Source organism: Ranitomeya variabilis, chromosome 3 (assembly GCF_051348905.1).
Source record: "Ranitomeya variabilis isolate aRanVar5 chromosome 3, aRanVar5.hap1, whole genome shotgun sequence".
NCBI classification, from domain to species: Eukaryota; Metazoa; Chordata; class Amphibia; order Anura; family Dendrobatidae; genus Ranitomeya; species Ranitomeya variabilis.
The window spans coordinates 48,697,951-48,986,308 of record NC_135234.1 but is presented as its reverse complement, the minus strand read 5'-3'; the positions used below and the strand labels follow the sequence as shown (position 1 = coordinate 48,986,308).

The 288,358-nt window shown below is 43.5% G+C and overlaps 1 protein-coding gene across 2 annotated transcripts; it reads left to right on the top strand.

Moving 5' to 3' along the window:
* The first annotated feature begins 145,664 nt into the window (after nucleotides 1-145,664).
* Nucleotides 145,665-284,579, top strand: CHODL (chondrolectin). 2 transcript variants are annotated; one of them, XM_077294015.1, is made up of 7 exons: nucleotides 145,665-145,995; nucleotides 230,758-231,070; nucleotides 249,547-249,704; nucleotides 263,087-263,134; nucleotides 280,381-280,464; nucleotides 280,826-280,928; nucleotides 284,395-284,579. In XM_077294015.1, the coding sequence occupies exons 1-7, from the start codon at nucleotides 145,905-145,907 to the stop codon at nucleotides 284,477-284,479; spliced, it is 882 nt and encodes a 293-aa protein (XP_077150130.1). In that variant the 5' UTR covers nucleotides 145,665-145,904; the 3' UTR covers nucleotides 284,480-284,579. The 2 variants fall into 2 exon arrangements, with proteins under 2 accessions (XP_077150130.1, XP_077150132.1); XM_077294017.1 differs by lacking the exon at nucleotides 263,087-263,134 and having other exon boundaries at nucleotides 145,667-145,995.
* Nucleotides 284,580-288,358: the final 3,779 nt, after the last annotated feature.

The window sequence follows — 288,358 nt, the reverse complement described above, 5'->3', positions numbered from 1 at the left end:
GACGCAGCCTGGACCTCACCGAGGGAACCGGCAGCGTTCTTTGCTTAAAATGCGCGCGTTTACTGCCTTCCGTGACGTCACGGCTTGTGATTGGTCGCGTGCCGCCCATGTGACCTCGATGCGACCAATCACAGCAAGCCGTGACGTAATTTCAGGTCCTGAATGCCTAATTCTGCATTCAGGACCTGAAAATTACATCACGGCTTGCTGTGATTGGTCGCGTCGCGGTCACATGGGCGGCACGCAACCAATCACAAGCCGTGACGTAATTTTAAAATGCGCGCGTTTCCTGCCTCCCGTGACGTCATGGCTTGTGATTGGTCGCGTCGCCCATGTGACCGCGACGCGACCAATCACAAGCCGTAACGTAATTTTAAAATCCTGAATGCCTAGAATTAGGCATTCAGGACCTGAAAATTACGTCATGGCTTGCTGTGATTGGTCGCGTCGCGGTCACATGGGCGGCACGCAACCAATCACAAGCTGTGACGTAATTTTAAAATGCGCGCGTTTCCTGCCTCCCGTGACGTCACGGCTTGTGATTGGTCGTGTCGCCCATGTGACCGCGACGCGACCAATCACAAGCCGTAACGTAATTTTAAAATCCTGAAAGCCTAGAATTAGGCATTCAGGACCTGAAAATTACGTCACGGCTTGCTGTGATTGGTCGCGTCGCGGCCACATGGGCGGCATGCGACCAATCACAAGCCGTGACGTCACGGAAGGCAGTAAACGCGCGCATTTTAAGCAAAGAAGGCTGCCGGTTCCCTCGGTAAGGTGCAGGCTGCGTCGGAGAGGTGAGTATATCCCTATTTTTTATTTTAATTCTTTATTTTACACATTAATGTTGTTTCGATACCGATACCCGATACCACAAAAGTATCGGATCTCGGTATCGGAATTCCGATACCCGCAAGTATCGGCCGATACCCGATACTTGCGGTATCGGAATGCTCAACACTAGTATTGACATTATATCCTCACTGGCATTTTATCCCAATAATGAAAAATCAAGTGCAATACATGATTGATGGATGGGTTACTGTGTATGGATCTGACTCAGGAGCGGAGCTCCTTCCGCACGTTTTGTAGATGTCGACTGTGTTACGTAGCTGTCATTTATCGCTTATGTGGCACCCTAGGAGTCCAGTTGCCAGAGTGGCATTGCCTCCTGCATAGGGGGTGATATCATGCCTAGAAGAAAGGAGGGGTCCCCTTACCAGGTAATACCAGTATCCAACACTTTTTACTTACTCCAGACCAAAAGGGGAGCTCTAACACCTGGTTTCAGGGCAGCTTCCCTAAAAGTTCTGGCTTGGAGGCTGAGTTAGTCAGTCTGAGAGAGTAAGAGGAGAGGAGAGAAGTCGAGGAGAACCTGGGGAGTGGAGCTGTAACCAAGCTCACCCCAGAGCTGAGCGCTAGAAACCAGACACCGGAGTCCATGGTTGCGCAGGTACTGAAGTCATGGCAGCTAAATCCAGAGGGCAAGAGACTGCAGGTCTCCTGGCCCATCTAACACTGAGCAGCACAGCAGCATCCCAGAGCCTGAAGCTGCCACGACGGAGCGACACCTGTAATAGGCTCAAGCAGAGCTTAAAGCAGCAATGACCTAACAGGACAGCGCAATAGGAAGGCCTCTGAACCCACCTAGCTAGGTGGATCCTGAATTGCTTCCAGGCTGCTTGGATCTCCATTACCATCTGTTACCCGTGCCCTGGACTACACCTTCAGCCATTGAGTGAAGGTAAAGAAAACTACAGCCCTTGTGTCCTCCAGTCATTTCTCGCACCCTCAGTCCTGCACCCCAATGTCCACGATCATTTACAACTGCCCGACCCTAGTCCGAGTACCCCGCGGCCCTTGCGGGTATCACATTCATAATAGGGGCAGCGGCTGAGCTTTGGCCATGTCTGTTGACCTCTTAAAGGGAATCTGTGATCCTCTTGGACATACCTAAGCTATTAATATGGGCATACAGGTACTATGTAGAATGCTTAAAATTGTCAAACCTGTGTGCCTCATATCTACTGTCTTGCTTTTCAGAAGTCCTGTTTTAATCCTTTGTTAATCTGATCTTCCGGGCTCTGGGGCATGCGGTGCCTGGAAGGTCTTCATTTGCTTGCCTGTCACCTCCCATCGGCAGCACAGGGCCCTGTGATGACTAATGGTTTTCCTACCCCCGCGCCCTTCAATTGTGATATTCCCTTCTAAGGGCATTGGCTTCTTGTTTCTTCTGCGCAGGCCTGTTCTCCATGAACCCAAACCCTTCCTGCACCAATTTCTAAGCGTTATTTATTTCTTTAATCTCCTATTACCTTTCTATTGATGCTCATAGTACTGATAGCATTTCTGAAAATACCACCTTGGAGGTCTTGGATATCAGCTTCTCTCCTAGTTCACAGTAATCATTTTTAAAGATCTTCTATCTCTCCCTGACTTTGTCATTGGGTTTTCGCCAAGCCAATTCATCAATCCGTCTTTCCGATCCGCAATATGTCGAACCAGAGTTCCCAGTAGCCCACACATTCCTGGTCTCTGCGACAGATGATCCTGTCTGTCCTCCTAATTATGGAGTCCCCTACCACCAACATCTGTTTGGCCTTTGCTACATTCCTATTTCCCTCCTTCCTACTGCCGTTGTTTTCCTGGTTGCTTAGAGCAACATCCTGCTGTAGTGATCTTAGTACTGGGCTTTCATTCCTAATATCAGCCAAACAGGCATATTTACTAGGTTGCCCCAGATCAGGACTGGGCTCCCTGACACTTTTCCCCTACCCTTCTTTTAACTGTTACCCAGCTGCCTTCCTCTAGTTACTAATCTTGCCCACTTCATATCAATGGCTCCCGCAAGAGCATGCTTATTGAGCTCTACATCCAATGACACAGCTGGAAAATATTTTCTAATTACTGTGTCAGATGTCTGTTGCCCTATAACATCACAGTTGATCATCTGTCTACCCCTTCCTTGGCTTTACAAGCATAAAATAGTTATTGTTGCCCAGTCAGCCATGGACCTAACCTTTGATGGTGCGTGCATCTGTCCAGGTTTGGCTCGCTCCCGCCCAGAATTCATTTCACGATTACCATACCAGTGATGATAACTTCTTTATGGGCCAGGAATCCTTTCCAAACCCTCAGGTTGTACTATTCTTAACAATAGTGGTTATTTTCTTTTTTTTATGACCTTTCACATTTTTATACATAATTCAAAAAAAAATCAAAGAGTCAGAACAAAACAGTCTAACAAAAAGTGTTGTTTTTTTATATACATATTTTCAATGCAGCAATTATTATTGGCTGTCATAGGGTGAACAATTTCTTCTCTGACTTTTGGCCCTGCTGCTTTACGTTTATAGAAAGAACATTCCAATTCATTACTGTCCTTTCAATACAATTCAATGCACAAAGCTTTCTGATCCTGGTCTATCAAACTGCACTTGAAAAAAAAGTACAAACTGAGATAAAAAAAAGATAATTTTATTCTCTGCAACAAAAGATTTTTCATTTTGAGAATACTTAAATATGACATCTTATTCTTAAAGGATTTTTATTTTGTCAGTAAAAAAAGAAATGAAGCGTGAGGTGGAAACACCTGCTTGACCACTACAGGGACCCTTGTTGTTGGGATGGGTCCCATCTTTGGATAGGTGATGAACATATTGAGTAAGAAAACCCCTTTAACGAAAATATCAACATATTATGAGCACAGGTTATGGCTGAAGTCTTAGAATAATGAGAAATCCCACTTCAAGGACCAACACTTATCGAAAAATTGAAGCAAGGTCACTACTGTTAGTTGGTCTTCAAGAACACTTAGAAGTTTCTGTGTCCACCAAAGACCAGAATGAAGTGATAAGTGCATGTACAGTAACCTCACCATTCATTCTTCAAGGCTGCCTTCCTGACAGAGTGGGGTCAGGAGACTATAGGTCTCTTGATGGGTAGGTGACCTTTGTCTGGGATGCCTGTGGTGGTCGGTGACGATTCCTTGCAATCAATGTATGTGATTTTTATGTTGGGTGGGATGTATGAAACAACCCTTTTGCTAAATGTTTGGCCAAATAAAATACAGTGTGGTAGTTCACACAAGTGGTTTTCCTACATGGTTTGAAGTAAGCCAGATAAAGTTTCGGTCTCAAACATTAAAGCAGATTTGCCATCTAATTTCACAACACAAACTCTGTACATTATTGAATAGTTCTCTTGATATCATAGACCTGATGATGGTGGTGTACTTACTTTGGAAAATCCATGTCCTTATTCTGGTATATACCTGATATTAAAAAAAGCATTTTACAAGTCCAAATATAAGGCAAGATCCCTTGAGTCCAAGTGTATTCAGTCTCCGCCAACCCAGCCTGACTGACAGCTGCAGCTTGTACTGAGCAGTGTGAGATCTCAGCCGCTGCAGGCAAGAGGGGCACAGAAGAGCTACCAATCAGGCTAGATAGGGAGAGACTGGAATCAAATTTTCATAAAAGAATAAATAGCAGTTCTTATATGGACTTTCAAAGTTAGTACAACAGTCTGATCAGGTCTACAAGATCTATGTATCTATCTATGTATTGAGTTTGCTTTCTGAAATCTGGTGACAAATTTTCAGGAGTAAAACTGCTTCTCCTACCAATGGTCTTGATGAAAACTAATCTGATAAAGACTGTGAAAAGTTCTATAGAGTTTTTCAAACTGCTTTTCGGGACGAATGTGGCCGTGAGAAAACAGTTTTGCTTAGTTTACTTCATTTTATGACAAGGACGAATGATCACCTAGCAATACATTTCATGTATAACACTCATAAAATGTTGAACATTGTCTCTGCTACCACCTTAATTTGCAGATTAAATTATTTTTCACAGAACATTATTTATAAGGGAATCAGCACATGTTGTATTTTGCTTTGTTGTCAGTGAGGGGCGATATATCTGGTGTGATGCTGTAGTGAGATCATTCATTTATTGTACAAGATGACATCAGTTTTCAATTAGACGTTGAGGGAGCAGATGTGTATAACAGGTGGCTGTGCCGGCCCAATTCCAAGGGTTCACACAGAATCGTGTGTGATGGCCCGAGAATCAACATTTTCCAGCTTTTTTTTCCTCAAGTCTACTGACTATCCTGATGTCAGACTTACCAAGATTACCGTACATTGTATTTTCACAAACCAAAAGTTGATTTTTAAAAAGTGCTTTTCTATAAAAAGTAAATCCAGTAAAATGTAATATTAAGGCCACGCTCACACGCTCAGTATTTGGTCAGTATTTTACATCAGTATTTGTAAGCTAAAACCAGGAGTGAAACAAATAGAGGAAAAGTATAATAGAAACATCTGCACCACTTCTGCATTTATCACCCACTCCTGGTTTTGGCTTACAAATACTGATGTAAAATACTGACCAAATACTGAACGTGTGAACGTGGCCTAATAGTATATCTTGACGATATGAACACACCTAAAGGGTTGAAAAAAATTCTAAAGGGAACCTGTCACCAGAAAAAAAACACTATTAACCTACAGATATGTGGTTAATCTGCAGGTCAATGGCATTATTAGCTTAGTTGAACTCTGCAGGGAGAAAATTAACTTTATTTTCCCCCGCAGCATTCGGGTTTGTGTCACGGGGCGGAGCCGGAGCGGGTTCAGTGATTGGCTAAAACTGTTAGTTTTCTATTGGAAACTGTTTCAGGAAACTCTCACTCTTTGGGGAAGTTTTAGGAAAAGGTCTTGTTTCCTGAAGCAGTTTTGAATAGATTTTAAAGCCTTTTGATTGGCCATTGCTTAGTTTGGAGTGGCTTCCATCATGGATTCCATGTTTCAAAGAAGTACCATGCACTTTCATTTTTCCCTCCAGTTGATTATCAAAACCTGTAGCAGAGGAATAAGAAGCTTAAAACACTGAACAGCAGAACGGTTTTACAATAAAATGAATAGGAAGAGTTGATTTTCAGGAGTTTTTGAAGTTGACCTACTCCAAAAACGTCCTCAAAAAAACTGCGTGCACATACTCTAAAATGCAGAATAAGAGGAGACTTCAATTGTTTCATCCCTTTATTTCCTATGTGCTGAAAGACAGAGAGATGTGGATATAGCAAAAATAATCTGACTTTGGGTTTCAAAAGGGAACTTACCAATTAATATAGTCCTGTGATTACAGCAGCATCAGCACTGATTCAATAAGAACGGAGAAGAGAGATGAGAGCTAGCTTTCCCGTAGAAAAAATGACAGGTGATTGTGCAGCGCCCCAGAGTCCTGGTCGTTGCAGTAATGTCGCTCTGCCACTAAGGGGAGTGATGTTACGTCTGAGTGCACTAAAGGAGTTCACCTGACCAGGTATCACAATCACACACTACACTTCACATTCCGGCCACCAGGGGGAGTGGTTCTATCTATTAGGCCACTCCTCACACTCTGGTAAAACTGGGGGGTTGGATAGGAAGTTAGTCAGAAAGCAGCCCGGGAGAGTTCGGGAGTGGACCTGTCAGGGGTGGGATCCTGACAGCGGCCTAGCAAAAGGACAGATCGTTACGGAGTCCTGCCTGTAGGACATAGCGGCAGACTCCATAGAAAGGACACGAAGCGAAGTATATTGTGGAGAAGTGAGAAACGGGATCACAGCACAAAGGCGATAGAACCAGAAGGAGTCGTGCCCTAAGATCAGCAACATCCTTCTGAGGCTCGTAGCTGGTGGCCGGAGCACCGAGGAAGTAATAGGCTCTAAGCATTACTTTGAACTATGGCAGGGCAGTTAACTTTAGGTTGGCTGTCTCCCCTTTTACACCTAACGAAGACAACGGAGGCAACTGTGGGAGAGGGGGGTCTCTAGGGTCCCTATAAAATAACTCCAGGCCTACCCTGTCATACGGGTGCGTCCTAGCCATATCATCTGGGGGACGGAGAGAAAGAACAGAAACATACATGACAGTTGTGAGGACTATCCCATGGAGCTCGGCAGGGAGGTACTACAACACACAGGTGCTGGTAAGAAGGCTACTGATTTCCACCTGCAAAGGGAACTCTGGATGTGCCTTTGGACTGGCCGATCTCAGCCAGCCCTGTTAGCAGTGCTCTGGATTGCGGATCCCGAAGCCTTGAGTAAAGAGGTAAAGAGACTGCAACCCTGTGTCCTCGTTATTCATCGCGCCTTGCACCACCTACCATCATCTTTAATTGGATGCCCCTTAGCAGGGTCACGTACCTGGTCTAGCCACAGTTACAACCCCACAACAGAGAAGAGAGACCCGGTATCGAGTACCCGGCGGCCCTGCGTCTGGGGGCGCTCCAAACTTGGCGTCACAAACAGGATCTACTTAAGCCTGAAGAATCAGGTCATGTGTGCCTTGGAACTGTGACTGAATTGTGCTTGAATCGTGTTTTATTGCAAAGACTGTGCATTGCTATTTGCCGCCAAAATCCGCCATCGCCGCGCCGTGTGGAGCACGAGGGGAGGAGCCATAGCTTCGTGGGCAGAGCCGGCCAAAAAGAGCACGGAGCGAGAAGACGCGGTGAGGTGCCAATTCCGGAAGAGGAACCCCGACTTCCACCAGGTTAGCAGGGGGGAGGAACGGCCATGTCTGATCCAGTAGGAGCGGAGGCGGCGGCCGCAGCCGCAGACTCAGGGGCACCTCCGGGCCCCGCAGTAGAAGCAGCCACGGGCCTTGTAACACCACCGCCGGGCGCCGCAGAGCTTACCGCCCCCATCAGCCAGCCGGATACGGCCGCGGCTACAGCAGCCATAATGCCCTTCTCCATGCCGTACCTGCCTGGACCAGCCTGGCTCCCGCAATATTCTGGAGAGTCACACACATTAACTGACTTTAAAGAGGGGATCTGCAGCCTGCTTGAGCTTTATCCCTTGACAGAACCTCAGAAAGTTCATATGATAACAGGCCAACTCTTTGGAGCGGCTTTGAGGGAAGTGAAGTCCTGGCCCGCCGCGGATAAGAGAACTGCGCAGCAGGTCTCTGCAAAGCTTAAAGCCACTTTGACACCCGCACCGCTACAGAAATTAAATTGACGTTCTATGGGTGCAAGCAGAGGACGCAGGATAGCTTACGGGACTATGCCCTTAATCTCCAGGAGGCACTGCGGGCCATCAAGCAAAGTGACCCAAACAGCATGCAAGATGACGATAAACTCCTGAAAGAGTGGTTCATTGAGGGGCTCCTGTGCAGTCATCAAAGGGCTCAACTACACTTCCTGGCCATGCAGAATCCAGACCTGACTTTCGCGCAATTCAAAGATAAAGCCATGCAGGCGCTACCAGAGTGACAGACCAGCCGTGCCATACTTCCCAGGCATCAAGCCCTCACGTACCACCAGGAGGTGGCACCGGATATGCCCGTTTCTGCTGAGGCCGATGCCCAGATCCTGGAAGACGACTCCCCTGCAGGACTACGCCTCCAGATGCAGGAGCTGACCAAGAGCGTTGCCGCCCTAGCTCGGACCGTCCAGTCTCTACAGGAGGCCCCCAAGGAGAAGATCCAGCTGGCTTCCAGACTGGAAGATGTTCCCTGGCAGTGACAGAGGAGGGTTCCGTCGACCAGAGGCAGAGACGACGATCGCTTTCATCGGGACGGATGACCTATCTGCCGCCGCTGCCACCAGGTGGGCCATCTTGCAAGATACTGTCATTTAAACGAGCAACCCCTGGGGCAGAGGGCCAACCCCCAGGAGTAGGATGATCGGGCCCGCAAAATTGGAGAGCCAAATACATCGGAGGGCGACCAGTTCTCCCCATCGTGATCGACGGTATCCCCATGAACGCTTTGATGGACACCGGTTCCCAGGTGACGACTATGCCTTACATCCTTTATAAACGTTGTTGGGAGGATACCGACATTACCCGTGGCCCCGATGATGATTTCACCATAATAGCCAGTAATGGTCAGCCATTGCCACAAGTGGGGTATAAAGAGGTCACCATTAAGGTGGGGCCGGTAGAATTGGAGGCCCAAGGAATTGTCATTGTTGATATTGACTGACGTGAATGTAACCCCATGATGACCATTGGTACTAATGTCATAGAAAATTGTCTTGCAAAGGTTATTGTCTTGTTGCAGCAGGTAGCAGAAACAGCTGGTTACAGTGAACAACGTGCCTTGCAGAAAGAAATCAGAGCTCTGATGCAGAGACAGCAGGTGGAGCTGACTGGTGTTGAAATTGGCCGTGTCACAGTGAGTGATTCCAACCCCATTGCGATACCCCCCCCAGGAGTGAAATGTTAATATGGTGTCGGGCAGCCATAGGCCTCAGGGGTAAAGACTACCAGGCCCTGGTAGAACCTGTATATTCAGATAATAGGCCTACCCTCCTGACAGCCAGAGGGGTGGTTGACGTCCACAAGGGGAGGGTGCCAGTGCGTGTCCTTAACTGTGGGCAGGAAGAAGTCCACCTGACCAAATATGTCACACTTGCCAAACTGTTTACTGTTGATAATAGTGTGATATAGGCACCCGGACCCTTGGTCCCGTCCAATTCGGCGGAGAACAACGGCTCTGCAGGGCAACCAAAAGATTGGTGTCGGGAATTACACGTGGGCACTGACTCTACCCCATCTCACCAGAAACAGGGAGCCTACAGGGTGGTTCATGAGTATGAGCGGGTATTCAGCAAGCACCCCCTAGATTTCGGGCAGGTAAAAGGGATTAAACATCATATCCCCACAGGAGACCATCCACCCATAAAAGAGAAATACCGTCCTGTACCCCCAGCTCATTATCAGTGTGCCAAAGTCATGTTCCAAGAGATGAAGGAGGCTGGGGTAGTGAGAGACAGCTGTAGCCCCTGGGCAGCTCCATTAGTCCTCGTTAGGAAGACAGATGGCACCATGAGGATGTGTGTCGATTATAGGCAACTAAACTGCATTACACATAAGGACGCATACCCACGGTCCTGGATAGAGGAGTCCTTGGCTGCTTTAAAATCTGCTAACTACTTCTCTACCTTGGATCTCACCAGCGGGTACTGGCAGGTTCCCGTGGCAGAGGCGGACAAGGAAAAGATGGCCTTCACGACGCCGATGGGTCTCTGCGAATTCAACTACATGCCCTTCGGATTGTGTAACGCCCCGGGAACGTTCCAGAGGATGATGGAGTGCTGTCTGGGACACAAGAACTTTGAAACCATGCTGCTGTATCTGGACGATGTCATTGTCTTCTCTAAGACCTATGAAGACCATTTGAAGCACATGGCCGAGGTGTTTGAAGCACTGTCCAAATTTGGCTAAAAGGTGAAACCGTCCAAATGCCATCTGCTGAAACACAAAGTGCAGTACCTGGGCCATGTGGTGAGTGCTGAAGGAGTGGCCCCAGACCCTGACAAGGTCACGGTAATCAAGGACTGGCCGAAGCTCGGCAACCTCCATGAAGTCTGGCAGTTCCTCGGGTTGGTAGGCTACTACAGGAGGTTTATCAAGGACTTCACCAAGAAGGCCGCGCCATTGCAAGACCTGTTGGTGGGTCAATCCAAGAAAACCAAGGGTAAGAACACCCCATTTGATTGGAATGATGGACTGAAAGGATCGTTCACTTGCTTAAAGTTGGCGCTGACAGGAGAAGAGGTACTGGTCTACCCTGAATATGACCAACTGTTTGTGCTGTACACGGATGCCAGCAACGTGGGACTGGGAGCCATGCTGTCCCAGGTCCAGAAAGGCAAGGAGAGAGTAATCGCTTATGCCAGCCGGAAACTTCGCCCCACTGAAAGGAACCCTGACAATTATAGTTCCTTTAAACTGGAATTCCTCACCATCGTTTGGGCAGTGACGGAGAGGTTCAAGTACTACCTGGCCTCAGAAAAATTCACCGTCTTTACAGATAATAATCCACTAACGCACTTGGACACAGCAAAACTCGGTGCTTTGGAGCAGAGGTGGATGGCCCGGTTGTCTAATTACGACTTCACCATCAAGTACCGGGCAGGGCACAAGAATGCGAATGCCGATGCATTGTCCCAGATGCCCAACTTGCCAGAAACTGGGGAAGACCCGGAGGCACTTGAGGAGGTAGAGCTGCCCGCTTTCCATCGCCCCAAGGCCACCCAGTGTTCCCATCAGGTGGAGAACAGGCGCAAGAATAAGCAGGGCGCTGTTTATTCACGATGGTAAGCTGTGCCGGAAAATCATCGACCCACACACTCACGAATTGGTATGGCAGATTGTGGTCCCAAGACAAGATGTGCCAATGGTTCTGGGAGCGTACCACGATGGGGCAGGACACTTTGGATGGAGGAAGCTGGAGAGGCTACTCCGTGGGAGGTTCTACTGGATTGGCATGAAGAAAGCCATCAAGAAGTGGTGTAGAGAGTGTGGCCCATGTAGTCTACGTAGGAAGGACCGTGAGCCAACGGGCTCCCTTGCAGCCCATCATCACCAAACGGCCGCTCGAACTGGTCGCGCTAGATCACGTGAAGCTAACACCTAGCCGGTCAGGCTAAATCTACGCTCTCACCATCGTGGATCACTACTCCAGATTCCTGGTAGTTGTACCTGTGAAAGATCTAACGGCCAGGACGGCCGCCAAAACCTTCCAGCAGTACTTCTGTAGACCCCATGGGTACCCGGAGAAGGTACTGACCGATCAGGGGCCAGCATTTGAAGCGGAGGTGTTCCAGGAGTTCTGCAACCTGTACGGGTGTAAGAAGATCAGAACCACACCGTACTATCCACAAACCAACGGGATGTGTGAGAAGATGAACCAGGTGGTGATCGACTTACTGAAGGCCTTACCTGTGGAGGAAAGGAACTTGTGGCCCACCAAGTTGCCAGACTTGGTAGATATGTACAACCACATTCCATTGAATTCTACCAACTGCACTCCAGCGTACCTGATGCGAGGAAGATCTAGCAAGTTACCTGTTGATCTGGACATGGGGGTCCTGACCCCCGAAGATACCTCGCCAGATGTGGATTGGGATACAGAAAGGCAGCAAAGGTACCGCAAAATACAGGAATGCGTGGAAAGAAGTCTCGCCCAAGCCAGACTAAAACAAGAACGGGACTACAACCAGCATGCTCCCGCGATTCCCTTGTCACCCGGTGAGCAATTGCTCAAACGGAAGAGGAGACTACACAAGCTTGACGACCAATGGGAAGCGGAACCGTATACCATCCTGCCATCCGATTTCAACAATACGAAGGTCTGTCTCATCAGCAAAGATAGAGGGGAAACCTCAAAGGCAATATCCAGAGACCACCTTAAAATATGTCCTGATAAGTTGAGAGAGAGGGGAACAAATCCAGGAACCTCTCCACCTGTAGAAGAGGAGAAGATGATACACACTGTTCTTGGCGATTTTCCCCAGTCTTGGAATCAGGCCATCGTGGTACCTGTAATAACGTTTCGTCAAATGAAACCGCCAGAACTAGATGTGGTGCCAGATCATCCGGAACCGCAATTACAGCAGGCCCCACCAGAGGATGCCATGCCAACGGTTGAACCGGCAAGTCCTCCCTCTGCTATCGGTGAATCTGCCATGCCCACCATTAGTAACAGCAGCCCTGAGAGCTCCAGCCTGCCAGTGCTACCCAGACTCACTAGAAGTGTAGCTAGAAGACAGTGCACTACACAAGCGATAGCGAGCGCAGCGGGCTCTGGTAGGCCAATAGCAACCCCTGTACTGCGGAGGTCTATACGTAGCACCAAGAACCAAACTCCACTTTGCTATAAAACTTGGAAATATTAAAGATAACTGCTATTTGGTTGAAAATTTTTGTGTAAATATCTTTGTTACAGGTTTAAAAAATGGACAATGGAGTAATGGACAGTGAATTGCTCCAAAACTTTCAAAAGGGATCCCTTTGTTTACCCGGGATCCCTGCTGTTTCAAGTTTGCACCCACTGAACTGGGAGTCATGAACTGTGCATGACCAAAACTTTTGCAACATTCAAGTGTCCTCACCTCCCATAAAGGGAAGCACTATTATATTTACTTGTTCATAGTGTTTACTTGTTTACAGCATTTAAAAATTTTGTGTGTCTTTTACTAACATGTATTGTTGTTCTTCTTTTCCCAGTCCAGGAGTACTGGATTTAACCGGGGGGGGAGTGCAGTGCCCCAGAGTCCTGGTTGTTGCAGTAATGTCGCTCTGCCACTAAGGGGAGTGATGTTACATCTGTTTGCACTAAAGGAGTTCACCTGACCAGGTATCACAATCACACACTACACTTCACATTCCGGCCACCAGGGGGAGTGGTTCTATCTATTAGGCCACTCCTCACACTCTGGTAAAACTGGGGGGTTGGAAAGGAAGTTAGTCAGAAAGCAGCCCGGGAGAGTTCGGGAGAGGACCTGTTAGGGGTGGGATCCTGACAGCGGCCTAGCAAAAGGACAGATCGTTACAGGGTCGTGCCTGTAGGACATAGCGGCAGACTCCATAGAAAGGACATGATGCGAAGTATATTGTGGAGAAGTGAGAAACGGGATCACAGCACAAAGGCGATAGAACCAGAAGGAGTTGGCCCTAAGATTAGCAACATCCTTCTGAGGTGCGTAGCCGGTGGCCGGAGCACCGAGGAAGTAATAGGCTCTAAGCATTAATTTGAACTACGGCAGGACAGTTAACTTTAGGTTGGCTGTCTCCCCTTTTACACCTAACGAAGACAACGGAGGCAACTGTGGGAGAGGGGGGTCTCTAGGGTCCCTATAATATAACTCCAGGCCTACCCCGTCATACGGGTGCATCCTAGCCATATCATCTGGGGGACGGAGAGAAAGAACAGAAACATACACGACAGTTGTGAGGACTATCCTGTGGAGCTCGGCAGGGAGGTACTACAACACACACAGGCGCTGGTAGGAAGGCTACTGATTTCCACCTGCAAAGGGAACTCTGGATGTGCCTTTGGACTGGCCGATCTCAGCCAGCCCTGTTAGCAGTGCTCTGGATTGCGGATCCCGAAGCCTTCAGTAAAGAGGTAAAGAGACTGCAACCCTGTGTCCTCGTTATTCATCGCGCCTTGCACCACCTACCATCACCTTTAATTGGACGCCACTTAGCAGGGTCACGGACCGGGTCTAGCCACCGTGACAACCCCAGAACCGAGAAGAGAGACCCGGTACCGAGTACCCCGCAGCCCTGCGTCTGGGGGCGCTCCAATTGCTGTTAAGATCCGCTGCACCTGTATAATTCTAGATATTAATCGCAACATCTTATGAGTAAATTATGAAGAAAGGGTTGCAGGATTAATGACCGTGCTTACAGAGAAAGGTTCCCACTAAGCTGTGTTCTCTGGAAATAAAGATGCTAAAACTCCACATTAATGAGGGCAATAAGCCTAATTACAGCTCTACTTGTATTCAAAGAGTGGAACTTTTAACTCCATGGTGTCCACAGTTCACACCCGGGGCAGTGTGGTGGTAAATGGCTACTACATGATTTTGTTAAGTTTATTGCAGCTAATCATATGACAAATGGCAACCACATGTGGATGGGGCATCGGCATCATGTGGTTGCAGGAATATGGAAACACAACCTTAGAAAGAAGAAGGAACATTGCTTTGAAGACAGTTTTGACCCTATCTCCATGCATGACAGTATCCATTGTGATAATTAGATATATTACATTTATTAAAACCTATACCTTGATGATTGATGGAATGTTGATGATTTCCACGCAGTGTAAAAGAAAAACAGGTGGCCGAATGTACAAAAGATAAAACTTTCAAAATAGTTTCCAAGTTAAGAACAGAAAGTCTAATATGAGATCATCCCAAGACTCTTAATCAAGACCATCCCATGGCCCAAAGCAATAAATATTGTGTAAATACAGATATTTCCTACATATAACTCAGCGTTCCTGCAGCACGCACAATTATATTATAATGCCCTTGTCAGCTATCGCAACTGTCAAGGACTCTTTGTAATTCTCAAACAAATGTTTTTAATTATAGCAGAGCTGCACATCACACATTCTGTTTATTCGGGTCTTAGGGCTAGGCTGCAGCTGCGGCTCGAGAGAGTTCCACAATAATTTGCCCTTCGGGATATTATGAGACAAGATTTATCTGAAAATTGATCTTGTAAATTATGCTAAATTAAACAAAGTAATCATTATTGTTTTATTAAAGTGTGAAAATACTTTAAATGTTTTTTTTTTCCCACAAGCTGCAGGATAGGCCGTAGTTTTCTGCTAGGTACTGTAGGTGTCCACACTGTGAGTGAATGGGTCCGCTGAACTATATTTCACTATCTGATGCAGCTAAGTCATGGCGGAGATTGGATGGTGAGGTTACACATGAGCACATTTGTCTCCATTCACATCAGAAGGATTTGTAAAAACCAGCTATGTTTGGACTTGACTGAAAAGCTACTCACCAAGACAGCGGTCAGCGTAATCTTGAGTAAAGAGAGAGAGAAAAAGAGCAAAGTTACTGAAGGACAGAGTGATGTACCGGAAACAGATCCTGGGACAGGACGCCTATAAATCAGAGAAATAATGGGTCAGGACAAGACAGAGAACTTGAGACAAAGAGAGTGTTCTGGGCTGGAGTACAGTAGCAGATTAGCTAAGTACTGGCCATATTGGAAAATAGTTTCCTTGATGGGAAAGAAGAAAAGGACTCTCATTAACTGGACTGTAGTACCGAGCTGGGTATGTGGCATTATTCAGTCGCTATGTGGTGATAATATGTGGTCTGGTCATGAAGTGGTGGGGTTGGCCCTGCTATGTGGTATTATTGGGTCACTATGTGGTGGTAATATGTGATCTGGTCATGGGGTGGTGGTATTTGTCCCTGGTATGTGGTATTATTGGGTCACTATGTGGTGGTAATATGTTATCTGGTCATGGGGTGGTGGTATTTGTCCCTGGTATGTGGTATTATTTGGTCACTATGTGGCCAAACTAGAGTACTACGCTTTCCCTACAACTATAACTGTAATTATACATAGCAGGGAAATGCACAACATGGACACTTACACAGACATTAAAAGTAATATTTACGGACAGCTCCTTGTGTCCCTTACATGTATATATTATTACTAGCTATTGAACCCGTTCTACGCCCGGGTGGCGAGCATTTATATTGGTATATGGTGTCCATCCTGGTATGTGCTGCTCCATCCTGCGCCCCCATCCTGTCATGTGCTGCTCCATCCTGCATCCCCATCCTGTCATGTGCTCCCATCCTGCGCCCCGATCCTGTCATGTGCTGCTCCATCCTGCATCCCCATCCTGTCATGTGCTGTTCCATCCTGCGCCCCCATCCTGTCATGTGCTGCTCCATCCTGCATCCCCATCCTGTCATGTGCTCCCATCCTGTGCCCCGATCCTGTCATGTGCTGCTCCATCCTGCATCCCCATCCTGTCATGTGCTGTTCCATCCTGCGCCCCCATCCTATCATATGCTGCTCCATCCTGCATCCCCATCCTGTCATGTGCTCCCATCCTGCGCGCTGAGTGCGGGCGGCTGTGCTGAGTGCGGGCAGCTGTGCTGAGTGCGGGCGGCTGTGTTGAGTGCGGGCGGCTGTGCTGAGTGCGGGCGGCTGTGCTGAGTGCGGGCGGCTGCGCGTGGCGGTGCTGTGCTTGGCGGTGCTGAGTGCAGGTGGCTGTGCGTGGCGGTGCCGAGTGTGGGCAGCTGGGGTGAGTGCGGGCGGCTGTGCGTGGCAGTGGTGAGTGCGGGCGGCTGTCCGTGGCGGTGGTGAGTGCGGGCGGCTGTGCGTGGCGGTGCTGAGTGCGGGCGGCTGTGCGTGGCGGTGCTGAGTGCGGGCGGCTGTGCGTGGCAGTGCTGAGTGCGGGCGGCTGTGCGTGGCGGTGCTGAGTGCGGGCGGCTGTGCTGAGTGCGGGCGGCTGTGCTGAGTGCGGGCAGCTGCGCATGGCGGTGCTGAGTGCGGGCGGCTGCGCGTGGCGGTGCTGTGCGTGGCGGTGCCGAGTGTGGGCGGCTGGGGTGAGTGCGGGCGGCTGTGCGTGGCGGTGGTGAGTGCGGGCGGCTGTGTGTGGTGGTGCTGAGTGCGGGCGGCTGTGCTGAGTGCGGGCTGCTGTGCTGAGTGCGGGCGGCTGTGCTGAGTGCGGGCAGCTGCACGTGGCGGTGGTGAGTGCGGGCAGCTGTGCGTGGCGGTGCTGAGTGCGGGCGGCTGTGCTGAGTGCAGGCGGCTGTGCTGAGTGCGGGCAGCTGCGCGTGGCGGTGCTGAGTGCGGGCGGCTGCGCGTGGCGGTGCTGTGCTTGGCGGTGCTGAGTGCGGGTGGCTGTGCGTGGCGGTGCCGAGTGTGGGCGGCTGGGGTGAGTGCGGGCGGCTGTGCGTGGCGGTGGTGAGTGCAGGCGGCTGTGCGTGGCGGTGCTGAGTGCGGGCGGCTGTGCGTGGCGGTGCTGAGTGCGGGCGGCTGTGCGTGGCGGTGCTGAGTGCGGGCAGCTGTGCGTGGCGGTGGTGAGTGCGGGCGGCTGTGCGTGGCGGTGGTGAGTGCAGGCGGCTGTGCGTGGCGGTGCTGAGTGCGGGCGGCTGTGCGTGGCGGTGGTGAGTGCGGGCGGCTGTGCGTGGCGGTGGTGAGTGCAGGCGGCTGTGCGTGGCGGTGCTGAGTGCGGGCGGCTGTGCGTGGCGGTGCTGAGTGCGGGCGGCTGTGCGTGGCGGTGCTGAGTGCGGGCGGCTGTGCTGAGTGCGGGCGGCTGTGCTGAGTGCGGGCAGCTGTGCGTGGCGGTGCTGAGTGCGGGCGGCTGCGCGTGGCGGTGCTGTGCTTGGTGGTGCTGAGTGCGGGTGGCTGTGCGTGGCGGTGCCGAGTGTGGGCGGCTGGGGTGAGTGCGGGCGGCTGTGCATGGCGGTGGTGAGTGCGGGCGGCTGTGCGTGGCGGTGCTGAGTGCGGGCGGCTGTGCTGAGTGCGGGCGGCTGTGCTGAGTGCGGGCGGCTGTGCTGAGTGCGGGCAGCTGTGCGTGGCGGTGCTGAGTGCGGGCGGCTGTGCTGAGTGCGGGCGGCTGTGCTGAGTGCGGGCAGCTGCGCGTGGCGGTGCTGAGTGCGGGCGGCTGCTCGTGGCGGTGCTGTGCTTGGCGGTGCTGAGTGCGGGTGGCTGTGCATGGCGGTGCCGAGTGTGGGCGGCTGGGGTGAGTGCGGGCGGCTGTGCGTGGCGGTGGTGAGTGCGGGCGGCTGTGCGTGGCGGTGCTGAGTGCGGGCGGCTGTGCGTGGCGGTGCTGAGTGCGGGCGGCTGTGCGTGGCGGTGCTGAGTGCGGGCGGCTGTGCGTGGCGGTACTGAGTGCGGGCGGCTGTGCGTGGCAGTGCTGAGTGCGGGCGGCTGTGCGTGGCGGTGCTGAGTGCGGGTGGCTGTGCGTGGCGGTGCTGTGCTTGGCGGTGCTGAGTGCGGGCGGCTGTGCGTGGCGGTGGTGTGCTGAGTGCGGGTGGCTGTGCGTGGCTGTGCTTGGCGGTGCCGAGTGCGGGCGGCTGTGGTGAGTGCGGGCGGCTGTGCGTGGCGGTGCTGTGCTTGGCGGTGCCGAGTGTGGGCGGCTGTGCATGGCTGGGGTGAGTGCGGGCGGCTGAGCGTGGCGGTGGTGAGTGCGGGTGGCTGTGCGTGGCGGTGGTGAGTGCGGGCGGGCGGCTGTGCGTGGCGGTGGTGAGTGCGGGCGGGTGGCTGTGCGTGGCGGTGGTGAGTGCGGGCAGCTGTGCGTGGCGGTGCTGTGCTTGGTGGTGCTGAGTGCGGGCGGCTGTGCGTGGCGGTGCTGAGTGCGGGCGGCTGTGCGTGGCGGTGGTGAGTGCGGGCGGCTGTGCATGGCGGTGCTGTGCTTGGCGGTGCCGAGTGTGGGCGGCTGTGCATGGCTGTGGTGAGTGCGGACAGCTGAGCGTGGCGGTGGTGAGTGCGGGTGGCTGTGCGTGGCGGTGGTGAGTGCGGGCAGGCGGCTGTGCGTGGCGGTGGTGAGTGCGGGCGGGCGGCTGTGCGTGGCGGTGGTGAGTGCGGGCGGCTGTGCGTGGCGGTGCTGTGCTTGGTGGTGCTGAGTGCGGGCGGCTGTGCATGGCGGTGCTGTGCTTGGCGGTGCCGAGTGTGGGCGGCTGTGCGTGGCTGTGGTGAGTGCGGGCGGCTGAGCGTGGCGGTGGTGAGTGCGGGTGGCTGTGCGGGCGGGCGGCTGTGCGTGGCGGTGCTGAGTGCGGGTGGCTGTGCGGGCGGGCGGCTGTGCGTGGCGGTGCTGAGTGCGGGCGGGCAGCTGTGCGTGGCGGTGGTGAGTGCGGGCGGCTGTGCGTGGCGGTGGTGAGTGCGGGCGGCTGTGCGTGGCGGTGGTGAGTGCGGGCGGCTGTGCGTGGCGGTGGTGAGTGCGGGCGACTGTGCGTGGCGGTGGTGAGTGCGGGCGGCTGTGCGTGGCGGTGGTGAGTGCGGGCGGCTGTGCGTGGCGGTGGTGAGTGCGGGCGGCTGCGCGTGGCAGTGATGAGTGCGGGCGGCTGTGCTGGGCGCCGGTGAGTGCGGGCGGCTGGGCGCCGAGTGCTGGCGGCCTGAGCAGGCGGGAACACCGGCACGCTGGGGGGGTCAGGTGCCGGAGTCGCCGCTAGCTCAGGCCCCCGGCACTTGCTATAATTACCTGTCCCCCGTTCCACTGCTGCGCTCCGCTCCATCTTCCGGGTCCTCTCTGCCTGTGACTGTTCAGTCAGAGGGCGACGCGCATTAAGCGCGTCATCGCGCCCTCTGAACCTTTCAGTTCAGAGGGCACGATGACGCGTTAATGCGCGCCGCCCTCTGACTGAACAGTCGCAGGCAGAGGATGGAGCAGCGCGCAGCAGTGGAACGGGACAGGTAAATATACTCACCCTCCGCCTCCTGGCTCATCCCTGCTTCTCCGTTGGAGATCGCGGTGTGCGTTCAGTGCTTACGCATACCGCGGTCTCCTGGGAGCGTCACTCTGTGGGGTCCAGACTGCGCCGGTGCTTGCGCAGTCTATAAAGGCTTCGGACAGAGTGACGCTCCCAGCGTTATATTATAGATATGTGTATTTCATTTATAGTTTTACTTTCTTATCTTATTTAGACCTCTAAAGTTGTCTACTGTACACTAAAGCTGTCTAATAGGAGAAAGATGGCTCTGCTCATTCTGCTCCAATCTACACAACAAACATACCAAGTGAACTACAGAACAGGATGCGCCAGCCTATTTTCAGTGGTCTTGAAGGCAATGACAGAACTGTAATATTTTCATTTTCTTTCTTAATGTTTGGGATATTGACATATACAAAAAATGGATTGTCACTTATGGAGGAAAAGTCGCATATAAAAAAGTTTGAAATGTTAAAACATTTTTATTGCGCTTTACTAGTTCATATTTGTTTCTGACATAAGCAAGTACAGGAATTCTATTCATATGCTTTGTGTTTAGCCTTAAAATGAGGTAAACAAGTGAAACGTAGGCACAGAGAATTACAAACAAAATGCATTTTATTTTTCTTATTTGCTTTGGAGGAGAAAAAATAAACATGGACTGATTCAGGATTCCCATATACAAATGAGAACTACATTTTTTGCTAGCACTGAAACCAAGTGAATCATGATCTGCAGATTCACAGAATGATTAAAGGACTATGACACCTATTAAAATAAAATGTGTTTTGTTAGAGAAGATTGTTTTTTACCTGTAACATTTCATACTTCAAAATTTTCATTTAGCTTCCATCATTAATGGATTTTTAGAAAACTGGTAGAATTGTTCCAATAAAATGTGATACCAAGATGACATAGTGTGGACCAATAGAAAGCAATCAATCTGTCACCAAAATTGTATTACTCCATCTGAGAGCAGCATTTTATAGCTGCAGAGATCCTGATTGCAGCGACATAACACTTACTGGGCTGCTTGCTGCAGTTTTGATTAAAAACTGTTTTATCTTCTGAAGACTAAAGTGTTTCTTGATTGCTGAGCTCTGGATAATCCCGCCCCCCAGCACTGATTGGCAGCTTTCTGTCTATATACAGTGCATACAGAAAGCTGCCAATCAGTAGTGGAGGTGTGGTTGGACTTCCTGGCAGCAGGCCAAATAGCCCTGCAGTGATAATCTCCTGCTAATAAAACAGTGATTTTAGAAGAACTACAGTAAACAGCCCAGTATGTGACACATCTCTGGAATCAAAGTCTCTGACTTCATTATGCGCAGGGCAAAGCAAAGTACGTGAGATTGGGGGTGCTCTGTGGATTATGTAGAAGGCATCATCCACATAAAGGATGGCAGGAAGATTGTGGGAAGAAAGGAGGTGTCAAGAAAGACCAGTGATGGCCATCTGACCGAACTGTGCCATATGAGGGGATTCTAAAAGGTATTTTTGGGATATGCAGAAGGGGTTGGGGACTTATACACAGATTGTTAGACTACTGTAAAAAAGAATAAAGGTGGTGGCCGTAGTTAATATTGGGAAAACCTGGATGGAGACAGGTTCCATTTAAAGGGCTTGTCCATCCTCCTTTTCATTTCTTTAAAAAATGTCTTGAATTTCTAAAATTGTTGCAACCATCCAATACAATACCAGTGTAACCATCTCCATACAGCCAAAAGAGGAAGGAGAAGGACTGGCAAGAGTGATGGGGGAATAATATTTGTTATCTTATCATATGAGATATACGCCAGAACCATGGGCATAAAAAACCATAGTCTGTGAGGGAAGCTCCCAAATAGCGTGGGGAAAATGTCAAAAGATCAAAAAATAGAGCCAATGAACTCTAGATGATGGAGGAAAATGCCATCTGAGAGCTTTCCGGAGACGTCCTGAGGATAGTAGGCATACTACGTTGAGGGGGAGGTTATTCCCTGTTAAATCAATGCTGAGGGTCTTAAACAAGGGACCTAATAGTATATGCAACAATACTGAGTCGGACCTGACCGCAGATACGGAGGGAAGTGAATCACACTGCTGTATTGACTGCAGGGTCTAACCAAGTCATGACTCGGGATTGTGAGAGGACAGTGACGGATGGAAGCTCTCTAAAGAATCAGGTGACGATGAGGGATCAGGTTCCATGAGCCAATGCTTATAATAGATGAAGTGGGTTCCCTCGATTGGTAGCTCGAGACGATAGGGACGTCTTTTCTCAGGGCCCTGGACTGTGGTCATGTGTTCATCCCCACTGGTTTTAACAGAGGGGGGAGATATGTGATGTACCAACTAGTGATCTATTGAGAGACGGGTACGTATCGCACAGACAGAGGTCTGCAGCGATCTGAATCCAGGACAGGCTGCTGCGTCTTGTTGTCCCACAAACCTGTATTTTAGTAAAGGGCTGGATTTAAGGGTTAACCAGAAAGTGATGGATGGGACTGGTTAACCACATACCTCCCAGGGGGTGTGCTCCTGTGATGTCAGGAAGGTCCTATATGTTTTCCTGGTTGCACTACATGGGGGATGACCATGTGTGAGACTGGAGCTGGCTGGAGCTCCTGAGACTCCAGGGAGAACTGAGGGTCTGGACTACTGACAGGACCTATATGAATCCAGGCTGGGACAACCGGAGCATTGGTTAAGCAGGTAATCCAGAGCCTGGGGAACTGTGACCTGACGGGCATCAGGTATGGAACTGTATGAACGTAACGGCAACTGAAATGGAGTGTATGTCGGTGCTGTAGAGTTCAAATGCCCTACCGTGGTTTATAGAGGTGTAATAAACCAGGCACGGACTTTTGGAAATGAAAAACAGCTGCTGTTTGCTGAATATCAAGGGAGTGCACCCCCAACTCGCTTAGTGATTGCTACGTCACAATACACATATATATATATATATATATATATATATATATATATAATCTTTTTCATGTACATTTTTGTGCGATTTTTTTGTTAATTATTTTAACATATTTAGCAAAAAGTTATACTGTTTATATGAAATGGATACCTTGTTGGGGTTCATAGGCTTCATATTTTGGTCTTTTGACATTTTCCCTTTGTTATCTTTTGAGTAGTGATGGGCGAACCCATAAAAAAGTTTAGTTTAGGTGCCAAAACAGTACCTGAACTCAAACTCGGATCCCATTCAGATGAATAGGAGACCCAAACATCCGTTGTTTGCCATGCTGCCATGTGCATGACAGTGCAGCAAACAGAGGCTCTGATTGGCAGATGACTGTGTGAGCCAGCAGCTGTGACTGGTGGTAAACAGGTTACCTCCGGTTACAGGCGTCAGCTGATGAGAGAGTGCTATTTCCATCAGTCTATGCCAACTGTTGTTCATAACAGTGAGAGCAGGAGCTGCTGGTGGGAGTATTTATGAGCAATTGTGCTGTAAATACATTTTTGATAAAATTCTATTTTTGATAACCAGAGTAGGCAAAATTGACAGCTGTGGGCTGCAACCCTCAGCTGTCAGCTTTATCATGGTTGGTTATCAAGAATAGAGGGATCCCATTCTGTTTTTTTAAATTATTTAAATAAATAATTTCAAAAAATTACATATAGCCCCCCCTCATTTTTGACAAGCAGCCAAACCATGGATATTGGCCCCCTCAGTGTTAAAACAGCAGCCCACAGTTGCCCCAGAAAAGGCATATTTGCCTGGCTTTCCCCCACTTGCCCTGGTGTGGTGAAAGTGAGGTAATATTTGTGGGGTTGATGTCAACTGTTTTATGGCCACTGACATGATGCCCAGAGGTTAGTAATGAAGAGGTGTCTATAAGATGCCTCTCCATTACTAACCCCACAGTTAGATTATAAAAAAGCCAGAGCCAGAATAAAATCCTTTAACTGAAATAATGACACAGACTCCTTTATTTTAAATATACTGTAAATAAAAAAGCAAAGTTATGCTCACCTTCTTCCTAATCCATTGAAACCCATGTCACCTGTAAAAAGCAGAAAATAATAAACAACCATAATACTCACCTTTACATCTAATCCGCCGATGTCCATGTCCCCTGGAAAAAAAATAAAAGTAATAAACATCCTTATCCCTCACCTGTCTGAAGTAAATATAATTCATGCTGTCCCACAATGATCTCGATGATTTGGAGACCAGTCACATCAGCTATGCGACTGCTATCCCCACCTGCTGGAATACGTGTAGGTCCTATCCTGTGGGCTTTAAATTAATACAGGCTATATAGTATACTACAAAGGATTAATGTTAGGAGTTCTGAATATGCATATTGTACAAAGAGGTCGGTAGCAGAAATTGAGCGCAAAGGGCCTTTGAGCAAAAATTGTGTATGGGTCCCCAACTTTATGTAACACGTCATACAATAAATATAAGTTGTATCATATAAGAACACAGAATATACATGTAAAATTGTTGTGCACAAGTCACACAAGCTTTGAATGCCCAGCGCACACATGTCACTCAAACACTATGCACACAAGCACCATGCACACATGACACAAACATCATACAAGCACCATGCACACATCACACACACAAGTCACACAAGCACCATACACACATCACACACATGAAACAAATGCAGTGTACACAAGTACAGGATATACACAACACAAACTGTTATATGAAGCTAAAGGTACCTTCACATTAAGCGACGCTGCAGCGATAGCGACAACGATGCCGATCGCTGCAGCGTCGCTGTTTGATCGCTGGAGAGCTGTCACACAGACCGCTCTCCAGCGACCAACAATGCCGAGGTCCCCGGGTAACCAGGGTAAGCATCGGGTTACTAAGCACAGGGCCGCGCTTAGTAACCCGATGTTTACCCTGGTTACCAGCGTAAAATGTAAAAAAAACAAACAGTACATACTCACATTCGCGTCCCCCGGCGTCCGCTTCCTGCACTGACTGAGCGCCGGCCCTAACAGCAGAGCGGTGACGTCACCGCTGTGCTGTACTTTCACTTTCACTTTACGGCGCTCAGTCAGTGTGGGAAGCGGACGCCGGGGGATGCGAAGGTGAGTATGTACTGTTTGTTTTTTTTACATTTTACACTGGTAACCAGGGTAAACATCGGGTTACTAAGCGCGGCCCTGCGCTTGGTAACCCGATGTTTACCCTGGTTACCAGTGTAAAACATCGCTGGTATCATTGCTTTTGGTGTCAAACACGACGATACACGCTGGTCTGACGACCAAATAAAGTTCTGAACTTTGTTCAACGACCAGCGATATCACAGCAGGATCCTGATCGCTGCTGCGTGTCAAACTAAACGATATCGCTATCCAGGACGCTGCAACGTCACGGATCGCTAGCGATATCGTTTAGTGTGAAGGTACCTTTAGTTTCATTAGACTTTGTTCAAAGATCACAGTTGCTTCAGTTGATAATGGAAGACAATACTTTGTATCTGATTTGATGTACCACAAATTAAATGCCACCTGGCAGTCCTCAAGGATTTATATAAGGGTCAATCATGGTTCTGTTGAAGTTTTCAGTGGTACAAATAGATCTCCATGCTGCGCCGTTCTTGCTGTGTGCTGTCAAATATGACGGAGCCTCTGACGGAGGTGCTGAATAGAGCCTCAGGCTTTACAGCAGTTCATGATGCAACGTTAGGCACAGAAACAAAAAGAAATGATTTGAGCTGTCAGTGTGATATGTTAAGGACTCAGTTTGAGGTCAAGGTTCCAGGTGCCCATTTCAGAGTAGTATTCCTAATTTCTTACAATCTAGCCAGCTGGGCAATTTCATAAATAGACAAAAGTGATTTATTTTTCCAGTCACCATTTGTACGCTTGGCTTTTCTTTTTACATGTAGCTCTAATATTATATAATTTTAGCCTATTTTAAATGTTCAAATGGCCTTTTCAGAGAGGAAGAGGACTTGCACTCTAACACCACCTATTGGAAACAGTGATCCTAAAAGTTAATATCAACCCTTTAACAAGCCTTGCCATAAAACTAAGACTAAAAGCCAATCCAGAATCTCAATTTGCAGACACTGTGTTTCAGGGTGTTTCCCCTCATCAGTGTAAAGAGGAGATCTGATTTGGCTGTATGACTGGCTTAAGACTGGGCAGCATGGTGGCTCAGTGGTTAGCACTGTATGGTGGCTCAGTGGATAGCACTGCAGCCTTGCAGCCCTGGGGTCCTTGGTTCAAATCCCACCAAGGACAACATCTGCAAGGAGTTTGTATGTTCTCCCTGTGTTTGCGTGGGTTTCCTCTGGGTTCTCCGGTTTCCTTCCACATTCCAAAGACATACGGATAGGGAATTTAGATTGTGAGCCCCATCGGGGACAGCGATGATAATGTGTGCAACCTGTAAAGCGCTGCAGAATATGCTAGCGCTATATAAAAATAAAGATTATTATTATTATCTAAGGGGTAACGTTTCTCCTTGTGGACAGTGACAAGCCAGACCTGGCATGTCAGTGTGAGGAGACTTATACACCATGAGGAGTCTTATACACCATGCATGCTACTTTGGGAAATTAAATATGCAAATTGTATTTTCAAAGAGGAAGAGGACTTGAACTCTAGTATCTACAAATTGAGATTGTGGTTTGGCTTGTACCCTAAGTCATATGGCAAGACTTGTTAGAGGGTCGATATTCACTTTTAGGATTGCTATTTCCAATGGGTGAAACTAGAGTTTAAGTCCTCTTGCATATTTAATTTCCCAGATGAGCATACATGACCTATAAGTCTCTTCACTCCGATATGTCAGGCCTTGCTTGTCACTCTCCACAAGGAGAAACATGCTTTTATACTTTGTTTTTTGCATTCGTCAGACAAATTAGATTTTTTCATCTTACAAATTCTTGACAAAACAATAATAAAAATACTCAATAAGTTATTGATTGTAGAGAACATGTCACCAAGAAATTGTAATGTAATCTGCAGGTACCAAAGAGAAGGGGGAGCTGAGTAAATTGATATATAGTTGTGTTCGAAAAGATTCAGTGTAACTTGCGTTTTCATCATTTAATCCTCTGCTCTTTCTGGGATATTCAGTTCAGTAGACAGTCATATCAGTGACTGACAGTGATCTCTGTATACACACTTATACAAAGGAAGCTGTCAGTCACTATTATGACCGCTCACTGGACCAAAGATCCCCGAAAGAGCAGAGGATAAAATTAATAAAATACAAGCTATACTAAATCTTTCACTACAAAACTATATATCAATCCACTCCGGGTTTGTTTCTTGCTATTCTCTCCCTGGTCTGGTCATGCGGGGGTTAACCTTCTTTGCCTCATTTTGGGATCTGTTTTGCTATTTCAGTCCATGGCTGCCTGCAGGCAGTGTCAGCTATAGTTCTTGCCCCCGGCTTGAGCGACTGACCCCGTTACACCCTGATTTGTCCTCTGCCCGTTTACTCAGTTCCCCTGCCTTCCCATTCCATGCTTCCCCACTCGTCTTGCTATGTGATCCCGTGCTGTGACCTTGGTATCTGACCCGGCTTGGCCTCTGACCTATTTCACTGTCTTACGTCTCTGGCATCTGCGCTCCCGACTGCCTCCGACTTCTTTGGCTTGTACCTGACCATGTTTATTGCTGTTTCCCCTGGTACTGCATTTGCTGTCTGTTCCTGACCCGGCTTGTCTGACCTCTCTCTCGCCACCTAGTGGTGCCTGTGCTGCTGCACTGAAGTGTTACGCTGTGAGTGCTATCTATCTTCCCTCTCCAGCACCCCTGGGATAAGACGCATGATACTGCGCTGCGGGCTGCGGCAGCATTACAATTTGTACTTGTTTTCTTTGAATTAGCGTGCACTGGCCTTAAAAAAACAATCACAAAATAGGCCATGCTCAACCTCACAACCCTCCACAAATAAAAGAAATAAAAATTAATGGAATGACGGTGTGTTGCTCAATCTCCGTTCCATTCAGACAGGACTCTGCATTTTTTACATTTGGGGAAAAGGAGACTGATTTAATTTTTACATTTTTTTTGTTCTTTTAAATTATTTTTAATTTTATTTATTTATTTTTAAATAGTTCTCCTAGGGGGCTTGAATCTGTGATCTCTTGATCACCTTTGTGATACACTGCAATATAATAGCATTTTTCTGTATTGTTAAAAAGGCTTTCTCCTATGAAGCCCAGCTACAGACTCCTTTTGGTATAAGATCTCAAGGGGCAGCCTTGAGGGCATTGGCTGCCATGGTTATCAATCTGCATCCTGCAATTATGTTGCCCAAGGAGCCCGTGGCCATCAGGGAAAATGGCAGGTTTGCTCCATCTCCTGGGTGCACATTAAAAAACTTTCTTTCTTAATAGAAGTATTTTAAAACATAGTAGAAAGACATACATCTCTGGCAGAAATTAGACCACTGCAAAATGTTCAGTTTGTCTAATTTTTCTCTTTATAGGTATATTTTTGCGTGCCATGTAAATTGTTCTTTTATTCTATAAACTTCTGACAACATGTCTCTGAATTTCCAAGCAATACATTTTTTATTTTTTTTTCTGAAAAGGAGAAATGGTCAAATAACAAACAAACTGCTCTTAGACTTCAAATAATGCAAAGAAAACAAGTTCATAATCATTTAGAAACAACAATACTAAAGTTTTAACTCAGGAAGAGTTCAGAAATCAATATTTTGTGGAATAACCATGATTTTTAATCACAGCTTTCCTGCGTCTTGGCATGCTTTCCAGCAGTCTTTCACACTGCTCCTTCTCTGCACAGTTCTTCTTTGGTTGACGGCTTGTGACTATCCATCATCCTCTTGATTACATTCCAGAGGTTTTCAATGGGGTTCAGGTCTGGGATTGGGCTACCCATGACAGGGTTTTGATGTGGTGGTCTCTTAATTTTTCCCAGAGCTTTAGATAAAAGATGGAATGCAAAAATCTAGCGTTCAAAGCGCGTCCCTTTTGCCTACCATCTTCCACCTACATCTGTCTACTCTGTTTTAGACATACTTCAATAGAGAAAGAGATAGCTTTTTAATCTGCACCCAGGAGATGGCGCAAACCTGCTTCTTTTCCCCTAGTTTTACACGTATAGCCTGTACATGGTTCCGTGCACACTGGGTCTTCCTTATGTAGCGGTGAGGTGGCTTTCTTTTCCTTTTTCTGCGCCGGTGGTCATCATAATGAAGTATATCGTGGCACAGCTGTGTCGGTGCTCAAGATAGGTTGCCCACACCAGTAAACATGTAAGAAGTAAATAACTTGGCACTCAACTTCGTGTATGGTGATGATTATAAGAATTAGGTATTTATTACTTGAATAGCAGTCCAGCATAAACGTTTTGGTCAAAACAATGAGACCTTCCTCAGTAGACCGACTGCTTGTCTGATGTAGAGGGTCATAGGGTATAGGTCAAGTCCTATATATTGGTTGTAAAAGGACCTCTAAGGAAAACGATTTCCAGATAAGTAGGGTGTGAACAAATAGTTCTTCAGATTTGTGGTCGGAATGGTAGCAAGGGTAGCCAAAATAGGTACATGCACAGTAGTATTGAAGAAGAACGATAATCTCCAATGTGTTTGCATAAATAGTATAAGTCCGTATACGCTGGCAAACAGTTACGTGCAATGGCACCAGAATCTATTGCTTAGTATCTCCCTCAGTGTCCTGTCAGAGTAACTGTTGAGTCACTCAACCAGCGGCAGACACCGTGTTGATGCACACTATCCATTCACCTCATATCGAAGCTGGGGTCTTAGTGGCATTTACTCTGACAGGACACTCAGGGAGATACTAAGCAATAGATTCTGGTGCCATTGCACGTAACTGTTTGCCAGCGTATACGGACTTATACTATTTATGCAAACACATTGGAGATTATCGTTCTTCTTCAATACTATTGTGCATGTACCTATTTTGGCTACCCTTGCTACCATTCCGACCACAAATCTGAAGAGCTATTTGTTCACACCCTACTTATCTGGAAATCGTTTTCCTTAGAGGTCCTTTTACAACCAATATATAGGACTTGACCTATACCCTATGACCCTCTACATCAGACAAGCAGTCGGTCTACTGAGGAAGGTCTCATTGTTTTGACCGAAACGTTTATGCTGGACTGCTATTCAAGTAATAAATACCTAATTCTTATAATCATCACCATACACGAAGTTGAGTGCCAAGTTATTTACTTCTTAGGTGGTCATCATAAGGGAAATCTTCCATCTTGAAAACTTTAAATACTGCTGTCATGTGCGACAGGGGTATAAGAGGTTAAATTGATGTGATCTGAGCTTTCTCTGATTGCAGCAGTTCCTGTCAGGTGTTGGCTATGAAACACAACTGATACCACGCTACTGGGAGTGGACTCAGATACTGAACTTGCCCCATACAGTGACAGCTCATGCCTACCGTATATGTAAAGACAAACTGTATATGACACTTTGGTAACGGGTGGTGAGGTGCTCGAGTAGGGTTCCAAACTGTAATATAAGTAGTATTGTGACTCAGCACTCGATGGGATGCTATCCAAGAATTGTAGATTCATTAACAATCAAGACAGTCCGTAATAACCAGCTAATTTACATTTTGGCCAATCACAGACCTTCTCAGAAATTTGCTGCATGAGATATTTATACAAAAATTAGAGGCATAAGAAAAAAAATAAAATTACAATTACAAAAACAATGAATAATAATGTTTATTGTCACCTGCCATAGTCTACTGTCATAGTCATAGTCACCTGTCATAGTATATTTATTACTACTACATGTATGTTTTTTTATAACGGCTTTCGCATTGGTAATTCATTTTTCCAAAAGCAGCAGTATTTATTTTTGCTTTCCTCTTTTTGAAGGCCATGGACCTCAACAGGGAACTCCTCCATAAAAGAGGCCATACTCATCCTCACAACCCTTCGCATATCAAGTATCACTCTTTTCCCCACATCCTTACTTATCTCTACATTCTTTTCCCACCTCATTACACCAAAACAGCAGAAAATTATCTCTTATCCAGTGACTGACTTAGCCCCCTTCACATTCTCATTTTTTCTGTAAGCACGGAGAGCAAGGGCCAATAAAAGTCTATGGATCCATGAAAAACATGGATGGCATGTGCCAAATGTGTGCTGTACGTATTTAACACGTTTATGACGAGGCCAATTTTTACAATTCTGACCACTGTCATTTTATGAGGTAAGAACTCTGGAACGCTTCAACAGATTCCGGTGATTCTGGGATTGTTTTTTTGTGACATATTGTATTTCATGATACTGGTAAAATTTGCGTTTATTGTGAAAAAAATTGAAATTTGGCGAAAATTGGAAATACTTTGAAGTTTTCCAACTTTGAATTTACCTGCCCTTTTTCAAGCAAAATTTACAAAACCATTTATTTTAGGGATCATATCACATTTGAAGTCACTTTGAGGGATCTATATGATAGAAAAAAAAACAAAAGTTACATTTTTCTAAAAACTACACCCCTCACGGTGCTCAAAACCACATTCGAGAAGTTTATTACACCTTTAGGTGCTTCACAGGAATTTTATAAATAACAAAACAAAAGCACCATTTTCCTTTTTTTCACAAAAAATTTACTTCAGATCCAATTTTTTTTTATTTTAACAAGGGTAACAGGAAAAAATGGACACCAAAATTTGTTGTGTAATTTCTCCTGAGCATGCCGATACCCCATATGAGGGAGAAAACCACTGTTTGGGTGCACAGCAGTGCTTGGAAAAGAAGGCGCGCCATTTGACTTTTTGAGTGCAAAATTTGCAAGAACAATTGGCGGATGCCATGTCGCGTTTGGAGAACCTCTTATGTGCCTAAACAGTGAAAATCCCCCACAGGTGACACCACTTTGGAAACTAGACCCCTCAGGGAACTGATCTAGATGTGTGGTGAGCATATTTAACCCTCAGGTGCTTCACAAAAGTTTATAACGTTGAGCCGTAAAAATAAAAAAAATCTAATTTACCCCACAAATATGGTTCTAGCACAAAATATTGTGTTATTTTGGCCCTAAATTTTGCATTTTCATAAGGGTAACAGGAGAAATTGCACCATGCAGTTTGTTGGGCAATTTTTCCTGAGCATGCCGATACCCCATATATGGTGGAATACTTCTTTGAGGCACAGTGCAAAGCTCTGAAGGGAAGAGGTGCCATATTGGAGTTCAGATTTTGCTGGAATGGTTTGAGGGCTCCATGTCACATTTGCAGAGACCCAGAGGTGCCAGAACAACAGAATTCATTTTACAAACTACACTCCTCATTGAATTCATCTAGTGGTGCAATGATCATTATTGACACCATGTTTCTCACAGAATTTTATACCACTAAGCGGTTAAGAACGAATAGAATACATTTTTACCACAAAAATGTTGTTTTAGACCCAAGTTTTTAATTTTTCTATGGGCTAATATGTATTTTTTATGTCCATTTTTTCCTGAGTGCACCAATACCCTACATGTAATCAGGAAATTACCCACTGTGAGAGCCCATGAGGTGCCAGAACAGCAGGGCTTCCCATAAGTGACCCCATTTTACAAAATACACCTCTCGATGAATTCATTTAGGGGTGCAGTGATCATATTGACACCACGGGTGTGTCACCGAATTTTATACCATTGGACAGTGAAGAAAAAACAACTACATTTTTACCACCAAAATTTTGTTTTAGCCCCAGATTTTACATTTTCACACAAGAAGTGGGTTAAAATGGCACCAAAATTTGTCCCACAATTTCTAGTGAATGCAGCAATACCCCATATGTGGCTGTACAGTACTACTTGCGGAGAGACTTGGGAGAAACGGAGCGCTATTTGCATCCTGGAGTGCAGATTTTCCTAGAACAGTTTGCGGACATCATATACAGAGCCCCTAATTGCTAGAAGAGCAGAATCCCCTCTCAATTAACCCCATTTTGGAAACTATACCCCTTGAGGAATTTATCTAGAGGTGTAGTGAGGATTTTAACTCCATGGGTGTTTTCCAGAAACAAGCAGCAATGAATGTTGCCGAGTGAAAATTGCAAACTGCCATTGTGCCCAGCCGTGCTTCTGGAGGCATACACCCGTAAGTTAGGCATCTCTCATCGCTTCAGAAATGCCAAACATGTGGACGCTATATGAGGTTTAGGTACACTGTGGGACTTAGAAGGGAGGGGGGCATTTGGATTAGAGAGTGCAGAATTTGCTGAATTTCTTTTGGTGGGTGAGGAGCCATTTTGCTATTCCAGAGCCTTTGTACTACTAGTAACGTGATACTATATTCCCCTATATTTTTATTAACAGATGACAGACCTGAGTCAGGACTTGATTTTTTTTTGTGGATTGAGTTGAAGATTTTATTGGGAACATTTTACATAACATTTTGGATCACAGTTATCTGGTGCTCTACGCTGAGCACTTACAGTGCCTTGCGAAAGTATTCGACTCCCTGGAACTTTTCAACCTTTTCCCACATATCATGCTTCAAACATAAACATGCCAAATGTAAATTTTTGGTGAAGAATCAACAAGTGGAACACAATTGTGAAGTTGAATGAAATTTATTGGTTATTTTAAATTTTTGTGGAAATCCAAAAACTTAAAAGTGGGGCGTGCAATATTATTCGGCCCCTTTAACTTAATACTTTGTTGCGCCACCTTTTGCTGCAATTACAGCTGCAAGTCACTTGGGGTATGCCTCTATAAGTTTTGTACATCGAGAGACTGAAATTCTTGCCCATTCTTCCTTGGCAAACAGCTCGAGCTCAGTGAGGTTTGATGGAGATCGTTTGAGAACAGCAGTTTTCAGCTCTTTCCACAGATTCTCGATTGGATTGAGGTCTGGACTTTGACTTGGCCATTGTAACACCTGAAGATGTTTATTTGTGAACCATTCCATTGTAGATTTTGCTTTATGTTTGGGATCATTGTCTTGTTGGAAGACAAATCTCCGTCCCAGTCTCAGGTCTTTTGCAGACTCCAACAGATTTTCTTCAAGAATGGTCCTGTGTTTGGCTCCATCCATCCTCTCATCAATTTTAACCATATTCCCTGTCCCTGCTGAAGAAAAGCAGGCCCAAACCATGATGCTGCCACCACCATGTTTGACATTGGGGATGATGTGTTCAGGGTGATGAGCTGTGTTGCCTTTACACCAAACATATCGTTTGGCATTGTTGCCAAAAAGTTCGATTTTGGTTTCATCTGACCAGAGCACCTTCTTCTAAATGTTTGGTGTGTCTCCCAGGTGGCTTGTTGCAAACTTTAAACTACATTTTTTATTGATATCTTTGAGAAATGGCTTTCTTCTTGCCACTCTTCCATAAAGGCCAGATTTGTGCGGGCAGCACGGTGGCGCAGTGGCTGGAGTCCTGGGTTCAAGCCCCACTAAGGACAACATCTGCAAAGAGTTTGTATGTTCTCTCCATGTTTGCTTGGGTTTCCTCCGGGTACTCCGGTTTCCTCCCACATTCCAAAGACATACTGATAGGGAATTTAGATTGTGAGCCCCAACGGGGACAGCGACGATAATGTGTCCAACCTGTCAAGCGCTGTGGAATATGTTAGCACTATATAAAAATAAAGATTATAAAAAGTGTGCAGTGTATGACTGATTGTTGTCCTATGCACAGACTGTCCCACCTCAGCTGTAGATCTCTGCAGTTCATCCAGAGTGATCATGGTCCTCTTGGCTGCATCTCTGATCAGTTCTCCTTGTTTGAGATGAAAGTTTAGAGGGACGGCCGGGTCTTGGTAGATTTCCAGATACTCCTTCCATTTCAATATGATCGCTTGCACAGTGCTCCTTGGGATGTTTAAAGTTTTGGAAAGAATTTTATATCCAAATCCGGCTTTAAACTTCTCCACAAAAGTATCACGGACCTGCCTGTTGTGTTCTTTGGTCTCCATAATGCTCTCTGTGCTTCAAACAGAACCCTGAGACTATCACAGAGCAGGTGCATTTATATGGAGACTTGATTACACACAGGTGGATTATATTTATCATCATTAGGCATTTAGGACAACATTGGATCATTCTGAGATCCAGAATGAACTTCTGGAGTGAGTTTGCTGCACTGAAAGTAAAGGGGCCGAATAATATTGCAAGTCCCACTTTTCAGTTTTTGAATTTCCACAAAAATTTAAAATAACCAATATATTTTGTTCAACTTCACAATTGTGTTCCACTTGTTGTTGATTCTTCACCAAAAAATTACCTTTGGTATCTTTATGTTGGAAGCATGATATGTGGGAAAAGGTTGAAAAGTTCCAGGGAGCCGAATACTTTTGCACGGCACTGTACTTTGGCATTTCCATCTAAATCTCTGAGTGACATGATTCAGATGAAACCCTCGAGGGATCCATTCACTATAATGAGGCAGCAGAGTTACTCTGGACTCCGTCTGGCCTCTGTTCAGTGGTGTCCTTCTTTTAAGAAGTGCGCAAAACTGTGTCAACGGCACTTTTATGCAATCCTAAAAAGATGGACACCACCGGATCGCAGGTCAGATGGTGTCCACAGTGCGTCCATCTGCCTCATTATAGGGAATTTTCTGCCAGAGGTTCCGTCTGAATCACGTATTTCACGGAAACCCCGATGCAAGAGCTTAGCGCAGAGCGCAGGATACATGTGCACCGAGCCTTACCGTAATCTTTGGCAGGCAGAATGAAAAAATCAACAGCAGGTGAAGAATTGGTTTATTTATGTTTATTCTTCGGGTCGGTGCGATTACAGAGATACCAGATTTATATCAGGTGTTTGGCTGCTGTTACACACTAAAAGGCGATTTTTTTTGCAAAAAAATAGTTTTTGGATCACCATATTTTGAGACATAGAATTTTTCCATATTTTGGCTCACAGAGTCATGTGATGGCTTTTTTTTTGCCAGACAACATGACATTTTTACTGGTACCATTTTTGGGCAGATGACATTTTTTGATTGGTTTCTATTCCAATTTTTGGGAGGCAGAATTAACAAAAAACAGCAATTCAGGAATTTTTTTGGGGGGCGAGGGCGTTTATGCCATGTCATGCGTGGCAAAATTGATGAGGCAGTTTTCTTCTTCGCGTTAGTATGATTACAGCGATACCATGCTTATATCTTTTTTTATGTTTTGGCGCTTTTACACAATAAAATCTGTTTTATAAACAAAATAATTATTTTTGCATCTCTTCATTCTGAGAGCTTTAACTTTTCTAATTTTTGCTGATGGAGCTGTTTAGTGTCATGTTTTTTGCGGGACAAGATGATGTTTTCAGTGATACCATGTTTATTTGTATATGTCTTTTTGATCGCGTGTTATTCCACTTTTTGTTCGGCGGTTTGATGATAAAGCATTGTTTTTTGCCTTGTTTTTATTTATTTTTTTACGGTTTTCACTAAAGGGGTTAACTATTGTGACATTTTTATAGGTCGGGTCATTGCGGACGTGGCGATACCAAATATGTGCACTTTTATTGTTTATATGTTTTTTTCATTCAAATATTTATAGATACAATATCAATTTGATTTTTTTATTATTATTTTAGATTTTTTTATATTTTTACAATTATTTTAAAACTTTTTTTAAAACTTTTTTTTCTTTGTTGCACTATTGGACTATCATCTTTTGCAGGCTGATCGCTTGTACGGCATTCCCATGCTGTAGAAACTTTCAGCTCTACAATGACAAAGCCTTGCTGATCATACACTGCACATGATCAGCATGTTTCCTAGCTCTGGTGACCCAAATGTCATCATGACAACATCGGGTCACCATGGCAACAATTGGGACCCTGAGTCACGCTACGGGGTCTCCAATCCAAAGGCAGAGGGACCGCTGGCTCCCGGAATGCTGCGATCTCGTTTGATCGCAACATTTTGGGCGTAAAAGTGCCGGGAGCGGTGCGTGACCGCTCCTGGCACTTAGTGCTGGGTGTCAGCTGTCAGAATCAGCTAACACACGGCAGCGATAGCCCACACACCACCTGTGTGCGCGGGCAATCGCATAAACGTAATAATCTGTCCTTGGTCAGATAGACCCAGGTCACATGGATGGATTATTACTAGGGTTGAGCGACCTTTAGTTTTTTAGGGTCGAGTCGGGTTTTGTGAAACCCGACTGTCTTAAAAGTCGAGTCGACTGAAATCGGCCGACCACCGTGAAAAGTCGGGTTTCGGCCGAAACACGAAACCCAATGAAGGAAATTATTATTTTATTTTATTTTTTATTTTTTATTTTTTTTCTCTCTCTCTCTCTCTCTCTCCGTCCCAGCACAGAAAATTTCGTCTTGCACATTCCAAATCCCTACTGCGCACAAGCGATAACATGACGATAGGCGTTCACTCCCCTAAGACCTACAGTTAGGTCCATATATATTTGGACAGAGACAACATTTTTCCAATTTTGGTTATAGACATTACCACAATGAATTTTAGACAAAACAATTCAGATGCAGTTGAAGTTCAGACTTTTAGCTTTCATTTGAGGGTACCCACATTAAAATTGGATGAAGGGTTTAGGAGTTTCAGCTCCTTAACATGTGCCACCCTGTTTTTAAAGGGACCAAAAGTTATTGGACAGATTCAATAATTTTACATAAAATGCTCATTTTTAGTACTTGGTTGAAAACCCTTTGTTGGCAATGACTGCCTGAAGTCTTGAACTCATGGACATCACCAGATGATGTGTCTCCTCCTTTTTGATGCTCTGCCAGGCCTTCACTGTGGTGGTTTTCAGTTGCTGTTTGTTTGTGGGCCTTTCTGTCTGAAGTTTAGTCTTTAACAAGTGAAATGCATGCTCAATTGGGTTGAGATCAGGTGACTGACTTGGCCATTCCAGAATATTCCACTTCTTTGCTTTAATAAACCCCTGGGCTGCTTTGGCTTTATGTTTTGGGTCATTGTCCATCTGTAGTATGAAATGACGACCAATCAGTTTGGCTGCATTTGGCTGGATCTGAGCACACAGTGTGGCTCTGAATACCTCAGAATTCATTCGGCTGCTTCTGTCCTGTGTCACATCATCAATAAACACTAGTGACCCAGTGCCACTGGCAGCCATGCATGGCCAAGCCATCACACTGCCTCTGCCGTGTTTTACAGATGAGGTGGTATGCTTTGGATCTTGAGCTGCACCACGCCTTCGCCATACTTTTCTCTTTCCATCATTCTGGTAGAGGTTGATCTTGGTTTCATCTGTCCAAAGAATGTTCTTCCAGAACTGGGCTGGCTTTTTTAGATGTTTTTTAGCAAAGTCCTGTCTAGTTTTTTTTATTCTTGATGCTTATGAGTGGCTTGCACCCTGCAGTGAACCCTCTGTATTTACTTTCATGCAGTCTTCTCTTTATGGTAGATGTGGATATTAACCCCTTCCTGACATCGGACGTACTATCCCGTCGAGGTGGGGTGGGCCCCCATGACCACGGACGGGATAGTACGTCCAGCGCGATCGGCGGCGCTCACGGGGGGAGCGCGGCCGATCGCGGCCGGGTGTCAGCTGCCTATCGCAGCTGACATCCGGCACTATGTGCCAGGAGCGGTCACGGACCGCTCCCGGCACATTAACCCCCGGCACACCACGATCAAACATGATCGCGATGTGCCGGCGGTGCAGGGAAGCATCGCGCAGGGAGGGGGCTCCCTGCGGGCTTCCCTGAGCCCCCCGCAGCAACGCGATGTGATCGTGTTGCTGCGAGGGTCTTACCTCCCTCCCTGCCTGCTCCAGACCCAGATCCAAGATGGCCGCGGATCCGGGTCCTGCAGGGAGGGAGGTGGCTTCACAGAAGCCTGCTCAGAGCAGGCACTGTGAAGCAGCCTGCACTTCTCTCAGATCGGTGATCTGTCAGAGTGCTATGCAAACTGGCAGATCACCGATCTGTATTGTCCCCCCTGGGGCAAAGTAAAAAAGTAAAAAAATTTTTTTCCAAATGTGTAAAAAAAAAAATAAAAAAAAATATTCCAAAATAATGAAAAAATATATATATATTATTCCCATAAATACATTTCTTTATCTAAATAAAATTAAAAAAAACAATAAAAGTACACGTATTTAGTATCGCCGCGTCCGTAACGACCGCACCTATAAAACTGGCCCACTAGTTAACCCCTTCAGTAAACACCGTAAGAAAAAAAAAAAAAAACGAGTCAAAAAACAACGCTTTATTATCATACCGCCGAACAAAAAGTGGAATAACACGCGATCAAAAAGACAGATATAAATAACCATGGTACCGCTGAAAGCGTTATCTTGTCCCGCAAATAACGAGCCGCCATACAGCATGATCAGCAAAAAAATAAAAAAAGTTATAGTCCTGAGAATAAAGCAATGCAAAAATAATTATTTTTTCCATAAAATAGTTTTTATCGTATAAAAGCGCCAAAACATAAAAAAATAATATAAATGAGGTATCGCTGTAATCGTACTGACCCGAAGAATAAAACTGCTTTATCAATTTTACCAAACGCGGAACGGTATAAACGCCTCCCCCAAAAGAAAATCATGAATAGCTGGTTTTTGGTCATTCTGCCTCACATAAATCGGAATAAAAAGCGATCAAAAACTGTCACATGTCCGAAAATGTTACCAATAAAAACGTCAACTCGTCCCGCAAAAAACAAGACATCACATGACTCTGTGGACCAAAATATGGAAAATTTATAGCTCTCAAAATGTGGTAACGCAAAAAATATTTTTTGCAATGAAAAGCGTCTTTCAGTGTGTGACGGCTGTCAATCATAAAAATCCGCTAAAAAACTCACTATAAAAGTAAATCAAACCCCCCTTCTTCACCCCCTTAGTTTGGAAATAAATACATTTTTTTATTTTTCCCTTTTTCCCATTAGGGCTAGGGTTGGAGCTAGGGTTAAGGCTACAGTTAGGGTTGGGGCTAAAAATAGGGTTAGGGTTGGGGCTAAAGTTACGGTTAAGGTTTAGATTACATTTACGGTTGGGAATAGGGTTGGGATTAGGGTTAGGGGTGTGTCAGGGTTAGAGGTGTGATTAGGGTTAGGGGTGTGTTTGGGTTAGGGTTTCAGTTATAATTGGGGGGTTTCCACTGTTTTGGCACATCAGGGGCTCTCCAAACGCGACATGGCGTCCGATCTCAATTCCAGCCAGTTCTGCGTTGAAAAAGTAAAACAGTGCTCCTTCCCTTCCGAGCTCTCCCGTGTGCCCAAACAGGGGTTTATGTTGTGAATTTGGATTCTGGGCTCCCCCGGTGGCTACTGGTGGAATTGAACTGGTGTTTTCATCTTCTCTGTTCACCTGTTCCCATCAAGATGTGGGAGTCGCTATATAACCTTGCTGCTCTGTTAGTTGCTTGCCGGTCAACAATGTTATCAGAAGCCTCTCTGTGCTTGTTCCTGCTCCTAGACAACTACTAGATAAGTTGGACTCTTGTCCATGTTTGTTTTTGCATTTTTGTTCCAGTTCACAGCTGTAGTTTCGTTACTGTGTCTGGAAAGCTCTTGTGAACAGGAATTGCCACTCTGGTGTTATGAGTTAATGCCAGAGTTTTAAAGTAATTACTGGATGGTGTTTTGATAGGGTTTTCAGCTGACCATGAAAGTGCCCTTTCTGTCTTCTGCTATGTAGTAAGTGGACCTCAAATTTGCTAAACCTATTTTCATACTACGTTTGTTATTTCATCTTGATTCACCGCCAATACATGTGGGGGGCCTCTGTCTCCTTTCGGGGTATTTCTCTAGAGGTGAGCTAGGACTAATATTTCCCTCTGCTAGCATTATTTAGTCCTCCGGCTGGTGCTGGGCATCTAGAATCAACGTAGGCATGCTACCCGGCCACTGCTAGTTGTGTGTTAGGTTTAGTTCATGGTCAGCTCAGTTCCCATCTTCCAAGAGCTAGTTCCTATATATGCTGATGCTATGTTCTCTTGCCATTGAGAACATGACAGTTTGACCGGCCCACTAAAGGGTTAAAATCCTTGGCTGAGAAAGGAGAGAAATAAGAAGTCTGCTGAGAATTTTTTTTTTTTTTTTTTTTTTTTTTCTCCTTCTAATCTTTGAATGGCTCTGTGTCCACCTGTTTGTAATGGATCTTCAGAGTGTAACTGCAGGTTTGAATAATCTCGCCACGAAGGTACAAAATTTGCAAGACTTTGTTTGTCATGCACCTATATCTGAGCCGAGAATTCCTTTGCCGGAATTTTTCTCGGGGAATAGATCTGGGTTTCAGAATTTTCGAAATAATTGCAAATTATTTTTGTCCCTGAAATTTCGCTCTGCCGGAGACCCTGCACAGCAGGTCAGGATTGTGATTTCCTTGCTCCGGGGCGACCCTCAAGACTGGGCTTTTTCATTGACACCAGGGGATCCTGCGTTGCTCAATGTGGATGCGTTTTTTCTGGCCTTGGGGTTGCTTTATGACGAACCTCATTTGGAGCTTCAGGCAGAAAAAACTTTGATGTCCCTATCTCAGGGGCAAGATGAAGCGGAAATTTACTGTCAAAGATTCCGTAAATGGTCTGTGCTTACTCAGTGGAATGAGTGCGCCCTGGTGGCGACTTTCAGAGAGGGTCTCTATGATGCCATTAAGGATGTTATGGTGGGGTTCCCTGTGCCTGCGGGTCTGAATGAGTCCATGACAATTGCTATTCAGATCGATAGGCGTTTGCGGGAGCGCAAACCAGTGCACCATCTGGCGGTGTCCACTGAGAAGTCGCCAGAGAGTATGCAGTGTGATAGAATTCTGTCCCGAAGCGAGCGGCAGAATTTTAGACGGAAAAATGGGTTGTGTTTCTATTGTGGTGATTCTACTCATGTTATATCAGCATGCTCTAAGCGCACTAAAAAGCTTGATAAATCTGTTTCCATTTGCACCTTACCGTCTAAGTTTATTCTATCTGTGACCCTGATTTGCTCTTTGTCATCTATTACCACGGACGCCTATGTCGACTCTGGCGCCGCTTTGAGTCTTATGGATTGGTCCTTTGCCAAACGCTGTGGGTATGATTTAGAGCCTTTGGAGACTCTTATTCCTCTGAAGGGGATTGACTCCACCCCATTGGCTAATAATAAACCACAATACTGGACACAAGTAACTATGCGTATTAATCCGGATCACCAGGAGATTATTCGCTTTCTGGTGCTGTATAATCTACATGATGATTTGGTGCTAGGATTGCCTTGGCTGCAATCTCACAACCCAGTCCTCGACTGGAGAGCTATGTCTGTGTTGAGCTGGGGATGTAAGGGGGCTCATGGGGATGTACCTGTGGTTTCCATTTCATCATCTATTCCCTCTGAAATTCCTGAGTTCCTGTCTGACTATCGTGACGTCTTTGAAGAATCCAAGCTTGGTTCATTACCTCCGCACCGAGAGTGCGATTGTGCCATAGATTTAATCCCGGGTAGTAAATACCCAAAGGGTCGTTTATTTAATCTGTCTGTGCCTGAACATGCTGCGATGCGAGAATATATAAAGGAGTCCTTGGAAAAGGGACATATTCGTCCATCGTCATCTCCCTTAGGAGCCGGTTTTTTCTTTGTGTCAAAAAAAGACGGCTCTTTGAGACCATGTATCGATTATCGGCTTTTGAATAAAATCACTGTAAAATATCAATACCCATTGCCGTTGCTGACTGATTTGTTTGCTCGCATAAAGGGGGCCAAGTGGTTCTCTAAGATTGACCTTCGTGGGGCGTATAATTTGGTGCGAATCAGGCAGGGGGATGAGTGGAAAACCGCATTTAATACGCCCGAGGGCCACTTTGAGTATTTAGTGATGCCTTTTGGTCTTTCAAATGCTCCGTCAGTTTTCCAGTCCTTTATGCATGATATTTTTCGCGATTATTTGGATAAATTTATGATTGTGTATCTGGATGATATTCTGATTTTTTCGGATGACTGGGACTCTCATGTCCAGCAAGTCAGGAGGGTTTTCCAGGTTTTGCGGTCTAATTCTTTGTGTGTGAAGGGTTCTAAGTGTGTTTTTGGGGTACAGAGGATTTCCTTTTTGGGATATATTTTTTCTCCCTCTTCCATTGAAATGGATCCTGTCAAGGTTCAAGCTATTTGTGATTGGACGCAGCCCTCTTCTCTTAAGAGTCTTCAGAAATTTTTGGGCTTTGCTAACTTTTATCGTCGATTTATTGCTGGTTTTTCGGATATTGCTAAGCCATTGACCGATTTGACTAAGAAGGGTGCTGATGTTGCTGATTGGTCCCCTGACGCTGTGGAGGCCTTTTGGGAGCTTAAGCGCCGTTTTTCCTCTGCCCCTGTGTTGCGTCAGCCTGATGTTGCTCTACCTTTTCAGGTTGAGGTCGACGCTTCTGAGATCGGAGCTGGGGCAGTGTTGTCGCAGAAAAGTTCTGACTGCTCCGTGATGAGGCCTTGTGCCTTCTTTTCCCGTAAATTTTCGCCCGCTGAGCGGAATTATGATGTTGGGAATCGGGAGCTTTTGGCCATGAAGTGGGCTTTTGAGGAGTGGCGCCATTGGCTTGAGGGGGCCAGACATCAGGTGGTGGTATTGACTGACCACAAAAACTTGATTTATCTTGAGACCGCCAGGCGCCTGAATCCTAGACAGGCGCGCTGGTCATTATTTTTCTCTCGGTTTAATTTTGTGGTGTCATACCTACCGGGTTCTAAGAATGTTAAGGCGGATGCCCTTTCTAGGAGTTTTGAGCCTGACTCGCCTGGTAACTCTGAGCCCACAGGTATCCTTAAGGATGGAGTGGTATTGTCAGCCGTTTCTCCAGACCTGCGGCGGGCCTTGCAGGAGTTTCAGGCAGATAGACCGGATCGTTGCCCACCTGATAAACTGTTTGTTCCTGATGATTGGACCAGTAGAGTCATCTCTGAGGTTCATTCTTCTGCGTTGGCAGGTCATCCTGGCATTTTTGGTACCAGGGATTTGGTGGCAAGGTCCTTCTGGTGGCCTTCCCTGTCACGAGATGTGCGAGGCTTTGTGCAGTCTTGTGACGTTTGTGCTCGGGCCAAGCCTTGTTGCTCTCGGGCTAGTGGATTATTGTTGCCCTTGCCTATTCCTAAGAGGCCTTGGACGCACATCTCGATGGATTTTATTTCAGATCTGCCTGTTTCTCAGAAGATGTCTGTCATCTGGGTGGTGTGTGACCGTTTCTCTAAGATGGTCCATTTGGTTCCTCTGCCCAAGTTGCCTTCTTCTTCCGAGTTGGTTCCTCTGTTTTTTCAAAATGTTGTTCGTTTGCATGGTATTCCTGAGAATATCATTTCTGACAGAGGGACCCAATTCGTGTCTAGATTTTGGCGGGCATTCTGTGCTAGGATGGGCATAGATTTGTCTTTTTCGTCCGCTTTCCATCCTCAGACGAATGGCCAGACCGAGCGGACTAATCAGACCCTGGAGACATATCTGAGGTGTTTTGTGTCTGCTGACCAGGATGATTGGGTTGCTTTTTTGCCATTGGCAGAGTTCGCTCTCAATAATCGGGCCAGCTCTGCCACTTTGGTGTCCCCGTTTTTCTGTAATTCGGGGTTTCATCCTCGATTTTCCTCTGGTCAGGTGGAATCTTCGGATTGTCCTGGAGTGGATGCTGTGGTGGAGAGATTGCATCAGATCTGGGGGCAGGTGGTGGACAATTTGAGGTTGTCCCAGGAGAAGACTCAGCTTTTTGCCAACCGCCACCGTCGTGTTGGTCCTCGGCTTTGTGTTGGGGATTTGGTGTGGTTGTCTTCTCGTTTTGTCCCTATGAGGGTCTCTTCTCCTAAGTTTAAGCCTCGGTTCATCGGCCCGTATAAGATATTGGAGATTCTTAACCCTGTTTCCTTCCGTTTGGACCTCCCTGCATCCTTTTCTATTCATAACGTTTTTCATCGGTCATTATTGCGCAGGTATGAGGTACCGGTTGTGCCTTCCGTTGAGCCTCCTGCTCCGGTGTTGGTTGAGGGTGAGTTGGAGTACGTTGTGGAGAAAATCTTAGACTCTCGTGTTTCCAGACGGAGACTCCAGTATCTGGTCAAGTGGAAGGGATACGGCCAGGAGGATAATTCTTGGGTTAATGCATCTGATGTTCATGCCTCTGATCTGGTTCGTGCCTTTCATAGGGCCCATCCTGATCGCCCTGGTGGTTCTGGTGAGGGTTCGGTGCCCCCTCCTTGAGGGGGGGGTACTGTTGTGAATTTGGATTCTGGGCTCCCCCGGTGGCTACTGGTGGAATTGAACTGGTGTTTTCATCTTCTCTGTTCACCTGTTCCCATCAAGATGTGGGAGTCGCTATATAACCTTGCTGCTCTGTTAGTTGCTTGCCGGTCAACAATGTTATCAGAAGCCTCTCTGTGCTTGTTCCTGCTCCTAGACAACTACTAGATAAGTTGGACTCTTGTCCATGTTTGTTTTTGCATTTTTGTTCCAGTTCACAGCTGTAGTTTCGTTACTGTGTCTGGAAAGCTCTTGTGAACAGGAATTGCCACTCTGGTGTTATGAGTTAATGCCAGAGTTTTAAAGTAATTACTGGATGGTGTTTTGATAGGGTTTTCAGCTGACCATGAAAGTGCCCTTTCTGTCTTCTGCTATGTAGTAAGTGGACCTCAAATTTGCTAAACCTATTTTCATACTACGTTTGTTATTTCATCTTGATTCACCGCCAATACATGTGGGGGGCCTCTGTCTCCTTTCGGGGTATTTCTCTAGAGGTGAGCTAGGACTAATATTTCCCTCTGCTAGCATTATTTAGTCCTCCGGCTGGTGCTGGGCATCTAGAATCAACGTAGGCATGCTACCCGGCCACTGCTAGTTGTGTGTTAGGTTTAGTTCATGGTCAGCTCAGTTCCCATCTTCCAAGAGCTAGTTCCTATATATGCTGATGCTATGTTCTCTTGCCATTGAGAACATGACAGGTTTACCCCAACATATGGGGTATCAGCGTACTCGGGACAAATAGGACAACAACCTTTGGGGTCCAATTTCTCCTGTTACCCCTGGGAAAATACAAAACTGGGGGCTAAAAAATAATTTTTGTGGGAAAAAAAAATATTTTTTATTTTCATGGCTCTGCGTTATAAACTGTAGTGAAACACTTGGGGGTTCAAAGTTCTTACAACACATCTAGATAAGTTCCTTGGGGGGTCTAGTTTCCAAAATGGGGTCACTTGTGCGGGGCTTCTACTGTTTAGGTACATTAGGGGCTCTGCAAACGCAATGTGACGCCTGCAGACCATTCCATCTAAGTTTGCATTCCAAATGGCGCTCCTTCCCTTCCGAGCCCTCCCATGCATCCAAACGGTGGTTCCCCCCACATATGGGGTATCAGCGCACTCAGGACAAATTGGACAACAACTTTTGGGGTCCAATTTCTCCTGTTACCCTCGGGAAAATACAAAACTGGGGGCTGAAAAATAATTTTTGTGGGAAAAAATTTTAGTTTTATTTTTACGGCTCTGCATTATAAACTTCTGTGAAGCCCTTGGTGGGTCAAAGCTCTCACCACACATCTAGATAAGTTCCTTAGGGGGTCTACTTTCCAACATGGTGTCACTTGTGGGGGGTTTCTACTGTTTAGGTACATTAGGGGCTCTGCAAACGCAATGTGACGCCTGCAGACCATTCCATCTAAGTCTGCATTCCAAATGGCACTCCTTCCTTTCCGAGCCCTCCCATTCGCCCAAACAGTGGTTCTCCCCACATATGGTGTATCATCGCACTCAGGAAAACTTGGACAACAAATTTTGGGGTCCAATTTCTCCTGCTACCCTCGGGAAAATACAAAACTGGGGGCTAAAAAAATAATTTTTGTGGGAAAAAATGTTTGTTTTATTTTTACGGCTCTGCATTATTAACTTCTGTGAAGCCCTTGGTGGGTCAAAGCGCTCAAAACACATCTAGATAAGTTCCTTAGGGGGTCTACTTTCCAAAATGGTGTCACTTGTGGGGGGTTTCAATGTTTAGGCACATCAGTTAATCTCCAAACGCAACATGACGTCCCATCTCAATTCCTGTCAATTTTGCATTGAAAAGTCAAACGGCGCTCCTTCCCTTCCGAGGTCTCCCATGCGCCCAAACAGTGGTTTATCCCCACATATGGGGTATCAGCGTACTCAGGACAAATTGTACAACAACTTTTGGGGTACAATTTCTTCTCTTACCCTTGGGAAAATAAAAAATTGGGGGCGAAAAATAATTTTTGTGAAAAAATATGATTTTTTATTTTTACGGTTCTGCATTATAAACTTCTGTGAAGCACTTGGTGGGTCAAAGTGCTCACCACACATCTAGATAAGTTCCTTAGGGGGTCTACTTTCCAAAATGGTGTCACTTGTGGGGGGTTTCAATGTTTAGGCACATCAGGGGCTCCCCAAACGCAACATGGCGTCCCATCTCAATTCCAGTCAATTTTGCATTGAAAAGTCAAATGGCGCTCCTTCGCTTCCGAGCTCGGTCATGCGCCCAAACAGTGGTTTACCCCCACATATGGGGTATCGGCGTACTCAGGACAAATTGTACAACAACTTTTGCGGTCCATTTTCTCCTGTTACCCTTGGTAAAATAAAACAAATTGGAGCTGAAGTAAATTTTTTGTGAAAAAAAGTTAAATGTTCATTTTTATTTAAACATTCCAAAAATTCCTGTGAAGCACCAGAAGGGTTAATAAACTTCTTGAATATGATTTTGAGCACCTTGAGGGGTGCAGTTTTTAGAATGGTGTCACACTTGGGTATTTTCTATCATATAGACCCCTCAAAATGACTTCAAATGAGATGTGGTCCCTAAAAAAAAATGGTGTTGTAAAAATGAGAAATTGCTGGTCAACTTTTAACCCTTATAACTCCCTAACAAAAAAAAATGTTGGTTCCAAAATTGTGCTGATGTAAAGTAGACATGTGGGCAATGTTACTTATTAAGTATTTTGTGTGACATATCTCTGTGATTTAAGGGCATAAAAATTCAAAGTTGGAAAATTGCAAAATTTTCAAAATTTTCGCCAAATTTCCATTTTTTTTGCAAATAAACGCAGGTAATATCAAAGAAATTTTACCACTATGATGAAGTACAATATGTCACGAGAAAACAATGTCAGAATCGCCAAGATCCGTTGAAGCGTTCCAGAGTTATAACCTCATAAAGGGACAGTGGTCAGAATTGTAAAAATTGGCCCGGTCATTAACGTGCAAACCACCCTTGGGGGTGAAGGGGTTAATACGCCGACCTCCTGGAGAGTGTTGTTAACTTGCTTGGCTGTTGTGAAGGGGTTTCTCTTCACCATGGAGATTATTCTGCGATCATCCACCACTGTTGTCTTCTGTGGACGCCCAGGTCTTTTTGCATTGATGAGCTCACCAGTGCTTTCTTTCTTTCTCAGGATGTACCAAACTGTAGATTTTGCCTCTACTAATATTGTAGCAATTTCTCGGATGTGTTTTTTCTGTTTTCGCAGCTTAAGGATGGCTTGTTTCACCTGCATGGAGAGCTCCTTTGACCGCATGTTTACTTCATAACAAAACCTTCCAAATGCAAGCACCACACCTCAAATCAACTCCAGGCCTTAATTTAGAATGGCATAACGAAGGGATTGCCCACACCTGTCCATGAAATAGCCTTGGAGTCAATTGTCCAATTACTTATGGTCCCTTTAAAAACAGGGTGGCACATGTTAAGGAGCTGGAATTCCTAAACCCTTCATCCAATTTTAATGTGGATACCCTCAAATGAAAGCTGAAAGTCTGAGCTTCAACTACATCTGAATTGTTTTGTTTAAAATTCATTGTGGTAATGTCTATAACCAAAACTAGAAAAATGTTGTCTCTGTCCAAATATATATGGACCTAACTGTATATCATCACTCTGCCCACGCTCATTCATTGGCTGAAAAAATGGCGCTAAACGCGTCATACGAAACGCGACTTTGGCGCCAAGATCGCGTACCGCATGGCCGACCCCGCACAGGGATCGGGTCGGGTTTCATGAGACGCCGACTTTGCCAAAAGTCGGCGACTTATGAAAATGAACGACCCGTTTCGCTCAACCCTAATTATTACATCTAATGGCAGAAAGGGGTTAACATTGCAAAGTATAGAAGAAGCTTTAAAATTTATTTTTCTTTTGCCATACCATAAAAACACTGATGACACACAGATGACACCATGATGGCACACTGATGACACACTAATGGCACACTGATGACACATTGATGGCACACTGATGGCACACTGATGACACATTGATGGCACACTGATGACACATTGATGGCACACTGATGGCACACTGATGACACATTGATGGCACACTGATGACACATTGATGGCACACTGATGGCACACTGATGACACACTGATGGCACACTGATGGCACACTGATGGCACACTAATGGCACACTGATGGCACACTCATGGCACACTATTGGGACACTGATAACACACTGATGACACACTGATGGCACACTCATGACACACTCATAACACACTGATGGCACACTGATGACACACTGATGACACACTGATGGCACACTGATGGCACACTCATGGCACACTATTGGGACACTGATAACACACTGATGACACACTGATGGCACACTCATGACACACTCATAACACACTGATGGCACACTGATGACACACTGATGGCACACTGATGGCACACTCATGGCACACTATTGGGACACTGATAACACACTGATGACACACTGATGGCACACTCATGACACACTCATAACACACTGATGGCACACTAATGACACACTGATGACACACTGATAGCACACTAATGACACACTGATGACACACTGATAGCACACTAATGACACACTGATGACACGCTGATAGCACACTAATGACACACTGATGACTCACTAATCCAAAACACTACTGTATGTTTATATGAAGCCGGGAAGCAGAGACCAGTGGGAACCAGGAAAGGAGATGAACTGAAGCTGTAGGCAATCAAGGATGGCAATTATCACTGCTTCTATATTTTTAAAAATCAGTCCCTTTGAACTCTTTGAAAAAAATGAATAGCCGCTTGTCACTCCCTTTAAGATAATATATCCTATTAGATCACCCCGGCAGAAATATTATATACTAGAAATCAAATTTGGGCAACACAACATTTATCATCCCCTTCCCCCACTAGTTAGTAAAACTTTGTGAAATATCCAAGCTCTTGGTTAGACATTAGGGGTCATGGATCATTTTGGTTTCTACAACTGTTCTATAAAAAATTTCAAAGCACTGAAAATCCTGACATTTTTATAGTCGTTGAAAACTATAGCAGTCTTTACAAAAGTAGAATGACAATAGAATTACCGGAAATCCAGTGGTAGGAAAAGCTCCTCATATAAAGGGTCTGCAGAATACATCAAACTACTGTGTGTCTGACAAAGAGGAACTGGAACACGACCATATTCACATTCTCCAGAGAGGTTATTGAACTAAAAGTGCTCCGTTTGGCTGATACAAGCTGCGATGTCAATATGTTCTGTACTAGAAGGAGACACATCAACCACTTATTCTTCTGGCTTTCTTACAACATCTGAGGACATTGACAAGAGGTAGAATTCAGTGCCAATGTCCTGACTAGGTCCAAAATAGTAATATCAGTTCTTGTCTAACCTGGGGAGAAGAGCTATTACCTGGAGACCTACGTAACTCTTCAATTCTCACCTGGACTAAAAGATTTGTGTGAAGCAGAGATATTTTTATAGTTAAAGTCATTTTTGAGGACTGGAATATTGATGTCCTCTTCTTATGATAGGTTATTAATGACAGATTGTTGGGGCTCCGACTGCCCCCTGGCATTCAGCTAATTTAAGAGGCACCTTATAGTTCAGTGTTTGTTTTATTTCAGCGCTGTAGTAGTGCCACTAACGTAAGGTCCCTGACCCTAATATTACATTCACCAGCCTGTGTCTTCAGCTCTATCCAGTGGCCTTCAAGTTCCGATCGGCCATTTTGTGACCACAGCTTCCGACTGATCAGAAGTCAGAGGTAAGGGTCCCAGGCTCCCAATGTAAATCTTTGAGAGACTCATTCTGGCTTACATTGAGAAGTGACCTAAGTCTCGCGCAGCAAACACTGGAGTGATCCAGCTGGTCACAACCTGCAGAAGACATCAGGAGCGACACTGATAACAGAGGAAGATGGCAGCTGGTAAGTATGAGACTAAAGGCAGGGAACATACAACATTGGTAAAATAAAGTTAGAGTAAAGGAATCTGTCAGCAAGATTTCACACCCCAAACTATATAGATTTAAATGTGGCTAATTCAAAAACAAGTCCTGCAATAACTTTACATGGCCAGTCCGTTCCTCCATTACTGAGAAATCAGTGTTTGAATTGATATGCAAATAGCTATGGTAGATCTGAAGCCTCTGTCACTTCAGCTCTTTGCTCTACTTAGCATCACCTCCTGCTTGACTGAAGACTCCTTTGCTTGGAGTCACACAGCACAGAACCTTTAATAATGCCTTGGTAATGATCAGTATGGCAGTATTATCACTACGGTATATGCTGGTTGTATGTGGGTGGGGACTGGAGGTATCTGTCTCTTATAATGCAATAGTATTACATTGAAGTTATTATCACAATATTAATAATGTTATATAGAGGTATTATTGGTGATATTGGTATTGTAATAAATCTTTCTTCCAGGCAGGGTAATATTAGTAATAGAGACCCCAATCTGGGGAAGGGAACAGGGATAGCATGCACCTGTGTGCTTTCACATGCTAGGCCTGAATTTCAATCCTTGATCATTTCTGATGGCAGAACGAGTGATATATCACCTTCCATAAGATGCAGTAATGGACCTTTAAAACTTTATTATATTCATCCCTAATCTCTGATACATTATGTGTCGATAATCATCTTCATTTTTTGCTCATAATGGCGACTGTGCATTATTACCACAGTTGTTTTATGCACAGGGCCTGAGTTTTGGTTCAGTCTCCCCCCAAAAAAGTGAGATTCAAATTCTCACAAAGTGGATATACTTCAGTCCTGTTAGTTTGTCGTATATCAGCCAGCAACTTTCTGCCACTTACATTGTGTTGTTTTATGCACAGGGCCTGAGTTTTGGTTCTGTCTCCCCAAAAAAAAGGGAGATTTAAATTCTCAACGAGTTTATATACACCATGTACCTTGTTTTTCAGTACCATATAACGGTTGTTATTTTGGTTCGATTTTCCAAAAAATTAGGAAGTCTGGTGGAAGAGCCCGTGGGCGGTGGTTGCCAGCTGGTACTGATGGTGGTGGTGGTGCATCTGGTGGTAGTGGCAAAAGCACAATAGCACCTAATGCTGGAGGTGTTGAGCCAGCGTCATTGTCTGGCTATACAAGGCCTTGAAGGCTCCCTTATCTTGGAGTAGGAAAACAGCTTTTAAAGCCGGAGCAGCAGGAAAAAGTGTTGGCTTTCCTTGCTGACTCAGCCTCTAGCTCTTTCGCCTCCTCTTCAGAAAGTTCCAAATATAAAAGCAGCGAGTCGTCAGTGGATGCTCCCGGTCAGGAACAAGATGTTTCCTTGTGTCCTTCACCCAAACCAAAAGTGAAGGATGCGTCAAGCGACACTACAGGTTACTCCATGGAGCTCTTTACACATACCATGCCTGGGTTAGAAAGGGAAATTGTTAACTGCCTATTACAAGATGAATCAGACATGAAGTGCACTGATGCACAGCCACAGCTAGATTATTATGCTGTTCCATTAACTCAGATCACTACATTGCCCTCGCAGTGTACTGAGCCAGAATCTGACCCTGATGAGACTATGGTGCCCCGTCCCGAATGCTATAGCACCTTACACGGTGACACAGAGGAAGGTGCACATGACATTGAAGAGGAGGTGATAGATGACCCAGTTGTTGACCCAGATTGACAGCCATTGGGGGAAGAGGGTGCCGCTGCCAGTAGCTCAGAAGCGGAGGAGGATGATCCGCAGCAGCCATCTACATCGCAACAGCTGTCATCTGGCAGGCCCGTATCAGGCCAAAAAGGTTTGTCAAAAACAAAAAATGTTTTAGGACAGCGTGGCCATCCGGTGAAAGTAGTACAGCATGCAATGCCTGAAAAGGTATTCCATAGTAGGAAGATTGTAGTGCGGAAACTTTTTAACCAAGATCCGAATGATCAGTCAAAAGTTATCTGTAAGAAATGCTCAAAGACCTTTAGCAGAGGGAAGAATCTTCAAAATTTAAATACAACGTGCATGCTTAGACATTTAACCAGCATGCCTTTGCAAGCCTGGACTAACTACCAAACGTCCCGTACCGTTGGTGCACCTGCTCAGAATGAAGGTAGTCAGCAACGCTACATTGCTTCCCTCACTGTAAGCCCACCGGTTAGGACACCACCAGCAGCAAATGTGGAGGTATCATCGCAAGGCCAAAGCAGTCAGGGAATCACAAGGTTATTGCTAGGAAACACTGTATGTAGGCCAACATCAAGAATACCATCAGCAACCCTCTCTCAATCCGCCATGTTCATCACCACCACCGCTATTTCCACCATATGCAGCTCTCCAGTCCAGCTCACCCTACAAGAGACACTCGTTAGGAAAAGAAAGTACTCATCCTCTCATCCGCGTACACAGGGTTTGAATGCCAACATTGCTACACTAATCTCGTTAGAGATGATGCCCTACCGGTTGGTTGAAAGCGAAGCTTTCAAAGACCTGATGGCCTACGCAGTACCACGCTATGATCTACCCAGTCGGCACTTCTTCGTGAGAAAAGCCATCCCAGCCCTCCACCAGCATGTCAAAGACCACATTGTCCATGCACTGAGGCAATCAGTCAATGGAAAGGTGCACCTCACAACAGATGTATGGACCAGTAGGCATGGCCAGGGACATTACGTGTCCATCACGGCACACTGGGTTAATATGGTGGATGCAGGGTCCACAGGGGACAGCCTTAGTGGGACAGTTCTGCCTAGCCCACGGTCTAGGAAACAGTTGGCTGTAGGTGGTCACCACCCCTCCTCCTCCTCCTCCTCCAGAGGCGAAAGCTTGTCCACAGAGCGCAGTCGCACGACCACTCCATCCGCAACTGCCAGTGTTGCACACGAGGTGTCCCATTATCGAACAGCTAGTGGTAAGCGTCAGCAGGCTGTGTTACAAATGAAGTGTTTGGGGGACAACAAACACACCGCGGAAGTACTGGTCGAGTACTTGCAGCAACAAACTCAGTCATGGCTGGGCAGTGTACATCTTGAGGCAGGCAAGGTAGTCAGTGATAACGGAAGGAATTTTATGGCTGCCATAGCACTTTCAGAACTGAAACACATACCTTGCCTGGCTCACACCTTCAACCTGGTGGTGCAGTGCTTCCTCAAAAATTATCTGGAGTTACCAGCCCTGCTCCTGAAGGTGTGAAGACTTTGCTCGCACATCCGCCGGTCGCCTGTACACTCCAGCAGTATGCTGAACCATCAGCGATCGCTGAATCTTCCCCAGTTTGAGGAATGCACACGGCTGGTAAGTGCAGACAACGCCATCATAAGCATGAGCATCCCACTAATGCATCTGCTGATGCAAAGTTTGACGCACATTAAGGAGCAGGCGTCTGCAGCCAAGGAGGAGGGAAGCCTTGATGACAGTCAGCCATTGTCTGCTCAGGGAACTCTCCTGGATGAGGTGGCGGATGAAGAGGAGGAGGAGGAGGATGATGGGGATGGATATTTATGGGAGGAGGATGCTTCTCAGGGGGCAGTAGAAACTGGTGGCATTGCAAGGTCAGGTACAGGGTTTTTGCGGGACACAAGTGATGTTGATTTGTAAGAAAGTGCTCCTCAACCCAGCACAAGCAGTGAATTGACACCTGCAACATTGGCCCACATGGCTGAGTATGCCTTGGGTATCCTAAAAAGGGACCCCCGCATTATCAAAATGATGACCGATGACGATTACTGGTTGGCCTGCCTCCTGGATCCACGATATAAAGGAAAATTACAAAATATCATGCCACATGAGAACCTTGAGCAAAATTGGCTACCAAACAAGCAACTCTTGTAGACCGTTTGGTTCAGGCATTCCCAGCACACAGCCTCACACGAGCCGTAGGGGGCAACATGGCAGAGGTGTTAGAGGTGCACAAATCCGAAGTGGCGTTGGACAGAGCGGTTTTGTGACCAAGTTGTGAAGTGATTTCGCAATGGCTGCTGACATGACAGGTACTGCTGCATCGATTCAAAGTGACAGGAGACAGCATTTGTCCAGTATGGTTACGAACTACTTTTCCTCCCTTATTGATGTTCTCCCTCACAGGTCTTTCCCCTTTGATTACTGGGCATCTAAAATAGACACCTGGCCTGAATTGGCAGAATATGCATTACAGGAGCTCGCTTGCCCTGCTGCTAGTGTGCTATCAGAAAGAGTCTTCAGTGCTGCTGGTTCAATACTGACCGAAAAAAGGACACGTCTGGCTACCCAAAATGTTGATGATCTAACCTTCATTAAAATGAACCAATCATGGATTTCAAATTATTTTGACCCACCTTCCCGTGCTGACACGTAGCTTGCCTGAAAAATGTCTTCCTTTTGACCTCCTCTTACTGACTTCTCCAATTCCTCCATTTGCAGCTGCTGAATGTCCACCATAGGCCATTTTTATACCTATCTGCGCTGGAATCAAAAAGTAAGGGAACCGTGTGTTACTTTCCATAGGCTGTCACGTGAGTAATCACGTGTACGTGACGTCACGGAAGGTCCTGCGGCAAGCAGTGTACCTACTAGCCTAGTCGAGCAGCGTGCAGAGACTGCACGGAGGTAACGAGCGTGGGATTCTCTGTCACCGGCCGGGACAGTACCTGCGGCTCGTACTTCTGAAGATTTTGCCAAGCCCGTACCGGACTGCATTTCTTCCGGACTACATGAATGAACTGACCAACAGAAGGACACAGCGGATAAAGACAACTACACTAGTGGTCTTAGCTCCAGGTTCCTGCTTTCATTACCAGGTTATTATATACATGTTTTTATACACTTACTCGCAGCAGTTTAATTGATTTTATTGCTTGCTTCTTACACATGGTTCCCTTACTTTTTGATTCCAGTGCAGATAGTTCTAGTCCTCTTTTAATTAAATTATTTATATTGTTACAGATCGGTGGTACTGTATAACTATCAGCTGCAGGTTTCAAAGGTGCGATAGCGCTTTTGGTATATATATCTTTACATTTTTATACCTCCCTATATGGGCTGACTCCCCCCACAAGCAAGCACCCGTGCAAGTGCAGTTTGCCTGGACAGGTGGGTGGGCCCACTCTTGGGCGACGGCACTGGCACAGGGTCCCTCATAGTACAATGAAGTGTCTCTGATGGTGGTGGTGCACAACCAACATCAGACACACGGTCGTAATATGAGGGGCCCTGTGCCAGTACCGCCGCCCACGAGAGAGTTTTCCCCCCCAGCTCGAACAGTACTCTACCACTTGCAATACTTACCTCTCCCTGCTCCACCACTGTATAGTCTGTGCTGTTAAATTCTTCAATGGCACTGCCAATACAAATTTGTTGAAATGATAGATGATAGTTAAAATATACAGGGGCCCTGGCATCCATTTAGACCAGTTAATACTTTGCGCCTACTACCACTGTCTGCTACTCAGCAGAGGAGCCCACCCCTGTACCTAGCTATGCCACTTGTTTATTTATGAACAATTTTTTGGCAGACATTTAGCCCACTTTATTATTTGGGCCTAATAACTGTGTCTGCCACTCATTACAGTTTTCCTCCACTGAACAAAGCAATGCCGCCTGTTTAGTCCTGTTACCACATTTGAACTGCATTTAGCCTACTTTATTATTTGGGCCTACTAACTGTGTCTGCCACTTATTACAGTTTTCCTCCACTGAACAAAGCAATGCCGCCTGTTTAGTCCTGTTACCAATTTTGAACTGCATTTAGCCTACTTTATTATTTGGGCCTACAGTTAGGTCCATATATATTTGGACAGAGACAACATTTTTCTCATTTTGGTTATAGACATTACCACAATGAATTTTAAACAAAACAATTCAGATGCAGTTGAAGTTCAGACTTTCAGCTTTCATTTGAGGGTATCCACATTAAAATTGGATGAAGGGTTTAGGAGTTTCAGCTCCTTAACATGTGCCACCCTGTTTTTAAAGGGACCAAAAGTAATTGGACAGATTCAATAATTTTAAATAAAATGTTCATTTCTAGTACTTGGTTGTTGAAAACCCTTTGTTGGCAATGACTGCCTGAAGTCTTGAACTCATGGACATCACCAGACGCTGTGTTTCCTCCTTTTTGATGCTCTGCCAGGCCTTCACTGCGGTGGTTTTCAGTTGCTGTTTGTTTGTGGGCCTTTCTGTCTGAAGTTTAGTCTTTAACAAGTGAAATGCATGCTCAATTGGGTTGAGATCAGGTGACTGACTTGGCCATTCAAGAATATTCCACTTCTTTGCTTTAATAGACTCCTGGGTTGCTTTGGCTTCATGTTTTGGGTCATTGTCCATCTGTAGTATGAAACGACGACCAATCAGTTTTGCTGCATTTGGCTGGATCTGAGCACACAGTATGGCTCTGAATACCTCAGAATTCATTTGGCTGCTTCTGTCCTGTGTCACATCACCAATAAACACTAGTGACCCAGTGCCACTGGCAGCCATGCATGCCCAAACCATCACACTGCCTCCGCCGTGTTTTACAGATGATGTGGTATGCTTTGGATCATGAGCTGTACCAAGCCTTCACCATACTTTTCTCTTTCCATCATTCTGGTAGAGGTTGATCTTGGTTTCATCTGTCCAAAGAATGTTCTTCCTGAACTGTGTTGGCTTTTTTAGATGTTTTTTAGCAAAGTCCAGTCTAGCCTTTTTATTCTTGACACTTATGAGTGGCTTGCACCGTGCAGTGAACCCTCTGTATTTACTTTCATGCAGTCTTCTCTTTATGATAGATTTGGATATTGATACGCCGACCTCCGGGAGAGTGTTGGTCACTTGGTTGGCTGTTGTGAAGGGGTTTCTCTTCACCATGGAGATTATTCTGCGATCACCCACCACTGTTGTCTTCCGTGGGCGCCCAGGTCTTTTTGCATTGATGAGATCACCAGTGCTTTCTTTCCTTCTCAGGATGTACCAAACTGTACATTTTGCCACTCCTAATATTGTAGCAATTTCTCGGATGGGTTTTTTCTCTGTTTTCACAGCTTAAGAATGGCTTGTTTCACCTTCATGGAGAGCACTTTTGACCGCATGTTTACTTCATAGGAAAACCTTCCAAATGCAAGCACCACACCTCAAATCAACTCCAGGCCTTTTATCTGCTTAGTTGAGAATTACATAATGAAGGGATTGCCCACACCTGTCCATGAAATAGCCTTGGAGTCAATTGTCCAATTACTTTTGGTCCCTTTAAAAAACAGGGTGGCACAGGTTAAGGAGCTGAAACTCCTAAACTCTTCATCCAATTTTAATATGGATACCCTCAAATGAAAGCTAAAAGTCTGAACTTCAACTGCATCTGAATTGTTTTGTTTAATATTAAATTGTGGTAATGTCTATAACCAAAATGAGAAAAATGTTGTCTCTGTCCAAATATATATGGACCTAACTGTATATCTGTGTTTCCTCCTCATCCTGCCTATTGCCCAGCCACTGCTAGATGACTCTGCTGGTACATTGACCCAGACCACTACATTCCCTTTGCACTCTAAACAGCCAGAATCTGACCCTGCTGAAAGTCAGGTTCCCCTTCCCACATACTATACCACCTTACACGGGGACAAAGAGGAAGGTGCAGATGAAAGTGCAGGTTCCTTCATCAGGTGGGGGGGCATACTCATTGGCGACGTCACTGGCACAGGGCCCCTCATAGTATGCAAAAGTGTCTCTGCCAGTGGGAGGCGCAACCCGCCGTCAAACACACCACTGTACTTTGAGGGGCCCTGTGCCAGTGCCAACGAGTGGGCCCCCCTGCTTGCTCAGGATCACAGCACTTGCAAAGTTGAAATACTTACCTCTCCCTGCTCCACCTCCGTGACGTATTCCGCGTTTCCTGGGTCCACGAAAATCTTGAGCCAGCCCTAGCCCCCACAACTTTAGCCAAATGACCCCCAGTTTTCTATGCCTAACTATTATTATAAAGTAAATAAAGATTGACAAGCTTAAGTAATAAGAATTGATGTTTTTGGCATCAAAATGGGCACTGTAGGTGTTTTTCTGTCCTCCACTCACTGCCAACTTTGATTCCCTATTGACTTGCATTGGGGTTTCATGTTTCAGTCGGCCCCCAACTTTTCACAATAATCGGCCGATTTCACCCTACCCGACTTTTCACAAAGTCGGGTTTCGCGAAACCCGACTCGATCCGAAAAAAGTAAAAGTCGCTCAACTCTAGTTACGAGTACTGCCCTGTAATGGCCAACAACTTCATTAAATTTGCAGTTATGATTCCAACCAGAGACCAGACGGCTGAAGCAATAGCCAGGGCAATATTCTGAGACTTTATTTGTATGTACAGGTGCCAGAAGAGGATCCACTATGATCAGGTGGCCCTGCTTTCAAGGCCGACTCTATGGCATTGATAAGTCTCAAATCATGTCTTACCAACCTCAAGGGACGGGGCCTGTGAGCGCCTCAACTCGACATTAATGCAGATGTTAAGTACACTAGAAGAGGATTGGAAAATAAGATGGTCTGAATTTGTCTCAGTGCTAGTGTGGGTGAACAACAACCTAGTCCATACCACCACTGGGAACACACCTTATATACTGCTGTTTGTTGTGAAAGGGATGAGAAATCACCGAACTGGAACTCAACCGAGAGGAAAATTGTACTTGAAGCAGTCCAAGTTCTTGGGTGTGAAAACATAGACATTGGCTGCAGACACTGAGATGTCTGGTGGGACAGAAATTTAAGAAGCTGGATCACCCAGAGATGACCCCAATGCAAGAAGTACCACTACAACCAGGAGATCGGGTGCTGGTTAAGGCAAGACTCCTTAGAAACAAGTTGGATTATTGATGTAAGGTGACACGTCACCGAGTGGTGCAAAGGATTCACCTCGAAAACCTGGTGTATGTAGCTCAACCTGAAGAAGAGGAAGAGGATGTTACACCGGAACATGCTCTGATTCTGCCTATCAGAAGGAGAGGAGAAGAAGGCTGAACCCCCGAGAGAAGATAGAAAGAGAGGGCTGCTGATATCGAGGACAAGTGGGTTGCGGTACCCCCAGAACCCAGGGAGAGAGCGCCACCTCCCTCCACTAAATTGGAAAAGGGGCCCGAAATCGAATATCCACCTGCAGCATCCGAAGTTCCAAGTGCCTTGGTGGAACTGCACTATTGGAGCATCATAGAACTGAGCGTGCCAACACCAGTATACCACCTACCAGGTATGCAAAGGATGACATCATATGGCAGAACATCATACAAAAGACTCACAAGTGTTCTCAGTTATTGCCAACAATAGGACCACCCCTCCTTCTCATCTGAGTACTGGCAAGTTAAAAGGAACGAGGAATGTAAAAATGTGGAAAATGGAAGATGAAATTAGCCAATGTTCTAACGCACTTATGGCCAAATTTCGCCACCTGCTTACTGAGCTGAACAGACTGGAACTGAAAGATGGGGAGAGTATTCCCTTATTGAAGATCTTGAACAGGACGCCTTGTCAGGTGACAGCTGTGGTGCAGTTACAAATATAAAAGGGCAGAATGGCGAAGTGAGAACAGTTGGCACCAAGAAATGAGCTCCATGAGCCAAGAAAAGAGCTTGTGGTAATCCTTGGCGTGCAGTCAACTGCACCCAATGCCCATGCGCCACTGGTCAAGCATTGAAAGATCGACTCTAATCCCTAAATGGGATCAAATGTCTGTCATGCTGAGTCATGAATCAATGAGGCAGTTACTTCTAGCACAGACGTACAGTACAAGTTGTGTGCTATGCTTCACTTGAAGGATTGTTCCACAAAAAATAAGTTATTCGCTATCCATAAGAGATCTTGCTAATTGCTGGGGGTCTAATGCCTTGGGTCTCAGCTATCCTGAGATTGGGGCTTTGGAACCCCCAGTTGCCTTCTCTGCAGACCAGTCTTGAATTGAATGGAATGGCACATGCTCAATCTCACATGCTCGACCTCAACTCCATTCATCATCCTGGGGACTGCTGGAAATAGCTGCACACACTTTGCAGTCCTTTAGACAATGAAGAGAGTGGAAGCTGTGCTTGTGCAACTTTGCTCCATTTATGGAAAGGGATTCAGGTTCTCATTTTGGGGGTTTCAGAGCACTGATTTTGGAATTGTTGTAGGTCTCAGCCAACAGACCCATAGCAGTCAGCAAGTAATTCCCTATTCTACACATAGGGATTGTGACAGAGTCACTGGTGAAGTGATGGAGGGGAGATGCGTGTCACTGCACATGTCATCAGTGATGTAAAACCAGAATAGTTTCCTCCAGCACACTACGTATAGTTTATTGGAAATTATATTATGGGCTGGTTTTAGTGGACATTCATAGAGCGGGAGGGAGAATGTCCACGTATCTACACCTGCAGTTTCCTGACAGGATTTGTGTGATGTTGTAATCATGTGATCAAACACATGATGAGGAGTCACATGGTCTGGGCTTCAGAGGCGTATCTGGGGGGGCAGCCGGGGCATATGCCCTGGTCGCAGCCGGCAGGGGGGCGCAGTCGGGCCGCCTAATGCGGCGGTCTGCAGTGTCTCCCCCGGTGGCTGCATTCTGCCGCCCCCCAGACTGGGAGTCAGCTGTTCTCTGTGCTGACTGTCAAGCTGACATCTGGCACAGAGAAGCTGCAGTGCACCGGCTCCCAGTGTTCAATTGTACTCGTATCTTACAGATGCTAGTCTAATTGAAGCTCTGATGGCAGTGACTAGAACAGAGGTGATTTCTTTAGGTAATGATGTCACCAGAAGGGGCGGGGCCTCATTCAGTCCAGTGAAGACCTGGATAGCACGAAGCTGCTGGTAAAAAGAAGTGGGAAATGAGGGGTTGCACCTGCACCACGGAGCCCTGTGAGAAGAGAACTGAGGCTCTGCAGCATGGAGCCATGTGTAGGAGATTACTGAGGGGCTGCACCACAGAGGTGAAGAGAGAACCGAGGGGCTGCACCATGGAGGTGTGAGGAGAGGACTGAGGGGCTGCACCATGGACCCTTGTACAAATGGGAATGAGGATGCAGGACTCAGTGTAAGTGCTCTGAGGATGTATGTTGGAAAGGGGTTGAAGTTACTTGAGTGGGGCTGCGTAGGGAAGATGATGAGGTGCTGTGTAGGGAATGGGTGGATGATGAGGGGCTGTGTGGGGAATGAGGGGATGATGAGGGGCTGTGTAGGGGTGATGAGGGGCTGTGGGTTGATGGAGGTGATGAAGGGCTGTGGGGGGCTGTGTGGGGAATGGGGGGACTTATTGTGTGTGGGGAGAATTGGAGTGGGGATGGGGGTGTTTAATGTGTGGGGGAAAATTTGGAGTGGGGATGGGGGATTTAATGTGTGGGGAGATTTGGAATGGAGATGGGGTTATTTATTGTGTGTAGGGAGATTTGTAGTGGGGATGGGGGGATTTAATGTGTGGGGGAGATTTTAGGACACAAAATGAAGAGCAAAGGGGTAAATGGGGAGCATATATAAGGAAACAGTACAAGGGAATGGGGGCATGTATGAGGAAACAGTATGTGGAATGGGGGGCATGTATGAGGAAACAGTACCATTGAATTGGTTGGCATGTATGAGGAAACAGTAAGGAGGAATGGGGGGCATGTATGAGGAAACATGTATGAGGGTAATGGGATGTGTGCAGACACAGTATGGGGAGTCAGGTGAGCAGGCAGTATAGAAAGTGAGGGGGTAAATATATGAGGAGACAGTATGGTGCACAGGAGGGATGTGAGAGGACACAGTATGAGGAAGGAGGGGAATATTATGAGGAAACAGTATGAGGGGAGAAAAATCAGTGGGCACAGAATAGAAACTGAGTGGTGGGGGCATAGCATGGGGGGACAGTGTAAGGGCACAGCCTGGAGGGGACAGTATACCAAGGAGGGGGGAGTGTAATGAGTGGGTACAGTATAGAGGCTAGGCCCTATAGGGGGGACACAGTATGAGAGGACAGTGTGAAGAGGGGGCTGGTATGGAAAGGAGAGGTCATGTGAACAGCATGTACCTTAAGAGGGACAGTGTGGGGGTCATATTTTGTGCAAACAATATAGGGAGGGGCAATTTTTTATTCAGGAGCATTATAATGACACTTCTATCTTTAAGGGCATCATGTGGAGATTTTTTACAAAAGAGCGGAGAAGATGGAAGTCAGCAGAGATGAGCTGTGGATGAAAAAACTCATCATAGAGTCTGGACAAGATGAAGAAAAGAAGGAGAACGACTCCAGAGACGAAGACATCTATAAGGTACCTGGATGTAAATGTTATTTTTGATACTAACTAATTCTCATGTTTTTATTTGCTAGGAGCATTAAAGGGAATATCCATTCTGCAGTGATTCTATGTGATTGCAAACTTCTGAATTCTCACAGTGCGCCCTGCATGCTGTCAGGATTCTTTCATGCTGGCGATTTACATACATGTGGTCATGCGCTGAGTAGACATGTGTGGCCTCACGCTATAACAATGAACTGAGTGAGGCCGGGCATGTCTAGTCGGAATGTGGTCAGAAGTATACAAATCGCATACTTGTGCTGACATGACCGTACAAGGGAGAATCCTAAAAGTGTGCAGTGCATTCGTTGTGAGAATTCAGAAGCCGGTAATCTCAGGATTCAGCTCTGCAGGTTCTGTTAGTCGTCACATGGACACTTCACTCATATGCGACTTTCATATTTATGGTCCTGTGACAGCGAGCTTCTCTTCCTGCTTCTCTCAGTTTTTCATGGAACATTCAGAGCATTAGGGAGAGGAGCTCGTGGGTACGTGACTAAGTGTGCAAATTGCATACAGTATATCCTTGGGGGGATCCAAAGTAAATTCTTGCCCCGGGTGCCAGAAACCCTAGATACACCTTTGCTGGGCTTACATGGCTGACGGCAAAAGCTTTCAGTGTTCAGTATGTGCCTGGAGAGAGAGCACTTCAGGAAGGTGTGTGCTAAACCTGAACCATGGACATTGCCACCAGTGGGCGGGCTGATCCCCGCTAAGAAAAGAAAAGGACTTTTTTGTATCTTTGTTTTGCCCAGAGGGCCGTGTTTACATTCCCAAGCTTGTTTTATGCTGTCTACAATAAACCATGCCCTTTCTTAAAGAGACAGTGTTCCAGTCATACCTCTGTGTCCAGCTGAGTGAGCCCCTCTACCACATGGATAACATGCTTTTTTTTAAAGGGGGAATATCCCCTTAACTCCTCATTCTAGTTTTTCAGAATTAAGACCACCACACCATGTATTCAGATGTGTTGTAAAGACATCACACACCTACAGCTATATTACTCAGATTCTCTGTGTATAAACTGCAGTCATCTTTTATTAATGGCTGCTGTGCATCTTGTCCTTTGATGTATTTTTATAGTTTGCTATGACTAATTCCTAATTGCAGCATTTCCTCTTTTCATTTCTGATAAGGCTTCAAATGCATCATCAAGACCTACAACAATATAGTTTCCTTAGCTGCGTCTTTGCTCAAATAACCTTTATGTTAATTGAACATTTCACTGCTTTTAAACAAAAACTAGTTGAAGAAATGAGATAAATGGAAGCATTATATGAGCAGGAATTAATAGGAGTAAAAATGACATGTTTAACGTAGCCTTCATTGTTATGTTTTCCATAAAGTGACAAGACAGAATGGCTTATTTCAATTGACTGTTGTACAAAATATCCACCTATAGGAAAAGCAATAAAGTACCAAATAACCATTAGGATTTAATGAAGATGAGATCCATAAACAGGCAGGAAGTCTGTTATCCAAGGTGATTACTGTCTTCAAAACTACAACAGTAAATCAATTAAATAATAATTAGTAACCTAAAATAAAGTCTTAGCAATTTAGTCTACAGTGAAATTTTCTTTTTCAGACACACACTCAGAAGTACTGAGTTCTAAAGAAGCCAATTAACCTATTAGTATGTTTTTCAGGTGTGGGAGAAAAATGGAGAACACAGAAAACTTAAGAATGTGGAAGAAACCCACCCAATACATGTGGAGAGATTACTATCCCCTTGCAGATGTAGTCCTTATATAGATTGGATTTTTTTGAGCAATTTGGCCGACATTTCCAAAATTTTGCAACAAACATTTATATGACCGCCTTGGCCATCCCATTTAAAAGACATGAGTGGTAATATGGAGTTAGACCTCTCCTCATGGTCATAGCAGCCTATATTATTCCACAAAATTCCAAAGTATTTGGGCATGGGGTCTAAGGGGTATCGTTTCTCCTTATGGAGAGTGACATACCATCTCTGGCTTGTCAAGGTAAGGAGGCTTATTTGCCGTACAATGCTCCTCTGGGAATTTAAATATGCAAATTGCCTCTTCTGATAAAAAGAGGACTTAAACTCTACAGCGCCACCTATTGGAAGTAGCGATCCTACAAGTCACAATCAACCCTTTAACGAGTCGTGCAATATGACTTAGGATAAAAGCCAAATCAGTATCTCAATTCGCAGACACGGTGTTTCGGGCTGTTGGCCCTCGTCAGTGCGAAGCATGAGAACTGATTTGGCTAGGTGAGAGGCTCTGGACATGGGGTCTAAGGGAGTAATTTGGGAGAATTTATTTTCATCCAATAGAGCATTTGTGAGGTTTGATAAGAAGGTCTGGCATAGAACAGTTATGTTTGATAAGGATGAGGTCCTACTGAATAGTTACTTCATACGAAAAGTTTCATACCAAGTCTTTACAGACCTCTGTTATGGACTGGTAATTTAGGAGCGACATGCGACTAGCTCTGGGCAGGTGGTAACTATACAGACCGCAGTTCCTGATCTTAACACAACACTAGCAGTAGCCGTGGGATGTTCCTGTCACTCCCTGGACACCTCGTCACAGCCGGAGAACTAGCTACCCCTAAAGGTAGAAATAGGAAAGCTATCTTGCCTCAGAGAAAATCCCCAAAGGATAGGACAGCCCCCCACAAATATTGACTGTGAGAGGAGAAGGAAATTACATACGTAGTATGAAACAAGATTTAGCAAAGGAGGCCAATTCTAGCTAGATAGACAGTAAGGAAAGAAACGCTGTGCGGTCAGTAATAAAAACTAGAAAAAGTCCACCGCAGAGATATGCAAAAATCCCCACACCTGACTAAAGGTGTGGAGGGCAAAAACTGCAGCCCAGAGCTTCCAGCTTAGCTGAATAGATCCATACTGATAAGCTGGACAAATGAGCAAAACATAGAATGTGCTGAACAATAAAGTCCACAACAAGTGGACTGCAAAAGGACAAAAGGACTTATCTTTGCTGAACTGGACAGAGTGTCAGGGAAATCCAAAAGAGCAGTGGCTCCAAGCAGGAACAATTGACAACTGGCATTGATTGAGGAATAAGGCCAGACTAAAATAGCCGAGCCAGAAAGACGATCAGTGGGAGCAGCTGCTGATGCTAAATCTAAGAATCAGCTATACCACTGAAAACCACAGGAGGGAGCCCAAGAGCAGAATTCACAAAAGTGCTACTTACAACCACCGGAGGGAGCCCAAGAGCGGAATTCACAACAGACCTCGCTTTTTGCACTGGAGCACAGTCCATTTGGAAGAGTAAGGTGTTCCCCAAAATATTAGGTGATTCTAGCCCAAACCCACTACATTTCTAATCCTCCACCCACATTTGATTGTAGGCACCCTGAATTTCTGCACTCTGCACAAAGAATTTGATGTGCAGTGAATCAATTTACTGTGAATTGCAAATACTGCAAAGCCTCCACTTGCCTAGAAAAGACATCTATAACACTCCAAGGGCTCCTACGAATCTACTGAGCACCCTTTTCAAGCTCTTTATTGCAAATTATTAATGTCCAAGTGACCCGGTTTTATGCTTTTTAGAATGTTAAAATGTTTCAAATAATGTAGAAATCTATGGACAGGCAGTTAGATTCTATGGCCAATGTAATCATAGGCATCAACCTTAGGTGAATTTACGTGGGACCTAATCCATGACTGATTCATCTTGACAACTTTAAGGTTTCCCATACTTGCCTAGGACATTCTGGTCCACTTGGTCATAATGAAGTCACTGGACACACTAAATCTCCTCTCTGACAGTACACCGAGGACGAAAAAGACAGTACGCTCATAGCCTTCTATCCAACTTCTTGCCTCTGGTCCAATCTCCTGACCCATAAATCTATGGGGTCATGTCTGCTGGACAACGTACACAGGGCAGGTATGACTGATCTTGGCTATTCAGACAGTGAATGTATGTTTGCTAGAGTGTAGGTTGGTGCAGCGGTAAATAAAACATCTGGTTCTAACATGGTTGTCAGATAGTCAGGGTCTAATGTGGATGTCAGAGAATCAGAGTCTAACATTGTTATTAGACAGTCAGGGTCTAATATTGCCAGATTAAGGGTCAAAATGGTTGTCAGAAAGTAAGGTTCTAATATAGTCAGAGAGTCAGGGTCTAATATGGTTGTCAGAGGATTAGGCTCTAATATTGTTGTCAGAGAGTCAGAGTCTAATATTGTTGTCAGAAAGTCAGGTTCTAGTATTGTCATAGAGTTAAGTTCCAATTTTTCTTTTATAGTCAGAGAGTCAGGGTCTAATGTGGTCAGACAAAATATCTGCCCTCCTTCCCCGCCACCTCCCACATGAAGCCATTTGTGCTTTTGCTTGCTATGAATCACTATCCTGTTTGTTCGTCCCTTTTCTTTTAACTGTTCTATGTAATTGTCTCTCCCTCTGAGACACGGGATCCTTTCCCGATCACCCGCCAACAAGCAGACCTCAGTTTTGTAATTAAATGTACTGACAACGTGAATTGGCCTGTCAGAGAAAATTTGTCAGTGACATTTAAGAAGAGGTCGTAGTTTTGCTTTACTAATTGTTTCCCTTCTGTTGTGCTGTCTCCAAAAATTAACCTTCTCCTATTTATGTTACGTTTGGGTTAAATTTAGACTTCGGGAAACAGGTGCACCTTCAGATTGTAATTACAAGAAGCATTTTGTCTCCTGTACTTTGCAGTCACGTTTATTACAATCCATATGATGGATGGGATTTATATGAATGCCGATGATTGTCAGCGAGCATAAATTGTAACATGAAGCTCTGCACCATCCCAATTTCTTCTACATGACATTAATTTCTTTAAAGAAGAAGTTCTTTTTTTAGCGAGGAGATGATTAAGTAAATAGAGTAATGAAACGGCTTACTTGAAGACATAAATGATTTAATGCAACATATAAATGCAGATACTAATGTTCCTGTGTTTTCATTTGATAGTTATAGCTAAAACAGCAAAAAAAGATTAATTAAATGCAGCAAAATGTTAATTAACTTTTTTTACTCGTCTTTTTAGAATCCATCGTCCATGTTCTTTGGTCTTTCAGTCTCTTTCTTGGGATCATGGAGGTCTCAGAGGACTGACGTAAGTAGAGATGAGTAGTGATGAGTGAATGTGCTCGGATGAGGTGGTATCTGAGCATGTTCGGGTGTTAACCAAGTGTTTTCGGTGTGCTTTAAAAATATGTTTGAGTGCCCGCACCTGCATATCTCGTGGCTTTTCGACAGCTTTTCGCAACACATGCAGAGATTTCCTAACAAACAGAGCGCAATAGGAGGTGTGGGGGGAGTTATTATTTCTATTTTAGACATAAAGGAGGGCCTCATACACATTCTCACATTCTGTTAAAATTTTCATGTAATGGTACTCCTCCTAGACTCATAAAGACTATGCACTATATGCAAAGCTTGCAAAGAACAATAAGCATGGTCATCCATATACCCTTCAAGGCACCAAATGTAGAACTTTTGCTCTAATAATATACCATATGATTCAATATTCAGGCAGTAGAATTGTAGCTATTAAGAACGGTATATTATTTACTTGGACATCCATTAACAATTTTGATGGCGTATTTGATATTTTGTGGTCACTTCTCTTAATTGGTAATCAATTCTGCTGATAGTTGCTTGGTTACTTGGGCAGATTTTGTATGCAAAGTTTGTAATTTTGTGTCAGAAATATATTAATCATTAGCTCATTTCAATTTTGGTTTACTTAAATTATTATTTAAAAAAAAATCCTTTGAAAATTTGCTTTATATACAAGTCATTGTACTGGAAATAATGTTTCTTAACATTTTTTTCTTCCTGTAAACTCCAATTTCTCATCAATTTTAAATGTTTTATTGTCAGTCCTTAAAGTGGAGTAAAAGCGTGACATCATTGTTCTCATTAGCAATCTGGGAGTCAAAGATGCTTCCAGTTGTCTTCCCCATGCTGTTCTTCGATGAAGCACTTTTTCAATCCATGTTCACATTTTCACTGTCCCCAGAACTCATTGTAAGGTCTGCTGGAAAAATGGATTTCCCATTGAGTCCCATTATACCCGTTACTCAAAACAAGCATCCAAACATTAGGAATTGCATGGTTCTAGTAATGAGCATCCAAGCATTTTAGTGCTCTCTCATGACTGGTGAAAGTTTTTTAGTGCACTACCTCAGCCAATACAAAGAGGCTGGTCCTTTGGGGAAATTGAGGACCATATTCCTGTTGTCAAAATTCCTTAAAATATAATGTTGATTATAATACATAATGTAATGATGACTATAAACTTGCTGCAATTTCTATATATCATGGTTGACGTTATTGCTTATGGTTATTATTATGCTCTGCAAAAGTAACATTAATTTGCGTGTATTGGGGAGCGATGGACCAGTGGAGCTGCAGAACACTGAGGGTTAACAATTTGTGAACTCTGTAGATGGGATGTCTATTTTGGAGGTAAACGGGAGTGATTTCCTGTATTGTTGATTAGTAAGTAATTTTGAGAGAAGAAGGGTGTGTGTCACGTTACTAGGGTGTGTGTGAAATAAGAAGATTGTTGAAGTAGCAAGCCCAGAAAGTAGCTATACTGGAGAAGAAGTAGTAGTAGATCCTTGATATTTAGAAGTGAGCCTAACAGGAGGGAGCCAGCTGTCCTGAGTATGCCCTCAAGCTAGAAATACAGGAGCTGTTGGTTTGGAAATCCAAAACAGCTAGAAGGAGTGGGGGTGAAGAGGCAAGTGTTAGCTGATCCTGAAAAAATAGGAACAAGGTTCAGTCCCAGATATTACTATGTTGAAAACTATCCCCAGACACTTCAGAAGCCATCATGGCAGCAACCCCAAATGGTTTAAAGTCAGGGGGATTGATAGAGTGCAACTGGGGATACGTGGGGGAGATTATAGAAAGGAACTTCTTAAAAAAGAGGCTAGATGGATTGTTTGCCTCAATACAGTCACCCCCTATGGTCTTAACGAGTCCCTGAGTTTCAAATCCTTTTTGTAATCAGCGCGAATTTTAATGGGGGAACATTTATGTTTTTAATTGTCCGTCTTGTCTTATGCACGTGTTGTTCCTTTATTTTTTAGTCCTTTAAATACCGGTTGAGGGGGGTCTTAAGGATATGTTTTTTTCTATATTGGAAATTTAATTATTATATCTATTCTAGCTAAACGGTCGCCTGCAATTATGTCTACGAGAATTTGAGGATTCTGATATATGGATACAACACTGTCTGAGTGAAGTGAAAAACATATGATATAGCGACAGGATTACTCCACATTTATTGCGGTGAGAGACTAAACAACTCCACATCAAGACGAATCAATTATGGCGGATGATAATCTGGACCCCCTGCCACAAGGATTATCAAAAGTTGGCTAATTATGTTGTGCACTATGGGGGTCAACTGTATTTAGTATATGGGGTAAAAACGCTGCTATTCGATATTTAATTTAATTCAATTTCATTTCATGTCTATATATCTCTATGTATATTTTCGATCCATGTGGTCTATGTTGGGCCAGTCACATGTATATATATATTATGCACTATGTATGTTATGTATATTATGCTGGATAGATTCATTATACATGTGTTGTGGTTATGTTAAATTAGGCCTTCTTTTCAGGTGTTATAATGCCCGTATATTAGTAGCCCCCCCTTTTTGTTTACATCTAACTGATTATGCCCTCTGTTTGGACACAGACACATACCGATATATTAGGAGCTCTAGCTGGAGCGCGCGCCGCTCATGCGCTGCCTCTCGGTGTGGAGGCCGGCAGCTCTGTATGGTGTAGCGTCGGCATGGTTACGGATCCGGTCATGTGACGCGCTCCTTGAGCGCCGCCCTCCCCTCCCCGACGCAACATGGCGGTGGCGCGCCATATTCAGCTGATACTAGGTGGGTTTTCGTTAGAGGGGTATAAAGGACAGGACAGATACGCTACCCAATAACCTCCTGACGAAACTGCGGGGGCAGTGAAACGCGCGTCGAGGTGCGCTACGGGACCACTGACACCGCCCACACTTCACCATGGCTGCAGGTATAAGATGCATGTATTGAGACATCCCCCATTAATGTTTATTATATCACTTGGGGGCATCACTATCATCTTACCATTAGGCAACTAGCGCTATAAATTTCAGGGTGAGTTTCTTTCTAGCAATTGGCCTTACATTTTTTGGCAGTATTTTATGTGGATAGCATATAATTACTGGTGATATTTATTCATACTGTCATTTTCATATGCACTTTATGTGGGCTCCCATATCTTTGGGTGTGCCACAATTTTTTACTGCTTCATAAAACATCTACTCTGGGATCTTGCAGTATTATAGCGTGCTTATTTAGCTCTACCTGCGTACGTGGTGTCTGGTGTTTGGGCGGCCTATTGTGGCCCCATCGGCTTTCTCTACAGTACATAGCCGATCCCATTTCCTCCCCTAGGTATAGGGTATTGATATTTTTTATGTTGTATGTTGATATCTTTATATCTTGTATATTTCAGATGGGTATTTAATAAATTTATATATTTATTCATACATGTGTACCTTCTGTTGTTCTCTATTGGTTTACATGGTTTAAGTTGAAGGGATCACGTAGTGATCACATGTGGGCTTTTTCGCTGGTAGTTGTTAAAAATAGGAACAAGGCAAGGCTGCCCACGTTGACGCATGGGTACCACTACAGATATGGGCTATAGAAAGGCATAAAGTGGATAACATGGAGAATTCAAGTTGTTTTGACAAGTACTTTGCAAACTCTGCGCCATCATTTACAACCAATAAGTCTGTGCCTGTGCATAAAACAGTAAATGTGCATACTAAGATTTGCACCCTCTACCTACCGTACATACATTATATAAGGTTCAACTGTAAAGATTGTTCTCTTTTAACAAAGTGAACTGATTTATTCCTTGTGTACTGCATAAACAGGGGGTTGTCATGTTATCATACAGTAGGTGGTCTGAGAGAGTGATATCGTAACACACACACCCACAGGAACCTGTTTCACTAATTCTAAGGGCTGCATCATTACATCTTGACCTGTGCAACCCGTACAATTAATAATAATAATAATAATAATAATAATAATAATATTAAGTCAGAACAGAAATACACACTAAATTGATTTCAAATTCAACTGTGCACTGCTACATGTCTATGTTGGTGCTGCAAACCCTTTCAATATATATTAACAATGGTGCATTACCCCTATGTTGTCAATATTATTTACACCATATCACTGTAGATTCATATTTTTGAAACAACTTCTGCTCTAATAATATACCATATGATTCAATATTGAGGCAGCAGAATTGTAGCTATATTTATTACTTTTAATACTTGGATATCCAGTAACAATTTTGATGGCATACTTGATATTTTTGTGGTCACTTATCTTAATTGGTAATCAATTCCACTGATTGTTGTTTGGTTACTTGGGCTGATTTTTGATGCCAAGTTTGTACTTTTGTATCAGAAATATATTAATCATCATGAGCTAATCCCATCCTCTTTGATTTTTACCTTTAATTCTGAAATCAATACCGTCTGCGCACTTTTTTCAATTCCTCTAATAGATGTAATTTTTATATTGTGGAATCTCATTTGATTTTTAGATTTTTATTTTTTCCATTCCAATGCATCGAAAAATACAGTTTTCAGAATCCGCACCACCATTACTTGCTCCTGAAAGTTCATCATGATAACTGTTTAGTTATAAATGCATTTATTTAATTTATCCCTTTCCCCACCACATCACTGCTTTCCCATAAGTCTAGAAAAAGTAGGCAGAAGATTCGACCAAAAAGTCCAGATGTTTCAAATGATGTGAAATATCATACAGTTGTGCTCAAAAGTTGACATACCGTGGTAGAATTTTTGCTTTCTTGGCCTTCTTTCAGAGAATATAAATGATAACCAAAACTTTTTCTCCACTCCTGGTTAGTGGTTGGGTGAAGCCATTTATTGTCAAACTACTGTGTTTTCTCTTTTTAAATCACAATGACAACCCAAAACATCTAAATGACCCTGATCAAAAGTTCACATACCCTGGTGATTTTGGCCTGATAACATGCACAGAAATTGACACAAATGGGTTTGAATGGCTACTAAAGGTAACATCCCCAACTGCGACATGTTTGCTTGTAATCAGTAATCAGTGTGTGTGCATAAAAGCTGAGTTAGTTTCTTGGATCCAGACAGACTCTTGCATATTTCATCCAGCCACTGACATTTCTGGATTGTGAGTCATGGGGAAAGCAAAAGAATTTCAACTGAAAAGGTAGTTGAATTGTATAAAACAGGAAAGGGATGCAAAAAGATATCCAAGGAATTGATAATGCCAGGGGAATGAGGGTTTGGTGGATTTAGGCGTTAGGTGAGTGTAACTGTGTTTGCTATTTTTAAATAAAATGGAAAACTGTGTTTAGTCTTATTTCTAATAAAGGACTTTATGCTGTCTGTGTCTTTATAGTAACACTAGCTGAAGAGCCTGGCGTTGCCTGGGCATAGTAAATATCTGTGGTTAGTTATAGCACCTCACTTCTCTTATTTTCCCATCATGCCTCTCATTTTCCCCCTCACATGTCTCATTTTCTCCCTTACACCTCTCATTTTCCCCCTCACTCCTCTTATTTCCCCCCTCACTCCTCTTATTTTCCCCCTCACTCCTCTCATTCCCCTCTAACACTTGTCATTTCAACCTCACATCTGTCATTTTTCGATCACTCCACTATTTTCCCTCACTCCTCTCATTTTGCTCTCACACCTTTTCATTTTCACCTCACACCCCTCATTTTCACCTCAATCCTCTCATTTTCCCCTCAGTATATACATGTTTGTCATCTCCCTTATATGTAGTATACACCTGTATGTCATCTCCTGTATATAGTATATACCTGTATGTCATCTCCCCGTAAATAGTATGTACTTGCTGTAGGTCATCTCCTCCTGTATATTGTATATACCTATGTGTCATCTCCTCCTGTATATAGCATATACCTGTATGTCATCTCTTCTGCATATACTATATACCTGTATGTAATCTCCTCCTATATATAGTATATACCTGTATGTCATCTCTTGTATATAGTATATACCTGTATGTCATCTCCCCTGTATATAGTATATACCTGCTGTATGTCATCACCTCCTCTATATACCTATGTGTCATCTCCTCTTTTATATAGTATATACCTGTATGTCATCTCCTCCTGTATATAGTATATACCTGTAAGTCATCTCCTCCTGTATATATTATATACCTGTGTGTCATCTGCTCCTGTATAAAGTATATACCTGTGTGTCATATCCTCCTGTATATAGTATGTACCTGTATGTCATCTCCTTCTGTATATAGTATATACCTGTGTGTCATCTCCTCCTGTATATAGTATATACATGTGTGTCATCTGCTCCTGTATATAGTATATATCTGTGTATCATCTCCTCCTGTATATAGTATATACGTTTGTCATCTCCCCTGTATATAGTATATACCTGTGTGTCATCTCCCCCTGTAAATAGTATATATCTGTATGTCATCTCCTCCTGTATATAGTATGTACCTGTATGTCATCTCCTCCTGTATATAGTATATATCTGTGTGTCATCTCCCCTGTATATAGTATGTACCTGTATGTCATCTCCTCCTGTATATAGTATGTACCTGTATGTCATCTCCTCCTGTATATAGTATATACCTGTGTGTCATCTCCCCTGTATATAGTATATATCTGTATGTCATCTCCTCCTGTATTAGACCTCATTCACACGTTATTTGGTCAGTATTTTTACCTCAGTATTTGTAAGCTGAATTGGCAGCCTGATAAATCCCCAGCCAACAGGAAGCCCTGCCCCCTGGCAGTATATATTAGCTCACACATAATAGACAGGTCATGTGACTGACAGCTGCCGTATTTCCTATATGGTACAGTTGTTGATCTTGTAGTTTGTCTACTTATTAATCAGATTTTTATTTTTAAAGGATAATACCAGACTTGTGTGTGTTTTAGGATGAGTTTCATGTGTCAAGTTGAGTGTGTTGAGTTGCGTGTGGTGACATGCGTGTAGCAACTTTTTGTGTGTCGAGTTGCATGTGACAGGTTAGTGTAGCAAGTTGTGTGCAGCAAGTTTTGCGCATGGTGAGTTTTGCGCGTGGCGAGTTTTATGTGTGGTGCATTTTGAGTATGTGCAAGTTTTGTGTGAGGCAACTTTTGCATGTGTTGCAACTTTTGTGCATGTGGCAATTCTTCAGCGTGTGGCAAGTTTTCCATGAGGTGAGTTTTGCACGTGTGACGAGTTTTGCGTGAGCCTAGTTTTGCATGTGGCGAGTTTTGCGCATGGCGAGTTTTGAGCGGCGACTTTTGTGTTTCGACTTTTATGTAGTGAGGTTGGTGTATGTGTGGTGAAATGTGTGCTGAGGGTGTTCATGTTCGAGCACGTGGTAGTGTGTGGCGCATTTTGTATGTGTGTTCATATCCCCGTGGTGGTGTGGTGATTATCCCATGTCGGGGCCCCACCTTAGCAACTGTACGGTATATACTCTTTGGCGCCATCACTCTCATTCTTTAAGTCCCCCTTGTTCACATCTGGCAGCTGTCAATTTGCCTCCAACACTTTTCCTCTTCACTTTTTCCCCATTATGTAGATAGGGGCAAAATTGTTTGATGAATTGGAACGCGCGGGGTTAAAATTTCACCTCACAACATAGCCTATGACGCTCTCAGGGTCCAGACGTGTGACTGTGCAAAATTTTGTGGCTGTAGCTGCGACGGTTCAGATGCCAATCCCGGACATACACACATACATACACACGCAAATTTAGATTTATATATTAGATAGTTTTTAAGGTTGAAGGAAGACTTTAAGTCCATCTAGTTCAACCCATATCCCAACCTAACATGCCCTAACATGTTGATCCAGACTAAGGCAAAAAAATCCCATGTGGCAAAGAGTAAGCTCCACATTGGGGGAAAAAAATCTGGCAATCAGACTAGTTCCTTAGATCAACGCCCTATCATGGAATCTAGTATATATACCCTGTAACATTATAATGTTCCAGAAAGGCATCCAGTCCCCTCTTAAATTTAAGTAATGAGTCACTCATTACAACATCATACGGCAGAGAGTTCCATAGTCTCACTGCTCTTACAGTAAAGAACCCGCATCTGTTATTATGCTTAAACCTTCTTTCCTCCAAACGTAGAGGATGCCCCCTTGTCCCTGTCTCAGGTCTATGATTAAAAAGATCATCAGAAAGGTCTTTGTACTGCCCCCTCATATATTTATACATTAAAATAAGATCACCCCTTAGCCTTCATTTTTCCAAACTAAATAGCCCTAAGTGTAATAACCTATCTTGGTATTGCAGACCCCCCCAGTCCTCTAGTTCAGCTATGTCTTTCTTATACACCAGAGACCAGAACTGTGCACAGTATTCTAAGTGTGGTCGCACTAGTGACTTGTATAGAGGTAAAATTATGTTCTCCTCATGAGCATCTATGCCTCTTTTAATGCATCCCATTATTTTATTTGCCTTTGCAGCAGCTGCCTGACACTGGCCACTAAATGTGAGTTTGTCATCCACCCATACACCCAGGTCTTTTTAAGTGACAGTTTTGCCCAGAGTTTTACAATTAAGCACATAGTTATACATCTTATTTCTTCTGCCCAATTGCATGACCTTACATTTATCCCCATTAAAGCTCAGGGTAGCGGTCAAGTCCAGGGGTCAAGTTCTGATACCGAAACAAACTTTGAAGTACAGTTTGGCCGAACCCGACAAACCCTCCCTAGTGTTGATCACTCCAAATATTGATGTGATGATGATTTCTCGTTTGCTCGTTTACTTTGCATTTTGTGAAATGTTTATATAAACTATTAACACTTTTGAAAGTTACACATGAATTTATATTTATAATTACTATTAGGTTTAAATGTTTATTATTTGCATATGTGATTAACAACTTTGTTTGGAACTAATAATATCTGAGGTGTTATGCATTGTTTACATCTCTCAAGTCGTGTCCTAAAAATAAATTAAATTAATATCTGGCTTTGTATTCCTTTTTTTTCAAATATGTTGAGAACAGCAGGTGTTAGAGAACTGACACCTGGTGCAAAACATTTCGAAGCACCTCGTTTACCTACATGCTGAAATTGGAGTAGATTAGTCCAGTTGTTGGGCGTAAATTATTTGTAGTTGTTCACCGTTTTTGGCGAACACATTAAGAACGGTAGATACTAGTGTTGAGCGATACCTTCCGATATTCAAAAGTATCGGTATCGGATTGGATCGGCCGATATCCAAAAAATATCGGATATCGCCGATACCAATACCCGATACCAATACAAGTCAATGGGACACAAATATCCGAAGGTATCCTGGATGGTTCCCAGGGTCTGAAGGAGAGGAAACTCTCCTTCAGGCCCTGGGATCCATATTCATGTAAAAAATAAAGAATAAAAATAAAAAATATGGATATACTCACCTCTCCGACGGACCCTGGACCTTAGCGGTGCAACCGGCAGCCTCCGTTTCTGAGAATGCAGTGAGTGAAGGACCTTCGATGACGTCGCGGTCACGTGAGCGGTCACATGAGCGGTCACGCGACCAATCACAAGACCGCGACGTCATCGCAGGTCCTGTACTCTCACTGGATTCTTAGGAACAGAGGCTGCCAGTTGCACCGCTAAGGTCCAGGGTTCGTCGGAGGGGTGAGTATATCCATATTTTTTATTTTTATTCTTTATTTTTTACATGAATATGGATCCCAGGGCCTGAAGGAGAGTCTCCTCTCCTCCAGACCCTGGGAACCACACACTGGGAACTTCCGATTCCGATTTCTGATATCACAAAAATATCGGAACTCGGTATCGGAATTCCGATACCGCAAATATCGGCCGATACCCGATACTTGCGGTATCGGAATGCTCAACACTAGTAGATACTACAAAGAGCTGAAACCCCATGTCAAACTTTGAATAGTTCCTGATTTACCTATTTTGAACATTTTGTTTTACTTTTTTATCAAGTATGTCAATAACTGTAGGTCCTACATAGTTGAAACCTGGTCTAAAATCTTCTGAAGAGCCTGATTTACCTATATGCCACATATGGTGCAGATTGGACCTGTCATTTGGATGTGCAGAAAGGACAGACAGCTGAAATTAATTTTTCTATCTATCTATCTATCTATCTATCTATCTATCTATCTATCTATCTATCTATGTATATATTATCTATCTATCTATCTGACACTGAATATATGTGTGTCTGTGAATAATAAACGATGTACTGACTTAATTTGAATGAGCAATTAGGGGGAGATGATCCCTACTGCATTATACTGTTTTTATTTTATGTTTTAATCTCCTTAAAATAAAAGCAAGGTGCTAATGCCAGAAGTCCATGCCAGGAAAGATGTAGAAGGAACACATTATTCTTCATATTTTGCATCTCTAGTAAAATATATGATTTTGCAGTGACCCATATGCAAAACATTACAGGAGTGCATTAAGCTCTGCAGTTGTAAAATATTACTCTGTGCAGTGAAAGCACAAAGTAGTGTAATTCAAAATTTCTACACCATCAGCTATCACAAAATAGTGACTTTTGTCTATCTATCTATCTATCTATCTATCTATCTATCTATCTATCTATCTATCTATCTATCTATCTATCTATCGTATCTATTAAAACCAGCTTCATAAACCAGTCCAAACAAAATAAATAGACATATTCAGTGTGCTTGACATAAACAAAACAGCACTCATTACAATCCTTATAACTGCGGGGTTCCGTAGAGGAAACCGGATTCCAGCTCTTTTTACCAGGAACCCAGCTCTGGAGATCAGCCCCCCTCCAGAGCATAGAGAACCACCATTATTTCTAAAGGCTTCCCTTTTAGCTCCTGGACTCCTCCCTAGGGTGGGGATAAAGTGTATCGCTGTTAATAATACACCGGGCCCTGGTCCTAAATGCTGGAGCAAAACTTCCAAGATTCTATCACTCAAATTAATAACCTCAGTGAAACATATCTCCTCTCCAGCATATTACCAGTGACCCTCTTACTATATATATACAGCTCTGGCAAAAAATAAGAGACCACTGCAAAATGTTCAGGTTGTCTGATTTTTTTCTTTTTAGGTATATTTTTGAGCAAAATGTAAATTAATCATTTATTCTATAAACTTCAGACAACATGTCTCCGAATTTCCAAGCAATAAATTTAGTATTCTTTTTCTGAAAAGGAGAAATGGTCAAAATTACAAAAAAATACAGTGCTTTCAGACCTCAAATAATGCAAACAAAAAAAGTTCATAATCAGTTAAAACAGCAATATTAATGTTTTAACTCAGGAAGAGTTCATTAATCAATATTTTGTGGAATAACCATGACTTTTAATCACAGCTTTCATGCATCTTGGCATGCTTTCCACCAGTCTGTCACGCTGCTTCTGGTGCAAAAATGTAAGCAGTTCTTCTTTGTTTGATGGCTTGTGACTATCCATTATCCTCTTGATTACATTCCAGAGGTTTTCAATGGGGTTCAGGTCTGGAGATTGGGCTGCCCATGACAGGGTTTTGATATGGTTGTCTCTTAATTTTGGCCAGAGCTGTATATAGATATGTATATGTACAATGGTTTGAATTATGGAATATCTCCAATGCTTGGCTTTCTCCTGCTTTCCAATAGACAATGATCGAAATACTGGCGCTCATGTGCATCCATCGCTTTTTTCTAATTTGGCACTTCAGAGCTTCATTCTTGGGATTTGTTCAAAGGCCCTTTGAAAATGTGATAACTTTCAAGTATTGAGAATAGTCTTTTAATACCAGAAATGATCCCTCATAGGAATTGTAACTAAGCTTGGATATAGGTTAGGTACTGTAGTGCAGCGGAGTTTACACAATCTGACAGATAGGCAGAGACCACTTAAAGTTCAACATAAAATATGTTTATTCCAGAGACTCACATAAACAGGAAAACGATTTCCTCTGGTTCACAGACGGGTCCTCAAAAAACAGTCCGTGTTCCAACCCATTTCCGTGGGCAATGGCATAGCCGTATCTCTTGGGAGCGTCCGTCGCTTTGAAGTCCCTGACTCTGTGTTAGCTCCACACAGGCCTGGGTTGCACAGAGCCACCTGCTTTGCAGCTTGCAAAACCAAAACTGACGCACCCAAGACAAAACTGAGAGTTTAAATGGGAGTTGTGGACACAGAGCCACTCCCAAAACCCAAAGTGGAGGGAGGGATTCGGCCCACTAACAAAACCTACAACTCCCTCCAAAAATAAAAGCCCATGTCAGGCTTTCCTAAAGTCTGACTTGGTCAACTACTTTGATCAAATCCACACTTACTTTTACATTGCCTTGTAAAACACAGACATTTTACTGTAAACACAATGCACTCTGGCGGGTTTAATATGTCTCTATAAGCATGCTGGAGGACACATACCAGCCCTCATATATGATGCCTCTCACTGCCTCACAGTACATACAGATAGATATTTAAAAGATTTTACATACAGAAGTCGACTATGTTTAACCCACACTCCACCACCCAATAAAGTAAACCTGTTAGGATTTTGTTTGCTTATGAAACTAGTGGTTGCATAACGAAACAATTAAAATTATACATGTTTTGTAAAAAGCTGGTGTTCCAATGCTAAGAAATCAAGCTTTGAGCTTGAAACCACATGCAAATAAGACTATAAGTGCATTGGGCTCTCGTCAATATAGACTGACAGACAGTCTCAAATGCACTTCCAGGTTAATTTGCATTTAGCTTTTAGCTCAATTTCTCAGCACAGGGACTATATATTAATACAAAACAAGTATTATTTTTATTGGTATACTAAGATATATACAGCTATACTGTTACTTTGATTACTAAAATCATTCTAGAAGGTTACTCTTAATTGAGATGCTTAGAGATGAGAGGATCAATCAATGGAGAATTGAGTTTGGGGTGAATTCGAACATTTTGAGATTAGATTGTGGTTTGCAAAAAAAACTTGCCCGGCTTCTTTTCCCACAATGCTGAAGAATCAGGAAGCATCTTACAATGCCCTGCATCTTATTATTATTAATATTATTTATTATTAGAGCGCCATTTATTCCATGGCGCTTTACATGTGAGGAGGGGTATACATAATAAAAACAAGTACAATAATCTTGAACAATACAAGTCACAACTGGTACAGGAGGAGAGAGGACCCTGCCCGCGAGGGCTCACAATCTACAAGGGATGGGTGAGGATACAGTAGGTGAGGGTAGAGCTGGTCATGCAGCGGTTTGGTCAATCGGTGGTTACTGCAGGTCGTAGGCTTGTCGGAAGAGGTGGGTCTTCAGGTTCCTTTTGAAGGTTTCGATGGTAGGCGAGAGTCTGAGGTGTTGTGGTAGAGAGTTCCAGAGTAGGGGGGGATGCACGAGAGAAATCTTGTATTGTGGGAAGAGGAGATAACAGGTGAGTAGAGAAGGAGATCTTGTGAGGATCGGAGGTTGCGTGCAGGAAAGTACCGGGAGACGAGGTCACAGATGTATGGAGGAGAGTTTGTGGATGGCTTTGTATGTCATGGTTAGGCTTTTGTACTGGAGTCTCTGGGTAATGGGGAGCCAGTGCAGAGATTGACAGAGGGGAGAGGCCGGGGAATAGTGGGGGGACAGGTGGATTAGTCGGGCAGCAGAGTTTAGAATAGATTGGAGGGGTGCAAGAGTGTTACAGGGGAGGCCACAGAGCAGGAGGTTACAGTAGTCGACTAGGGACTAGGACTAGGGTTTTTGCAGATTCTTGGTTTAGGAATGTACGGATATATGAAATATTTTTGAGTTGGAGGCGGCAGGAAGTGGAAAGGGTTTGGATATGTGGTTTGAAGGAGAGATCAGTGTCAAGGATTACCCCAAGACAGCGGCCTTGTGGGACTGGGGAGAGTGGGCAGCCGTTTACTGTAATGGATAGGTTCATTGGGGAGGTCATGTGAGATGGGGGAAAGATGATGAATTCTGTTTTGTCCATGTTAAGTTTTAGAAATCTAGCGGAGAAGAAGGATGAAATAGCAGATAGACATTGAGGGATTCTGGTTAGTAGGGTGGTGATATCTGGTCCAGAGATGTAGATCTGTGTGTCGTCAGCATAGAGATGATACGGAAAGCCGTGAGATTCTATGAGCTGTCCCAGGCCAAAGGTGTAAATGGAGAAGAGCAGGGGCCCTAGGACTGAACCTTGTGGGACTCCGACAGATAGGGGGCGAGGTGAGGAGGTGGTGTGTGAGTGGGAGACGCTGAATGTCTGGTCAGTTAGGTATGACGAGATCCAGGATACTGCCAAGTCTGTGATGCCAAGGGATGAGAGGGTCCGCAGCAACAGGGAATGGTCCACTGTGTCAAAGGCAGAGGACAGGTCCAGGAGGAGGAGGATAGAGTAGTGCCGCTTGCTCTTGGCGGTTAATAGGTCATTGGTGACCTTGGTTAGGGCAGTTTCAGTGGAGTGGTGTAACCGGAAGCCTGATTAAAAGTGGTCGAAGAGGGAGCAGAAAGAGAGATGGGAGGACAGTTCAAGATGGACATGTTGTTCCAGTAGTTTTGAGGCATAGGGGAGAAGTGATATAGGGCGATAGCTAGATACAGAGGATGGGTCAAGAGAGGGCTTTTTGATGATAGGTGTGATTGAGGCATGTTTAAAGCTTGAGGGGAAAACACCAGTTGCTAGTGATAGGTTGAAGAGATGGGTTAGGGTTGGTATGAAGACTGTGGTGAGGTTTGGGATGAAGTGGGATGGGATCGGGTCAAGTGCACAGGTGGTGAGATGTGATCTTGAGAGTAGAGTGGAGAGTCTGTCTTCTGTAATGGTGGAGAAGTTGGTTTTGGAGGTGGAGGGCTGGGAAGTCGGGAGGAAGGGTTCTGCGGGTAGTGTAAAACTGTCTCTGATGTTCTCAATCTTCTGCTTGAAGAATGAGGCAAAGTCTTCAGCTCAGATGAGTGAGGAGGGAGGAGGTGCTGGGGGGCGGAGGAGAGAATTGAAGGTGTTGAATAAATGTTTGGGGTTGTGAGACAGGGAGGATATGAGAGATGAGAAGTAGGTTTGTTTTGCTGTGGCGAGTGTGGTCTTGAAAGTAGTGAGGGACTGTTTGAATGTGATGAAGTGCTCGTTGGAGTGGGATCCTTTCCATCTGCGCTCAGCAGCCCTGGAAGCTCGCCTCAGTTCTTTGGTCAGGCGGGTGTGCCAGGGCTGTCTGTTGATTTTGCGAGCTTTGGTATGTGTGAGAGGGGCAAGAGATTCCAAAGCTACAGCTATTGTGGTGTTATATAGAGCGGCAGCGTCATCCGCATGGTGTAGGGAGCTTATGTCTGTGAGAGGGAGGAGGGATTCAGAGAGTGAGTGTAGATCAAGGTGTTTAAGATTTCTGTGAGGGTGTGAAAGTTTGTGACGTAGAGATTGTAGACAAGGAGTGGAGAGGGAAGAGAATGTGAGTAGGTTGTGGTCAGAAAGAGGAAGAGGTGAGTTAGAGAGGTTAGATAGGGAGCAGAGGCGGGTGAAGATGAGTTCCAGTGTGTGACCATCTTTGTGAGTGGCTGTCGAAGACCATTGGGCAAGGTCAAAGGAGGAAGTGAGAGATAGAAGTTTAGTGGCAGCTGAGAGGGAAGTGTCAATGGGGATGTTGAAGTCACCCATGATGATAGTGGGGATGTCAGCGGCTAGGAAATGGAGTAGCCAGGTGGGGAAGTGGTCAAAGAAGGTGGTGGCTGGCCCTGGGGGACGGTAGATGACAGCCAGTTGGAGACTGGAGGGGGAGTAGATGCGCAAGGAGTGCACCTCAAAGGAAGGGAGGGTAACAGAGGGTGGAAGTGGGATTGGGGTAATCTTATGGATTATTACACCTTCCAGTAGCGCTCAGTTTGTACAACAGAGTCGCTTTCCATCTGTAGAATTCCTGGGTAAGTCTCTTTCTCCTCTAGAGCTCTTATGGTCAGCGAGGTCCTCTCTCTCTCTCACTCTCTCTCTCTCCTGTAGAGTGTAAGTATGGTAAGCGGGATCATATGACCTGTAGAGTGTAAGCTCTCCATCTCCAGAATTTGAGTAAGTCTCTCTCTCTTCTGTACTATGTAAGTTCTTATGGTCAGTGGGGTCCTTTCTCTCTCCTGTAGAGTGTAAGCTATTATGATCAGTGGGGTCCTCTCTCTCCTGTAGAGTGTAAGCTCTTATGATCAGTGGGGTCCTCTCTCTCCTGTAGAGTGTAAGCTCTTATGGTCAGCAGAGTCCATTTTCTCACCCAAAGAGTGTAAGCTCTTATGGTCAGTCGGGTCCTCTCTCTCATGTAGAGTGTAAGCTCTTATGGTCAGCAGGGTCTCTTCTCTCTTGTAGAGTGTAAGCTCTTATGGTCAGTAGGGTCCCCTCTCTCTCTTCTGTAGAGTGTAAGCTCTTATGGTCAGCAGAGTCCATTTTTTCACCCAAAGAGTGTAAGCTCTTATAGTCAGCAGGGTCCTCTCTCTCCTGTAGAGTGTAAGCTCTTATGGTCAGCAGGGTCCTCTCTCTCCTGTAGAGTGTAAGCTCTTATGGTCAGTGGGGTCCTCTCTCTCCTGTAGAGTATAAGCTCTTATGGTCAGCAGGGTCCTCTCTCTCCTGTAGAGTGTAAGCTCTTATGGTCAGTGGGGTCCTCATTCTCCTGTAGAGTATAAGCTCTTATGGTCAGTAGGGTCCTCTCTCTCCTGTAGAGTGTAAGCTCTTATGGTCAGTGGAGTCCTCTCTCCTGTAGAGTATAAGCTCTTATGGTCAGCAGGGTCCTCTCTCTCTCCTGTACAGTGTAAGCTCTTATGATCAGTGGGGTCCTCTCTCTCCTGTGGAGTGTAAGCTCTTATGGTCAGTGGGGTCCTCTCTCTCCTGTAGAATGTAAGCTCCTATGATAGGGGAGTCCTCTCTATCCTGTAGAGTGTAAGCTCTTATGGTCAGCAGGGTCCTCTCTATCCTGAAGAGTGTAAGCTCTTATGGTCAGTGGAGTCCTGTCTCTCTCCTATAAAGCATAAGCTGTTATGGTCAGTGGAGTTCTCTCTCTCCTGTAGAGTATAAGCTCTTATGGTCAGCAGGGTTCTCTCTCTCTCCTGTAGAGTATAATCTCTTATGGTCAGTGGGGTCCTCTCTCTCCTGTATTGTGTAAGCTCTTATGGTAAGCAGGGTCCTCTCTCTCTCTCTCATGTAGAGTGTAAGCTCTTATGGTCAGCAGGGTTCTCTCTCTCCTGTAGAGTGTAAGCTATTATGGTCAGCAGGGTCTTCTCTCTCCTGTAGAGTGTAAGCTCTTATGGTCAGTGGGGTCCTCTCTCTCCTCTAGAGTATAAGCTCTTATGGTCAGCAGGGTCCTCTCTCTCCTGTAGAGTGTAAGCTCATATGGTCAGTGGAGTCCTCTCTCTCTCCTGTAGAGTATAAGCTCTTATGGTCAGCAGGGTCCTCTCTCTCTCCTGTAGAGTACAAGCTCTTATGGTCAGCAGGGTCCTCTCTCTCCTGTAGAGTGTAAGCTCTTATGGTCAGGAGAGTCCTCTCTCCTGTAGAGTATAAGCTCTTATGGTCAGCAGGGTCCTCTCTCTCTCTCCTGTAGAGTGTAAACTCTTATGGTCAGTGAAGTCCTGTATCTCTCCTGTAGAGTGTAAGCTCTTATGGTCAGTGGAGTCCTCTCTCTCTCCTATAAAGTGTAAGCTCTTATTGTCAGTGGGGTCCTCTCTCTCCTGTAGAATGTAAGCTCTTATGGTCAGCGGGATCCTCTCTCTCTCCTGTAGAAGCTCTTATGGTCAGCGGGGACCTCTCTCCTATAGAGTGTAAGCTCTTATGGTCAGTGGGGTCCTCTCTCTCCTGTAGAATGTAAGCTCTTATGGTCAGCGGGGTCCTCTCTCTCTCCTGTAGAAGCTCTTATGGTCAGCGGGGACCTCTCTCCTATAGAGTGTAAGCTCTTATGGTCAGTGGGGTCCTCTCCCTCCTATAGAGTGTATGCTCTTATGGTCAGCGGGGTCCTCTCTCTCTCCTGTAGAAGCTATTATGGTCAGCGGGGACCTCTCTCCTATAGAGTGTAAGCTCTTATGGTCAGTGGGGTCCTCTCTCTCCTGTAGAGTGAAAGCTCTTATGGTCAGTGGAGTCCTCTCTCTCCTGTGGAGTGTAAGCTCTTATGGTCAGTGGGGTCCTCTCTCTCCTGTAGAATGTAAGCTCCTATGATAGGGGAGTCCTCTCTATCCTGTAGAGTGTAAGCTCTTATGGTCAGCAGGGTCCTCTCTATCCTGAAGAGTGTAAGCTCTTATGGTCAGTGGAGTCCTGTCTCTCTCCTATAAAGCGTAAGCTGTTATGGTCAGTGGAGTTCTCTCTCTCCTGTGGAGTATAAGCTCTTATGGTCAGCAGGGTCCTCTCTCTCTCCTGTAGAGTATAATCTCTTATGGTCAGTGGGGTCCTCTCTCTCCTGTATTGTGTAAGCTCTTATGGTAAGCAGGGTCCTCTCTCTCTCTCTCATGTAGAGTGTAAGCTCTTATGGTCAGCAGGGTTCTCTCTCTCCTGTAGAGTGTAAGCTCTTATGGTCAGTGGGGTCCTCTCTCTCTCCTGTAGAGTATAAGCTCTTATGGTCAGCAGGGTCCTCTCTCTCCTGTACAGTATAAGCTCTTATGGTCAGGAGAGTCCTCTCTCCTGTAGAGTATAAGCTCTTATGGTCAGCAGGGTCCTCTCTCTCCTGTAGAGTGTAAGCTCTTATGGTCAGTGAAGTCCTGTATCTCTCCTGTAGAGTGTAAGCTCTTATGGTCAGTGGAGTCCTCTCTCTCTCCTATAGAGTGTAAGCTCTTATTGTCAGTGGGGTCCTCTCTCTCCTGTAGAATGTAAGCTCTTATGGTCAGCGGGATCCTCTCTCTCTCCTGTAGAAGCTCTTATGGTCAGCGGGGACCTCTCTCCTATAGAATGTAAGCTCTTATGGTCAGTGGGGTCCTCTCTCTCCTGTAGAATGTAAGCTCTTATGGTCAGCGGGGTCCTCTCTCTCTCCTGTAGAAGCTCTTATGGTCAGCGGGGACCTCTCTCCTATAGAGTGTAAGCTCTTATGGTCAGTGGGGTCCTCTCCCTCCTATAGAGTGTATGCTCTTATGGTCAGCGGGGTCCTCTCTCTCTCCTGTAGAAGCTATTATGGTCAGCGGGGACCTCTCTCCTATAGAGTGTAAGCTCTTATGGTCAGTGGGGTCCTCTCTCTCCTGTAGAGTGTAAGCTCTTATGGTCAGTGGAGTCCTCTCTCTCTTCTCTCTCTCCTATAGAGTGTAAGCTCTTATGGTCAGTGGGGTCCTCTCTCTCCTGTATAGTGTAAGCTCTTATGGTCAGTGGAGTCCTCTCTATCCTGTAGAATGTAAGCTCTTATGGTCAGCAGGGTCCTCTCTCTCTCCTGTAGAGTGTAAGCTCTTATGGTCAGCGGGGTCCTCTCTCTCCTGTAGAGTGTAAGCTCCTATGGTCAGTGGAGTCCTCTCTCTCTCCTGTAGAGTGTAAGCTCTTATGGTCAGTGGAGTCCTCTCTATCCTGGGTTAGAGTGTTAGCTCTTATAGTCAGCAACCTTCTCTGTTTCTCTTTCTCCTCTCCCCCACGCGTATTTTATTACAGTACAGCTTTACAGTATTGAGATTTGCGAGTGTTTATTCCATGCAAATCAATTTTGGGGAAAAATTTAGTGGTGTGTGAACTTGAATTTCAAAAGATCTGCTCATCTGTAGTGACAATATATTTTTTCCACCAGAAACAAGAGAAAACATACTTAGGAGGGGATGACTCTGATGAAAATGTTTTTACACTTTTTTGTATTTACAATATATGATTTTATTATTTTTCCTTTTGCAATTATGCTTGGAAAAGCAGTAGCAAGCCTACCCATAACCTCCGTCATCTAATACCGAGACAGCTTAGACTTTCCAGACAACCAAAAGGAAGTCACATGACAAAGAGCAGCTACGAAATCCATTTTCTAATTAAATAAATCCTAAAGCTCCAACAATTACGACATATTAAAGTGTGTATACAAGCTAGAAGATTATTCCTCTATAAGTGATATATCCTCAGACAGAACCTATATGTAAATAGAATTATCCTGAAATTCCTTCCTTTCTATTATTTTTGCAAACCCTAATGAAAACATGTCATGGCAACAGAAGCGCTCGTGTTCTCCATGAATGGCCGCTTGATAATGTTTACAATGTTACATTATAATTATGTGATGTTTCCTGTAACTAACTGCAAAATTTATGGAAAGTAGTATAGGACCTTTTTACCTTCCAAATCATTAAATTCCGCTAACTAATGATGAAAGCTTGTTCCGCACTTGTTCCTTTTTTTTTTTTTTTTTTAAGACATAGACTCCCTATGTGTTGTGGCTCAATTATAAAATGTGAAGACTAGAGCTGGGATGAGGATCAGTGACCCGAAATTTCCTCAAGTCTCCATGCTGTGTTGTACAAGGCAAAAATACTGCAACCATAGAAGTCTAAAGTCCTATACTGTACCTCCAATCCTTACATCTATGATTTCATACAGAGGCATGATGTTTTTTTACTAGTAATCTTAGGTTTGTACAGAGGTCCTAATTTCATGAAGGCCCGGCTCAAAGACCATTCTGACCACAAAAGAAAACACCAATATTATAAACCTTCTTTTAGAGATTATCCATTTATTCTCAGCTTTATTCAAAGAAAAAAATGGTGCCCTGCCCACCAAACGCCGAATTTGCCGGTACTCCCCTATAGAAGGAACGATATAGTATCACAAACTTTGTCATTTTTAGCAGCAAAAATTTAGGAATTACCTGGACAGACCTCATTGAGATCAATAGGTTTTTGACTGTGTTAGTTTTACTATCAATATTAAACCTTTTCACGAACATTTTTAAATGGGTTGTATGTTTTTAAATGTCGTTGGTTCAAAGGCCTGATTTGTATCAAGCAAATCATCATTATTTACTTGTGTTGCTCCAACTACTTTTCTCATCTGCTCCCTCCTTCTTTTTGTTGGTTGCAGTGATGGTATCACATCTACTGCTTGTGACCGATGCTGCCAATTAATGCGCTCAATCAATGTCAAGGTAGATGGTATAAGACTCCTAAGCCATGTCTTGTCACATATGTCTGCCATATAAAAAAAATCTAAAAGACGCAAGTGAGAGCTGGGAAAAGTAACAATGATATTGTTATATTAATACAGTTTGTGTCTTTGGACCATTAACGTTTGGCACTGCACATCCCCTTTAATCCCTTTAACCCCAAGGGTGGTTTGCATGTCAATGACCGGGCCAATTTTTACAATTCTGACCACTGTCCCTTTATGAGGTTATAACTCTGGAACGCTTCAACGGATCCCGGTGATTCTGACTTTGTTTTCTCATGACATATTGTACTTCATGATAGTGGTAAAATTATTTGATATGACTTACATTTATTTGTGAAAAAAACTGAAATTTGGTGAAAATTTTGAAAATTTCGCAATTTTCCAACTTTGAATTTTCATGTCCTTACATCACAGAGATATGTCACGCAAAATACTTATCAAGTAACATTTTCCACATGTCTACTTTACATCAGCACAATTTTGGAACCAAAATTTTTTTTGTTAGGAAGTTATAAGGGTTAAAAATTGACCAGCGATTTCTAATTTTTACAACACCATATCTTTTAGGGATCACATCACATTTGAAGTCACTTTGAGAGGCTATTTGATAGAAAATACCCAAAGTGACAGCATTCTAAAACTACACCCCTCAAAGTGTTTAAAACCACAATCAAGAAGTTTATTAACCCTTCAGGTGCTTCACAGGAATTTTTGGAATGTTTATAAAAAAATTAACATTTAACTTTTTTTCACAAAAAATTTACTTCAGATCCATTTTTTTTCCCAAGGGTAACATGAGAAATTGTACCACAAAAGTTGTTGTCCTATTTGTCCTGAGTACGCTGATACCCCATATGTGGGGGTAAACCACTGTTTGGGTGCACGGCAAAACTCAAATGGAAAGGCACACTGTTTTACTTTTTCAATGCAAAATTGGCTGAAATTGAGATCGGATGCCATGTCGCATTTGGAGACCCCTGATGTGCCTAAACAGTGGAAACCTCCCAATTCTAACTCCAACCCTAACCCCAACACACCCCTAACCCTAATCCCAACCCTAACCATAATCCTAACCACACCCTTAACCTGAACACAGCCCTAACTCTAATCCCAACCCTAACCACACGCCTAATCCCAACACACCCCTAACCCTAATCTCAACCCTAACCATAACCCTAACCACACCCCTAACCCTAATCCCAACTCTAATCCCAACCCTAACCCTAAACCCAACCGTAAACATAATCCAAACCCTAACCTCAACTCTAGCCCCAACCCTAACCCTAAATTTAGCCCCAATCCTAACCCTAACTTTAGCCCTAACCCTATTGGGAAAATGGAAATACATTTTTTTTTCATTCTATTATTTTTCCCTAACTAAGGGGATGATAATGGGGGGGTTTGATTTACTATTTATAGCAGGTTTTTATGTTTGGCAGCTGTCACACAATAAAAGACAAAAGTTTTTGCATCACCACATTTTGAGAGCTATAATTTTTCTATATTTTGGCCCACCAAGTCAAGTGAGGTCTTGTTTTTTTATGGGACAAGTTGACGTTTTTACAGGTACCTTTTTCAGGCACATGACATTTTTTGATCGCTTTTTATTCTAATTTTTGTGAGTCAGAATGAAGAAAAACGAGCAATTTATGAATTTCTTTTTGGGGAAGCATTTATACCGTTCCGTGTCTGGTAAAATTGATAAAGCAGTTTTATTCTTCGGGTCAGTACGATGACAGTGATACCTCGTTTATTTTTTTTTATGTTTTGGCGCTTTTATACAATAAAAACTATTTTATATAAAAATAATTATTTTTGCATCGCTTTATTCTGAGAGCTATAACTTTTTTTTTTTTAATTCATTCTAACTTTTACACTGTGTCCCACTATGAGACACTCATTTTATGCAGGATGATTGCTTCTATAGCATGCAGATCTGCATGCTATAGAAGCTGTCAGCACTGCAATCCCTGCACACTGACCTTAGAGACTTCCTGACATGAACTGCGCATGACAGGAAGTCTCTTAGCTCTCGTAGCACGGATGTCATCATGATGACATCGGGTTACCATGTGAGCAAACGGGACCACGCGTCATGCTGCAGGGTCTCCAATACAAAGGCAGAGGGGCTGTCAGCCTCTCTGCCAGCTCCGGAATGCTGCGATCATGTTTGATCGCAGCGTTCCAGTGGTTAAAGTCCTGGGAGCGGTCCGTGACCACTTCGGGCAGTTAGTGCCAGGTGTCAGCTGTGAGAAACACCCGGAGCGTAGCTGATCGCATTGGAAGTACTGTTCCGTCCATGGGAATTAAGTCCCAGGTCACATGGATGGAATAGTACGTCTGATGACAGAAAGGGGTTATGGAATTCCATTTCTAATTATACATATTCAATATGCATCCAAGAGGCATGGACAGTAATTCACATCACAATCTCCAGGTCTCCATTTATGGAATAAATATTTCCCAACAATTCATTGCAAAATCGTTAGAGTTGGGCAAAATTACCTGAAGGAACCTGCTCTAGTGGCCATATTGGTAGTCCATAGTCCGTAGTCTCCGCACCAGAGCACTATCTGAAGCATAGCTGGTGCCTCTACTGATTAGTAGACTCCCTATGTTATTAAATTGTAAAAGAGTGAGAAGATGTCTAACTGCCCCTGAAGACTTTTATATTAACATTGTTCATGTCTTGTTGTTTGTGTAATACAGTTATATGATTTAAAGCTGGGAAAGAAAGGGTTAGCAGCTGTCCAGCCCAGATAGTAGGAGGAGATTCAAGGGAACTAAAGGAAAGTTTGCTTCTCGTTTTAGGCAGATAGCCTGATTCATCAAGACCGATGATTTTCTAGCCAGTGTCCCATTCCCTGATGATGCTGCGTCTGCGGTGAAACATGTCGGGTTAACTTGTGTTATAGTTTGATTGTCCTTCTGTCCGAAAGTTGGTGACTTCCTGGGTGACACCCATACCAAATATACAAGTGCTTCTCACAAAATTGGAACATCATCAAAAAGTTATTTTATTTCAGTTATTCAATACAAAAAGTGAATGTCATATATTATATAGAGTCATTACAGAGTGATCTATTTAAAATCTTTATTTCTGTTAATGTTGATGATTATGGCTTAAAGCCAATGAAAACCCAAAAGTCATTATCTCAGCAAATTAGAATAATTAACAAAAAACACCTGCAAAGACTTCCTAAGTGTTTAAAAAGGTCCCTTAGTCTGTTTCAGTAGTGAAATAAATTAACTTTTTGATGATTTTCTAATTTTGCGAGAATCACCTGTAATTGTATACCTTACAATATGAGATTGAACAGATTATGAATAGTGTTGAGCATTCCGATACCGAGTTCCGATATTTTTGTGGTATCGGAAATCGGAATCGGAAGTTCCCAGTGTATGGTTCCCAGGGTCTGGAGGAGAGGAGACTCTCCTTCAGGCCCTGGGATCCATATTCATGTAAAAAAATAAAGAATTAAAATAAAAAATATGGATATACTCACCCGTCCGGCGGCCCCTGGACCTTACCGATTGTAACCGGCAGCCTCCGTTCCTAAGAATGAGGAGTTTAGGACCTGCGATGACGTCGCGGCTTGTGATTGGTCGTGTGAGCGGTCACATGAGCGGCACGCGACCAATCACAAGCCGCGACGTCATCGAGGGTCCTAAACTCCTCATTCTTAGGAACGGAGGCTGCCGGTTACAATCGGTAAGGTCCAGGGGCCGCCGGACGGGTGAGTATATCCATATTTTTTATTTTAATTCTTTATTTTTTACATGAATATGGATCCCAGGGCCTGAAGGAGAGTTTCCTCTCCTTCAGACCCTGGGAACCATCCAGGATAGCTTCCGATACTTGTGTCACATTGACTTGTATTGGTATCGGGTATCGGTATCGGCGATATCCGATATTTTTCGGGTATAGGCCGATACTATCCGATACCGATACTTTCAAGTATCGGAAGGTATCGCTCAACACTAATTATGAATGGTGTTGAGCGATACCTTCCGATATCCAGAAGTATCGGTATCGGACTGGATCGGCCGATATTCAAAAAATATCGGATATCGCCAATACCGATACCCGATACCAATGCAAATCAATGGGACAAAAATATTGGAATTAAAAAATAACCCTTTCTTTCCTTGTAGGTTAATTCTACATGAAGGAAAACAACTAAGAATAATGTAGGATGTATTGGGGGAGGTGGAGGAGACATTAAAGGCATACAGAGACACAGAGACCGTGCAAACAGCCATTAACGGCGCTGCAAGGCCCCACAAGAACTCCTCTATGTAATCCTATATAGTGTTTTTCCACAATCTAGCAGGATACGGATGGAAAGCCACTAATAGGATAAATTTGAAAAATGGACAATGGAACGGTATGAGGCAGTGATGCACCCTGAGCTGACTACAACCAGCAGTGGCTGCAGAACAGACTACAGAGTGAGCTGCACTCACACGGACACTTTGCAGACAGCTGTAAACAGCGCTGCAAGGCAAATACAAGGTTCTCACACAGCGGTTGCTATATTAACCTGGGTAAAGCACAATGAAGCAAATCACTATCTCAAAACTAGCCCTCAGTCAGAACACAGCGTCCTGTTTCTAACTGAATACACAGCAGAGTATAGTGCATCATGACATCATTTCAGCAGCCAATCACAGCCATGCCGGTAGTTACATGCCCACCATGCAGAACAGGATGTGCCCACACTTCTAATGATTCCTTATTGGCTAAATTCTGGCTCTTTGAATTACGGGAACTTCCGATTCCGGTATCTGATATATTGAAAGTATCGGTGAGAAACATCTGAAGACAGAGGGCTGGAAAGGGTACCTTGTGTGAAAAGGAAAACTAATAGACTGGATAGCTCAGCTTCTGGATTACAGAGCCAGGAGTCTAGGAGGTAGCTGTGGGCTTTGGGGAGCCCTGAGACCGCACAGTCGAAGTGGGAGCATTAGTGAAGAAATACAAAGCTGGCTACGCTGGGGCACGTGTACTACAAGAAAGTGAGCTGAGGAAGAAAGAGGAGAAGATGCAGGCTCTCATTGAAGTATGCTGTATAACTGTAACGTTGTTTCACATGATATGTGCCACTGTAACCATAAAGCATGACTGTCTGTATTGTGTAAAAAAAGTCAATGTCAAGTCTGATTCCTGCGCAACTTGTATATATGTTCTATCCATTCATTCATTAAACAACTGTTTAGTTTTACATCCTTGAGTGTCTCCTTTCTTATGAGATTATTAGGTCCTGGTTTGCTCTGTCATGCAGTAATATTCTGGCTGAAAGTGAATCCAAGTAAAATAAAACCATACATACATACACAGGGATCCATGTGTTTGGTTAATAAGGACACAAAACTACTCCTTGGCCATAGCTCTCTCTTATATTTCGACATGAAATGACATAGCAGGAGCCTACTAGTGTACATAGAAACCATGAGGCCCCATAGCAGAAGTTCTAAGTCTGCCCCCCCACACAAAAAACAATAATATTTGGAAAATGGCAACACATACAACACTCCCATTTTTTTTTATTTCTGATTTTTATTCTCTCCAATTAAAGTGTTGGCTTTTTTTTTAAACTGTGGATTTTTTTTCATCAATTAAATAAAAAAGAACCTATACTTGTTTGGTATCCACAAACTCTTAATGACCTGGAGAATCATAATTTCATGTCAATTTTAGCATTTAGTGAACATATTAAAAAAAAACAAAAAAACAAATGTGTAACTGCACTTTTTTTTGCAATTTCATCGCATTTTGATTTTTTTCCCGTTTTCCAGTACACTATATGGCAAAATCAATGGCGTCTTTCAAAAGTACGACTTGTCCCTCAAAAAACAAGCCCTCTCACAGCCATATTTACCAAAGAATGAAAAAAGTTATGGCTCTGGGAAGCAGAAAGCAGAAACTCAAAAATGGAAAAACCCAAAGTGGGGAAGGGGTTAATACTACAGTATAGGACCATCCCGATTAAGTATACCTTGTCGTGGTAGGATGGCCTTCATGCTTTTTTTGCTTAAAATCAGTGTTTACTAAGTACCCACTGTAACGGGGTCTACCGTACTGGAGTACCTATTTCAGTACTACCCCGTGTTTCAGGAGGTCCACTCTGCTTTGGCTGGAGTCTGAATGAAGGACGCTGGCTGGAATTCCTTGGCTACATGGGCGCATATAAAAGATCACTGTTTCTCCACGTATTTCCAGTGTGACAACACTTTACTCACAGGACACAGAATATAACACACAGATACAGAGGGCAGGCCAATTGAAAAGCGGCAGGCCAGACATACATTACAATAGCCACAGGTGGCCGAAGCCTGCCGATATCTACTGTGGGAATTACAACGGTGGGGGAGGTCAGAAGGGGGATATCTTGTCCTCTCTGCCCAGGGGCACAGCCTTTGGGATGATGCATTAGGGACACGCATCTCACATGGAACCTATTATACATACATATAACTGCACAACATATTCTGGGTACTGGGGGGTTCCGTAACACGGCTCCCCTTTTCAGCGACGCGATCAGCATACACAGTCTGATCCTTAACGGACCGGTTTGGGGATGACCGAAGTTTATTGGGTTGGTACAAGTTCTGTTTGTTGACTTAGTCCATCGGCGTTACCGTTTTGTTTGCCGGGTCTGTAGTGGATGGTGAAGTCCAGAGGTTGTAGGGCTAAACTCCACCGCAGTAATCTGGCGTTGTCTCCGGAGACCCGATTAAGCCAGACTAGGGGATTATGGTCTGTTAGGAGGGAAAACTGTGGTCCATACAAAAATGGTTGCAACTTTTTGAGTACCCATACTACCGCCAGGCACTCCTTCTCGATGGCCGCATAGCTTACTTCAAAAGGCAGTAGTTTCCGACTCAGGTAAGCTACCGGGTGTTCTTAGCCGTCCGGCCCGACTTGACTTAGTACTGCCCCAATCCAAACATAGAAGCGTCTGTGTGAACAAGGAAACGTTTAGTTGGATTGGGTTCGGCCAATACAGGGGTATTGGTGAGGGCGTCCTTTAGCTGGCGGAAGGCTTCCTCACACTCTGGGGTCCAGGTTACCTGGCGGGGTTGGTTCTTACGGGTCAGATCAGTGAGGGGCTTGGCTACGCTGCTGTAATTGGGAACAAATTTCCTGTAATACCCCGCTGTCCCTAGAAACGCCATGACCTGGGTTTTAGTGCGTGGGGTGGGCCATTTGGCTATGGCCTCAATCTTGGCTGGTTCTGGTCGCTGTTTCCCACTTCCCACCCAATGCCCTAAATACCGAACCTCTGCTTTGCCCACGTGATTGTTGTTTGGGTTCAGGGTGATTCCGGCCTTGTGGATCCTGTCCAATACTGTCTCTAGGTGATTTAGATGCTCTTCCCATGTCGCGCTGTAGATGGCGATGTCATCCAGGTAGGCACAAGCATAGTTCTGGAGACCATCCAGAAGCCGGTCTGCCAGCATCTGGAAGGTCGCCGGGGCGTTCTTCATCCCGGATGGCATAACTCAAAACTGGAATAAGCCGAACGGGGTGACAAATGCTGACTTGGAAATAGCGTCAGGACTAAGGGGAATCTGCCAGTAGCCTTTGCATAGATTGATGGTGGTCAAATACTTTGCCCCCGCCAGCTGGTCTAACAACTCATCCACACGTGGCATGGGATACGCTTCCTCACCGTTTTCTCATTGAGCTTACGATAGTCTACACAAAACCGTGTAGTGCCATCCTTCTTGGGCACTAACACTATGGGGGATGCCCAGGGACTATCTGACTCTTCAATGACCCCTAAATGCAACATCTCTTGTATCTCTTTTCGCATCCCTTCTTGTACAGACTCAGGGATGCGCAAGGGGGGTTGTCGCAGGGGGGTCTGATCCTGCGTCTCAACCTTGTGTTGTGCAAGGCGAGTGTACCCTGGTCTCCTCGAAACCATACTCTGTCTCTGCCTCAACAACGCCTCCGCCTGCTGTCTCTCCTGGGGACCTAGGTCTTCACCCAAGTGTACCTGTCCCATGTTTTGGACTGAGTCCTTTCCCCAAAGACATCAGGCAAGGGAAGTCCGGTTAAATCCTCTGCTTCAGGTGCACAGATGGCCACTACCTCTTCAGGGCACTCCCGGCTGGGCTTCAGCATATTGTTGTCACAATCGGCGACATTATAGGTGGTGTCGGCTATTTTCCCCACTACCTGGTAGGGTCCCTGCCATGCAGCTTGGAACTTGTTCTGCTTAGTGAGCTATAAGACCAGGACCTTCTGTCCTATTTCCAAGGTGCGTTCTCTGGCTCTCTGATCGTACCATACGTGCTGGCGCCGCTGGGCCACCTGCATGTTCCCACGTACAGCCTGGGTCAGCTCCTGTAGGCGGTCTCGGAATTCCAGCACATAGGGTACAATAGGTACCCCTTCTATGATGCCCTCCCCTTCCCAGTGTTCTATCACTAAGTCTAGGGGTCCCCTTACCCGCCTCCCATACACCAGTTCGAACGGGGAGACCCCCGTGGATTCTTGGGGCACCTCCCGATAGGCAAACAGGAGGTGTGGCAAGAATTTCTCCCAGTCCCTGTAGGTCCTGATAAAAGTCCCAATGAGATGTTTTAACGTCCCGTTAAAGCGTTCACACAACCCATTGGTTTGTGGGTGGTACGGGGCGCTTCTAATGGACTTTACGCCGCACAGCTTCTACAGTTGGTTGGTCACCTCTGCTGTAAACTGGGTACCCTGGCCCGAGATAATCTCCCAGGGAAATCCAACCCGTGAGAAAACCTGGAGCAGGGCAGTTGCCACCGTCTCTGCCAGTATGTTAGGTAACGCAACCGCCTCTGGATACCGTGTGGCATAATCTACCACTGTCAATATATACCTTTTCCCTGATGGACTGGGTTTGGATAACGGCCCTGTCAGATCGACCGCTACTCGGCTAAATGGTTCCTCCACAATGGGGAGGGAGCGTAATTTGGCCTTGAATCGATCTCCCCTCTTGCCAATGTGCTGGCAACTGTCACAGGTCTGGCAGTACTGACGAACATCATAGGTTACCCCCGGCCAAAAGAAGTTTTGTGTCAGACGATGCCTGGTGCGACTGATGCTGAAGTGCCCGGCCAAGGGTATGTCATGAGAGATTTGCAGTAACTCCTGCCTATACTTCTTGGGAACTGCCAGCTGTCGTTTTATAGTGGGGCTCGTCCCTGTGTGGTGCTGCTCTGTGATCCAGTAGAGGAGTTCCTGCTTCCATACAAATTGTTCCCCTTCCATTACCCCTCTCCCCTCCTGTGCCTTCCCACGATATCCCTCCAATGAATGATTCTCAAGTAACTCCCTCTTACATTCAGCTGGGGTGGCACAAGAAATGTGTCTGGCTATGGGAATACGAGTAGGGCTGGGATGTCTTACCTGGGCCTCCTCTGAGTGTGATTCCGCCTCCGCAGCTAAAGCTTGTCTCCGGGTGGTCACAGGATATGTCTCAGCCAGAGGGGCAACCAAGAAGGCAGACAACATGGCCCCAAGTCATTTCCCAGCAAGACATCTGCAGGCAAATCCTCCATCAAGCCAACCTCAACAAGGCCATCCCCGACTCCCCAGTTCAGGTGAATCCTGGCAGTGGGCAGTCGATGTATGGCTCCCTCTGCTACACGGACTGCCACTGTCCGTTCCGTCTTCTCTTGGTCCCGGACGAGATGAGGGTTCACAAGGGTCAAAGTTGCCCTGGAATCTCTTAGTCCCTGCATACGTTTCCCATTGACCCACACAACCTGTCGATACTGTTGTCGATTATCTGCCCGGGCTGCCTGCATGGGGTCTACTTCATTCAGCACTTCCTCCATCTCTTCCACCCCCTGGTTAGTCGTAGCCCCCAATGCCGGGTCAGCTTCGTCTTGGTAGCAGTGTACAGCGGCCCGGCTGAAGGTAGCTGCTCCTGCCTTTGGCCACTGGGTATGCTGAGTCCATTTGGGACATTGTCTTTGCAGGTGGCCCAGCTGATGGCAGGTGTGGCATCGCGCCCCAGGGGGACTGTGGTAGGCTGGGTTTTTAGCTGGTCCCCCTACAATCTTCTGTGGTTTGGGGGGCTCCAGGTCCATGGGCATACCCCTAGTGACCATCTTTGATCCAGACCACTGAGGCCTCCTGGCATCATGATGTTCATCGGCCAGACGAGCGGCCCCCTCAAGAGTCATTGACTGCCTGTCCCGAAGCCATTCCTGTGTCTCGGGGGTTAGTGTTGTGAATTTGGATTCTGGGCTCCCCCGGTGGCCGCTTGTGGAATTGGACTTGTCATCCTCTTTCCTGTTTCACCTGGTTCCATCAGTAGTGGGTGTCGCTATTTAAGCTCATTTCTCTGGTGGTTTCTTGCCGGTCAACAATGTTATCTGATGCCTCTCAGTGCTTGTTCCTGCTTCTAGACAACTTCTAGATAAGTTGGACTTTTGTCCATGTTTTGTTTTGCCTATTTGTTCCAGTTCACAGCTGAAGTTTTGTTACTGTGTCTGGAAAGCTCTCGTTGATCAGGGATTGCTACTCTGGCGTTATGAGTTAATGCCAGAGTTTAAGGTAATCTCTGGATGGTGTTTTGTTAGTGTTTTTCTGCTGACCATGAAAGTATACTATCTGTCTTCTGCTATCTAGTAAGCGGACCTCAAATTTGCTAAGACTATTTTCCTGCTGCGTTTGTTGTTTCATCTGAACTCACCGTCATTATATGTGGGGGGCTACTGTCTTCTTTGGAATATTTCTCTAGAGGTGAGCCAGGTCTTATATTTCCCTCTGCTAGCTATTTAGGTCTTAGGCCAGAGCTGGGCATCTAGCGATAAATAGGAAATGCTACCTGGCTATTTCTAGTTGCGCGGCAGGCTTAGTTCATGGTCAGTATAGTTCCATCTTCCGAGAGCTTGTCCCTCTATAGGCTTGCTATGATCTCTGCCTGCAGAGATCATGACAGTTTGACCGGCCAATAAAGTGTTAAAGACCCAGGTTGAGAAAGGAGAGTTATAAGAAGTCTGCTGGAATTTTTTTTTTTTTTTTTTTTTTTTTCCTCCAGTCTGCCTTGTTGCAGTCTTTTTTCTCTCTCTCCTCCTAATCTCTGTATGCTCTGTGTGCACCTGACAATAATGGATCTCCAGAGTGTAACTGCGGGTTTGAATAATCTCATCACGAAAGTACAAAATTTACAAGATTTTGTGGTACATGCTCCGGTATCTGAGCCGAGAATTCCTTTGCCGGAGTTCTTCACAGGGAATAGAGCTAGCTTCCAGAATTTCCGAAATAATTGTAAGCTTTATTTGTCCCTGAAGTCTCGTTCAGCTGGAGACCCTGCTCAGCAGGTTAGGATTGTGATTTCCTTGCTCAGGGGTGACCCTCAAGATTGGGCCTTCTCATTGCCAGCAGGGGATCCTGCGTTACGCGATGTGGATGCGTTTTTTCTGGCCTTGGGCTTGCTTTATGAGGAACCTCATTTGGAACTTCAGGCAGAAAAAACTTTGATGGCACTATCTCAGGGGCAAGACGAAGCTGAAGTTTTCTGCCAAAAATTCCGTAAATGGTCTGTGCTTACTCAGTGGAATGAGTGCGCCTTGGCGGCAACTTTCAGAGAAGGTCTCTCTGATGCCGTTAAGGATGTTATGGTGGGGTTCCCTTTGCCTGCAGGTCTGAATGAGTCCATGACAATGGCTATTCAGATTGATAGGCGTCTGCGGGAGCGCAAACCGGTGCACCATCTGGCGGTGTCTATGGAAAAGACGCCAGAAAGTATGCAGTGTGATAGAATTCTGTCCAGGAGCGAGCGACAGAATTTTAGACGGAAGAATGGATTGTGTTTCTATTGTGGGGATTCTACTCATGTTATATCAGCATGCTCTAGGCGTACAAAGAAGCTTGATAAGTCTGTTTCCATTGGCACCATTCAGTCTAAGTTTATTTTGTCTGTAACCCTGATTTGTTCTTTGTCATCCATTGCTACGGATGCCTATGTTGACTCTGGCGCCGCTTTGAGTCTTATGGATTGGTCCTTTGCCAATCGTTGTGGTTTTGATTTAGAGCCTTTGGAGACTCTTATTCCTCTGAAGGGGATTGACTCCACCCCATTGGCTAATAATAAACCACAATACTGGACACAAGTAACCATGCGTATCGATCCGGATCACCAGGAGATTATTCGTTTCCTGGTGCTGTATAATTTACATGACGATTTGGTACTGGGATTGCCATGGTTGCAGTCTCACAACCCAGTCTTGGACTGGAGAGCAATGTCTGTGTTGAGCTGGGGATGTAAGGGTATTCATGGGGACGTACCTTTGGTTTCTATTTCGTCGTCCATTCCCTCTGAAGTCCCTGAGTTCCTCTCTGATTATCAAGACGTCTTTGACGAACCCAAGCTTGGGTCGTTACCTCCGCACCGTGAGTGCGATTGTGCCATAGATTTGATACCGGGTTGTAAATATCCAAAGGGTCGTTTGTTTAATTTGTCTGTGCCGGAACATGCTGCTATGCGGGAATATATAAAGGAGTCTTTGGAAAAGGGACATATTCGTCCATCTTCTTCTCCCTTGGGAGCTGGGTTTTTCTTTGTCTCAAAAAAAGACGGCTCTTTGAGACCATGTATTGATTATCGGCTTCTGAATAAGATCACTGTTAAGTATCAATACCCATTGCCATTGCTTACTGATTTGTTTGCTCGTATAGAGGGTGCTAAGTGGTTCTCTAAAATTGATCTTCGTGGGGCGTATAATTTGGTGCGGATCAGGCAGGGGGATGAGTGGAAGACCGCATTTAATACGCCCGAGGGCCACTTTGAGTATTTGGTCATGCCTTTTGGTCTTTCTAATGCCCCTTCAGTTTTCCAGTCTTTTATGCATGATATTTTCCGCGATTTTCTGGATAAATTTATGATAATATATCTGGATGATATTCTGATTTTTTCTGATGACTGGGACTCTCATGTCCAGCAGGTCAGGAGAGTTTTTCAGGTTCTGCGGTCTAATTCTTTATGTGTGAAGGGGTCTAAGTGCGTTTTTGGGGTCCAGAAAATTTCCTTTTTGGGGTATATTTTTTCTCCCTCTTCCATTGAGATGGATCCCGTCAAGGTGCAAGCTATTTGTGACTGGACTCAGCCCTCCTCTCTTAAGGGTCTTCAGAGATTTTTGGGCTTTGCCAACTTTTACCGCCGATTTATTGCTGGTTTTTCGGATGTCGTTAAACCACTGACTGATTTGACCAGACAAGGCGCTGATGTTGCTAATTGGTCCCCTCATGCTGTAGGGGCCTTTCAGGAGCTTAAGCGCCGTTTTGCCTCTGCCCCTGTGTTGCGTCAGCCTGATGTGAATCTGCCTTTTCAGGTTGAGGTTGACGCTTCGGAGATCGGAGCTGGGGCAGTGTTGTCGCAGAAAGGTTCCGACTGCTCCGTCATTAGGCCTTGTGCCTTCTTTTCTCGCAAATTTTCGCCCGCAGAGCGGAATTATGATGTTGGGAATCGGGAGCTTTTGGCCATGAAGTGGGCTTTTGAGGAGTGGCGCCATTGGCTCGAGGGGGCTAGGCATCAGGTGGTGGTATTGACTGACCACAAAAATTTGATTTATCTTGAGACTGCCAGACGCCTGAATCCTAGACAGGCGCGCTGGTCTTTATTTTTTTCTCGCTTTAATTTTGTGGTGTCATACCTACCGGGTTCTAAGAATGTTAAGGCAGATGCCCTTTCTAGGAGTTTTGACCCGGACTCTCCTGGTAATTCTGAACCCACAGGTATCCTTAGGGAGGGAGTAATTTTGTCGGCCGTTTCTCCTGATCTGCGGCGGTCCTTGCAAGAGTTTCAGGCGGACAGACCGGATCGTTGTCCGCCTGATAGACTGTTTGTTCCGGATGATTGGACCAGCAGAGTCATCTCTGAGGTACATTCTTCTGCATTGGCAGGTCATCCCGGAATTTTTGGTACCAGGGATTTGGTGGCAAGATCCTTCTGGTGGCCTTCCCTGTCACGAGATGTGCGAGTCTTTGTGCAGTCATGTGACGTTTGTGCTCGGGCCAAGTCTTGTAGTTCTCGGGCTAGCGGACTGCTGTTGCCCTTGCCTATTCCTAAGAGGCCTTGGACACACATCTCGATGGATTTTATTTCAGATCTGCCTGTTTCCCAGAAGATGTCTGTCATCTGGGTGGTCTGTGACCGTTTCTCTAAAATGGTCCATTTGGTTCCTCTGCCCAAGTTGCCTTCTTCTTCTGAGTTGGTTCCTCTGTTTTTTCAGAATGTTGTCCGATTGCACGGTATTCCTGAGAATATTGTTTCTGACAGAGGTACCCAATTTGTGTCTAGATTTTGGCGGGCATTCTGTGCTAGGATGGGCATAGATTTGTCTTTTTCATCTGCTTTTCACCCTCAGACTAATGGCCAGACCGAGCGGACTAATCAGACCCTTGAGACATATCTGAGGTGTTTTGTCTCTGCTGACCAGGATGATTGGGTTGCTTTTTTGCCATTGGCAGAGTTCGCCCTCAATAATCGGGCCAGTTCTTCCACCTTGGTGTCCCCGTTTTTCTGTAATTCGGGGTTTCACCCTCGATTTTCCTCCGGTCAGGTGGAATCCTCGGATTGTCCTGGAGTGGATGCGGTGGTGGAGAGATTGCATCACATCTGGGGGCAGGTTATGGACAATTTGAAGTTGTCCCAGGAGAAGACTCAGCGTTTTGCCAACCGTCATCGTCGTGTTGGTTCTCGGCTTTGTGTTGGAGATTTGGTGTGGTTGTCTTCTCGTTTTGTCCCTATGAGGGTCTCTTCTCCTAAGTTTAAACCTCGGTTCATCGGCCCTTATAGAATATTGGAGATTCTTAATCCTGTTTCTTTCCGTTTGGACCTCCCTGCGTCCTTTTCCATTCATAACGTTTTTCATCGGTCGTTATTGCGCAGGTATGAGGTACCTGTTGTACCTTCAGTTGAGCCTCCTGCTCCGGTGTTGGTTGAGGGTGAGTTGGAGTACGTTGTGGAGAAAATTTTGGACTCTCGTGTTTCCAGACGGAAACTCCAGTATCTGGTCAACTGGAAGGGTTACGGCCAGGAGGATAATTCTTGGGTCAATGCATCTGATGTTCATGCTTCTGATCTTGTTCGTGCCTTCCATAGGGCTCATCCTGGTCGCCCTGGTGGATCTGGTGAGGGTTCGGTGCCCCCTCCTTGAGGGGGGGGTACTGTTGTGAATTTGGATTCTGGGCTCCCCCGGTGGCCGCTTGTGGAATTGGACTTGTCATCCTCTTTCCTGTTTCACCTGGTTCCATCAGTAGTGGGTGTCGCTATTTAAGCTCATTTCTCTGGTGGTTTCTTGCCGGTCAACAATGTTATCTGATGCCTCTCAGTGCTTGTTCCTGCTTCTAGACAACTTCTAGATAAGTTGGACTTTTGTCCATGTTTTGTTTTGCCTATTTGTTCCAGTTCACAGCTGAAGTTTTGTTACTGTGTCTGGAAAGCTCTCGTTGATCAGGGATTGCTACTCTGGCGTTATGAGTTAATGCCAGAGTTTAAGGTAATCTCTGGATGGTGTTTTGTTAGTGTTTTTCTGCTGACCATGAAAGTATACTATCTGTCTTCTGCTATCTAGTAAGCGGACCTCAAATTTGCTAAGACTATTTTCCTGCTGCGTTTGTTGTTTCATCTGAACTCACCGTCATTATATGTGGGGGGCTACTGTCTTCTTTGGAATATTTCTCTAGAGGTGAGCCAGGTCTTATATTTCCCTCTGCTAGCTATTTAGGTCTTAGGCCAGAGCTGGGCATCTAGCGATAAATAGGAAATGCTACCTGGCTATTTCTAGTTGCGCGGCAGGCTTAGTTCATGGTCAGTATAGTTCCATCTTCCGAGAGCTTGTCCCTCTATAGGCTTGCTATGATCTCTGCCTGCAGAGATCATGACAGGTTAGTCTATTAAAGAATCGTTCTAACAAGAAGAGCTGGAGGACATCCTCCTTAGTGGTTGCTTGGCTCCCTTGTACCCACTGTAGCAGTGACTGCCGTAATTTACAGGCCCATTCAGCGTGGGTATCGGTTACACGTTTTATAAGTCCGCGGAACTTTTGACGGTATGCCTCTGGTGTCAGCCCATACCGGGCCAAGATCACTTCTTTGATCCGCTCATAGTCCATACAGTCCTCATCAGGTACAGTGCGATAGGCATCCGCTGCCCGGCCCGTCAGCTTCCTGGCCAAAATCTGAACCCGTTCCTCCGGCTTGACTTGATGAAGGGCACACTGCCGCTCAAAGTCCTGCAGAAAGCCATCAATGTCTTCCTCTGCCTCCCCCAACTGTCAGAAGGCATTATACTGGATCTTTTTGTGACTTACTGTTGAAGGTACCTGGGCAGAGGCCAGAACTCCCCCTGCTCGCTGACTCTCCTCTCTCCGCTCTGCCATCTCCATCTTAGCCAGCTCCACTTTGGTCCGCTCTGCCATCTCCATCTTGGCTTGCTCTATCCTGGTCCGCTCGGCCATATTTTCCTTCAGATCAGTACACACATCAGCCATCACCTCTCATATGATCTCTACTGCAGGGTTTGGGCCATAGAACGCCAGTCTGTTCTTTACCTCCCTCTGGAATTCAGTCTCCTCCATGTTCACATTGGGGGGCACTGCACTGTCGTGTTCCATGATGGCTGCTATCAAATCCGCTTTTGTTTTGTTGCTGGCGATTAACCCTCGGGCTTCCACCAGATCTTTTAATGTAGTCCTCTTTAACTTCTGGTAGTTGTTTTCCATTCATTCCTTTCCTCCTGTAGACGGGGTATCACATCCCTCTGTCTGCCACCAGTGTAACGGGGTCTACCGTGCTGGAGTACCTCTTTCAGTACCACCCCGTGTTTCAGGAGGTCCACTCTGCTTTGGCTGGAGTCTGAAGGAAGGACGCTGGCTGGAATTCCTTGGTTACATGGGCGCATATAAAAGATCACTGCTTCTCCACGTATTTCCAGTGTGACAACACTTTGCTCACAGGACACAGAATATAACACACAGATACAGAGGGCAGGCAAATTGAAAAGTGGCAGGCCAGACATATATTACAATAGCCGCAGGTGGCCGAAGCCTGCCGATATTTACTGTGGGAATTACAAAGGTGGGGTAGGTCAGAAGGGGGATATCTTGTCCCCTCTGCCCAGGGGCGCAGCCTGTGGGCTGATGCATTAGGGATACGCATCTCACATGGAACCTATTATACATCCATATAACTGCACAACATATTCTGGGTACTGGGGGGTTCCGTAACACCCACTATTATATATAGTATGTACTATCGCTATTTGCTTACAACAGGGTATAGCATATGAACATACAGTGCCTACAAGTAGTATTCAACCCCCTGCAGATTTAGCAGGTTTACACATTTGGAATTAACTTGGCATTGTGACATTTGGACTGTAGATCAGCCTGGAAGTGTGAAATGCACTGCAGCAAAAAAGAATGTCATTTCTTTGTTTATTTTTTTTTTAAATTGTGAAAAGTTTTTTCAGAGGGTCATTTATTATTCAACCCCTCAACCCCCCAGAATTCTGTTTGGTTCCCCTAAAGTATTAAGAAGTAGTTCAGGCACAAAGAACAATGAGCTTCACATGTTTGGATTAATTATCTCTTTTTCCAGCCTTTTCTGACTATTTAAGACCCTCCCCAAACTTGTGAACAGCACTCATACATGGTCAACATGGGAAAGACAAAGGAGCATTCCAAGGCCATCAGAGACAAGATCGTGGAGGGTCACAAGGCTGGCAAGGGGTACAAAACCCTTTCCAAGGAGTTGGGCCTACCTGTCTCCACTGTTGGGAGCATCATCTGGAACTTGAAGGCTTATGGAACTACTGTTAGCCTTCATGGCCTGCACAGCCTTTGAAAGTTTCCTCCCGTGCCGAGGCCAGGCTTGTCCGAAGAGTCAAGGCTAACCCAAGGACAACAAGGAAGGAGCTCTGGGAAGATCTCATGGCAGTGGGGACATTGGTTTCAGTCAATACCATAAGTAACGTACTCCACCGCAATGGTCTCCGTTCCAGACGAGCCCGTAAGGTACCTTTACTTTCAAAGCGTCATGTCAAGGCTCGTCTACAGTTTGCTCATGATCACTTGGAGGACTCTGAGACTGACTGGTTCAAGGTTCTCTGGTCTGATGAGACCAAGATCGAGATCTTTGGTGCCAACCACACACGTGACGTTTGGAGACTGGATGGCACTGCATACGACCCCAAGAATACCATCCCTACAGTCAAGCATGGTGGTGGCAGCATCATGCTGTGGGGCTGTTTCTCAGCCAAGGGGCCTGGCCATCTGGTCCGCATCCATGGGAAGATGGATAGCATGGCCTACCTGGAGATTTTGGCCAAGAACCTCCGCTCCTCCATCAAGGATCTTAAGATGGGTCGTCATTTCATCTTCCAACAAGACAACGACCCAAAGCACACAGCCAAGAAAACCAAGGCCTGGTTCAAGAGGCAAAAAATCAAGGTGTTGCAGTGGCCTAGTCAGTCTCCTGACCTTAACCCAATTGAAAACTTGTGGAAGGAGCTCAAGATTAAAGTCCACATGAGACACCCAAAGAACCTAGATAACTTGAAGAAGATCTGCATGGAGGAGTGGGCCAAGATAACTCCAGAGACCTGTGCCGGCCTGATCAGGTCTTATAAAAGACGATTATTAGCTGTAATTGCAAACAAAGGTTATTCCACAAAATATTAAACCTAGGGGTTGAAGAATAATTGACCCACACTTTTATGTTTAAAATTTATAAAAATTTAACTGAGCAACAAAACTTTTTGGTTTGTAAGATTTATGCATCTGTTAATAAATCCTGCTCTTGTTTAAAGTTTGAAGGCTCTAACTTATTTGCATCTTAATAAACCTGCTAAATCTGCAGGGGGTTGAATACTACTTTGAGGCACTGTATGCTCATTTTCTTTTTTCTAAGATTCGTTGTCTATTAAATGGCCACAGTGTGAGCATGCTCTTATACATTGCACGTATACCAACTTATGCTCCGACTCATATCTTTGGTTCATCTCTATACATTACTGTGGCAGCTTTCAGACCAGGGTTCCCTCCAAACTGTGCCCTATGGAAACAGGTAATAGGTTCAAACTCTACAGACAGGATGCAATTGGGCTCTTTTTTAATATCTTGTTTTAATTTTTTCATTTCCAGATACCACAGACTGGAAGGAACACTGCTTGACACCGGCTTGAGCAGAGTCTTCAGCTTTGGGGACATACTGTAGCTTGTTTTAGTATAGCTGGAAATCTGGCCCCAAGGCTGAAATGCAGAAACTGTAACAGTGATTAAATTGGTATGATAACTAGTTCAGTAAATTTGGAAAGGGGCCACTTACTAATTTCACATAGGTCATTGATCAGCTGTCAGATGCTAATGATATTCGGCCTGCTCTATACACAGACGGACTGGAACCAACCACTTATAGTTAAAAGCTCCGTGTTAGTGTGCCAATTACTTCACTCTACTCATCAGCTTGGACAGAAATGTTTTTTTTTCCAGATAATCTAATACCTCGTGCCTTTATTAATTTTCCTTAATGCATTTTCTATCTGAATCTACTGTATTCTTAAATTTATAGAAGATTGAGGAGAGATTGAGGCATCGGAAGATACAAATCACTCACTGCTGCAGTGTTCGTATCTGAGGGGGTTTAATAGCAGAAAATTAGTGACAGACTATAATTATATTTTTAGATTGTAGAGCTCATAAATTACAAAGCGCTGAATACCCCTCTGGCAGAACAATAAGTTCCATTTAATCACATTAAGACAATTTTGTCTGACGCTTTTCATGTCTTTTCCAAATGGAAGATAGATGGAGCATCAGAGCTCAAATAACAAAGGAGTGGCTTCAGAATAACTCTGTGACCATTCTTGACTGGCCCAGCCAGAGCCCTGACCTAAACCAATTGAGCATCTCCGGAGAGACCTGAAAATGGCTGTCCACCAACATTCACCACTAGTGTTGAGCATTCCGATACTGCAAGTATCGGGTATCGGCCGATACTTGCTGTATCGGAATTTCCGATACCGAGATCCGATACTTTTGTGGTATCGGGTATCGGGTATCGCAACAACATTAATGTAATAATGTGTAAAAAAGAGAATTAAAATAAAAAATATCGCTATACTCACCTGTCCGACGCAGCCGGGACCTCAGCGAGGGAACCGGCAGCGTTCTTTGTTTAAATTTCGCGCTTTTACTTGGTTACGTGAAGTCCCGGCTTGTGATTGGTCAGGGCGGCCATGTTGCCGGGACGCGGACCAATCACAGCAAGCCGTGACGAAATTACGTCACGGCTTGCTGTGATTGGTCCGCGTCCCGGCAACATGGCCGCCATTAACCAATCACAAGCCGTGACGTCACGGGAGGCTGGACATGCGCGTATTTTGAAAAGCGCGCGTGTCCAGCCTCCAGTGACGTCCCGGCAACATGGCCGCCATTAACCAATCACAAGCCGGGACGTCACGGGAGGCTGGACATGCGCGTATTTTGAAAAGCGCGCGTGTCCAGCCTCCCGTGATGTCACGGCTTGTGATTGGTCAGGGCGGCCATGTTGCCGGGACGCGGACCAATCACAGCAAGCCGTGACGAAATTACGTCACGGCTTGCTGTGATTGGTCCGCGTCCCGGCAACATGGCCGCCATTAACCAATCACAAGCCGTGACGTCACGGGAGGCTGGACATGCGCGTATTTTGAAAAGCGCGCGTGTCCAGCCTCCAGTGACGTCCCGGCAACATGGCCGCCATTAACCAATCACAAGCCGGGACGTCACGGGAGGCTGGACATGCGCGTATTTTGAAAAGCGCGCGTGTCCAGCCTCCCGTGACGTCACGGCTTGTGATTGGTCAGGGCGGCCATGTTGCCGGGACGCGGACCAATCACAGCAAGCCGTGACGAAATTACGTCACGGCTTGCTGTGATTGGTCCGCGTCCCGGCAACATGGCCGCCATTAACCAATCACAAGCCGTGACGTCACGGGAGGCTGGACATGCGTGTATTTTGAAAAGCGCGCGTGTCCAGCCTCCAGTGACGTCCCGGCAACATGGCCGCCATTAACCAATCACAAGCCGGGACGTCACTGGAGGCTGGACACGCGCGCTTTTCAAAATACGCGCATGTCCAGCCTCCCGTGACGTCACGGCTTGTGATTGGTTAATGGCGGCCATGTTGCCGGGACGCGGACCAATCACAGCAAGCCGTGACGTAATTTCGTCACGGCTTGCTGTGATTGGTCCGCGTCCCGGCAACATGGCCGCCCTGAGCAATCACAAGCCGGGACCTCACGTAACCAAGTAAAAGCGCGAATTTTAAACAAACAACGCTGCCGGTTCCCTCGCTGAGGTTCAGGCTGCGTCGGACAGGTGAGTATAGCGATATTTTTTATTTTAATTCTTTCTTTTACACATTAATATGGTTCCCAGGGCCTGAAGGAGAGTTTCCTCTCCTTCAGACCCTGGGAACCATCAGGAATACCGTCCGATACCTGAGTCCCATTGACTTGTATTGGTATCGGGTATTGGTATCGGATTGGATCTGATACTTTGCCGGTATCGGCCGATACTTTCCGATACCGATACTTTCAAGTATCGGACGGTATCGCTCAACACTATTCACCACCCAACCTGACGGAACTGGAGAGGATCTGCAAGGAAGAATGGCAGAGGATCCCCAAACTCAGGTGTGAAAAACATGTTGTATCATTCCCAAGACGACTCATGGCTGTACTAGCTCAAAAGGTGCTTCTACTCAATACTGAGCAAAGGGTCTGAATACTTATGACCATGTGATATTTCAGATTTTCTTTTTTGATAAATTTGCAAACATTTCTACATTTCTGTTTTTATTCAGTCAAGATGGGGTGCAGAGTGTACATTAATGAGAAAAAAATTAACTTTTTTGAATTTACCAAATGGCTGCAATGAAAGAAAGAGTGAAAATTTTAAAGGGGTCTGAATACTTTCTGTACCCACTGTATCTTGTCATGTGCATTGATTGCCTAACAAACAGGAAATCCCTGCATGTATTGCGGCTGTCAAAGCACCGTGAGACATTCAGCAGCCACGGGGACTTGATCATATTTTTCGAACATGCCGAAGACACTCGGTTAGCACACGAGCATGCTCCGATAACACCTTACCTGAGCATGTTCACTCATCACTTATAGTTTAATTTAGTGCATGAGTTATTACAGACACATGAATAATAATCTGCACTATCTCTGCTATATACTTGAGATGCTTATTTAATAAACATTGTGGATATTTTTTTGTAATGTATCATAATTTTATTTATGGCACTGTTAAAATTTTTTACAACGTTTTAAGCATTTCATTAGGAGTTTTTGTCTTGTAATCAAATGTACAAGATACCATAAAGTTTTCACAGGAAATATCTGAGGTTGATGACTTGGGTTGGTCATGGCCCAGGGCTTATGTTAGCTCCTTAAAGCTATCTCTCAGATATCCCCATACACATAAAGGCTCAACCCCACCAAGAAGATAGATGTTTCTTAATAGGTAAAGCGTAGTAAAGGTGCCTATGCACCTCAGAATGTGGTCATCTGAAAACTCAGTCGGTCAACAGCTATCTTTCTGATAACCCAGCTTGGCCCATTGGACATGTGTTTAGATTGCCCTACACATTAGATGACTGACAGCCAGCTCTCCTATACACCAGATTGTTCTTTCTGCCGATTATTCATGGGTTCTCTACGAGAAAGCTGCTGACTGATATGTCTGGTGGCTGATCTCTGGGAGAGCAAAGTACTTAGTAGTCTGAAATTGGACATGCCCGACCAACATCTCCCCTAGCAATCAGTTGCCCAGGACCCAGGATGCACATTAGACTGTCGGCCGGACCTGTTGATATCAGCAGTTGCAGCAAACATTAGTCTAATGTGCATTGGGGCTTTATTAGAAAAAAGAGTAGAGTGGGCTTCGGTCGTACACCGCTGAAGTAAACATATCCCCCACCAGACCAGAAAGATGAAAGGAAGATACACTACTCTACTTAGGAATTTTGACAACTGTTGTCTCAAAGTCACATTTCTTCACATCAGAATTACTGTTTCAATTTTTATTCCATTATAAAGTGAATCAGGAATTTAGAATTTGAGTACGGAACATTTCTTGTAAAACCATTGTCTCTCTTACCCTGTTTTTATAACCCCCTTTACAGAGCATTCCTTTACCAATGACCTTTTGATGTCTATACTTTTGTACACTACAGAATTGTCTCTATTACATGGCTGACATCTGTTTGCCATTATTCAGGAAATAAATAGAAAGAGGGAACGGAAACACTATAGTAGTCGAGGTGACACGTAGGTGTAAGTATTGGGCAGCTCCAAGGGAAATAGTAAGAGTAGCTATGGAAAATAATTAGCCACATATTACAAGGTGAGTGGGGTTAACAGGAGATGATTTATGAGCAAGTCCTGAAAGCCCCAGCATGTAGTATCCCAGGTTTATTGTTTTATAATATATATTGTCATAGATAATGACTTCAGTCAGGATTTACACACTGTGCATCTATAGGAATGCGTTAAGGGACACATACCATTGACCTACTCAAAGGTACATAGCTATTGCATTAAGGGATGACATATAGCTGGGATATGGCTAGGTGGGGGCACGGCCTTTGGGACCCTAATGATCCTTAGAATTTTGGCAGCTCCCAGCATGGGTTTTCCACTCTGTCTCTTTCACTGTCTTTCTTTGCAGAGTTTGCAGCATATGGGGAAACCCTTAACAGGAATCAGTCAATAGGTTTTTATTTTTTTATTTTATTTTTAGCATTCTATCTCTCAATGTTAAAATTAACCTACCCTTAAAATGATAGACTGTTCATGTCTTTGTCAGTGGGCAAACTTACAAAATCAGCAAGAAATCAAATATTTATTTCCCCCACTGTATTTTCTGAGTCAGATAGGTCACTTTTGATATTAGTAAAGCTTTGTTTGCATTGAAGAGTTCAAAAGGTTTTCAGTATAGTCCTTGTAGACCCCAAAGAGTTAAACAGGTATTTTCCAGGCAATTAGCTACTTAGCATTACAATTTGCTGCAAATGTATTAAACAGGAATAAAATTTTGTGGAAAATTTAGAAAAGTGTGAAAATTTGAATTTCAAGTGATCTGCTAAACTCTAGTAGACAGGTGTTTTCAGTCAGCACCAGTTACGAGTGCCCAGGATAAGGCAAACATTTTAAGCACAATGACCCGTAATAATTAGTACTCATCCTTCCACCACTCATATATTGAAATTTGGAGAAACATTCTGATGTAATTATAGTTTGTGTTTTGACCTCGTTGTTTTTTCTGCTTTTGTTGAAATCAGATGTAAAATGTTACAAATAAAGTTATACATTAATAATTTGTTTGCTTCTTTATTTTTTATCAGATTTTGTAAACGTAACAATATTACCCTAACCCTATCTCTAATCCTATCCCTAACCTTAACTTTTATCATAAGCCTAAACTCTAACCCTTAAGCCAAAAAGTGTACAAACATAACAGCATCTCTTACTAATGAATGAAGACATAGAATTAAGTGTGATGTTACACGCAACCTTTGATCCTCACAAGATCTCCTTCTCTACTCCCCTCTTATCTCTTCTTCCCACAGCCGCATACTAGACTTCTCCCGTGCTTCCTCCATACTCTGGAACTCTCTACCCCAAAACATCAGACTCTCGCCTCCCATAGAAACCTTCAAAAAGAACCTGGAGACCCACCTCTTCCGACAAGCCTACAGCCTGCAGTAATCCTCAACCTACTGAACCGCCGCATGACCAGCTCTACCCTCTCCTAGTGTAACCTCACCCATCCCCTGCAGACTGTGAGCCCTCGCGGGCAGGGTCCTCCCTCCTTCTATACCTGTATGCCTTCTTTTCGGCTTATAAAAATGTATAATAATAATAATGTTTGTCTTCTGTCATCTAAATCACTGCTTTCGCAAAGTGCAGCAACATGAGATTGTCGTGGCCTGCTGCGTTCTGCATGGATAGCAGCCAAGAAGACAAAGTTCACTTTATTATACTGAGCTTTGTCATTTTAGTGGCTACCTATGCAGAGCGCATCAGCTGATGTAAATCTCATCTGGACTGCTGCACTCTGCACAAGCAGCGCTATGCACGCACTGCGCTGCTCAGAGAAGTAGTGACCATCATTTGACACTTGATGATCAACATAACCCATTTAATTCTTGCCACTAGTGTTAGTGGTGCTCACTTAAAAAAACAGTCGGATTTAAAAAATGTTCAACCCCTTCTAACGAGCCCCTTCGGTTTGCACAAAGCTCTTAAAAGGATTAAAACTGAGGCTCTAAGGGTATGTGCACACGTCAGGATTTCTTCAGGAATTTTTGCATTTTTTTTGCGAATTTCCCCGATAAAAACGCTATAATTCTGCACAAAAAACGCACACATTATGCATCCTATCATTTAGAATGCATTCCGCATTTTTTGTGCAAATGTTGCGTTTTTTTCCACAAAAAAAGCGCAATCTGGAAAAAGAAGCAACATGTTCATTATTTTTGCGGATTTTTTGCGGATTTCCTATGATTTTGGAGTGTCAGGAGAAAAACGCAAAAAATCCGCAAAAAATCCGCAAAAAAAACGGGTAAAAAACGCAAAAAAAAACCGCATGTGGATTTCTGGCAGTAATGTCCGGATTTTGTCAGGAAAATTTCTGCAAGAAATCCTGACGTGTGCATATACCCTAAGGGTTAACTGGAGTGACAAACAGTAGTCCTGGTTGATTGCCAGTGTCTTATCATTGTAAATAGGGAACGGAAATCTCAGGCTGGTACCTTTTGTAAATTGGCTGCAAAACCTTTCAATTTTAGATGGAAAAAGGAAGATTAAATAGTAAAATAAATAGTATTTTCATTGCTGCCAAGAGTGCGATTGGGCAAACAACATCGTGTTTAAACTGCTAGGTTAAGTTACAATTTAATGAAAATATATTTTCTTAAACATTTTGGAAAGTAATGTAATATTAAATAGTAACTACACTTGTTTTTTATAAGTCAATAGTACAAGTGAAGAAAAGAAACTTTGTAATATATTTTATTGTACATCTTTCTCCACTTATTAGTGACTTTTTTTTGTCTCCTGCACTGACCATTCAATCTGCTGAAATCTGTCGATGAATCTGTCTGCAGTGAGGGATCACATTACACTTGCTGCCTATATATGTCTATGGAGATGGGAAGTTGGAGGACAGAAAAAACAGAACGTACGTACATAGAGGAAGTTTCTAATGCAGGAAAAACTGCTAAAATCGCAAGAAATAAGTCATATAATTGACAGAAATAATGTTATTTCTAATGTATATACACATGGCAGTTTATTCTGAAAAGTAGCCTGAAAGTGCAGCTATACTTTAAAGTTTAATTTGCCTATAAATAATATTGAGAATCTTCATTAATATTTTTGCTATGAAAAACTATACAGTACTGGGAAAATGCATAATTTCAATGTGATTTATCAGGATGTGCTATTATGCTACTATCTGTTTGGAAAAAAGAAACCAACGTTGGTATAGCTCCTTCTTCTTCTCATAATAATTAATGTGAACAAAGCCTAAAAGTGGACTTGTGTATTTTTTTCTGAATTAATGCCATGATAAATTCATGGAGGTTGAGTTGAAGTTCTAATCAGGTTTTATTAGGAAACTAAAGGGGTTGACTGCCAGAATTTCTCTGATCTCAGCAGTTGCTGTAGGAGGTCAGTGGTTTTTCCAATGTTGATTGTATGGACACATTGGCTGTGCCAGGTCACTATGTTTTGCATAACAGTATGTCAAGGTGTTTGTTATGGTGACCTGGTGGTTAGGAGCACTAGGAATGACCTGATGAGCAAACTAGTAATACAGGACCAGCTCTGGGAAGTGGGAGCTCTGCTGACCGCAACTCCTAATCCTATCACAACAACTAGAAATAGCCGTGGAGCGTACCTGACTCTGCCTAGACGCCTCTTCACAGCCTAAGAGCTAACTACCCCTAAAGATAGAAAATAAAGCCTACCTTGCCTCAGAGAAATTCCCCAAAGAAAACAGGCAGCCCCCCACAAATATTAACTGTGAGTTAAGATGGAAGTCACAAACACAGGAATGAAATAGGTTTCAGCAAAGGAGGCCAGACTTAACTAAACAGACTGAGGATAGAAAAAACAACTTTGCGGTCAGCACAAAAAACTATAAAAACCACGCAGAGTGTGCAAAAGAGACCCCCGCACCGACTCACAGTGCGGAGGTGCCACTCTGCATCCCAGAGCTTCCAGCTAGCTTGGCAAAATCATGATAGCAAGCTGGACAGAAAACAGAGATAAACAATTTAACTAGCAGGGACTTAGCTTTTGCTGGAGTAGACAGGTCATCTGCAAGATCCAAGAGAGAACTGAACCAGTACTAGAACATTGACAGCTGGCATCAAGTAACGATCTGAGTGGAGTTAAATAGAGCAGCCAGCCTAGAACTAAATGAGGTCAGCTGGAGAAGGAACCTCAGAACCAGCAGCTCCACTCACAGCCACCAGAGGGAGTCCATGGACAGAACTCGCCGAAGTACCATTCATGACCACAGGAGGGAGTTCGAGAACAGAATTCACAACAGTACCCCCCCTTGAGGAGGGGTCACCGAACCCTCACCAGAGCCCCCAGGCTGATCAGGACGAGCCAAATGAAAGGCACGAACCAGATCGGCAGCATAAACATCAGAGGCAACAACCCAGGAATTATCCTCCTGACCATAACCTTTCCACTTGACCAGGTACTGAAGTTTCCGTCTCGAAATATGAGAATCCAAAATCTTCTCCACCACATACGACAACCAAACCAAATCCCCAACACGAAGTTGGGGACCAACACAGCCATGGTGGTTAGCGAAACGTTGAGCCTTCTCCTGGGACAATGTCAAATTGTCCACCACGTGAGTCCAAATTTGCTGCAACCTGTCCACCACAGAATCCACACCAGGACAGTCCGAAGGCTCAACCTGCCCTGAAGATAAACGAGGATGGAAACCAGAATTACAGAAAAAGGGCGAAACCAAAGTGGCCGAGCTGGCCCGATTATTAAGGGCGAACTCAGCCAAAGGCAAGAAGGACACCCAATCATCCTGATCAGCAGAAACAAAGCATCTCAGATATGCTTCCAAAGTCTGATTGGTTCGTTCGGTTTGGCCATTTGTCTGAGGATGGAAAGCTGAAGAAAAAGACAAATCAATGCCCATCTTAGCACAAAAGGACCGCCAAAACCTTGAAACAAACTGGGAACCTCTGTCCGACACGATGTTCTCCGGAATACCATGCAAACGAACCACATGCTGGAAAAATAATGGAACCAAATCAGAGGAGGAAGGCAATTTAGGCAAAGGTACCAAATGGACCATCTTAGAGAAGCAATCACAAACTACCCAGATGACCGACATCCTTTGAGAGACAGGGAGATCCGAAATAAAATCCATGGAAATATGCGTCCAGGGCCTTTTCGGGACCGGCAAGGGCAAAAGCAACCCACTGGCATGAGAACAGCAGGGCTTAGCCCGAGCACAAATCCCACAGGACTGCACAAAAGAACGCACATCCTGTGACAAGGAAGGCCACCAAAAGGATCTAGCCACCAAATCTCTGGTACCAAAGATTCCAGGATGACCAGCCAACACCGAACAATGAACCTCAGAGATAACTCTGCTAGTCCATCTATCAGGGACAAACAGTTTCTCCGCTGGACAACGGTCAGGTCTATCAGCCTGAAACTCCTGCAGCACCCGCCGCAAATCAGGGGAGATGGCAGACAAAATTACCCCCTCTTTGAGAATACCAGCCGGCTCAGGAACTCCTGGAGAATCAGGCACAAAACTCCTTGAAAGGGCATCAGCCTTCACATTCTTAGAACCCGGAAGGTACGAAACCACAAAATCGAAGCGGGAGAAAAACAGCGACCATCAAGCCTGTCTAGGATTCAACCGCTTGGCAGACTCGAGATAAGTCAGATTTTTGTGATCCGTCAAGACCACCACGCGATGCTTGACTCCTTCAAGCCAATGTTGCCACTCCTCGAACGCCCACTTCATAGCCAACAACTCTCGACTGCCCACATCATAATTGCGCTCAGCAGGCGAAAACTTTCTAGAAAAGAAAGCACATGGTTTCATCACCGAGTCATCAGAACTTCTTTGAGATAAAACAGCCCCTGCTCCAATCTCAGAAGCATCCACTTCGACCTGAAACGGGAGCGAAACATCTGGCTGACACAACACAGGGGCAGAAGAAAAACGACGCTTCAACTCCTGAAAAGCCTCAACGGCCGCAGAGGACCAATTGACCACATCAGCACCTTTCTTGGTCAAATCAGTCAATGGTTTAACAACACTAGAAAAATTAGCGATGAAGCGACGGTAAAAATTAGCAAAGCCCAGAAATTTCTGAAGGCTCTTCACAGAAGTAGGCTGAGTCCAATCATAAATGGCCTGAACTTTAACAGGGTCCATATCGATAGTAGAAGGGGAAAAAATGAAGCCCAAAAATGAAACCTTCTGAACTCCAAAGAGACATTTAGATCCCTTCACAAACAAGGAATTAGCACGAAGGATCTGGAACACCATTCTGACCTGCTTCACATGAGACTCCCAATCGTCCGAAAAGACCAAAATATCATCCAAATATACAATCATGAATCTATCCAGGTACTTTCGGAAGATGTCATGCATAAAGGACTGAAACACAGATGGAGCATTAGAAAGGCCGAATGGCATCACCAGGTACTCAAAATGGCCCTCGGGCGTATTAAATGCTGTTTTCCATTTATCGCCCTGTTTAATACGCACAAGGTTATACGCCCCTCAAAGATCTATCTTAGTGAACCAACTAGCCCCCTTAATCCGAGCAAACAAATCAGACAGCAGAGGCAAAGGGTACTGAAATTTGACGGTGATTTTATTGAGAAGGCGGTAATCTATACAAGGTCTCAGAGAACCATCCTTCTTGCCAACAAAAAAGAACCCTGCTCCCAATGGTGACGGCGACGGGCGAATATGCCCTTTCTCCAAGGACTCCTTTATGTAACTCCGCATAGCGGCGTGTTCTGGCACAGACAAATTGAACAGTCGGCCCTTCGGAAACTTACTACCAGGAATCAAATTAATTGCACAATCGCAATCCCTATGAGGAGGTAGGGCACTGGATTTGGGCTCATCAAATACATCCCAGTAATCCGACAAGAACTCAGGGACTTCAGAAGGATGGGAAGACAAAATTGACAACAATGGGACATCACCATGTACCCCTTGACAACCCCAACTACATACAGACATTGATTTCCAATCCAATACTGGATTATGAACCTGTAGCCATGGCAAACCCAAAACGACCACATCATGCAAATTATGCAACACCAAAAAGCGAATATCCTCCTGATGTGCAGGAGCCATGCACATGGTCAATTGAGTCCAGTACTGAGGCTTATTCTTGGCCAAAGGCGTAGCATCAATTCCTCTCAATGGAATAGGATACTGTAAAGGCTCCAAGAAAAAACCACAGCGCCTGGCAAACTCCAAGTCCATCAAATTCAGGGCAGCTCCTGAATCCACAAATGCCATAACAGAATAGGACGACAGAGAGCAAACCAGAGTAACGGACAAAAGAAATTTTGGCTGTACAGTACCAATGGTGGCAGACCTAGCTCTGGGAAGTGGGAGCTCTGCTGACCGCAACCCCTAATCCTATCACAACAACTAGAAATAGCCGTGGAGCGTACCTGACTCTGCCTAGCCGCCTCTTCACAGCCTAAGAGCTAACTACCCCTAAAGATAGAAAATAAAGCCTACCTTGCCTCAGAGAAATTCCCCAAAGAAAACAGGCAGCCCCCCACAAATATTAACTGTGAGTTAAGATGGAAGGCACAAACACAGGAATGAAATAGGTTTCAGCAAAGGAGGCCAGACTTAACTAAACAGACTGAGGATAGAAAAAGCAACTTTGCGGTCAGCACAAAAAACTATAAAAACCACGCAGAGTGTGCAAAAGAGACCCCCGCACCGACTCACGGTGCGGAGGTGCCACTCTGCATCCCAGAGCTTCCAGCTAGCTTGGCAAAATCATGATAGAAAGCTGGACAGAAAACAGAGATGAGATAAACAATTTAACTAGCAGGGACTTAGCTTTTGCTGGAGTAGACAGGTCATCTGCAAGATCCAAGAGAGAACTGAACCAGTACTAGAACATTGACAGCTGGCATCAAGTAACGATCTGAGTGGAGTTAAATAGAGCAGCCAGCCTAGAACTAAATGAGGTCAGCTGGAGAAGGAACCTCAGAACCAGCAGCTCCACTCAGAGCCACCAGAGGGAGTCCATGGACAGAACTCGCCGAAGTACCATTCATGACCACAGGAGGGAGTTCGAGAACAGAATTCACAACAGGTGTTCCAACATGTTTAGGCCTTCAGGTTCTAGCATTCTTAGATATTGGAAAAGGCTTTAGTTAATCAATAAAAATATACAAAGCTTTTTAACAATCAAATTCTGAACACCTGGTCACTAGAATCAATGGGTTAAGGACAGCAAGTCAGGTAGAGCCATCGGCATTGAGTACTTGTAAAGTCCAAGGTTGGTCATGGAGTTTAACATGGAATGTGGCCAAATCAATCTCATGATCATGGAGGCCCAAGTGTTTTGATGTCCAAAACCATTAGGTTATAGCTCATCTTAGCTATATGCTCTAATCTCTATTATCCCTCTTATAGTAATTATCTGATAGTCAAGCTGCTCCCCTCTGGCCATAAGTATCATTTAACACTTCTGGCCAAATGGTGCATACCACTTCAAAAACATAGTATATAAACACTACCTGAGTACCTAGTCACGGGATAAGAAGAGACAAATGCCAGAATAAGTCATTAACAAAATTCTGATTTTTTATTTATGAATTCAAATATTTGAAAATAAGGTTAAAATTGTGAATGAACAGGGAATACCTCATATGAGTACACATATGCCATACAGGATCTATAAAGAATAAATAGAATAAATTAATAATCCCACAGTCACAATCATCTATTTGCAAAATGCAAGTGCAAGTTAATAGCTTATATATTGTCACGCTCTACAGTGGTGCAAGTGGATTTGTGGACCCACTGTGCCCCAGAGGCCAGGCCAGTCTAGGAAGGGGCATAGCTAAGCGGCTACCTGGTGTACACTGGAGCTCCTGATGGTAGAGAGAGACTGGGCTGCAAGTAGCTAGCAGGTACCACTCCTAGGCAGATGCCAGTTCTGCAGCTGCTGATCCCAGGCTAGGGCTATGTTCAGACACACCGGTATAGGATACTGAATCAGGGACTGGCTGCATATGGACCGAGGAACAATGTTCAGGCACTGAATGCACTGGGACCAGGGAACTTAGGGAACAGGCCTGGCCACTCCGGAACCAGGGGACAATGCTCAGGCACTAACTACAGTAAAAAAAAACACAAAAATTGAGCTTGACTTAAGTTGGTACACATGCAGCACATAAATTCATGTTCACATTGGCCATAAAACATCTAAAACCTACAAGAGAAAAAATTTGCGAACACAATGCTGTAAATCTGTAAAAAGCAAAACGTGAATCTAAATAACACAGCGTTTTTAGTAATACTGTTTTTGATCAAAAATAGCATAAAATCCATCCCACCATGACAAGGTAACTCTGATCGGGACGGTCCTACACTGTCTAATATTAAAAACCTTACCATATGTCAATGTTGACCGCAGTGTGAATAAGGACAGACAACAGGACTGGGCCCAGAGTCAATGGCAATCATGTGTATTGAAATAGACCAAGGGTCTCAAACTCGGCTGGGTTTATGGGCTACATATAGGAAAAATTTGAACTTGGAGGGCCACATTTTTTGAAGGACAACGTGACATTTTTGGTGACACCACTTTTTTCTACACACCTTTTGAACATTTTTACTGTGTTTTTTTAGAGCTTGGGTCATTATGGATGTGGTGATAATAAATGTGCACTCATAATGTAGTTATGTCCCCATATTGTAGTTATGTCTCCATCCAGGTCCCCATATTGTAGCTATGTTTCCATCCAGGTCCCCATATTGTAGATTTATGCCTATCCAGGTCCCCATATTGTAATTATGTCCCCATCCAGGTTCTCATATTGTAGTCATGTCCCCATATCCAGGTCTCCATATCTAGGTCCTCATTGTCATGGGGTTACCGCGACAGTGTGGAGCCAGAAGACTGATGGCTCCTACTCCAGCGCTGAGAAGAAGCACTTCTTCATTTTAAATGTGTTTTTTCCTTCTGGCAGAACAGTGGTTAATCGGCCATGTTGGAAATCCCTGTGCTCACAGCTGTGCTCGGTTAGCCACTCCATTTCCCTTTATAATCTGGGCTCTGATACAAATCCTTGTCAGAGCTAGTTTTACTGCTGCATGGCTAACAGAGGGAGAGGAGTTCGCATGAGAAGGAAAGTTGAAGGAGTTATTACTGACTATTGCTTGGTTTGTATGCGTGGTAATTCTTTATCCTCTGCTTTGGTTTATTTCCTACCTTCACACTCCGGTTTGCATTCCTCTGTGATATGCGAGTGAATATTTTGTATGCCTGAAGTTTTCTGTTAACTTTTGTTTGTGTTGCTTTGTTTATCAGGTTGGTGTACTACAGTGCACAGTAGTGCCCCCTCTTCTCTGGGTGGGGGAAGAGAACAGACGGAAGGCTAACTCAGGAGATAAGGCAAGGGCGGAGGCCCCGGCATTTTCGCCTTCTGAAGTATCCCATGGATCAGGGCGAGCTAGTGCAACCCCTAGTGTTAGGGACAGGGAAGGAGCCTTTGGTCCCGGGTCATACGACAGCTGCGTCGTGACACCCATATTGTAGTTATGACCCTAATCCAGGTCCCCATATTGTAGCTATGTCCTCATCCAGGTCCCCATATTGTAGTCATGTCCCCATATCCAGGTCCCCATGTTATGTCCCCATCCAGGTCCTCATATTGTAGTCATGTTCCTAGGTTTGATAGGAGGAAAATAATAAAAAAGTGAAGCAAATAATGTGGTAAATTCTGTACTAATATTCCCCATCCTGGCATATATATGTCACCAATCTAGGTATACAAGGCCCCTAATCCCTTTCCTGGTTTGCATGGCCCCCTTATCCCTATCCTGGTATGCATAGCCCCACTCATCCCTATCCTGGTATGCATTGTGCCCATCCCCATCGCTATCCTGGAATGCATGGCCTCCTCATCACCATTCTGGTATGCATGGCACCGATCCCCATACTGTTATGCATGGCCTCCTCATCACCATTCTGGTATGCATGGCCCCCTCATCCCCATTCTGGTATGCATGATCCCCTTATCCCCTTCTTTGGTATGCATGGCCCCCTCATCCCCATCATAGTATGCATGGTCCCCTCATCCCCATCCCGGTATGCATGGTCCCCTCATCCCTATCCTGGTATGCAGTGCTACTTCATCCCCATCCTGGTTTGCATGGTCCCCTCATCCCCATCCTGGTTTGCATGGTCCCCTCATCCCTATCCTGGTTTGCATGGTCCCCTCATCCCTATCCTGGTTTGCATGGCCCCTCATCCTGTCTCAACAAGCAAGTTGTGGATGCCGTGTCTGAGGTGCCTGCACCCTGACATCCTATAATCAAGTACATTCATGCAATTGTCTATTGCAAAATCCATCATAAAAACTGAAACACCAGGAACTATCCCTACGGACATCCCTAATACACTAAGTATAGTACGTCACTGATGAAGGTCAAACGTGACCGAAACGTTTGTTTAAGCATACTACAATAAATCATCACACCACAAAAGTTGAGTGCAAGGTTTCATTTCCCTGCTGAATCTGACGTAGTGTAGATTTGGCCAGGGAGATACAGTCAATGTTGATGTATATATGACCCAGCATCTGAAAAAATTCCTCAGCCATCTGAAGAGACTGAGAGTCTGCCAGTAGAGGAAATGTCCATGCTTGGGGGTCACCCGGAAGGAGAAAAATTACAATATCTACCCATTATTCCTCGATTCTTGAGGAGGACATAATTTAAAGAAAAGTTTACAGGCCTCCCTGAAAACAACAAATTTATCTTGCCCCACAAAGAACATGTCAGACAACTGTAAACTTGGGCTCCACCAGGGGATGCCTGTGAGTCATGTTTAGACATGTTTAGGTGCTGCAAAACAAAAGTGCATAGGTCTGCCACCTCCAGGCTGAGTTGCTGCAGTTTCCCTGCCAGAACAGTCACTAGATCCATGATGGAGAAAAAAATGGTTTTGGCCATTGCTAATGTCATAACACTGTTGCAGGATAACCTGGGGTTATCGGCTCCCTCCCTATCTCTAAAACTAAGGGCACCCTAACTATCCATGCACCCTGGATTACTTTTGATTGTGGAGATGCCAACGCTACATGCCATACTGAGCTCCTAAATCAGCCCTTATCTGTCCACTCCCCCACCCAGTGAAGTGGGGAGTTGTAGTGTATAAGAATATACCAACCAGACTACCAAGGAAAGACGTACAGGGATAAATGAAAATATTAATGATACCAATATACAGTCAAAAACAACAGAGTGGAATACCGGGAAGTAAAGGAAGGAAAAACCAAATAGTAGAGGATGAGGATATGCACACTGACAAATTACCAAGCAACAGCCTTCTGAACAACACTGCTATCACCTCCTCAAATAACTAACACCTCCAACTCTAGAACCATCAAATATGAAACTAACACTGGCAATGTGTTGCCAGCAGCCAGTATGTGTAGCAAATCACTAGGATCTCTTAACTGAATAGATTAACCCTTACACTGCTAGAAGGAACCAACACTTTAATATAACAATGAAGTGCTTCTAATCAGTGCAGTAATACCTGAAATCAGATACTGAGGTCTTCTGGCCCCTATCTGTCGCGGTATACCGGTGACGCCTAGACTGTAAATGTAAAATTTGTACTAATATATTTTATATGTTCATTAGGCTTTATTGCTATAACACTGAAAAGCCCTTTAATCTTGGATTGAAATCACCCAAGTAACTGCAGATAGATTCATCTTATTGTCAGCTACTGGCTAAATTTTTTCAGTAGCAGTGAAATTTGTATATCTTGATTGTTGACTTCAATATCCGTTACGCCCCATCCCCTGCCTCCACCACTATCAGTTTTATTGTTGGCAAAGATCTATTTTCCAGATCAAACTATCTTGAAATGTTTCATCATATCTTATTTCATTACCTGTAATCTAGAATCTATATAATAGGAGTCTGAGCAGAAATGTTTTATGCCTTATAGGAGCTGTCCAGCTGATTTCTAAAAAAGCTGCAGTATTAACTAATTTGCACATCTATATTTATATGATACGATCCTTATTTTTCATGGATTTATATTGCATATATGTCTTTTTATGGGTCATTTGAGTAGCAGGGCACTGCTAATGGTATTTCAATGTTTTACTGTGTATGGAAGTTGTGATTGAATCACAGTTTTCTCTGCTGTAGATCAAGCATAACTTGGAATTCTGAGCTGTGCATAACCTTGCCCACACCACTGATTGGCAGCTTTTATCTGTACAGTGGTGGGGAAGTGGTTGGACTAGGAGGCATAAGGCTGCTTTTCATGTAGTGATAATCGGCTGTATATAAAGCACTGTTGTATTTAACCAGCAAAACAAGACTCAGTAAGTGACATATCTCTGGAATCAGGGTCTCTGCCCCTACAGCATGGTGCTTTCAGATTACATAGAAAGAGCCTGATGACAGATTCACATTAAGGTGAAATCAAAGGTTAAGGTACATCAGTGTCAGATCGCACAATTATTCGATGTCTTGGCAAAAGCGAGCTTCATGACAGAAGACCAAGGAGGAAACCACTGTTGAAAGAAAATAAAAAAATAGACTTGAATTTGCCAAAATGCATATTCCTATGCTACGAAACCTTTTGGGAGAATGTTATTTGGACAGATAAGACAAAACTAGAGCTTTTGCAAGTCCCATCAGCTCTCTGTTAACAGATGCCAAATTAATACATACAAAGAAGAGGACATTGTACCTACTGTGAAACATGTAGGAGGCTCCATTATGTTTTAGGGTTGTATTGCTGCATCTGGCACATGGAGTCTTGAATCTATACAAGTTGCAATTAAATCTCAAGACTATCAAGGCATTTTAGGATCAAATATGCTGCCCAATGTCAGAGAATACGGTCTGACTTGCAGGTCATGGGCCCACCAACGGGATAATAACCCAAAACACTCAGCTAAAAACATCCAAGAATGGCTGAGAGCAAAGGAGTGGACTATTCTGAAGTGGTTACTACAAGCACTGATCTAAAAATATATACTGTTCTTCAAGCTCTTTTGAGGAAGTACCAAGAAATGAGTAACTTTGATAACCATAGAGGCAGTGGTCGACCAAATTAACCTAATGCAGCAGATTAAAGACATTTTAAGTTTATTTCTCTTCAAAATCAGAAAATGTCCAGCAGTTCCATCAGCTCAGAACTGGCAGCAAACAGTGCGACCAAGATACATAGATCTAAGTGTGGCCAAAAGTCATACATTCGACATGGAAACAAGGCCATGTGACTCAACTATGCTTGATAACATAGAAACTAGGGTGCATTAAAATGGCAGCAGGTGCTCTGGACGGTGAAGTCAAAATGTGAAATATTTGACTATTACGGCAAAGAGCTTGAGAGGGAATAAGTGTCTGCAGGTAACAGTGAAGCATAAAGGAGGATCCTTGCAAATTTGGGGTCAATTTCAGCAAATGGAGTTGGGGATTTCATCAGGATTAATGGTGTCCTAAATGCTGAGAAATAGAAGTAGAAACGTATCCATCATGCAATAGCATCAGGAAGTGCTTGACTGTCTCTAAATTTATTCTACAGAAGAATCACGACCCCAAACATATAGCCAATGTCACTAAGAAACTACAGGATCTTCAACATAAAGAAGAGCAAACAGTCCTTGGAGTGATGATATGGCCCCACAGAAGCCCTGATCACAATATCATCAAGTCTGTCTGGGATTATTTGAGGAGACAACTTCTGCACAGGATGCTTTCCGAAATAGTGTTGATTGTATATTTTTATCAATAAATAAAATGCAAATTGAATGAACAAAAAAATAAATGAAATCTATACATGAACAAAATCAAAAAATCAATGCTTACACACTTCTCAACATTGAAATTGCCATACCAAGAAAAATCAGGGAACTATGAAGTTATGTACAGTAGTTCACAAGATCAATAGACATGTTAGTCATAACCAAATTATGAAAATACAACATTTTCAAACATCTCAATTTATTCAGTATCAACTCTGAGCGCCACACGCACAAACACACGTACTGTACTGTACAGTAAATACACTACAAGACTTGGCTGCTATTCATAGAATCATAGAATCAGAATCTTTGGAAATTTAGAGTTGGAAGGGACCTCCGGGGACTGTGTCCAACCCCCTGCTCAGTGTAGGATGCACTAAACCATCTTAGACAGATGTCTGTCCAGCCTCTGTTTGAAGACTTCCATTGAAGGAGAACTCACCACCTCTCGTGGCAGCCTGTTCCTCTCATTGATCACCCTCACTGTTAAAAAGTTTTGTTTAATATGTAATCTGCATCTTCTCCCTTTCAGTTTTATTCCACTGTTTCTCGTGTTTCCATGTGCAAATGAGAATAAGAATGATCCCTCTACACTGTGACATCTCATCAGATATGTGTAAATTGTCTCTTCAGACAGGAAGAGGACTAGAACTCTAGTGCCACCTCTTGGAAGCAGCAATCCTAAAAGTCAATGTGGACCCTTTAACAAGCCTTGTCGCATGCCTTAGGATAAAAGCCAAACCAGATATTTGTAGGAAGCAATTACGTCTCCTCTTAGCCTTCTTTCCTGCAAGCTAAACATTCCCAGACATTTTAACCATTCCTTGTAGGACATACTTTGCAGTCCGCTCACCATCCTGGTAGGTCTTCTCTGAATTTGCCCCATTTTTTTGTCTTTTTTAAAAAGTGGTGCATGAACTGGTCACAGTATTCCAGATGAGACCTGTTGCCTAATTCTATTCCTCCCATTCTGTAAATGTAATTCTTGTTTTTCTTGCACAGATGTAGAATCTTGGATTTCTCCGTTACATACCATTCCATTAGTCAATGCCCATTGTTCAAGCTTATCTAGATCCTTCTGAAACCTTTCTCTGTCTTCTCTAGCGTTAGCTATCCTAGTTTATCTTTAGTTACCTTATCTAGATAATTTATAAAATTGTAGAACAACACTGTGGCCATGACAAAGCCTTATGGTACTCCACTTGAAACACTCTTCCAATTGGATGTCCAACAATTTATTACCACTCATTGAGTATGATCACTGAGCCAGTCATGAATCTACCTAATCGTAGCCTTGTCAATTCCATACTTGATCCTTTTTTCAAAAAGGATTGTATGAGATACGCTATCAATTTTTTTTGCTGAAGTTGAGATATACTTTATCTATTTTATTTCCCTGATCCACCCAGTTAGTGATTCCATCATTGGAGGAAGATCCACTGCTGGCAGCTCCTTTGCAATTGCCGATCAATGGCATTCCCTAAGTGCTCAATGGGAGACAAGTCTGTAAACGCTGCAGAATATACTGTATGGTAGCATATTTAGGCCACACAGGCTGCACGAGCAACACGCTTCAACAAAACATGCTGCTTTTAAAAAAAGTTATGAGTCTCAGAAAATGGTGACACAAAACCAATTTTTTTTAACAAATCTCAGAATTTTTTTACACTCACGAAAATATAAAAAAAAACCTATACATTTTTGGCATTAATGTCTTCGTATTGACAATTGATTTTCAATATAAGATGGATACGTAAAAACAAAACACAAAACCAATGGCGTAATTGTGTTTTTTTCACAATTTCATCACACCTGGAACTTTTTCTATTTTTCAGCACATTATGTAAAAAAGTGAACAATGCTATTCAAAACTACATCTTATCTCAGAAAAATATAGCCTCTATTGTTATATTGATATAAAAATCAAAAGTTATAGCTCTTGGAAGAAGGGAGGAAAATGGACATTGAAGTAATCAAAAATAGCCCGGTCTTGAAACGGTTAAAAATAGACCACCAATGAAATCGTTTAATAGAATTTATTATTAGTATAGTATTTAATTTGCTTTTGTGTAGCAATTATTTAGTTACATGTGAAATATCTTACAAAATACAATATAATTATATACTGCTTCAGATACAATGTATCCCAGTCTGTTCCAGCATTACTATATATGAGATTATTCAGGTAGGAGCGCTCAGTGTGGAAAGCTGCTGACCTATCTTTAGAGCACCTTTCCACCCTTCCTTCAATCTCACTTCTTTAGCAAAGATGTTAAATTGCTCCTTTGACCCTGATTTGATTATCAATCAACCTGACTAGAATTTGGTACCATTTTCTACTGGCGAAGCATTTCAGTCCACACAAGTGCTCTTAGGTCCGAAAGCAGAAAAAAGCCTCTGACCATTTGCAAGATGAAAGAAGGCCTATTCATTTACTAATAATGGACAGAGTAGACACAGAGGCACGCCGATAAATCACAGCTAATATACAAAATCATACAGAAGGGAAACAACTGCTAATGTATTTTTTTCTTTCTTTTCTCTTGCCTTCTTTCTGTTTTCCTCCTTTTTCCTTTCTTTCTTTCTGTCTTTCTTTTTCTTTCTTTCTATAATGCACCCCTGTAGTCTTCCATATAGTATTATGCACTCCCCATAGTCCTTCATATAGTATAATGCACCCCCATTGTCTTCCATATAACATATTGCATCCCTCATAGTCCTCCATCTAGTATAATGCACCCCCATAGTCCACAAATAGTATAAGGCACCGTCCTCTATATAGCATAATGCACTCCGTACTCCTCTATGTAGTTTAATGTACCGTCCGAAATCCTCCATATATAATGGACAACCCATAGCCCTCCATATAGTATAATGCACTAATTATAAAAACAGACAAGATAATGCAGGAATCTCACAGAACTGAAGAATTTTCCAAGGCAGAATGGATGAAAATTCTTTAACCCCTTCCCGACATTTGACGTACTATCCCGTCGAGGTGGGGTGGGCCCGTATGACCGCCGACGGGATAGTACGTCATAGCCGATCGGCCGCGCTCACGGGGGGAGCGCGGCCGATCGCGGCCGGGTGTCGGCTGCATATCGCAGCTGACATCCGGCACTATGTGCCAGGAGCGGTCACGGACCGCCCCCGGCACATTAACCCCCGGCACACCGCGATCAAACATGATCGCGATGTGCCGGCGATGCAGGGAAGCATCGCGCAGGGAGAGGGCTCCCTGCGGGCTTCCCTGAGCCCCCCGCAGCAACGCGATGTGATCGCGTTGCTGCGAGGGTCTTACCTCCCTCCCTGCCTGCTCCAGACCCGGATCCAAGATGGCCGCGGATCCGGGTCCTGCAGGGAGGGAGGTGGCTTCACAGACGCCTGCTCAGAGCAGGCACTGTGAAGCAGCCTGCACTTCTCTCAGATCGGTGATCTGTCAGAGTGCTATGCAAACTGGCAGATCACCGATCTGTATTGTCCCCCCCTGGGGCAAAGTAAAAAAGTAAAAAAAAAAATTTCCAAATGTGTAAAAAAAAATAAAAAAAAATATTCCAAAATAATGAAAAAAAAAAAAAATATTATTCCCATAAATACATTTCTTTATCTAAATTAAAAAAAAAAAACAATAAAAGTACACATATTTAGTATCGCCACGTCCGTAACGACCCAACCTATAAAACTGCCACACTAGTTAACCCCTTCAGTAAACACCGTAAGAAAAAAAAAAAAAAAACGAGGCAAAAAACAACGCTTTATTACCATACCGCCGAACAAAAAGTGGAATAACACGCGATCAAAAAGACTGATATAAATATCCATGGTACCGCTGAAAACGTCATCTTGTCCCGCAAAAAACAAGCCGCCATACAGCATCATCAGCAAAAAAATAAAAAAGTTATAGTCCTGAGAATAAAGCGATACCAAAATAATTATTTTTTCTATAAAATAGTTTTTATCGTATAAAAGCGCCAAAACATAAAAAAAATGATATAAATGAGATATCGCTGTAATCATACTGACCCGACGAATAAAACTGCTTTATCAATTTTACCAAACCCGGAACGGTATAAACGCCTCTCCCAAAAGAAATTCATGAATAGCAGGTTTTTGGTCATTCTGCCTCACAAAAATCGGAATAAAAAGCGATCAAAAACGGTCACGTGTCCGAAAATGTTACCAATAAAAACGTCAACTCGTCCCGCAAAAAACAAGACCTCACATGACTCTGTGGAGCAAATGTGGAAAAATTATAGGTCTCAAAATGTGGAGACGCAAAAACTTTTTTGCTATAAAAAGCGTCGCTGGTTTCACACTTGCGTTTTTGTCTGCAGCGTTTTTTGCACAAAAAAACGCATGCGTTTTTTCCCTATATTTAACATTGAAAACGCATGCGGTTTTTTTGTACGCGTTTGGTCGCGTTTTCAAACGCATGCGGGTTTTTTCTGCATGCGTTCATTTTCAGAAATACAACCTGCAGTATTTTCTTGCGTTTTTAAGCACATGCGTTTGTTTGCGTTAAAAACGCATGCATTTTTATCGAAAAAAACAGAAAACACACTGAAAAGCCACCCACCACCATCAAGGTGATAAAGGGATCCAAACCCTAACCCTAACTCTACCCCTAACCTCACCCCTAACCGTTTAATGAACATTTTCTGACAGTCATAGTGCCACGTATTTCAGTGCCACGTATTTCAGTGCCACGTATTTCAGTGCCACGTATTTCAGTGCCATGTATTTCAGTGCCACGTATCACGTATTTCAGTGCCACGTGTTTCAGTGCCACGTATTTCAGTGCCACGTATCACGTATTTCAGTGCCACATATTTTAGTACCACGTATTTCAGTTGCACGTATTTCAGTGCCACGTATTTCAGTGCCACGTATTTCAGTGCCACATATCACGTATTTCAGTGCCACGTGTTTCAGTGCCACGTATTTAAGTGCCACGTATCACATATTTCAGTGCCACGTATTTCAGTGCCACGTATTTCAGTGCCACGTATTTCAGTGCCACGTATTTCAGTGCCACGTATTTCAGTGCCACGTATTTAAGTGCCACATATCACATATTTCAGTGCCACTTATTTAAGTGCCACGTATTTCAGTGCCACGTATTTCAGTGCCACGTATTTCAGTGCCATGTATTTCAGTGCCACGTATTTCAGTGCCACGTGTTTCAGTGCCACGTATTTAAGTGCCACATATCACATATTTCAGTGCCACGTATTTCAGTGCCACGTATTTCAGTGCCACGTATTTCAGTGCCACGTATTTCAGTGCCACGTATTTCAGTGCCACGTGTTTCAGTGCCACGTATTTAAGTGCCACGTATCACGTATTTCAGTGCCACGTATTTCAGTGCCACGTATTTCAGTGCCACGTATTTCAGTGCCACGTATTTCAGTCACGTTTAGGGTTAGGGTTAGGGGTAGGGTTAGGGTTAGGGCTAGGGTTGGAGGTAAAGTTAGGGTTGGGGCTAAAGTTAGGGTTGGGGCTAAAGTTAGGGTTAGGGTTTGGATTACATTTACGTTTGGATTAGGGTTGGGATTAGAATTATGGGTGTGTCAGGGTTAGAGGAGTGGTTAGGGTTACCGTTGGGATTAGGGTTAGGGGTGTGTTTGGGTTAGGGTTTCAGGTAGAATTGGGGGGTTTCCACTGTCCAGGCACATCAGGGGCTCTCCAAGCGCGACATGGCGTCCAATCTCAATTCCAGCCAATTCTGCGTTGAAAAAGTAAAACAGTGCTCCTTCCCTTCCGAGCTCTCCCGTGCGCCCAAAAAGGGGTTTACCCCAACATATGTGCTATCAGCGTACTCGGGACAAATTGAACAACAACTTCTGGGGTCCAAGTTCTCTTGTTATCCTTAGGAAAATAAAAATTTGGGGGGCTAAAAATCATTTTTGTGGGAAAAAAAAGATGTTTTATTTTCACGGCTCTGCATTATAAACTGTAGTGAAACACTTGGGGGTTCAAAGTTCTCACAACACATCTAGATAAGTTCCTTGGGAGGTCTAGTTTCCAATATGGGGTCACTTGTGGGGGGTTTGTACTGTTTGGGTACATCAGGGGCTCTGCAAATGCAACGTGACGCCTGCAGACCAATCCATTTAAGGCTGCATTCCAAATGGCGCTCCTTCCCTTCCGAGCTCTGTCATGCGCCCAAACAGTGGTTCCCCCCGACATATGGGGTATCAGCGTACTCAGGACAAATTGGACAACAACTTTTGGGGTCTAATTTATCCTGTTACCCTTGTGAAAATACAAAACTGGGGGCTAAAAAATCATTTTTGTGAAAAAAAAAAAAGAATTTTTATTTTCACGGCTTTGCGCTATAAACTTTAGTGAAACACTTGGGGGTTCAAAGTTCTCAAAACACATCTAGATAAGTTCCTTGGGAGGTCTAGTTTCCAATATGGGGTCACTTGTGGGGGGTTTGTGCTGTTTGGGTACATCAGGGGCTCTGCAAATGCAACGTGACGGCTGCTGACCAATCCATTTAAGTCTGCATTCCAAATGGCGCTCCTTCCCTTCCGAGCTCTGTCATGCGCCCAAACAGTGGTTCCCCCCCACATATGGGGTATCAGCATACTCAGGACAATTTGGAAAACAAATTTTGGGTCCAATTTATTCTGTTACCCTTGTAAAAATACAAAGCTGGGGGCTAAAAAATCATTTTTGAGAAAGAAAAAAAAAATTATTTTCACGGCTCTGCGTTATAATCTGTAGTGAAACACTTGGGGGTTCAAAGCTCTCAAAACACATCTAGATAAGTTCCTTAGGGGGTCTACTTTCCAAAATGGTGTCACTTGTAGGGAGTTTCAATGTTTAGGCACATCAGGGGCTCTCCAAACGCAACATGGCGTCCCATCTCAATTCCAGTCAATTTTGCATTGAAAAGTCAAATGGCGCTCCTTCCCTTCCAAGCTCTGCCATGCGCCCAAACAATGGTTTACACCCACATATGGGGTATCAGCGTACTCAGGACAAATTGCACAACATTTTTTGGGGTCCAATTTCTTCTCTTACCCTTGGGAAAATAAAAAATTGGGGGCAAAAAGATCATTTTTGTGAAAAAATATGATTTTTTATTTTTACGGCTCTGCATTATAAACTTCTGTGAAGCACTTGGTGGGTCAAAGTGCTCACCACACATCTAGATAAGTTCCTTAGGGGGTCTACTTTCCAAAATGGTGTCACTTGTAGGGAGTTTCAATGTTTAGGCACATCAGGGGCTCTCCAAACGCAACATGGCGTCCCATCTCAATTCCAGTCAATTTTGCATTGAAAAGTCAAATGGCGCTCCTTCCCTTCCAAGCTCTGCCATGCGCCCAAACAATGGTTTACACCCACATATGGGGTATCAGCGTACTCAGGACAAATTGCACAACATTTTTTGGGGTCCAATTTCTTCTCTTACCCTTGGGAAAATAAAAAATTGGGGGCGAAAATATCATTTTTGTGAAAAAATATGATTTTTTATTTTTACGGCTCTGCATTATAAACTTCTGTGAAGCACTTGGTGGGTCAAAGTGCTCACCACACATCTAGATAAGTTCCTTAGGGGGTCTACTTTCCAAAATGGTGTCACTTGTAGGGAGTTTCAATGTTTAGGCACATCAGGGGCTCTCCAAACGCAACATGGCGTCCCATCTCAATTCCAGTCAATTTTGCATTGAAAAGTCAAATGGCGCTCCTTCCCTTCCAAGCTCTGCCATGCGCCCAAACAATGGTTTACACCCACATATGGGGTATCAGCGTACTCAGGACAAATTGCACAACATTTTTTGGGGTCCAATTTCTTCTCTTACCCTTGGGAAAATAAAAAATTGGGGGCGAAAATATCATTTTTGTGAAAAAATATGATTTTTTATTTTTACGGCTCTGCATTATAAACTTCTGTGAAGCACTTGGTGGGTCAAAGTGCTCACCACACATCTAGATAAGTTCCTTAGGGGGTCTACTTTCCAAAATGGTGTCACTTGTAGGGAGTTTCAATGTTTAGGCACATCAGGGGCTCTCCAAACGCAACATGGCGTCCCATCTCAATTCCAGTCAATTTTGCATTGAAAAGTCAAATGGCGCTCCTTCCCTTCCAAGCTCTGCCATGCGCCTAAACAATGGTTTACACCCACATATGGGGTATCATCGTACTCAGGACAAATTGTACAACAACTTTGGGGGTCCATTTTCTCCTGTTACCCTTGGTAAAATAAAACAAATTGGAGCTGAAATAAATTTTGTGTGAAAAAAAGTTAAATGTTCATTTTTATTTAAACATTCCAAAAATTCCTGTGAAACACCTGAAGGGTTAATAAACTTCTTGAATGTGGTTTTGAGCACCTTGAGGGGTGCAGTTTTTAGAATGGTGTCACACTTGAGTATTTTCTATCATATAGACCCCTCAAAATGACTTCAAATGAGATGTGGTCCCTAAAAAAAAATGGTGTTGTAAAAATGAGAAATTGCTGGTCAACTTTTAACCCTTATAACTCCGTCACAAAAAAAAATTTTGGTTCCAAAATTGTACTGATGTAAAGTAGACATGTGGAAAATGTTACTTATTAAGTATTTTGCGTGACATATGTCTGTGATTTAAGGGCACAAAAATTCAAAGTTGGAAAATTGCAAAATTTTCAAAATTTTCGCCAAATTTCCATTTTTTTCACAAATAAACGCAAGTTATATCGAATAAATTTTACCTTTAACATGAAGTACAATATGTCACGAGAAAACAATGTCAGAATCGCCAAGATCCGTCAAAGCGTTCCAGAGTTATAGCCTCATAAAGGGACAGTGGTCAGAATTGTAAAAATTGGCCCGGTCATTAACGTGCAAACCACCCTTGGGGGTGAAGGGGTTAAACAGGAATTGAAAGACTATTGAGTGTTACTCCCAGACCTCTGCCAGATGTACATTCAGCTAACTGTGGCTTGTCTCTTTGTGCCTTGTGTTCTACTTGTAGATCTTATGTTGCCTGACTTTGGACCTCATTCTGACCATCCATCTGTTTAACCACTTCTGCTCTGATCCACTATCCTCCTGGTATTCTGACCTCAGAACGTTACCTGACTAAGCGTTTGTCTTTTCCTTCTGTTTATGACATACCTTCCTGGCTTTTGACCTCGGACACTTTGATTATCCCGTCTTATGGCTTGGCTGTGAGAAGTGACTCAGTGTCACAATATGATACACAGCCCATATTCTTCATATAATATAATACACAGCTCATATCTTCCATATAATATAATGCACAGCCCATATCCTTCATTTAGTGTAATACACAGCCCTTAGTCATATATGTAGTAGTATGGCCACCATGTACTCACCGATTTAAAAAAAAATAATTAAATGCTCACCTTCCCTGCGCTTCCCCACCATGCGGTATCCTCTTCTGAAGGTGGCAGTTGACGGGAGCACATGACGTCTCTACCATGTGCCCCCAGTCACGTGCATGCTAACGTCAGTTGCTGGACTCTAATTGGCTGGATCCATGTTTTGCTGCACACGAACCCAAAGTGTTTATGCGCCACAATACACTTCAGCTTAATGCGTATCCGAGGACGCATATTTGCTTGATATATTTGCTGGTGTCGGTGGATCCCTCACCAGCCGGACCTGGAAATAAGTATTATAAAACATACAACGTTGCGACAATGCAGCCAGACTCTGACTTATGCTGACTAGTCAGGCAATACACATATGGGCCGATTCATTAGGGTGCGTGTTGTACATGCCAGTCTTAATAAATGGGGCCGATGTAGTAGGATGAACTTAATTAATTGAGAGACACACGCCACTTAAAGAAGCACTCCCATCAACTTTATTATCCACTATATTATATATTATATTATATATCACTAACCTATCACTAAGAACTGGTGTTTTCCCCTCAAGCTTTAAACATGCCTCAATCACACCTATCCTCAAAAAGCCCTCTCCTGTCCCATCCTCTGTATCTAGCTATCGCCCTATATCACTTCTCCCCTATGCCTCAAAACTACTGGAACAACACGTCTACCTTGAACTATCCTCCCATCTATCTTCCTGCTCCCTCTTCGACCGCTTACAATCAGGCTTCCGGTCACACCACTCCACTGAAACTGCCTTAACTAAGGTCACCAATGACCCATTAACCGCCAAGAGCAAGCGACACTACTCTATCCTCCTCCTCCTGGACCTGTCCTCTGCCTTTGACACAGTTGACCATTCCCTGCTGCTGCGGACCCTCTCAACCCTTGGCATCACAGACGTGGCCCTATCCTGGATCTCGTCATACCTAACTGACTGGACGTTCAGCGTCTCCCACTTACACATCACCTCCTCACCTTGCCCCCTGTCGGAGTCCCGCAAGGTTCAGTTCTAGGGCCCCTGCTCTTCTCCATCTACACCTTTGGCCTGGGACAGCTCATAGAATCTCACAGTTTTCAGTATCATCTCTATGCTGATGGCACACAGATCTACATCTCTGGACCAGATATCACCACCCTACTAACGCAAATCCCTCAATGTCTGTCTGCTATTTCATCCTTCTTCTCCGCTAGATTTCTAAAACTTAACATGGACAAAACAGAATTCATCATCTTTCCCCCATCTCACGCGACCCCCCCCAACGAACCTATCCATTACAGTAAACGGCTGCCCATTCTCCCCAGTCCCACAAGCTCACTGTCTCGGGGTAATCCTTGATACTGATCTCTCCTTCAAACCACATATCCAAGCCCTTTCCACTTCCTGCCGACTTCAACTCAAAAATATTTCACGGATCTGTACATGTTGTGAATTTGCTTTTTGCTCCCTCTAGTGGTTACTAGTTTTTTGACTCTGGTTTTTCTGTCATTCCTTTTATCCGCACCTGGGTCGTTAGTTAGGGGTGTTGCTATATAAGCTCCCTGGACCTTCAGTTCTATGCCTGGCAACGTAGTTATCAGAGCTAGTCTGCTGTGCTCTTGTCTACTGATCCTGGTTCCAGTTATATCAGCTAAGTCTGCCTTTTGCTTTTTGCTATTTGTTTTGGTTTTGTATTTTTGTCCAGCTTGTTCCAAATCTGTGTCCTGACCTTTGCTGGAAGCTCTAGGGGGCTGGTGTTCTCCCCCCGGACCGTTAGACGGTTCGTGGGTTCTTGAATTTCCAGTGTGGATTTTGATAGGGTTTTTGTTGACCATATAAGTTACCTTTCTTTATTCTGCTATCAGTAAGCGGGCCTCTCTGTGCTAAACCTGGTTCATTTCTGTGTTTGTCATTTCCTCTTACCTCACCGTTATTATTTGTGGGGGGCTTCTATCCAGCTTTGGGGTCCCCTTCTCTGGAGGCAAGAAAGGTCTTTGTTTTCCTCTACTAGGGGTAGCTAGATTCTCCGGCTGGCGCGTGTCATCTAGAATCAACGTAGGAATGATCCCCGGCTACTGCTAGTGTTGGCGTTAGGAGTAGATATATGGTCAACCCAGTTACCACTGCCCTATGAGCTGGATTTTTGTATTCTGCAGACTTCCACGTTCCTCTGAGACCCTCGCCATTGGGGTCATAACAGTTTGCCAGGCCAGTATTAAATGTTTAATGCATTGCAGAAGAGGGATTATAAGAAAGAAGATTCTGAGTTTTTTTTTTTTTTTCTTTTTCTTCTTCCCCTTTACCTCAGAGTGGCTATGCTTGCTGCAGACATGAATGTCCAGACCTTGATTACAAGTGTGGACCAGCTGGCTACTCGTGTGCAGGGCATACAAGACTATGTTATCAGAAATCCTAGGTCAGAACCTAAAATACCGATTCCTGAACTGTTTTCCGGAGACAGGTTTAAGTTTAGGAATTTCTTGAATAATTGTAAATTGTTTTTGTCCCTGAGACCCTGTTCATCTGGAGACTCTGCTCAGCAAGTAAAAATTGTTATTTCGTTCTTACGGGGCGACCCTCAGGATTGGGCTTTTTCGCTGGCGCCAGGAGATCCGGCATTGGCTGATATTAATGCGTTTTTTCTGGCGCTCGGTTTACTTTATGAGGAACCCAATCTTGAGATTCAGGCAGAAAAGGCCTTGCTGGCTATGTCTCAGGGGCAGGACGAGGCTGAAGTCTATTGCCAAAAATTTCGGAAATGGTCCGTGCTGACACATTGGAACGAGTGTGCACTGGCCGCTAATTTTAGAAATGGCCTTTCCGAAGCCATTAAGAATGTTATGGTGGGTTTTCCCATTCCCACAGGTCTGAATGATACTATGGCACTGGCTATTCAAATTGACCGGCGGTTGCGGGAGCGCAAAACCGCAAATTCCCTCATGGTGTTGTCTGAACAGACACCTAATTCGGTGCAATGTGATAGAAAAACCGCAAATTCCCTCATGGTGTTGTCTGAACAGACACCTGATTTAATGCAATGTGATAGAATCCTGACTAGAAATGAGCGGAAAATTCATAGATGCCGGAATGGCTTGTGCTACTACTGTGGTGATTCTACACATGTTATCTCAGCATGCTCTAAACGTATAGCTAAGGTTGTTAGTCCTGTCACCGTTTGTAATTTGCAACCTAAATTTATTCTGTCTGTAACTTTGATTTGCTCACTGTCGTCTTATCCTGTCATGGCGTTTGTAGATTCAGGTGCTGCCCTGAGTCTTATGGATCTGTCATTTGCTAAGCGCTGTGGTTTTACTCTTGAACCATTGGTAAATCCTATTCCTCTTAGGGGTATTGATGCTACGCCATTGGCAGCAAATAAACCGCAGTATTGGACACAGGTTACCATGTGCATGACTCCTGAACACCGCGAGGTGATACGTTTCCTGGTTTTACATAAAATGCATGATTTGGTTGTTTTGGGGCTGCCATGGTTACAGACCCATAATCCAGTCCTGGACTGGAAGGCTATGTCAGTCTCAAGTTGGGGCTGTCGTGGTATTCATGGGGATTCCCTGCCTGTGTCTATTGCTTCTTCTACGCCTTCGGAAGTTCCGGAGTATTTGTCTGATTATCAGGATGTCTTCAGTGAGTCTGAGTCCAGTGCACTGCCTCCTCATAGGGACTGTGACTGTGCTATAGATTTGATCCCAGGCAGTAAATTTCCTAAGGGAAGACTGTTTAATCTGTCAGTACCTGAACATACCGCTATGCGTTCATATATCAAGGAGTCTCTGGAGAAAGGACATATTCGTCCGTCTTCTTCCCCTCTTGGTGCGGGATTCTTTTTTGTGGCAAAAAAGGACGGATCTTTGAGGCCTTGTATTGATTATCGGCTTTTAAATAAGATCACTGTCAAATTTCAGTATCCTTTACCGCTGTTGTCTGACTTGTTTGCCCGGATTAAAGGTGCCAAGTGGTTCACCAAGATAGACCTTCGTGGTGCGTACAACCTTGTGCGCATTAAGCAAGGTGATGAATGGAAAACCGCATTCAATACGCCCGAAGGTCATTTTGAGTACTTGGTGATGCCTTTTGGGCTCTCCAATGCGCCTTCAGTTTTTCAGTCCTTTATGCATGACATTTTCCGGAAGTATCTGGATAAATTTTTGATTGTTTATCTGGATGATATTTTGGTTTTTTCTGAGAATTGGGATTCGCATGTGGAGCAGGTCAGGTTGGTCTTTAAAATTTTGCGTGAAAATTCGTTATTTGTCAAGGGCTCAAAATGTCTCTTTGGTGTACAGAAGGTTCCCTTTTTGGGGTTCATTTTTTCCCCTTCTGCTGTGGAGATGGACCCCGTCAAGGTCCGAGCTATTCTTGATTGGACTCAGCCCTCGTCAGTTAAGAGTCTTCAGAAGTTCTTGGGTTTCGCTAACTTCTACCGTCGTTTTATCGCTAATTTTTCTAGCATTGTGAAACCTTTGACGGATATGACCAAGAAGGGCTCCGATGTAGCTAACTGGGCTCCTGCTGCCGTGGAGGCTTTCCAGGAGTTGAAACGCCGGTTTACTTCGGCGCCTGTTTTGTGCCAGCCCGATGTCTCACTTCCCTTTCAGGTTGAGGTGGATGCTTCAGAGATTGGAGCAGGGGCCGTTTTGTCGCAGAGAGGCCCTGGTTGCTCTGTTATGAAACCTTGTGCCTTTTTCTCTAGGAAGTTTTCGCCTGCCGAGCGAAATTATGATGTGGGCAATCGGGAGTTGTTGGCCATGAAATGGGCATTTGAGGAGTGGCGTCATTGGCTCGAGGGTGCTAAGCATCGTGTGGTGGTCTTGACTGATCACAAAAATCTGATGTATCTCGAGTCTGCTAAACGCCTTAATCCGAGACAGGCCCGCTGGTCATTGTTTTTCTCCCGCTTTGATTTTGTTGTCTCGTATTTACCAGGTTCAAAGAATGTGAAGGCCGATGCTCTTTCTAGGAGCTTTGTGCCTGATGCTCCTGAAGTCGCTGATCCTGTTGGTATTCTTAAAGATGGAGTTATCTTGTCAGCTATTTCTCCGGATCTGCGACGTGTGTTGCAGAGATTTCAGGCTGATAGGCCTGAGTCTTGTCCACCTGACAGACTGTTTGTCCCGGATAAGTGGACTAGCAGAGTCATTTCCGAGGTTCATTCCTCGGTGTTGGCAGGTCACCCGGGAATTTTTGGCACCAGAGATCTGGTGGCCAGGTCCTTTTGGTGGCCTTCCTTGTCAAGGGATGTGCGGTCATTTGTGCAGTCCTGTGGGACTTGTGCTCGAGCCAAGCCTTGCTGTTCTCGTGCCAGCGGTTTGCTCTTGCCCTTGCCTGTCCCGAAGAGACCTTGGACACATATCTCCATGGATTTCATTTCTGATCTTCCGCTATCTCAGGGCATGTCCGTTATCTGGGTGATATGTGATCGCTTCTCCAAGATGGTCCATTTGGTTCCTTTGCCTAAGCTGCCTTCCTCTTCCGATCTGGTTCCTGTGTTTTTCCAGAACGTGGTTCGTTTGCACGGCATCCCTGAGAATATTGTGTCAGACAGAGGATCCCAGTTCGTTTCCAGGTTCTGGCGATCCTTTTGTAGTAGGATGGGCATTGATTTGTCGTTTTCGTCTGCTTTCCATCCTCAGACTAATGGACAGACGGAGCGAACCAATCAGACTTTGGAGGCTTATTTGAGGTGTTTTGTCTCTGCTGATCAGGACGATTGGGTGACATTCTTGCCGTTGGCTGAGTTTGCCCTTAATAATCGGGCTAGTTCCGCCACCTTGGTTTCGCCTTTTTTCTGCAACTCTGGTTTCCATCCTCGCTTTTCTTCGGGTCATGTGGAGCCTTCTGACTGTCCTGGGGTGGATTCTGTGGTGGATAGGTTGCAGCGGATCTGGAATCATGTGGTGGACAACTTGAAGTTGTCACAGGAGAGGGCTCAGCGCTTTGCCAACCGCCGCCGCGGTGTGGGTCCCCGACTACGCGTTGGGGATTTGGTATGGCTTTCTTCCCGCTTTGTTCCTATGAAGGTCTCCTCTCCCAAATTTAAACCTCGTTTTATTGGGCCTTACAAGATATTGGAAATCCTTAATCCTGTATCTTTTCGTCTGGATCTTCCTGTGTCGTTTGCTATTCACAATGTATTTCATAGGTCCTTGTTGCGGCGGTACATTGTGCCTGTAGTTCCTTCTGCTGAGCCTCCTGCTCCGGTGTTGGTTGAGGGCGAGTTGGAGTACGTGGTGGAGAAGATCTTGGATTCTCGCCTCTCCAGGCGGAGGCTTCAGTACCTGGTCAAGTGGAAGGGCTATGGTCAGGAGGATAATTCCTGGGTGGTCGCCTCTGATGTTCATGCGGCCGATTTAGTTTGTGCCTTTCATGCCGCTCATCCTGATCGCCCTGGTGGTCGTGGTGAGGGTTCGGTGACCCCTCACTAAGGGGGGGGTACTGTTGTGAATTTGCTTTTTGCTCCCTCTAGTGGTTACTAGTTTTTTGACTCTGGTTTTTCTGTCATTCCTTTTATCCGCACCTGGGTCGTTAGTTAGGGGTGTTGCTATATAAGCTCCCTGGACCTTCAGTTCTATGCCTGGCAACGTAGTTATCAGAGCTAGTCTGCTGTGCTCTTGTCTACTGATCCTGGTTCCAGTTATATCAGCTAAGTCTGCCTTTTGCTTTTTGCTATTTGTTTTGGTTTTGTATTTTTGTCCAGCTTGTTCCAAATCTGTGTCCTGACCTTTGCTGGAAGCTCTAGGGGGCTGGTGTTCTCCCCCCGGACCGTTAGACGGTTCGGGGGTTCTTGAATTTCCAGTGTGGATTTTGATAGGGTTTTTGTTGACCATATAAGTTACCTTTCTTTATTCTGCTATCAGTAAGCGGGCCTCTCTGTGCTAAACCTGGTTCATTTCTGTGTTTGTCATTTCCTCTTACCTCACCGTTATTATTTGTGGGGGGCTTCTATCCAGCTTTGGGGTCCCCTTCTCTGGAGGCAAGAAAGGTCTTTGTTTTCCTCTACTAGGGGTAGCTAGATTCTCCGGCTGGCGCGTGTCATCTAGAATCAACGTAGGAATGATCCCCGGCTACTGCTAGTGTTGGCGTTAGGAGTAGATATATGGTCAACCCAGTTACCACTGCCCTATGAGCTGGATTTTTGTATTCTGCAGACTTCCACGTTCCTCTGAGACCCTCGCCATTGGGGTCATAACAGTACATTCCTAAACCAAGAATGTGCAAAAACCCTAGTCCATGCCCTCATCATCTCCCGCCTCCACTACTGTAACCTTCTGATCTGTGGCCTCCCCTCTAACACTCTCGCACCCCTCCAATCTATTCTAAACTCTGCTGCCCGACTAATCCACCTGTCCCCCCGCTATTCCCCGGCCTCTCCCCTCTGTCAATCCCTTCACTGGCTCCCCATTACCCAGAGACTCCAGTACAAAAGCCTAACCATGACATACAAAGCCATCCACAACCTCTCTCCTCCATACATCTGTGACCTCGTCTTCCAGTACTTTCCTGCACGCAACCTCCGATCCTCACAAGATCTCCTTCTCTACCCCCCTCTTGCTCCTCTTCCCACAATCACATACAAGATTTCTCTCGCGCATCACCCCTACTCTGGAACTCTCTACCACAACACATCAGACTCTCGCCTACCATCGAAACCTTCAAAAAGAACCTAAAGACCCACCTCTTCTGACAAGTCTACAACCTGCAGTAACCACCGATCGATCAAACCACTATCCTCTCTCCTCCTGTACCAGTTGTGACTTGTATTGTTCAAGATTACTGTACTTGCTTTTATTATGTATACCCCTCCCCACATGTAAAGCGCCATGGAATAAATGGCCCTATAATAATAAATATTAATATATTATCATATTATATAGCACTGTGTACTTACAATTGCTCATTTTGCCTTTCTATCTGGTTAATTTTTGTCTTTTCCAATAGGTCTAGATCTCTAGATTAAAAACAGAATAGCTGAATTCTTCCAAGGTCTGTTACACCCGGTGTCGGAAAGGGATTAAAAGTCTGCTTTCCTTGAAAGACCACTGCTGCAATAACACAGCCAGACTCTGAGTCATGCACTGCCTGTTGTTCATGCAGTGTTACTCATACGGGGTTCACTTAAAGAAGCCCTCCTCCTTCTCCTCCCATCAAAGTATTTATCCTCTTAATATATTGCAGTCATCATATCATATAGCACTGTGTACTTACAATTGCTCATTTTGCCTTTCTACCCAACTAATTATTTTATTTGCCATTAGGATTATGAAGTCACATTATTAAAAACTGAGTAGCTGAATCATTCTAAGCTCTATGTAGAAACAGGAGGTCAATTTTCCCTGTATGAGTCAGGAGTCACTGCAAAAGTCCCTGGTGAGGGGAGGAGGGAGCAGCTGGGACAGGAGTTGAAGAGATGAATGATAAATGTAGGGAAAACAGACTTCCTGCTTCGACATATTTCAGAGAAAGGAGAAAAATTAACTGGGTAGAAAGGCACCGCTATATAATATGATGACTGCAATATTTTAGGATAATAAAAACTGTGTTGGGAGAGCTTTTTTAAGGCAGTGTTCACATTACCACCTGAGCTTCCAGTAGGAACCGACATCTAAGGTCTTATATTTTTAATTTTGACAATTTGCTGATAAGATGACGGACACCTTAACGGAAACCCAACAAAAAGAGTCAGTGGGGTCTCACAGAAAGTGTGATCATGTGACTGATGTATTTCCGTTTTTTGGTTCGTATAGCAGAACAGTAGTCTGAACGCCAAACTAGTAGGTAGGATTGCGATAATTTTTATTGCAGTTGCACTGCCTGCGTCCATCTTTGATCCGATAAATGTCTAAAGGATAAAAGCTTAGGAACCAATATCCTGATACTTTTCAGTGCAATAATATAGTTTCTTCCTCTTGCATCCATGTAAAATGATTCCAGAACATCATTCTACTTCTCTGATCACCCTGTAGAAGAACTGCAGCTCTGACAACTTGCTTCTACCTCTCTGTGCCAAATCTATGGTTCGCTATGGTCTATTGCATAAAGCAAAAGCCTTGGGATTGGCTGCAACAGGATGGAGGGGACAGAAATCAATAGCTCTGGGATGGAGCTGGTTACTGCAGAGAACTCCAGGCATTCACAAGCTTTGCTCATTAGAGAACAGGCTGAGCTTAACATGACTTCAAACAGCAAGTGAGCCCAGGCTGCCAGGCACAGGGGATGTGAGGAGCACACTGCCAGCTCTGCCAGGACCACAGCTCAGGAGGCGGCTTCCCTGCACTCACATTTTTACCACCACATCTGTATATATATATATATATTTTTTTTTATTATTATTTTTGGACATCTGTGTGATCATGCAGCCAATGCTTTACTCAAACACATTCCTGGTGCTGCTCAGTGCCATCCTCTGGGGGCACGGCTACTCAGATACTCGTGTTGTGAGTGGTAAGTAACGTGCCAGTGTGCAAACTTTCATCAGGAGCCTGTATGTGCGCTGGGGATATGTAACATATGGCTGTATATGTAATATGCTTAACCATATATATGTAAGTTATCCTGCAGTCCTATGTAAAATATGTCATGAATTGTGCTAACTTGCGAATTTCTGCATCTACACATAACTTTTATTCCCATGTCCTCATGTTACAATGTTTCTTGATACTTTTTTTTGTAGCTAGGAAACTGCTACATTCAGAATCCAAGAGTCTCAGTATTTGTAGATGGAGCCAAAAACTGAATACAGGTTATTTAGAAACTTTATATAGTTTGTAAACTTTAGGCTATGTTCACATTGGGCGTTTTTGCTGTATTTTTTAATGCTAATTTTCAGCTGGATTTGACGGAAACAGCTATGTCTATGAGATTTCAGAGCTTGTTTTTTTTGTATTTTGCAGCGTTTTTAGGACATAGAGCTTGTCACTTCTTTTAGCGTTTTTTCAACCATTGAATTGAATGGAAAAAACGCATCAAAACTGCACCAAAAATGCAGCAAAACCGCACGAAAATACAGCAAAACCTGCGTTTTTGCCACAGCTTCTTACCTGCCAAGCACTCAGGTTTTGCTGCAGAAAAAAAGGCAGAAAAAAGGCAGAAACAACGCCCAGTGTGAACGCAGCCTTATAGTATTTTGGAGCGAATTTGCAGATGTCAAAGAAACTGCACAAAATTAAAACAAAAGTGTCCTGACAGTAGTGACTAGACCTTAACCAAACACTATAGGGATTGTTGAGTTGCAGGACCTACAGGTGGCCATGACTGTAAAAATAGCAATGGTTGTATAAAAAATTGGAGACCCCAAAATATTATCCCTAGTGACTCTAAATGACAAGTTCATCCCTGCTACGTCTATTGTAATACTTTATTGTTACAGGACTTTTATGGCACCAACATAAGGCTCTATTCACACATCAATATTTTGGATCAGTATTTCTATGCCAAAAACCAGGAGAGTCTACAAAACATATAGAACAGGTGTCAATTCTTCTTTTTTAGCTTTTTTCTCTGTAACGTTCACTCCTGGTTTTGGAAGATAAGAACTAATGAAAAAAACTGACATGTGAATGAGGCTTAAGTCATAGCGCTGTGTGTAAAAATGACTAAATAGACAGACTGAGGCCACGTTCACACGCTCATATTTGGTCAGTATTTTACATCAGTATTTCTAAGCCAAAACCAGGAGTGGGTGATAAATACAGAAGTAGTGACGTGTTTCTAATATACTTTTCCTCTGTTCCTCTCCAGGTTTTGGCTTAAATACTGATTTAAAATACTGATTAAATACTGACTGTGTGACCGTGGCCCGATAGTCTACTTATAGGTGATGTTTAAGTAGTTTCCACTTAAGTTTAACATCATTCCCAAAAAGTGTAGAAGGACAGATGTAGCAGTGCTGAGATTTCCAGTAGTGCTGGGTTTGTAATTTGACATAGCTCATTGTGATATTACTTATTTAGGATTACTAGTAATTGCATTATTAATATTATCAGATTAATGTTATTTGGGATCTTACATAGGACTGCAGTTAAGCCCAATGAAGTATGAAAACCAAGAGATTAAATTCCATATTCAGTTCTAAACTTAAAGGGAAATTCCAGTTACAAGTTATCTCCTATGCACGGGATTGATGATTACTATCAGATTTGTGGGGATCCGACCATGATAGGACTTCTGGAGGTAGTCGAGTACAGTGCTCGGTTATGGCGCCAAGTCCTATAGAGATCGAATGGAGCTCCAGCGCACATGTGCAGTTACTTCTCTGTTGTGACACATCGGTAGGAGGGATGTCACAAGCCCCTCCATTCTGGAGATCGTTAGGGGGATTCGGCAGCTGATCTCTCAGCATTAGATATCTATGGATAGGAGATAACTTGTAATTACTAATAAGCGTGAGTACTCGTTACTTGAGTTTGCCGAGGGTGCTCGTGTATGCACCGAGTATCGCAGGTGCTCAAGTGCAATGTTCGAGTCCCAATGGCCACATGTTTCGTGGCTGTTCGACAACCACAAAACATTCAGGGATTGCCCGGGTTTGTCAGGCAATCCCCGCATGTTTTAGGAACGTCTAACAGTCCCGAAACGTGCAGCTGCGGGGACTCGAACATGTCACTCAAGCACCCGCGATACTCGGTGCATACACGAGCACCCTCAGCAAACTCGTGTAAAGCACTTGTAATAGCTATAATATCCCTTTAAGATAACTCGGGTATCTCAGTGGGCGTCTGTTTTCATGCATAAGCAATTTAGTATCTATGAGTTGGAAGGAAAATTCAGCTCTGCTGCACCTTTAGAAGGAATAATTGATGAGTTACAATGGGTTAATACACTGCAGAACACAGCCGAGCTGTCAAGTGATGTCAGGTTCAGTTTTAAAGCAAATTTGGCAAGTCCATGCGGCTGTGTGCATAATGTATAGGTAGGAGCCGGGCATCGTAACGAGCACTTGGCTATCATTATAAATTGCGTGAGTGTAGAGATAGGGGCAATGAACCAAAATCTCCATTCTGCAGATCCGTGGGAAAATGGAGCCAAATGACTAAGGACTGCGATGTAGCGACGTCTCCAACGCTTTAGGCTACAGATACGATTTATATAGCCCCATATTCCAATTTTTTGCTAATAAGTGACAGCAGGTTATGTTTGCTCACTTGGGAGAAGTGTTGTGTCTCTCATATGTGGAGTAACGCGTGATGTCAAGGCTTATTCGGGAACTTGCAGCCATGTAAAATAAAATAAAAGTTTTCCATTGGATGATACTCTATATGTGATAGAGGCAGGCAGGGGATTCAGCTCTTGTAGACTGATATTGGGTATATATATCCATTAACGGGATTGTCCAGACATACATGTCTGTATTCTGCACCACTTGTAACTTTTTCCCAGCCGCAGCCCAAAGTTTCTTAGCTTGTAATTTACCGTGGGCTGACTGTTAGTAAGTTTATGTACGTAAACCCTTAGTTTACTATAAAAAGTTTACTATATAAAGATCCTTTAACCGTTCCTACGAGGAACGGTTAAAGGATCTGGGAATGTTTAGATTTAAAAAAGGAAGGCTAATAGGAGACTTAATAGCTGTCTACAAATATCTGAAGGGATGTCACAGTGTAGAGGGATCGTCAATATACTCATTTGCACATGGAAAGATGAGAAGCAATGGGATGAAACTGAAAGGGAGAAGATACAGATTAGATATTAGATAATACTTTTTGACAGTGAGGGTGATCAATGAGTGGAACAGGCTGCCACAAGAGGTGGTGAGTTCTCCTTCAATGGAAGTCTTCAAACAGAGGCTGGACAGACAACATTAAGCAGGGGGTTGGATATGACCCTGGAGGTTCCTTCCAACTGTAACATTCTACGATTCTGTGATTCTATCATGTTGTACAAGAAGTGGAATAACATAAGTTCATGTCATTCTCATTACTATATGGTCAATGAAGACTGTACAAAGTTAGAGAGTTAAACACCAGGGAGTGATAGGTAAGAAGGGTGATAGCATAAAAATTGTTTTATCCACCTCCCTGGGGTGACTGGAGTCAATACATGAGGAGAGACAGGGGCAGACACAGACAGAATAGAGCCCCTGTGCAAGGACAGTATATGGGCCATTTGCAGTCCAATGATGTGTATGTCCATATCAAAGGACAATTTTGTGAGATCCTCATATCCATCCGTGCATCTTATCACTTACATGTGGTCTGTCTTTTCCTAAAGAAGAAGTTCCTGTAACTTCGAAACACGTAGAATGAATAAAAACCACAAATAATTTATTAAAATTTATCTCGGACTGACATCTTTCCAAGATTCAGCAGCGCGGAGGATCTCCACAAAAACTTCTTTTCATATGGATATCTGATGGTCACAGTGTGACCCGTGGATCTACAGCAGCTGATAAGTACAACCTACAAGTGATAAAAAACTGACATCAGGTTAGCACATTTTGACCCACTCCTTTATGCTTATGTAGATAAAACCCTACTGTGTGCTATTCTTTCTCCCTAGTATATTTATTAATAATGCGTATGTGACTGAAGCATTTTGCTGCTTTGGAGGTGGTAGTGCCCCCTTACCGCTTGTGACCCTTTTCCGCACCTAGGAAGAAATAATAATACTGAGATGTACAGGTGCTTCTGACAAAATAGAATAATCATCAAAAAAGTTAATTTATTTCAGTTCTTCAATACAAAAAGGGAAACTCATATATTATATAGAGTCATTACACACAGAGTGACCTATTTCAAGGATTTATTTCTGGTAATCTTGATGATTATTGCAGCCAATGAAAACCCAAAAGTCAGACCTGAAATAAATTAACTTTTTGATGATATTCTAATTTTGTGAGAAGCACCTTCTGGTCTTATTTTCAGACCCTTTTATTTATGAAAAAGCCCACATAGTGGGACATAGGTCTTGCATCTCACAGGATTTTTCCACTAAAGAAATAGGTTGCAATTTTTTGTCTTTCCATAGAAAGGTTTAGTACCTCAACATTACAGCAACGGTTCAGGCGGTGGATTTCTGTAATAATGGCACTCATACATCTAACGTGCTTTGCTATGGCCGATGATGGATCTTGTTCCATTTAACTTTTTCTTATTGGTTTCAGTCTCTTTATCTCAATACTCCATAGTACCTCAGGTCTGCATTCTTCCAATGGTATGTTGGCAAACATGAATCTCAGTTGTTCAGACCCACACCTTAACCTGGGCACCCGGCACAGTCTAATGTCAGGTGCAGACAAATGTATTTTTGGTCAGTGTGCAATTTGGCAAAACATCAAATTTCACTTGGACCAATCTTAATTTATGGGGCTGCGCACATGTCCATTTTTTCCCTTGGACCGGGCCAATTCTTTCCACACACTTTGCCATGCGAGTCAATGAGTGCCTGGAAATAATCAGACTACACTCAGATGACATCTGAGTGCACTCTGATTTCCACGTACTGACGGAATGGAGAAGATGGATAAATTTTGTCCATCTTCCCACAGTGTGCTTGTCACGGTGATGACTCACAGGCCTTCACAGCACCATTCTGCTCAATCAAAATGCATACCTCCCAACTGTCCCGGATCCAGCGGGACTGTCCCGATTTTGACAGTCAGCCCCGCGATCCCGGGCGGGACATTAGTTGTCCCGTAGTGGTTGGGAGGTGTGCTGCAATATCAGGTGGTCAGCCTCATCCCTGCACCCGCAAAGCTGCCTGAGCACAGCACACCACATATTGGCAGCTTCGTGGCCACAGGACCTGTGATGAGGTCACAGGGGGAGGAGTCAGGGGTCACATGATCGGGACCTCCATGGATTGCAGGACTCGGCGGTGCTGGTTGACAACTTGCCATGGTACTGGATGAGGTAAGCTGCCGTGTGTGGGGTCAGGAGGTGTTTACAGTGTAGATGTAGCAGAGCCGTGTGTGTACAAGGTGTATGGAGTGGAGCCGTGTGTGTATGAGGTGTACGGAGCGGAGCACGTGTGTGTACGAGGTGTATGGAGCAGAGCTGAATGTGTATGAGGTGTATGGAGCGGAGCTGAATGTGTACAAGGTGTATGGAGCGGAGCTGAATGTGTATGAGGTGTATGGAGCGGAGCTGAATGTGAACGAGGTGTATGGAGTGGAGCTGAATGTGTACGAGGTGTATGGAGCGGAGCTGAATGTGTATGAGGTGTATGGAGTGGAGCTGAATGTGTATAAGGTGTATGGAGCGGAGCCGCATGTGTATGAGGTGTATGGAGCGGAGTGCATGTGTACAAAGCGCAGCCACGTGTGTAGGAGTAGATATGTGTGGCCATTATATGGTACGAAGTATCATGTGTGGTCATTATGCAGTATGGAGCATCATGTGTGGCCATTATACAGTATGGAGCATCATGTGTGGTCATTATGCAGTATGGAGCATCATGTGTGGCCATTATACAGTATGGAGCATCATGTGCAGTCATTATACAGTATGGAGCATCATGTGCGGCCATTATACAGTATGGAGCATCATGTGCGGCCATTATACAGTATGGAGCATCATGTGCGGCCATTATACAGTATGGAGCATCATGTGCGGCCATTATACAGTATGGAGCATCATGTGTGGCCATTATACAGTATGGAGCATCATGTGTGGTCATTATGCAGTATGGAGCATCATGTGTGGCCATTATACAGTATGGAGCATCATGTGCAGTCATTATACAGTATGGAGCATCATGTGCGGCCATTATACAGTATGGAGAATCATGTGCGGCCATTATACAGTATGGAGCATCATGTGTGGCCATTATACAGTATAGAGCATCATGTGGGGTCATTATACAGTATGGAGCATCATGTGTGGCCATTATACAGTATGGAGCATCATGTGCAGTGATTATACAGTATGGAGCATCATGTGGGGTCATTATACAGTATGGAGCATCATGTGCAGTCATTATATGGTATGAAGTATCATGTGTGGCCATTATACAGTATGGAGCATCATGTGTGGCCATTATACAGTATTGAGCATCATGTGTGGCCATTATACAGTATGGAGCACTGTATGGCCATTATACAGTATGGAGCATCTGTGGGGCCTTTGTACAGTATGGAGCATCATGTGGGGCCATTATACAGTATGGAGCATCATGTGTGGCCATTATACAGTATGGAGCATCATGTGTGGCCATTATACAGTATGGAGCATCATGTGTGGCCATTATACAGTATGGAGCATCATGTGTGGCCATTATACAGTATGGAGCACTGTGTGGCCATATTTTTTTGTTTATAATTATTCTTTATGAAACAGTGTGATCAGCAGTGCTAAATGGGTGTGGTTGTGACGTGGATATGGGTGTGGCTAGTTATGAATGGGTGTGGTCAGAGGCATGGCCTAAAATTTGCCGCAAACTTTGTCCCTCTTTCCCATCTTCAAAAGTTGGGAGGTATGAAAATGTACTCCAATTTGTTGTTACTAACAGCATCATCTTGCCACACAAAAAAGCCACACAAACAACAAACCCTGAGACAGTTAAATTAATGGAAAAATTATAAAGAGCTGCATACCTCTGGAAGTGGTGACCTAAACAAAAAATGTTCTACAAGTTCCACATTTACATTCAACCCTCCCCAAAATATATATGTACATGTGTGTATATATATATATATATATATATATATATATATATATATATATATATATATAGTGACAGGGTCTCTGGCAATGTAATGTATGTGAGAGGAAATATGTATCACAAAGACTGCTATCTCCCGTTATGTGAAAACCCTGAAGTTTCTCTCCTCTCCAGCATGTTATATGCTGAGACAGGTTAATTTGCCATGACAGGGTTGGGTTTTTTGTGAGTGGCTGTAAGACATGGGCAGGACGGTCGCTCACCATAATCCCTCCCCAACGGTGTGGTTTGACAAGTTAAATGTTGGTGTAAACCACTGTTTGGGCGCATAGCAGAGCATGAAAGGGAAGGAGCGCCATTTGTCTTCAATGCAAAAATTGGCTGGAATTGAGATTGGACGCCATGTTACGTTTGGAGAGCCCCTGATGTGCCTAAACATTGAAACCCCCCACAAGTGACACCATTTTGGAAAGTAGACCCCCTAAGGAACTCATCTAGATGTGTGGTGAGCATTTTGATCCACCAATTGCTTCACAGAAGTTTATAATGTAGAGCAGTAAAAATAAAAAATATTTTTTCACAAAAATGAAATTTTTGCCCTCTATTTTTTATTTTCCCAAGGTTACCAGAAGAAATTGTACCCTAAACGTTGTTGTGCAATTTGTCCTCAGTACGCTGATACCCCATATGTGGGGGTAAACCACTGTTTGGGTGCATGGCAGAGCTCGGAAGGGAAGGAGCACCGTTTGACTTTTCAATGCAAAATTGGCTGGAATTGAGATGGGATGCCATGTTGTGTTGGGGAGCCCCTGATGTGCCTAAACATTGAAACCTCCCACAAGTGACACCATTTTGGAAAGCAGACCCCCTAATGAACTTATCTAGATGTGTGGTGAGCATTTTGACCCACCAAGTGCTTCACAGAAGTTTATAATGTAGAGCCGTAAAAATAAAAAATAATATTTTTTCACAAAAATGAACTTTTTGCCCCCAATTTTTTATTTTCCCAAGGTTACCAGAAGAAATTGGACCCAAAACGTTGTGAAATTTGTCTTGAGTACGCTGATACCCCATATGTGGGGGTAAACCACTGTTTGGGTGCATGGCAGAGCTCGGGAGGGAAGTCGCGCCGTTTGACTTTTCAAGGCAAAATTGGCTGGAATTGAGATGGGATGCCATGTTGCGCTTGGAGAGCCCCTAATGTGCCTAAATATTGAAACCCCCACAAGTGACCCCATTTTGGAAAGTAGATCCCCTAAGGATATTATCTAGATGTGTTGTGAGAGCTCTGAACTCCCAAGTGTTTCACTACACTTTATAACGCAGAGCTGTGAAAATAAAAATTCATTTTTTTTCCACAAAAATTATTTTTTAGCCCCCAGTTTTGTATTTTCCCAAGGATAACAGGAGAAATTGGACCCCAAAAGTTGTTGTGTAATTTGTCTTGAGTGCGCTGATACCCCATATGTGGGGGGTAACCACCGTTTGGGCGCATGGCAGAGCTCGGAAGGGAAGGAGCACCATTTGGAATGCAGACTTAGATGGAATGGTCTGCAGGCGTCACATTGCATTTGCCGAGCCCTTAATGTACCTAAACAGTAGAAACCCCCCACAAGTGACCCCATATTGGAAACTAGTCCCCCAAGGAACTTATCTAGATGTGTTGTGAGAACTTTGAACTCCCAAGTGTTTCACTACAGTTAATAACGCAGAGGCATGAAAATAAAAAATCACTTTTTTCCTTCTATGATGTACTATCCCGTCCCTGGGAATGAAGTCCCAGGTCACCTTGACTGGATAGTACGTCATATGGGATTAAGGGGTTAAATACTTGCAGTTTTGGCTGAAAATCATTCTTAGGCTGGCGTCACACTTAGCGTAGGGAAATACGGTCCGTTTTTTACAGGCGTAATACGCAGAAAAGTTCCTGAACAGTGATCCGTATTCAACACAAGGATGCAATTTTTTTCTCAAAAAATTATCCGTGTGTCATCAGTATAGCATCCGTATGGCATCCGTATGGCGAGTGAGTTGTGAAATGGACATATAATGGATCCATGGGCTCAAATATTCGTGAAAACATATATACAGTCTATATACATATACAGTACAGATCAAATGTTTGGACACACCTTCTCATTTAAAGATTTTTCTGTATTTTCATGACTATGAAAATTGTAAATTCACACTGAAGGCATCAAAACTATGAATTAACACATGTGGAATTATATACTTAACAAAAAAGTGTGAAACAACTGAAAATATGTCTTATATTCTAGGTTCTTCAAAGTAGCCACCTTTTGCTTTGATGACTGCTTTGCACACTCTTGGCATTCTCTTGATGAGCTTCAAGAGGTAGTCACCGGAAATCGTTTTCACTTCACAGGTGTGCCCTGTCAGGTTTAATAAGTAGGATTTCTTGCCTTAGGGCTCATTTCCACTTGCAAGAAACACGTCCGTGTCTCGCATGTGGAAACCAAGCTGTGGCGCCGGCACTCCAGATCGGAGCATGCGGCCGCATAGGAACACATGGAGCTGCACAGCTCCGCTCCAAAGTGCCAGCGCCACAGCTTGGTTTCCACATGCGAGACACGGACGTGTTTCTCACAAGTGGAAATGAGCCCTTATAAATAGGGTTGGGACAATCAGTTGTGTTGTGCAGAAGTCTGGTGGATACACAGCTGATAGTCCTACTTCCTTCAGTGTGAAGGTACAATTTTCATAGCCATGAAAATACAGAAAAATCTTTAAATGAGAAGGTGTGTCCAAACTTTTGCTCTGTACTGTATGTATATATATATATATATACCGTATATATATATATATATATATATATATATATTTTTTTTTTTTAATACAGAGCTAGATAGCGCAAATAAGCCGGTAATTCAATTATCTCCTTATCAAACCTGCCAGGATATGACACATGGCTTACATACAGGAAACCATTTGATATCCCTTTTTTTTTGCATATTCCTCACTACTAATGTAAGAAGTGTCTGTGTGCAAAATTTGGGAGCTCTAGGTGTTAAAATAAAGGGTTAAATCAAGGAAACAACAATATCCCTTACCTGTCTGCCGTACAGTCATGTCCCATGATGTAAATCCATCTGAAAGGGTTAAATAATTTTACAACCAGGAGCCTGATAATGTAGCTGCCCCTGGCTGTAAAAACTGGGGAATGAATGGAACGCAGCTTCGTAGACTTGCAGTGATGCGCCGCCTGGTGGCATAAACTCATATGAACTCAAGCGTGGGAAAATATTCTGAAAATTTCCCATGCTAGAGTTCATATGAGGTTATGCCAGCAGGGGGCTCAGCACCGGAAGTCTACGAAGCTACCTAGCTTCCTAGCTACCTATAAGGAAGAGACTATGTGACAATAGATGACACTATGCAAGAAATAACAAATCATTTAATAATGAATCACAATACTGCAAAAGCACCATTTGACTTGAAAAGAAGTGTGTAACACCCTTAAGACTCCTAGGACAATGTCACAGTGACCTCACCATAGAAACGGATGGTAAACGGTAGTAACTAACAGCTCTTTCAATCACACAGTGCACTGTCAGACTTCTCATGTCTTTAAAATGAAAAACAGTCAAAATGTATGCTTCTTAGTTATTTGTGATTAAACAGACTGTTCTTTGCAGAATGCTATGGTCACACTATCAGTATTTGGTCAGTATTTCACATCAGTATTTGTTAGCCAAAACCAGGAGTGGGTGATAAATCCAGAAGTGGTGACGTGTTTCTATTATACTTTTCCTCTGATTGTTGCACTCCTGGTTTTGGCTTCCAAATACTGATATTAAATACTGACCAAATACTGATAGTGTGACCATGGCCGAACACTGATATAAACTGATGGTGTTGCTGTCAGAGGTAACAATAGCCTGCTATGAATGACATGAGTGATGTTCAATAACCTCCTATGCACCACACTAATGGGCTTGCTTTAGACAAATTAGGCTAATTGTGAACTGTATTTGGCAATACGTCTGCCTGGACATCTGGTGTTAGTGGTAGTGCTTCTGCTCTAGATAATGGCTCCTACATTCTTAGTGTGGTATGTTTTGCACTAACTCAACATGTACAATTCAATGTCTATATCTACAATTTATTTATTTATTTATTTTTTAAATGTAAACCACTTTCTAAAACTGATGTAATAAGAAATGATAGGTCTAGACATGAGCCAACCCGAATGGGAAAGTCCAGGGTCCGTACCAAACACCTAGTGTCTGTTACCGAACCCCGAACATGGACTTTTTACTTTCTGGTAGGTTTCCTTGTTGAAAGGCTGCAGCGCAGCCAATCAACATTCTTTAAACTGTGGGCCCATTCGGAGCCATCACAGCCATGACAAATATTGGCATGGCTGTGATTCGCCGGCGCAGCATGTGACCCGGCCTGTATAAAGAGTGCTGTCGCCATTATGCTCTCATTAGTGTAGGGATAGGATGCAGATGCAGTGAGTTATAGATTGTGACTGCGCAGTCTGCAAAAAATATGCTGTGTGTACTCTGTACCCACATCTGTGGGAGTACTGTCCTTAAGCCATTGTGTGTACTATGCACCCCCCTACCTGTGGGAGTACTGTCTTTTAAGCTCCAATTTGTATGCTGCACCCTCCACCTGTGGGAGTACTGTTCTTTAGGCCACTGTGTGTACTCTATACCCCTCACCAATGGGAGTACTGTCCATTAAGCTGATGTGGGTACTCTGCATCGTCCCACCTATGGGAGTATGGTCCTTTAATAAGCTGTGTGCACTCTGTACCCCTGCCTGTACTGTCCTTTAAGCCACTGTGTGTACTCCTCACCCTCCTGCCTGTGGGAGTACTGTCTTTTAACAAGTTGTGTGTACACTGCACCCATATCTGTGGGAGTACTGTCCTTTAAGCTGCTGTGTGTACTCTGTACCCCCCACCTGTGGGAGTACTGTTCTTTAAGCCACTGTGTGTACTCTACACCCCCCACCAGTGGGAGTGCTGTCCATTAAGCTGATGTGTGTATTCTGCACCCTCCCACCTATGGGAGTATGGTCCTTTAATAAGCTGTGTGTACTCTGCATAAATATGTGTGGGAGCATTGTCCTATTTACTCTGCACCTCTGCCTGTGTGAGTACTGTCTTTTAACAAGCTGTGTGTACACTGCACCCATATCTGTGGGAGTACTGTCCTTTAAGCCACCGTGTGTACTCTGTACCCCCCACATGTGGGAGTACTGTTCTTTAAGCTGATGTGTGTACTCTGCCTCCTCCCACCTATGGCAGTATGGTCCTTTAATAAGTTGTGTGTACTCTGCACAGATATGTGTGGGAGCATTGTCTTTTAAGCCGCTGTGTGGACTCCTCACCCTCCTGCCTGTGGGAGTACTGCCCTTTAAGCCACTGTGTGTACTCATCACCCTCCCACCTGTGGGAGTACTGCCCTTTAAGCCACTGTGTGTACTAATCACCCTCCCACCTGTAGGAGTACTTTCTTTTAACAATCTGTGTGTACACTTCACCCATATCTGTGGGAGTACTGTCCTTTAAACCACTGTGTATACTCTGCATCCCCCACCTATGGAATTACTGTCTTTTAAGCCACTTTGTGTACTTTGCCCACCCTGCCTGTGGGAGTACTGTCCTTTAAACCATTGTGTGGTTTCTAGTATGCTGAGAAATAAATAATTGGCATCAACCATCTGGTTGACATTTCCAGGCCCCAAAAATATTTTTGTCTGGACTTGTGTATGTTTTTCAGTAGTCTGAGAAATAAATATTTGACATCAACTGTTTAGCTGTCATTTCTAGGCACAAAAATAATTTTTCTGTCTAGTGTGTGTATTTTAGTAGTCTAGGAAATAAATATTTGGCATCAACCATCTTGTTGCCATTTCTAGGCTCTATTTTTTTTTTTTACTAGATTAGTGTATGTTTTTTAGTAGTTTGGGAAATAGTTGGCATTAACCATCTCATTGCCATTTCTAGGCCCAAAAATAATGTTTCTGGACCAGTGTGTGTTTTTTAGTAGTTTGGAAAATAAATAATTGGCATCAATCATCTCGTTGCCATTTCTAGGCAGAAATAAAACTTTTTCAGGAGCAGTGTGTGCTTTCTACTACTGTTGCAAGAATTAATACAGCAGAAAAGGGACAGCAATGCTTACCTGCCCAGGTCTCCGAATGAAGGATGCAGCAAACACATATAGTAAAGATGGCAGCAACACAGGTGCAAAATGCTGATACTGTTCCACCTACACCCTCACGTCCACCTCCTCTACCTCCTCCTCCAGTTGGACCTTTGTTTCCTGGTTGTAGCTTGTTAGTTTATTTTGGGTTCATTCTATGTTCTTTGAAATCCATTCACTAAAAAAAAGAAAAAGAAATAGTGTTTTATTACACCTACCTTGCCTCTTCCACCCATACCGCCACATTCACGTCTTCCTCAATTTGGACTTACACCTCCTGATCTCTTCCTCCACTTGGACTTACACCTCCTGGTTCTAGATAGCTAGTTTAGTTTTGTAAATTAAGCACGGTGGCTCAGTGGATAGCTTTGCAGTGCTGAGGTCCTAGGTTCAAATCCCACCAAGGACAGCATCTGCAAGGAGTTTGTATGTTCTCCCCGTGTTTACGTGGCTTTCCTCTGGGTTCTCTGATTTCCTCCCACATTCCAAAGACATACTGATAGGAAATTTATGTTGTGAGCCCCATTGGGGACAGTGATGATAATGTGTGCAAACTGTAAAGAGCTGCGGAATATGTTAGCCCTATATGAAGATTATTATTATTATAAATTGTAGGTTATTTGTCAGTTCCATAACAAAAATAAAAAAAGTTTGAAAAGTAAAAGAAAACAAAAAATATCAAAAACAAATGGTGCATTACTCCTCTCTTGAATCTTTATTTTATTTAGTTAAATAGCGCCATTAATTCCACAGCACTTTACAGACATCATTGTTGTTGTCCCCAATTGGGTTCACAATCTATTTTCCCTATCAGTATGTCTTTGGAGTGTAGGAAGAAACCGGAGAAAACCCACACAAACACGGTAAGAAGATTAAAACTCCTTGCAGATGTTGTCCTTAAACACACAACCCCAGCGCTGCAAAGCAACAGTGCTAACCACTGAGCCACTGTGCTTCCTTGCCTCTTGCACCTATACTGCCGGGTCCACCGCCTCCTCCACTTGAACTTGTTCCTCCTGGTTCAAGATTCTTATTTTTTACTTCTGCTCTGCTTAGCGTAGGGAAAGGATGCAGCTGTTATGAGGGACAGTGTAAGGGTACGTGTCCACGGGTCATATTGTTGGAAACACCGCTCCGCCAAAAGCGCCACACCCTTCTGTACACGCAGCGATTCCGGATGTGTTCATTGAACACATCTGGAGTCGCCACACCCTATTCATAGGACTGTGTTAATTACCTTGCGGAGACGGAGCGTCGCCGCAAGGTAAACAGACATGCTGCAGTCTAGAAAGACGCGCCGCATGTCCGGAAACGCAGAGCCGCCGGATGCGTGTTCGCACGCAGAGTGGAGATGGCATTTCATCAAATTCCCTCCACTATACTGTAACATCTGGATGCTGCGGATTGAACGCTGCGGCTGTACGCAGCATTCAATCCGCAGCTAATCCGGATGTAATCCGGCCTGGGGAAACATACCCTTAGGTTTTGTGTGTGCAGTTCTTTAGAAACACTATGTGTACTGTGCTTTCGTATCGGCGATAGTACCATGAGTAACCAAAAGTTTTAATAATCTACAACTGTGTCTAAGGGAGTGATGTGCTTCTAAACATATTTTTCTACGCATATGCAACCATGTCTGTGATAGTACTGTGCAAAAAGCTGCTGTGTGGATTCTTATATACTTCTTAGTGATGAGCAAATATACTCGTTACTCGAGATTTCTCGAGCACGCTCGGGGGTCCTCCGAGTATTTTTTAGTGCTCCCAGATTTAGTTTTTCCTGCTGCAGCTGAATGATTCACATCTGTTAGCCGGCATAAGTTCATGTGGGGATTCCCTAGCAACCAGGCAACCCCCACACTATTAACTAGTTAAATGCCGCTGTCAAACTCTGACAGCGGCATTTAACAAGCGCTTCTGGCCATCCAGCTGGAAATGCGTGCACCGCTGACCCCTGTCACGTGATCGGGGGTCAGCGGTGCATCGGCATGACAAACAGAGGTCTCCTGAAGATCTCTATGGTTGTTGAGGCCAAATTGCTGTGCGCGCCACCCTGTGGGCAGCGCTCATAGCGATGCTGTAATTCAGCTACATAGAGGCGATCTGAGCATCGCTCCTACGTAGCAGAGTCTATCAGGCTATGGCAGTTTCTAGCCCCTCATGGAGGCTATTGAAGCATGGCAAAAGTAAAAAAAAATGATTTTAAAATATGAAAAAATAAAAAAAACATAAAAGTTCAAATCACCCCCCTTTCGCCCCATTCAAAATAAAACAATAGAAAATCAAACATACACAATTTGCTATCCGCATTCAGAATCGCCTGATCTATCAATAAAAAAAAAGAATTAACCTGATCGCTAAACAGCATAGGCCAGATTATACCCTTCCAGGGCCAGAATATACCCCAGCTGCTGTAGATCAGATTTTTCATGCTTTTGAGTACCATTGAGTGATATACTTAATAATGGGGCTCCAGTTAGTGCACAGGGACAGTGCATGGGGCCCCAGACATGGCACAGGGGCCCCAGACATCACACAGGATTGAGTGATATACTCAAGAACGGGGCCCCAGGCAGCGCACAGGACTGAGTGATATACTCAAGAACAGGGCCCCAGACATCGCACAGGGGGTCCCAAGCAGTGCACAGGGGGCAGAGACAGTGCACAGGGGCCCTGCGCCCTGTCTCTTCCCCTTTACGTGCTGTCTCTTCCCCCACTTGTGCGCTGTCTCTGCCCCCCTGTGCACTGCCTGGGGCCCCTGTGTGCTGCCTGGGGACTTGTGCACTTCCTGGGCCCCCCGTGTGTTGCCTGGGGCCCCGTGTGCTGCCTGGGGCCTAGTGTTCTTCCAGGCACCCCGTTCGCTGTCTCTGCCCCCTGTGTGCTGCCTGGGGCACCGTTCGCTCTCTGTCCCCTCATGTGCTGCCTGGGGCCCCGTGTGCTGCCTGGGGCAATGTGTGCTGCCTGGGGCCCCGTGTGTGTTGCCTGGGGCCCTGTGCACTCCCTCGGGTCCCGTGTGCTGCCATGGGCCCTGTGTGCTGCCTGGGACCCCGTTCACTGTCTCTGCCCCGTGTGCTGCCTGGGGCTTCGTGTGCTACCAGGGGACCCTGTGCGCTGCCTGGGGCCCCTGTAAACTGCCTGGGGCCCTGTGCGCTGCCTGAGGCCCCATGTGCTGCCTGGGACCCCGTTCGCTGTCTCTGCTCCACCATTTGCTGCCTGGGGCCCCATTTGCTGCCTGAGGCTCCATTATTGAGTATATCACTCAATGGTTCTCAAAAGCCTGAAAAATCTGATCTACAGCAGCTGGGGTATATTCTGGCCCAGCGGGGTATAATCTGGCCTAGGCCAATTTATACCCCGGAGTGTAGTTTTGCCTAGGCCACTTTAACCCTGGGTATATTCTGGGCACAGGGGGTTAATCTGGCCTGTTACCCTGGGTTAAACAAACAATTATTCCCTCTTTCACAAAAGGATTGCACAAGAATCACAGAAACTCAGTACAGTTGCTAGTGACAAGCAGACATGCTGTTTTTGACTAACAGCAACATAAAAAATTTCTGCAAAAAATATTGTGTTCCCTTGCTGGTTCTTTCTAGTACATTAAGAATAAAATAAAAATGTGTATCTGTATTTGCACTGCAGCAGGACAAATGCCAGCAACACCATATTGCTGATCAATCCCTCTGATTCTGATACCGCTGCTGCTGGCACGTATCCTATCTCTCTCTCTCTCTCTTACTATCAAATGAAACTCTATTATTAATAGATTACCAGTGCTGCTGAAATTGTTTACCACATTGCTGTCTGAAGTACAGTATTTGTCCAATTCTTTAGGGCTCTATCTGTATTGTTGACATGTGAGCTCTGATGTCCTTTCAGTATTCTCAATCATCCTAAAATAGCTGCTGCATTCCTTGCCTTGGCATTTTCTGCAGGCTATGATAGTTCTTCTGGTTTGCTGCACTATACCATGTAATGTCATAAAACATTGGTGAAAATATTTTTGACGATTCACTAAAATTGAATCGCAAATTACTTGAAATGGCCGGAACCTGCAAATGTTATGAAATTTATCTCAAAGTCAATTTGCACTGGATCGATTTGATAATTTCTAGAAGGCACTGAAAATAATAAGGGAAGACACTGTATAATAAAGGGCGGTATATGTAATAATGGATGGGTATACATAATAAGGGAGAACACTGTAATAATGAAAGGCATTATACATAATAAGTGAGGACACTATATAATAACGGATTGCGTTATATATAATTAAAGGATTCCGCAAAGCAAAATAAGGGAAAATATTCAGACAATTTTTTTCTTGCTATTGAATCTGATATTTGACCTTGCTGAGCCCAGCCCTATTCTTTGTTAGTCAGCACTATTCTAATACTATAATAATTAATGGTGATAATTTAATTTCTTTAGCGCCAGCATGTTCCACAGCACTGCAAATCAGAAGGGACATAAACTACATAAGACATTACACACCAGCACATCATTCAAACAAGAGAAGCTGCTCGAAATCTTACAATTTCTGAATCTATACCAGACCCAAATGGCATCCAATGGCATTCCGGTTTCCAGACTTCGGGCTCCTCTATGGCACTAAGGCAGATGTCAGCAACAAAGGCATGTCTTAGGTGAGTAGATATGTCAAGCATTGGGGTGGTGTGACAGTGAGAATATTTTTTTATTAAAGGTCCAGCATGGCTAGCACCATCTCCCATCTGATGGCACACCATTGACCGTGGAGCTGCAGGAAGTCATCCTTAGATCACTATCAGGTTGATTCTTGAGCAGCAGGCTGTAGCACAAATTGGATTGGTCTTTTGATGGTGTGGCTTATAAAAAAGGGGAGTGGTACAATCTGTGAAATAAAATAGAAAATATATATCTAAAAGCAAATCTAGTCTAGTCTATATAGCAGTAATACTGATCGAAATTTCTGTATTCAAGGTTAACATTTTTTAGCACTCTCAGATTACGGAGGCACTTCTCAATTTAATTTTGTTTTTACTTCCATTAATATAGGCCTTAGCTTCAAGGTTTTCACCCCATTGTGTGAGCCTGCAAAGGGCCGAGCTCCCTCCTTTCTATACCAGTCTTTCTTTGTTAGTTTCTTGATTGTAATTTATATGTGTCTTTTGTATGACATCCCTTCTCATGTACAGCACCATAGAATCAATGGTGCTCAAAAAATAAATAATATTTTTTTTAATTGTTAACAAAAATGATCTTTGGTAAAACTGTATATTCCTTTTTTTAACATATACAATGCATCTGTTTGCATTCTTTTTTTTGTAAATGTTATTAAGGAGGAGTAAAAAACGGATTTTTTACGGAAGTACGCTTACACCCATTTTCCATACATTGCAGTGTTCTAAAAAAAATGGAACCTGATTTCATTTTTTTAAGGATGAAAAAGTGCAGTAGGCTGAATTTATCTCGTCCTGTAAAAAAAAAGGATTTGTGCACAAACGTATGTCCAACAGATATTGATTTAACACACATTTTTAACATTATATTGTATGTTAATGCAAATGGATCCATTTAAGTACGTTCTTTTTACAGTACAAATGGACACATCAAGCACTCCGCAAAAACGTGGTGAGAAACTAAGAGAACTTAGAGCTTCTCTATATTGGTGCCATCCGGATAAGTGACTTTGAGCGAATCTGAACCTCTTCCGAAATGCTGAATTTTTATCTTTTTCTGCAAACGGCCGCTTTGTACATAATTCACCCTGCATGAACCAATACATTTACTACTTACAATAAAATCCCCAAAACCAGAACCTCAGTAGTAAACAAGCATCCTCCATATGTTCCAACAAGCCGGGTAATCTGAAAATTGCATCTGGGAGCCACACATTTCTGTTCATGACATTCGGCGTCTTTGCATTTTTCATAATATTCATCCCCTTGATGAGAAATATTTGTGCACGTGAATATATCTTTCCTTTCCATGTAGGTTATTTCAGATACCAACACCTGGGTATTGCGACTGAATAAACAGCATCACATTAACTCCTGTGGCTGCGGATGTAGCATTCAGCATATCCAAGTCAAATCCACTGATGATTTGAGCTCAGTTTCGTACCAGAGATTATTTTCCCGGATTGATGGAGGGTGGGGGGGGGGAACAACGATACAAGCGCCATTCATTACATTTTTTAATAACACATAGAATAAATCTCGTACATGCAGATCAACATTTTCAGCCTCCCGTAGACAGCTGTAGGGTGGCAATGCGAATCTGCTCCATTCTTCCACCTCGACTGCAGCGCTCTCCCATGACTTCATAAAGGATGAGAAGTGATGATAATGCACTTTGTAGAGATGCAATTACTTTAAGTATATATTGGGCAGGAAAGATGCAAGCTAATCTTGTTACTCGCCATTTAACGACCAGTGTATTAATCATAGCCATTATACCTTAATGACTGCTGTTTACTGCATTCTGGTTTTTTTTAAGTCGGCTGCTATTTATATGAACGATTGCTTTTCCTTTTACTTCTGGATTGCAGTCACTCCATAATGCAGTGTTTCCCAAATATGACAAATTATTGTCTTACGTTTGGGCAGCGCCCTTTTTGATGCCTCCATACAGTGTTCTGGTCTTTGGGGATCATCAAGCTTATTATTGACTTCCCCAATATTCTATTCGATTTTACCACTGCCAAGAAGATGGCCTCCACTTCCATCTTTTACTGCTATGCTGAATTAGAGGGGTGGGCAGCATGACAGATCAGAGGTTAAAACTGATGTCCCATGTTGGAGTATGACCAACGAAAACATCTACATGTACTTTGTAAGTTCTCCCCATGTTTGTATACGCCTCCTTATAGTGCTCTGGGTTTCTGCCACACACCAAAAAATACTGAAAGAGTAATGGAGATGTGTAGCACTCACATATTGATGACTTATCAGGGGAATAGGTCATCATCAATATGAGATACATGAGGGTCCAACACCTGGCACCCCTACTGATGACACCTGTCTAGCAGCACAGCCCACACACCAACAGGCAAATACTGATAGCATTGTACTGGATGTGTGCCTGGGCCCCTACCTGTATGCATAAAATAAGTATATACACATTAATATACATATATACTGTATGCTTTACACACATACATTATACACAAAATTTACACTTTGTGTTATATTGCTCAGATGATCAGAGTTTGTATTATATTATTTTCATTAGGTGGGGCCATGTACTGTAGCTTAGAGGGGTGCCAAGGTAGCATTCCAATTGGGCTTCTGTGCATACTGTAGCTGGGTTCAGATTGCTACATAGAAAATTGAGCCAGCCGTGACTGCAAATAGTAAACATGACTTGCTATGTGTCTGGCTTTGCGCTCTCATCTGCATTGCAGATGGGTACATGAGCTGCCCAAGGAGATGCCGGAGCCCAGCGGAAACCACCCCCTCGGCATGGGCGGAGGCAGTCATGACAATTGGTTGGAGAGAGTGGGGGTGTTTTAGTTACAGAGGGGTGGGCCCGAATTTGGGAGATTTATAAGGACAGGAAAGGGAGGGGTCCTGCTTTATCCCGCTTTCAGGGGTCAAGAACAGTTCCGTCCAACCTCTTTTAAATTCTAGCGTTTCAGATCGTTGATAGTTTGGGATATTTTGGGGTCATAGTGACAATAGGTGGTTGTGGGGTCCATGAAGATGTTTCTAAATTGGTTTGGAGGGATTGATTAGGAAATTAATTCCTTAATTGGAAAAAGATGTTTTTTGATCTGGTGATTTTTGAGGGGAGTTACGGCCATGGAATGTGGGGTCCCTGGAAGTTGAAATGCACAATGGAATCCTTTGGCTTATGGTGCTCCCGAGCCAGTGGAGTAAGGGCTGGAAATAATTATATTTTATGGTTTCTGTTTTGGTAATCACCAGATTTTTGAAGCTTCAAGGACCCTACCATTATTATATTAAAGTTAAATTTATTATCTGTTTAAAGGCTGATGTGGCCAAAATTATCCAAACTGCAGTGTCATGGTTTTAATTGGTAAATCCGAAGTGGGGGAGTGTTTGAGGTAGGGGACATTAAGGCCTGGGTATGCGGTTATCTCACCGGAGGATCGATAATACTAGTGTCATATATTGCATGCATTATTCTAGTCCATAAAACGGACTAAAGTAGTGCATGCTGTGAGTTTCTCCACACAGACCATCGGTCCAAATTGCCCATGTGCACTGGCACTCTAGCTCTAATGGGTCCGTGTGCTATCCGTATGCAGTCCGTGCTGCACACAGAACAACATATGGACCAATTATATGCCCGTCAAGGTAAGTACTAAGGGAGGGATGAGTTACAGATTTAGCATTGGATCCCAGGAGCTTTGAGTCACACATCTCCATGTTGTCCACTAGTTTCTATATTCCAGCTGCAACATCGGCGCACATGACGATTAAATCCAGTTAACCAGACTCAGGGCTCATGCTCACAATTGTATTTTTGGTCCAAGGTGCTATCTGTTAAAAAAAATGGATCGCATTTGGACCAATATTACTCAATGAGGCAGTGCAGAAGAGTGGTTATTTTCACTGACCGAATCAGAACATGCACGACTTTCCTCCATAAATTGGATGAGACTCGCCCATTCAAGTCTACTGGTGCACAAAATTAAATGATATGCCATATGGAGCCACAGAATAGAATCCATGTTTTATGGACACATTGTAATTCTGTAACAGGAAACTGTAATTAGTCCTGTAAATGATAACTAGCTGCTGCTGTAAAAAATACATACTGTGTATGGATTGCACAAGGGTGTCAAGTTCTTGCCCGGAGTATGTATATCGCATACTTGACCATTCTCGACTCAGCCACAGACGAATCCTCGCAGTACACAGTGCATGTGCTGGGGGGATTCATAAGTCTGCAGTCTCATCGAGTGACTGTAGACTTATCATTCTAGACCGGACAACCCATTTAAGGAGTAGCCACCGGAAGGCCACTACATATTCGATGGATACATACTAATTTTCACCTCTGCTGTCTGGGACATCGAATTTTAGATGGTTACATATCTTAATTCAGTACTAACTCATCTACTTCGTAGCGAGTCGTGGGTTGCCAGCTTCGGGGCATAGCCACGCAATTATATTGTGCCCCCTAAACCATGGATCATTAACATTCCTTGAGTTCTTTCCACAAGTCCGATACTCAACCTCGTATTCCCAAAACACATTTATTGTAATTTAACAACATACTAATGTAAATAAAATAAGACTCTGTTCAAATTTACGTACATTTTTTCGTTTAGAGGAATAAAAGGAATTCATGTGCAGAAGTCTCAATTTCCATTTATTAGGCAACAGTTTGTACTTTAATAGAATTTGATGCATTTGATTGAGAATCTCCCCTGTGCCCTACATACCGACCCCACACATGCTGCACCACCACATCTACCAACATCCTGGGGCATTGTACTGGATGTTCCCTTTGGTAGGTGCATTCATTTTTGGCTACAGAGCATTTCATTGAATTGCTGCCATATCTATATTGTCAGGGGTGGAAATAATAAGAATGATTGCTGAAGCACCCAGGGCTGCCAGCTTTGGCTTAGTAAATGTTTCTAGGCTTTTACACTGATTTAGAAGATTTCTGCCCAAAAAACTTTTAGCAGTTAGTCTTAATTTATCATATTCCATCCTCTCTGTTTGACTTGAGAGGTCTCATCAATTATATTAGTCTTCTTAGAATAATATGGTCTACATTACAAAATAGAAGCAGGCCTAATATACTATTAAAATACGTAATGGAGCTTTAAGATACATTTTAGGCATTTAAATGTAAATCTCGGGTGTTCGACTCAGTGTTTAAGAGTATTTGTCACCTCTCATCTTAATAATTGCTTGAATTCCTAAAGGAATGAGTATAGTAGAGCGCACCATTTAAGAACTTTGCATTATACAGTTCTTCTGTTATACCTCCTGGAATATATGAATGAATTCACAGCTGGGTGTTAGCGTTGCTTTTGTAAATGGGTGTATTACTTCAGGGTCAGCACTGACTGGACGGTGTCAGGGTATAAATGGACCCTAAACTAATAATACCCATTAAATTATTAAATTAGAAAAATAATTAACCAGAGGAACAGCAAAATGTAAATGTAAAAGAAAAGATGCTCCAGAATTGCTGTGTTATCGTATACAAGTAATTACTAAAAAAAATTATAGGAGCTGACTGGTTCTCTTTAGAGAAGATCTGTCACCAGGTCAAATGTGTCCAGTTTTTGCTCTTATTTTATTTCCATACCTCTTCTGAGTCCTAAAGTTTTTTCTATCCCTGAGATACAGAACCTTTTTTATGTAGTCCGAAAGGACAGGGTCCTCTCCCCTCTGCACCAGTCTGTCATTATAAATTTGTTTACTGTAAATGATATTTATAATTCTGTACATAACCCCTTTCTCATGTACAGCACCATGGAATTAATGGTGCTATATAAATAAATAATAATAATAATTTGGTGATAATTTTTCTAAGGGTGTGCTGCTCTTAGGATCCTCTGGGGTGTGTCGGTAGGCTGTTCTGCAATATTAAGACAATAAAAGATAAAAAGGTCCATGTCTCTAATGTCGTATGGAAAATTACAAAAAAAAAGAAAGTGAAAAGAAAGAGAGTACAAGAAAGAAGTAGGAATATAATAAGAGCAAAAACTGTTCAGTTTTGACCTTGTGACAGATTCTCTTTAAGTAATTTGTTAATTTTAATTTAGTTTTGCCTGACAAAAAAAACAAAGAAGCAAAAACAAATTGCACTGTGTGTTTGCTTGTCTGTGTTTTCACTATTTTGTTCATCTGTGACATTCGTCTTTCCAGTGATCGTACAAAAGAACTGCTGTCCCAATGCAAATTTGTTGTTGTTGCCCATATCAACCAATCACCACGCAGGTTTTATTTTTCTAGAACATAAAACAAAATTAAAGGATTGTGATTGGTTGCCATGGAGGACCAAATTGTTATATATTTATCTGCATGGGTGAGACATATATATGGCTAAAAAGGGCAGAGATTGTCTGAGGGACCTAAGAGCTGCCAGAATGAGTTTGATACAGTGCCTTGCGAAAGTATTAAGCCCCCCTGGAACTTTTCAACCTTTTCCCACATATCATGCTTCAAACATAAAGATACCAAATGTAAATTTTTGGTGAAGAATCAACAAGTGGAACACAATTGTGAAGTTGAACGAAATTTATTGGTTATTTTAAATTTTTGTGGAAAATCAAAAACTGAAAAGTGGGGCATGCAATATTGTTCGGCCCCTTTAACTTAATACTTTGTTGCGCCACCTTTTGCTGCGATTACAGCTGCAAATCGCTTGGGGTATGTCTCTATCAGTTTTGTGCATCAAGAGACTGAAATTCTTGCCCATTCTTCCTTGGCAAACAGCTCGAGCTCAGTGAGGTTTGATGGAGATCGTTTGTGAACAGCAGTTTTCAGCTCTTTCCACAGATTCTCGATTGGATTGAGGTCTGGACTTTGACTTGGCCATTCTAAACACCTGGATACGTTTATTTGGGGTTTTTTTTAAAATTTGTTTATTAAACATCAAAAGAACAAAGAACAAGCAACCAAGCCAGTACAAATGTATAGCACAAGTCATATCAGCACATATCTTGTTACATAGACCCAGTCTCAGAAAACTTAAAGTAATACAGTATATCAATGGACCTGGAATAAAACTCTAAAACTGTCTTGCTGCCAAAACCAATTCCATTTTAATTGTGTTTAAATGTTGAAACGAGGCGCGAACCAATGTAGAATTCTACCATTTATTATAATGAGGCAAGGCTATCTGTCCCATGATGACATGGTGAGGTTTGATGAGTTCCATATATCCCAGATCTTATCAAATTTTCCCATGCAACCCCTATTCTGGTATAATGTGTGTTCATAAGGTATAACTGAATTCACCAGATCAATCCAGGCCCTAAGGGATGAGTGATTGTTTCCCATCCAGCGCAAAGCTATTATTTTCCTTGCCAGAAAAAGCATTTCTCTCAAAAAAATTTGGACATGGTGCCCTCACGTCTCTTCTTCCAGGATACGTTTATTTGTGAACCATTCCATTGCAGATTTTGCTTTATGTTTGGGATCATTGTCTTGGTGAAAGACAAATCTCCGTCCCAGTCTCAGGTCTTTTGCAGACTCCAACAGGTTTTCTTCAAGAATGGTCCTGTATTTGGCTCCATCCATCTTCCCATCAATTTTCACCATCTTCCCTGTCCCTGCTGAAGAAAAGCAGGCCCGAACCACGATGCTGCCACCACCATGTTTGACAGTGGGGATGGTGTGTGTTCAGGGTGATGAGCTGTGTTGCCTTTACGCCAAACATATCGTTTGGCATTGTTGCCAAAAAGTTCGATTTTGGTTTCATCTGACCAGAGCACCTTCTTCCACATGTTTGTTGTGTCTTCCAGGTGGCTTGTTGCAAACTTTAAATGACACTTTTTATGGATAACTGATTGTTGTCCTATATACAGACTGTCCCACTTCAGCTGTAGATCTCTGCAGTTCATCCAGAGTGATCATGGGCCTCTTGGCTGCATCTCTGATCAGTCTTCTCCTTGTTTGAGATGAAAGTTTAGAGGGACGTCCGGGTCTTGGTAGATTTGCAGTGGTATGATACTCCTTGCATTTCAATATGATCGCTTGCACAGAGCTCCTTGGGATGTTTAAAGTTTTGGAAATCATTTTGTATCCAAATCTAGCTTTAAACTTCTCCACAACAGTATCACGGACCTGCCTGTTGTGTTCCTTGGTCTTCATGATGCTCTCTGTGCTTCAAACAGAACCCTGAGTCTATCACAGAGCAGATGCATTTATATGGAGACTTGATTACACACAGGTGGATTCTATTTATCATCATTAGGCATTTAGGACAACATTGGATCAATCAGAGATCCACAATGAACTTCTGGAGTGAGTTTGCTGCACTGAAAGTAAAGCGGCCGAATAATATTGCACGCCCCACTTTTCAGTTTTTTGAATTTCCACAAAAATTTAAAATAACCAATAAATTTTGTTCAACTTCACAATTGTGTTCCACTTGTTGTTGATTCTTCACCAAAGATTTACATTTGGTATCTTTATGTTTGAAGCATGATATGTGGGAAAAGGTTGAAAAGTTCAAGGGGGCCGAATACTTTCGCAAGGCACTGTATGTTGTTATGTAATATTTTGGATTACAGGAAGTCAGAGACTGATTTCCTGTCTATACCGGAGAGCATGTACTGGACTGGTGGTCAGACTGGAGATCATATAACACAGCTGCCCATAATGAAAGGGTGGACAGTATGGAGTAAACTGAGCTGGGATGATGCAAGCTATACTGTCAGGGTTGTACACAACTAGTATAGTACTAATGTTACTTTTATTTTTCCATGCACTGTCATAAGAACTAAGTTGTAGTACCCGAGAGCGGTACACTACGCAGTGTACTTCTGACACCACAAGACCTGCTAATATATGATTGTGTGGTGCAACATGTCAGATTACACGACCTGTTATTGATCCTTAGATTATAATATCTAAATCCTAAATACCCCTTTGAAATAAGAAGTCTCCATTTTTATTTTTTCACTAAACCCTCATAATTATGCATTTGATGTCGTGCAAGTGTATTAAGAAACTTACTGATCGCCATCTTCCACGTTTTCCAGCATTGTTCCGGTTTGCTTTGGCCCAATCTTCAGATTTCCTAGATCAAAGTATGTGGGATGATGCTACTTTTCCATTGTAGGTCTACGAGAACCCAGACAAGGCTTCTGTGTCAGACCGTTAGGCTAGGGTCACACAACCATTTTTCTCTCTTTCGAGAAAATCGGTCCGAATATGCTAATCACATTCTGATCAGACTCTGGGAAGATTTTGATCAGAGTGTGATCAGAGTGTGAATAAAGTGTGATCCATTTTTCTCTTTAGGTGGAGAAAAACGTTTCTCCACCTTCTCTATGAATATCGGACTGCACTCTTATGTGATCTGACTGTGGTCTGATTTTTTCTTTCACAGACCCATAGAATTGAATGGGCGAGCACTACTTGATTCTCAGAGGTAACCTATGCATGCTGCAATTTCTGTCTCGAACCAACTCGGTCTGAGGAAAAAATTGGACATGTGTAAAACCCCATTGAATAACGTGCGAATGATTGCCACCGGTCAAAACGATGGATAGCACTCACCTGATTTTTACAATCGTCTGCTTGAGCCTTTAGTCTGTTTTCAGCTCACATGGCTCAGAAGAGGACTGGAGTGGCGGTGAAAACCCGTGAAGATAGCAATTAGTAAATATTGCACTACATGACATACTGTACGTAATTAGAAGGAATTGGAAACATGAAAAGTTACTGAGACTTCTCCTTTAATAAAACCAATATTTCCCACAGCTCTGGGTTGGGTCATTGTGCCAATGAAAGATATTGTGTCTTTGTTTTGGTTCTGTACAGCAATGCAACTTTTTTTATTGGGGTAATGGTCAGATTGCACCTCACTGTTAAAAAAATAATGTCATTTTTCCTTACTCTATACTTACAGTTACAGGTTTTTCATCTGTAACATGGGCAAAGTGGAATGTCAAATAAATATGTATACGGGAGAGTGAGCTTGTCAACCCTTGGGCTCCTACATATATTAACATCAGGTCTGATAAATGGGGAGCAGAGATCTATTTAGCTGCTGCATTTTCCTACATGTATTCAACAACCTGACAAGAAAAACCACAGAAAGCTGTATCTTTCATGACATACATACAACATATAAATTGAGGTTCACTTCTCTTGCTACATTTGAACTTGCTGTGACCATAAATGCTTTCTTTATTTCATGTGCGATGATTCCGGATACGTTTCTTGATGTTATAGGATTTGCCTTTCTGCTCCCTCCATGAGAGTTTGGACACATTTATTGTAGTAGTTCATAGGTAAATACTGAATGAGACATTTACTAGGGCCATATGCACCATATTTTTATCTTATGTTTAAATATATTCTGACAATTCTGAATTTAATCCCACAAAACTGCATAACATTTTTTATGTATATAAACATTTTAGGCTTTTACTTTTAAAATTAAAGCAGCACTCAAGTAATTGATCTATCTACTATATAATTGTCTAAGGGTCACTTCCGTCTTTCTGTCTGTCTGTCTGTCCTTCTGTCTGTCACGGATATTCATTGGTCGCGGCCTCTGTCTGTCATGGAATCCAAGTCGCTGATTGGTCGTGGCAAAACGCCCACGACCAATCAGCGACGAGCACAGTCTGGAAGAAAATGGCCGCTCCTTACTCCCCGCACTCAGTGCCCGGCGCCCGCATACACCCCTCCGGTCACTGCTCACACAGGGTTAATGCCGGCGGTAACGGACCGCGTTATGCCGCGGGTAACGCACTGTTACCGCCGCTATTAACCCTGTGTGACCAAGTTTTTACTATTGACGCAGCCTATGCAGCGTCAATAGTAAAAACATCTAATGTTAAAAATAATTAAAAAAATAAATCATTATATACTCACCTTCCGCCGCCTTTCCCGCTCCTCGCGATGCTCCGGCCGGTCCATGCAAGCGGCACGTTCCGGTGGCAAGGATGGTCTGGGAGAAGGACCTGCCATGACGTCACGGTCATGTGACCGCGACGTCATCACAAGTCCTGCGCACCTGCGCGAGAAGGACCTGCCATTACGTCACGGTCATGTGACCGCGACACAGTCATGTGACCACGACATCATCACAGGTCCTGCACGAGAAGGACCTGCCATGACGTCACGGTCACGTGACCATGACGTCATCACACCCTGGGACCGGAAGCTGCCACCTGCACCGAACACAGGTGACAGAACTACAACGCGCCTGCGGAAGGTGAGTGTCAGGACTCTGAACATTTTTTACCTTTTGTGCATTACTGCCCTTTTCCAAGATGGCATCTTTGGTCTCATGTGCACCGTGTCTTCCTGCTATAAAACTCCACCCCAGCCTTCAGTCTATGCTAGAGTATTCTGCCTTGCATCCAGCTCCTGACCTCTGATTACTCCCTGGCTATATACCTGCTCCTGTGAACCTGTGTGGTGATCCTGCTACTCTGCTCTGAGTTCCTGCTGCATACACCAGTTTCCAGTAATCCTCCTTCATCTGCTGCTCGTGTTTACTTCCATCTGCATTTGCTGGACATATAAGCTGTTGCTGTTCTGCAAGAACCTGAGACTATTACCCAGGCCTCCCTGGTTGAGCTAAGATATGATTTGAACTGCCTTATAAGCTTATCTATCTGTGTTTGGACTTAAACAAGGATTTATTCGTGTCAAGTATCCTCAAGAATAACTGTGCTTCATAGACTTTCTGCGTGATTGCATTTTCCTCTGAAGTTTCCTATAGACTGCTAAGCTGCGTTTAAAATTTACACCAAGTGTTGTGGACTTGAGTTTCTCTCTGCACCTGTATGAATCATCGTGTGATAATATAGACTTTACCACTCATAAAACTGTGTCCTGTAGTTGTCTTGTTCCACGCAAAGAGTCTCCTGAGTTATCCCCTATAATTATTACAGTGAGTATATGTTTATTTTTAATTTTTTTAACCTGTGACATACGTGGCTGGGCAATATACAACGTAGCTGGGCAATATACTACGTGACTGCCCAATATACTACGTGGCTGGGCAATATACTACGTGGCTCTGTGCTGTATACTATGTCACTGGGCAATATACTACGTCACTGGGCAATATACTACGTCACTGGGCAATATACTACGTCGCTGGGCAATATACAACGTTGCTGGGCAATATACTACGTGGCTGGGCAATATACTACGTTGCTGGGCTATATAATACGTGGCTGGGCAATATACTACGTCACTGGGCAATATACTACGTGGCTGGGCAATATACTATGTGGACATACATATTCTAGAATACCCGATGCGTTAGAATCGGGCCATCATCTAGTAGAAAATAATCCTATAAAGAGAAATATTATTAATATTGTTTCTGCATTTAAAAAAAATGTTTGTACAAAAGCAATAGAGACAAATGTTTAATAGCGTTAAAAAGAAAGTGGTCATGGCTATTAGGGGCAAAAATATTGTGGCTAACAAGGTGCCCTCTGAATCCCTTAAAAAAGTTGCCTAATCATATGATATGTATCCTTTGATTTGATGTTAGACCTGCATTCCATAGAACTGGTTCAGCAAGAGAAAATTTTTAGAGAGCAGAGTTCGAGGTTCATATTATGGTGGTTCTTAGATCATTAGCTGAACGGTGAGCTTGGGTAGAGTTGTAGTTAGAAATAAGGGAGAAGATGCAGGTCGGTGCAGAATTCCAGAGAACTTTGAGGGTGAGAGTGATAAGTTTATGATGTATTTAATAGAAGATGGACAACTAGTTTAAAGACTGGCACAGCTTGGAGGCATAAATGTAGTGGCTGGACAGCAATATGATGCTGAGAGTTTAATAAGAAGGAAAACCATTAGCAGAGAATTGCAGCAGTTAAGATGAGAATGAATCAGACTGACAGTAAGAGTTTTCCCAGTTTTAAAAGTAAAAAAAGGTCAGATTTCTAGATGTTTTAAGGTGCCGGTGACATGAACAAGTGAGCGAATGGATGTAGGAAGTGAAGAAACGATCTGTCTAATATAACCCCAAGACAACGAGCATGCTGCCTGGTAGTTATAGTAGAACGATGCACAGAAAAAGAAATATCTGGTTTAGATAGATTATTAGGGGGAGGAAACACAAGAAGTTAAATTTTGGAAAGATTTTGTAGGATACAGAGTTTATACCAACTTATATGACTAATCACCATGGTAACTCATAATATAGCAGAAATCTGTACCATATGTGAAAAGGACCAACAAGACCTATCATCAAGGATAGACAAACACCAGAAAAAAAGGAAAAAGATGACAACTGGTCACACAAAATGTATAGAAACACTATGAACTTTATTAGTAATATTCAACAATATTAAAACCAGGTGGAAGGAGGGAAGGTAGTAGCAGCACAAAAAACACTGTTGAAAGATTACCAGGAAGAGCGCCACCAGGACTCACAGTCCTCCAGGTTTGAAAATTATGAGTATATGCAAAATAGAAGAAATAAGCAAAAATAGAAAAAACATAATGAAAAAACTAAGCAAACCACAAAATAATAAATAGATCTTACAGCGGGGGAAAACCGAGCAACCAGCAGCAGTTCACAATATATGAAATAGGCAAACAGACAAACGCCGCTATAATGCTATCACATGTGTATGCCATAACCTATCAAACAAATATAATAAATGCTGCTGCAGAGTGTGTATGATATTACATGAATAGACAATTATTGGTATTTTATAAAGTGTTGTAAGGAGAAGATGTGTATATTTGGGTGTCATCAGCATAAAGATGGTACTGAGGGACACATTTGCTGATAATTTGCCTACTAGGGGAAATATAATGAAAGAAGAATGGGGGTTCTAGGACTGAACCCTGAGAAATCACAAAGGAATGAGAAGATGACAAAGATCCAACAAAAGATACAGTGAAGGAGCGATTCTAGAGGTTGGAGGAAAAACAAGAAACAACATAGTTTAGGCCAATAGAGCAGAGTATAGTGAGGAGGAGCTGGAGATACAAAGTGTTGAATGCTGCAGAGAAATCCAGGAGAATCAGCAGGGAGTAGTGACCATTAGATTTAACTTTTAGTAGATCATTAAAGATAATAATAAGGTAAAATGGTAATTTTTGTTCAGTGTTCAGTGAAGAAACCATATTGTAAAGGGTCAAGCAGTGAGTCATATACAGTTTCATGTAAAAGGTTGGGCACCCCTGGTCAAAATTGCTGTTATTGTGAGCAGTTAAGCAAGTTGAAGATGAAATTATCTATGAAACCCTAAAGTTATAGATCATAGAATGATAGAATGTTAGAGTTGGAAGAGATCTCCAGAGTCATTGTGTCCAATCCCCTGCTCAATGCTGGATTCACTAAACCATCTCAGACAGATGTCTGTCCAGCCTTTGTGTGAAGACTTCCATTGAAGGAGAACTCACTACCTCTCATGGCAGCCTGCTCCACTCATCCATCACCCTCAATCACAAAACATTGTTTCTAATATCTAATCTGTATCTTCTCCCTTTCAGTTTTATTCCATTGCTTCTCATGTTTGCATGTACAAATGAGAATAATAATGATCCCTCTACACTGTGACATCCCTTCAGATATTTGTAGACAGCTATTAAGTCTCCTCTTAGCCTTATTTTTTGCAAGCTAAACATTCCCAGATCCTTTAAGGCTATGTTCACACTCGGTGTTTTTGTTGCATTTTTTGGCTGCCTTTTTTATGCTAATTTTCACCTGTTTTTACAGTACCAGCAATGCCTGAGATTTCAGAAATCTCATTGCACACATTGTTTTTGTGTCATCAGTAGTTTGTGCTTTGCTTGGTTTTTTGGACATAGAGCATGTCACTTCTTTCAGCATTTTTTCAGCGTTTTTTACCCATTGACTTGAATAGGCGGTGAAAAAACGCTGCAAAAACGCAGGTATCTTTTTTTCTGCTTGTTTGCTGCGGAAAAGTCATAGGATGTGACCTCACAGTCAGCTTTGCAGCATGTAGATGGCAGGCAAGCATGGTTGCATGATGCAACCATACAGCCTGTTATCCAGCAGAGACACTGAGCAGCGGACCCTAACCCCCCTAACCCGGACCTCATTCAATTGAATGGGGGGCCCGAACATCCAGTGTTTGCTATGCTGTCATGTGCATCTGATCTGCAGAAAAAAATCAACACTGCCGGTCAGACAGCCACGGTTCCCACGTTGTCAAAACACAGCGTGATCCAGCAGCTGTGATCAGAGGTATAAAGTTCACCTCCAGTGACTGGTATTAGTTGATGGGACTACTGCTCCCATCAGCCAACGCCTGCAGTCTCTAATAGTGAGAGCAGGGGTGGCTGATGAGAGTATTCATCAGCCGGCCCCTGCTCTGTAAAAAAAAATAATAAAAAAAAAAAACCTGTGTGAGTTCCCCTGTATTTTTGATAACTAACCAGGCAAAACTCACAGCTGGGGGCTGTAATTAAATCTACAGGCCAAATTAAGTAAATCTACCTGAAACTCATATTTTGGTTATTCGCTCATGCCTACCTATATTGTTTTTCACACCTCTATTGAGCACAGAAATCCCATCCACTGTAAACAAATAAAAAGGGACAGCACATCTCTAGTACTGTAGAATTAAACTGAGCACATACCCCCAACCAATGATTTCTATTTTAAAATCTGAGGTCTAAGGGGTAAAGTTTCTCCTTGTGGAGAGTGACATACTAGCTCTGGCATGTCAAGGTAAGGAGGCTTATTCGCCGTGTTATGCTCCTCTGGGAAATTTATTATGCAAATTGCCACTTCAGAGAGAAAGAGGACTTGAACTCTATAGCGCCATCTGTTGAAAGCAGCGATCCTACAATTCACAAGCAACCCTTTAACGAGTCGTGCAATATGACTTAGGATAAAAGCCAAATCAGAATCTCAATTTGCAGACATGATGTTTCGGGCTGTTGGCCCTCCTCAGTGAAAAGTATGAGAAATGATTTGGCTAGGTGAGAGTCTCTGGACTGAGGTCTGAGGGGTAAGGTTTCTCCTTGTGGAAAGTGACACATCAGCTCTGGCATTATCCTCTGGGAAAATTAATATGCAAATTTACCCTTTAGGCCTCAGTCCAGAGCCTCTCACCTATCCAAATCAGTTCTCATGCTTTGCACTGATGAGGGCCAATAGCCTGAAACACCATGTCTGTAAATTGAGATTCTGATTTGGCTTTTATCCTAAGTCATATTGCACGACTCATTAAATGGTTGATTGTGACTTGCAGGATCGCTGCTTCCAACAGGTGGCGCTATAGAGTTCAAGTCCATTTTCTCTCTGAAGAAGCAATTTGAATATCTTACTCTCGAAAGTAGTACAAATCCATAAGAAGATTTTTCTCATACACACAACAAGCAGCAAATATTTTCTCAAATGTTGAACATGCTTCAAATTTAATGCCAAATTATTTATTAAATATCTTCATTTTCCAAATTCCTTCCGCGATTAGCATTCTTCGTAATCCATTCCAAAATTTCCACAGTAGCCTGGTCCATGCTTTGCATATCTTACTGATTTACATCATAATTTGCAGTCATAGTCTACAATTTTGATTCCAGGCTTTTTTGACTTTTTTTTATTATTCCATATTTATGTTTGAATTTTGCTGATACTGAAGACAAGGATTATAATGTAATAACTTGCTGTATCAGCAATAAAATAATCCAAACAAACAGCTGGCTTTAAGAAAGGTGGGTAGCCAATCATAAACTCTTCTGAAAAATTGGATAAATTAATTTGACTAATAGGAACTAGAAAACCCAATTACTGGAGTAGTATGGATCAGATCCTGGGTAATTAGTCATAAATTCTATTAGGATTGCAAGACAGACCTCAGTAGAAGGCAATACTAAACATATCAACATGAATTTACTGCTAATATGAGTTCAATCAAATAAACCCTAGTAAGAAAATTTAATAACTATAGTATATGTGAACCACGTAACAGAAAATATGAAATCATGAAGGATAAAAAACACACAGAAACAAAACCTAATTAAAGATATCGAAAAGTAAATGATTAGCTACTGCAGTAATACAGTTAGTGTAACACTACATTATAAAGATATACATCTCTAGTCCAAATCTTGGCACTCCGCACTGGCCCTAGTTGTGGAGGCACCCTGTTGGCTATGATGACACAGGTAATCTAAGGCTGCTAATACTGTGAGGGCTTTGGCTGTGCTATATGTGAGTGTTATTTGTGCACTGTATAGTGGCATTATTTATTTGTACAGAATGGCACAACACTTTAGGACTGTCATTGAATTAGTTTGCATAAGGATTCCATAGCGTTTTTGGCCCATTTCCGCTCGGAGAAAACGCATCAAAAACGCACTGTATGCACACAGCCTGAGGAGTGCTTTTGACCAGCTGGTTCCTCACTTTCTGAAATCCCAGCTCCCATTACTGGAGAGCCAAACTTTGATTTTGCCTTCTGATGTTGACTAAGGTGACATCCTCTGTGGAAGCCAGAAGCATGAAGGCATTTTGCAAAGTTGTGTGAAAGGAGAACAAGAGATATCAGATCACTGTGGGGATTTCTGGCTTAAGAGATCAGGGAAGATTTGTGAAGGCACTTGTCCTTTTGGAGAGGAGTTATGAAAGCCACAATCTTTGTGGACTTTTTTCACTTTTATTCAACACTGGCGTGATGAATAGAGATGGATTAACACAGACATCTCTAGGAAGTCCGTGTTACTGTTTAGGTTCAGCATCCCAAACATAGGGTGTTTCCGACATTGTCATGCAGAAAACCAGCAGCTCTGATCGGCGGTAAGATTATTACTCCCGGACAGAGACCTGTGGTTCCCTCGATGTAAGATGACAGCATGAGCCAGCAGCTGTAACCGACAGTAAAAAGTTTACCTCCAGTCACAGGCATTAGCTGATGAGAGAGTACTACTCCCATCAGCCTATGCCTGCTGTCGCTGATAACAGCGAGAGCAGGCGCTGCTGATGGGAGTATTCATCATCCGGCGCATGTGCGCTATGAATAAATAATTAAAAAAAATGCTTTTGTGGTCTGTTCTATTTTTGATAACCAGCCTGGCAAAACTGACAGCTACAGGCTACCCTCAGCTGTCAGTTTTATCATGGCTGGTTATCAAATATAGAGGGATTCTCATGCAGTTTTTCAAAATCATTTAAATAAATAATTTTAAAAAATGTCATGGGTCTCCCCCGGTTTTGACAACCAACCAAGCTAAAGCAGACAGCTGGGGCTGGTATTCTCAAGCAGGTAAGAGATCACGGATATTGCCCCCCCAGCCTAAAAATAGCAGCCTGAAGCCACCCCAGAAAAGGTGCATATATTAGTTGTGCCAATTCTGTCTCTTTGCTCAGCTTTTCTCACTAGCGCTGTGGTGGTGGAAAGTTGGATAATAGCTGTGGGGTTGATGTCAGCTGTTTTATGATGCCTATCTATTAATAACCCAATAGTTTGATTGTAAAAAAAGCCAGAATAAAGTCTTTTATTTGAAAGAAAGACACTGACTCCTTTATTTGAAGTCAAAATAAAAAAGCATAGTTATACTCACCTTACACCTATTCCATTGAAACCCTTGTCCCCTGTAAAAAAAAAAACCCTGAAAATAATAAACAACAAAAATACTCATCTTATGCCCGTTCCATTGAAGCCCTTGTCCCCGGTAAAAAAAAAAAAAAGAAAAATAATAAACAACCATATCCCTCATTTTTCCAAATTGAAGATGTCCCACGCCGTAATCCATCTCTGCGATATGTTGTACACAACCTTGACGGTGTCATGATGCAACCGTCCAGGCTGAAAACCACTGGAGAATGAGGTGCTGTGAGTGCAGGTTCTGTTACTAGTGGTGACATCACAAAGTTCACCACACTTCACAGTGAGCCGGGACAATCACTGTGAACACCATGAGAAAATTGGTGAGTACAGTTTTTATTTTTAAATAAAGTCAATTATTTTTTGCTTACAAAATTAAAAATTAACATTATTAGTTGTAAGATGAAGAAAACGATTACACTTAATTGTGAACTGATCAACAGCGTTTTTTACGCTGAACAGTGAATTGATCAAATGCAAAATTTACTCTATAGGTTGTGAACTGGTCTATGTCCAGCAGAGTTCAAAGAAAAATAATCACTTTGGCGCCTTTGTGTAAAAATTTAGGAGCGGAATTCTTTTTTTGTTTCATTGTATTTGCCATTTGAATCCCTTTGTAAGTAAATTGAAATTTCAGATACGTTGAGAGCTTTTCGAAAACTGTACTTGAATGACATTATAAAATACACCACGTTGCCAAATCATGTCAATTGCGTGCGTAAAGCCCCATTCCGACTTTCATTCCTTGCAATTGATCTTTCATGTTGACTCCATTCTGTTAGTTTTCTGCTTTTTCTTTTCCACCTGCCTCCTCCTGTTTTCAATCTAACTTCTTTACTTCGAACAACACAATTTGGATTTCCATTTATGTAAATTCTCATCGGCAACCTCCATTAACTTTCTTCGGTGGTGATTAGTCACAGCTGCGCTCAATCCTATATTAATGCAGTGTTACGCATTAAATTTCATGAGGTAATGTACGGCCTAACCTTATGAAGGCTTTGCTATCAGCCGGAATCATTTATTTTACAACGTACCCCCCACTTCTGTGGAGTGTGATAGGCCTCCGTGTTTCCTACGCGATGGCCTCCGGTGAGTCGTCTGTCACAAATGAGCTGAGTCATAAAGTCCATGGAAATGAGTAAACAGAAAAGGTCTATCTTCATCTAATGTGGAATAGTAAAGCGTCAGCGATGGTCGGCCAGATAGTATAAAAATGTAGTAATTGGACAAGAGGCTAAATTACCGAAAAGAATCCATTTCGGGAGATCAATGTTTAATATACAGTATGGAGCAGACGCCAACGATACGGACATCTTTTCCACTTAAAAGCTACTGTAAAACTGCCATGACTAAGACTCTTGGCTCAGAAGCCTTTGTCATATAACACATTGAAGATCTTTCCCAGATAGAGATATTTGGCGACGGACGTACAGTCTCATTTGCAGAAATACAGGAGCTCATAATTATTCTGGTCATATTAGCAATAACTGGCAAAAAAAGTGCTGAGGGAATAGTTTCATTCCTGGACGTGTCGCATCTGTCTTGCGTCATGTTCTTGGCAGTTAAATTTATGGAAGACTGGAAGTACTGTACTTACAGGCTAAGATTAACAACTCTGCTTAAATAAACGGCCGGCTTTTACAGGGGTTTTCCACTTTCCGTTGTACACAATACTTATTAAAGTGACGAGTCCTTACGGCCCTTGCGTCCATAAATCTAATGCGTATTCTACGAGCTTTTCCAAGACTGTCTGCTTTAAATACAATTATATAAATAAGTCAGCCTTGATTTGTAAACTGCATATGCGGCAGGGAGTTTTTCATTGTAATCGTACCTGCCATTTCACCCAAAACCCAAGTAGAAGCATGGTTTTTCTGCCTTCACCCACAACGATAAGTTAAAACTGATTTTGGTGCACACATCAGTCTAATATGTGTAGAAAATGTGCCTATGGTCATACTTTGTAGCTTATAATCCAATCTTTTTTAGTGAGTCGTTCCGCTTATTCAGCATTCTGCCAACACTTTAGGTGTTTGAACTGCCTTTCCTTCTCTACCCAATATCTGTTGCTTCTTCCACTACCTAATGGGTTGTCTGATATGAAGTGAGAGGTCACCTATTTATTATGAGCTTTACAGACAGGAACTAAACATAATGCCTGCAGTCAGTGACCCATTTGTATCTGGTACTGGCACCATTCCCAACACTGTTGAAGCATCATTGAGCTGGCTAACATCATTTTGCATTGACACACAAGCCTCCCAATAATGCCCTGCAGCTATGATATCTTATGGATTATCATTCCTTCTATAGGGGGTTCAGTTCCTGGGTTTGTTTGTCAGAGTCGTTTTCCATCTGCAGAGTCACTGGTTAAGTCTCTTTCTCCTGTAGAGTGAAAGCTCTTGTGGTCAGCGGGGTCCTCTCTCTCCTGTAGAGTGTAAGCTCTTATGGTCAGTGGGGTCCTCTCTCTCCTGTAGAGTGAAAGCTCTTATGGTCAGTGGGGTCCTCTCTCTCCTGTAGAGTGTAAGATCTTATGGTCAGTGGGGTCCTCTCTCTCCCGTAGAGTGAAAGCTCTTATGGTCAGTGAGGTCCTCTCTCTCCTGTAGAATGTAAGCTCTTATGGTCAGTGGGGTCCTCTCTCTCCTGTAGAGTGTCAGCTCTTATGGCCAGTGGGGTCCTCTCTCTCCTGTAGAGTGTCAGCTCTTATGGCCAGCGGGGTCCTCTCTCTCCTGTAGAGTGTCAGCTCTTATGGTCAGCGGGGTCTTCTCTCTCCTGTAGAATGTAAGCTCTTATGGTCAGTGGGGTCCTCTCTCTTCTGTAGAGTGTAAGCTCTTATGGTCAGTGGGGTCCTCTCTCTCCTGTAGAGTATAAGCTCTTATGATCAGTGGGGTCCTCTCTCTCCTGTAGAGTGTAAGCTCTTATGGTCAGCGGTTTCCTCTCTCTCTCCTGTAGAGTGTAAGCTCTTATGATCAGTGGGGTCCTCTCTCTCCTGTAGAGTATAAGCTCTTATGATCAGTGGGGTCCTCTCTCTCCTGTAGAGTGTAAGCTCTTATGGTCAGCGGTTTCCTCTCTCTCCTGTAGAGTGTAAGCTCTTATGATCAGTGGGGTCCTCTCTCTCCTGTAGAATGTAAGCTCTTATGGTCAGTGGGGTCCTCTCTCTTCTGTAGAGCGTAAGCTCTTATGGTCAGTGGGGTCCTCTCTCTCCTGTAGAGTGCAAGCTCTTATGGTCAGTGGTGTCTACTCTCTCTTCTGTAGAGTGTCAGCTCTTATGGTCAGTGGGGTCCTCTCTCTTCTGTAGAGTGTAAGCTCTTATGGTCAGTGGGGTCCTCTCTCTCCTGTAGAGTATAAGCTCTTATGATCAGTGGGGTCCTCTCTCTCCTGTAGAGTGTAGGCTCTTATGGTCAGCGGTTTCCTCTCTCTCTCCTGTAGAGTGTAAGCTCTTATGATCAGTGGGGTCCTCTCTCTCCTGTAGAGTATAAGCTCTTATGATCAGTGGGGTCCTCTCTCTCCTGTAGAGTGTAAGCTCTTATGGTCAGCGGTTTCCTCTCTCTCTCCTGTAGAGTGTAAGCTCTTATGATCAGTGGGGTCCTCTCTCTCCTGTAGAGTGTAAGCTGTTATGGTCAGTGGGGTCCTCTCTCTTCTGTAGAGTGTAAGCTCTTATGGTCAGTGGGGTCCTCTCTCTCCTGTAGAGTGCAAGCTCTTATGGTCAGTGGTGTCTACTCTCTCTTCTGTAGAGTGTAAGCTCTTATGGTCAGTGGGGTCCTCTCTCTTCTGTAGAGTGTAAGCTCTTATGGTCAGCAGGGTCCTCTCTCTTCTGTAGAGTGTAAGCTCTTATTGTCAGCGTTGTCCACTCTCTCTTCTGTAGAGTGTATGCTCTTATGGTCTGCGGGGTCCTCTCTAGTTCACTCTGCCGTAGAGTTTAGGCTCTTATGATAAGTGGTATTTTTTCTCTCGCCTGTAAAGTGTTTGTTCTTATGATTAGCAGGGTTTTCTCTCTATATATAGTCCACCATGTGTATTTTCTGATGATTTTTTTTAAGTTCTAGTGTGGACATTACCAGAGAGATTTCACTGCGGGCGTGTACTTCTTCCTCTTTCTGATGCTGAGCAATCATGAGAGGGCAGCAACACACTGAGCATAGAATAACACAGCCCAAAATAGCTTACAACAGGCTTAATGTGAGACATGTATTTACAAGCAGTCTATTCTCCTCACTGCAGAGTGCTGAAATGTGCTGAAGCACAGCAGACCTGAGTGTGATTAACCGCCAGATTCCTGCTCTAATCTCTGACAGTCAGTATGGTGGGAGGGGCAGTCAGAGGTGCTTCAGAGTTGAGTCTCATTGCAAACACTTCTAGTAGGTCTTCTCTCATAATTCTGCTAGCTTTGTCAATCATAGTCAGACATTAACACACAAGGGAGAAAAAGAAAATGCCCCCATGTGGTTTTTTCTTCTCTCCTCAGTGTGTTTCAGACGACTACTGCTACTTAGAAGTAATTAAAATATTAATCATGCATATATGATATTTTAATTTACAACAATGATTTTATTAAACATATTCCATAGTGGGATGGGCTTGGTGTTAGGGCAAATTATTGCTTCCTGTAGGTAGTTAGTTCGAGTTTGGAGTGTCAAGTGAGCAGTGCTGCCAAAAAGGAGTGATCCATAGAATAAAGAGGCTCAAGGCCAGTGATAGCTAGATCCTAAAGAAGTCATAGTGGCCTTCCAAAGAAGGCATCTGTGACTGGGACGCAGAGTCCTGAACCCTTACCAAGCAACTCCGAAAATAACGGACCTAAAGAGCACTAAGTTTGTGTGACTGGTGGGTGTCCCAAGCGGTTGAGCCAGGGCACCAGTAGTAGAAGAAATAGGACGTGGAACTGTTGAATGAGTAGAGAGACTTGCTGATCAAGACTGTGATGTTCAGGCAGAATTGTGGCGATGTAGCACAGCACAGGGTGGCAACAGCTGGAGAGGCACTCATCCCCTCCTCTGGTGCCCTGGTGCTCTACATGAAAGAGTGGGTCCTGGCTGTCTGTTGATGTTGGTGCTGTGAGGGCCCTCCACTTGTGCAGGCCACCTGTAGCTAATGGTGTTGGCTGGCCAGGACCATAGGTTTCAAAGTTCAATAAAGGAGACTTCCATTCTAAAACACAATCTTTACTTAACGGTAACTTTGTAAGGGTTATGTATAGTGTTGAGCATTCCGATACCCCAAGTATCGGGTATCGGCCGATATTTGCGGTATCAGAATTCCGATACCGAGTTCCGATACTTTCAGTTTATCGGGTACCGGAATCAGAAGTTCCCATAATTCAAATAGCCAGAATTCAGCCAATGAGGAATGATTAGAAGTGTGGGCACATCCTGTTCTGCATGTTAGGCATGAAACTACTGGCATGGCTGTGATTGGCTGCTGAAATGATGTCATGATGCACTATAAAAGTCGCCGCCACCATTTTGGGTTCACTCTGCTGTGAATTCAGTTAGGGACAGGATGCTGTGTTCTGACTGAGGGCCAGTTTAGAGAGAGCGATTTGCTTCATTGTGCTTTACCCAGGCTAATTTAGCAACCGCTGTGTGAGAACCTTTTTATTGCCTTGCAGCACCGTTTACGACTGTCTGCAAGGTCTCTGTGTGAGTGCAGCTCACTCTGTAATCGGGTCCGTAGCCACAGCTGGTTGTATTCAGCTCAGGGTGCGTCACTGCCTCATACCATTCCATTGTCCGCTTGTCAATTAGTGCAGCCTGCTGCACATTTTTTCTAATTTATCCTATTAATGGCTTTCCATCCGTATCCTGCTAGATTGTGGAAAAACACTATATAGGATTACATAGAGGAGCTTTTTTGGGCCTTGCAGCACCGTTCACGGCTGTCTGCACGGTCTCTGTATGCCTTTAATGTCTCCTCCACCTCCCCCAATACATCCTACATTATTCTTAGTTGTTTTCCTTCATGTAGAATTAACCTACAAGGAAAGAAAGGGTTTATTTTAATTCCAATATTTTTGTCCCATTGACTTACATTGGTATCGGGTATCAGCATCGGCGAGATCCGATATCTTTTTAATATCGGCCGATCCAATCCGATACTGATACTTCTGGATATCGGAAGGTATCGCTCAACACTAATTAGGTACAATGGCTACAAAGTCTTATGGACATTTCTATCACAGTGTAAAGCATTTTCACACAGATTGTTTCCTTCCACTGTAATCTACTCAAAGGCTGGTGAAGCACACTGTTTCACCCTACTTTGTCACAGCCTAGCTTGTCGCTGCAGTCCTGATCAGCAAGTCTCTCTACCTGCTCAGTGGTTTCACATCCTATTTCTTCCACTTATGGCACCCTGGATCTAACGCTCAAGACCACCCACTAGCCCCACAAACTCAGTCCTATTTAGGTCCACTACCTTTGGGGTTTTGCAAGCTTGAGGTTTCTCATGACATGTCTCCCAATCCAAGGACCCCTTGCCTTGCCATCCCACACCACTGGCTACATGCAGCCTAAACGGGCATGATGCCCTGGCAGCACAAGTCCACAAACCCAGCCAAGACTCACACTTTCTGTTTCAATAGATTTTTATTTATTTTTCCAAAAAGAGAAAAAAAATTAACAACAATAACAATCTGTGCGTGTGGTATATCACTTATATGTTTTAAGTATATCTTCTTCCAATATTTTACTATACTTAACATATGTTTATTGTAATGGGAGAGATGGGCAGGGGAAGGGCAAGGAGGGGGGTTAGAAGGGTAAAGGAATGGGTATATCCAAATCTAGGATAAAAACAGGAGTAAATGATTTATAGTTCATTTTCTCAAAAGACCCACACTTTCATGTAGCATGCCGGTTCGTAAAAGGAAATGAGTGCCTCTCCCGTGGCTGCCGCCCTGCGCCTCTCTACACAAGGTCCTTTTTAAAGCTGATGTCGTCTAACTCCATATACAGCTTTGTGCAGTACACACCATTGCAGGAGCTGCCTTCCATTGATACATGCACTGTAAAATGGACTCAGTGGTGATATTGATGTAATTGGCACAAGACTGTCGAGCCTAGTGACTGACTGCAGTCAGGTAGCATAGTCATGACTTTGCCAATACAACCTGTTAATCTAAACCTGGGAAAGCAGCACAGAGGCACCTGCAATGGGTAATTAAAGCTCACTTAAAGGTAACCTGTCACCCCCAAAATCGAGGGTGAGCTAAGCCCACCAGCATCAGGGGCTTATCTACAGCATTCTGTAATGCTGTAGATAAGCCCCCGATGTATCCTGAAAGATGAGAAAAAGAAGTTAGATTATACTCACCCAGGGGCGGTCCCGGTCCGGTCCGATGGGTGTCACGGTCTGGTCCGGCGCCTCCCATCTTCATCAGATGACATCCTCTTCTGGTCTTCATGCTGCGCCTGCGGCACATGTGTACTTTGTCTGCCCTGTTGAGGGCAGAGCAAAGTACTGCAGTGCGCAGGCGCCGGGCCTCTCTGACCTTTCCCGGCGCCTGCGCACTGCAGAACTTATGAAGATGGGAGGCCCCGGAGAGGACCGCGACGCTCACCGGATCGGCCCGCCCCCCCCAGGTGAGTATAATCTAACCTCTTTTTCTCATCTTTCAGGATACATCGGGGGCTTATCTACAGCATTACAGAATGCTGTAGATAAGCCCCTGATGCCGGTGGGCTTAGCTCACCCTCGATTTTGGGGGTGACAGGTTCCCTTTAATTATGTTTATAATAGACATGCAAGGGTAATAAATTAAACTAATCCTAAAAAGCCTGTTTAAAGCAACTGACAAGTTTTTTTACAATCCCTTTTGTTACTAGGATTCACTAAAATTGCACTAGTTGCAGGTTGTCCTGCCTGTTTGTTAGGCAATCCCTGCATGTTCTGTGGCTGTCTAACAGCCGCGAGACATGCAGCCACGGTATCTCTAACATATTATTCGAGCACGCCGAAGACACTCGATTAGCACTGAGCATGCTCGGGTAAATCCTTATCCGAGCACAATCGCTCATCACTAATCACTAATCTGACTTTTTTAAAGATAAGCCAAGCTGTACCTTTTTTTGTAAAATCTGCTGCTTCCTAACAAGAAAATCCATGCTTTAATTAATATGTAAAAGAAGCTGAAGTGCTCCTGGCAAAATCAGCACATTAGAGCCTTTGCCTCCCCAGATTTATTCTCTGTCCAGCTCCTCTTTCTTATTCTTTAGTGCCAGCTCATAGACTTGAATGACTGGGGGGAGGAATAACAGGAAGGAAGAGACTTGGTAAATCCCCCGGTTTCGCCCAGAGCACTGCAGCCTCATGTGCATGTGGATTAAAATGTGTTATGGAGATTTTATCAATAAACTTACTGAACGGTTTATCTTTCAAAGACTTACATGACAATAAAAGTAGATTGGAGGGAGATTGATAGTCAAGACGGATTCCATGTAAGTGTTTAAAGGTTCTTCATGAAATCAATAAACTATATGGGAAATGCATGGACACATCAGGTCCTTCTAATCAAGAAACAATTGTTTTAGTTGCTCACTGTCTAACTCATGTATGTTCAGACCATTTGTGTTAGCTCGAACTGCCCTAGTATTATTTGTAAGATACGTTTTTACAATCCAGAAAATTCCTTTAAATGTTGTGATATTGTAGCTACATATGGAGTCTTCTTAAAGAAAAACAGGAGGAATATTCCTTTAAGGATAAATAAAAAAAAAATTCAAAGTGATATTTTAACATTTTGCCTATAAAGATGTAATACCTGCTGATATCATCTTCCAAAAATAATAATGCTGCGGTATTAAATGTGAAGCCAATGCAATATAGATGCTCTTCCCGGATGGTTATTTATTACCGTTGTCATTAAGTCCTAATATAATGTAATTAAATGCATCTAGTTAGCTGTTTGAGCCATCTGATGCTGAATCACTGCGGCATCACTCATTCCTGGACTGTCTACCGATAATGATGAGCAGCGCAGCCAGAGCCATCCATCTTCTGGGATTACACTCAATAAAATGCCTCTGCTTTGTATTAAACGCATTGTTAAATAGTATTGTGAGATGCAAAATTCGTTCACCACCATTACTTTTAATAGCATGTCCATATGAAGGCTACATGTCCTGTCTGTATGTAGGGATATTTTCCTATATCCAATGCAGTGACAACAGTTTCCAGCGCTCTCCAACCCACTCTGGACTATAAATATATCTATTTTCCCTGCACATTGCAGTATGACAGTAGTTAGTTATTTTCAGTTCTTGGCCTTAAAGTGGATCTGTCACCAGTAGTGATGAGCGAACATGCTCGGATAACGCGTTATCCGAGCATGCTCCGGTGTTATCCAAGTATTTTGGGTGTGCTCGGATAATATATTCAAGTCACTTCGGCTGCGTGTTGTGCAGCCACAGGGACTCGAGCATATTATCCAAGCACACCCAAAATACTAGGATAACAACCGAGCATGCTTGGATACCGCGTTATCCGAGCATGTTCGCTCATCACTAGTCACCAGGTTTCATAATAAAAACTGCATAAATTACAAAATAGATACTCTCAGACCTGATAAGGTTGGTGTACTTAATTTGAAAATCCATGTCAGAATGGCTCAATATTTTTCATGAAAGTTTAACTCAATCTCTGTCTACCTAGCTTGATTAACAACTTATCAGTGTCCCGCCTCCCTGCTGAGCTCTCACACTGCTCGATATAACTTGCAACTATTAGTCATACTTTGTGAGCAGAGACTTAATACACAGGTGCTTCTCCCAAAATTAGAATATCATCGAAAAGTTAATTTTTTTCAGTTCTACGATACAAAAAGTGAAACTCATATATTATATAGAGTAATCACAGAGAGAGTGATCTATTTTAAGTGTTTATTTCTGTTAATGTTGATGATTATGGCTTACAGCTAATGAAATCCCAAAAGTCATTATCTCAGTAAATTAGAATAATTAACAAAAACACCTTCAACACCTATGCGTTTAAAAAGGTCCCTTAGTCTGTTTCAGTAGGCTCCACAATCATGGGGAAGACTGCTGACTTGACAGATGTCCAGAAGGCAGTCATTGACACACTCCACATGGAGGGTAAACCACAAAAGGTGTCTGTTCACATTGTGCTGTATCCAAGCATATTAATGTAAAGTTGAATGGAAGGAAAAAGTGTGGTAGAAAAAGGTGCACAAGCAACCGGGATAACTGCAGCCTTGAATGGATTTTAAAGAAAAGGCCATTCAAAAATTTGGAGGAGATTCACATGGAGTGGACTGCTGGAGTCATTGCTTCAAGAGCCACCACACACAGATGTATCCAGGACATGGGCTACAAGTGTCAAATTCCTTGAGTCAGCCACTCATGACCAATAGACAACACCAGAAGAGTCTTACCTGGTCAAGGAGAAAAAGAACTGAATAACTGTTGACTCAGTGGTCCAAGGTGTTTTCAAATGAAAGTAACTTTTGCATTTCATTTGGGTATCAAGGTCCCAGAGTCCGGAGGAAGAGTGGAGAGGCCACAATCTGATCTGCTTGTGGTCTAGTGTGAAGTTTCCATAATCAATGATGGTTTTGGGAGCCATGTCATCTGCTGGTGTAGGTCCACTGTGTTTTATCAAGACCAAAGTCAGAGCATCTGTATACCAGTACATTTTAGAGCACTTCATGCTTCCTTCTGCCGACAATCTTTTTGGAGATGGAAATTTCATTCTCCAGCAGGACTTGACCCCTGTCCACGCTGCCAAAAGAACCATTACTTGTTTTAAAAACAACAGTATCACTGTGCTTGATTGGCCAGCAATCTCGCCTGACCTTAACCCCATAGAGAATCTATGGGTTATTGTCAAGAGGAAGATGAGAGACACCAGACCCAACAATGCAGACGAGCTGAAGGCTGCTATCAAAGCAACCTGGGCTTCCATAACACCTCAGCAACGCCACAGGCTGATCACCTCCATGCCACATTAATGCAGTAGTTCATGCAAAAGGAGCCCCGATCAAAGCATTTCAGTAGGCCAACAGTTCAGATTTAAAAGGAACCTGTTACCTGAATTTGGCGGGACCAGTTTTGGGTCATATTTCAATATTGCCTTGCGCAGGCATGTACTCCGGAGGACAGAGAATGAACTTCAATCCAATATTGCCGCCAGCATGCAGCCAGCGGGTAAGGAAAGGGTGAATTAAACACCAGAAAACCCCGCCTATATGACCCAAAACTAGTCCCGCCAAATTCAGGTGACAGGTTCCCTTTAAAATCATTTTTCAAGCTGGTGTTATAAAGTATTCTAATTTACTGAGATAATGACTTTTGGGTTTTCATTGGCTGTAAGCCATAATCATTAACATTAGCAGAAATAAACACTTCAAATAAATCACTCTTTCGAATAATAACCCTAAATATATGAATTTCACTTTTTGTATTGAAGAACTGAAATAAAATAACTTTTTGATGATATTCTAATTTAGTGAGAAGCACCTGTACTTGGACTCATTAACTACTTCACTTCTAAGACTTTGTATCTTGGTCTTTATTCACCAAAGCATCGAAGCAGTTGATAATTTGATTAATGTGAAACTTATTCAATGGTAATCGAATGAGGCCTGACTATAGCAATGGCTAAGCCTCAAAGTGGACATGCGGGACTTAAAAAAAAAAATAATAAAAATTGCCTTAGCACTAACAGGCATGTACCCAACACTGGTCATTGACCGCTCCTGCCAGAGATTCAGTTGCTCCCTGTCAACAGAGCAGCAGTTTCTCTTCTTGTTGACAAGGCGGGACTACTGGTGTCATACTGATTGACAGCCAGCTACCCCCACGGGAAAAGAAAACTGTCACTCTGTTAACATGATGGCACCTGGCACACCAGATAGGTGGCAACTACCTGCCTGTTAGCGCTTAGGTACTTTTTTTTTTTACACTCCTGAGTATTCCCTTAAGCGTTCTTACTAGTGATGAGCGAGTATACTCGTTGCTTGGGTTTTCCTGAGCATGCTTGGGTGGTCTCCGAGTATTTGTAAGTGCTCGGAGATTTCTTTTTCTTCGCTGCAGCTGCATGATTTGCAGGTGCTAGACAGCTTGAATACATGTGGGAATTCCCTAGCAACCAGGTAACCCCCACATGTACTCAGGCTGGCTAGCAGCCATAAATCATGCAGCTGCGGCAAGGAAGACTAAATCTCCGAGCACTCGCAAATACTCGCAGACCAAACGAGCGGCCTCAGGAAAACCTGAGCAACGAGTATACTCGCTCATCACTAGTTCTTACATCAAGATGTCAAAAGGTACAACAAGGCCAGAAGCACCAATGAAGAATGAACACGAGACTGATATGGGGCCCAAGAAGCCGGTTGAGGATGGGCAGGGCTCTGCGAGGAGCTATAGATGAATTTTTTTTTTTTTTTAAACAAAGTGTTTAAAGAGAACTTGTCATCTGTTTCATGCTGCCCAAACCAACGGTAGCATGAATCAAAGCCTGGCTGCAGGATTGCAGTCAGGTATGTTTTGCACTGAAATACTAGGATGTTTCAGAGAAAATATAGTTTAAAGATCTGACCAGGAATTTTTGGACGAGACAAGACTAGTCTAGCACTGTCCATGGCTGGTTTCTTCGCTGACTGCCCCAGCTGATTGACAGGTTTCTCTCATGTATGGATGTACCGCAGTAGGAGACCTGTCAGTCACCTAGTGCACAAAAAAACTGGCTAGTGGCAGGGCTAGCGAAATGTAGCCTTTGCCTATGGTCCCCGGATCTTCAAACTATATTTTCTCGGAAACGCCGGAGCAGAGTAAAACCTACCTGTCTGCAATAGTGCACCAGCAGTAGCGTAACTTGAAGCTCATGGGCCCCAATGCAAAATCTTCAAATGAGGCCCCGAATTATTGCAAGTCTTTCATAGTATTGGTCTTTTCATATAGGCCAAAGAGACTTTTTGGACCCTTTAGGCTCCAGGGTTCGGGTGTGATGCAACCCTCGCACCTATTGTAGTTACACTCCTGGCAGCCAGGCCCTGATTCGTGGTACCCAAGTGTTTGGGCAGCAAGAATTTCCTGACTTGTTCCCTTTAACTTTGTTATTGTTCCATCATAGGACAAATGAATAATTGCACAGTTCCCATTTAAATCAATAAGCTGTCCATATAGACATGTAAAAGATGGAAGGAAAGAGGAAAATGACTGCATGTGTATATAATAGACCTCACAACAGCCCTGCAATATGACTAGTGATATTATCCAAGCTATACAGACAGACTCAATAACGGTTCGGACTTTGCCTTGCAGGGCAGGTACCTCCACTAGGTGGCACTAGCACCATAGTTTTCTATGCATTCAGGAGATAGTTCATTTGCATATTTTTCCCATGGAGCATTGCTAATAAAAGTCCATACCTAGCTTGTCCCCTTAAGGTTGAGCCAGACCCCTAAAGATGTATCCCAGGCATGTTTAAGTTTACTCACTGTTGATTTTGGAGCCACTAGTACAGACACTACACTTCTTACTTAGATTTGCCTAATAGTTAATTATAAAAATCAGATTAATGAAGCAGACAGCCTCTTTAGGAGAGCAGCATGTGATTTTCCATTATGTTAATTTTTTTTGTTGTTGCGACCATCATTATTGCATTACCTTTTAAATACTGTATCGAGTAGATGTGAAGCCATGTCCATGCGTATTTGGCACAGAGTATAACCGAATTATCAGTGTGTCGGTGCTGCAGTGAATTGGATTTCCACAAGGAACTGTATTATTCTAATTGATTTGCGCAGCGTTCGAAGCCTTCCATTGTTTTCAGATCTCATTTTGCAGTGTATTTCTCTCTAGACCACATAGTGGTTTGGTGTACTTCCAGAAGCGAGACCATTTATATTTGATAAGACACTAGAGATCTCTTCTCGCTTTATTGGCTAAAGTAATTCTGACAGTAAAGAAATGTTATGCACGGACGGACAATGATCTTTAATGTGAAAACGAAAAAAAAAAAAGCTCAACTTTAATTTTTCATCACCGCTATTTCCATAATTGAGGTTTATATAAATGAGGCATGAAATCCTTAAACAGGCCTGAACAAGGTGCGCTGCGCACGTCATGGAGGCCTCAATGAAAGTGCGGCACCGAAACTATCGCTAATCGTTACAACATATCAGACACCAGATTATATTTTATGCTACATTTTATCTGCCCATTTTTCAATGCAGGGCAGCAGACGAATGTAAATGCTCAGTGAATGTGAAGATGCAGAAATGGAAAATCCGTAAATCACTTTATTTGAAATCGAAGTTGTCTTATTCCCATAAAATCATTACAAAGTGCCGGCCGCTAGTAGTCTCGTTTTTGTGTAAAGTGATGTTTTTGCATTTTTTATGGGGTTTTTTTTTTCTGCACCTTTTTTATGTTTCATGAAAAATGCAGCATTTTACTCTCCCAATGAAGTGATTGAGATTTCTGCAATCTCATACACAGGATGATTATTTTTTCCTTGCCAATTTCAATCAGTTTCAAATCTGCAGTGTGTCAATTCTTTCAGTGTTATTGCGACATTTTTCACTCTTCATCATGAATGGGAAAAACACATAAAAAGAGGCACATAAAAACACAGCAAGAAAAAAAAAAGTCACATTTTTTACACAGCCAAGAGACATGTTTTTAGTGCAGAAATATCTGCAGCAGATACTTCACCCCTTCATGACATCTGCCGTACATGTACGGAAGTGGATATGAATGTGGTTTATTTTGTCAACGCGTTTCAAGGTTTTCAAACCTCTTCATCAGGACAAAACCACAATAAGCTGTGAGCTGTGGTGGGTGTAGGGAGAGAACCCGCCCCATACCTGGCAGGTGATGGCTGTGGGTTTGGGCGTTGGCGGTGGTTTGTCCACTGATGTTCAGCTTGGCAGGAGTTAACTTTTTGATTAGTGGCTGAGGCTGCTGGGAACCCCTTCTCCCTTTAAGTATGGCTCAGAACATTCCTGGATGCCAACTATAGCATTTGCTTGCCTCTTTCATACCAGTCCTGTTTTGGAGTAGCTGTTGATGCTCAAATCCTAATTTGAAGTTTGGTGAAGTATACTTTGTTGTTTGTTCATTTCCCTATTTTTTATGGTGTTTTCCCCTGCACACATATTGTGTTGTCCTGATAGTTTGCATTGTGGTGCAGTTTTCTTTATCTCTGTCAGTCTTCAACTGTGCTTTCTCTTATGGCTCACTTCCTGGGGTGGGGTTTGGGGGTTAGCTCAGGGCTGGCAAGGAGATAGGGACAGGCCGGTGACTTAGGCCTCCCTACCATCAAGGGTACCCTTGAGTTTAGGACAGACAGGGCACCCCTAGCCTGAGGGGCAGTTCAGGCACCCAGGTTCCTTATCTCCAGTTTTCCCAGTGCTCCCCGTGACACCCATCATATGTCTATGTGGACAGAAATGTAAAAAGTTATGGTAAGAAGGGGTGGAAAAAACAACAACGCAAAAACGGAAATTGGCTGTCTTATGAAGAGGTTAATGGAGAGGTCCAAAAGTAAAACCTATTTTAATCCTAAATGCCTCTCTATTTAATTTAATAGTCTAATGATTTTTGTAAAACACGTTAATTAAAAAGTCCCCACCGTTCCCTATCTACTCTCTTTATTTTTTTTTTACTACTTCCTTTGATTCTGCTTTTTTTGAGAATCCCAGTGCATGCTGTGATAATCAAACAAAGCGTCATCAGGGGCAGAGGCTGTGATCACTGCCATAGCCTCTGCCCTCACCCTGAATCAAAGGGTCTTCAGTGACTGAGCTGATCCCTGCTCTACTGAGAATGCGTCGGTTGTCAATTGACTTATGCTCAGTAGACTCATTAGTTCACCAGTATGCTCAGCCCAGCTGTCTTCAATCAATTTGCAATTGCAAAAGTTCTCCTTCGATTTATATTCTCATTTGTGGTGGTGGTGCTGGTTTCTGCTTGTTCTGTACAGAGTACAATTACAATACTCACTGACAGTGCGCTCTCTTGTCAGTTCAATACTGATCAGGGCCGGCAAGGGGAGCGCACTGTCACTGTGTATATTGCAAAGTAGCAGAATCTTACAATCTAATTCTAAAGAGAACTGTTACAATTGCAAATTGCAGAAAGAGAGGATGTATTTTTGTTTCTCTGCCCCTTTTCTCAAGAATAATCCATGTCTATCTGCTGATACACTGTAATAGATTACAGGAAGCATGGACAAGTCTTTGTAACTTTGCTTCTACTTTTCTATCCAACTTCTCATATACTGTGACAGTCACTGGCAATGTATTTAAGGGGAGATTTGTGTCACGAAGGTTGTTATCCTCCGTGATCTGAAACCCAGAACTTACTTTCCAGCATATTATGTGCTGAGGGGTTAATCAACCATGACATGGTTGGGTTTTTCCGTGAGTAGCTGTAATAGGTGGGCGGGACAGCTACTCACCATATCTCCTCCCTGAGGGTGAGGCAGTTTAATGTCCAGCCAGAGTTGATTGAAAAGAGACTGTGTTTGGAGGCAAGGGAGTCTCCAATCTGGAGCACAAGTGTGACCTGATATTTGTTGTTTTTACAAGGCTGGAGTTGCAGGACTTTTTTCAGTGCTGTTTATTTTTCAATTATTCCAGAAATGACCATTTTGTGTTACTATTTTTGTTTTGTTGGTTTATGAAGTAATAAACCAGCCACAGACTTTAACCCCAAGTGTTCCTGTATCTAGGAAAATAGAAAAAATTGGAGTCTGGCTCAACAGGACTGGATTTTCATTTTATTTTTATTTTTCAAAAGAAAATATGGTGCATACAAAAGAAAAATTTACATGGTCAACATGACCCAGTCCTCCTGTTGAGCAAGACTCCAATTTTTTCTATTTTCCTTGATGTGAGGCCAGGGCGAGGCCAGTGTCTGTGTCCCATGTAAATGAGCATAGAGCAACTGGGTGAGCTGGAATCAAGTTCCTGTATCTACCTCAATAGCGGACAAGTGAGTAGTGCTACCGTAATAGGCATAGCAATGAATCAGCCTTTCATTTTGGTGTAGGCAAGCAGTAAAGCTGTAAGAAAATGGCAGGAACATTGTAGACTAGGAGGTGATGAAATAAAAGTTCCATCACCTATAGTGCTGAAGAAATGCTGATGAAAGGAAGTATAAAAAATAGTTGACAACATTGTAGAGCATGAGAATTGGGACAAGTCCTTGATATATTTGACTGAGATGAGCAGATTTAAATTGTGGTATTTGATGCCAACAAACCTATGATTTTCTACAGTTTTGCACAAAAAAACATATGATGGACAGCGTGGTCCTAGATATAGGAACCTTTGTTAACCAATTTAAAATATAAGTATTAACCTCAGTCATTAAAGGGGTTGTCTAGCCTAATACTATTAATGACCTATATAATAGATAGGTCATCAATATCAGACTGGTGAGGACCCCAGATTCAGCACCCCAATGATCAGCTGTTTTCAGTTCTGGCACACTGAACATAGCTGAAATAGTGTGCCATCATACACTGCAGCTGTGCATCCAGTCTATCAGCAAATAAAACATAACCAACGATTGCAATGAAACGACACTCCTCTTTCTAGACTTACAGGTGCATCTCACAAAATTAGAATATTATCAAAATGTTAATTTATTTCTGTTCTTCAATACAAAAAGTGAAACTCATATATTATATAGAGTCATTACAAACAGAGTGATCTATTTCAAGTGTTTATTTCTGTTAATGTTCATGATTATGGCTTACAGCCAATGAAAACCCAAAAGTCATTATCTCAGTAAATTAGAATACTTTATAACACCAGCTTGAAAAAATTATTTTAACATCCGAAATGTTGGCCTACTGAAATGCATGTTCAGTAAATGCACTCAATACTTGGTCGGGGCTCCTTTTGCATCAATTACTGCATCAATGCGGTGTGGCATGGAGGCGATCAGTCTGTGGCACTGCTGAGGGGTTATGGAAGCCCAGTTTGCTTTGATAGCAGCCTTCAGCGCCTCTGCATTGTTGGGCCTGGTGTCTCTCATCTTCTTCTTGACATTACCCCATAAATTCTCTATGGGGTTATGGTCAGACGAGATTGCTGGCCAATCAAGCACAGTCATACTGCTGTTTTTAATCCAGGTGTTGGTACTTTTGGCAGTGTGGACAAGTGCCAAGTCCTGCTGGAGAATGAAATTTCCATCTCCTAAAATCTTGTCAGCAAAGGGAAGCATGAAGTGCTCTAAAATTTCCTGGTAGACGGCTGCGCTGACTTTGGTCTTGATAAAACACAGTTGAACTACACCAGCAGATGACATGGCTCCCCAAACCATCACTGATTGTGGAAACTTCACACTAGACCTTGGAAATCAAGGACCCAGAGTCTGGAGGAAGAGTGGAGAGACAGACAATCCAAGCTAATTGAGGTCTAGTGTGAAGTTTCCACAATCAGTGATGGTTTGAGGAGCCATTTCATCTGCTGGTGTAGATCCACTGTGTTTTATCAAGACCAAAGTCAGCGCAGTCGTCTACCAGGAAATTTTAGAGCACTTCATGCTTCCCTCTGCTGACAAGCTTTTATAAGATGGAAATTTCATTCTCCAGCAGGACTTGGCACTTGTCCACTCTGACAAAAGTACCAATACCTGGTTTAAAAACAACAGTATCACTGTGCTTGATTGGCCAGCAAACTAGCCTGACCTTATCCCCATAGAGAATTAATGGGGTATTGTCACGAGGAAGATGAGACACCAGACTCCACAATGCAGAGGAGCTGAAGGCTGCTATCAAAGCAACCTGGGTTTCCATAACCCCTCAGCAGTGCCACAGACTGAATGCCTCCATACCACGCCTCATTGATGCAGTAATTGATGCAAAAGGAGCCCCGACCAAGTATTGAGTGCATTTACTGAACATACATTTCATAAGTTAACATTTCGGATGTTAAAATCATATTTCCCAGCTGGTGTTATAAAGTATTCTAATTTACTGAGATAATGACTTTTGGGTTTTCATTGGCTGTAAGCCATAATCATCAACATTAACAGAAATAAACACTTGAAATGGATCACTCTGTTTGTAATGACTCTATATAATATATGCGCTTCACTTTTTGTATTGAAGAACTGAAATAAATTAACTTTTTGATGATATTCTAATTTTGTGAGATGCACCTGTAAGTCTAAACTGACAGAAATGACACAAAACAAGAAAAAAACAGGTGCGAAAACTTGACAAACGTGATGAAGTGCAAAGAAAAATTGAATGTTCCAAATGTTTACACTATGTATTAGTTGACTTACTTTGGTCCAAGTTACACCAAATTCGCAATGTTTGGTATAATAAAAATGATCGATATATAGGAGACATTTGTCTGTGGTGTTTAGTGATCTGTTAGTGAAAAAGTAAGAGCCAGAAATACAGCCATGAATGAAAGCTAATGGTGATATAAAGCATTCTGTCTCAGCCATTAGTCTGGCATTTTACCAATGATCATAATTAGCATTCATCACTGTTGGATTTTATGGCACACATGTTAATAATTATGATGGGGAAAGGATAATTAATGTTAATATTCTGTCAAAGGGTCTGAAGAGAATGACTATTCCCCTTTTTTCAAACAAGAGTAATAGTTAATTTGGGGAAATATCAGAATATGATATGGAGGTACTTGAAGAGGGTCTCTCACCTTTCACAATTTACTTTTCATATCTTGCAAGTATCGTGAGGTTTTTTTTTCTAAAATTATCTAACTTGGAGTACTTGACGTGGATCTATCAAATCAGATTTTACAATACAAACTGCACACATTATACCATAGATATCTAGGAAAATACTTTGAAACATCAAGTCACAATAGATGCAAAATCCTGATATTAAGATTCACATTTTATGAGTCCAGCTATAGAATTACGGTATATAGTTCATGAGTCCAGGTGTATTCATTTTCTGCTCACCCAGCATGTTTCACAGCTACAGCTTGTACTGAGCAGTGTGAAATCTCAGCAGGTAGGAGGGACACTGAGGAGCTCAAATTGAGTTTACATTTTTAGAAAGATTTGGTTCCAATTTCATCAGATCTAAAAGATCTATTTAACTCTGATACAACTGATAGTAAAGAGGCCTGTTCTACATCACTTGTGGTTTTGTAACAGTAGACAGACATCAGCTAAGAGAGTTTTCGAAGATTAAAAGTGTCCCTTGTGAAAAAACAGTGTTAAATTTTAATAACTGTAACTATTTTCAGTCTTTTTCTGTCCATAACTAGTGTCAGTATTACATAAATAAAAAAGTAAAAGAAAAGTTACACATTGTTATAAGTAGGGATGAGCGAACCCAAACTTTACATTTCGGGATTTGTACAGGACGCCGAATGTCCATTACTGAACCCCGAACACTGACTTTTTACAGGATGTTTGATTTACTGTTCGGGTTTGGTGACAAATAGTTTGTTGTAAGGCTGCAGCACAGCTAATCAACAAGCTTTTAGACTTTGAGCACTTCCTGAGCCATCACAGCCATGCCAGGTATGGGCATGACTGTGATTGGCTGGAGCATCATGTGACCCGATCTACATAAATCCCAGATTACGGGTGCCACCGTCATTCTGCTCTGATTAGTGTAGGAACAGAATGTAGCTGGAGTGAGGGACGGTATAAGATTTTGCATGTGCGCACGTTGACAAAAAGCCATTGTGTGCACTCTGCAAACAACTCATTAAGAGTACTGTGCCCAAAAGTCACAGTGTGTACTCTGCACCCATATCTGTGGGAGTACTGTGCCAAAAAGCCACTGTATGTAATCTGCACCCATATCTGTGAGAATACTGTGCCAAAAAGCTGCTGTGTGTACCTTGCACCCATATCTATGGGAGTACTTTGCCTTTAAGCCTCTCCGTTTGTACTCTGCATCCCTGCCTGTGGGTGTATCGTGCATTAAAGTCTGTGTATACTCTGCAGCTCTACCTGTGGGATTACTGTGCTTTTAAGACTCTGTATGTACTCTGCACAACCACCTGTGGGAGTACTGTTCCAAAAAGCCTCTGTGTACTCTGTAGCCATGTCTATATGAGTAGTGCGCCCCCAAAAAAATAATACTCTGCTGGCTGTGTTTCCGTGGGCCATCCACCTGGCCCTGGTCCACAGGTAGAAGATATTGAGTGCAGTGATGCCCAACCACTTGTTCAGTGGTTCACTTGTTCAGGATGAGTACATGAGAGCGTTAATGCACCTGGTCAGCGGACAACCGCAGCACATCTCTGATGATGATGAAAAACAGGTGCCCACTGTTGTGTCTTTCTGCAGTGTTCAGAAAGAGGGCAGGTGTCATGATCCAGACTGGGTTATGAGTCCTGTGTTCCCTTTTCCCAGTCTGATCATGTCAGGGGTTAACTTTTTTCAGCCTCAGTCTGGTCTCAAGTTTGCTATTTAGCCCCGCTGTGTCCTGCAGGTCATGTCAGTTATAGTTTCTGCCTAGTGCTGCTGTAAGCTGACTCTGATTACTCCATTTTGTCCTGCTGCATTTTCTGTCTGAACCCGTGTCTCTTTCCCCTGTTCCCATCTTGACTCAATGTTTCCCTTTAGTCTGCAGACTCCCCGGTTTGACTTGGTGAGTATCCTAACCTGATTCTGTCATTTGTCTTTTGACTTATCCGCTCCTGACTATTACTGACCCCCTGGCTTGTCTCCGACTTCGAGTTTGCTTATTCCTTTGGTACTGAGCTATAGTCTAGGGTTTGACCCTGCTTGTTTTGACTCTTCTGCTGCCACATGTGGTAGCTTCACTAATGCACTGCAGGTAAGCTCTCTTAGGTGCAGAGCTGCTTCCTCTCTACTGCCATCTAGTGAAGCCTGAACCTACCTGCATTGCAGCAGCATGACAGCAGGGGTGAGCACTGGGTGGAAGATGATGCATTGGATGATGAGGTCCTAGACCCCACATGGAGCGTAGGTCATCCTAGTGACATGCGCTGTTCGGATGAAGAGTGGGTGGTTATGCTGCCCCAACAGCACAGCGGGCAGCCCCTAGCCAGTACATTGACTGCTGCTGCCCGCCACGCAAAGGAAATGAGCAAAATAAAGCCAGCTCTAAGGAGCTCCCTAGCATGGCATTTCTTCAGGCAATGTGCTGATGACAAGTGACAGCTGGTTTGCACGCTGTGCCATAAGATTCTAAAGTAAAGACTACATGTTCTGAACCTGAGCACCACCTGCATGACGAGCCATCTCAATTCCAAGCACGAGGTGCAGTGGAGTATGTGCCTTACAAAGCATGATAGATCTGAACCTCCTCCTACACCCTTTTCTGCTGTGGTCTCTGCCTCTTCCTCCTGCTGACAATCAACAGGGCCAGCTGTCTCTCCACAAATGGAAGATGTGACAACACAACCACTATGACCAGTGTCACTGAGCATCTACATACTGTCCCATGGAAGTGTTCAGTTTTCCATCCCCCAAACCTTGAAAGAAATAGGAGACACCCTCCCTACCCACCGACAAGACATGGTTCTGAATGATAGCATTTCCAATTTACTAGCTTTTGTAATGCTGCCACTCTGGCTGCTGGAGATGAACAATTTAAAAAAATTGATGGCAGAAGCTGCCACTACTACCCAGCCAGAACTACTTTTCTAATCGTGCAATCCATGCCCTGTACACATATCACAGATCAAATAAGGTGTGCACTGCACAAGGCCATCTGTGGCAAGGTCCACATAATCACTGATATGGGGATCAGTAAGCATGACCAGTGATGTTATATCTCATCTGCCCAACGGGTAAATGTAGTGGCGGCTGGGAAAAAGGTGGAAGACATTGTAGACCATGTCCTACCAACACCGATGATTGCTGGACATTTCCCTGTCCAGATTGCCTCCTACTCCGTTCCTACACTGCCTCCTGTACACAGTAAGACCTGCCCCACCAACTTCAGTACAGCCAGGGGGAAATAACAGCAGGCTATTGTGAAACCCATTTGTTTTGGGGGCAAATCCCTTAGGGTACGTTCACACAGGATTTTTTTGCTGTGTTTTTTTATGTTAATTTTCAGCTGCTTTTTACAGTACCAGCAAAGCCTATGAGATTTCAGAAATCTCATGCACACACATTGGGTTTTTGTTTGATCAGTATTTTCTGCTTTGCTGCGTTTATGGACATAGGGCATGTCACTTCTTTCAGTGTTTTTGCTGCGTTTTTGCAGCGTTTTTTCACCCATTGACTTGAATGGGTGATGGAAAAAACGCTGCAAAAACGCAGCAAAAACGCATGTAGCATTATTTGCTGCGTTTTTTGTGCAGAAAAATCATGGCCAGCAGGAAGTGATCTCACAGCCAAGAGCTAGGCTGGTTTCACACTTGCGTTTTTTGCCGCTGCATTTTAGCGCTAAAAAATGCATTCGTTTTTTTTCTATACTTAACATTAAAAACGCATGCTTTTTTTGCATGCGTTTTGACGCGTTTTTGATGCGTTTTTTTATGCAGAAATGCAACCTGTAGTAATTTCTAGCGGCGTTTTTTTGCCGCAAAAAGACGCATGCGTTTATTCGTGGCAAAAAAATGTATTGCTGTCTATGTAAATGCGTTTGTATGCATTTTTAAACGCATGCATTTCTATAGAAAAACACAAGAAAACACAAAAAAAGCAAGAAAACCCTAACCCTTGGGTTACTAGGGATCCTAACCCTAACCCTAACCCTAAGGTTAGGATCCCTAGTAACCCTAGGGATCCTAACCCTAACCCTAACCCTAAGGGTTAGGGTTAGGATCCCTAGGGTTAGGGTTAGGGTTAGGATCCCTAGGGTTACTAGGGATCCTAACCTTAGGGTTAGGGTTAGGATCCCTAGTAACCTAAGGGTTAGGGTTAGGGTTAGGGTTTTCTTGCTTTTTTTGTGCTTTCTTGTGTTTTTCTATAGAAACGCATGCATTTAAAAACGCATGCAAATGCATGTGCTTAAAAACACATGCGTTTACATAGACAGCAATACATTTTTTTGCCACGAATAAACGCATGCGTTTTTTTGCGGCAAAAAAACGCCGCTAGAAATTACTACAGGTTGCATTTCTGCATAAAAAAACGCATGCGTTGCCAAAAACGTGTCAAAACGCATGCAAAAAAATGCACCCTAACCCTAACCCTAGGGATCCTAACCCTAACCCTTAGGGTTAGGCTCCTAACCCTTAGGGTTAGGGTTAGGATCCCTAGGGTTAGGGTTAGGGGTAGGGTTAGGGTTAGGGGTAGGGTTAGGGGTAGGGTTTGGATCCCTAGGGTTATGGTTAGGGTTAGGGTTAGGTTTAGGGGTAGGGTTAGGGGTAGTGTTAGGGGTAGGGTTAGGGTTAGGGTTTGGATCCCTAGGGTTATGGTTAGGGTTAGGGGTAGGGTTAGGGTTTGGATCCCTAGGGTTATGGTTAGGGTTAGGGTTAGGTTTAGGGGTAGGGTTAGGGGTAGTGTTAGGGGTAGGGTTAGGGTTAGGGTTTGGATCCCTAGGGTTATGGTTAGGGTTAGGGGTAGGGTTAGGGTTTGGATCCCTAGGGTTATGGTTAGGGTTAGGGGTAGGGTTAGGGTTAGGTTTTGGATCCCTTTATCACCTTGATGGTGGGGGTGGCTTATCAGTGACCTGGTGACCAGGACATTCTTCTAATAAAAAGCTACCCCTAACCCTAACCCTAGGGATCCTAACCCTAACCCTAGCCCTAGCTAATTCTATTAATAGTGGGTTTTCTAGTTGATTTTGATGATTGGCAGCTGTCACACACTTCTCAGCATGCGTTTCAAAAACGCAAACGCAGGAAAAAACGCATGTAAACGCGTCAAAACGCCGCGTTTTTTTCTGCATGCAAAAATGCATGCGTCTAAAAAACGCAGCGTTTACATGCGTTTTTTCACCACCTGCGTTTTTTTAAAAAATGCTGCAGATCAAAACGCAAGTGTGAAACCAGCCTTAGGGTAAGTTCACACAGGACTTTTTTGCTGCGTATTTTTGCTGTGTTTTTATGCCAAATTTCAGCTGCTTATAATAGATGCGTTTTTTGTGCGGTTTTGGTGTGTTTTTTTGTCTATTTGTGCATGATAATAAAGTTGAGTGACCCCAGTGGAGCTTAGCATCGCCTTCATCCCAGCGGGGGAACAATTTACGGCGAATTACATGCCATGCATCGGCCTTTTTTTGACGATCACTGTAGTTTGGGCAAGCTACATCCCAAATTACAGGCATTGCTTCCACCTTGGAAAAATAAATGAAAAAGTAATTACCAAATGCAAGATGAAATGAAGCCAACATTCATGACAAGGAAGATACAAACATACACATGCAGAACACATGAACATGTACATAACAGCACATGAGCATCGCAAAGTGTACCATTGCAAACAATCGGATAGATAGATATATCACAAATTAAAAAAAATATTACCTCCATGATTAGTTGGGAAACATTAATGCGCATCCTCCTATACCAAGACATGGCTAACACCTCACTACCAGAAACTCCCTCACAATAGATCACAATCAGGACACCTCACAATGGCTCTTCACACCTCATAATGGCTCACAATGGCTCTTCACACCTCACTAACCACACCCCTAAGCTCTTGGCTGTGAGATCACTTCCTGCTGGCCATGATTTTTCTGCACAAAAAACGCAGCAAATAATGCTACATGCGTTTTTGCAGCGTTTTTTCCATCACCTATTCAAGTCAATGGGTGAAAATATGCTGCAAAAACGCAGCAAAAAAGGGTACGTTCACACAGAACTTTTTTGCTGTGTTTTTTTATGCTAATTTTCAGCTGCTTTTTACAGTACCAGCAAAGCCTATGAGATTTCAGAAATCTCATGCACACACATTGGGTTTTTGTTTGATCAATATTTTCTGCTTTGCTGCGTTTATTGGACATAGGGCATATCACTTCTTTCAGCGTTTTTGCTGCGTTTTTGCAGCGTTTTTTCACCCATTGACTTGAATGGGTGATGAAAAAACGCTGCAAAAACGCAGCAAAAACGCATGTAGCATTATTTGTTGCGTTTTTTGTGCAGAAAAATGCCAGCAGGAAGTGATCTCACAGCCAAGAGCTTAGGGGTGTGGTTAGTGAGGTGTGAAGAGCCATTGTGAGCCATTGTGAGGTGTGAAGAGCCATTGTGAACCATTGTGAGGTGTGAAGAGCCATTGTGAGGTGTCCTGATTGTGATCTATTGTGAGGGAGTTTCTGGTAGTGAGGTGTTAAGGCCCCGTCTCACATAGCGAGATCGCTAGCGAGATCGCTGCTGAGTCACAAGTTTTGTGACGCAACAGCGACCTCCATAGCGATCTCGCTATGTGTGACACGTACCAGCGATCAGGCCCCTGCTGTGAGATCGCTGGTCGTGTCGGAATGGCCTGGACCTTTTTTCGGTCGTTGAGGCCCCGCTGACATCGCTGAATCGGTGTGTGTGACACCGATCCAGCGATGTCTTCACTGGTAACCAGGGTAAACATCGGGTTACTAAGCGCAGGGCCGCGCTTAGTAACCCGATGTTTACCCTGGTTACCAGCGTAAATGTAAAAAAAAAAAAACAATACATACTCGCCTTCTGATGTCCGTCAGGTCCCTCGCCGTCTGCTTCCCGCACTGACTGACTGCCGGCCGTACAGTGAGAAGTGAGAGCACAGCAGTGACGTCACCGCTGCGCTCTGCTCTCGCTGTACGGCCGGATCTCAGTCAGAGCAGGAAGCAGACGGCAAGGGACCTGGACACCGAAAGGCGAGTATGTACTGTTTGTTTTTTTTGGTAACCAGGGTAAACATCGGGTTACTAAGCGCGGCCCTGCACTTAGTAACCCGATGTTTACCCTGGTTACCCGGGTGCTGCAGGGGGACTTCGGCATCGTTGAAGACAGTTTCAACGATGCCGAAGTCGTTCCCCTGATCGTTGGTCGCTGGAGAGAGCTGTCTGTGTGACAGCTCTCCAGCGACCACACAGCGACTTACCAACGATCACGGCCAGGTCATATCGCTGGTCGTGATCGTTGGTAAATCGCTTAGTGAGACGGGGCCTTTAGCCATGTCTTGGTATAGGAGGATGAGCATTAATGTTTCCCAACTAATCACGGAGGTAATATTTTTTTTAATTTGTGATATATCTATCCGATTGTTTGCAATGGTACACTTTGCGATGCTCATGTGCTGTTATGTACATGTTCATGTGTTCTGCATGTGTATGTTTGTATCTTCCTTGTCATGAATGTTGGCTTCATTTCATCTTGCATTTGGTAATTACTTTTTCATTTATTTTTCCAAGGTGGAAGCAATGCCTGTAATTTGGGATGTAGCTTGCCCAAACTACAGTGATCGTCAAAAAAAGGCTGATGCATGGCATGTAATTCACCGTAAATTGTTCCCCCGCTGGGATGAAGGCGATGCTAAGCTCCACTGGGGTCACTCAACTTTATTATCATGCACAAATAGACAAAAAAACGCACCAAAACCGCACAAAAAACGCATCTATAAGCAGCTGAAAATTGGCATAAAAAACGCAGCAAAAATACGCAGCATAAATACCCAGCAAAAAAGTCCTGTGTGAACTTACCCAAAACGCTGAAAGAAGTGACATGCCCTATGTCCAAAAAACGCAGCAAAGCAGAAAATACTGATCAAACAAAAACCCAATGTGTGTGCATGAGATTTCTGAAATCTCATAGGCTTTGTTGGTACTGTAAAAAGCAGCTGAAAATTAGCATAAAAAAACGCAGAAAAAAAAATACGCAGCAAAAAAGTCCTGTGTTAACGTACCCTAAATTAGCATAAACAAACGCAGCAAAAACACGCAGCAAAAAAGTCCTGTGTGAACTTACTGTGCAGGAGCTGTGGAAGAGGATCAAACAGCGCACAAATGAGTGGTTGCTGCCGGTGAACCTCAAGCCTGGCCTGGTGGTGTGCGATAACTGGAGAAATCTCCTAGTTCTGGGCCTAGCCAATCTGGCACATATCTCTTGCCTGGCACATATGCTGTGGTGGTGCAGAGCTTCCTGAAAAACTATCCACATATGTCAGAGCTGCTGCTGAAAGTGTGGGCAGGGTATGCGCACTTTAGCGTTTTGACCCTGCTGATGCTTGCCTGTCTGCTCTGCAGTGTAACTTATGCCTTCCCTCTCACCACCTCATTTGCAACATGACATACCAATAAGGTGGAACTCCACAATGCATATGCTGGTGAGACTGTGCGAACAGTTGCAAGCAATAGTGTAGTTTCAGCTGCAGCACGCATGGTTGAGTTGCTCTGTAGAACACCACCACTTCACCACCAATGAGTGGACCTCCATGCTGGACATGTGTGCCATGATGCGCTGCTTCAAATACTCCACCAATATGGCCAGCGCTGATGAGCATTACAATATCACTTATAGGCCTGCTGGAAAAAAAACAATTCTGGCAATGATGGATGAGGTGGTGGCACAGGAGGAAGAGGAGCAGGGCCAATTCACACCATTATCAGGCCTGTCGTCTACACTTGGCTCAGAGGGTGGGTTACTGTTCCACAGCAGCTAGGTACCAACTGTACAGCCAGGGGACAGTTTGGGAGGATAAGGAGAAGGAATAGCCATTTTCACAGCAGGGTGGCACTCAAAGCAGCTCTTGGGCATCTCTGAAACGTGGCTGAGGGGAATCCCAGGACTAAGAGGATACACCTCCCACTAAGGATAACTTGTCGTTTCCTCTGGGCATACTGGCACACGAGACAATACATGCTGCTGTGCTTGAGCAACAATTGCTCAGTTGCCCGTGTTGTTATCAGTGCAGATTACTGGGTGGCCACCCTGCTGGATCCCCTTTACAAGAACAACGTACAATCATTCATTCCGTCATTGGAGCAGGATCGCAAAATGTGCGGTTAAAAGCACACTCTGGTAGAAAAACTACTGACGGCTTTCCCACCTGACAGCGATGGCTCAATGGAAGAATAAGACAGTTCCCTAACCCCCCCTCCCTTGCTTTTCCACCTTCACTGCCATGTCCACCTCTTCCTCTGCTTGGACCTATGTCTGCTGGTTCTATATTGCTAGTTTTAGTTTTGTTAATTCTAGATTGTTTTAAGTCCATTCAATAAAAAAAGAGAACAAAAACACTGAAAAAAATACAAAACAACCCCAAAAAACAGTGTTGGTTTATTCCTCCCTTGCCTCTTCCACCTACACCGCCATGTCTACCTCTTCCTCGACTGGGACCTAACCTCATGGTTCTCTATTGCTAGTTTTAGTTTTGCTAATTCTAGGTTGTTTTAATTTAGTTCCAGAAAAAAAAAAAAAACAGTGTTTGATTACTCCTCCCTTGTCTCTTCCACCTACAGCGTTACAATCACCTCCTCCTCCACTTGGACATACATCTCCTGGTTCTAGATTTATATTTTTAGTTTTGTTAATTACAGGTTATTTTACATCAGTTCCATCAGTTGCATTTCCTCCTCTCCCCCCAAATAAAACACTAATAAAAAACCCATCAGTGTTGGATTACTCCTCAGTTGCCTCTTCCACTGCCACATCCACCTCCATCTCTTCCACCTACTCCACCTCCTCCTTCCCCTTGGACCTCTTCCTCCTGGTTCAAGATCATTAGTTTTTATTTTTGCCTTGCTTAGCATAGGAACAGGACGCAGCTGTAGTGAGGGACGGTATTACGTTTTGTGTGTCAGCAGTTTTCCAAAAAGCCTCTCTATGTGTACTCTGCACCCGTGTCTGTGATAGTACTATCCATACTCAAAAGTTAAACCTGCAACCATGTCTGTAGGAGCCATGTGCATCAAATCAAACTTTTCTTCTATTATGTAGATGTGTCTGTTATAGTTCTGTGCGTAAAAACAAATTTTACTGATCTGCAACCGTGTTTGTGGGAGTACTTTGCCTAAAAAACACTTAAATAAGGAGGAGAGCATTTCTTAAACTTAATATGGACAAAACAGAATTCATCATCTTTCCCCATCTCACTCGACCCCCCCCCAACGGACCTATCCATTAAAATAAATGGCTGCCCTCTCTCCCCAGCCCCACAAGCTTGCTGCCTCAGGATAATCCTTGACTCTGATCTCTCTTTCAAGCTACATATCCAAGCCCTTTCCACTGCTGACTTTAACTCAAAAATATTTCCTGCATCCGTACATTCCTCAACCATGAATCTGCAAAAACCCTAGTCCATGCCCTCATCATCTCCTGCCTTGACTACTGCAACGTCCTGCTCTGTGGCCTCCCCTCTAACACTCTTACATCCCTCCAATCTATTCTTAGCTCTGCTGCCTGACTAATCCACCTGTCCCCCAGCTATTCCCTGGCCTCTCCCCTCTGTCAATCCCTGCACTCGTTCTCCATTACCCAAAGACTCCAGTTCAAAACCCTATCCACAACCTGGAAAAAGTTCCCAGGCTCGAGGTCATATGAGGACATCCAGCAGAGGGCGCATCACCGCGACTGAAGGTAACTACAGGTCATTGACCTACATTACCTTCATTCCCCGGGGTTTACAGGCACGAGCACAGCTGCATTATAGCAGAGCTCCTGCCTGTAAAATATTTTAACCCCTTCAGATGGATTTACATCGTGGGACGTTACAGATCTACGGAAGGTATGTATATTGTTGGTTTATTATTTTTAATTTGTTACAGAACGATGGTCTTCAGGTGGATTGAGAGAGCAATAAAATATTACAACAACCTGTGTCTTGATTTCATTAATATACTTTGCAATATTGTGTGTGTGTTTTTTTTAACCATTTCATACAATTGGATTAATAATGGATAGGTGTCATAATTGACGCCTCTCCATTATTAATCTGGCTTAATGTCACCTTACAATAGCAAGGTGACATTAACCCTTCATTACCCCATATCCCACTGCTACACGGGAATGGGAAGAGAGTGGACAAGTGCCAGAATAGGCGCATCTTCCAGATGTGCCATTTCTGGGGTGGCTGGGGGCAGATGTTTGTAGCCGGGGGGGGGGGGCAATAACCGTGGACCCTCTCCAGGCTATTAATATCTGCCCTCAGTCACTGGCTTTACCACTCTGGCGGAGAAAATTGCACGGTAGCCCACGCCAATTTTTTCCGCGATTTAACCCTTAAATTTAATAGCTACAGCGCCGAAATTTTGCACATACACACTACTAACATTAGTAGTGTGGAATATGCAAAAAAAAAAGGGGGATATGACATGGTTTACTGTATGTAAACCATGTCTCATATCATGTCGGGTTTAGGCAGGAGAAATGAAAAGCCGGCAATTGAATTACCGGCTTTAGGGTTAGGGGTAGGGTTAGGGTTTGGATCCCTTTATCACCTTGATGGTTGGGGGTGGCTTATCAGTGTGTATTCTTGTTTTTTTTCTATTGAAACGCATGCGTTTAAAACGCAACCAAATGCATGTGCTTAAAAACACATGCGTTTACATAGACAGCAATACGTTTTTTTGTCGCAAAAAAACGCCTCTAGAAATTACTACATGTTGCATTTCTGCAACAAAACGAAAGCATAGAAAAGACGCATGCGTCGTCAAACGCGGCAAAACGCATACAAAAAATGCATTCGTTTTTAATGTTAAATATAGGAAAAAAAAACGCATGCGTTTTTTTGCTTTAACCCCTTCATGACCCAGCCTATTTTGGCCTTAATGACCTGGCCTTTTTTTGCAATTCTGACCAGTGTCCCTTTATGAGGTAATAACTCAGGAACGCTTCAACGGATCCTAGCGATTCTGAGACTGTTTTTTCGTGACATATTGGGCTTCATGTTAGTGTTAAATTTAGGTCGATAATTTCTGAGTTTATTTGTGAAAACAATGGAAATTTGGTGAAAATTTTGAAAATTTCGCAATTTTCACATTTTGATTTTTTATTCTGTTAAACCAGAGAGTTATGTGACACAAAATAGTTAATAAATAAAATTTCCCACATGTCTACTTTACATCAGCACAATTTTTGAAACAATTTTTTTTTTTTTTGCTAGGAAGTTATAAGGGTTAAAATTTGACCAGTGATTTCTAATTTTTACAACAAAATTTACAAAACCATTTTTTTTAGGGACCACCTCACATTTGAAGTCATTTTGAGGGTTCTATATGGCTGAAAATACCCAAAAGTGACACCATTCTAAAAACTGCACCCCTCAAGGTGCTCAAAACCACATTCAAGAAGTTTATTAACCCTTCAGGTGTTTCACAGCAGCAGAAGCAACATGGAAGTAAAAAATGAACATTTAACTTTTTAGTCACAAAAATGATATTTTAGCAACAATTTTTTTATTTTCCCAAGGGTAAAAGGAGAAACTGGACCACGAACTTTGTTGTCCAATTTGTCCTGAGTACGCTGATACCTCATATGTGGGGGTAAACCACTGTTTGGGTGCATGGCAGGGCTCGAAAGGGAAGGAGCGCCATTTGACTTTTTGAATGAAAAATTGGCTCCAATCTTTAGCGGACACCATGTCGCGTTTGGAGAGCCCCCGTGTGCCTAAACATTGGAGCTCCCCCCAAGTGACCCCATTTTGGAAACTAGACCCCCCAAGGAACTGAAAAAGTACTTTTTTTTCACAAAAAAATTATTTTAGCCTCAATTTTTTCATTTTCACATGGGCAACAGGATAAAATGGATCCTAAAATTTGTTGGACAATTTCTTCTGAGCACACCGATACCTCACATGTGGGGGTAAACCACTGTTTGGGCACATGGTAAGGCTCGGAAGGGAAGGAGCGCCATTTGACTTTTTGAATGGAAAATTAGCTCCAATCGTTAGCGGACACCATGTCGCGTTTGGAGAGCCCCTGTGTGCCTAAACATTGGAGCTCCCCTACAAGTGACCCCATTTTGGAATCTAGACCCCCCAAGGAACTTATCTAGATGCATAGTGAGCACTTAAAACCCCCAGGTGCTTCACAGAAGTTTATAACGCAGAGCCGTGAAAATGAAAAAATAATTTTTCTTTCCTCAAAAATGATTTTTGGCCTGGAATTTTTTATTTTCCCAAGGGTAATAGGAGAAATTGGACCCCAAATGTTGTTGTCCAGTTTGTCCTGAGTACGATGATACCCCATATGTGGGGGTAAACCACTGTTTGGGCGCATGGCAGGGCTCGGAAGGGAAGGCACGCCATTTGGCTTTTTGAATGGAAAATTAGCTCCAATCATTAGCGGACACCATGTCGCGTTTGGAGAGCCCCTGTGTGCTTAAACATTGGAGCTCCCCCACAAGTCACCCCATTTTGGAAACTAGACCTCCCAAGGAACTAATCTAGATGTGTGGTGAGCACTTTGAACCCCCAAATGCTTCACAGAAGTTTATAACGCAGAGCCATGAAAATAAAAAATAATTTTTCTTTTCTCAAAAATGATTTTTTAGCCCACAATATTTTATTTTCCCAAGGGTAACAGGAGAAATTGGACCCCAAAAGTTGTCCAGTTTCTCCTGAGTACGCTGATACCCCATATGTGGGAGTAAACCACTGTTTTGGCACACGTCGGGGTTCGGAAGGGAAGTAGTGACGTTTTGAAATGCAGACTTTGATGGAATGCTCTGCGGGCGTCAGGTTGCATTTGCAGAGCCCCTGATGTGCCTAAACAGTAGGAACTCCCCACAAGTGACCCCATTTTGGAAACTAGACCCCCAAGGGAACTTATCTAGATGTGTGGTGAGCACTTTGAACCCCCAAGTGCTTCACAGAAGTTTATAACGCAGAGCCGTGAAAATAATAAATGTGTTTCCTTTCCTCAAAAATATTTTTTTAGCCCAGAATTTTTTAATTTTCCCAATGGTAACAGAAGAAATTTGACCCCAAACGTTGTTGACCAGTTTCTCCTGAGTACGCTGATACCCCATATGTGGGGGTAAACCACTGTTTGGGCACATGCCGGGGCTCAGAAGGGAAGTAGTGACGTTTTGGAATGCAGACTTTGATGGAATGGTCTGCGGGCATCATGTTACGTTTGCAGAGCCCCTGATGTGCCTAAACAGTAGAAACCCCCCACAAGTGATCCCATTTTGGAAACTAGACCCCCAAAGGAACTTATCTAGATGAGTGGTGAGCAAGTTCAACCCCCAAGTGCTTCACAGAAGTTTACAACGCAGAGCCGTGAAAATTAAAAATCATTTTTCTTTCCTCAAAAAAGATGTTTTAGCAAGCAATTTTTTATTTTCACAAGAATAACAAGAGAAATTGGACCCCAATATTTGTTGCCCAGTTTGTTGTGAGTATGCTGGTACCCCATATGTGGGGGTAAACCACTAGTGGTTTGGGCGCACGTCAGGGCTCGGAAGGGAAGTAGGGACATTTGAAATGCAGACTTTGATGGAATGGTCTGCGGGCGTCACGTTGCATTTGCAGAGCCCCTGATGTGCCTAAACAGTAGAAACACCCCACAAGTGACCCCATTTTGAAAACTAGACCCCCCAAGGAACTTATCTAGATGTGTGGTGAGCACTTTCAACCCCCAAGTGCTTCACGGAAGTTTATAAAGCAGAGCCGGGAAAATAAAAAATAATTGTTCTTTCCTCAAAAATTATGTTTTAGCAAGTAATTTTTTATTTTTGCAAGGGCAACAGGGGAAATTGGACCCCAACAGTTGTTGCCCAGTTTGTCCTGAGTACGCTGGTACCCCATATGTGGGGGTAAACCACTGTTTGGGCGCACGTCGGGGCTTGGAAGGGAGGGAGCACCATTTGACTTTTTGAACGCAAGATTGGCTGGAATCAATGGTGGTGCCATGTTGCGTTTGGAGACCTGTTGTGAACTCTGTTTTCAGGCTCCCTCTTGTGGTCACTGGTGGTATGGTGTGACTTTTGCTTTGGGCTCCCCCTGGTGGCTTTGTTTGTTATCCTGCTGGTCTCTGGCTATCAGCTGGTTCGTTATCCTCTGTGAGGTTCCTATATAGCTCTGTTTTACTTTCACTTGTTGCCGGCTGTCGATGTAATCAGTGCTACTCAGATTCCTTCTGACTACCTTGCTCCCAGTCCATCCAGGACAAGCTAAGTTTTTGTTTGCTCATTTTTTTGATCAGCAGTGTTTATCATGTTTTCTTGTCCAGCTTGCTAAAATGTGATTCCCTCGCTTGCTGGATGCTCTAGTGGACTGAGTTTCTCCCCACACACCATTAGTTGGTGCGTGGGTTCTTGAAATCTCAGGATGGATATTTTGTAAGGGTTTTTTATTGATCGCATAGACCCCTGCTCTATTTTCTGCTTTCTAGTACTAGTGGGCCTCTTTTGCTGAATCTGATTTCATCCCTACGTATGTGCCTTCTTCTTACTTCACCGTTAATATTTGTTGGGGGCTTCTATATCTTTTGGGATTATTTCTCTGGAGGCAAGCGAGGTCTTTCTTTCTCTTTAGGGGTAGCTAGTTCCTCAGGCTGGCTCGAGACGTCTAGGAATTTTTTAGGCACGTTCACCGGCTACCTCTAGTTGTGTTGGATAGGTTCAGATTTGCGATCAGTCCAGTTACCATCTCCCTAGAGCTTGTCCTTAGTTTATTCACTTGCTGGTCTATTCGTGATCCTCAGCCACTAAGGATCATAACAGAGACCCCTGATGTGCCCAAACAGTGGAAACCCCTCAATTCTAACTTCAACACTAACCCCAACACACCCCTAACCCTAATCCCAACTGTAGCCATAACCCTAATCACAACCCTAACCCAACACACCCCTAACCACAACCCTAACCCCAACACACTCGTAACCCTAATCCCAACCCTAACCCTAATCCTAACCCTAATCCCAACCCTAACCCTAATCCCAACCCTAACCACAAATGTAACCCCAACACACTCCTAACCCTATCCGTAATCCTAACCACAAGCCTAATCTTAACCCTATTTCCAACCCTAGCCCTAATTCCAACCCTAACTCTAATTCCAACCCTAACCCTAAGGCTATGTGCCCACGTTGCGGATTCGTGTGAGATTTTTCCGCACGATTTTTGAAAAATCTTCAGGTAAAAGGCACTGCGTTTTACCTGCGGATTTACAGCAGATTTCCAGTGTTTTTTTGTGCAGATTTCACCTGCGGATTCCTATTGAGGAACAGGTGTAAAACGCTGCGGAATCCGCACAAAGAATTGACATGCTGCGAAAAATACAACGCAGAGTTTCCGCACGGAATTTTACACACCATGGGCACAGCGGATTTGGTTTTCCATAGGTGTACATGGTACTGTAAACCTGATTGAAAACTGCTATGAATTCGCAGCGGCCAATCTGCTGCTGATTCGCGGCTAATCCGCTGCGGATCCGCGGCCAATCCGCTGCGGATCCGTTGCCAATCCGCTGCGGATCCGCGGCCAATCCGCTGCGGATCTGCAGCCAAATCCGCACTGTGTGCACATGCCCTAACCCTAACCCTACCCCTAACCCTACCCCTAACCCTAACCCTACCCCTAGTTCTAACCCTAGTTCTAACCCTAACCCTAGTGGAAAAAGAAAAAAATGTATTTTCTTTTTTTTATTATTGTCCCTACCTATGGGGGTGATAAAGGGGGGGGGGTCATTTACTATTTTTTTTATTTTGATCACTGTGATAGGTTATATCACAGTGATCAAACTATACCTGGAACGAATCTGCCGACCGGCAGATTCGGCGGACGCACTGCGCATGCGCCTGCCATTTTGGAAGATGGCGGCGCCCATGGAGAAGACGGATGGACACCGGGAGCCTTGGTAAGTATAAGGGGGTGAAGATCGGGGCACGGGGGGGCGTCGGAGCACGGGGGGAGCGGACAGGAGGACGGGGGAGCGGAGCACAAGATGGAGGGGAGCGGGCCGCAGATCGGTGGCTTGGGGGGGCGATCGGTGGGGTGGGGGGGTCACATCAGTGTTTCCAGCCATGGCCGATGATATTGCAGCATCGGCCATGGCTGGATTGTAATATTTCACCAGTTTTTTAGGTGAAATATTACAAATCGCTCTGATTGGCAGTTTCACTTTCAACAGCCAATCAGAGCGATCGTAGCCACGGGGGGGTGACGCCACCCCCCCTGGGCTGAAGTACCGCTCCCCCTGTCCCTGCAGATCGGGTGAAATTGGACTTAACCCTTTCACCCGCTCTGCAGGGACGCGATCATTCCATGACGCCACATAGGCGTCATGGGTCGGATTGGCACAGGTTTTCATGACGCCTACGTGGCGTCATGGGTCGGGAAGGGGTTAAAACGCAGCGGCAAAAAACGCAAATGTGAAACCAGCCTAATATCAACTGCTGACTCAGGTGAAGAATGGTTAATTTGCTTGACTGCAGCTCTCCTTAAATGTGGTACCCATTTCTCAGCCCGCCTCTGTGGAATAGAACCCTGATTCTCTGCTACCAATGGTAACCATGGAATGGAGCCTGCACAGCACAAGGAGTGGTCAGAAGGGAGAGCGGTTCACTGTGCTGGCAGGCCCCGAAGCAGCAAGCATACCAAAAACAATCACTGCACAGGGAGTGTGAGGTGTCTGGCCTCCAGAGGACATCATGGCCTCATGACCCACCACACCCAATGGGACACATAGGGTAAGGGAGAGGGGCAAGGGCTTAGACGACTTATGCTGTCTGTACAGTCATTTGTAGCCAGAAATTCAATTCAGTTTGATAGGTTAATTTGCTTGACTGTTGCCTTCGTTAGATGTGGCACCTGTTTATCAGGCTGCCTCTCTGGAATATAACCAAGCTTCCATTTTACAATATAATTATGGAAACAAGAAGAGATCCCATATTAAGATAAAAAAATAGCTTTTATTTAATAATACATAAAATCAACAAAATAAAAAACAAAATTACTGTTAAAAGGACGCCAAGTGAATAATAACACCAAAATATCACTGACGTAATAAATGCAAGGGATATTCTTATATTAACAGTATTAGCAATCACCAGATATATCTATATGATTTCTAATCTCTCATCTAGGCAGGTTGGTGACTTCTCCATCATTATATAATACACATGAAAAATAAATTACAGTCAAAACAATGTGTATACCTATATAGTGGACATAAAGATGTCTGCTACTGTCAAAGTTATATATACAATCCCTATCAGTATAAATAAAGCCAAGACCTAGTCAATACAAGTAACCCAGCAGTGCCAACTAATATTGCTTTTCAATGATAAATTAATAATGGTTAACTGCGGATAACCCCCTATTGTCCAAAATATGCAACACTATACACACCTGGTCTCTTATGCTCATGTAGCCATGTATAAATATAAGGCTGGTAATGAAGCTAGTGCTACCATTCATCATACCATGACAATCAGGCCGCTGGTCCCATAAATGCATTGACCGATCATAATTACCTAAATTATTATGTTTCATTGTATGTTGAAGTGCCCTTTGTATCATTTTGGACATTTTGGTTGATAATCTCTGGAATATAACCCTGATTCTCTGTTTCCTGTGGTCACCAAGGAATGGAGCCTACACAGCATGGATGGGGAGGTGGTGGAAGAGAGAGTGGCATGCTGTGCGGGCAGGTCCCAAAGGCATACAGAAACCAAACCCTTGCACTGGGAGGCTGAGGTGAATGGCTTCCAGATGACACCACGGCTGCACTGCCTCATGACCCACTGCACCCAAGGCCATGAACAGGGTTGCTCGTGAGAGGGTCGAGGGCAGGGAGGGCCTATGCGGCATCTGTCAGGCTTAGACCTGCCTTTGCCATGGAGGTCCTTTTTTGGGGGGGGTTTCTATGTTATTTTAAATAATTTCCCTATCCACATTTGATTTCAGGGCAATTGTCCTGCTTTTACCTCCATTTTTCTTACCTTTGCAGCCCCCTAGCCCTTACTATGACCATTTTACAGCCATTTTCAAACACTAACGTTTGGGTCGGCATTGACTTCTATGGGGTTTTGGGTCAGGTTCAAGGTGACATTCGGATGCTGAACCGCACTTTGAACTCTAGTTCGGCCAAACTCGATGAACCTGAACATCCACGGTTCACTCATCTCTAGTTATAAGTTATGTTACATTCATTTCATTATAATGCTATGTAAAACTTATCGTCAGGTAAAAAAGGGTCCAGTTTTTCATTTTATTTTATTCCTGCTACCCCCCTGTATATACGTCCTTTATTTTTTCAATCAGTTCCAGAGATATGGGCCTTTTTGTTTTCCCAGGGAATCTTTTCAGCCATGCCTCTTTATTAACCCTTTCACGACATGCGCCGTACCATTACTGCGCATGTCGTGTCTCCCCCTTTGATGTGGGCTCCGGCGCTGAGCCCACATCAAAGTCGCGACATGTCAGATGTTTTGCACAGCTGACATGTGCGCGCAATAGCGGCGGGTGAAATCGCTATTCACCCGCCGCTATTAACCTGTTAAATGCCGCTGTCAAACACTGACAGCAGCATTTAACTACCGCTTCGGAAATGAGCGCATCGCCGACCCCTGTCACATGATCAGGGGTCGGCGATGTGTCAGGATAGTAGCCATAGAGGTCCTTGAGACCTCTATGGTTACTGATGCCGGCCTGCTGTGAGCGCCCCCTGTGGTCGGCGCTCACAGCACACCTGCAATTCAGCTACATAGCAGCGATCTGATGATCGCTGCTATGTAGCTGAGCCGATCGAGTTGTGCCAGCTTCTAGCCTCCCATGGAGGCTATTGAAGCATGGCACAAGTAAAAACAAATTTTTTTAAAAAAATATGAAAAAAATATAACAAATATAAAAGTTTTAAACACCCCCCTTTCGCCCCATCCTAAATAAAAAAAATCAAACCTACACGTATTTGGTATCACCGCGTTTAGAATCGCCCAATCTATCAATAAAATAAAAGCATTAACCTGATCGCTAAACAGCGTAGCGAAAAAAAAATTAGAAGCACCAGAATTATGTTTTTTTGGTCGCCACGACATTGCATTAAAATGCAATAACGGGCGATCAAAAGATTGTATCTGCAAAAAAGTGATATTATTAAAAACATCAGCTTGGCACGCAAAAAATAAGCCCTCAACCGACTCCAGATCATGAAAAATGGAGACGCTTTTTTTTTTTTTTTTTTTTTTTTTTTTTTTTAAGCAAAGTTTTTAATTTTTTTTTCACCACTTGGATAAAAAATAACCTAGACATGTTAGGTGTCTATGAACTCATAATGACCTAGAGAATCACAATGGCAGGTAAGTTTTAGCATTTAGTGAACCTAGCAAAAAAGCCAAACAAAAAACAAGTGTGGGATTGCTCTTTTTTTGCAATTTCACCGCACTTGGAATTTTTTTTCCCTTTTCTAGTAAAAGACATGGTAAAACCAATGAAATCGTTCAAAAGTACAACTCATCCTGCAAAAAATAAGCCCTCACATGACCATATTGACGGAAAAATAAAAAAGTTATGGCTCTGGGAAGGAGGGAAGTGAAAAACGAAAACGCAAAAACGAAAAAGGGCCGCGACTTGAAGGGGTTAAAGCCAATAAAATTAGCACTGTATAAAAGGGTCCATATCTCTGGAACTGTGTGGCAGATTTTATTATTTTTTTTAAATCAAGAACTGGCATACTAGGGTAGTAGCAGGAGTAAAATAAGAGATACAAATGGTTTTAAACCAGTGTTTTGTCCTCGTTAACCAATTTGTGTTCCGACTTGGGCAGCGACACTAATTTCTTCAGAGGCAGAAGTTCTACTGAGTGACCATGCAAGTGGTAACTCTGATATTATGGATGAAATGGAAGCAGCAGTTGTAGACGTTTCAGGCGAAAATGCAGAAAGTAGTCATCATTTAGTGCTGCAAAATATTTTTTAGCATCCAGCAACATCTTCTTTGCCTTTGGTTACCTGATATTCTGCAACTTTAGGCATAAACATAGATGTTTCTAATTTTGATTAGTATAATTTCATTAAAAAGTGTTTTACGATGAACTTTTACAATTAAACCCATTTTTTTGCCCCACCTTTTTGCCATACATTTTAAAGTTATAGCCCTTCAAATCCTCGGGATATACTTTTCTGCTTCCATATGGCCATTACAGGGCTTGTTGTTTGTGGGATGAGTTGCAGTTTTGAATGACACCATTTATTTTACCATATACTGTTTTACACTGAAAAACAAGACACAATTCCAATGGGTGAAATATTAAAAAAATGTAATTTCTGCCGTTGATGTTTGGTAACGTGATTCTTCAGGTCATTATGGCTGTTACAGACCGGTATAGTTTTATGTTGTGAATTCCGTTCTCGAACTCCCTCCTGTGGTCATGAATGGTACTTCGGTGAGTTCTGTCCGTGGACTCCCTCTGGTGGCTGTGAGTGGAGCTGCTGGTTCTGAGATTCCTTCTCCAGCTGCCCTCGTTTAGGGCTAGGCTGGATTCTCTATTTAACTCCACTCAGATCATTACTCCATGCCAGCTGTCAATGTTCTAGTACTGGTTCAGATCTCTCCTGGATCTTTCTGTGGACCTGTCTACTCCAGCACAAGCTAAGTTATTGCTTGTTCATTTGATACATATGGTTTTTCTTGCTAAGGCTTAGTCCAGCTTGCTATCATGAAACTATCTGGCTAGCTGGAAGCTCTGGGGGTGCAGAGTGGCACCACCGCATCGCGAGTCGGTGAGGGGGTATTTTTTGCACACTCTGCGTGGTTTTTGTAGCTTTTTGTGTTGACCGCAAAGATCCCTTTTCTATCCTCAATCTGTTTAGTTAGACTGGCCTCTCTTTGCTAAAACCTATTTCATCCTGTGTTTGTGATTTCCTCTTATCTCACAGTCAATACTTGTGGGGGGCTGATTTTACCTTTGGGGAAATTTCTCTGAGGCAAGTGAGGCTTTGTTTCCTTTCTTTAGGGGAAGTTAGCTCTTAGGCTGTGAAGAGGCGTCTAGGCAGACTCAGGCACGCTCCACGGCTATTTCTAGTTGTGTTGATAGGAGTAGGATTTGCGGTCAGCAGAGTTCCCATTTCCCCAGAGCTCGTCCCGATTCCATGTTTAACTATCAGGTCATTTCTGGTGCACCTAACCACCAGGTCCATAACAGTACAGCTGGCCCACAAAGTGTTAATGCATCTCAATAGAGGGAAAAGAGAAGTTCTGAGACCATTTTTTTTTCTTTTTCTCTGCAGTGTGTTCTGCCTTTCTTTTCCCCTTAAACTCTGGGTGGTTCAGAACTTAGGTGTGGATATGGACATTCAAGGTCTGTCCTCTAGTGTAGATCAACTCGCTGCAAGGGTACAAAACATTCAAGATTATGTAGTTCAGAATCCTATGTTGGAGCCTAGAATTCCAATTCCTGAGTTATTTTCTGGGGATAGATCTAAATTTCTGAATTTCAAAAACAATTGTAAACTGTTTCTTGCTCTGAAACCCCGCTCTTCTAGTGACCCTATTCAGCAAGTAAGGATCATTATTTCTTTGTTGCATGGCGACCCTCAAGACTGGGCATTCGCCCTGGCGCCAGGAGATCCTGCATTGCGTAATGTAGATGCGTTTTTTCTGGCGCTGGGTTTGCTTTATGATGAACCGAATTCTGTGGATCAGGCAGAGAAAATTTTGCTGGCTTTGTGTCAGGGTCAGGATGAAGCGGAGGTATATTGCCAGAAGTTCAGAAAGTGGTCTGTGCTTACTCAGTGGAATGAGTGTGCCCTGGCAGCAATTTTCAGAAAGGGTCTTTCTGAAGCCCTTAAGGATGTTATGGTGGGGTTCCCCACGCCTGCTGGTCTGAATGAATCAATGTCCTTGGCCATACAGATCGATCGGCACTTACGTGAGCGCAAAACTGTGCACCATTTGGCGGTATCCTCTGAGCAGAGGCCTGAGCCTATGCAATGTGATAGGACTTTGACCAGAGCTGAACGGCAAGAGCATAGACGTCAGAATGGGCTGTGTTTTTACTGTGGTGACTCCACTCATGCTATTTCTGATTGTCCTATGCGCACTAAGCGGTTCACTAGGTCCGTCACCATTGGTACTGTACAGCCTAAATTTCTTCTGTCCGTTACTCTGATTTGCTCTTTGTCATCCTTTTCTGTTATGGCATTTGTGGATTCAGGCGCTGCCCTGAATTTGATGGACTTGGAGTTTGCCAGGCGCTGTGGTTTTTTCTTGGAGCCCTTGCAGCATCCCATTCCTTTGAGGGGAATTGATGCTACGCCTTTGGCCAACAATAAGCCTCAGTACTGGACCCAGTTGACCATGTGCATGGCTCCTGCGCATCAGGAGGATATTCACTTTTTGGTGTTGCATAATCTGCATGATGTGGTCGTGTTGGGTTTGCCATGGCTGCAGGTCCATAATCCAGTATTGGATTGGAAATCAATGTCGGTGTCCAGTTGGGGTTGTCAAGGGGTACATGGGGATGTTTCATTATTGTCAATTTCTTCCTCCACTCCTTCTGAAGTCCCTGAGTTTTTGTCAGATTACTGGGATGTATTTGATGAGCCCAAGTCTAGTACCCTACCTCCTCATAGGGATTGTGATTGTGCTATTAATTTGATTCCTGGTAGCAAGTTCCCTAAGGGACGACTTTTCAATTTGTCTGTGCCAGAACACGCCGCTATGCGGAGCTATATAAAGGAGTCCTTGGAGAAAGGGCATATTCGCCCATCGTCGTCACCAATGGGAGCAGGGTTCTTTTTTGTGGCCAAGAAGGATGGTTCTCTGAGACCTTGTATAGATTACCGCCTTCTTAATAAAATCACGGTCAAATTTCAGTACCCTTTGCCTCTACTGTCTGATTTATTTGCTCGGATTAAGGGGGCTAGTTGGTTCACCAAGATAGACCTTCAAGGGGCGTATAATCTCGTGCGTATTAAACAGGGCGATGAATGGAAAACAGCATTTAATACGCCCGAGGGCCATTTTGAGTACCTGGTGATGCCATTCGGCCTTTCTAATGCTCCCTCTGTGTTTCAGTCCTTTATGCATGACATCTTCCGAAAGTATCTGGATAGATTCATGATCGTATATTTGGATGATATTTTGGTCTTTTCGGATGATTGGGAGTCCCATGTGAAGCAGGTCAGAATGGTGTTCCAGGTCCTTCGTGCTAATTCCTTGTTTGTGAAGGGATCTAAGTGCCTCTTTGGAGTTCAGAAGGTTTCCTTTTTGGGCTTAATTTTTTCCCCTTCTACTATCGAGATGGATCCTGTTAAAGTCCAAGCTATTTATGATTGGCCTCAGCCTACATCTGTGAAGAGCCTTCAGAAATTTCTGGGCTTTGCCAATTTTTACCGTCGCTTCATCGCTAATTTTTCTAGTGTTGTTAAACCGTTGACTGATTTGACCAAGAAAGGTGCTGATGTGGTGAATTGGTCCTCTGCGGCCGTTGAGGCTTTTCAGGAGTTGAAACGTCGTTTCTCTTTGGCTCCTGTGTTGTGTCATCCAGATGTTTCGCTCCCTTTTCAGGCCAAGGTTGATGCTTCTGAAATTGGAGCAGGGGCTGTTTTGTCTCAGAGAAGTTCTGATTGCTCTGTAATGAAGCCATGCGCTTTCTTTTCGAGAAAGTTTTCGCCTGCTGAGCGTAATTATGATCTTGGCAATCGGGAGTTGTTGGCTATGAAGTGGGCATTCGAGGAGTGGCGACATTGGCTTGAAGGAGCCAAGCATCGCGTGGTGGTCTTGACAGATCACAATAATCTGACTTATCTCGAGTCTGCCAAGCGGTTGAATCCTAGACAGGCTCGTTGGTCGCTGTTTTTCTCCCATTTCAATTTTGTGGTTTCGTACCTTCCGGGTTCTAAGAATGTGAAGGCTGATGCCCTTTCAAGGAGTTTTGTGCCTGATTCTCCTGGGGTTCCTGAGCCGGCTGGTATTCTCAGAGAGGGGGTAGTTCTGTCTGCCATCTCCCCTGATTTGCGGCAGGTGCTGCAGGAGTTCCAGGCTGATAGACCTGATCGTTGTCCAGCGGAGAAACTGTTTGTCCCTGATAGATGGACTAATAGAGTTATCTCTGAGGTTCATTGTTCGGTGTTGGCTGGTCATCCTGGGATTTTTGGTACCAGAGATTTGGTGGCTAGGTCCTTTTGGTGGCCTTCCTTGTCGCGGGATGTGCGTTCTTTTGTGCACTCTTGTGGGACTTGTGCTCGGGCTAAGCCCTGCTGTTCTCGTGCCAGTGGGTTACTTTTGCCCTTGCCTGTCCCGAAAAGGCCTTGGACGCATGTTTCCATGGATTTTATTTCAGATCTTCCTGTTTCTCAAAGGATGTCGGTCATCTGGGTGGTTTGCGATCGCTTCTCTAAAATGGTCCATTTGGTACCCTTGCCTAAATTGCCTTCTTCCTCTGATTTGGTTCCATTATTTTTCCAACCTGTGGTTCGTTTGCATGGCATTCCGGAGAACATCGCGTCTGACAGAGGTTCCCAGTTTGTTTCAAGGTTTTGGCAGTCCTTTTGTGCTATGATGGGCATTGATTTGTCTTTTTCTTCGGCTTTCCATCCTCAGACAAATGGCCAAACTGAACGAACCAATAAGACTTTGGAAACTTATCTGAGATGCTTTGTTTCTGTGGATCAGGATGATTGGGTGACCTTCTAGTCATTGGCTGAGTTCGCCCTTAATAATCGGGCCAGTTCGGCTACTTTGGTTTCGCCTTTTTTTTGTAATTCTGGTTTTCATCCTCGTTTTTCTTCAGGGCAGGTTGATCCTTCAGACTGTCCTGGTGTGAATTCTGTGGTGGACAGGTTGCAACAAATTTGGACTCATGTGGTGGACAATTTGACCTTGTCCCAAGAGAAGGCTCAACGTTTCGCTAACCGCCGTCGCCGTGTTGGTCCCAGACTTCGTGTTGGGGATTTGGTTTGGTTATCATCTCGTTATGTTCCTATGAAGGTTTCTTCTCCTAAGTTTAAGTCTCGTTTCATTGGTCCTTATAAGATTTATGAAATTCTTAATCCTGTATCATTTCGTTTGGCCCTTCCTGCTTCTTTTGCCATCCATAATGTGTTCCATAGATCGTTGCTGCAGAGATATGTGGCGCCTATGGTTCCCTCCGTTGATCCTCCTGCTCCGGTGTTGGTCGAGGGGGAGTTGGAGTATGTGGTGGAGAAGATTTTGGATTCTCGTATTTGGAGACGAAAACTTCAGTACTTGGTCAAATGGAAGGGCTATGGTCAGGAGGATAATTCCTGGGTTGTTGCCTCTGATGTCCATGCTGCCGATTTAGTTCGTGCCTTTCATTTTGCTCGTCCTGATCGGCCTGGGGGCTCTGGTGAGGGTTCGGTGACCCCTCCTCAAGGGGGGGTACTGTTGTGAATTCCGTTCTCGAACTCCCTCCTGTGGTCATGAATGGTACTTCGGTGAGTTCTGTCCATGGACTCCCTCTGGTGGCTGTGAGTGGAGCTGCTGGTTCTGAGATTCCTTCTCCAGCTGCCCTCGTTTAGGGCTAGGCTGGATTCTCTATTTAACTCCACTCAGATCATTACTCCATGCCAGCTGTCAATGTTCTAGTACTGGTTCAGATCTCTCCTGGATCTTTCTGTGGACCTGTCTACTCCAGCACAAGCTAAGTCCCTGCTTGTTCATTTGATACATATGTTTTTTCTTGCTAAGTCTTAGTCCAGCTTGCTATCATGAAACTATCTGGCTAGTTGGAAGCTCTGGGGGTGCAGAGTGGCACCACCGCATCATGAGTCGGTGCGGGGGTATTTTTTGCACACTCTACGTGGTTTTTGTAGCTTTTTGTGTTGACCGCAAAGATCCCTTTTCTATCCTCAATCTGTTTAGTTAGACTGGCCTCTCTTTGCTAAAACCTATTTCATCCTGTGTTTGTGATTTCCTCTTATCTCACAGTCAATACTTGTGGGGGGCTGCTTTTACCTTTGGGGAAATTTCTCTGAGGCAAGTGAGGCTTTGTTTCCTTTCTTTAGGGGAAGTTAGCTCTTAGGCTGTGAAGAGGCGTCTAGGCAGACTCAGGCACGCTCCACGGCTATTTCTAGTTGTGTTGATAGGAGTAGGGTTTGCGGTCAGCAGAGTTCCCATTTCCCCAGAGCTCGTCCCGATTCCGTGTTTAACTATCAGGTCATTTCTGGTGCACCTAACCACCAGGTCCATAACAGTTTTAGTAATTAAACCAGATTGGAGAGTTTCATGATTAAGCAAAGTTCAGAACTTTGGAGAAAAAAAGTGAGTTATGTTGCTATTTTCTGAGGGCCATACATTTTTTATCTTTCTGTCGATGAGGCTGTTATGGACCTTTTTTGGTTGGGAGAGCTGATTCTAGCCGTCACTGATGTTGGAGGCAGGTGCTGGCTGTATAAAACAGCCATCCCCTGCAATGTATGGAGCAGGCTCAGCTCCTGAGCCCACTCCCATACATCTGCACCATGACTAAAATGTATAAGTACCTTGTAGTGCATGAATGGATAAATGAACTATATAACATAACGAGGAATATAAACCAAGGCAAGTCTCTATAGAGAGCTGTTTGAAGGTCTTCGGCAACATCAGAGTTTGGCCGGCTTGTGTTGAGCTTCGAAATCAATGACATTTATCATATGATTATTAACCCTTTTCTTGCCACAGGACAGTGAGAGAATAGCTTTCTAAAGGCCAAGACTATCCACACTTTTTTTATTTCTTGGGGCTCTCTTTTTCATTTTCTATTGCCTGGCCTGACACTGCACCAAGTTAACACTCTATCACTATTTATCCTGATAAATATTTTATCTAATATATTATTTTTATCCTTATAAATGGCAAAGAATAATTAATTTGATTAAAAAATTAAAACAAAGTTGTATGAGATTAGAAAAAGTTAGCGGCTTTTTTGCCGACATTGCCCCATCCTTTTCATCCGGTATTTCAACATATTATATCGAAGTTCATAGTGTGAAGCCGCAATACCAGACACAGCTTATGTACAAGAGTGGTGTTGTTTCTGGTGGGAAGTAGATATTTTTTGTAATCATATTCAACCTTATTTTTGAATTGATTAATCTATACTAAACTTCAGAAATGATTCATTATTGACGGAGGATGGAACAGGAAAAGTACCATTACATAACGACTATTGCAGATCTTGATAGTAGTTTCCTACTCCAGATCATGGATGGGGTCTCAGGCAAGAAACTCTTCTTAATGATGCCCACAATGTCTAATAGGAAAATATCAATTTTTTCATGATTAAATCTTTATTTTACTGTACTTTTTTGCATTTCTCTCAAACAAAACATGGAAATAAATAACTTTTTGCCTTTTAAAATGGCCCTAGACAAACTGCAGAATCAATGTAAAATATCTGTGAAATGTGGGTAAGGAAAAGTAAAGAAAAAATTACAAAATGTAGATTTACCATAGTGAAATACATGTTAAATGTGTTCCACAATTATTCTAAATTTGTTATTTTTATTACAGGTCGGAAGGTTTGTTATGCAGATTATAAACATCCATGTTACAAAATTGCTTATTTCCAAGACTTGACAGCGCGGGTTGGGTACCATCAGGCACGTGAGGTTTGTGAAGGGGAAGGAGGCCATCTTCTGAGCATTGAAAGTGAAGCAGAGCAAAAACTCATCGAAAGAATGCTGCAAAATCTCACAAATTCAGGTTCCGGAAAATCTGATGGGGATTTCTGGATCGGACTCTCAAGGAACCGAGAATCCATGGCTTCAACTAGTGCTTGTGCAGACCTCTATAGGTGGGATGATGGAAGCACCTCCCGATTCAGGTAATTATCAATGTGTCTCATATAATAAACTGGTAAAGGGCTGTGCATCATATATAAACTACAGGTCTTTGCTAGACATAATAGAATTTCCCAATAATATTTTTTTCTGACAGATTCACTGAAGTCACCTGACATATTCAATTCAGTCCATTAAAATTGTTAGTTGTAATCACACTACAGTAGAGCCGACAGAACTTTAAGAAGACAACTATAAATGTGTTTTTAAAGAGACAAGGTTCAGCTCTGCTGTACTGTGTTAGTTATAATCACACACAGCTCTGCAGTGAGATCAGGAGAGAAGACTGTCAGTCATGACCTGTTTCACATTGGTAAGGTCCCTTTAATGTTAAATAAGCTCTGGAGGCAGATTCTCGAGGAGATCTATGTCCAGCCTATAGATTTTAACAGCTCATTTACATATTAACAAAAATGTGGATTTCTCTGGAATAAGACGTCTGATGTCAAGGTATCATTTTATTCAGCTTCCTATGACTTACATGCCCATATAGATGGCTTAGGAGAGTTGATTTTACTGACAGATTTCCTGTCAATCCCAATTAACTGTGGCTTACATGTCATTAAAATGTTCTGAGGTCTCTCCAAACCATAATAAGCAGAAGGAAGAGTTAAAAAAAATTACCTACCTGTCTTAGTTCCTTACCTGGTTCTTTATGCCATCACCTGCAATGTGCAATGCCTCCCATGTGACTGTGTGGGTCTCAGCAATGAAAGAATTGAGGAATGATTCAAGTGAAGGACCAGGAGATGAGACAGAGGTGTTATAAAGAGTAGGGAGGACCTACAATAGGTGAGTATTTTTTTAATTTCATCCTTAAAGGACTCACAAAAATCCAGTGAAGTCAAGTCAAATTCAGAAAAATTTGGATTCACTGGAATCCAAAATTTTGGGGGAATTTGTAACAAAACTGATTGATAACAAAGTTGAGTTGCTTATCTTTATTCTTCCCTATTTGTAGTCAACATAGTACAAAAATGTTGTGCTGCTTAGCAAAAATGATCAGCGTCAAAATTCAGTGGACTCATGCTAGTGAGTCTAATTTATCCAATAGTGGTTGATCCCCCACTTATTAGGCCTTAGAATTGCTGTTGTGTACACGGTCATGTCACTTACTATAAAGAGGGGAGGGAGGAGGCAGAGGTGCTCTCCTTAGAAGTATACGGGACTTATAACTATAAGTCCACTGTACTCTGGCGCAACTTTAGCTGTGAACTGCGCAGCATGTTTTGTCTTCTAAGAATACAGACCTGGATCTGCTGCTCTCCAGCACATAAGCTGACAGATCTGCTTTTACTAAGTCAATTAGTGCATTCATTGTAGCATAACAAGTTAATTGACTTTATTATAACATGTTATTAAGAAATTCTTAGAGCTGCGGATGGAAGGCAGATTCCTGTTGCCTCATTCAGCGATTATCCACTAAACATTTATTTTTAGAGCAATTTAAAAAATATATGTTTTTAATTTAAAATTTGGAAACAAGCATTAAAGGAGAAATAAAGGGGACCCTGAGATTATTTCATAGGATGTTTTCATGCATTTTCCTACAGTGACACATTTTTAGCTCAGTGTATGTATTTTGCAGCTACAGTGAAGGAAAGAAGTATTTGATCCCTTGCTGATTTTGTAAGTTTGCAAAGACATGAACAGTCTATAATTTTAAGGGTAGGCTAATTTTAACATTGAGAGATAGAATATCAAAAATAAAATCCAGAAAATCACATTGTCTAAATTATATAAATGTATTAGCATTTTGCAGTGAGAAATAAGTATTTGATCCCTCTGGTAAACAAGACTTAATACTTGTGGTAAAACCCTTGTTGGCAAGCACAGCAGTCAGACATTATTTGTAGTTAATGATGAGGTTTGCGCACATGTCAGGAGGAATTTTGGTCCACTCCTCTTTGCAAATCTTCTCTAAAAGTTGAAATGGATAAGAGTGGTGTTGTGTCATAAAGAAGGCATCAATGTATTTATAATCTTACAAAACTATATAATTTTATAAATTCATATGATAAAAATAATTACTGCTTGGTATTATAGCTTTCACTTAAGTTTTTATTAGTATTATTATTATTATTATTATTATTATTAATAATAATAAACACTACTAATTTCAGGACTCTATAATTGGAAAGACAATTAAGATTCATATAATTTAGATATAATACGAGTAGTGTTGAGCATTCCGATGCTGCAAGTATCGGGTATCGGCCGATACTTGCTGTATCGGAATTCCGATACCGGGATTCCGATACTCTTGTGGTATCGGGTATCGGGTATCGCAACAACATTAATGTTAAAATGTGTAAAAGAGAGAATTAAAATAAAAAATATCGCTATACTCACCTCTCCGACGCAGCCTGGACTTCAGCGAGGGAACCGGCAGCGTTGTTTGTTTAAAATTCGCGCTATTACTTGGTTACGTGAATTCCCGGCTTGTGATTGGTCAGGTCGGCCATGTTGCCGGGACGCGGACCAATCACAGCAAGCCGTGACGTAATTTCGTCACGGCTTGCTGTGATTGGTCCGCGTCCCGGCAACATGGCCGACCTGACCAATCACAAGCCGGGAATTCACGTAACCAAGTAATAGCGCGAATTTTAAACAAACAACGCTGCCGGTTCCCTCGCTGAGGTCCCGGCTGCGTCGGACAGGTGAGTATAGCGATATTTTTTATTTTAATTCTTTCTTTTACACATTTATATGGTTCCCAGGGCCTGAAGGAGAGTTTCCTCTCCTTCAGACCCTGGGAACCATCAGGAATACCGTCCGATACCTGAGTCCCATTGACTTGTATTGGTATCGGGTATCGGTATCGGATTGGATCCGATACTTTGCCGGTATCGGCCGATACTTTCCGATACCGATACTTTCAAGTATCGGACGGTATCGCTCAACACTAAATACGAGTAAAACAAAATAAAAACTAACAAAGACAGACTGGTGCAGAGAGTAGAGGGCCCTGCCCTCATGGGTTTTGGAGAAGGAGACAGTGGGTTAAGGGAATGGAACTGCTCCACTGGTAGTGAGGTTGCAGCAGGGTTTTTGCAGGCTTCAGGCTTTACTGAAGAGATAAGTTTTCTGGTTGTATCTGAAGATTTCAATAAAGAAAGACAACCTGATGTGTTGAGGCAAAGAATTCTAGAGGATGGGAAATGCTCAGGAGAAATCTTGAAGATTGTTGGGTGACATACATACAAGGACAGAGTAAAGCATGAAATGTTTGGAAGGCCAGAGATTACGTGTGAGGAGGTATCGGGAGATTAGTTTGGAAATGTATGGGGAAGACATATTATGAATGGCCTCATAAAACCTTGGTAATGACATGACTTAAATTCACTGGGCAAATGGAAGCCATAGAAAGGATGGGAAAATGACAGAAGCAGAAGAGTAGCTAGCGAAGTGGTGGATTCATCGTTCAGCAGTGTTAAAGACGGACTAGAGAGATTCAAGAGTGCTAGGAGGCCACAGAAGAATGTTGCAGTACAATGATGAGAGCAAGTGTTAACATTTTTGGTGATTGAGAGTTGAGGAACAGATTGATTCCTTGAATGTATTTGAGTTGGAGGCAGTTGGCATTACTAAGAGGTAGGATGTGTGATTTGACGGAAGGGTTAGAGTCAAGGGTTACACCGAGGTAGTGGGCTTGTGACACAGGGGAAAACATGATGTAATTTACTGTGATGGATAGGTCTGGAAGTGGGGTTAAGTGGCATGTAGGGAAGATGATGAGTTTGGTTTTGCCCACTTTCAGCTTTTTAAAGAATGGTGAGAAGAAAGAGGATATGGCTGATAAATACTCTGGGATTTTGGACAGCAGAGGTGACATCTGGACCAGAAAGTTAGATCCTTAGATCCTTAGCATATAGATGGTACTGGAAGCAATAGGGCTACATGAGTTGTTACAGGCCAAATGTATAGATGGAGAACAGTAGGAATCCCAGTGCTTAGCCTTGAAAGACACTCTCAGATAGAAGATGGGATGAGTAGAAAGTGGAATGGGACAAGTGCTAGATTTGAGATTAGTGAGGTAAGAGGAGATCTTGGAAAGGGCTATGTCTGTGATGCCTAGCAAGAGGGAGTGGTCCACTGGCAGAGGACAGGTCAAGAAGGAGGAGTACCATGTATTGGCTTTGTCAGATAAATTGTTTTTGACTTTGGTTACAGTGGTTTCAGTAGAAAAATTGATGCTGAGCTGTCATATTAGACACAGGCAATGAAAAAGAGACACTGTTTCTGAAGGAAGGTAGACTCATCACCACTCTCCTGATGCAGTAATGTGCAAAATAAAAGCAGTCTAGTATCACGAATGTGTTTATTTACTGTTTTTGGCAAAAAATCATACAACATGGGAAAAAAATGAAAGGCTAGGTGTAGACAAGTAGTGGGCAACCAACATAATCAACAGCCATAACATGCACGCTACTAGTTGGTGTCATGGCTTGGTTTCAGAACTTGGTAATAGTCTGTTTCCCTCTCTGCTGAGACGCAGCCCAATTCGTCTCTGTCTAAATGCTGATGGTTCTTTTGTTCTTGCTTTCCTTTTCTTGGTTTGATTCACTTCAGGTGTTTTCCATTTTCTCTTTGGGGTCAGTCCTTTTGTGATGGGGTTTTAAATAATCACTTCTCACTGACTTTCTTTACTGTCTATTCTTTTATGTAGATGGTGTTAGGAGTTCCAGCTCTTTAACTACAGATTATCTTGCTTGATTAACCCCAGTTGCTTTTCCTGCGGTCTGACTGTTAGTCCTCCTTCCCAGTACCATTCCCTTTCTTTTATGTTTGAAGGTCGTGGTGTTTTTTCTCTTAGCCTGTTTATTTTTTGGTTCTATGTATTTTGTCTATCTAACCCGTGTGAACGTGTTTAGTTTCTTACCCTGGGTTCTTGTGTCACCTTGCGCATTCTCCTTTCACTTTGTAGGATTTGTGATATGGCCTCCCATCTAATTCCTTAGAAGATACGAGAAACCCCTCGATGGTCTTTTAGGGAGCTAGGTCCAAGGAGGCATTTTTAGTTGTGTGGTTAGGGACTTTCCTAGTCTGTACAGGGACCAATTGGATGCAGGTACGTTTTTTATCTTTGTAAGTCCTTTCCTTCTACTGTTACAATTGGGTGTAATTGATTGATCTAATGAAAGTTGGGGGTGAATAGCAGTATGAAGTTAAATTAGTGAAGTAATTCATTCTATGTAGAAGCAAGTGTCAATTATGACCCTTATTTAAAGAAGGATGGCAGCAAGTTTTGTGCCTTCTGGTTTTAGCCCTTGCTCAGCCAGTAAAATGGATCATTCCAGAAATTATACCGAAGAAGAAAAAACTTTGATCAAGAAGATGACTGGAGATGGGAAAATTTATGTAGGATATATAGATAGGATGTACGTCACTCTGTTTTAAAATACAATGCCAAGATAGGATACCACTCCATATACTCAGTGAAGAAAGAATCTGGCACTCATCAAGTAGCAGAAAAATAATATCAGATTTAATAGTAAAGCAATCCAAAAATAGTAATGTTTCGGTCAAAAGGACATTTTTTGAGACAGATTGAATATGGTACACTGCATATAACAGCACTGTGGGAATAGGGATTCAATGCCCATAGGATTTGCACAAAAACACTCATAAAGTACCATTGCTGAAAAAAGACATTTGTTGAAAAGGTTATAAGTTGCCAAAGAACACATTGACTGGCCTAAAGAGAAGTGGCACAACATTCTTTGGATAGATAAAAGACTGTTCTAATTGGGTCTAAAGGCATCAGACAGTTCGTGAGATGACTTATTCCAACACTGAATTCAAGCCATAGTACACTGTGAAGACTGTAAAACATGGAGATGCAAGCATAGTTTCTCATACTGTGGAGTCTCGCTCATTGAATATATTAAAATACTGGAATGTTGCCTTATGCTGAAGAAATTAATTTGAAATAGGTGTTCCTGCCGGACAACGACCCCAAGCATACCAGCAAGCGGGCAACGTGCTTCTCCCAGCCCAACAAGATGGATGTTATGAAGTGGCCAGCCCAATCCCTAGACCAAAATTCGATTGAGAATTTGTGGAGTGACATAAGCATGTTGTTCTGTTAAAAAAACTAAGAATCCAAAAGAACTGCGGACTGTAGTTTATTCAACTTGGGCCAGAATATCGTCGGTTTGACGATGCGGCGACAAGCGTAGGACGCAGCTGGTTGCAATTTCTTTTTTTCTCTGCATCGTCAAAACAACGCATGCGGAAGCATCCGCATACAGCCGCACGACCTGCGTACCTAATGTTAAAGATAGGTACGCAGGCTGCATGCAGAAGTAGGCAGAGCTAGTGGTGGAGGTGCGGCTGAGGGCGGGGCTTCACGGAGGAAGTCCACAGCCCTCCGCAGCTCCTCAAAACACTAGGGTGAAACTAGCCTTAGCCAGCATAAGTACATGTGGGGGTTGCCTGGTTGCTAGGGAATCCCCACATGTACTTATGCTGGCTAACAGATGTAAATCATTCAGCTGTGGCAAGAAAAACTAAATCTCCGAGCACTAAAAAATACTCGGAGGACCCCCGAGCGTGCTCAAGAAATCTCGAGTAACGAGTATATCCGCTTATCACTAATAATAATACTAATCCTTATTTGTATAGAGTCAACATAATCTGGAGAGCTTCACAATTCAACAGTTCATACACAACAGTCATAAGTAACAACATTAAAGATAATACAATAATTAAGGCAAAAATAATGATGACCCTGAGAGCTTACAATTTACAATGAGGTGGGGGAGATACAAAGTACAGGTGCTTATTTACAACAATAGTCCAGTCATCTTGAGGAAATGGGGGGTAGATAAAGGCTGCATGAGGTAGTCACCAGCCAGTATGTGTGGTGTCATGGTTCCCAATGGCAGGGACTCAGGCAAAAACAGACTAGCTCTAGGAATGCTGGAATCTCAGATGACCGCGACGCTGAACCTAACACGCAACTAATAGTAGCCAGGGGGTGTGCCTACGATTATCCCTAGACACCTCACACCAGCCGGAGATCTACTTACCCCCTAGTAGAGGAATACACAGACCTGGCTTGCCTCCAGGGAAACCCCAAAAGTGATAGTAGCCCCCCACATATAATAACGGTTAGGTAAGAGGAAAACACGTACGCAGTATGAATATAGATTCAGCAAAGAGAGGCCCTCTGACTAGATAGCAGAAAATACAAAAGAGGACTTCGCGGTCACCTCAAAACCCTAAACAGCCATCCTGAAATTACTTTAACTCCGTTATCAACTCATGACACCGGAGTAGTAATTTCAGATCACTAGAGCTTCCAGCAGCAAGAGAAATATAAATGCATGCTGGACAAACAAACACAAAAAATGCCAAAGATCCAACTTAGCTGAATTGCAGACTTGGAGCAGGTAGCAAGCAACAGAGGTGCTCTGGTAACATTGCTTGCCGGCACTAGAATGACTGAGAAGCCAGACTAAATAGGAAACTCCCAGTTTCCTGATGGGAACAGGTGCAAGACAAAAGTCAGCCAGTACCACCAGTAACCACCAGAGGGAGCCCAAAAACAGAATTCACAACAGTACCCCCCCCTTAAGGAGGGGGCACCGAACCCGAACCCTCATGAGAACCACCAGGGTGATCTGGATGCGCCCTATGAAAGGCGCGAACCAAATCAGAGGCATGAACATCGGAGGCAGTCACCCAAGAATTATCCTCCTGACCGTATCCCTTCCATTTAACCAAATATTGAAGTCTCCGTCTGGAAACGCGAGAGTCCAAAATCTTCTCCACAACATACTCCAATTCACCCTCCACCAGCACAGGAGCAGGAGGCTCAACAGAAGGAACAACCGGTACCTCGTACCTCCGCAACAACGACCTATGGAAAACATTATGAATGGTGAAAGATGCTGGAAGGTCCAAACGAAAAGATACAGGATTAAGAATCTCCAAAATCCTATAAGGACCTATGAACCGAGGTTTGAACTTAGGAGAAGAGACCTTCTTAGGGACAAAACGAGAAGACAACCAAACCAAGTCTCCAACACGGAGATGATGACCCACACGACGATGACGATTAGCAAACTGCTGAGTCTTCTCCTGAGACAACTTCAAATTGTCCACCACATGACTCCAAATCCGGTGCAGTCTATCCACCACCGTGTCCACTCCAGGGCAATCCGAAGATTCCACCTGGCCAGATGAAAAACGAGGGTGAAACCCTGAATCGCAAAAGAAAGGAGAAACCAGAGTGGCAGAACTGGCCCGATTATTGAGGGCAAACTCTGCCAACGGCAAAAAGGCGACCCAATCATCCTGATCAGCAGACACAAAACACCTCAAATAAGTCTCCAAGGTCTGATTAGTTCGCTCCGTCTGGCCATTAGTCTGAGGATGGAATGCAGACGAAAAAGACAAATCAATGCCCATCCTGGCACAGAACGCTCGCCAGAACCTAGACACAAATTGAGACCCCCTGTCAGAAACGATGTTTTCCGGGATACCATGTAAACGAACCACATTCTGAAAAAATAAAGGAACCAACTCAGATGAAGAAGGCAATTTGGGCAAGGGTACCAAATGAACCATCTTAGAAAAACGGTCACACACCACCCAAATGACGGACATTTTCTGAGAAACCGGGAGGTCCGAGATAAAGTCCATAGAGATGTGCGTCCACGGCCTCTTCGGAATAGGCAAGGACAACAACAATCCACTAGCCCGAGAACAGCAAGGCTTGGCCCGAGCACAAACATCACAAGACTGTACAAAGGCACGCACATCCCGAGACAGGGAAGGCCACCAGAAGGACCTGGCCACCAAATCTCTGGTACCAAAAATTCCAGGGTGACCTGCCAACACAGAAGAATGAACCTCCGAGATGACTCTACTGGTCCATTCATCTAGAACAAACAGTCTCCCAGGCGGACAACGATCAGGCCTATCAGTCTGAAACTCCTGCAAAGCACGTCGCAAGTCTGGGTAGACAGCAGACAAAATCACCCCATCCTTAAGGATACCCGTAGGCTCAGAATCACCAGAGGAGTCAGGCTCAAAACTCCTAGAAAGGGCATCTGCCTTCACATTTTTTGAACCCGGCAAGTATGAAACCACAAAATTAAACCGGGAGAAAAACAACGACCAGCGCGCCTTTCTAGGATTCAGACGCCTGGCAGACTCAAGGTAAATCAGATTCTTGTGATCAGTCAAGACCACCACCTGATGTCTAGCACCCTCAAGCCAATGACGCCACTCCTCAAATGCCCACTTCATAGCCAAGAGCTCCCGATTACCGACATCATAATTTCGCTCGGCGGGCGAAAACTTTCGAGAGAAGAATGCACCTGGTCTCATCACTGAGCAATCGGGACTTCTCTGCGACAAAACCGCCCCCGCTCCAATCTCGGAAGCATCAACCTCGACCTGAAAAGGGAGCAAAACATCAGGCTGGCGCAACACAGGGGCAGAAGAAAAGCGGCGCTTAAGCTCCCGAAAGGCCTCCACAGCCGCAGAGGACCAATTGGCAACATCAGCACCCTTCTTAGTCAAATCAGTCAGAGGTTTAGCAACACTTGAAAACCCAGTTATAAATCGAAGATAGAAATTAGCAAAGCCCAAGAACTTCTGAAGACTCTTCAGGGAAGTAGGCTGCGTCCAATCACAAATAGCCCGAACCTTGACAGGATCCATCTCAACAGAAGAAGGGGAAAAAATATACCCCAAAAAGGAGATCTTCTGAACCCCAAAAATACACTTTGAACCCTTTACAAACAAAGAATTGGCCCGCAAAACCTGAAAAACCTTCCTAACCTGTTGAACATGCGACTCCCAGTCATCCAAAAAAATCAAAATATCATCCAAATACACAATCATAAATTTATCCAGGTATTTACGGAAAATATCGTGCATAAAGGACTGAAAGACTGAAGGAGCATTAGAAAGACCAAAAGGCATTACCAAATACTCAAAATGGCCCTCGGGCGTATTAAATGCAGTTTTCCACTCATCTCCCTGCTTAATCCGCACAAAATTATACGCACCCCGAAGATCAATCTTAGAGAACCACTTTGCCCCTTTAATACGAGCAAATAAATCAGTCAATAGTGGCAAAGGATACTGGTATTTGACTGTAATCTTATTCAACAGGCGATAATCAATACAGGGCCTCAGGGAGCCATCTTTTTTACCCACGAAAAAAAACCTGCTCCTAAAGGGGATGAGGATGGACGGATATGTCCCTTTTCCAAGGACTCCTTAATATACTCCCGCATAGCAGCATGCTCAGGCACAGACAGATTAAACAAACGACCCTTGGGAAACTTGCTGCCCGGAATCAAGTCTATAGCACAATCACAATCCCTGTGAGGGGGGAGAGAACTAAGTTTGGGCTCCTCAAAAACATCACAATAGTCAGACAAAAATGCCGGAATTTCAGAGGGAGTAGATGAAGCAATGGAAACCAAAGGTACTTCCCCATGAGCCCCCTGACATCCCCAGCTTAACACAGACATTGTTTTCCAGTCAAGGGCTGGATTATGAGTTTGCAACCATGGCAATCCAAGCACTAAGACATCATGCAAGTTATGCAACACAAGGAAGCGAATCACCTCCCGATGGTCAGGAGTCATACACATAGTCACTTGTGTCCAGTATTGTGGTTTATTCCTAGCCAATGGTGTGGAGTCGATACCCTTCAGAGGGATAGGAACTTCCAAAGGCTCTAGGCTAAACCCACAGTGTCTGGCAAAGGACAAATCCATAAGACTCAAGGAAGCGCCAGAATCCACATAGGCATCCACAGTAATAGATGATAATGAACAGATCAAAGTTACAGACAAAATAAACTTAGACTGTAAAGTGCCAATTGCAAAAGACTTATCAACCTTTTTTGTGCGTTTAGAGCATGCTGATATAACATGAGCAGAATCACCACAGTAGAAGCACAACCCATTTTTGCGCCTATAATTCTGCCGTTCACCTCTGGACAGAATTCTATCACATTGCATAATCTCTGGTGCCTGCTCAGAAGACACCGCCAAATGGTGCACAGGTTTGCGCTCCCGTAAACGCCGATCAATCTGAATAGCCATAGTCATGGACTCATTCAGACCTGTGGGTGTAGGAAACCCCACCATGACATCTTTAACGGCGTCAGAGAGACCTTCTCTGAAATTCGCCGCCAGGGCGCACTCATTCCACTGAGTAAGCACAGACCATTTTCAAAATTTTTGACAATATATTTCAGCTTCATCATGCCCTTGAGAGAGGGCTATCAAGGCCTTTTCAGCCTGAATCTCCAAATTAGGTTCCTCATAGAGCAACCCCAGTGCCAGAAAAAACGCATCCACATTAAGCAGCGCAGGATCCCCTGGTGCCAATGCAAATGCCCAATTCTGGGGGTCACCCCGCAACAAGGAAATCACAATTTTAACCTGCTGAGCAGAGTCTCCAGCGGAGCGAGATCTCAGAGAAAGATACAATTTACAATTGTGCTTAAAATTCAAAAAACGAGATCTATCTCCAAAAAAGAACTCAGGTATAGGAATCTTGGGTTCTGACATAGGAGCATGTATAACATAATCTTGGATATTTTGAACCTTAGAAGCAAGAGCACTCAGGCCTGTAGCTAAACTCTGGATATCCATTTCTCAACAGCTGAGATCTGAGCCATTCAGGGGTTAAGAGGAGAGAAGAAAGCAGCAGATTGCAATTATGGCTAGACAGAACTTCTGAGTAAAAAAAAAAAAAAAAAAAAAAGTGTCAGAAACTTCTTCTTTTCTCTCTTTCTTCAGCCAATACCTTTAATACATTTGCGGCCGGCAATACTGTCATGGTTCCCAATGGCAGGGACTCAGGCAAAAACGGACTAGCTCTAGGAATGCTGGAATCTCAGATGACCGCGACGCTGAACCTAACACGCAACTAATAGTAGCCAGGGGGTGTGCCTACGATTATCCCTAGACACCTCGCACCAGCCGGAGATCTAGTTACCCCCTAGTAGAGGAATACACAGACCTGGCTTGCCTCCAGGGAAACCCCAAAAGTGATAGTAGCCCCCCACATATAATAACGGTTAGGTAAGAGGAAAACACGTACGCAGTATGAATATAGATTCAGCAAAGAGAGGCCCTCTGACTAGATAGCAGAAAATACAAAAGAGGACTTCGCGGTCACCTCAAAACCCTAAACAGCCATCCTGAAATTACTTTAACTCCGTTATCAACTCATGACACCGGAGTAGTAATTTCAGATCACTAGAGCTTCCAGCAGCAAGAGAAATATAAATGCATGCTGGACAAACAAACACAAAAAATGCCAAAGATCCAACTTAGCTGAATTGCAGACTTGGAGCAGGTAGCAAGCAACAGAGGTGCTCTGGTAACATTGCTTGCCGGCACTAGAATGACTGAGAAGCCAGACTAAATAGGAAACTCCCAGTTTCCTGATGGGAACAGGTGCAAGACAAAAGTCAGCCAGTACCACCAGTAACCACCAGAGGGAGCCCAAAAACAGAATTCACAACAGTGTGGTGCTTTTGGGTGCGGTAGAGTTTGATGGAGAATTATGTTCAGAGAAAGTGAATGGGCTATATATATAAAAGGACTTTGATTGGGGAACGTGATAGGTCGCTCTAAACAGATGTGTTTTTAGGGAGCACCTAAAACTGTACCTGAGGCGTGGCTAGGGTTTTGATTCGGGGGGGGGGGGGATTCTGAGTGGGCCCCCCATAAGCAGACTCTATATAGTATAATTCAGCCCCATAGGCAGACTCTATATAGTATTATAACAGCCCCCTATAGCAGACTCTTCATAATATAAAGCACCTATATTTGGATTTCAGTAAATGGTAAAGTGACTTTCCCTGTCTCCTGCCTTATTACTCTGCACCATCTACTTCTATCACTACCCCTGGGGGCCAGTCCTAGTTGGAGGGGGTTAATCACCTGCACTGCCATCATCTCCTACCCCCCAGGGATCATCTGCAGTGCCGGCCATATTACAGCCAAACACTCCAACTGGCATCACAATCTCCTTTTCCTAATTTTTGTTTTCCTATTTATTTTTTTATTTGTAATTCCTGTTTCACTGTCTCCAGAGCACAGGCACTGGGCACCGCCGCCATCCTGAGACCTCCAGAATCCCATGCTGCCCGGCGACCTGAGTACCCCGCTCAGAGCGATACATTGGCCCCCTCAGAGAGCGGGGCCCAGGCGACCACCCCCTCTGCCCCTCGGTAGCTACACTACTAGGTAGAGCATTCCAGAGGATTGGTGCAACTCATGAGAAGTTTTGGATCCGGAAGTAGGAGGTATGGACTAGTGCAGATGTTAGTCAAAAGTCATTTGCGGACAATCGGTTAGGTCGATAAACAGAAATGAGGGAGGAGATGTAGAGGGCCTCACTGTAGCGAGCTTTGTGGGTGAGAAGTGAACAAGCAGTTTAAATTGGATCCTATAATGTTTGGGCATCCAGTGCAATGACTGGCACAGTGCGCAGGTGTCCGATTACCGATTAGCCAGATAGACGACCCTGGCTGCTGCATTAAGGATGGACTGAAGAGGGGAAGTCAGGTGAGGGGGAGATCAATTAATAGAGCATTGCAGTAGTCCAGGCGGAAGTGGATCAGGGCAACAGTGAGGGTTTTTGTTGTTTCCATGATGAGACATGGACAGATTCAACAGATGTTCTTTAGGTGTAAGCAGCAAGACCAGGCAAGAGACTGTATATGAGATGTGAAGGAAAGATTGGTGTCAAACATAACACCCAGACAGCGCGCCTGCTGCCTGGGTGTTATTATGGTGCCACCCACGGAGAGGGAAATGCCAGATTTAGGGAGGTCAGTAGATGGCTTAAAAGTTATGTCATCAGAAGCTGAACTATTGTTTAGACCTGATTTTTATGTTAAATGTATTTATTAAAAAAACTTTGGCATCAAGTTTTTTTTCATATCACAATCTTTATTAAAAAATAAAAATGAGAAATCTTGCAATTTTCACACTGTTCACTTTGGGTTTTTTTTTAGATCTTACTTCCGGTTGTTTCAGGAAATAACACATTAGCAGCAATAGATTGACTCAGACCCTATCTATTATACTGAAATATCTAATGAGAATGTGAAAAGTTCATTGTACAGGTTGGGTAGGAGGGAAATGTGTGACATCCTCTATAGGGATTGATGGATAATGTGTTATCAAATGTGTATAGACGTGTCACCTGTCATGATAAACCTACCTCTGATGATAGGAGCCTGCAGAAAACCATTGCTAAAACTATAGGAAGTAGGAATCTAGCCCTAGTTGCCAGGGTGAAAATTGCAAGACTACTAATTTAGTTTTTTTTTTTAATAATTGTGATATAAAAAAATTGAAAACATTTTTTAAAAACATACAGTACATATAGCACAAAAACTAGATTTTATTTTAACACTAGAATGCGTATCGGGGGCCTTTTAGGCCCTGGTGCTTACTTTGTTGCTATTATCTGCAAAATTACTTTAGTTAGAATTTTGAAACTCTAGGTATTCCTCAAGTATGTCGTTGTTGGTAATATCCAGTTGTTCATATAATTTTTTGTTAGGCATTGTGGTGTAGCAAATGCTGTGTTGGGGAAAACCATATCTGCAGGGAACGGGGACTTTTTAGGCCCCTGCTATTTTTATCATGTACTCAGCAGTGTTTGTGTCTCAAGTTACTTTATTTGTAGTCAGGGTTGCGGGTGGTGGGGCCAGGGGGTGGATCATGCCATGTGAGGATTTTGGGAGGGAGTGATAAGGCCATGACGTCATCGCAGGTCCTTCTGAACACAGTAATGAGCTGTGTGGAGAGTGCTGAGAACAGCATACACTGTGAGCTAATTGCTGAAGGACCTGTAAATATAGGAGTTTGGGAGGAAGTCTGACTCATTTTCAGTCTCTTTGTTTCATATGATGTTCCAATCAGAGAATTATTTCTGGACCCACTTTCTGATCCACACTATAAAGCGACAATGGCAGTGGACAGATATGAAGAAATTAGAAGAAACATTCGATTTGAAGATAAGTGAAATCGTGCAGCGAGGTTCCAAACAGACAAATTAGCCCCTATCAGTTATATCTGGAACATATTTATCAAAAATTGCACCAAACTTTACAATCCTAGTACTGATGTTACAGTAGATGAGCAACTTGTACCATTCAGAGGACGTTGCAAGTTCATATAATACATGCCCAGTAAACCAGCCAAGTATGGAATAAAAATCTTCTGGATGTGTGATTCTGCAAATTATTATGGCATAAATGGGCTTATGTACTGTGCCAAAGAAGTTGATGCACCAGTACAGAAGGATCTAGGGTCTGAGATTGTGAAAACACTTGCTGTACCCATATACAATTCAGGTAGAAACATTACCATTTACAATTATTTAACCAATGTTGCACTAGGCAGTTTTCTGTTTGAACAAGCTGTTACACTTGTTGGTACTACGAAGCCAAACCGATGAGAAATTCCTCAAGCATTGAAACACAGTCCACAGCAAGCACTTTATGAGAGTGTCTTTGGATTCAATAACAAAGTGACACTGGTGTCTTACAAAGCGAAGGAGAAATCCGTTCTATTACTCGGTACCATGCATTATGATTGCAGTATTGACAGCAATGACAGGAAATTGAAACCAGAAATCATCCTGTATTACAATAAAACTAAAGGAGGTGTAGACAAAATTGGATGAAATGGTGGGAGAATATTCATGCAAGAGGCAAACAAGACGTTGGCCTGTAGTAATTTTTTCAAATATGCTTGAATTCATTCATTATTTATACAGAAACTCATCCAGAATTCTATGCAAGGAGGTAGGACAGGAGACACCTATTCTTGAAGGACCTTTGCCTTGAACTTGTAATGCCGCACATGATAGAGCGAAGCAACATGAAATGCTTGCCAAAGCAAACTAAAGAAGCAATGAAACGGTGTGGCATACAGTTTCAGGATATTCCAGGGCCAGGAGAAAGAAAACAAAAGCGTTGTTTCATTTGTCCAAGAAACTTAGAGAGGAAAACTGAGCGCTATTGTACCACTAGTGGGGAAAATGTCTGTAAAGAACATTCTTCAGAAAAGATAACATGTGAAAATTGTTTGGAAGACCAATAAAATTGAAAAGAAAAAGTTAGAAAAGAAATGTAGCTGCAGCTAGTTTACTCTAGATTTATATACATTTGTGTGTTTTTCATATCTTTGTTTGAAATTTGGAAAAAAAAATGTTTTTTGGTGCATTCTACAAATAATTATAATTAAAATGTTGTGCATTATTCATAACTTATTTTGCAATTTTGAAATAAACTTGTAAAAGTTATTTATGTGAGTTTCTCCATATGATTTGCCCTATTACGCAAGAGCGTAGATTTGTGACGGCATTCTAGGGAGTAGCTTATTTTCAACAGTACATTCCCTTTAAAACTGCACTCGCCCCTTCCAGCTCATCTGTATGTAAAACTGCCATCTGCCGTTGAAAGATTAACACTACAAGTGAGATTTACAGTTGCCAGACAGATTAATTACAGAGGAAACTGAAGAGAGAGATTTATGGGTTTGGCCGTGCCCAACCCTCTATTAATAACCATGTGAGAAAGCATGTGTATGTATGTAATATATGTATGAGTGTGTACAAGTATATGATTCTGTAAATGTATACATGTTATTATTCCCATAGTCCTAATTAGAATAGGCTGCAGTCACTTCAAAAATACAGCAATTGCATATTCAAATATGGAATAACACAGAAGAAAAGAAGAGAAGAAAGAATAGTATTAAAAATAATGAATTTATTTAAAAATATTTTAAAATAAGAGTAAATACGACAAAAAGACACCAAAAAAGGGGGGAGGGGGTTTTGAAACCACCAGACTAAGAAAGGGGATAGCACTGCACAAATCCACCAGGTTAATAAAGTAAAATTAACCAGAATATATCATAAAAAGAAGAAAATTATGATGCGGTCACGTGGGTCGGCACCTCTGGAAGTCAGAGGGTGCGTACGGAACCTGCACATGCGCGGTAAAACTTCTGGACATACCGAGGGAATGAAGGGACGTATAGCAACTGTGCATGCGCAGTAGAGTCAATACTGGAGGGAATGATAAAGGAAGAATACGTTTAACAAGGATTATGTTTGTGGACTAGAGATACAGATATAAATGGATGAAGATATTTTAAAGGGATAAATGAATAATAAGGGGGCCGTAAAAAATGGTGTGTGAGTACTAATATACAAATAAATAAAAAATATTTTGATGGAGGGTAGAGTGTGGGAATGTTTAAAAACTGGAAAACCAGATACAACACTACAAATATAGGAATAGGGACTAGGACAATGAATGAATTAGTGAACCCTTTAGGGTGTAAAAAGTGGGAAAATAATATGTGCTAATGCAAGGAACATATTGGAAAACCTATATGGGAAACTCAAGAATGAAGCATTGATAGTGTTTCTGGAGAGCAGAACTTTTTCTGACAGGCACATGGACAATGAATGGACAGCCGGAATACAGTATTAATCATGTGTGCCTGCCAGAGAAAGCCATGTACAGTGCCCCACTGTCTTCAGCAGTCTCATAGACCATAAAGGGTGTAAGTGGTAGTGGTGAATTTGTGCTGCCACCTGCAAATTGCCTCTTCTGAGAAAAAGAGGACTTAACTCTATAGCGCCACCTGTTGGAAGTAGCGATCCTACAAGTCACAATCAACCCTCTAACGAGTCGTGCAATATGACTTAGGATTAAAGCCAAATCAGTATCTCAATTCGCAGACACGGTGTTTCGGGCTGTTGGCCCTCGTCAGTGCGAAGCATGAGAACTGATTTGGCTAGGTGAGAGGCTCTGGACATGGGGTTGGAAGTAGCGATCCTACAAGTCACAATCAACCCTCTAATGAGTCGTGCAATATGACTTAGGATAAAAGCTGCCACCTGTACATGGTCATCTCAGTACCCTGTTCATGGGATCCAGAGGGTTGGAAAAGTTGAACCCACTTCAATTAGCAAACTATCACCTAACTGTGAAGGGGTCATATATTATCAAGATAAGAAAACCCCTTTGAGTATATATTCAACCCCACCTTTGAGTAACAGCTATTCTGTTTTTTTCTACTTTACATTTATAAACCTGGAAACACAGGATGAACAGTGGTTTAGGTTTCAACAGAGTATCAGAAGCTGCTCCAAACATGTGTATATACATATACTTTTTGCTGTAGTCTATACATACTGTATATTATTAGTATATATATATATATATATATATATATATATGACTTCAGCTGGAGAGTTGTGACTATGCAACATAAGTTGTGTAGAGGTCATTGCGCAGAGAGGGAGAAGAGGTAAGCTGTGACTGTCACTTATGAATGATATAGATAATGTCTTATCTCTAACTGTATGTCATATTTTTATGACACATTGCCTTTAAGTACATATGAGTTGAAATATTTGTGTACATTGGTAGGAACTGGTATGCAGATGAGCCGTCTTGTGGTAGTGAAGCATGTGTCGTCATGTATCATCAGCCAACAGCAAATCCTGGTATTGGAGGCCCTTATCTTTACCAGTGGAATGATGACCGGTGTAATATGAAGCACAATTTCATATGTAAATACCCCCCTGGTAAGTGAATTTACATTCTTCATCTTATTTTATTATAGTTTATACTATTGTCATTATTTGTTGTGTTATACTTTTTATACTTCCAATATTTAAACATTGTAAATTGGTTTATAAAGCATATTCATATAAACAGTGGGGGAAATAAGTATTTGATCCCTTGCAGATTTTGTAAGTCAGAAAAACCGCCAAAGCAAGTACAAAACGGAATCCTAGACCAAGAAAAAACAAAAAACACAAGGATCCCTAAAATATAACTTTTAATAGGAAAAGCTAAAAACTCTTTGTTCCAAATTCGAAGACATTAATACAAATATACATTACCACAGGAAAAAATAAGATGTGCACTATCTGACCCTGTCAGATGCCCTAATACTGATCGCTACCTGCCTGCGGAGGTTGGCACCCTAAGTTTCTGCGGTTGGCGCCCCCGGTTGGGTAACCAATATATTGGGACACGACTTGTTAGGGATCACAGGGAATATATAGGGCTACCAGGGCCAGTCGTCGTGGAGCCCAACCCTAACTTTAGCCCAACCCTAAATTTAGCCTTAACCCTAACTTTAGCCCAAACCTAACTTTAGCCCAACCCTAACTTTAGCTGAACCCTTACTTTAGCCCGTACTCTTTTAGCCAACTCTAACCCTAATGGAAAATGGAAATAAATACATTTTCTTTATTTTATTATTTTTACCTATCTAAGGGGGTGAATAAAGGGGAGTTTGATTCACTATTTTTTTTATTTTGATAGTATTAGGTTACATCATGGGATCAAAGAAAATAAGACATGCCGTCAATGCAGCATAATCCCTTGTTCACAGGCAATAATGTGTATCACATTGCGTTGGGGTTTTCTGTGAGCCACATTAAGCTCGGCAGTGTCTGGCTAGTTGAGCTTAACTTCTGTTTTCAGCATGGGGCAAGCACCTTAACCCCTTCATGACCCAGCCTATTTTGACCTTAATGACCTGGCCATTTTTTGCAATTCTGACCAGTGTCCCTTTATGAGGTAATAACTCAGGAACACTTCAACAGATCATAGCGATTCTGAGATTCTTTTTTTGTGACATATTGGGCTTCATGTTAGTGATAAATTTAGGTTGATAATTTTTGCGTTTATTTGTGAAAAAAATGGAAATTGGGTGAAAATTTTGAAAATTTTACAATTTTCAAATTTTAATTTTTATTCTGTTAAACCAGAGAGTTATGTGACACCAAAAAGTTAATAAATAACATTTCCCACATGTCTACTTTACATCAGCACAATTTTGTAAACAACATTTTTATTGCTAGGAAGTTATAAGGGTTAAAATTTGACCAGCGATTTCTCATTTTTACAGCTAAATTTACAAAACCATTTTTTTAGGGACCACCTCACATTTGAAGTCAGTTTGAGTGGTCTATATGGCTGAAAATACCCAAAAGTGACACCATTCTAAAAACTGCACCCCTCAAGGTGCCCAAAACCACATTCAAGAAGTTTATTACCCCTTCAGTTGTGTTTCACAGCAGTGGAAGCAACATGGAAGGAAAAAATAAACATTTAACTTTTTAGTCACAAAAATGATCTTTTAGCAGCATTTTTTTTATTTTACCAATGGTAAAAGGAGAAACTGGACCCTGAAAGTTGTGTTCCAATTTGTCCTGAGAACGCCTATACCCCTTATGTGGGGGGAACCACTGTTTGGACGCACGACAGGGTTCAGAAGGGAAGGAGCGCCATTTGACTTTTTGAATGAAAAGTTAGCTCCAATCTTTAGCGGACACCATGTAGCGTTTGGACAGCACCTGTGTGCCTAAAGATTGGAGCTCCCCCAAAAGTGACCCCATTTTGGAAACTAGACCCCAAGGAACTTATCTAGATGCATAGTGAGCACTTTAAACCCCCAGGTGCTTCACAAATTGATCTGTAAAAATAAAAAAAGTACTTTTTTTCACAAAAAAATTCTTTTAGCCTCAATTTTTTCATTTTCACATGGGCAACAGGATAAAATGGATCATAAAATTTGTTGGGCAATTTCTCCTAAGTACACCGATACCTCACATGTGGGGGTAAACCACTGTTTGGGCACACGGCAAGGCTCAGAAGGGAAGGAGTGCCATTTGACTTTTTGAATGAAAAATTAGCTCTAATCGTTAGCGGACACCATGTCGCATTTGGAGAGACCCTGTGTGCCTAAACATTGGAGCTCCCCCACAAGTGACCCCATTTTGGAAACTAGACCCCCAAGGAACTTATCTAGATGCATAGTGAGCACTTTAAACCCACAGGTGCTTCACAAATTGATCAGTAAAAATAAAAAAGTACTTTTTTTTCACAAAAATTTTATTTTAGCCTCAATCTTTTCATGTTCACTTGGGCAACAGGGTAAAATGGATCTTAAAATTTGTTGGGCAATGTCTCCTGAGTACACCGATACCTCATATGTGGGGGTAAACCACTGTTTGGGTGCACGGCATGGCTCGGAAGGGAAGGAGAGCCATTTGACTTTTTGAATGACAAATTAGCTCCAATCGTCAGCGGACACCATGTCGCGTTTGGGGAGCCCGTGTGTGCCTAAACATTGGAGCTTCCCCACAAGTGACCCCATTTTGGAAACTAGACCCCCCAAGGAACTTATCTAGATGTGTGGTGAGCACTTTGAACCCCCAAGTGCTTCACAGAAGTTTATAAAGCAGAGCCATGAAAATAAAAAATCATTTTTCTTTCCTCAAAAATGATTTTTTAGCCCGCAATTTGTTATTTTCACAAGGGTGACAGGAGAAATTGGACCCCAAAAGTTGTTGTCCAGTTTGTCCTGAGTATGCTGATATCCCATATGTGGGGGTAAACCACTGTTTGTGCACACATCAGGGTTCGAAAGGGAGGGAGCACCAGTTGACTTTTTGAACGCAAGATTGACTGGAATCAATAGTGGCGCCATGTCGCGTTTGGAGACCCCCTGATGTGACTAAACAGTGGAAACCCCTCAATTCTAACTCCAACACTATACCCAACACATCCATAACCCTAATCTCAACTCTAATTATGACCCTAATCACAACCCTAACCCCAACACACCCCTAACCACAACCCAAACTAACCCCAACACACCCATAACCCTAATCTCAACCCTAACCACAACCCTAGCCCCAATACACCCCTAACCCTAATCCCAACCCTAACCACAAGCCTAACCCTAACACCAACACACCCCTAACCCTAATCCTAACCCTAATTCCAACCTTGACCCTAATTCCAACCCTAACTCTAATTCCAACCCTAGGGCTATGTGCCCACGTTGTGGATTTGTGTGCGGATTTTTCTGCACCATTTTTGAAAAATCTGCTTGTAACATGTACTGCGTTTTACCTGCGGATTTACCGTGGATTTCCAGTGTTTTTTGTGCGGATTTCCCCAGCGGATTTCTATACAGGAATAGGTGTAAAATGCTGTGGAATCCGCACAAAGAATTGACATGCTGCTGAAAATACCGAGCAGTGTTTTCCGCACCATGGGCATAGAGGATTTGGTTTTCCATAGGTTTACATGGTACTGTAAACATGATGGAAAACTGCTACGAATCCGCAGCAGTCAATCCGCTGCGGATCCGCAGCCAAATCCGCACCATGTGCACATAGCCTAATTCTAACCCTAACCCTAACCGTAAGCCTAATTGCAACCCTAGCCCTAACCCTAATTGCAACTCTAACCCTAGTTCTAACCCTAACCCTAGTTCTAAACCTAACCCTAACCCTAGTTCTAACCCTAACCCTAGTGGAAAAATAAAAATAAATATATTTTCTTTATTTTCTTATGTTCCCTACCTATAGGGGTGATAAAGGGGGGGTTATTTACTATTTTTTTATTTAGATCACTGTGATATGATCTATCACAGTGATCAAAATTAATGAACGAATCTGCCGGTCGGCATGTGCAGTGCGCCCGCCATTTTGGAAGATGGCGGTGCCCATGCAGAAGATGGACGGACACCGGGAGGGACACCGGAGGTCGGTAAGTATAGGGGGTGGGATCGGAGCATGGGGGGAGCGGACAGGAGGATGGACGGGAGCAGAGGACAGAGGGGAGGAGATCAGTGGCAGTGGCGGGGCAGATCGTGGTCTCCAGCCATGGCTGATGATATTGCAGCATTGGCCATGGCTGGATTGTAATATTTCACCAATTTTCATTGGTGAAATATTACGATTGCTCTGATTGAAAGTGAAAGTGAAACGTCACTTTCAACAGCCAATCAGAGCGATTGTAGCCACAGGGGGGTGAAGCCTCAAGTACCACTCCCCCTGTCCCTGCAAGTTGGGTAAAATTTCAGTTAACCCTTTCACCCGAACTGCAGGAAAGCGATCCTGCCATGACGCCACATAGGCATCACAGGTCGGATTGGCACCGACTTTCATGATGCCTACGTGGCGTCACAGGTCGGGAAGGGATTAATACCCTATGACACTTTTTCCCACACAGAAGATGGCAGCCAAGAAGGAAAAGCAGGACGCTGCTTAGTTTGGTGTGGGCCACAGCACAGACTTTGATTGGTCCGTGCTGCGGGTTAACCGCAAAATCTTCCTATTTTGTTTTGGAAGTGGAGATCGCCTAATATTTGTTTAATGAGGAATTGGAGTCCATAATTAAATTCAATATATAGTAAATGTGGATTTATCTGTAGTTTGGTGACAGTTCTGCTTTAAAATGTGTTTGTCAATGACCTAATTTCATTTGTATTTATGATAAGTGTAAGTTAAAGTATTTGGGATCCAGATCCAGCAGCGCTGATGTATGTGGCCACTTCATTTATTACCTTCAGTAAAGAAGTTCCTAAAAATGATATCAAGCTTTTTCTTCATGGATAGTGTTGAGCGATACCGTCCGATACTTGAAAGTATCGGTATCGGAAAGTATCGGCCGATACCGGCAAAGTATCGGATCTAATCCGATACCGATACCCGATACCAATACAAGTCAATGGGACTCAAGTATCCGGTATCCCTGATGGTTCCCAGGGTCTGAAGGAGAGGAAACTCTCCTTCAGGCCCTGAGAACCATATTAATGTGTAAAATAAAGAATTAAAATAAATATTGCTATACTCACCTCTCCGAGGGAACCGGCAGCGTTGTTTGCTTAAAATGCGCGCTTTTCCTTCCTTCCGTGACGTCACGGCTTCTGATTGGTCGCGTGCCGCCCATGTGGCCGCGATGCAACCAATCACAGCAAGCCGTGATGTAATTTTCAGGTCCTTCTAGGCATTCAGTATTTTAAAATTACGTTCCGACGCGACCAATCACAAAGCCGGAACGTAATTTTAAAATACTGAAGGACCTGAAATTACGTCACGGCTTGCTGTGATTGGTTGCGTCGCGGCCAACATGGGCGACGCGACCAATCACAAGCCGTGACGTCACGGGAGGCTGGACACGCGCGCATTTTAAAATGCGCGCGTCTCCTGCCTCCCGTGACGTCACGGCTTCTGATTGGTCGCGTCGCCCATGTGACCGCGACGCGACCAATCACAAAGCCGGAACGTAATTTTAAAATACTTAATGCCTAGAAGGACCTGAAAATTACGTCACGGCTTGCTGTGATTGGTCGCGTCGCGGCCACATGGGCGGCACGCGACCAATCAGAAGCCGTGACGTCACGGAAGGAAGGAAAAGCGCGCATTTTAAGCAAACAACGCTGCCGGTTCCCTCGGTGAGGTCCAGGCTGTGTCAGAGAGGTGAGTATAGCAATATTTTTTATTTTAATTCTTTATTTTACACATTAGTGTTGTTTCGATACCGATACCCGATACCACAAAAGTATCGGATCTCGGTATCGGAATTCCGATACAGCAAATATCGGCCGATACCCGATACTTGCGGTATCGGAATGCTCAACACTATTCATGGATTTTTGGTAATTTTTCCATTTTGAGAATTGTCTAGAAAGGACTAGCTAAGACTCAATCTACATCTACACCCGAGGCTATGATAGGAGCCTTCATTTCAGATTCTGTCAAAACACAAAAAAACAGCAGCACTTTTTTTAGTTAAAGGGGTTATCAACTACTTTTATATTGATGATCTATCTTTAGGATAAGTCTTCAGTAGAAGATCGATGTGGAGGTGCGACACATCTCACCCACATGGATAATCTGTTTCTGCTGCCAGCGGTAACTGGATGGTACCAATTCAACAGAGCTCTGTCACCTGTATAGTGGTCACAGAAAGGTACTGCAGATCCACTCCTATTCATTTGAGTAGGGGCAAAACCCAGCCAGGGCCATGCTACAATTCACAAAGCTGTATTATTCTGCATTATTACGTAATTAATATCAAACTAGTGGATGACCCTTTTAAGGACTCATCCCGACATCCATGGATATTGATAGAGACTGGCTGCAGCAGTTCCGACCTGAGCATAACAGCTTCATACAGTTGTGCTCAAAAGTTTACATACCCCGGCAGAATATTTGCTTTCTTGACCGTTTTTCAGAGAATATGAATGATAACATCAAAACTTTTTCTCCACTCACGGTTAGTGGTTGGGTGAAGCCATTTATTGTCAAACTACTGTGTTTTCTCTTTTTAAATCATAATGACAACACAAAACATCCAAATTACCCTGATTAAAAGTTCACATACCCCATTTCTTAATACTGTGTATTGCCCCCTGTAACATTAATGACAGCTTGAAGTCTTTTGTGGTAGTTGTGGATGAGGTTCTTTATTACCTTAGATGGTAAAGCTGCCCATTAGTGTTGAGCGATACCGTCCGATACTTGAAAGTATCGGTATCGGATAGTATCGGCCGATACCTGAAAAGTATCGGATATCACCGATACCGATACCCGATACCAATACAAGTCAATGGGACACCAAGTATCGGAAGGTATCCTGATGGTTCCCAGGGTCTGAAGGAGAGAAAACTCTCCTTCAGGCCCTGGGATCCATATTACTGTGTAAAATAAAGAATTAAAATAAAAAATATTGATATACTCACCTCTCCGGAGGCCCCTGGACATCACCGCTGGTAACCGGCAGCCTTCTTTGCTTAAAATGAGCGTGTTTAGGGCCTTCCATGACGTCACGGATTCTGATTGGTCGTGTGCCGCTCATGTGACCGCCACGCGACCAATCACAAGCCGCGACGTCATTCTCAGGTCCTAAATTCCTAGAATGAGGAGTTTAGGGCCTGAGAATGACGTCACGGCTTGTGATTGGTCGCGTGGCGGTCACATGAGCGGCACGTGACCAATCAGAAGCCGTGACGTCATGGAAGGCCCTAAGCGCGCTCATTTTAAGCAAAGAAGGCTGCCGGTTACCAGCGGTGATGTCCAGGGGCATCCGGAGAGGTGAGTATATCAATATTTTTTATTTTAATTCTTTATTTTACACAGTAATATGGATCCGATACCGATTCCCAATACCACAAAAGTATTGGATCTCGGTATCGGAATTCCGATACCGCAAGTATCGGCCGATACCCGATACTTGCGGTATCGGAATGCTCAACACTACTGCCCACTCTTCTTGGCAAAAAGCCTCCAGTTCCTGTAAATTCCTGGGCTGTCTAGCATGAACTGCGCACTTGAGATCTCCCCAGAGTGGCTCAATGATATTGAGGTCAGGAGACTGAGATGACCACTCTAGAACCTTAACTTTATTCTGCTGTACCTAATGACAGGTCGGCTTGGCCTTTTATTTTGGATCATTGTCATTGCGTCAGTCCTTGCATTAGCAGTCCGTGCTTGGACCGATTTGCATAGACGTCTTCATAAAAGACAGATATTTGAAGATGCTGCTTTTGGGAGCAATGTAATGAGTGGGGTCATTTCCCCTGCATTTCTTGACCTTCTTGACAATATCGGTTTATGATTTTTTAATTCTTATTTTTGGCATTTGAATACATGCTTTGTTGGTTTGTGATTGATATCTACTATGCCCCAGTTTATATTTATATATTAATGTTTGTTTATTTTACTATTTTATTTTTTACTAGCTGAAGAGCCCGGCGTTGCCTGGGCATAGTAAATATCTGTGGTTAGTTATAGCACCTCACTTCTCTTATTTTCCCATCACGCCTCTCATTTTCCCCCTCATATCTCTCATTTTCTCCCTTACACCTCTCATTTTCCCCCTCACTCCTCTTATTTTCCCCCTAACTCCTCTCATTCCCCCCTCACTCCTCTCATTCCCCCTACCACTTGTCATTTCGACCTCACATCTGTCATTTTCCAATCACTCTACTATTTTCCCTCACTCCTCTCATTTTGCACTCACACCTTTTCATTTTCACCTCACACCCCTCATTTTCACCTCACACCTCTCATTTTCCCCTCAGTATATACATGTTTGTCATCTCCCTTATATATAGTATAAACCTGTATGTCATCTCCTGTATATAGTATATACCTGTGTCATCTCCCCTGTAAATAGTATATACCTGCTGTACGTCATCTCCTCCTGTATATTGTATTTACCTATGTGTCATCTCCTGTATATAGTATATAGCTGTATGTCATCTCTTCTGTATATACTATATACCTGTATGTCATCTCCTCCTATATATAGTATATACCTGTATGTCATCTCCTGTATATAGTATACACCTGTATGTCATCTCCCCTGTATATAGTATATACCTGCTGTATGTCATCTCCTCTATATACCTATGTGTCATCTCCTCTTTTATATAGTATATACCTGTATGTCATCTACTCCTGTATATAGTATATACCTGTAAGTCATCTCCTCCTGTATATAGTATATTCCTGTGTGTCATCTGCTCCTGTATATAGTATATACCTTTGTGTCATCTCCTTCTGTGTATAGTATGTACCTGTATGTCATCTCCTCCCGTATATAGTATATATGTGTGTCATCTCCTCCTGTATATAGTATATAACTGTGTGTAATCTCCTCCTGTATATAGTATATATCTGTGTGTCATCTCCCCTGTATATAGTATGTACCTGTATGTCATCTCCTCCAGTATATAGTATGTACCTGTATGTCATCTCCTCCTGTATATAGTATATACCTGTGTGTCATCTCCCCTGTATATAGTATATACCTGTGTCTCATCTCCCCTGTATATAGAATATACCTGTGTGTCATCTGCCCTGTATATAGTATGTACCTGTATGTCATCTCCCCTGTATATAGTATATACCAGTGTGTCAGCTCCTCCTGTATATAGTATATATGTGTGTGTCATCTCCTCCTGTATATAGTATATACCTGTGTGTCATCTCCTCCTGTATATAGTATATATCTGTGTGTCATCTCCCCTGCATATAGTATATATCTGTGTGCCATCTCCTCCTGTATTAGACCTCGTTCACACTTTATTTGCTCAGTATTTTTACCTCAGTATTTGTAAGCTAAATTGGCAGCCTGATAAATCCCCAGCCAACAAGAAGCCCTCCCCCCTGGCAGTATATATTAGCTCACACATACACATAATAGACAGGTCATGTGACTGACAGCTGCCGTATTTCCTATATGGTACAGTTGTTGCTCTTGTAGTTTGTCTGCTTATTAATCAGATTTTTAGTTTTGAAGGATAATACCAGACGTGTGTGTTTTAGGACGAGTTTCATGCGTCAAGTTGTGTGTGTTGAGTTGTGTGTGGTGACATGCATGTAGCGACTTTTGTGAGATGAGTTTTGTGTGGCGACATGCGTGTAGCAACTTTTTGTGTGTCGAGTTGCATGTGACAGGTTAGTGCAGCAATTTGTGTGCAGCAAGTTTTGCGCATGGCGAGTTTTGCGCGTGGTGAGTTTTATGTGTGGTGCGTTTTGAGTATGTGCAAGTTTTGTGTGAGGCAACTTTTGCATGTGTTGGAACTTTTGTGCATGTGGCAATTTTTCCGCGTGTGCAAGTTTTGCATGTGGCGAGTTTTCCATGAGGTGAGTTTTGCACATGTGGCGAGTTTTGCGTGAGCCTAGTTTTGCATGTGGCGAGTTTTGCGCATAGCGAGTTTTGAGCGGCAACTTTTGTGTTTCGACTTTTATGTGGCGAGGTTGGTGTATGTGTGGTGAAATGTGTGCTGAGGGTGATATATGTGTGTTCAAGCACGTGGTAGTGTGTGGCGCATTTTGTGTGTGTGTTCATATCCCCGTGTGTGGTGAGTATCCCATGTCAGGGGAGACTGCTCTACCTTTACACCAAGGCACCTATATTCTAGAGAGGTTATGTCTGCCACTGCAGAATACCCTTACTAACCTGGACAACTTCCCCTGATGAACCCCCTGAACAGGGGAGGAAACGCGTTGGGAAGAAGAAGGGAGACATTTTTTCCAGGGTGGCTACATCTATCAAGGGCATTATAGAAAAACAGGCTCACACTTGGGTACTGCCCTTGTCAGGGCGGGAGTTTTTTTACACTGGGCATGACAGGGAAAGTAGAACCTAGTGTACCTCCCCCCTCCTGCATCCGGATCCTGAGGTTACAGAAATCTCCAGTAGATCGTGAGGCGACAATTGGGTGAGATTGTGCCATTTTTTTCTAGTGCACTGCTAACCATGAGCACTTTCAGCAAATGTTTTATTTAAACTGTTTTTAGGTATACATATTAAAGGCTAAGTTTTATATTTATTTTGTGGCTGGCTATGCTGTTGTGCCTGAATTTTTGATAGTCAGATTGGTTTGGAGCCTGACGTTCCAGTCTTGTTGGCTGATATACACTCACTGGCCACTTTATTAGGTACACCTGTCCAACTTCTTGTTAACACTTAATTTCTAATCAGCCAATCACATGGCGGCAACTCAGTGCATTTAGGCATGTAGACATGGTCAAGACAATCTCCTGCAGTTCAAACCGAGCATCAGTATGGGGAAGAAAGGTGATTTGAGTGCCTTTGAACGTGGCATGGTTGTTGGTGCCAGAAGGGCTGGTCTGAGTATTTCAGAAACTGCTGATCTACTGGGATTTTCACGCACAACCATCTCTAGGGTTTACAGAGAATGGTCCGAAAAAGAAAAAAAATCCAGTGAGCGGCAGTTCTGTGGGCAGAAATGCCTTGTTGATGCCAGAGGTCAGAGGAGAATGGGCAGACTGGTTCGAGCTGATAGAAAGGCAACAGTGACTCAAATCGCCACCCGTTACAACCAAGGTAGGCCTAAGAGCATCTCTGAATGCACAGTGCATCGAACTTTGAGGCAGATGGGCTACAGCAGCAGAAGACCACACCGGGTACCACTCCTTTCAGCTAAGAACAGGAAACTGAGGCTACAATTTGTACAAGCTCATCGAAATTGGACAGTAGAAGATTGGAAAAACGTTACTTGGTCTGATGAGTCTCGATTTCTGCTGCGACATTCGGATGGTAGGGTCAGAATTTGGCGTAAACAACATGAAAGCATGGATCCATCCTGCCTTGTATGGAGCATCTTTGGGATGTGCAGCCGACAAATCTGCGGCAACTGTGTGATGCCATCATGTCAATATGGACCAAAATCTCTGAGGAATGCTTCCAGCACCTTGTTGAATCTATGCCACGAAGAATTGAGGCAGTTCTGAAGGCAAAAGGGGGTCCAACCCGTTACTAGCATGGTGTACCTAATAAAGTGGCCGGTGAGTGTAGATTGCTTCACTATTGTGCCTTTTTGTACTTTTATTAACTTGGCATTTGGGATGTTATATATGAAGCTATCACCTGGTAGTTTATGGGTAGGGTTTGGGAATTACCCCTTTTAACTCCTTTTATATGTGTTTTTTGAGTGTTTTTAACCCCTTTCTGACCTCGGACGGGATAGTACGTCCGAGGTCAGAAGCCCCGCTTCAAAGCCGGGACATGTCAGCTGTTTTGAACAGCTGACATGTGCCCGTATAGGCGCGGGAAGAATCGTGATCTGCCCATGCCTATTAACTAGTTAAATGCCACTGTCAAATGCAGAAAGCGGCATTTAACCGGCGCTTCCGGCCGGGCGGCCGGAAATGAGGGCATCGCTGACCCCCGTCACATGATCGGAGGTCGGCAATGCTTCTACATTGTAACCATAGAGGTCCTTCAGACCTCTATGGTTACTGATCACCGGTAGCTGTGAGCGCCATCCTGTGGTCGGCGCTCACAGCACACCTGCTTTTCTGCTACATAGCAGCGAACATCAGATCGCTGCTATGTAGCAGAGCCGATCGCGTTGTGCCAGCTTCTAGCCTCCCATGGAGGCTATTGAAGCATGGCAAAAGTAAAAAAAAAGTTAAAAAAATGTGAAAAAAAAAATAAAAAATAAAAGTTTGAATCACCCCCTTTCGCCCCAATCAAAATAAATCAATACAAAAAATCAAACCTTCACATATTTGGTATTGCCGCGTTCAGAATCGCCCGATCTATCAATAAAAAAAAGCATTAACCTGATCGCTAAACAGCGTAGCGAGAAAAAAATTTGAAACGCCAGAATTACATTTTTTTGGTCGCAGTGACATTGCATTAAAATGCAATAACGGGCGATTAAAAGAACGTATCTGCACCAAAATGCTATCATTAAAAACGCCAGCTCGGCACGCAAAAAATAAGCCCTCAACTGACCCCAGATCATGAAAAATGGAGACGCTACGAGTATCGGAAAATGGCGCAATTTATTTTTTTTTAGCAAAGTTTGGAATTTTTTTTCACCACTTAGATAAAAAATAACTTTGCACTTTTTTTGCAATTTCACCACACTTGGAATTTTTTTCCTGTTTTCTAGTACAGGACATGATAAAACCAATGATGTTGTTCGAAAGTACAACTCGTCCCGCAAAAAATAAGCCCTCACATGGCCAAATTGACGGAAAAATAAAAAAGTTATGGCTCTGGGAAGGAGGGGATCAAAAAACAAACACGGAAAAATGGAAAATCCCAAGGTCATGAAGGGGTTAATTTTAATTCGTGTCTCATTTTGTATTACCATATTTGATTAAATACATTTGCTATATTTTTTAATATTAGTTTTGAAGGTGTGGATAAGTTTCTTTATATGTGACTCTCTCTTGTTTGTATAGTAAATGATAGGCGCCTTGACAGAAATCTTTTTGACTTTTGTACCTATGATAGATTAGAGAAACAGAAATATGTGCAGATTTAAATCCAGCCTACGAGGAGCCAACATTTGCTCTAATCTAATTTGTTATATGTTGCACAATTTCCATTATTTTCATTTTTTTAGATGCATATTTTATTGTACATTTTGCAAAGTTTTGTTTCAAATAATCATGACAATCTGGTCCCTAATGCATATTTAGGGGCACAATACAGTATTAGGTTTATTACCGCAATGCCTGCATTACAAGCTGAGTCCCTGTCCATGTAGCTATTTACTTAGCATGCTCATTGTAATCCATGACACAGTAAGAAAAATTAGTGATTTTTACATGGAGCTAACGGAGTTTCTACACCTCTTGGGCAATTTTCTTTTCTTTAACAGAAAATATCCTAGAGAAAGAATTAGGAGACAGAGCAGAGCCAGATTATGGTAAGAAACTGAAAGCCTTTCAGAAATACAGAAAGTATCCCATGATTCACTGGCCAAAAGGATAACTCAATTATTATGGACGTATTTATGGACGAATATAGAGATGGAGAAGTAATCTCATAGAGGATAATAATAATTGTGCATGGTTCTGAAATGTTCCCTTCTGGTTTGCTGTAATTTCATTTCCAGACTTCATGTAATGTGACAGTGAATCCAGATTTTTTTTGCATCTTGATTATATTGTCAGAATCTAGAGAACGGAAAACTAAAAAAAAATGTACATATGGATAAAACATTAGATATCTATAACATGTTCCATAATAAGCCCATAAAGTGACAATTGGAGGCAAGGAAATACAGTAGACTATGTAGTGTTACCTTCCCTTCCATGAGCCTTATGGCAATTCAACTGGGATGAGAAGGCTCATATGTAGAGATGAAAAAATCAATTTGAAGTAAATGGAATTCAGTCGAATTTTAGGAAATACACAGCCCTTGGCAAATTCAAACAATTTTCAGTTCGATTTGCATGAATCGTTAACAAAATTCTGCATCAGCCAGAGAAGGCTCATATTGGCTCGTTCATGGCTGAGCAGCCTTTAAAAAAAATGATTTACAGCTATCATACTATATGGAATAGCACAGACACTTGTAGGGACTATCATAGCCTATATAAAAGCAGAGGCAGGGAATACAGCAGTAATTTTATGGTTAATTTTAGGTATGGGCAAATTAGTTCTAGTGGAATTGAATTTGGCTCAAATTTTACAAAATTTAATATATTTTAGAACATGGAGTTTTTTTTAAAATTAACTGGGTGTAAATTCAGGGGGAAGAAAAACAAATGACTGACATTTTGCCAGCAAAAGATTATAAAAAAAGTGGCATTTGGCATTCACAGCTCTTCGTTCTGTCATGACTCTGTGCATCTCTTGTGTCTTTACTCTTAGGTTGGACTTCAGGGCACAACCAAGCCTCAAGGTCACTATGTGTCGTGAGGTCATGATGTTCCATGCATTTCCACGATGTCTGAGGCCTGGTCATGCTCAAAAGTCCCATTCTAGAGTAAAGATGCTGGAAACATAGCGTGCAATGTTGGAAAGAAGATACTTGGGGACCTTGACGATTGGCCAGAAAGGTGAGGATTGAGGTGAGCATTAGGTTTTGTGATTTTTTTAAAATCTTATTTTTATTATGTTCTGGGATTAGAATGGACTCCAGAACACAGTGAGGAACATTGAATCGACTTCCCTGTAATATCCAAGAGATTTGGCTAAATTGAGTCTTATGAGATCCTCTCATCTTGAATCTGACAGTGAATCTGAATCTGGATAGTAAGAGGACATCACATCACAGTTCACATGTTAGAAATGGAAATAGAAAAAAAAACATAGAACACTGAATAAACATTACAGACAGAGTGTAACAACATTGCAGTCAAGATCATTCATCAGCTGTTTATCCATAATGTTGAAGTTACTTTGACATTGCTAAGGCTGTGTTTGCATTAAAGAGCTGGAAATGGTTCAGTAAAGTCCGGAGAGTGTTGCACATGTCTTCTCAGGGCAATTGGAGGCTTTTCAGTACTTGTGATTCGTGGCAAAACACATTTTTGGTAAAAACATGTTGAAGCTGGCAATTTGAATTTCAAAAAATTTGCTTTTCTGCTTCCTGACATAGAGCTTTCCCATTTTTTTTTTCCGGCAAGCATTTCTAAGGAAATGTCATTTCATAGGGATTTTTACTGCTTCTTTTGAAAAAATTCTCATGCACAGAGGTCCATTTTGTAGTATCTGCAGACAGTTTTTTTTTTATTGAAGGGATGGCAAACCCTTTCTTAAACACTATATTTCCTAATATAAAATAAAAATAACAGATACTTATGTATCTGTGCCATTCCATTGATGTAGCCACTAGGGTTGAGCGACTTTCATTTTTTTAAGATCGAGTAGGGTTTTGGGAAACCCGATTTTGTCCAGAGTCGAGTCGAGTGCAGTCGGCCGATTATCGCTAAAAGTCGGGGATCGACCGAAACACGAAACCCAATGCAAGTCAATGGGGAAGCATAGTCGGCAGTGAGTGGAGGCCAGGAAAACACCTACAGTGCCCATTTTAATGCCAAAAACATCCATTCTTGTTTCTGAAGCTTGCCAATCTTAATTAACTGTATAATAATAGTTGGGCATAGGGAATTGGGGGAAAGTTGTGGGGGGAGTAGGGCTGGCTCAAGTTTTTCGTGGGCCCAGGAAATGCGGACTACGTCACGGCGGTGTTGCAGGGAAAGGTAAGTATTTAAAAGTTGCAAGTGCTGTGATCCTGAGCAAGCAGGGGGGGGGCCCACTCGTTCGCATTGCCACTGGCACAGGGCCCCTCAAAGTACGGCGGTGTGTTTGCATGGCGGGGGCGCCTCCCACCAGCAGCGACACTTTTGCGTACTCTGAGGGGCCCTGTGCCAGTGACGTCGCCAACGAGTATGCCCCCCCACCTGATGAAGGAACCTGCACTTTCATCTGCACCTTCCTCTTTGTCCCTGTGTAAGGTGGTATAACATGCGGGAAGGGGAACCTTACTTTCAGCAGGGACAGATTCTGGCTGTGTAGAGTACAAGGGGAATGTAGTGGTCTAGGTCAATGTACCAGCAGACTCATTTAGCAGTGGCTGGGCAATGGGCAGGATGAGGAGGAAACAGATATAGGGCCAAAGAATAAAGTAGGCTACATGCAGTTCAAAATTGGTAACAGGACTAAACAGGCGGCATTGCTTTGTTCAGTGGAGTAGCAAACCCAAGAGCAGCAGACACTGTTTCAAGGGCCTAACCACACTAGTAGGCCAAATGCAGTTTAATATCTGATAGTATAGGGCGAAAGCCAGAATGTGGAAGCTCAGCTTTGTTCAGTTGAGGACAACACCAGGGAGGGGCAGACACCTTTAGTAGGCCGGAAAAGCCTATTGCATTTTTTAAAATGGTAATTTGGAGCAGAAGGTTGAAGCTCAGCTTTATTTAGTTGAGGGCAACACCAGGGAGGGGCAGAAGCCGTTAGTAGGCCCTAACCACCATTTTTTTTTTAAAACCACTTAATGAGAGCCGGAAGGTTGAAGCTCAGCTTTATTTAGTTGAGGACAACACCAGGGAGGGGCAGAAGCCGTTAGTAGGCCCTAACCACCATTTTTTTTTTTTAAAACCACTTAATGAGAGCCGGAAGGTTGAAGCTCAGCTTTATTTAGTTGAGGACAACACCAGGGAGGGGCAGAAGCCGTTAGTAGGCCCTAACCACCATTTTTTTTTTTAAAACCACATAATGAGAGCCGGAAGGTTGAAGCTCAGCTTTATTTAGTTGAGGACAACACCAGGGAGGGGCAGAAGCCGTTAGTAGGCCCTAACCACCATTTTTTTTTTTAAAACCACATAATGAGAGCCGGAAGGTTGAAGCTCAGCTTTATTTAGTTGAGGACAACACCAGGGAGGGGCACACAGACAGACACCTTTTGTAGGCCTGAAAAGCCTATTGCATTTTTCAAAATGGTAATTTGGAGCAGAAGGTTGAAGCTCAGCTTTATTTAGTTGAGGGCAACACCAGGGAGGGGCAGAAGCCGTTAGTAGGCCCTAACCACCATTTTTTTTTTTAAAACCACATAATGAGAGCCGGAAGGTTGAAGCTCAGCTTTATTTAGTTGAGGACAACACCAGGGAGGGGCAGAAGCCGTTAGTAGGCCCTAACCACCATTTTTTTTTTTAAAACCACATAATGAGAGCCGGAAGGTTGAAGCTCAGCTTTATTTAGTTGAGGACAACACCAGGGAGGGGCAGAAGCCGTTAGTAGGCCCTAACCACCATTTTTTTTTTTAAAACCACATAATGAGAGCCGGAAGGTTGAAGCTCAGCTTTATTTAGTTGAGGACAACACCAGGGAGGGGCACACAGACAGACACCTTTAGTAGGCCTGAAAAGCCTATTGCATTTTTCAAAATGGTAATTTGGAGCAGAAGGTTGAAGCTCAGCTTTATTTAGTTGAGGGCAACACCAGGGAGGGGCAGAAGCCGTTAGTAGGCCCTAACCACCATTTTTTTTTTTTAAAACCACTTAATGAGAGCCGGAAGGTTGAAGCTCAGCTTTATTTAGTTGAGGACAACACCAGGCAGGGGCACACAGACAGACACCTTTAGTAGGCCTGAAAAGCCTATTGCATTTTTCAAAATGGTAATTTGGAGCAGAAGGTTGAAGCTCAGCTTTATTTAGTTGAGGGCAACACCAGGGAGGGGCAGAAGCCGTTAGTAGGCCCTAACCACCATTTTTTTTTTTAAAACCACATAATGAGAGCCGGAAGGTTGAAGCTCAGCTTTATTTAGTTGAGGACAACACCAGGGAGGGGCAGAAGCCGTTAGTAGGCCCTAACCACCATTTTTTTTTTTAAAACCACATAATGAGAGCCGGAAGGTTGAAGCTCAGCTTTATTTAGTTGAGGACAACACCAGGGAGGGGCAGAAGCCGTTAGTAGGCCCTAACCACCATTTTTTTTTTTAAAACCACATAATGAGAGCCGGAAGGTTGAAGCTCAGCTTTATTTAGTTGAGGACAACACCAGGGAGGGGCACACAGACAGACACCTTTTGTAGGCCTGAAAAGCCTATTGCATTTTTCAAAATGGTAATTTGGAGCAGAAGGTTGAAGCTCAGCTTTATTTAGTTGAGGGCAACACCAGGGAGGGGCAGAAGCCGTTAGTAGGCCCTAACCACCATTTTTTTTTTTAAAACCACATAATGAGAGCCGGAAGGTTGAAGCTCAGCTTTATTTAGTTGAGGACAACACCAGGGAGGGGCACACAGACAGACACCTTTAGTAGGCCTGAAAAGCCTATTGCATTTTTCAAAATGGTAATTTGGAGCAGAAGGTTGAAGCTCAGCTTTATTTAGTTGAGGGCAACACCAGGGAGGGGCAGAAGCCGTTAGTAGGCCCTAACCACCATTTTTTTTTTTAAAACCACATAATGAGAGCCGGAAGGTTGAAGCTCAGCTTTATTTAGTTGAGGACAACACCAGGGAGGGGCAGAAGCCATTAGTAGGCCCTAACCACCATTTTTTTTTTTAAAACCACATAATGAGAGCCGGAAGGTTGAAGCTCAGCTTTATTTAGTTGAGGACAACACCAGGGAGGGGCACACAGACAGACACCTTTAGTAGGCCGGAAAAGCCTATTGCATTTTTCAAAATGGTAATTTGGAGCAGAAGGTTGAAGCTCAGCTTTATTTAGTTGAGGGCAACACCAGGGAGGGGCAGAAGCCGTTAGTAGGCCCTAACCACCATTTTTTTTTTTTAAAACCACTTAATGAGAGCCGGAAGGTTGAAGCTCAGCTTTATTTAGTTGAGGACAACACCAGGCAGGGGCACACAGACAGACACCTTTAGTAGGCCTGAAAAGCCTATTGCATTTTTCAAAATGGTAATTTGGAGCAGAAGGTTGAAGCTCAGCTTTATTTAGTTGAGGGCAACACCAGGGAGGGGCAGAAGCCGTTAGTAGGCCCTAACCAAAGTTGAAGGCCAAATGCAGTTTAATTTCTGATACTATAGGCCGAAAGCCAGAAGGTGGAAGTTCCGATTTAGACAGTGGAGGACAATTTGAATTAGGGACTGCAGACAGACTTAGTAGGCTGTCCCCTGTGGACCATGCATCCACCACATTAACCCATTGCGCCGTAATGGACACGTAATCTTCCGTGGCCATGCCTACAGGTCCATGCGTCTGTTGTCAGGTGCACCTTTGTACTCACAGATTGCCAGAGTGCATGGACAATGCGGTCTTCTACATGCTGGTGGAGGGTTGGGATGGCTTTTCTCGCAAAAGAAGTGTCGACTGGTTAGCTTGTAGCGTGGTACAGCGTAGTCCATCATGGCCTTATTAATAGTAAATAAAATATATAACTAGGCTCTATGAACTTTTAAATAGGTTCCAGGGGTACACGGGCAGCATTGGTGTGGTCAGTGGAGGAGTATTGCAAGTAGGGGCTGCAGACAGGCTATCAAAGGCCTAAAATAACAAACAGTAGGCAGTCATGGCAGTTTTACATCGGTTACATGGATACACAGGCAGGCACTCCAGGCAGCATTGTGGTCAGTGGAGGAGTATTGCAAGTAGGGGCCGCAGACAGGCTATCAAAGGCCTAAAATAACAAACAATAGGCTCATGGCAGTTTTACAGCGGTTACATGGATACACGGGCAGGCAGCTTGGTGGTCAGTGGAGGAGTATTTAAAGTAGGGACCGCAGACAGGCTATCAAAGGCCTAAAATAACAAACAATAGGCTCATGGCAGTTTTACAGCGGTTACATGGATACACGGGCAGGCAGCTTGGTGGTCAGTGGAGGAGTATTTAAAGTAGGGACCGCAGACAGGCTTCAAAGGCCTAACATAAGAAAATGGGCTGGCTGTAGGCACTTTATAATTGGTTCCAGGGGTACACAGGCAGCAGTGGTCTGGTCAGTGGAGGAGTATTTAAAGTAGGGACCGCAGACAGGCTTCAAAGGCCTAACATAAGAAAATGGGCTGGCTGTAGGCACTTTATAATTGGTTCCAGGGGTACACGGGCAGCAGTGGTCTGGTCAGTGGAGGAGTATTTAAAGTAGGGACCGCAGACAGGCTATCAAAGGCCTAACATAACAAACAATAGGCTCATGGCAGTTTCACAGCGGTTACATGGATACACGGGCAGGCAGCTTGGTGGTCAGTGGAGGAGTATTTAAAGTAGGGACCGCAGACAGGCTATCAAAGGCCTAAAATAACAAACAATAGGCTCATGGCAGTTTTACAGCGGTTACATGGATACACGGGCAGGCAGCTTGGTGGTCAGTGGAGGAGTATTGCAAGTAGGGGCCGCAGACAGGCTATCAAAGGCCTAAAATAACAAACAATAGGCTCATGGCAGTTTTACAGCGGTTACATGGATACACGGGCAGGCAGCTTGGTGGTCAGTGGAGGAGTATTTAAAGTAGGGACCGCAGACAGGCTATCAAAGGCCTAAAATAACAAACAATAGGCTCATGGCAGTTTTACAGCGGTTACATGGATACACGGGCAGGCAGCTTGGTGGTCAGTGGAGGAGTATTTAAAGTAGGGACCGCAGACAGGCTTCAAAGGCCTAACATAAGAAAATGGGCTGGCTGTAGGCACTTTATAATTGGTTCCAGGGGTACACGGGCAGCAGTGGTCTGGTCAGTGGAGGAGTATTTAAAGTAGGGACCGCAGACAGGCTATCAAAGGCCTAACATAACAAACAATAGGCTCATGGCAGTTTCACAGCGGTTACATGGATACACGGGCAGGCAGCTTGGTGGTGGTGAGTGGAGGAGTATTTAAAGTAGGGACCGCAGACAGGCTTCAAAGGCCTAACATAAGAAAATGGGCTGGCTGTAGGCACTTTATAATTGGTTCCAGGGGTACACGGGCAGCAGTGGTCTGGTCAGTGGAGGAGTATTTAAAGTAGGGACCGCAGACAGGCTTCAAAGGCCTAACATAAGAAAATGGGCTGGCTGTAGGCACTTTATAATTGGTTCCAGGGGTACACGGGCAGCAGTGGTCTGGTCAGTGGAGGAGTATTTAAAGTAGGGACCGCAGACAGGCTATCAAAGGCCTAACATAACAAACAATAGGCTCATGGCAGTTTCACAGCGGTTACATGGATACACGGGCAGGCAGCTTGGTGGTGGTGAGTGGAGGAGTATTTAAAGTAGGGACCGCAGACAGGCTTCAAAGGCCTAACATAAGAAAATGGGCTGGCTGTAGGCACTTTATAATTGGTTCCAGGGGTACACGGGCAGCAGTGGTCTGGTCAGTGGAGGAGTATTTAAAGTAGGGACCGCAGACAGGCTTCAAAGGCCTAACATAAGAAAATGGGCTGGCTGTAGGCACTTTATAATTGGTTCCAGGGGTACACGGGCAGCAGTGGTCTGGTCAGTGGAGGAGTATTTAAAGTAGGGACCGCAGACAGGCTATCAAAGGCCTAACATAACAAACAATAGGCTCATGGCAGTTTCACAGCGGTTACATGGATACACGGGCAGGCAGCTTGGTGGTCAGTGGAGGAGTATTTAAAGTAGGGACCGCAGACAGGCTATCAAAGGCCTAAAATAACAAACAATAGGCTCATGGCAGTTTTACAGCGGTTACATGGATACACGGGCAGGCAGCTTGGTGGTCAGTGGAGGAGTATTGCAAGTAGGGGCCGCAGACAGGCTATCAAAGGCCTAAAATAACAAACAATAGGCTCATGGCAGTTTTACAGCGGTTACATGGATACACAGGCAGCTTGGTGGTGAGTGGAGGAGTAGTGCAAGGAGTGTCTGTCCCAGTACTCCCAAAATATAAATAGATGTTAATGTCTCGCAAAACAACCAAAACAAAAAAAAAAGGTGGCATACTTAGGTACAGGGGTGGGCTCATCTACTGAGTTTCTGACATAGTAATTTGGCAGTAACTATTTAATGGTGCCAATATAGGACACAGACACAGACTACTTTAAGTTGCATCATAGATGTCTACAAATTTGTATTGTCAGTGCCAGACATTAAATGATGTCAGCGAATAGACTAAAGATTGGTGGAGCTGTGCGACATAATTTTGCACGTGGTAGAGCACATTTTGAGCTGGGGTAGGGGGGAACTCTCTTGAGGCCGGCGGGACCGCCCCAGGGCCCCTCATGTTACAACGGTGTGTCTGACGTTGGGTGCGCACCACCACCGCCAGAGACACTACATTGTACTATGAGGGACCCAGTAGCAATGCCGTCAACCAAAAGCGAGCACACCCACCTCTTCAGACAAACAGCAGTCTCACGGGTGCTTGCGCCAAGTCGCGATACCACGGCCCCGTGTGGGGAGTTTTGCCATTTAGGGAGGTGTAAACATGTCGTATGCTGTACAATCAGCTGCAGCAAATTAGACATTAGAAAAGTAATTCACAGGCAAGAGCTTTTCATAGGAAAGCTAGGTGTCGGCCGGGCAAGGTGGGGCAAAAGATTTCGAAATCCAGTTGTGGTTCATTTTAATGAATGTTAGATCGTCAACATTTTGGGTAGCCAGACGAGTCCTTTTTTCGGTTAATATTGAACCTGCAGCACTGAATACTCTTTCTGATAGGACACTTGCTGCCGGGCAAGCAAGCTCCTGCAATGCATATTCTGCCAATTCTGGCCAGGTGTCTAATTTGGAGGCCCAGTAATCAAATGGGAATGACGGTTGAGGGAGAACATCGATAAGGGATGAAAAATAGTTAGTAACCATACTGGACAAATGTTGTCTCCTGTCACTTTCAATTGATGCAGCAGTACCTGTCCTGTCTGCGGTCATAGCAAAATCACTCCACAACCTGGTCAGAAAACCCCTCTGTCCAACGCCACTTCTGATGTGTGCACCCCTAACACTCCTAGTCTGCTGCCCCCTGGAGCTCGTGTGAGAACGATCACGTGCGCTGTGTGCTGGGAATGCCTGAAGCAAACGGTCAACAAGAGTTGATTGTTTGGTTGCTAATATTAGTTCCAAGTTCTCATGTGGCATAATATTTTGCAATTTGCCTTTATAGCGTGGATCAAGGAGGCAGGCCAACCAGTAATCGTCATCGTTCATCATTTTCGTAATGCGTGTGTCCCTTTTTAGGATACGTAAGGCATAATCCGCCATGTGGGCCAAAGTTCCAGTTGTCAAATCTCCGGTTGTGATTGGTTGAGGGGCAGTTGCAGGCAAATCTACGTCACTTGTGTCCCTCAAAAAACCAGAACCCGGCCGTGACACGCAACCAAATTCCTGTGCCCCCGGGAAAGGTTCGGCATTAAAAATATACTCATCCCCATCATCCTCCTCGTCCTCCACCTCCTCTTCGCCCGCTACCTCGTCCTGTACACTGCCCTGACCAGACAATAGCTGACTGTCATCAAGGCTTTCCTCTTCCTCTGGTGCAGACGCCTGCTCCTTTATGTGCGTCAAACTTTGCATCAGCAGACGCATTAGGGGGATGCTCATGCTTATTACGGCGTTGTCTGCACTAACCAGCCGTGTGCATTCCTCAAAGCACTGAAGGACTTGACACATGTCTTGTATCTTAGACCACTGCACACCTGACAACTCCATGTCTGCCATCCTACTGCCTGCCCGTGTATCCTCCCACAAATAAATAACAGCACGCCTCTGTTCGCACAGTCTCTGAAGCATGTGCAGTGTTGAGTTCCACCTTGTTGCAACGTCTATGATTAGGCGATGCTGGGGAAGGTTCAAAGACCGCTGATAGGTCTGCATACGGCTGGCGTGTACAGGCGAACGTCGGATATGTGAGCAAAGTGCACGCACTTTGAGGAGCAGGTCGGAGAACCCAGGATAAGTTTTCAATAAGCACTGCACCACCAGGTTTAAGGTGTGAGCCAGGCAAGGAATGTGTTTCAGTTGGGAAAGGGAGATGGCAGCCATGAAATTCCTTCCGTTATCACTCACTACCTTGCCTGCCTCAAGATCTACTGTGCCCAGCCACGACTGCGTTTCTTGTTGCAAGAACTCGGACAGAACTTCCGCGGTGTGTCTATTGTCGCCCAAGCACTTCATAGCCAATACAGCCTGCTGACGCTTGGCAGTAGCTGGCCCATAATGGGACAACTGGTGTGCAACAGTGTCATCTGCCGATGGAGTGGTTGGCAGACTGCGTTCTGTGGAAGAGCTGTAGCTTCTGCAGGAGGACGAGGAGGAGGAGGAGGAGGGGGTGCGAACGCCTACAGCCAACTGTTTCCTAGACCGTGGGCTAGGCACAACTGTCCCTAAATTGATGTCGCCTGTGGACCCTGCATCCACCACATTCACCCAGTGTGCCGTGATGGACACATAACGTCCCTGGCCATGCCTACTGGTCCATGCATCTGTAGTCAGGTGCACCTTTGTACTCACAGATTGCCTGAGTGCATGGACGATGCGCTGTTTAACATGCTGGTGCAGGGCTGGGATGGCTTTTCTGGAAAAAAAGTGTCGACTGGGTAGCTCGTATCGTGGTTCAGCGTACTCCATCAGGGCTTTGAAAGCTTCGCTTTCAACTAACCGGTAGGGCATCATCTCTAACGAGATTAGTCTAGCTATGTGGGCGTTAAAACCCTGTGTACGCGGATGCGAGGATAAGTACTTCCTTTTTCTAACCAGAGTCTCATGTAGGGTGAGCTGGACTGGAGAGCTGGAGATCGTGGAACTTTCGGGTGTGCCGGTGTACATGGCAGACTGAGAGACGGTTGGAGACGGTATTGTTTCCGCCGGTGCCCTAGATGCAATATTTCCTCCTACAAAACTGGTGATTCCCTGACCCTGACTGCTTTTGGCTGGCAAAGAAACCTGCACAGATACTGCCGGTGGTGCGGAAAATGGTGGCCTTACAGTGACGGAAGGGATGTTGCGTTGCTGACTAGCTTCATTGGCCGAGGGTGCTACAACCTTGAGGGACGTTTGGTAGTTAGTCCAGGCTTGAAAATGCATGGTGGTTAAGTGTCTATGCATGCAACTAGTATTTAGACTTTTCAGATTCTGACCTCTGCTTAAGCTAGTTGAACATTTTTGACAGATGACTTTGCGCTGATCAGTTGGATGTTGTTTAAAAAAATGCCAGACTGCACTCTTCCTAGACTCGGATCCCTTTTCAGGGATTGCAGACTGAGCTTTAACCGGATGGCAACGCTGTGCTCCAACAGGTTTTGGCTTTGACACGCGTTTTGGTCCAGATACGGGCCCGGCAGATGGAACCTGTTGCGATGTTGATGCCTGCTGCGGCCCCTCCTCCACCTCCGCTTCTGAACTACTGCCGCCTGCACCCTGTTCCCCCAATGGCTGCCAATCGGGGTCAATAACTGGGTCATCTATTACCTCCTCTTCGAGCTCGTGTGCAACTTCGTCTGTGTCACTGTGTCGGTCGGTGGTATAGCGTTCGTGGCGGGGCAACATAGTCTCATCAGGGTCTGATTGTGGATCTGTACCCTGAGAGGGCAATGTGGTGGTCTGAGTCAAAGGAGCAGCATAGTACTCTGGCTGTGGCTGTGCATCAGTGCACTCCATGTCAGAATATACTTGTAATGGGCATGGCCTGTTAAATGTTTCACTTTCTAAGCCAGGGACGGTATGTGTAAAGAGCTCCATGGAGTGACCCGTTGTGTCGCCTGCTGCATCCTTCTCTCTTGTTGTAGTTTTTGCTGAGGAGGACAAGGAAGCGACTTGTCCCTGACCGTGAACATCCACAAGCGACGCGCTGCTTTTACATTTACCAGTTTCGGAAGAGGAGGCAAAAGAGCTAGAGGCTGAGTCTGCAATGTAAGCCAAAACTTGCTGTTGCTGCTCCGCCTTTAAAAGCGGTTTTCCTACTCCCAGAAAAGAGAGCGTTCGAGGCCTTGTGTAGCCTGACGACGAAACTGGCTCCACAGCTCCAGACTTAGGTGGAATATTTTTATCCCCACGACCACCTGATGCTCCACTACCACTACCATCATTACCAGCTGACAATGAACGCCCACGACGACCTCTTGCACCAGACTTCCTCATTGTTTTAAAATCTTAACCAAAGTAACTTTATTTGTTGCTGTCAAACAACTTACACGGTGAGCTATAACTTCAGTATGATTTCAATATCCCTTAACAGGTTGGTGAGACCACAAGGAAAATCAGGCACAATGTTACACACTCTGTTTTCTGTGGCACAAAATCACAGAGATGACACACACGCAGGACTGTCACTCAAGCACTAATGTCAATATTAATCTCCCACCTAATTTATTTATTTTTTTTTCTCAGGGAGACTTTAGAAACCAAATAATATTAAAAAAAAAAAAAAAAAAAGGCTTTCTATGGCCCACAATTAGAGAGAGAGAGGTGGCACAACCAGGAGTCAAGACTGGCGCACAAGCTGAAAGGGCAATATTACTCTCCCACTGTTTTTTATGTTTTTTTTGTTTTTTTCAGGGAGACTTTAGAAACCAAATAATATTAAAAAAACCAAAAAAAAAAAAGGCTTTCTATGGCCCACTGAATGAGAGGGAGAGAGGTGGCACACCCAGGAGTCAAGACTGGCACACAAGCTGAAAGGGCAATATTACTCTCCCACTGTTTTTTTAGGTTTTTTTTTTTTTTTCAGGGAGACTTTAGAAACCAAATAATATAAAAAAAAAAAAAAAAAAAAAAAAAATAGGCTTGCTATAGCCCACTGAATGAGAGATAGCACACACAGCAGTGGCACACAAGCCCTGACTGAGGCCAATATTTTTCTCCCACTGATTGATGTAGTGTTTTTGTGTTGAGGTAGAATTTAGAACACAAATCACGGAAAAAATAAATAGGCTTTCTATGGCCCACTGAATGAAAGGGAGAGAGGTGGCACACCCAGGAGTCAAGACTGGCACACAAGCTGAAAGGGCAATATTACTCTCCCACTGTTTTTTTATGTATTTTTTGTTTTTTCAGGGAGACTTTAGAAACCCAATAATATTTTAAAAAAAAAATAAATAGGCTTTCTATGGCCCACTGAATGAGAGGGAGAGAGGTGGCACACCCAGGAGTCAAGACTGGCACACAAGCTGAAAGGGCAATATTACTCTCCCACTGTTTTTTTAGGTTTTTTTTTTTTTTTCAGGGAGACTTTAGAAACCAAAAAATATTAAAAAAAAAAAAAAAAAAAAAAGTAGGCTTGCTATAGCCCACTGAATGAGAGATAGCACACACAGCAGTGGCACACAAGCCCTGACTGAGGCCAATATTTTTCTCCCACTGATTGATGTAGTGTTTTTGTGTTGAGGTAGAATTTAGAACACAAATCACGGAAAAAATAAATAGGCTTTCTATGGCCCACTGAATGAAAGGGAGAGAGGTGGCACACCCAGGAGTCAAGACTGGCACACAAGCTGAAAGGGCAATATTACTCTCCCACTGTTTTTTTATGTATTTTTTGTTTTTTCAGGGAGACTTTAGAAACCCAATAATATTTAAAAAAATAAATAAATAGGCTTTCTATGGCCCACTGAATGAGAGGGAGAGAGGTGGCACACCCAGGAGTCAAGACTGGCACACAAGCTGAAAGGGCAATATTATTCTCCCACTGTTTTTTTAGGTTTTTTTTTTTTTTTTCAGGGAGAATTAGAAACCAAATAATATTAAAAAAAATAAATAAATAGGCTTTCTATGGCCCACTGAATGAGAGGGAGAGAGGTGGCACACCCAGGAGTCAAGACTGGCACACAAGCTGAAAGGGCAATATTACTCTCCCACTGTTTTTTTAGGTTTTTTTTTTTTTTTCAGGGAGACTTTAGAAACCAAATAATATTAAAAAAAAAAAAAAAAAAAAAAATAGGCTTGCTATAGCCCACTGAATGAGAGATAGCACACACAGCAGTGGCACACAAGCCCTGACTGAGGCCAATATTTTTCTCCCACTGATTGATGTAGTGTTTTTGTGTTGAGGTAGAATTTAGAACACAAATCACGGAAAAAATAAATAGGCTTTCTATGGCCCACTGAATGAAAGGGAGAGAGGTGGCACACCCAGGAGTCAAGACTGGCACACAAGCTGAAAGGGCAATATTACTCTCCCACTGTTTTTTTATGTATTTTTTGTTTTTTCAGGGAGACTTTAGAAACCCAATAATATTTAAAAAAAAAAATAAATAGGCTTTCTATGGCCCACTGAATGAGAGGGAGAGAGGTGGCACACCCAGGAGTCAAGACTGGCACACAAGCTGAAAGGGCAATATTACTCTCCCACTGTTTTTTTAGGTTTTTTTTTTTTTTCAGGGAGACTTTAGAAACCAAATAATATTAAAAAAAAAAAAAAAAAATAGGCTTGCTATAGCCCACTGAATGAGAGATAGCACACACAGCAGTGGCACACAAGCCCTGACTGAGGCCAATATTTTTCTCCCACTGATTGATGTAGTGTTTTTGTGTTGAGGTAGATTTTAGAACACAAATCACGGAAAAAATAAATAGGCTTTCTATGGCCCACTCAGTGAGAGATGGCACACACAGGGATGGCACTGTAGCAGAAATGCCAATCTTAATCTCCCACAAAAAAAAAAAAAAAAAACAAAAAAACTGTCCTACAATTACTATCTCCCTGCAGTAATGTAAGCCAGGTATGGCAGGCAGCAATAGGAGTGGACTGATGCACAAATTAAATAAAAAGTGTGGACAAACAAAAAAGATAGCTGTGCAGAAAGGAAGGAACAAGAGGATATGTGCTTTGAAAAAAGCAGTTGGTTTCCACAGTGGCGTACACACAGCAATACAGCTATCACGGAGCCTTCTAGGGCAGCCCAATGAGCTACAGCGCTGAGGGGAAAAAAAAAAAAAAATAGCTTCCACAGTCCCTGCACACCGAAGGTGGTGTTGGACAGTGGAAATCGCTGCAGCACAAGCGGTTTGGTGGTTAGTGGACCCTGCCTAACGCTCTCCCTGCTTCTGACGAAGCGGCAGCAACCTGTCCCTAAGCTCAGATCAGCAGCAGTAAGATGGCGGTCGGCGGGAACGCCCCTTTATAGCCCCTGTGACGCCGCAGACAGCAAGCCAATCACTGCAATGCCCTTCTCTAAGATGGTGGGGACCAGGATCTATGTCATCACGCTGCCCACACTCTGCGTTCACCTTCATTGGCTGAGAAATGGCGCTTTTCGCGTCATTGAAACGCGACTTTGGCGCGAAAGTCGCGTACCGCATGGCCGACAAGCACAGGGGTCGGATCGGGTTTCATGAGACGCCGACTTAGCCAAAAGTCGGCGACTTTTGAAAATGATCGACCCGTTTCGCTCAACCCTAGTAGCCACAGGTTATCCAGGGGCTCTCGTGACATTGTACAGAGTGGGCCATTTATATGGATACACCTGGGTGGGCCATATATAAAGTTGGATCCAAAATAGCCGACTACAAAATGGCTGCCATAGTCACCACCCATCTTGAAAAGTTTTCCCCCTCCCATATACTAATGTGCCACAAACAGGAAGTTGATATCACCAACCATTCCCAATTTATTTAGGTGTATCCATGTACATGGCCCACCCAGGTGTATCCATATACATGGCCCACCCTGTATATGTAACGTGAGCAGCTCAACCAATCAGCGGTCGCTAATAGGCTGCTTTGCTCGCAATTACAGTACTTTAGATGGACCTCAAACATCTGAAGGAAGTCTGAGAACTGCAGCACATTAGCAACTGCTGATTGTCTGCAGTGCTTTTGTAATAATGTCAAGTGAGTTGGAACGACAAAGCTGGAACAGCGCTGGAGCAGGAGGTGAATATTTGTGATTTTTATTTTACATTGTGCAATATATTCTTTAAAAATAAGTAGCCCAAGTAGTGGACAACCACTTTAATGATAGAAAGCAAGGAGATAAAGAGCTGTACTGGGAGTGTTAGGTTCACCTGGTGAGGTGGAGTCATGAAGTCGCAGTCCAGGGTGGAAATACAGATCTAGGGTGTTAACATAGTAGGTTTGGAGAGTACGGGGAAAAGCAAAGACTGAAAAATTAAAAAACACAGAAACAGGATGGTAATTAAAGAGGAAAACAACAATTCTGAAGCTGCACACAGTGGTAGTAAGAGGAACCATGGGTGTTTGGCAAAGATGAATCCACAATATGAACAGAGTCCCATAACAGTTTGTAATAACCTACAACTGAATAATTCAGAAGGTGGTTAGCAAAGGATTAGCAGGCAGGACTGAAGGTATCTAGATTTCACAGGAGTATTGCAAGATGTCTGCACAGTGTGAACTGATGGTGGATCACTCTACAAGCTCAATACTAAGACATGGGTGTGTTCTCCAACTTCAACCATCTCTATTTCATTGGTCAAGTACGGACTGCAATTTCCAAATTGGATGAGGGTCTTCTGACCTGGACTAGCATCATTATAAGCATATATGAGTCCCGAAATGTGAAATGTGGATGTGTAAAGCCGGCCTTAGGATGAGTTAAGACGATGTGGCTTAAATCACACTGCATGCAGCATACAACATTGAACGACAATTGGCAGTGCTATGCCGGTAATGATTTTAGACCTGTGTAGCAACCGGCCATGAAGACCCAACTTCACCTTGCATTATTTTCTTTGCGAATCACAAAACAGCTTGTAAATATAGAGAAGGTTGACTATAAATGCTATAATTTCTATACATATGTCTAAAAACAAAAACTGTGATGACTAATAACAATAAAAATAATACTACCAATACCAATAATAATTTACTTTGTTTCCGACTTCTAGACCCACTGTCTCCTGTGACCACCGATATAACTTTCGCTACAAGCAAGCCGGAGGACTCCTCTCATGTATCCATGGCAGAAACAGGTGATTTGTTTCCATTAAGGCGAAATAGCTCAGCTAAAATTCATTTGTGTGGGCGAAATGCTTACTTCATTTTCCAATAAGAGTAGCAGCATGCAGTAAATATTCCCATAATATAGTTGTCAGGCTGAAGAAAAGGCAGCGGCGTGTGCTGTATCTCAGAGCAGTAATTAAGGCTGTGATAGCGGCTGATCATTTATTAATTATCAATACTTTTAAAGGCTGGAATAAATATAATTATATTGCTGTTTAAGCAGAGAACATTAGATATGTGCAGCAAACTGCTGTGTGGAACAATTGAGTGGGAAGGTGGATTGTTAATATTTTTTTTCTGTTTGCTTTCTTCTTTCTCTTCATCTTCTAGGAATTATGCCAAACCTAATCTATGTTATTATACCCACCATACCGCTGCTGCTGCTGATACTGGTGGCGTTCGGGACCTGCTGTTTCCAAATGCTACATAAAAGGTACAAAGTGTTGCTGCACAAATGCTGTTCTGTGTAAATCAGTCACTGGGTCATCATAACGAAGAATCAGATAATTAGGATGAAGGCACAGATTATAAATTTGGACTTCTGACTATTAGAGGCAGGGTCTGTCCCGGAGACAAAATGTAATTCTAAATACATTTATTTGAAATATATACATGTACATATGTACGGATATGTATGTGTGCGTGTATATGTATATATATATATATATATATATATATATATATATATATACACTCACCGGCCACTTTATTAGGTACACCATGCTAGTAACGGGTTGGACCCCTTTTGCCTTCAGAACTGCCTCAATTCTTCGTGGCATAGATTCAACAAGGTGCTGGAAGCATTCCTCAGAGATTTTGGTCCATATTGACATGATGGCATCACACAGTTGCCGCAGATTTGTCGGCTGCACATCCCAAAGATGCTCCATACAAGGCAGGATGGATCCATGCTTTCATGTTGTTTACGCCAAATTCTGACCCTACCATCCGAATGTCGCAGCAGAAATCGAGACTCATCAGACCAAGCAACGTTTTTCCAATCTTCTACTGTCCAATTTCGATGAGCTTGTACAAATTGTAGCCTCAGTTTCCTGTTCTTAGCTGAAAGGAGTGGTACCCGGTGTGGTCTTCTGCTGCTGTAGCCCATCTGCCTCAAAGTTCGACGCACTGTGCTTTCAGAGATGCTCTTAGGCCTACCTTGGTTGTAACGGGTGGCGATTTGAGTCACTGTTGCCTTTCTATCAGCTCGAACCAGTCTGCCCATTCTCCTCTGACCTCTGGCATCAACAAGGCATTTCCACCCACAGAACTGCCGCTCACTGGATTTTTTTTCTTTTTCGGACCATTCTCTGTAAACCCTAGAGATGGTTGTGCGTGAAAATCCCAGTAGATCAGCAGTTTCTGAAATACTCAGACCAGCCCTTCTGGCACGAACAACCATGCCACGTTCAAAGGCACTCAAATCACCTTTCTTCCCCATACTGATGCTCGGTTTGAACTGCAGGAGATTGTCTTGACCATGTCTACATGCCTAAATGCACTGAGTTGCCGCCATGTGATTGGCTGATTAGAAATTAAGTGTTAACAAGAAGTTGGACAGGTGTACCTAATAAAGTGGCCAGTGAGTGTATATGTGTCCATAAAGTCATGGTGCACTTTTATAGTTTACATTTAGGTGCCCTTTCTCTGGCCCAATCATATCAGAGCTGTTTATGAGGAGAACCAATCAAACAACACAAACTCATTTAAGCTTTTGCTCAGCCCCCAGTCAGATTAACCCCTGATAAACTGAACTCTGATTAATACACTGCCAGGTCTGTGACATCATGCAACCACAAGCTTATGCTATCGTTTGGATGTGTGTAGGGCAACAAATGGAGCCTACATCGAACTGCACTGAATAGGTATGAAACTGGGAGAGTTTTTCTTTTATTTGGAGCAGATTTCACATTTCTATAGTTTTTGTTGCTTTCCAGTGACTGGTCAAAAGTGAACCATGACTTTACGGATACACTGTATATATATATATATATATATATATATATATACAGCATATAGGAGCATTCACCGGAGCAGGCATACATCCACACACACGATAACAGGTTTATACTAGCACATGGCCGTGCGGCCATGCAAACCTTTTATAGCTGTAGCTCTCCGGGACCTTCCTGATGGTCAATTAGGAGCTGCCACAGGACCTGAGCATATGACCCCCGACCTCCAATGACAGGTCGTCCCTTGGGCATGCTCAGAGGAAGAAAAGCAAGACTTAGTCCCAGGAGCGCCTGCTCGCCGCTGATCAGTGCTGGCTACAATAGCTGAACCTGGAAGGACAGCAGTAACCAAATGCACAGTATCTGCCTGAACCAGGTGCTGGGACTGACGTCTCTGCTGAGCAGGCTCCACTGTGGCTGGAGGAGAATGGGAGACTGCAACGGACAAGGTTCAAGATTCCCCCTGTACACTGGCGGGAACTCGACACCTAACACATATATTTTCATCTTTTATATTTTAAAAATTACAAAAAGGAAAATGTGTTAATGCAAAAGTTTGGGCACCCAGCATAGTTAGTACCTAGTAACACCCCCATTTGACAGTATCACAGCTTGTAAATGCGTTTTGTAGCCAGACAAGAGTCTTTCAATTCTTGTTTGAGAGATTTTCATCCATTCTTCCTTGGAAAATTGTAAGACTCTTGGCAGGCTAAAAAATGCGTTTGCAAGCTGTGATACTTTCAAAAGGTGGTGCTACTAGGTACTAACCATGTATCTATTGATCTATCTATTTTAGAAAAAAAAAATGAAGACAGCACTCCTTAGTAGTGTTGAGCATTCCGATACTGCAAATATCGGGTATCGGCCGATATTTGCTGTATCGTAATTCCGATACCGAGTTCCGATATTTTTGCGATATTGGAAATCGGAATCGGAAGTGTGCGGTGCATATGGTTCCCAGGGTCTGGTATGGTTCCTCCGTTCCTAAGAATGCAGGGAGTGAAGGACCTTCGAAGACGTCATGGCTTGTGATTGGTCGCGTGAGCGGTCACATGAGCGGTCACGCGACCAATCACAAGCCCCGACGTCATCGAAGGTCCTTAACTCGACATTCTTAGGAACGGAGGCACCGCTAAGAGCAGGGGCCGCCGGAGGGGTGAGTATATCAATATTTTTTATTTTTATTATTTATTTTATACATGAATATGGATCCCAGGGCCTGAAGGAGAGTTTCCTCTCCTTCAGACCGTGGGAACCATTCCGATATTTTGTGTCCCATTGATATGCATTGGTATTGGGTATCGGTATCGGCAATATCCGATATTTTTTGGATATCGGCCGATCCAATCCGATACCGATAACTTTGCATATCGGAAGGTATCGCTCAACACTACTCCTTAGAAAAAATATACATTGTGTCACAGGAGCCCACTATATTTTTTTCTAAGGGGTGCCATCTTCATCTTTTTTTGTACTATATTGTGGTTCGGTGTACGCCTGGAAGGCACCCATTTTTCACATAATGATTGCTAATTTGCTAGTGCTGCTTTTTCATCTTTCTTTTCTATCTATCTATCTATCTATCTATCTATCTATCTATCTATCTATCTATCTATCTAATGCCTTCTATCTATTATCTGTCTATCTATCGATGCTGTTTATCTGTAGATCTTCTACCTTTCTACATTATCTCTACTCTCAGATATATTTTTCTGTAATACCACAGATATTTGTAATATTTCACTAAAGAACAGAAGTAAACTTTAGGAAGAAGATAGCTTAAAAATAAGATTTTTTTTTCTGGAAGTTATCATTTAATTTATCCATGTTCCTCGTTACATACACAGAGGAAAATAACACTAATTTACTACTTTGTCTGAAGCACTTCGGCTTATTCACTATCATTCTGTAATCTTTTCTCTGTATTGTGTCTTTGACATCTAGCAAAGAACGTTCAAAGACCAGTCCAACTCAATCTACCCTGTGGATTTCCAAAGCCCCCAGGAGCGATACTACTATGGAAGTTTAACAAAACAATGACTTATATTTCCACAATGCAAAAAAAAAAACAGTCTCACCTTTGTATTTTGTGGATCACTAAACTTTAAAGCATCTGCTTGGAATGACTTGCTATCTCCGCAGCATCAGTATTTTGTTCTGCGAGAAGAACTAATGGCTCCCCCTAGAGGCACATTTTAAGAACACTTTTGTAATACTCATGTTTGATTCATAAATAATCCGGAATCCGAGTCTTGCTTGTTTAGAATGAAAAAGTCGATGCTTATTTTGCTGGTTGAAAATCTTCAATTACCATGCAGCCGAGGAAACGGACAATTCTTCTTTCAATTTACATGGAGAGATATTCTGTAGGTTTGACAAGGTTTGCAATGAGAATGGATGATTTTATTTTCCTTTTCCTTCTGTATTGTACTTTTTGATGAACATTAAAGTCTATTGCTATGAATGTGTATTGTAAGAAACAACCCTAAATTATCTTTGCATAAAGATTTGATAGAAAAAAGTGTTTTTGCATGTTGTTAATCTGTCTTCCCAACGTCGTGATACATTTACGAAGAAGCCGATAGACACCATCATAAAGGAATCCGCCTGCTTTTGCCTTCATTAATCCTGTATCCTTTCAAATGATTTCTAAAGGATATGATTAAGAGGCAAAAAATAAGGAAAAAACATGTTGGAAGCTGTCACGATAAAGTCAAGAATGAGAAGGTGTAGAAACGCAACTATCAGTTATGAAACAAGACAGCAACGCATTTCAAAGTCAAAGTGATTTCTTCCTCAGATCGATTGTGAAACACTTTGCTGTCATTTAACCCCTTAAGCCCCAAGGGTGGTTTGCACGTTAATGACGGGCCAATTTTTACAATTCTGACCACTGTCTCTTTATGAGGTTATAACTCTGGAACGCTTCAACGGATCCTGATGATTCTGACACTGTTTTCTCGTGACATATTGTACTTCATGACATTGGTAACATTTCTTTGATATTACCTGTGTTTATTTAAGAAAAAAACTGAAATTTGGCAAAAATTTTGAAAATTTTGCAATTTTCCAACTTTGAATTTTTATGCCCTTAAATCACAGAGATATGTCACACAAAATACTTAATAAGTAACATTTCCCACATGTTTACTTTACATCAGCACAATTTTGGAACTAAATTTTTTTTTGTTAGGGAGTTACAAGGGTTAAAACTTGACCAGCAATTTCTCATTTTTACAATACCATTTTTTTTTAGGAACCACATCACATTTGAAGACATTTTGAGGGGTCTATGTGATAGAAAATAACCAAGTGTGACACCATTCTAAAAACTGCACCCCTCAAGGTGCTCAAAACCACATTCATGGAGTTTATTAACCCTTCAGGTGTTTCACAGGAATTTTTGGAATGTTTAACATTTAACTTTTTTCACAAAAAATGTATTCAGCTCCAATTTATTTTATTTTACCGAGGGTAGCAGGAGAAAATGGACACAAAAGTTTTTGTACAAATAGTCCTGAGTACGCCGATACCCCATATGTGGGGGTAAACCACTGTTTAGGTGCATGGCAGAGCTCGGAAGGGAAGGAGCGCCGTTTGACTTTTCAATGCAAAATTGACTGGAATTGAGATGGGACGCTATGTTGAGTTTGTAGAGCCCCTAATGTGCCTAAACATTGAAACCCCCCACAAGTGACAATATTTTGGAAAGTAGACCCCCTAAGGAACATATCTAGATGTGTGGTGAGCACTTTGACCCACCAAGTGCTTCACAAAAGTTTATAATGCAGAGCCGTAAAAATAAAAAATAATATTTTTTCACAAAAATGATCTTTTCGCCCCAAATTTTTTATTTTCCCAAGGGTAAGAAAAGAAATTGGACCCCAAAAGTTGTTGTGCAATTTGTCTTGAGTATGCCGATACCCAATATGTAGGGTAAACCACTATTTGGGCGCATGGCAGAGCTCAGAAGGGAAGGAGCGCCGTTTGACTTTTCAATGCAAAATTGACTAGAATTGAGATGGGACACAATGTTGCATTTGGAGAGCCCCTGATGTGCCTAAACATTGAAACCCCCCACAAGTGACACCATTTTGGAAAGTAGACCCCATAAGGAACTTATCTAGATGTGTGGTGAGCACTTTGACTCACCAAGTGCTTCACAGAAGTTTATAATGCAGAGCCGTAAAAATAAAAAATAATATTTTTTCACAAAAATGATCTTTTCGCCCCCAATTTTTTATTTTCCCAAGGGTAAGAAAAGAAATTGGACCCCAAAAGTTGTTGTGCAATTTGTCTTGAGTATGCCGATACCCCATATGTGGGGGTAAACCACTGTTTGGGTGCATGGCAGAGCTCGGAAGGGAAGGAGCGCCGTTTGACCTTTCAGTGCAAAATTGACTGGAATTGAGATGGGACACCATGTTGCGTTTGGAGAGCCCCTAATGTGCCTAAACATTGAAACCCTCCTACCTGTCACACCATTTTGGAATATAGACCCCCTAAGGAACTTAACTAGATGTATGGTGAGCACTTTGACCCACCAAGTTCTGCACAGAATTTTATAATGCAGAGCCGTAAAAATAAAAAAAATCATATTTTTTCACAAAACTGATATTTTCACCCCAAATTTTTTATTTTCCCAAGGGTAAGAGAAGAAAGTGGACCTCAAAAGTTGTTGTGCAATTTATCCTGAGTGCGCTGATACCCCATATGTGGGGGTAAACCACTGTTTGGGCGCATGGCAGAGCTCGGAAGGGAAGGAGCGCTGTTTAACTTTTCAATACAAAATTGACTGGAATTGAGATGGGACACCATGTCGCGTTTGGAAAGGCCCTGATGTGCCTAAACATTGAGTCACATGTGCCCCACAAGTGACACCATTTTGGAAAGTAGACCCCCTAAAGCAGAGGTGTCAAAATGCATTCCTTGAGGGCCGCCAACAGGTCATGTTTTCAGGATTTCCTTAGCATTCCACAAGGTGCTGGAATCATTCTGTGCAGGTGATTAAATTATCACCTGTGCAATACAAGGAAATCCTGAAAATATGACCTGTTGGCGGCCCTCGAGGAATGCAGTTTGACACCTCTGCCCTAAAGAACTTATCTAGATGTGGTGTGAGAGCTTTGAACCCCAAGTGTTTCACTACAGTTTATAGTAGTAGAAATTCACCGTACACTCTTTGGTCAATTTGCAAGCGTGTTTTCACAATTTATTCCAAAAGGTTTCAAAAATAAGTGTATAGAGGCCACAAACAGAAAATGATAAATGCAGTTTCAAAACCCTTTTGGAATAAATTGTGAAAACACGCTTGCAAATTGACCAAAGAGTGTGCAGTGAATTTCTATTACTATGTACTGTGGCTTTCACAGCCCGTTCCGCCTGCACCTCGCATCTTAGACCTGAGTGCACACCATTTTCTCCTCACTACAGTTTATAATGCAGAGAGCGCCCAGTTTTGTATTTTCCCAAAAGTAACAGGAGAAATTGGACCCCAAAAGTTGTTGTCCAATTTGTCCTGAGTACGCTGATACCCAATATGTGGGAGGGAACCACCGTTTGGGTGCATGGCAGAACTCGGAAGGGAAGGAGCGCTGTTTGGAAAGCAGACTTAGATGGAATGATCTGCAGGCGTCACATTGCATCTGCAGAGCCCCTAATGTACCTAAACAGAAGAAACTTCCCACAAGTGACCCTATATTGGAAACTAGACCTCCCAAGGAACTTATCTAGATGGGTGGTTAGAACTTTGAACCCCTAAGTGTTTCACTACAGTTTATAACGCAAAGCCGTGAAAATAAAAAAAATCATTTTTTTCCCACAAAGATGGGTTTTTAGCCCCCCCAATTTTTATTTTCCCAAGGATAACAAGAGAAATTGGACCCCAAAAGTTGTCCAATTTGTCCTG

What these genes read in the sequence shown, in the direction of transcription:
- CHODL (XM_077294015.1), top strand. Translation starts at nt 145,905, where the DNA reads ATGCAGCCAATGCTTTACTCAAACACATTCCTGGTGCTGCTCAGTGCC. An exon ending in CATATGTAAATACCCCCCTG is followed by an intron (nt 249,705 to 263,086) that starts GTAAGTGAATTT and finishes TTTCTTTAACAG; the next exon opens with AAAATATCCTAGAGAAAGAA. An exon ending in CAGAGCAGAGCCAGATTATG is followed by an intron (nt 263,135 to 280,380) that starts GTAAGAAACTGA and finishes TCCGACTTCTAG; the next exon opens with ACCCACTGTCTCCTGTGACC.